Consider the following 288,358-nt stretch of genomic DNA (forward strand, 5'->3'; position numbering starts at 1 on the left):
AATTCTACTTATTTACGTTAGTGATTTGGGTGTATAGGTAGCGGATTACTCCTATTTCCTTTTCTGAATATTTTTGTGACCCGTGAAACTTTCCAATGTTTAGATAAGGAGCTCTCGTCGAGCGAGCGGCTGTATATGATTGCTGAGTACCGAGCTATTTTATCAGGATACCCTGAAAGGAACCTAGCTGGTATATAGTCTGGAGCGGTGACATTGCCTTTTATTAAGTAATTTAAGCTGTTTAGCTACACCAAGCATATCTGCTTTTAAGTTACTCATGATGGCAGCTGTTCTTGATTCGAATTCGGGAATATTTGCTTTGTCTTCTTTGGTGAACGAATTTCCGAAAATCGTGTTTGCTACCTCCGTAACATTCCCGTTGCTACTGGGCATTGAAGATTTATTGCGTCTTGACGCTAATGTGTTTTACACATTATCAGAATTTCTACGGATTTTCTTCCAGACGTCGAGAAAGAGTTTTATTGTGGAAGTTATAAAAATTAAAATAAAAGGCAAATATATACATGGAGCAGAACTAATGAGGAGACATTCTATCGACGATTCTGTTTTCCGATTCAAGGATCGGTCTTCTGACTGGGTCGATGCAGTTCGTCACGAATTTCTCTCCTGTGTCTACCTGTTCACATCAGCATAGCTCCTGCACCGAAGTACTCAATTATTTCTCGGACGTGATGCAATCTCTGTCTTTCCCTACAGTTTTTACCCTCTACACCTTCCTCTAGTAGCATGGAAATTATTCTCTTATGTGTTAACACTCGTCGTATCATCCTGTCCTTTTTTTCAGTGTTTTGTCTATGTTCATTTATTTGCCAATACCGCGGAGAACCTCCTCATTCCGTATCTTAACGAGTACACACATTTTCCAACATTCTCTACAGCACTGCATCTGAAACACAATGATTCGCTTCTTTTCCGGTTTTTCCACAGTGCATGGAAAAAAATGGAAATGAGCGTTTGGCGCCAGTGGTCGAGAGGCCCCTAGCGGGGCAGGCCCAGCCGCCTTGGTGCAGGTCTTATTACATTCGACGCCACATTGGGCGACCCGTGCGTCGGATGGAGATGAAATGATGACGAAGACAACGCAACACCCAGTCCCTGAGAGGAGAAAATCTTTGGCTCAGCCGAGAATCGAACCCGGTCCAATAGGACGGCACTCCGTCACGCTGACCATTCAGTTGTCGGGACTGACTTCCACAGTCCACAATTCGCTTCCACTTTGTAATGTGCTCCAAACATCCATTATCAGACGTTTCTTCCCTCAGACAGAACCTGAAGTTTGATACTTGCAGACTATTTTTGGTCAGGAATGCCCTCTTCGCCTGTCATAACCCGCTTTCTATTTTGTGCTTGCTTCATCCGTCGTGTATTATTTTGCTTATACGGTGGCACAATTTCTTCCTTTCATCGCAGAACTCAACTCTGCTGCTCATAATTACTTTCATGTTTCTTCGGTTCACTCTTAAATCGTATTTTATACTCAGTAGACTGTTCATTCCATTCAAGAGATCTGTAATTTTTCTTCACTTTCCTGTGGGTAATAATTCTCACCAGCGAATTTTATCATTGATATACTTTGAACCTAAATTTTAATCCCCTCTAGAAGCCTTTGTTTATTTTCACCTTTGCCTGTTCAAGATATACGAGGGCAAGCTGAAACGCAACAGCTCCGAATTATTTATTTAGAAACTCTTAAACTTTTTAAAATAAAACAAACTTTATTACTATTCTTCATCTTTATTGTTCACGTCTACATACTCTACTGGCCATTAAAATTGCTACACCAAGAAGAAATTCAGACGATAAACGGGTATTCATCGGACAAATATATTATACTACAACTGACATGTGATTACATTTTCACGCAGTTTGGGTGCATAGATCCTGAGAAATCAGCATCCAGAACAACCACCTCTTGCCGTAACACCGGCCTTGATACGCCTGGGCATTGGATGGCGTGTACAGATAAAGCTGCCCATGCAGCTTCAACACGATACCACAGTTCATCAGGAATAATGACTGGCGTATTGTGACGAGCCAGTTGCTCGTCCACCATTGACCAGACATTTTCAATTGGTGAGAGATTTGGAGAATGTGCTGGCCAGGGCAGCAGACGAACATTTTCTGTATCCAGAAAGGCCCGCACAGGACCTGTAGCATGCAGTCGTGCATTATCCTGCTGAAATGTAGGGTTTAGCAGGGATCGACTGAAGGGTAGAGCGACGGGAGTAACATATCTTAAATGTAACGTCCACTGTTCAAAGTCCCGTCAATGCGAACAAGAGGTGACCGAGACGTGTCACCAATGGCACCCCATACCATCACGCCGGGTGATACGCCAGTATGGCGATGACGAATACACGGTTCCAATGTGCGTTCACCGCGATGTCGCCAAACACGGATGCGACCATCATGGTGCTGTAAACAGAACCTGGATTCATCCGAAAAAATGACGTTTTGCCATTCGTGCACCGAGGTTCGTCGTTGAGTACACCATCGCAGGCACTCCTGTCTGTGATGCAGCGTCAAGGGTAGCCGCATCTATGGTATCTGAGCTGATAGTCCATGCTGCTGGAAACGTCATCGAACTGTTCGTGCAGATGGTTGTTGTCTTGCAAACGTCCCCATCTGTTGACTCAGGGATCGAGACGTGGCTGCACGATCCGTTACAGCCATGCTGATAAGATGCCTGTCATCTCGACTGCTAGTGATACGAGGCCGTTGGGATCCAGCACGGCGTTCCGTATTACTCTCCTGAACCCACCGATTCCATATTCTGCTAGCAGTCATTGGATCTCGAACAACGATAAACCGAAATCGCGATGGGCTACAATCCGACCTTTATCAAAGTCGGAAACGTGATGGTACGCCTTTTTCCTCCTTACACGAGGCATCATAACAACGTTTCACCAGACAACGCCGGTCAACTGCTGTTTGTGTATGAGAAATCGGTTGGAAACTTTCTTCATGTCAGCACGTTGTAGGTGTCGCCACCGGCGCCAACCTTGTGTGAATGCTCTGAAAAGCTAATCATTTGCATATCACGGCGTCTTCTACCTGTGGGTTAAATTTTGCGTCTGTAGCACGTCACGTTCGTGGTGTAGCAATTTTAGTGGCCAGTAGTGTATTTATTCTTCAAGAGTCACCATCGAGACGAACACGCGTCTCCCAACAAGAGACTAGTTTCCTGATACCGTCACTATAGACTGTTTGACTTTGTTGATGGTGACACTACCCCACCTCTGGTTGTACCACTGCAGCGCAATCAAAGTGAAGTCCTCGAAATTTGTCTTTAAGTTTTAGAAACTGATAAAAGTCGGATGGGGCCTGAAGCCAAGGTGTCGGATTGTTCCAGATGCCGCAGCCCTCTTGTGTGTTCTGGCATTGTCATGTTGAAAGAGACGGTGCTCCTTGTGTGGAGAAAGTCTTCTGCGGTTAGACACTGCATCACAGCAATGACGTTTTGAAGTACACACCGCCATATTACACGTTATAATTCGGAGCCGTCTAGCGCCAAGATATGCATCAGAAAAGCAGGAGAGTCGACCGTGTATTATTGATGAAATGTAATACTTCAGCCAATACTGAGAACAGAATAAAACATTTGGAGACAATACTTCTCAGCATGCCCTTGTAGACTGAACAGTAAGAACGAAGAAGTGCATCCCTGCCATACAGCATTTTTAATCGTATCACTTCGTTCTTGGTCTTCCATTCTTATTATTCCTATTTGATGTGGATGTAGAGCTTCGAATGCTGAAGTTTATTCCTGGAATTCAAACTAACTATAGTGGGTGTAAATACACTACCTACAGCGGCCGGAACGGGACTCGAACCCAAATTTCCCACTTACGCGAGCGGACACCGTACTACTTACGCTACCAGTGTACTGGTAAAGGCGTTAATAATCTATGAGAAGAAATAGATAGGTGAGTGGCACATGGAACTCCGGGTCGGTCCGAGGAGCGTTCTCGAGTATTCTAAGCGGTAAGACGATCACTCGCGATATGTAACAAATCCGGCTTGGAATCCTGGTCTGGCACAAATTTTCATATGTCGCTTTACTGATTACCCCTATACCTCTTCCAGTTAAACTGAATTTCAGGATTGAATTTCTTATTATTCCCTCTTGGTTCTTGTTCCTTTCATATAATTATTCATATTTCCCTGAAGCTTATCCCTACTTTTTTCAGAAATTTAAACATCTTGTACCATTTAGCATTGTCCAACACTGGTCGACAAATCCTAAACACGTTCCTCGATTTTTCTTACAACTTTTTTCCATTATGAAGTGCACTGGCAGAACTGCATCTTTGCTAGAGTAAGATTTTCACTCTGCAGCGCAGTGTGCGCTGATATGAAACTTCTTGGCAGATTAAAACTGTGTGCCTGACCGAGACTCGAACTCGGCACTTTTACTTTTCGCGGGCCAGTGCTCTACCGTCTGAGCTACACAAGCGCGACTCACGACACGTCCTCACAGCCTCATTTCAGCCAGTACCTCTTCTCCTATCTTCCAAACTTCACAGAAGATCTTCTGCGAACCGTGCAGAACTAGCACTCCTGGAAGAATGGATATTGCGGAGACATGGCTTAGCCACAGCGTGGAGGATGCTTCAAGAATGAGATTTTCACTCTACAGCGGATTGTGCGCTGATATGAAATTTCCTGGCAGATTAAAACTGTTCTTCCAGGAGTGCTAGTTCTGCAAGGTTCCCAGAAGAGTAACTGTGAAGTTTGGAAGGTAGGAGGCGAGGTATAGGCAGAATTGTAGCTGTTAGGAGGCGTCGTGTGTTGAGCTGCGGTAGCTCAGTACGGTAGATCACTTGCTTGCGAAAGGCAAAGGTCCCGAGTTCGAGTCTCGGTCCAGCACAAAGTTTTAATCTGGCAGGAAGTTTCTGCACGTCTGCTGCCTTTATCTTTCCTAAATCGAAACTGATCGTCATGTAAAAGGTCCTAAGTTTTCTTTTCCATTCTTCTGTTATTGCTTTTGTCAACATATTAGATAGACGCTATGGGCCGCAAAAGGGGAAAATCACTGACATAAGCGACTTTTGTAAGGGGCGGATTGCTTTGGTCAGGCGACTGGGAATGGGGATCTCTTAAACGGCGAAAAGGGTCGGCTGTTTTGGCTGCTGTCAATGGTATGTTGTTCAAGGACGGGAAAAGCACAAGTAGTCGACAAGTTGTTGGCGTTCCAACTGCAAAACAGAACGTGGAGGTCACTGATTTACCCACTCTGTAAAGTGGGACAGGTGGGATCTGTGGTAGATCTGACAACGGAGTACAATGCTGCTGCAGTGTCAGGCATTTCTGAATACACTGTGCAGTGCAAGTAGTTGAACATGTGGTTGTAGTGCTGACGACCCCAGCGTGTTTTCGTGTTAAATAGTTGTCTCTGAGAACTAGCCTGCGTTCGTTCGGCCGCCAAATGAAACTCCTTCTATTTGATGCCAGTTCGGCGACTTGTAAGTTTTTGATAAGAGAGTGAGAATAAAAGATCAGGACAGTACAAAGACCCAGTTCCCAAGCAAAGAAAATCTCCATCTTAACTGAGGGTCGGATCTGGGACTCCGCGATCTAGCGGGAACAATGCCAACTTATAGACCACGGGCTGTAAACGTTCCTATGTTGATCCAATGACATCGTCAGTTGCAAATGCAGTGGGCATAGCATCACCGAGATTAGACGGATGACTAGTACAAACTTAGCGCCTGGACGGACGCATTACGTTTCTGGTTGCAACAGATACACGATCTACCAGGTGAATGGATGCTCGGAATATGCATCGGGCTAAAGACGCTGTTCGGTGGGACCTATTGTGCGATGGAGAACATTCACCAGGCCTTCCATGGGACCTGAGGTAGTAGATGGAGGCACCATGGCAGCCGTGAATTACGTATATGTTATTGCGGACCCCCTGCATTCCTTCAAGATTGGTATTTCGGTGCACGAGTATCACATCGTCCAACAGAATAACTTTCCCTTTCACAGGGTCAGAATTCACATGATCAGAATCCAATAGAACGTGGAATATATCCGAGACGCTTCGGTCCCTTGCTCCGATCACATACAACCCGGCTTGTAATTTAAAGGAATGTGCGTAGACACTGATGTTATATACCACCAGATACCTATCAAGGCCTTATTGCATACACGCCACGCAGAATCGATTATATACTGCATTCCGAATGTGGAACAAGCAGGTGATCATAAACAGCAGGCTCATCAGTGGATGTCGCCTCCATAGCTGAGCGGTCAGCTCGGCAGAATGCCGTGCTAAGGGCCCGGGTTCGATTCCCTGCTGGGTTGGAGATTTTCTCAGCTTGGGGACTGGGTTTTCTTCATTATAACATCATCCTCAGTGATATGCAAGTAGCCGAGATGGCGGCACCTCAGGAGACTTGCACCAGCCTACCGGTCTGCCTGACGGGAGGCCCTTGCCACACGACATTTCTTCAGGGGATGTGTTTTTGTGTGACAGAAAGAGAGAGAGAGAGAGAGAGAGAGAGAGAGAGAGAGAGATAGAGAGAGAAGAGGCCCCACAAGTACCTATAAACAAGAGTATAAAGTAATTACCCGCATTACTTGATCAGAATTCAAGTAGTAATTTGTTTTTCAAAACAGCAAATTTTGTTCAGGGAAAGTTCCGTTTGCGTTAAATGAGACCGTGAATTAAGGCTATTGCCTCACTGACTTCTTTCAAAACAGAGCTATGGTATATTGCACGAAACATTGGCTAATTACTAGCATAAAATACAGTTAGCTGGTTATTCAGGGTGTGCACCACAGCACTACTAAGCAGTCCAGCGTTCGCATCTGTGCTCCTCTTGTTGTTGCCCTCGTAAGCATATAATTTTCTGTGGGCTCATGTTATGTACGCCATTTGTACACTGAGGTGACAAGGATAGCGATATGCACGTATACATTTGGCTGACGCATCGCTGATACAAGATGTAAAAGGGCGGTGAATTGTCGGAGCAGTCAGCTGTACACAGGTAGTTCACGTGAAAAGGTTTTCGAAGTGATTACAGCCACACAACTGGAATTAACAGACTCCGAACGTGGAATGGTAGTTGAAGCTAGACGCATGGGACATTCCATTTCGGAAGTAGTTAGAGAATTCAAAATACTGACATCCGCAATCTTAAGAGTGCACCAAAATTATGAAATTTCAGGCATTGCCACTCAAAACGGACAAAGTGGCTTTTATGTAACGACCGAGAGCAACAACATTGAGTAGAGTTGTCAGGACGAAAAGACAAGCAACACTGCGTGAAATAACCAGGAAATCAATGTTGGACGTACATCGAACATATCCGTGAGGACAATGAGGCGAAATTTGGCGTTAATGGGCCATTGCAGCAGAAGACGGACGCGAGTGCCTTTACTAACAGCACAACATCGCCTGCAGCGCCTTTCCTGGGCTCTTCATCATATCGGTTGCACCCTAGATTACTGGAAAGCAATGGCCTGGTCAGATGAGCCGTGACTTCAGTTTGTAAGAGCTGACGGTAAGGTTCGCGTGTGGAGCAGACACCACGAAGCCATGGACCCAAGTTGTCAAGAAGGCATTGTGCAAGTTGGTGGGGGCTCCATTCAAGGAATGAACTGCGTCCTCTTGTCCAGCTAAATCGATCATTAACTGGATTTGTTATTTTCCACAACTTGGAGACCATTTGCCGCCTATCATGTTCCCAAAAGACGATGGAATTTTTATGGACAACAATGCGCCATGTCACCGGGACACAGTTGTTAGCGATTGGTGTGAAGAACAGAAAATTGGAGCTAATAGTTTGCCCATCCAGGTCACCCGATGTGAGTCCCGTTGAACATTTATGGGGGATAATCGAGAGCCGCGCGGGATTAGCCGAGCGGTCTAGGGGCGCTGGAGTCATGGACTGTGCCGCTGGTCCCGGCGGAGGTTCGAGTCCTCCCTCGGGCATGGGTGTGTGTGTTTGTCCCTGGGATAATTTAGCGCCCGTCGTTGTTGAAGAATTCCGCCTTCGAGGGTTTAAAAAATTTATGTTAGACTACAGGCAAATTTGAACGTGTTCGGACCTTCATGTGGTTGCGAGCTTAGCGTTATATTGTGCTGGAGTGTGAAACTTGATATCTTCGTGTGAAGTGTAGTTAACCGCTCTCAGAGCGTTTCAAGTGAAGATTGTGCTTTACAATCCAATTGATATGGGTTTTACTCTTATTGCTTACGTAAGACATCCAATCTCCAGCTCCATTTTTCTATACAGTTTGTATGCATGAACTGACAAAAAAAAATTCCATATTTTAGGAAATGAAGATAATTGATATCGCCATCTGCCGCTTGTACGAAACAGAGGATACTTTTTCTCTCTTCAGATGATCGGAAAACATCTGAGCACTAAGATAAACCGCGGTGAAACAGTTGCTTTGTGGAAATTTACCAGAAATCTGGTGTCGTGAGAATAGTGGATCGGTAGTTTGTACGTCAGTTCGGCGTTAGGTGCTAAGTTATGGGATCATTTTGTCATCCAGGGCGTTTCCGTGAGCATGACACTAAGTTTGGGACATGATAGATAGCGATAAATGTAACGAATTGTGATGGGAAATCGTGATCTGGAATCCAATAAGACATAAGTCAGTAATGAAACAGAGAGCCCATATTTACCATTGGCTTTCTGGCGATGATAAAAAACCATAAGAAACAATTTTTTTTATTATTTCTTTCTTATCTCTAGAACTTGAATTTCAGACAGTATTTCAAAGCACGCATGACAAATATCTGTCGCGCCCGATGTTATTCTACGTATGTCGAAACAACGATATTTCTAATCAGGACATCTTCTTCGTGCTCAACAAGTCATACACAAGACATTTTATACGACCCAATTATAAGCAACCAGAAGTGTTTCAGAAGAAGTCAGATGGCCATAAAATTTAACCTTTCCCTCCGTACATATTTCAGTGGGCGTTTTCCTAGGGGTTCACGAAGAAGATGAGCAAAGTGAGATGAGGCCACAATACGTTGGACAGACTTACGAACACAAAGATCGAGTCGTTTGCAGCGCATTAAAGTAAGTTAGTACCTCCACCACTTATGATGATATACTTCGTCTTTCTTACAATGTTTACAACAACGGACGCAATGTCACTACAATTTCGTACAAACGACGATACTTTGTTTCCTACCAGTTCGGCTTCGTGTAAGGGCTCCATATATCATGGCCCTTTCCCATCGTCCATGAAAACTGTGTGTCATAGCGATCCACATACAACCAGTCCTATTGGAAATACTGCCTGTTTAAGAGGAGAAAATTCTGAATCCACAGTTATTTTTCCCTTACGTATGTGGCATTTCCAAAGAGAATTGCTCGTATTCTGACAAAACATTATGAGAAGCATTGTGTGAAGTGCCTTTACCGCACACTATGCAAAATGAGGCTCGTTTTACTGTACGTAAAGAAAGGATGGTCTTGGTTTGCGTAAGGCAGGTGCCTACGATATCTTGCGCAGTTGTTGCATGTATCACATCGGTGCCGCGATCAGGATAATAGAGGACCGGTATACAGACCAGAAGCGTCACACACATTTACATTAGCCGAGCAAACCTGTGATTGCAGAAAATGGCTTCCGTATCTTTCGTACAGTAGAATAAAACAATACAACTCTGGCGCACACTTACAAATGGTTCAAATGGCTCTGAGCACTCTGGGACTTAACATCTGAGGTCATCAGTCCCCTAGAACTTAGAACTACTTAAACCTAACTAACCTAAGGACATCACACACATCCGTGCCCGAGGCAGGTTTGAACCTGCGACCGTAGCAGACGCGCGGTTCCCGGCTGAAGCGCCTAGAATCGCTCGGCCACCGTGGCCGGCACAGACTTACAGCTACTGGTATAGTGTTATTGAGGACACCGTTGAGGTGACACGAGCTCGTGACCTTATAAACAGAGATGGAGATCAATATTTCAATTCGGCTTTTTCCCTGGTAAAAACTTAGCAGTCCACGTTCTTGACTATTATGTAGCCATCCAAGAACGCAAGATGTCGAGTACGGGTGGCCTCAGGAGATGATGACGGATCCGTGGCGACTGTGAAGTCAGAGAACTCCCTCAGAAGTTAAACAGCTTTTATTGGCAACGCATATTTTACAGTGTAGCTGGCCAGTGCCGGAGGCTGAGGCGGTGATACGCATCCACTCAGTGGCGGTCCAAGGAAAATTTTAGCAGTGTGCTACAATTTGGTGGCCTATAGCCTTTGGACATACAAGGGTGGCAATCGTAACTAAATTGAATATATTAATTTTACTGAACTGTTTAAAGATATTTAAATTTTATAATCAATCGCTTAACATCGTAGAGACTAAACAAAAATGAAAGAAAGGTGGTTGAAGTGGAAACCAATTCAAGCCGACGAATTACTAATCGGTGTGTTTGACTACTGGGCTGCCACGACAATAAGTGAACTGCTGCTCAAAAACCGCTCATAATCTACGAGTGAGCGTTTTACATTTTCGTACAGTCACTCACGTGAAATACTCTAGGAACCTGGACGGGGCGTCTTCGTACTTCTACTCACATAGTCCGCGCCAAATCACAGAGACTCAGCCCATTTCCTCTTCTAGTTAGATTTGCATTTGGAGTAGATCTAAATCCTACCGTCTCCTCAAAAAATCTGCCTCTTTAGCAAATCATCTACAGAAAACGCTTTCATACAAAATTACCTTTCATACTAATTACCTAGAAAATACTGACAACAGTCTGTAGGGGATGCTGTGCGTCACATACCTATTGTTGTTGTTGTAGTCTTCAGTCCTGAGACTGGATTGATGCAGCTCTCCATGCTAATCTATCCTGTGCAAGCTTCTTCATCTCCCAGTACCTACTGCAACCTACATCCTTCTGAATCTGCTTAGTGTATTCATCTCTTGGTCTCCCTCTACGATTTTTACCCTCAACGCTGCCCTCCAATGCTAGATTCGTTATCCCTTGATGCCTCAGAACATGTCCTACCAACCGGTCCCTTCTTCTTCTCAAGTTGTGCAACAAACTTCTCTTCTCCCCAGTTCTATTCAGTACCATCACATTAGTTATGTGATCTACCCATCGAATCTTCAGCATTCTTCTGTAGCACCACAACTCGAAAGCTTCTCTTCTCTTCTTGTCCAAACTATTTATCGTCCATGTTTCACTTCCATACATGGCTACACTCCATACAAATACTTTCAGAAACGACTTCCTGCACTTACATCTATACTCGATGTTAACAAATTTCTCTTCTTCAGAAACGCTTTCCTTGCCATTGCCAGTCTACATTTTATATCCTCTCTACTTCGACCATCATCAGTTATTTTGCTCCCCAAATAGCAAAATTCCTTTACTACTTTAAGTGTCTTATTTTCTAATCTAATTCCCTCAGCATCACCCGGCTTAATTCGACTACATTCCATAATCCTAGTTTTGCTTTTATTGATGTTCATCTTATATCCTCCTTTCAAGACACTGTCCATTCCGTTCAACTGCTCTTCCAAGTCCTTTGCTGTCTCTGACAGAATTACAATGTCATCGGCGAACCTCAAAGTTTTTATTTTTTCTCCATGGACTTTAATACCTACTCCGAATTTTACTTTTGTTTCCTTTACTGCTTGCTCAATATACAGATTGAATAACATCGGGGAGAGGCTACAACCCTGTCTCACTCCCTTCCCAACCACTGCTTCCCTTTCATGTCCCTCGACTCTTATAATTGCCATCTGATTTCTGTACAAATTGTAAATAGCCTTTCCCTCCCTGTATTTTACCTCTGCCACTTTTAGAATTTGAAAGAGAGTATTCCAGTCAACATTGTCAAAGGCTTTCTCTAAGTCTACAAATGCTAGAAACGTAGGTTTGCCTTTCCTTAATCTTTCTTCTAAGATAAGTCGTAAGGTCAATATTGCCTCACGTGTTCCACCATTTCTACGGAATCCAAACTGGTCTTCCCCGAGGTCTGCTTCTACCAGTTTTACCATTCGACTGTAAAGAATTCGTGTTAGTATTTTGCAGCTGTGACTTATCAAACTGATAGTTCGGTAATTTTCACATCTGCCAACACCTGCTTTCCTTGGGATGGAATTACTATATTCGGAGGGTATTTCGCCTGTTTCATACATCTTGCTCACCAGATGGTAGAGTTTAGTCACGACTGACTCTCCCAAGGCCGTCAGTAGTTCTAATGAAACGTTGTCTACTCCCGGGGCCTTGTTTCGACTCAGGTCTTTCAGTGCTCTGTCAAACTCTTCACGCAGTATCGTATCTCCCATTTTATCTTCATCTACATCCTCTTCCATTTCCATAATATTGTCTTCATGAACATTGCCCTTGTATAGACCCTCTGTATACTCCTTCCACCTTTCTGCTTTCCCTTCTTTGCTTAGATCTAGGTTTCCATCTGAACTCTTCATATTCGTAGAACTGGTTCTCTTATCTCCAAAGGTCTCTTTAATTTTCCTGTAGACAGTATCTATCTTACCCCTAGTGAGATAAACCTCTACATCCTTACATTTGTCCTCTAGCCATCCCTGCTTAGCCATTTTGCACTTCCTGTCGATCTCATTTTTGAGACGTTTGTATTCCTTTTTGCCTGCTTCACTTACTGCATTTTTATATTTTCTCCTTTCATCAATTAAACTGAATATTTCTTCTGTTACCGAAGGATTTGTACTAGCCCTCGTCTTTTTACCTACTTGATCCTCTGCTGCCTTCACTACTTCATCCCTCAGAGCTACCCATTCTTCTTCTATTGTATGTTTACATACCTGTAAACTCTGCTTTTACTGCTGTTTAATTTCCGGAATGCAGTGAGCGGTGCTACTTTGGTAGCCTTACGTTAAAAGTTATTTTCGTTTTGTAGCACGAGAAACTAAATTACGGTAATCGAATTTAGTGTCTATAATCTATGTATTTAGGAGAAGTATTTAAAACTGAAGAAAATAAACATATTAGATGTACCAATTGCAAAAACGTGGTGAAAGTAGTTCCTACGAACAACATAAATGTTTTACTACCATAAGATTCATTTGATTTAAACCATGCCCATATTATAGTTGGCCTGAACAAAATTACTCACTAACTGACCTCGAAGAAAATAACACCACAAATTCAACTCAGAGTCGCCTTCCCGAATGTTTCTTAGTTCTATTCCAGCAAGAAATGTGCTACGTTGCCGTGAGAGTTCTTGTGCGGTTGGGTTCGTGCGTTTCATTATCAGATGGTGCATTCCCAGTGTTGGTGTTGCTGTGAATTTCTTGAATGGCAGACATTGCTTTTACTAAGGTGGCTCAAAAGGGTTGCACTAATGTTTCAAAATCGATCATTTGAACGCATTGTTCTCTCATGAACGAGTGAACTTCTACCATAAGTACAGATGTTGACAACTTTCGTTACTCTCGAGTAACATAGCATTTTCCTACGTTCAGAGATTGTAGTTGCCAAACCATTTCCCTTCTAATGACTTTTTTGTCACCCTTAGGTTTCCAGCACCTCCAACAGATTTTGCACACACCATCATTCATGAAAACACAAACAAATCTTGTAAGATCCTTGGACTGATGGCTCCATTGGGTTTATCATCTTGACGTGCATGTAACACAAGCAACTATTGACGACCACTTCTTCACTGAAATCCTAACTTATGGGAATAGAGCCGGGAACCATCCTCGACCATCGCCAATATTTCGTCATCTGGACACACATTCATTTTCAAGCAACAAATGGTTCGAGAGACAGTTGTGCACAACAGTTTAAAGATTCGTTTTCTGGTGGTTGAGCGGGAAAGGGGAGCGAGGGGAGGGGGGCGGGATATCGTAAAGCAAAAGACGGTCTATCCAGAAGTATAACACACACTGTAAGTACCTAGCGCTACCAAGGAACCGAATGTAACCAAAGCCGAATGATACCGACACTCAAACATTAAGCAACAACAGGCAAGCAAGCAGCGTTAACTCTCTCTCTCTAATGTATCGCAGCATCAGCTCGAGAGGATCACGTCTGTCGGTCAAGTGGACCGCCAGTTTGATGTTACAGGGGCAGGCACTGCTGCCTCAGCATCCTCAACTCCGCAAACTGCTGTATAACGAGCCACGTTGCTACACATCATCTGGGACAGCGTTTTTCAGGTGAATCTGGCAACAAGAGGGAATTCTTGTCACAACACTGCCAACCAGACGAGTATATCTGGGCCTTCAGCCCAGCAGAAGAGCACTTGCAAAATTAAAAAAATGGTTCAAATGGCTCTAAGCATTATGGGACTTAACATCTGAGGTCATCAGTCCCCTAGACTTAGAACTAATTAAACCTAAGAACATCACACACATCCATGCCCCAGGCAGGATTCGAACCTGCGACCGTAGCAGCAGCGCGGTTACAGACTGAAGCGCCTAGAACCGCTCGGCCACATCTTCGTGGTGTAGTAATTTTAATCGCCAGTGGGGTATATGATAGAACAATTAAGATGCCAGACGGCTAGCTCTATTTTCATTGATATTAGTATTGATTTAAAAAGTTTTTCAGTTAAATTTATTTGAATGTATATTAATGCCACAGCAAGTATATTTGAATCCACTATTACATCCTCAAACCTGCCTGTCATCTTATTAGCATAAAATTCGTTAAATTTTTATGAAAATTAGAATACGATCATTCGTCTTCCAGTGGGTGTTGATTAAACGTTGCTTTTATAAAGGAAAACTTTTACTTCGTCTGTGCAACTAATTGAAGGCAGTTTGTTTACTGCCATATGCGTTTCGCTTCATTTACTTTGGAAGCATCATCCGTGGCGATGGCACATATGTTGACCACGAAATGGAAAGTGTAAGTGATATATGCAACGTGACAAATGTGGGTAGAAGAACGCCAGAAATCGTCCAGCTGCGGTATGGAAACCAACGAATACATCCCCAGGACCACACACGTGAGTTAACAGCTCTGAAAATCACCACTGAAGATGCTTCCCAGATAAATGAAGCGAAACGCGTATGGCAATAAAAACTGTCTTTACTTATGTACGTAGACGGTAAATACCTCCACGAATTTACGCAACTAAGGGAAAGGCGGAAAACAGAAAAAAATTACGAAAAGTCTTTTAATTTAATATGAATATTTTGTAACTGTTTCTTTGTTCATACCTCATAAAATATTCGAATTAGCCATATGAGTTGGTCGCCAAAGAAAATTATTTTATTCCGCTATGCTCTGCAGTTGCTGTAGATCCTCAGTTAGTGGCCGCAAAGTGTCGGTTCATGAATTAAACTGATTTAAGAGGCCGTAATATGGATTTCTTATAAGGATCTTGAACCACCATTTCGGATGTATTTTATAAATATGTCTCGTGTATACTGAAAATGGTATTTACACGATAAAAAATTTGATTAAGTTGAAAGAATTCAGCGTTACGTGTTGCTATCGACTTTGTTTCGATAATCCACTACGAAATTATATTAGAAGTGAGAGAATTGTACCGTAATGAAAAAGAAATTTTGCTAGACTGCATATGTGGTCAGTTGAATGAATGGTAGACTGACGTATGAAGTTCCTCGTTATGTCCCGAGAGGTAGGGAAAGAACAAGATGACGGCCTCTAGGAAGCTACTAGCTGTGTATGAAAAATATTTTGTCCATATCTGGAAAAAATTATTGTTAATATGTCTAACAAATGAAAATTCTCCAAAAATGCGTAGCTCCAGCTGTTACAAAAAATCTAAATTTTGACCATAGCAGTTTTACTCCGAGGATTACGGGAAGTAATGCCTTAACTGCGTATAGCCGGTAACAGAATTTCGAATAAATCTCTATAGAGTCAAAAATAGCAATAAAAATGGGTTCTAATCACAAGATAAGGGTGCACATGGCCAAATACTAAAAGCACACAAGCGCGACCATGTATTATCGAAATTGCAGGTCTCTCTAACTTAGATAAAAATTATGATTAAAAATGCTTTGAGGAACACAATGAGAAAGGGCGTAAGAGATTATAAACAAAAAGTATGGGAAGCAGGAACGTCCATGTGGACCAGAATACATGTCGAATTGCCGATCACTCGTTATAAAGTTACGATTCGTGAAAAACAACTACCCGAAACTCTGCGACCATAAAATGCCCCGAAAATGGTTTTACTTTTAATTGAAACGTCCCCTTAGAACAATTTATACAAGACTGTGCTTAAACTGACAGACTGTGCTTAAACTGACACACAATAACTTTTAGCGCAACGCAATCTTTCAAAAATCCCTACAAAAGAATGGCCCTGACTAACATTAACCTATACCTTTCAGAAATCACTTACCTCACAAAAATCTTCATTACTCGAACTACTGCAATACAGCGAGCGCCACTACTGCCAGCTAAATAAAAGATTCAAACTACGGAAGGCACTAACTACTGATAGGGATAGTTAGCAAATGAAAGATATTAATAGAGAACAAATAATGTATTTACCTTAATAGTCATAATATATATATAGCAGTTCATGACAAATTACAAAACTCCGCCATCTCTCTCCTCACATCCACCACTGCTGGCGGCTCACCTCCAACTGCGCAACGCTATGCGCTGTTCACATCCAGCTGCCGCTGCCCAACACTACAATGGCTGACAACAATGCAAACTAGCCACAGGCTGCTCACAGCACAGCCAGTGATTTTCATATAGAGCGCTATGTAACGTTGCCAATAAGAAAACATAAACAGCCTACTTACATAGCCCCCATGCTCCCCACAAAAAATTTTACAAATTTTTTTGGGCAGTGGCCAATAATGATTTGAAAAAATTTTTCATAATTACAATAACAAAGATATCAAATGCACACACTTATTTATACAATGTTAGTCAAAAGCTAAAATTTTCTCACAGTCCATAAAGACAGTCCAGATTGTTCATCACAGTAAAATTTCAGTGTTTTTTTTTTTTTTTTCAAAGTCTGAGCAGTAAAAGACAATGCACACGGAAGTGGTGGATTTCCATGCAGTCTTGAAGAAGTACTGTTGTCCTTCCAACTGAAAGACAGTGCTGACTCTTGACATGCTGACAGGTAATGGGCCACAACAGAGCAAACCCACAGCAGAGTCATTCGACGTTTTGAAGAGGATTGGTAGGTAGGTCATCACAGAGCAGACCCACTGTAGTCCTGGTAGAGAGTATGGTATTGGTGGGCCACCAGAGGTGCAGAACCACTGCAGTCCTTGTAGAAATAATGTTACTGGTGAGTCAGCAAAGGTGTAGACCCACTGTAGTCCTTGTGGAGATGGCCAGCAGCCATCTGTTGCACATTCACCATCGAAGAGTCTTGCGGAGAATATAGCAAGTCCATAAACCACCACTCGTGCACTCACAAAGTTTTTGGAATTGTCCTTAGAACCAGCAATGCTGTTATCCAGTCCCTTGCTGAATTATTAACACACGTGCAAACACTAACAGTCACTACTTCTCACATATTGTCCATATACTATGACCAACAGAAAAGTGTGCAGTGAAATGGAACTTACAAGTTAATAATATGATGAACTAGTGTCAATTACAATTTTATAACATAAGAATACAATTACAAAGGTACAAAATACATCATTAAAAACATAACAATACAGATAACATTTGTAGTAATACAGGCTTTACAAAAGAATAGAAATAGACATATACATCAGTGTTACAGGAATTATGACATGAGTACATACATAAAAGATCATAATAACTTGCGAAACATCAACTTCACATGTGAGCAACAAAACAAAACAGAATAAATAATGTCTAAACACCTTTACAAAGTAAATAACATATTATTAATGCAAAGTATATTTGAGGATAACAGTATTCCTCATCATAGTTCATGTAGCTGAGTATTAGAAAAATTCTACAACATAAGTCTTATCAGATAAACATATAAATACAGGAAAAACATAAATACACAAGGGTACACAAACATATAGTGGGATAACACAAAAGGGAAAGGTCAGGGTTTGTTTTACTGCAGTATTTTGCATGGAGATCTCCCTTTGTTCATCATTATTCCCAAAAAGTCCTATCTAAGCCTGCTTTCTGTATTCTGTCCACATCCTCTGTCAAAAACAGTTTTTCTCCACTGTACAGTATCCCTTTTTTTTTTTGCCAATCCATTTTCTGATAGCTTCTCAATGCATTTCTAATAAATTCATCCTAGTTAGTTTCTTATATAGTCTACCCCCTCTTAAGCCAACTTAGAGCTCAGATGCTAAACTAAGGGACGAGGCAATGCAGCAGCACAAAACATTTAACACAAACAGCAATGATAAAAAAATAGAAATGGCAAAGCAAGCAGCATAAATTAGCAAAGCAAATGCAATATTATAACTAATATAAGGCAATGTGCAGCAAACAAGAAAAATAAAACAGTAGTAAAACTAACTTAGAAGAGTAACACAAAGTCAAATTCAGTAACACTATGCCTGGCAAACAGCAGTAACTTATACCTTAACATGACATAGCTCAAGCAAAAAAAATATTACAGTAAAGACAATAATGCAGACAAGGGAAATGTATATTCACATCTTAGTGTCTATGTAATTAAAGTGGTGCACCATAACTTATTCTACGAAAAATATTACCAAATAGTTGAAAAGAAAATTATGTATGCAGTTACTGTTATTAATCCCTTCTTATTGTTCTCTCCATTCCAAGAGCTCCTTTTTCGAAGAATGTGGATCAGAAAATAATTATTTAATAAATCTGTTGACAGAAAGTGTTCACATTAGCAGGTGCATCTAAGTTTATTTTATAAAACTAATGCTGCAACACAGCTGGAAACCAGATATTAAACAAAATGAGCAATCTCTTAACTACAAAGACAATAGATGTAAAATGTTTCTAATCATTTCATTAGGCATTTTAGTAAATATCATAAATTACGAGCTTCACAGTATGCTTTCAACAAGGAAATGTCAATAGCGAGGACAATGGCCTCCCCTTTCTTTTTTTCTACCTGTGCTTCTGACGAGGCACTCACTAATGACTTGTTCTCCCGGCGTCTGACACAGCTGCGTGCCCACGACACATTACGTGCAGGTGGTCACTTAACTTTCTTACGGAAATATTTACGACAGCAGTTTCCGCTACAGTGACAGTCTCATATAAAAATATTTCACAGGTCAAGAATTTGCGTTGCAAATGTGTAGAAGCAAAATCTTACAGCATAATACACATCGTCATCATAAAAATATCATAACATCTCAGTCAATTCTCAAAATCGTCGTAGCTTCCTCCAATAATTTCAAAACCTAAAAAAATTCTCAGCTCATGTCAAAAGTGTCATCTGCCTCAGACGTATTTTAAAAATCGTGATCCCATACCAAATATATCATTCAAAGCTCTCATAATATCACAATGAGTCTGAAAAAATATGAACAGTTTACAAAGTACAGACAAAATACAATTTCGTAAGTGTGAAGTTATCCAACGGTGTAATCACATAAACATCTGTCACTGACGTAATAAAAAAGTTTGTCTCTCTCAGTTAAATGATCAGATAGCTGTGTAATTTATGTATTAGAGAAATATGGTACCGATGTGTAAAGTTGTATAAGCAAATACCATATTAGCTAGGGCTCCTTGTGCTTGCCAAACACATGATACACAAAGTAAGTGTGTACCCCCCTGAGGATTATTGTAATTATACCCTCAGGTGTTACAGATTACAGCAATGGAATGAAATGTATCACGGAAAACTTTCTTTGTAATTCAAAAATAATGAAACGTCCCCTTAGAACAATTTATACAAGACTGTGCTTAAACTGACAGACTGTGCTTAAACTGACACACAATAACTTTTAGCGCAACGCAATCTGACTTTCAAAAATCCCTACAAAAGGATGGCCCTGACTAACATTAACCTATACCTTTCAGAAATCACTTACCTCACAAAAATCTTCATTACTCGAACTACTGCAATACAGCGAGCGCCACTACCGCCAGCTAAATAAAAGATTCAAACTACGGAAGGCACTAACTACTGATAGGGATAGTTAGCAAATGAAAGATATTAATAGACAACAAACAATGTATTTACCTTAATAGTCATAATATATAATTACAAAACTCCGCCATCTTTCTCCTCACATCCACCACTGCTGGCGGCTCACCTCCAACTGCGCAACGCTACGCGCTGTTCACATCCAGCTGCCGCTGCCCAACACTACAATGGCAGACAACAATGCAAACTAGCCACAGGCTGCACACAGCACAACCAGTGATTTTCATATAGAGCGCTACGTAACGTTGCCAATAAGAAAACATAAACAGCCTACTTACATAATGACGGACGTTTCGTTAACCACACCTCGCAGCGGACCGCTTACGGATTTAATGTGTTGTTTTAGAGCCTCTGCGTGCGACCGAAAGTTTCCGTCACATTATTTCACAAGCGTAATCAAACAAAGAGTGCACGCGAGTCGTGTACCCACACGTCCCGGCAGTGTAGTTTTGTTTCAGCTAATGTTTCGTCTACTGAAGACTGACGAAATACTGATGATGACAATTAATGCCCTGAATGTTTTTGACACACATATAAATTAATCAGCAATTTTCTGTCAAATGACTGGTGATAATGATAAACTATTAAACGTTAAGGAAATGTACATGTATGCACAAAAATAATCATTTGTGGTGCCATATTTCATCAGCCTACTAGTACCTCGTCAGCTTTCAGCAAACGAAATATTTGCTGAAGAATAAATATGCTGACAGATGAAGCAGGAAACTCCTTCGGCACAAGTCATACGCCAATATTTTCTTGAGTTGGTCGGGGTGTGTCACTAAAACTTATGACTACACAGAAATAGCTATAACGCGTTGTGTGAGCCAGCACATTCCTCGTGAGCGTGAGACAGAGACGACTTACTCCGCATGAACTTCATACAAACCAACGGGAACGAAACCTCACCTATTTCGAAGAAAACACTCGAGCTTCCGATACCTTTCTCCGCCAACGTCATAAGGAGCTGAAATCACTAACTACCGGGGCTAGCACAGCGTTCTGCTTGTGCAGATGTAATGGCAACATCTAGAACCTTCCAGAGAAGTCCGAGGGCAATTGGGGCATCTCCCAGCTGTTCCGTTCCGCCGCGGGACCGAGTGACGTCACACGGCGCGAGCGGTCGGCGCCATGTTTAAAACTGCCGCTCCCGCGTCCCTACAAGCGTCAAGAACACGTCTTTGCTTTCGCTCAATGTCCAAAGCGCGTTCCCATGCCCTACTAAGTGTGTAGTTCTGGTATGTGTTAAAACCGTTGCTGTTTACTCTAATTTCGACCGCTTCTTTCACAACGAAATCCCAGTAAGGTGATGTTTTTAAAATTGTATTTCATGCCTGTTTTCCAGGCAATGTTCAGCCACTGCTGACACCTTTGTTTGGAGAGAAGTCATATTATATGTTTCCAGATCAGCCGTAGTGGTATTCCACCGGTGTCCTGCATTTGCCCAGTGGAATCTCCGTGCAAGTCGTGAGTCGAATGTGTGGGCAACCTGCGGCAGCGCCATCGAGCAACGTCGTGTGCTAGGCAAAGCCGCCAATCTGCGAGTCATCAACTAGTACCGATAACTCTGAGATTCGAAATGGGTCCAAGAAGACGAGGCTCCTCCCCAGCTGGTACCATCGCCTGAGACTTCGATGGTCCTAGACATTCCAGTCTGCCACAATGGGATGCATGCAGTGCACGTCACCCGAGCAGCAATAATCCATACACTGCAGACTAGCGTCAGCAAGATCACCGTCGTCGGCAGCCAATGTTTTGGTGCTACAGCATTCCACTCCCTCAGCAGACGTCACCGGCTGTTGCTAGCTACAACGTCGATCTCCTGTGTGCAAGTACCGAATTATAAAGAATGATATTGCTGAGTGTTCGTTCTGTACTGTGCGCTCGACGCGGTACTGCGGATCCCATCCCAAAGTTTCCCCTCATACGTCTTTACCCATGAGGCGTGTATAGAAGTCCTGCTATGCCTTCCGTAGGTGTTATGGACACTTATCCTGAGCAGCTCGGGTTTTCCTACAGTGCTGTGGACGTCTGAATGCGTCCTGAGCGGCCGACATCTCACTGCTGCGGACGGGTTATTTCCATGTCTCGTTGAACACAGCATTTCGAGTATTTACCATATAACAAATGAACCTCATTGCATGCTACCATTTCGTATCGATAACTTGAATCGTTTATGAGATATGACGATTGTTGAGACCACATGATTCGCGATTGGCTAGGACGTGAATGGGCAAGTCGCGCACGACCCTCCTTCAGCTATAAACCCAATAACTGGAGAATGAAATGAGATATTCTTCTTCTCTCAGTTTCACATAAAGTTTCGCTATCTCATCTACATTTCATTCCTGCGATGTATGAGCTAAAATGAACCATACGATTAGTTTACGCAATGCGTCTTTAGCTCTGCAGAGTCTTTAAAACTTCGGGCAATGTCTTACTTAATTCTATGCAGCACAGTTAGTTCGACGGGTAACGAAACAAAAACTCTGTTTTTTATGGCGTGTAAATATCATATTGTAAGATGAGCAAAAATCAAAAATTTTACGTAATAGTTATCGAAAAATCGGATGATAAGTATTTCATATCGGCCTGTGCGACGTCTCTCAGCACAGGCACCAGCATTTGGCGAGCCGTTCAGTCGTAAAAAAAAAAAAAACAACCGCCTCAGCGCAGAATGCAAAGAGCACCTCTGTAGCAGCGAAAAGCGTTAGACAGAGGTGGCCACCCCGCTGCACTGCCTTTCCGCTCGGCTGCAACACACTGAACTGTCCAGTTTTCTTCTTGATAGGAGGGTGGGGTTGCAGGAAGCGGCCGTCACGCGCCCGCTTAGCAGATGGGCCTCAGATTGGCGGCCTTTCAGGCGGCAGGACAATCGCAGCGGCCGTATCTCAAATTGGTCAATTTTGAGCCAGTCGCGCCGCGCCGCTCCGCGCTATCCGTCATGTTCGCGTGGCTGGGCGAGGCGGCGCGAATCGCCGGAAGCCACAGTCACTGCGCCCATTGTCCGGGCGCGTGGCTTCGTCGGCGCCCTTTCCTCGAGCTGCCTGCGCCTCCTGCTAGCCGCAGGCGCCTGTTGTGACGAGGCTGTTTAGCTGAGCGGGTGATGATAGTTCCAACTAGCGCTAGTACAGGGTGTTTCAAAAATGACCGGTATATTTGAAACGGCAATAAAAACTAAACGAGCAGCGATAGAAATACACCGTTTGTTGCAATATGCTTGGGACAACGGTACATGTTCCGGCAGACAAACTTTCGAAATTACAGTAGTTACAATTTTCAACAACAGATGGCGCTGCGGTCTGGGAAACTCTATAGTACGATATTTTCCACATATCCACCATGCGTAGCAATAATATGGCGTAGTCTCTGAATGAAATTACCCGAAACCTTTGACAACGTGTCTGGCGGAATGGCTTCACATGCAGATGAGATGTACTGCTTCAGCTGTTCAATTGTTTCTGTATTCTGGCGGTACACCTGGTCTTTCAAGTGTCCCCACAGAAAGAAGTCACAGGGGTTCATGTCTGGCGAATAGGGAGGCCAATCCACGCCGCCTCCTATATGTTTCGGATAGCCCAAAGCAATCACACGATCATCGAAATATTCATTCAGGAAATTAAAGACGTCGGCCGTGCGATGTGGGTGGGCACCATCTTGCATAAACCACGAGGTGTTCGCAGTGTCGTCTAAGGCAGTTTGTACCGCCACAAATTCACGAAGAATGTCCAGATAGCGTGATGCAGTAATCGTTTCAGATGTGAAAAATGGGCCAATGATTCCTTTGGAAGAAATGGCGGCCCAGACCAGTACTTTTTGAGGATGCAGGGACGATGGGACTGCAACATGGGGCTTTTCGGTTCCCCATATGCGCCAGTTCTGTTTATTGACGAAACCGTCCAGGTAAAAATAAGCTTCGTCAGTAAACCAAATGCTGCCCACACGCATATCGCCGTCATCAATCCTGTGCACTATATCGTTAGCGAATGTCTCTCGTGCAGCAATGGTAGCGGCGCTGAGGGGTTGCCACGTTTGAATTTTGTATGGATAGAGGTGTCAACTCTGGCGCATGAGACGATACGTGGACGTTGGCGTCATTTGGACCGCAGCTGCAACACGGCGAACGGAAACCCGAGGCCGCTGTCGGATTACCTGCTGCACTAGCTGCGCGTTGCCCTCTGTGGTTCCCGTACGCGGTCGCCCTACCTTTCCAGCACGTTCATCCGTCACGTTCCCAGTCCGTTGAAATTTTTCAAACAGATCCTTTATTGTATCGCTATTCGGTCCTTTGGTTACATTAAACCTCAATTGAAAACTTCGTCTTGTTGCAACAACACTGTGTTCTAGGCGGTGGAATTCCAACACCAGAAAAATCCTCTGTTCTAAGGAATAAATCATGTTGTCTACAGCACACTTGCACGTTGTGAACAGCTCACGCTTACAGCAGAAAGACGACGTACAGAATGGCGCACCCACAGACTGCGTTGTCTTCTATATCTTTCACATCACTTGCTGCGCCATCTGTTGTTGAAAATTGTAACTACTGTTATTTCGAAAGTACTGTTGTCCCAAGCATATTGCCACAAACGGTGTATTTCTATCGCTGCTCGTTTAGTTTTTATTGCCGTTTCAAATATACCGGTTATTTTTGAAACACCCTGTACATCACCTATTGCTATCGAGACATGTAAGGTGAGGGTGACTTTCGCTTTACTTTCTATGTAGCTCATTATCTGGTGCAAGCGTTCTGAGTTGCCGACATTTCACCTCTATAGCACCCAGTGTGTGATTTACGTAAATGAGCACTTGTAGCACATCGGAGCCTTTTCACGCCTCTCGGTTATTGCAGATCGGTGCTGTGAGTGCCAACAATAGTTTTCCGGTTCCCGGAGACGGAACCCGTATAAGGCCACACTGTGGCGGAGATGAGGTTTTAAAAATGATGCGTGAATGAAGACGGCAGGGCCGGTTCGACAAAATTTATCGTTTGGTGCCCCCCGCCACACCTTCCCCCGTTTTTCAAAAAAAATGGTCCAAATGGCTCTGAGCACTATGCGACTTCTGAGGTCATCAGTCGCATAGAACTTAGAACTAATTAAACCTAACTAACCTAAGGACATCACACACATCTATGTGCGAGGCAGGATTCGAACCTGCGACCGTTGCGGTCGCTCAGCTCCAGACTGTAGCGCCTATAACCGCACGGCCACTACGGCCGGCCCCCGTTTTTCCTCGCACACTTTCACCAGCATCAGTTTTCACTACTAATTGTGGTACGCGCTTTATCACATCTCCCACTAGGGTGCTCCAGGCGCCCTCTCAGCTTGGCTCCCCAAGCACCCTCTACTCATTATGACACATCCTGTCCAGAAATCTCACACCTGCGTCGTCTCTAGCGGCCCTGCCTGCGTGGCGGCCCTAGTGGCGGCTTGTGTTGCTTTGGTCGTAAGGCGTCCCTGGAAGTCACGAGTGTATCATCCACACTTATCAATATAGTTCTTTTTCGATTTTTAAAGAAAGTGAGCGACTTGTTACCCAAGCATTTTCTACGAAGCCAGATACAATATATTAGAACATGGAGACGTGAGCGGGCTGGAGGTAGTAGTGCTGTAGATTTGGTTATGTCTCATACGAGAACATAAATTCTATTTGTTCCAGAGAAAACTTTTGCTATTTGTGTACTTCTCCAGTTTAACTCTAGAGTACATTTTTTTTGGTAAAAAGCAGATGTCATAAACTGCGTCGTGACTCTTTTTGGTGTACATTTTCAAATACAATGGCCGAATCTCAGAGTTTTTCCAAACCAGCTGGATTGCTACAGGGCATTGATTAGTAGTACAGAAGAAATGAAGTCTCGCCGCTCAGAACGACGGTGGCGTATCTTATTCAGCATGATACAATAATGAGACAGAACATTATGACCAGCTATCTACTATCGATAAAAAACCCGATCCGTCCAGGATATAGGAGTGTCACGTGGTGAGAAATGACTACCTGTCTGGCACACGCACGGTGCATGTAAAATCAGTGAACGTGCCGTGTCAAGGCCAACATTTATCGCTTTGCAGTTACAGACAGCAGTTATTTTGGAGGTGGAAGAATTCTGCAGTGTTCACACTAGAGCACTTTCAAAGGTAAAATTTCTGAAACTCAATTTTTAACGGGGCACAAAGACATTTGAGACTGTTATAACCTTTCGACTGGATTCCAAACTACTAATATTTTCTACAACATATTTCTTCAACACTAGTGTAAATGAAAAGAGAATAAATTGAATAAAGCGGCTGGATGGTAGAACAAATCATCCTAGATCACAATCAGTTCTTCTAATTCTGAAACATTATTCACTGTCCAAGTTGTAGGCAACTATTACACTATTAACCATTAAAATTGCTACACCACGAAGATGACGTGCTACAGACGCGAAATTCAACCGATAGGAAGAAGATGCTGTGATATGCAAATGATTAGCTTTTCAGAGCATTTACACAAGGTTGGCGCCGGTGACGATACCTATATCGTGCTGACATGACGGAAGTTTCCAACCAATTTCTCAAACACAAACTGCAGTTGACCGGCGTTGCCTGGTGAAAAGTTGTTGTGATGCCTCGTGTAAGGAGGAGAAATGCGTACCACCACGTTTCCGACTTTGATTAAGGACGGATTGTACCCTATCGCGATTGCGGTTTATTTCGACATTGCTGCTCGCGTTGGTCGAGATCCAATGACTGTTAGCTGAATATGGAATCGGTGGGTTCAGGAGGGTAATACGTAACGCCGTGCTGGATCCCAACGGCCTCGTATCACTAGCAGTCGAGATAGGCATCTTATCCGCATGGCTGTAACGGATCGTGCAGCCACGTCTCGATGCCTGGGTCAACAGATGGGGACCTTTGCAAGACAACAACCACCTGCACGAAGAGTTCGACGACGTTTGCAGCAGCATGGACTATGAGCTCGGAGACCACGGCTGCGGTTACCCTTGATGGTGCATCACAGACAGGAGTACCTGCGATGGTGTACTCAACGACGAACCTCGGTGCACGAATGGCAAAACGTCATTTTTTCGGATGAATCCAGGTTCTGTTTACAGGATCATGATGGTCGCATCCGTGTTTGGCGACATCGCGGTGAACGCACATTGGAAGCGTGTATTCGTATCACCCGGCGTGATGGTATGGGGTGCCATTGGTTACACGTCTCGGTTTCCTCTTGCTCGCATTGACGCCACTTTGAACAGTGGACGTTACATTTCAGATGTGTTACACCCGTGGCTCTACCCTGCAGCCATGGCCAGCACATTCTCTCACCAATTGAAAACGTCTGTTCAATGGTGGCCGAGCAACTAGCTCATCACAATACGCCAGTCACTACTCTTGATGAACTGTGGTGTTGAAGCTGCCTGGGCAGCTGTACCTGTACACGCCATCGAAGCTCTGTTTGACTCAATGCCCAGGCGTATCAAGGCCGTTATTACGGCCAGAGGGGGTTGGTCTGGGTACTGATTTCTCAAGATCTATGTACCCAAATTGCGTGAAAATGTAATTACATGTCAGTTCTAGTATAATATATTTGTCCAATGAATACCCGTTTATCATCTGCATTTCTTACTGGTGTAGCAATTTTAATGGCCAGTAGTGTACATTTCATACATGATTCTGTGACATATCATACCTTAAACGTGGTGTCTTTAAATGCCTTTCTGGTGGATTCCAGGCGTCACATCAGAGTAAGTTAATCTTAAGGTATGCTCCGCAGACGTGCAATATCTTTAATTTTTCTGAATACCCCAAAGTTCGGGACGTGAAATCTATGGTGGAGGGTGACTGGCCGCTAGTGTACCAGAATTGAGTACCATTTCCCCAACTCGACGTGAGCGCAGTGGTAGGGCTGGTAAAAACTGACCGCTTAGAACAGAAACCGGTAGTTTAGTTCTGAATAATAGCTATTTTTCGGTATTGTTTGGAAAATTTGGAAATTTTTGGTACATTCTTTTGGGACCAAACTGCTGAGGTCCTGGGTCCCTAAGCTTACGCACTACTTAATCGAGCTTGAACTAACTTACACTAAGGACTACACACGCACCCAAGCCCGACGGGGGACTCGAACCTCCGACGGGGGCAGCCGCGCGGCCCGTGACAAGGCACCTCACACCACGCGGCTGCCTTATTGTTTGGTGTCGTCTTGTCGTCTGTAACAGGTGCTTTTTCTTATATTTTTACCCATAAACTAGTAAAATAACCGAAATTTCACTAACCATAGGAGCAGTGGTAAAATTTTTCGTTTTCAAATAATTTTTTTTTAAGTATAGTTTTCATTCGTAAAATTTGTATTGGTTTGAAACATAGCGTCACTATAGAAAATGGGAAAAGTGACTAGTGCTATTTTAATAACAATGCCAACAGAAAAGAGCAACAAACAATTATCATACGTATTGGTACAGCATTGCTGAGACGGTATCATGCAGAGCGCAAGACTTGCCCTCACCTGGTCTATAGAGTAGATGTACGCCTCTGTAGCGTAGCGGTCGCGTTGCCACCTACCACGCAGGAGACCCGAGTTCGATTCCCGGCAGGGGTCTCGTTGTGGTATGTCTTTCATCATCATTGACTCACAAGTCCCCGATGTGGCGTCACCTAAAAAGGACTTGCAATACGGCGGCCGAACTCCGACGAATGGGGCCTCTCGGCCAACAATGTCATACGGTGATTTCCGTTTGTAGAGTAGATTCTCGCTGTCGTCGCCAGTCATCCGTTGTATAGCAACCCTAGTCAGGAAATTCTTTTATGAAATATCATAGGAATGACGTATAATGCTTCATTTGCTTTAAAATATTAACGATTTGTCTGCCATTTCTATGACATAATGAAAGAGGAAAGTAATTATGATAACACTAATAAATTAAAAACTTAAATTCGTTCACAATACACCGTAAAAATAGAAAGCGACTGATCTGCTGCCTGTGTCTACACAATATGACTTTATCCGCTTTCCTCTTGTAGCCCTTGGAACGGACACGAAAAACAGAGTTCTTTAGCCTCAGTTTTCTCTCTTTAGCACTGATGATTAGAATAGTTGGATGATCCCCGATTACGACATGATATTCAAGAAAATTTTTAAAAAATTAGCCTCAGTAGATTACTGCTGATATTTTGTAGTATTCAGCTAGTTATTTCCCGAGAAAAGCAGCGAACGGTGGACGGACTAAGTTTTCCTTTCTCTGCCTATTTAATTCATTATTTTGATTCTATGTATCTGGATATTGAGTCAAAATTTCTCAATCTATGGTCTGTTTCTACGATTATTACAGGAAATAACAGGAGTAAAAACCTAAAATCAGTTACTTCTGATACCGGTTGTTCTGAGCGGCTTTAACAATCATTTTAAACCGGCGTAAAAGAAGCCGATATAACCAAACAGCTATAACTGTCATCCCTTACGCAGCCGAGATGGTGAGCTGGAGGTATATGGCGAACCATCAGTAGAATATCGCTGCTTAAGATCGACTTTTATTCATGACAATTAGAGAGATGTCATCATAGCTGGAGAGGAGGTCGGTGGAGGGTGAAGGCGTCAGCGGTAATTCGCCAGTGTGTCAGGCGGAACAGTATTCTTGTGTCACTGCAGCAACAAATATCCTCCTGGAAATTGAAATAAGAACACCGTGAATTCATTGTCCCAGGAAGGGGAAACTTTATTGACACATTCCTGGGTCAGATACATCACATGATCACAATGACAGAACCACAGGCACATAGACACAGGCAACAGAGCATGCACAATGTCGGCACTAGTACAGTGTATATCCACCTTTCGCAGCAATGCAGGCTGCTATTTTCCCATGGAGACGATCGTAGAGATGCTGGATGTAGTCCTGTGGAACGGCTTGCCATGCCATTTCCACCTGGCGCCTCAGTTGGACCAGCGTTCGTGCTAGACGTGCAGACCGCGTGAGACAACGCTTCATCCAGTCCCAAACATGCTCAATGGGGGACAGATCCGGAGATCTTGCTGGCCAGGGTAGTTGACTTACACCTTCTAGAGCACGTTGGGTGGCACGGGATACATGCGGACGTGCATTGTCCTGTTGGAACAGCAAGTTCCCTTGCCTGGTCTAGGAATGGTAGAACGATGGGTTCGATGACGGTTTGGATGTACCGTGCACTATTCAGTGTCCCCTCGACGATCACCAGTGGTGTACGGCCAGTGTAGGAGATCGCTCCCCACACCATGATGCCGGGTGTTGGCCCTGTGTGCCTCGGTCGTATGCAGTCCTGATTGTGGCGCTCACCTGCACGGCGCCAAACACGCATACGACCATCATTGGCACCAAGGCAGAAGCGACTCTCATCGCTGAAGACGACACGTCTCCATTCGTCCCTCCATTCACGCCTGTCGCGACACCACTGGAGGCGGGCTGCACGATGTTGGGGCGTGAGCGGAAGACGGCCTAACGGTGTGCGGGACCGTAGCCCAGCTTCATGGAGACGGTTGCAAATGGTCCTCGCCGATACCCCAGGAGCAACAGTGTCCCTAATTTGCTGGGAAGTGGCGGTGCGGTCCCCTACGGCACTGCGTAGGATCCTACGGTCTTGGCGTGCATCCGTGCGTCGCTGCGGTCCGGTCCCAGGTCGACGGGCACGTGCACTTTCCGCCGACCACTGGCGACAACATCGATGTATTGTGGAGACCTCACGCCCCACGTGTTGAGCAATTCGGCGGTACGTCCACCCAACCTCCCGCATGCCCACTATACGCCCTCGCTCAAAGTCCGTCAACTGCACATACGGTTCACGTCCACGCTCTCGCGGCATGCTACCAGTGTTAAAGACTGCGATGGAGCTCCGTATGCCACGGCAAACTGGCTGACACTGACGGCGGTGGTGCACAAATGCTGCGCAGCTAGCGCCATTCAACGGCCAACACCGCGGTTCCTGGTGTGTCCGCTGTGCCGTGCGTGTGGTCATTGCTTGTTCAGCCCTCTCGCAGTGTCCGGAGCAAGTATGGTGGGTCTGACACACCGGTGTCAATGTGTTCTTTTTTCCATTTCCAGGAGTGTAGATGACATAAGGTAGCGCGTTAGCGATGGACGACAGAGGTCAGCCCAACTTGTTTGGCCGTACAAGACGCTAGACAAGTGGTTTACTCGATAGCTCAAAGTTCACTGCATTGAGGTTTCGCCTCAGGCAGAGGATTTCAGTTATGGACAGCGAAGTCTGTCAACGCCAGATAGCTTCTTCATCTTGAAAAGTAAGCGGTCTTCTTCTCGTAGTAGACGTCGTCGCTTGGTAAACTGTACAACCCTGGATACGACTGAGCACAGCCTGAGAAAGAGGGTCTGAACCGGACGGTATATGTGTGAGTCGGCTTGTGTTTCTGTTATGGCAACACTCCCACCTCATATCTCATGGCTTGGTGTCAGTTGGGCTACGATGATTCCAATTGCACAGGTCTTCTTGTCTACTTAGTTTCTTCAGAAATCCTACTTGAGCTCTACGATGCCATAACTTTGGCTTTCAGAGGGTGTGGCTGGCATCTTCCGATTCACCAGCGTCCTGAATGAGTATTCGCGCCTACTAAGTAAGCGCTGTTGTTCCACGGCACCTGGTCATCAATGAGTGCTTCTCTATCTACGACGTCGGTCTCCTGACAGACGGAGAAAAAGCTCATCTCCCCCAGTGAAGCTGTGGTACAAAATTCATCCTCCTTCGAAGAATTCCGGTCTCTGGATTGAGAGTTCATTGACTTTCTGGACAAAAGAATTTTAACAGGTGTTTCAACAACTTACATTAAAAAAGTACAATATCCTCTGCTTTTCCTTGCCACTATTCAGCGTAAACCACATCGTCTTTGGCTGCTTAATAATTGAAATCGCTATTTGCCATGAGTAATCGGTTTTGTTGGTAGCTTGAGGTAGATACACGTTACCCAAAGTCCGAAACACAATGGTACCTTAAGCAGGGTCACTCGTTCTTATGATTGTACTGTACTGCTTATGATATCATTGCCACACTTAGTGGAACATCTGTTCAATGGTAATGCATCAATTCAACGTATCTATAAGTTCATTCAGCAAATGGAGAAGGTCAGGTTTCAAGTTTGTTGTTTAGGTAAATTAGGCTCTGTGTTTTTTATTCTGGCCGGTAGAATGAGGGCTGTCTGATATTTATTACAAAGACCCCAATAATAGTAGCAGAAAGGTGAAAAGTAAATATTGATGTATAGCAGGTAGTGTCATTAATAAATGACACAATATGTTGCGTTGCAGTCTCGTCATACCTTGGGTCGTCCATTTGTAACCATTTATAATCACTATTTCAGGTGTAAAATGAAGATATTTCTTATAAATAAGGCTGAGGCACCAGGATTTCCCTTTTACATGTTACTGCATTTGCTTTACTTGTAAGAAACCGTATCAAACATGCTTTTATGTTGGTCTAGATCATCCTAGTTGTGCATGTATGATCTCCTTCCTTCGACTTGCTCGTTCCACAGTGCCTCCACCAATCGCCCATTGAAGATATGCAGAGCAGCCTCCGAATTACAGCACACATCAAAGTTTTCCTCGGTGGAATCCACATCACTCTCCCTTGCTGTTAGAAAAACCAGAGTCATATACTCCACTGTCACACACATCAGCAACACACTTACTCAGTTACCTACGGCCCACATACGTACCATGCTACCTACCAAAGCTGTTATTACATAACAGATCGAAATAAAAACACAAAACTAAAAAAATGCAGCAACCCCAAACAATATAATGCAAGAATATGAACATAAAATAATACCCCTCAAAGCTGCGTCACATACTCTGTAAGTCTCAACACTTGATGGCGTGACCAAAGAGCATAAGGTATCTCGCGTGTGGCCTGCGCGCAAGTGTCTGTTTCCTTTCTTCCCTTCTTGCTTGCTACCCTCTTCATTGGCGGTGGTACTGGCACTTGTGGTAAAGCATCTAGAACACCTTTAAAAGGTCTAACAGGCACCAGTTGGACAATGGAAGTCCTCGTAGGACTTAACACTGACTAGCCATGACAATTCTATGCTTTAATACTACCCTTGATATTGTGCAATAAGTTTCTTCGTTTCACCAATCTACCATTCGTTGTGTATGGGATAGCTGATGTTTATCCACTGACCAACAATTCGGTGCTTGCACACAGGTCCAAATGTCGCCCGTAGTAGCTAGCAGCAGCCGGTGACTTGTGCTGATACAGCGGAATACTGTGGCAGCAAAACATTGGCTGCCGACGACGGTGATGGTTCAAATGGCTGTGAGCACTATGGGACTTAACATCTGAGGTCATCAGTCCCCTATAACTTAGAACTACTTAAACCTAACTAACCTAAGGACATCACAAAAAACCACGCCCGAGGCAGAATTCGACCCTGCAACCGTAGCGGTCGTGCGGTTCCAGATGGAAGCGCCTAGAACCGCTCGGCCACACCGGCCGGCACCAACTCTGTATTCCAGCTACTTAACAGTAGACTGTCCCATCGTTTCTTGCCATTCAAGTGCCTTAGTATTCGTCTTTTTAACTCACTTCCATACTTCTCCTAAAGCTTGAGCAAATATTGAATCAGTTCGCTGTTTTCCCATTTCAGATGGAATAATTTCAAAAAGTGATGACATCTTCCTTCGCAAACCACCCTATATAGCAAGCGCCTAATGCTAGAATGTATCTTTCCATTGTCTGCAACCACGACATATGATAGGTAAACGACCCAGAGATTTGGATGACTATTTACGTACCAGCTTAACATTTTACCGATGCTGCAGTCCTCCCATTAGCTTGTGGGGACTAGTTCCTATTTCCCAGATTCGTAAAAGATGATTCAAATGGCTCTGAGTACTATGGGGTTGAACTTCTGAGGTCATCAGTCCCCTAGATCTTAGAACTACTTAAACCTAACTAACCTAAGACATCACACACATCCATGTCCGAGTCAGGATTCGAACCTGCGACCGTAGCGGTCGCGCGGTTCCAGACTGCAGTGCCTAGAACCGCTCGGCCACTCCAGCCGTCTCGTAAAAGATGACATAGTTGTTTCGATAGTTCTGACACTGAGTTAATGACCTGAATAGAAATTGTGTTGAAGACGACAAACTCCAGTAACCAGTTACACATCATTGCTTGTCCTATGGTACACGCTTATTCATTTGGAATGGTAACCATATGATGTAATGCCAAAAATGTTCTATAATAGTTAACATATAATAGTCACCTGCTGGTGCTTGGCTAAATAGACCCAAGATATCCATTCCTAACATTGCAGTTAATTTGGGTGCCTCAGGTAATCTTTGAAGTGTAATTTGTTGATCAATTAAATCGGCAATTGTACATACAGACCCAAGTCAACGTCTTGTCTTCGTGTTATCTACCAGAAACATTCAGCTATCGTATGATCTGTTGTTCTTCGTCTTTTTTGTACCAATAGCTTGTGGTCATGAGATTCTTTAATTGCCGATAATCAATCACTGGTCGGTATTTTCCATTTTAGTTGGGGGGTAAGATACTGGGAGCCGTGTATGGAGACATGAATGGCTGAATTAGTCTCTGTACCAGTATTTGTTCAATTCATGATTTTAAGGCCTTATTCTAGGAAAGGCCAAGAAATATGGTGATCTTCCAAACAGATAATTCAATATTATATTGCACCAATGAAGCAACCCCTAATGTCTGTGTCAGCACGCCCGAGAATTCCGAATAGAAGCTTTTCATTTCCTTCTGCATCTCGGGACCCATGTTCCCCTGCTGTACACCTAAACTCTCTTGTTATTTCCCTTTCCCTCCTACAACGCCTCCACTATTTTCTATTACAGTGACACACCGGTCCTTATGATTGCAAAAGGGAAAACTTCCTTGTGGTCAGAACTTGAAAGAAATCTTTCTGGCCTCTCAATTGGTTGCCAAACCAATCCTACCACTAACGTCTGTCCCTAAAATGCAAGTGGTTCCCAACTTGTCAACATCCCGCATCCTCACCATCCAAGGAAAATCTTTAACCCTAACCTTCACCAACACTAGTTATCTTGAATGTTAGACTAATTAACACCAGTTATTGTCCGTTACTTTCTATCCATTGACCTCATTTTCAGAGTCTCTTATTTGAACATAACCATGTATCGCCGAAATAGCACTTCCTGAATATATCAAAGCGCATGAAGGTTCATAGTTAATAATGCAACACACAAATTGTGTGTTTCGTAACTGAAGTGTCTTCTCCGCTGATGACTTTGTGCTCATCCCCTCTTTCTTACAGCAACTGTCACACCTTTCCTTGTCTCATAATCCCTATATATGTGTCCCACTTCGTTACAATAAGAACACCTTATCGTCTAGCTTTCTGTTGGAATTCTACAACGTAATACAAAAACCTAATAACTTCCTCAATCGACTCCAACGATAAATCCCCGCACACGGTCAAACATCCTTGCAGTGCGTTCGGTAGCTTGGTAAGTGGTTTATGTGACATTGCACGCTCCTTTAGCTGACACTTCTCGACTAGACCCACTACACCGCCCGGCCTACGTTAGAAATCCGATCATCAACCTTTCTTACGTTGCTTTTCAACTACGCTCTCTGCTATCAATTTTGTGGCGGTACTGAGACGAGACCTTATTGTCAGTGGCTGATTAGGGAAAAGAACAGACAGAGAACCAGGTTACAACAATTCGTTTTTAAAAAAGAAAACAGTAAAACATTCATTCTTTGAAATGCAGTAACCTTTGTGGAATAGCAATACATTACTACAAATTCGTCATAATTAGTTAAAAAGACAAGGAATTCTACTGGATTTTTTTTGCATCAGATAGTCATAATGATCATCTTACAGGAATTTTACTTTCGTAGAAAAGATCAATATAAGTCAACCATGTGAAAGTAATACGATTAAGATGTTTTGGATGCTGACCAGTGTCTTTAATGTCACCTCGTAATTAACACTTGAAGCCACCAGAAAAAATCAAGAGGAGAATAGCTACATTAGAATACATAAACAACTGATAAAATTCCGTAGAAGCAATACCTCTTACAGAAATTCCTATAAATTTGGTTAGTAAGGTATGCACGTCGACATCAATTACTTTCGGTTATCCACACCAACCCTTGTGCCCCTTGTACACGTGAACAAGATTGTTTTCTTAATAAATTGCAGCAAATTTCTCTGGAACATAAGTACCCCAGGAATTACTCAATTGATTGGCTTACACAAATGCGCAACACAAATTGACAGCCACTACTCTCAAACTAGACATCAAAAACCAATAGTCGTTCGTTACGACCAGAGCAAATCCAGGTAGACATTCCCGAAAAAAATCACTTATAGTTGGTAGTTTTTCTAGTCTGACAAGGCGGCATCCATATCGGAAGCTTCCATAACTTGCACTGCCCTGCATATACAAACTGCCATCAATGCTTAATGTACAGAATGTACTATGAAAATACTGAGTAACATTAAGTCCACTTCATTATGAAAAGACTGAGTTAAGTTGAGTCCACATCACTATATGGTACACGATGGAGGACACATGAACCATGCTCGACGGAGGCTCCTAACGCTCCGCTCAAGGACAAATACGCTTATGACTCACGACGTTCCATGTGCGTGTCATACTGCTTCCACCCGGAAGACGTCCCACTCCGTACCATACAATACAGTAATTTCCGAAACATAGGCGACCCATGTAAACGATTATCCAGCCACCGAAGTCGAGAGCGTCAATCGTACCATGCGACTGTACAGAAGTAACTAACTTTTCTCTTCACTCCACATACACGGACTGCCTCCAGTCAGATGAACCAATCTACATCTCTGGTCCAGCGATGTTAATGAGCGATTGTGACAAACCACTGACACAGTAACTATGGCTTTGCTTAAAACCACATCATTAAACTATGTATGTAAAAACTAGTTTTGCTGAAAGCCGTAAAATGTATATAAACTCTTCAAACACTGTGATGTAATTACTTAGCCTTACATACAGTACAAAAGAAAATACACGTAAACAGCCATTGAGACATTTTCCTTTCCTTGTCTCTTCCATCTGTTGTACGAAAAAATGCAGCCCAACGCGACGCTTGTATTGACCATTATGTCTAAATTCTAAAGGAAACGTAGTTATATCAGTTCATACCTATTTCTTACGACTGTCTTGTCAGAACGATACAGTTGTTTACACGTTCCTTGGAATCATAATACGGCGGCGAATGCAAAGTGACATCATTGGCACTGGACACAGTATTGTCAGTCTAGTAACGTACGTCCGTGGCTACTAATCGCTCATACTTTAAACGTTATCTTTGGTTGACCTAGTAACGAGCGAAATCAGTAATTAAATTTTACGTGACCTTGGCATTCTTGATTAATATATTTTCTTTTCGAATATAAAACTCTTTCCAGGCGTACAACTCGCTTTGAGAGTTAGAGGCTCTGTATTTGTGCTACAGTGATATTACCCTATCAATCGTTTATATCATCTCCTTCTTTGATACCTTTATTTCGTCTGCTTCATTTGTTCCTCGCGTTGTAGATTTTGCTGAATGGATCCTATCGTTACATTTAAAATTCATTTGTTGTGGCGGGAGGTGGTGTTCCAGAAGTAGACTATCATATTTTTGAAGAAGTTGCTTTACTGGGAAAATACTGAAAATGTTATGTTACAAACGGTTTGCTACAATTTATTATCGTCCTGAAAATCGACCATTGCATCGTGTTTCTCTAGCTGTTTCGTTTTGTGTATTTTATTATTTTCGTAATGTTGTGCTTGTTATATTTTCTTCCCACTCAGAATCCTAATTTTCCGTTGTCTAGTGCAATTAGCTTCTGTATTTTTTATTACGAATTTTTATGATTCCATATTTGAAGCTTATACAATACCGGAAAAAATTTGTACACTCTTTAAGAGTTTTCTAGTTCATTCATGATTTATTGTTGCGACAGTGCATATGGAGTACATGAAACGATTATATTTACAGATCAGTAGTACAAGCGGTTTTGAAGTACCAGTTATTGACCCACGCTGAAATACCCATATTAGTTCGTGGTGTAGCCTCCAAGGGTTGCAATGCATGCGCTGATTCTGGCATCCAGTCGATCATGCAGATGGCAAATACTATGCTGTGATAAGGTACGCCATGCCTGCTCGACCTGTTCACTTAGTTTAGTAATAGTTGTTGGTTGACGAGTCTCACGAATCACTTCTCACATCCAACACGTGCTCGTCTGGATATCAGCCTGGAGATCTTGCTGGCCAGGGAAGTTGCTGCACGCCTTGCAGAGTCTACTGAGTTTCACGGATAGTGTGTGGGCAAGCATCGCGCAATTGGCACAACACATCGCCAACCTGTTGCAAGAATGGCAAAAGAACGGGTCTAACAACATTCTGCAGGAACCGAGAGTTGGTTAGGATCCTCTCCAGAAACACCAAAGGCGAAAGAGAGTTTTAGCTTAGCGCACCCCAGACCGTAAGGCCACAATTCGACTCCTTTTGGACTCGCTCACTTGACTACCGGAAGGAGAAGCGGGTCTCCGTGGTATGATTGCCTCCTTGCTTTGCACGTTTGCACCAAACTGATCCTTCTAGATGTGAGCACTCCCTACTAAAGGGTAGACACAGATGGCGCACTGATAGCTACGCCACTACGCTATCTCTTGGTGGACGATGTCGAAACCGTTATTACTACACGTACTGTCCCCATGTGGCATACACCGTTATCGGATCAAAGTCAAACTCATACTTCCAGGTGTACTACTATTTTATCAGGCAGTGTATTTCCGCGTCATCTGAACGAGCAGTCTCACTGCCCGTCGATTTGAAATTTGGTTTGTGCTGCGTTTGCGGGCTTGTAATGACGACATTGGTCGGATCGACTGACGGTATCGAACACTCTGGTTAATGCATCAAGGATGTTTACAGTTGGGCAGCATGTAATACACTGACAGTGAACGTAAAGAGATCAAAAAGCATTAAACTCAATTAAGTCAACATCGTAGCCTTGTAGCGAGACTGGTAGGGCTTTTGTGGCCAACTTTCCTCTATTTTGCGGTATTTTAATATACTTCTTGTCTTGATGTTCATTCCCGGATTGTTGTTCTAGTATTCACAGCCGTATTAATCTGATCCAGCAGTCTTTTTCTGGATCGTCCTATCGGTATTTTTCCTGCACATTTCTGTCCAAATATTGGTCTTGCAGGCGGTTATCCTTCACCCTCTTCATATGTCCAAATCACTTGAGCCGTGTAGTTATCAGTCACTGACTTCTCTCATGTCTTCATTCATAATTTTATTTCGTCTAGTCTTCCACACGTCTGATCACAGAAACGCCATCTGTCATGCTCGTACACAACACTCCAAGCTGTATGTCATATTCGACTGGAGATACGTTTTAAACAAGGCCTGTTTGGCTCTCAAACGAACTCCTGGCTGTGCCTTATTACTGTGTACTGTACTTCCAGTTGGCAGTTCCATTCCTTGATATTGTACTTCCCACAAATTAGGAAGGTTCCGCACATTCCGTTTCTCTCCGTCTAGCATATCTCTGCCCAGGGCAGGTATCCTCTTAATAATCATTTCTACAGTTTAGCTTTTGCTTATTGACAGCTGGTATATTTTAAACTTGGAGCGCCATTCATCTAATCTTCCCTGTAATTCTATTTCTGCTTCTTCACAAATGGCTTTATCATCATCATATCTAATTGGTTTCCTTTATATTCACATCCAAAAATGCAACAAAACTTGATGGAGAGTGTGCTCTGTCCTGTTGCACTCCTCTCCCTCTCCTGAAATTCAGTTTAGAATGACAATACAGCTCTGACACACTAAATGGAAATGGAAAACCTAGACACTTTCTAACAGACACAAAATATTTAACAATTTACAATTACCATGGAATAAATAAAAAAGAATATAGCAAAGTGAACTGGATCCTTTCGTGACTGTGTAGCAGCCAGTGGCTTGTGGTTGCATACCAATCCTATTTACACTCAGTTCTTTTGAGGATTAAGCGCAGAAGATGTGGACACAGTCTTCAAACAGTAGACACGGGCCATTACGATATTAACTGAAACTACTAATGCGCATCACTGAAAGGAAGTATTTACAAAGTCATTAGTATCCTTGCGGAGACAAGTGAGTTCTTCTGCCAATCTTTCGTGCACTTCAGAAAAAAAGTTGAAAGAGGTAGCACGATTACATTAATTCAGAAAACAACAATTCCTACGTCTTAAATAAAGCATGCTATAAAATTAAAGATTAATTAAGAAAATTAGAGTAAAATAGCCGTATTACTTTATAACATTCGTCAGTAAAGTAACAGTTTTTTTGCAAAAATGTCATACACCCAAAGAGCGTAATACTAACGTCTCACCGTCTTCCTCAGCTCGATATCTCACTCGTCCTGGCAGAAGGCTGAACAGGAGTTCACAGAGAAGAACGGGAGACTTGAAGATGTAGCAGTGGTCCACCAACATCACCGGGGTCATGGTGATGAACTCTGAAAGTATGAAAAGACCAAATGGTATGTTACTATTTTTTGCATCATTAAGCTAACTTGTTCCAAGTTTGTACAAATATAAGACCATTGCATTTTTGGTATAGCCGAATAAGGCAGTGCATTGTCAAGATACTGGCGACGGTATGGACGGTCATGCTGTTGAAGATTTCCGTGGTTTCCACTTCAGGCGAATGCCAGTCACAGCCCTTAGACAAGTTTACAATCACCTGTCCTTTCCACGTTAAACACAGGAGTTTCTATACATGACTTATGTTTTCCTTGTATTAAATGGATAAATCGTATATCATTGACAGGTGACCTCAGAAAATGAGGGATCGTATAACATTTGCTCATTGTCAACGTGATGTGAGCTTTGTTTCTGTCCAGCGTTCGTTGTCGGATGCATCTAACTGTCATCTTCCTCTGTAGTCATTACTCTAAGGTGTACCAGTATTCAGTAACAGCTTTTATTTCTGGAACAGCTTTCGTGAAACAAAATAAAACGTAGCTCTGAATAAGCTCACTTCCATCGTCGCTCCCCTCTGATTCAGTAAACTACTTGTACATCTACATCTACACACACTGGGAGAAAAGAATCACAGCATCAAGAAGGAACTGTGCAACAGAAACGAAAGTTTGTAGGCATGTTTCAATATCTGAAAGATTATGTTTGCTCCAGTCTCGAGCCACTCGCATACGAGTGTCGCTAGTAGTGCCACTATGACGATGAAAATCAGGTTTGCTCTAAATATATGCTACAAAGGTCGTGAGCTTTACTTACCTTTGAGACTGGACGTGGTGAGTTGATGTTGTCAAAAATGCCCTTAAGCAGACAAAGACGACTTTATCAACAGCCCACAGAATTTCAAAGGTTTCGTGTAGCAGAACTATGAGAAGCTGGATGTTCCTTTGCGGTGTTGCAGGAAGACTTGGCAGGAATGCAGCCATTGTATATAATTGCGGATGCATAGTCACAAGAATGTACGGTCGCAACGAGAACGGTGTACCGGATGGCCAAGTAGCACTACCGAGAACGAATACCATCATGTTTGGCGTATGGCTCCGACGCACCATACTGCAACTGCAACAGTAATTTGGGAAGCAGCTGGCACCACAGTGGCACAATGAACTGTTACAAATCGGTTATTTCAAGGACAGTTCCGACCGAGACGCCCTGTAGCGTGCATTCCACTGACCGCAGACCACCCCAATTTGAGACTTCACTGCTGTCAAGTAAAAGCTCATTGGAGAGCAGGGAAGAGTTCTGTTGTGTATTCTAATGAAAGTTGGCTCTTGATCGGTGCCAATGACGGCTGTGTGTTGGTTAGAAGAAAGCCAGTTGACGGCCTGCAACCAATCTGCAGCGTGGTAGACATCCTGAATCTGCGCCTAGAGTTATTGCCTGTTGTGTGGCTTCCCATGGCAGCAGGAGTATTCGTGATGTAGTACCACGCACCCTGAGTATAAATTTTTACGTCAATCTGATGATTCGCACTGTTGAGGTGCCATTTATGAACAGAATTCCTGGCAGTGTTTTCCAACAGGATAACGCTCGCCCATATGCCGCTATTGTAACCCGACATGCTCTACGGTGTGTCGACATGTTGCCCTGGCCTGCTCCATCACCAAACTTGTCTTCAGTCAATCATTTGCTGTCCCTACTACAATCCTTACATGCACGGTCCATTTCATGCTGCTTTACAACGTTACGCCTGGATGATGAATGAATGTAATTCAGCACACTACTAATGCTGTATTCGATCAGTGCGGAATAATTTTTCTTGTTCACACACTTTAACCTACATTTTCTACGTTTTCCATCACTCCGTCTTCAGGCCACGAGTGGCCTACGGGGACCATCCGACCGCCGTGTCATCCTCAGAGGAGGATGCGGATTGGAGGGGCGTGGGGTCAGCACACCGCTCTCCCGGTCGTTATGATGGTATTCTTGACCGAGGCCGCTACTATTCGCTCAGGTAGCTCCTCTATTGGCCTCACAAGGCTGAGTGCACCCCTAAAAACGGCAACAGCGCATGGCGGCTGGATGGTCACCAATCCAAGTGCCGGCCACGTCCAACAGCGCTTAACTTCGGTGATCTCACGGGAACTGGTGCGTCCACTGAGGCAAGGCTGTTGCCCACATTCTTCCATCACACAAACAAAACATTTTGACAATGTTAGCCTGTATCCTACAACTGTCTCTCAGCGACGGCATCATTCAGTATGCCACAGCATCATCAGAAAACAGCCGCAGATTGCTGGTCACCCTTTCCGTGAGAGCATTATGTGTGCATAAGTAAAGGCGGTTCTATCTCACTTTCCTGGGGCACTCCCGACGATGTCCTTGGCTCTGCTGAACATTTGTCTAGAGGAGAACGTATAGTTTCTGCGTCCTACGAAGTCTTCGAGCTTCTCACGTACCCGGGTACCTAACCCGTATGCTCGTATCTTCTTTAACAGACCGCAGTGGGGCACTGTGCAAAACACTTATCGGAAGTCTAGGAATATGGAATCTGCCAGTTGCCGTTGATCCACGGTTCGCAGGATACCATGTCAGAAAAGGGTAAGCTAAGTTCCGCACGGACGATGCTTTCTAAAGTCATACTGATTCTTGGACAGGAGCTTTTTCATTTCATGGAAATATGTTTTATTCGAATAAAAAATATGTTCTCAAATTCTACAGATAATCGATATTAAGGGGGGGTTGATTTCCTGGCAGAGACCAGACAGCGAGGTTATCGGTCTCATCGGGTTAGGGAAGGATAGAGAAGGATATCGGCCGTGCCCTTTCAGTGGAAACATCCCGGCACCCGCCTGAAGCAATTTAGGGAAATCACAGAAAACCTAAATCTGGATGGCCGGACACGGGCTTGAACCGTCGTCCTCACGAATGCAAGTCCCGTGTGCGCCACCTCGCTCGCTCGATATTAAGGATATTGGTCTCTAATACGGCGGGTTCGGTCTTTTACCCTTCGTATATTTAGACGCCAACTGTGATTTTTCCATCGCTTTGGACTGTCACCGTGTGAAAAATTCGTGATAAATGTGATTCGTGATAGTATGGCGTCTGTGCTGTTAAGTACTCTTTGTTCAACTGAATTGGCATTCGTCCGGATCTTGAGTCTTATTTGCTTACATCTCTTGCAACTGTTTCTCTACGACAGAAGTGCTTATTACTATGACCTCCATACGAGAGTCTATGCGCTGGGCTATCTACAGGATGGTTGCACTACTCTCCATTTTACTATCTTCTACTGCCACACCAGACAGATCAACGACTGACAGGATACAAGCCTTGAACGGCTTAGCGATTGTACGTATGACCAGAATTTGCTCGAGTTCTCGGCAATATCTTTTGCTAACGCATGAGGCTGGTAGTCGACGCTTCGCGCATCGACATTTTACAGACGCAAGAACTTCTACTAACTTTTACCTCTACCTTCAGTGTGAACATAAATGTTGTTGTCATTTAGATATTTCCAGTAGCACGTTAGTTAGGTAATTTGTTTACTCACTTGTGACTAATTTTAATGCAAAAACTCGCTCCCTTTAATGATGCCAGATCTGTCAACAGGACGTAACGTAAGAACCAACGTCACAATATGCATGCATAATTATGTCTGCGTACTTATATGTTTTATCTTTATAAACCATAACAAATACAAAATGCCTGCATAATGCTAAAGCTAAAAGACTGCGGAGTGTTCCGTGTAGTTCGCGGCGGTTTTGCTTAGTAACTATCCCTGGGAACGTTCCTAACAATGGATGGTCGTTGGGAGGGACCTGTGTCGTTGCCTAGCATCACTGCGATTTCTGCCGAAGCTATAATAGTGTCGTTACGAAATCGTGCGCTTATTGAAACCCAGAAGAAACTATCTATTTTCGTTTTTGAAGTGATAGAGTTTTCTTTACAGCACAACAGCCGCTGCTAAAAGCTCTTTTCGGGCCTGTGAGCTTCGCAAGAAGCCTTAGCTCCAGCTTTGGGGGCACCGGAAGCATCAGCGCTAAGAGGTATGATCCATCAACTTGGTGTCACTCTTTATTCATCTAGTAGCACGAGATATTTAATGACAATCCGAACAACGTAGACACTTCTGTTTCATTATGTGTATAGGAAACTGGTACCGGTATATTAAGGTTTGTTTCCGGATGCTGATACAAGTTGCAGATACCTGGTTGGTGACTGGTTTCTCAATGACAGTATACTTCTGAGTCAGATTTTCGCATTCTAGCGCTTCTTGGTAACTTCTCACGCAGCTGAAGCCTCCGTTGCTTTAATTTTTGAGACTTGCTTATTGAATATGTGACGGTGTGTATGAAATGAATTTGAGTATTCTCAAAGTCAGTCAGACGTTTAATAGGGATTGTGGGGATTGTCATTTTATCGATCAGCGGTATAAGGATCAAGGCGGCTATGCGTCAGACTAGGTATTCAACACAACATCACATTTATGGCAATGTACTTAACTATTAATCAACGAGGAAGTTTTCATTACGTGAATTGTACATTGAGGTGACAAAATTCGAGAGATACCTCCTAATATCGTGTCGGACATTCTTTTGCACGGCATAGTGCAGTAGTTCGGCGTGGTGTGGACTCAAGAAGCCGTTGGAAGTCCCGTACAGTAATATTGAGTCATGTTACCCCTGCAGCCGTCCATAATTGCGGAAGTGTTGCGGCGCAGAAATTTTTGCATGAACTAACCTCGTGATTATGCCCTATAAATCTTCAACAGGATTCATGTCGGATGGTGTGGGTGGCCAAATCATCCACTCAAATTATCCAGAATGTTCTTCAAACTAATCGTAATCCGTTATGAGCCGGTGACATGGCGCCCAGCCATCCATAGAAATAAAGTCTATGAATGGCTGTAAATGGTCTCCAGAAAGCCGAGCGGTGGCCATTTCCAGTCAGTGATCGGTTCAATTGGACCAGAGAGTCCTGTACATTCCATGTAAACACAGCCCACACCTTAATGGATCTACAATAAGCTTACACAGTGCCTTGTTGATAACTTGGGTCCATGCCCTCGTGGGCTCCCCGTCATACTCAAACCCTACGATCAGCTCTTGCCAACTGAAATCGGGACTCATGTGAGCTCGCCATAGTTTTCCAGTCGTCTGGGATCCAACAGTTATGACCACGAGCCCAGAACAGGCACTTCAGCCATCGTAGCGCTGTTAGTGAAGGCAGTCGCGTCTGTCGTCTGCTACCGCAGACCATTAACGCCAAATTTCGCGGCTCTGTCCTAATGGATACGTTCGTCGTACGTCCCACATTGATTTCTGGTGTTACTTCGCGCACTGTCGCTTTACTATTAGTACCGACAACCATTCACAAACGCCGCTGCTCTCGGTCGTTAAGTGATGGGATGTCGGCCACTCCGTTGTCCTTGCTGAGACGTAACGTTTGAAATTTGGTATACACGGCACACTCTTCACACTGTGGATCTCGGAAAACCGAATTCCCTGATTTCCGAAGAGGAATGTCGCATGCATCTAGTACCAGCTAACATTCCTCGTTCAAGGTCTGTTAATTCTGATCGTGGATCCATAATCACGTCGGAAACTTTTTCACATGAATCACCTTACTACAAATGACAGCTCTGCCAACTCACTGCCCTTTTGCATCTTTCGTACGCGATACTATTGATTCCACAGCGATCTGTATATGTCCATATCACTATCGCGTGTCTTTTGGCGGCTCAGTGAATTAAGTAGTGAAAGATAAAACCAGTTACAAATACAATACTCAGCTGTAAATTAATAACACGAGGGAGAGAGAGAGAGAGAGGACGAATCGAGTATCTCTACGAAAGCTTTACAACGATACAGATTTCTACCACACAGCAGTATTGTTCCAGAGACGCCTCGCAGAGTGAAAAATAATTTATCTCGAAACCAGCAAAAATATGAAATCGGAAATTAGTGTAGAACAATTAAATTCGAAATGTACTCCAAGGCATGATGTCAAGGAAAGCATTACTATTAAGTCACAGGTCAAAGATGCCTCTATATTAGTATCGCAAATTCCTCTTTATCCATTTCACGTTGCCAAACTCTCACTAGACATTCTCCCTGGTCGATGATAAATAGTTAATCTCTGTGACCTTCGTTGCATCGTGATATTACCATTTTCTGCTATCTGTGAAGTGGTAGTTTTTCCGCTGTTTAGAGCCATGCTGAGTTGAACCGAAGTGATTTTTCTCCCGTCCAACTTTTGCGTTACAATTATCGTGGCTTCCTTGCCGTCTTTGGCAACGCGCTCATTAAATTTTCTTGATTACCACATTAGTGGGCATGTTCTCGTTGCGAAAACTGATTATAATGTTCCATGTGTAAATCTGCTTACGGGGTGGTGAGGATTTCACGTGAACCTAGGGTCGGAGTTATGTTATTTTTTAATATTGTGACAAAAGTTGTTGGAGTGAGGGTCACGGATCGCCATCAACGGTTTCACGCGTGCTCGACTCCTTAGACGCTACGAAGACGTTTGTCCCCACCCGTAGCTGCGTAGTTTCCTAACCGGCGAGTTCATGTCGCCACGACATGACTTACCAGCGCTATAATGTGTGGAAGTTATGATGATGGATACAATATTTTCACAAGCAACCAACATTATAGACCTTCTTGGGTTCCAAATAAAATAATTCGGCGGTCTCCAAATAGAGCTAAGTCTATAGTAGTATTATGTTTTTTTTTTAATGTGTTGTCAAGAAATATGTGGAATTTGTTAATCATAAGTAAAAAAGGCGAGTAGGTAGCAGAGGGCATCATTGCCTAAATTCCTGTATTATTTCAACTTCCGTCAATCCACTATAATTTTGATGCATTTTCTGCCAACCATTGTATCGCTTGCGACTCGGAGTAATTCCTTTTGGGTTGTCTTTTTAAATGCTTTTTCGTTGGCAATAAAAACACTAGAGCAATGTTAATACAATCAATCATTTTGATACTTACACTTAAAAATACACCCATGCTCATAAATTAAGGATAATGGCAGAATGTGGTGCCACACAACGTGGCGCTACACAAAACTGGCGCTAATAGCATAGGCACATAGGGAACACACACGCCACAGATCTGTAATTTCACGGTATTGGTGATAAGTTGAGAAAACCGTCCCGAAACACATGTGCCACAAAACGCCACTGTTTCCTGCCCTTGTGCCTCGACATCAATATGGGATATGATCACCATGCACACGTACACAGGCCGCTCAACGGGTTGGCATACTCTAGATAAGGTGGTCGAGTAGCTGCTGGGGGAAAGCCTCCCATTCTTGCACAAGTGCTTGTCGGAGCTTCTGAAGAGTCGTAGGGGTATGAAGGCGTGCAGCGATACGTCGACCGAGAGCTTCCCAGACGTGATCGAGGGGGTTTATGTTTGGAGAACAGGCAGGCCACTCCATTCGCCTGATATCTTCCGTTTCAAGGTACTCCTCAGCGATGGCAGCTCATTGGGGCTGTGCGTTATCATCCATCAGGAGGAAGGTGGGACACACTGCACCCCTGAAAAGGAGGACATACGTCCCGATACACCTGACCTGTTAGAGTTCCTCTGTCAAAGACATGCAGGGGTTTACGTACACAATCATAATCCCACCCCACACCATCAAAACACTACCTCCGTACAGGTCCCTTTCAAGTACATTAAGGGGTTGGTACCTGGTACGTGGTTCACGCCAGATGAAAACCCGACGAGAATTACTGTTCAGACTATACGTGGACTCGTCTGTGAACATAACCTGGGACCACTGTTCCAATGACCACGTACTGTGTTCTTGACACCAGGCTTTACGGGCTCTCCTGTGACCAGGGGTCAGTGGAATGCACCTTGCAGGTCATCGAGCGAATAAACCATGTCTGTTCAGTCGTCTGTAGACTGTGTGCCTGGAGACAACTGTTCCAGTGGCTGTGGTAAGGTCCCGAGCAGGGCTACCTGCAGTACTCCGTGGCCGTCTGCAGGCACTGCTGGTGAGATATTGGTCTTCTTGTGGTGTTGCATACTGTGGACGTCCTGTACTGTAGTGCCTGAACACGTTTCCTGTCTGCTGGAATCGTTGCCATAATCTTGAGATCACACTTTGTGGCACACGCAGGGCCCGTGCTACGACAGGCTGTGTTTGACCAGCCTCCAGTCGCCCTAGTATTCTACTCCTCATAACGTCGTAAGTGTGTGCTCTTTGAGACATTTTCAACACAGTCACCATTAGCACGTCTGAAAAGGTCTGCACACTTACTTGCTGCACCGTACTCAGAAATGCACCAACACACTGAAACGTCCCCTTTGAACAATTATACATGACTGTGCTAAAACTGACACACAATATTTTTTTTAGCGCAACGCAATCTGACTTTCAATAATCCCTACAAAAGAATGGCCCTGACTAACATTAACCTATACCTTTTACAAATCACTTACCTCACAAAAATCTTCCTTACTCGAACTACTGCAATACAGCGAGCGCCACTACTGCCAGCTAAATAAAAGATTCAAACTACGGAAGGCACTAACCAGTGATAGGCATAGTTAGCAAATGAAAGATTTTAGTAGAGAACAAACAATGTATTTACCTTAATAGTGTTGAAAAATCATAAAATACATAGCAGTTCATGACATCTAGTCTTACAAATTTCTAAACTCCGCCATTTCTCTCCCCACATCCAGCACTGCTGGCGGCTCACCTCCAACTGCGCAACGCTACGAGCTGTTAACAGCCAACTGCCCAACACTACAATGGTAGACAACAATGCAAACTAGCCACAGACTGTGCACACAGCACACACAGAGCGCTACGTGGCGTTACCAATATAAAAACTTAAACAGCCTACTTGCAACACCTCTGCGTATGTGGACTGCTACCAGCGCCACGGTGCGACGATCGCAGGTCGAATGCACAACATGGTCATACCCCGAGGTGATTTAAACCCCCAAACCACCCACCAGAGCGTTGTTTCACCATGTGTCAGCATTATCCTTAATTTATGAACATGCGTGTATTTAGAGTTCATGTAACCACACCCTGGTGCGTTGTTTTTCCTTAGTCTTGATAAGATTTGTTGAGTTCATATGTTGTTATCGGCTCTAAGAACGTTTTAAATCTGCTGTGTTATCCGTTCCTAAGGAATCTCGCTATTATTTAACCCATAAATTAGAACAGTATATTATAATACTTATTTAAAAATGCAGAATATGATTCTTAGGAATAGTGCTACGCAATGATGAGATACGTAATGAATATGATCCAACAATCATTCGGGCAAAATGAGATCTCACTAGCATGAAATAAATCACAGATGTCCACCTAGTACGAATACATTGTGGCTAGGTATGATTATGACCATGTCAAGCGATCCGTAGATAACAATTAATAAAAGTGAGGCTACTACTAATTTATTCACTGCAATTTTTTCCTGCAAAATAGTATTAGGTATAAATATCAACTTATCTCGGAGACAAATGATTAAGGCCGGTTGTGAGGGCAGGGAAGTATGTGAAATTTTCTACATAGCGTATTCGAAAATATTATTGAGAAGCTAATCAGACAACCGACTCCCGAAAAGAACGTACAGGATTTCCTGGCCACCAAGAGCAGAGAACTTTCTGTCTTAGTTGATCAGGAAAACAGTGATGATAAGGCCGCTGCAGCACCACTGTATAGGATTCTAAAATCGGTCAACGTGAAAATTACATATCCAGTACCGATAATGTTGAGCATCAATGTATAGAGTTCAAGACAATTGTTCAATACGCTTTAAAAACATATTTGTCGATCAAACTTGAGAGGAATGGAAAAGACGCGACTTCGTTCGACAGCTATGAAAGAAATTCCTATTAAAGGGAAGAGAACCCTACTGCAAATTGAAACGTAGGCAAAGCCTCGCGGACAAACAAAACCTAAACGAAGCCATAAGTAACTTAAGGAGAGGTACGCTTGAAGCGTTCAACGAACTCGAAAATAAAATTTTATCTACCGACTTGACAAAAACATACGAATCGAAGTCACCAGTCCAGATGCTCCCTGATAATAATGATATCGAAATGGGGGACGCCACAAGGAAAGCCAAATTACCAGAAGTCCTTTCGTCAAAACTGTTTCTCTGAGGAAGACTGGACTATAGTCCCTCCTCTGAATCGTCACACGAACGTCAAATCAACCTGAAATCACTCATCAGGGGGAAAGCCACTGGACCTGACAGGATTCCAAAACGTTTCTACATAGAGTACGCGAGAGAAGTTGCTCCTTTCCTAGCGGCTGTGTACCGTAGCTCGCTGGAGGAGCGGAGCATTCCTATTGACTGGCAGAAAACGAAAGTCATTCCCGTTCCGTAGCTCCCTGGAGGAGCGGAGAATTCCTATTGACTGGGAGAAAACGAAAGTCATTCCCGTTTTCAAGAAGGGTCATCGAACTGACGCATCAAATTATTGGCCCACACCTCTGACGTCGGTCTGCTGTAGTGTTTTGGAACATGTTTCATGATCGTTTGTTGTGATATTTCTGGAGACTGAAAATCTGCTCTATAGGCATCAGTTTGGATACCTAAAACAACACACCTTGCTCTGTTCGTCCACGAGCCCAAAATGAAGTATACATCGCCTCCCAAATTCATACGGTGTACCACGCAGTTCCGCACGGCAACCTGATGAAAAAAGTACAAGTCTACGGAATATCAGACCAACTGTGTAATAAGACTGAAGAATTTTTAGCGCACAGAAATTACGGCGTAAACCATGGAAGTGCTATTGGGCCTTTACTTTTCAGAATATGTACAGTGCTGTGTAAAACTGAAGGACGAAAGTAACGTTCGCACGATGAGTCATTACAGGAAACATCCCTTGGTGAAAATTTGACCGTACATAGAAAAAAATAGCTACAGGACAGGACAGTCCAGAAGGAAACAACAAGAAATATGCAGTGAGACCAACATGAATTGCACTTTCAGTCAAAGACTAAAATTACACTGCTATCACCACGATTTGTGATGGTCACCTGAACTTTACAAAAGGCAGGACATCGTTCTTAACAGCTTGTGTGATCACCGTGGACAGTAATGCATGCTGAGAGGCGCGTTCCCATCCAGGCCCCTAGACTGGTAAGGAATTATTGTCTTAGCACGATCCGCTTCTGCTGAACCGCCGTTGGTGTATACGAACGTGCTGCGGTATATCTCCGCAACACTCCTCGCACGTTCTCGATGAGATCTAAGTCGGGAGGACCGGGAAGTTAAGTACATTCGCCGAATATTCTCTCCCCCACCTGCCCTTTTCGATGAGGTCGCACATTGTTATATATGTGCAAGTCGTTCTATTGGGCGAGTTGCGTGTCCTCAACCGACCCCAGTTATGAAACAGTGGAATGGAGACGTGTAGTCTAACGTGTAGGCCGAACCAAGTGTTGTTTCTGGCTACACCACATATTGTTGAGAGCTGAAGATTAGGTTTAAACGAAAACTGAAAAATCCGTGATCCCTATGAGTTTAGTTCCCAATAGCTCTTTGTTTCCAAGCATGCCTTTTACCGCTAACCGTCCAGGGTCAACAGAATGTAGATAGTCCACCGTAGGTTTTGATGAAAGAGCTTACGAGAATCAAAATATGTGTCATATACGGCCGTATGTTTTGATCACATTGACTCAGAAGCTTAAATTAGTTACACTTCCAAGGAACCGCAGACTTTGGTATCTGACAAATTTTAACTGCATACCACTACCCGCTCCTGGGAGAAAGTGGTTTTAATTGATGGACAAGCAGACACACAGGCAACGCACTATAAAGTGATCCTATAAGGAATACATTGCTATCTATTGTGATACGGAACCCTAAATATGAAGTGAGAGCGCAGTGCACCCCAAAAATGCGCACATAGGAAATAAGTACAGTGCTACAATTACGTTGAGCAGGGACTGTACCATTTTCAAAGGTATATACTATGATGGTATCTGTTCTTTCGGGCATGTCCGGAAGAACAGATAACATCGGTGACCATGATGCTCGTTAGAATGAAATTACAATGAAATGAACACCCTTAGCAGCTTACAGGCGTTGACATACGTCAACAGGGACATATGAAAATGTGTGCCCCGACCGGGACTCGAACCCGGGATCTCCTACTTACATGGCAGACGCTCTATCCATCTGAGCCACCGAGAACACAGAGGCTCAGTTGGATAGAGCGTCTGCCATGCAAGCAGGAGATCCCGGGTTCGAGTCCCGGTCGGGGAACACATTTTTATCTGTCCCCGTCAACGCATGTAAGCAGCTAAGGGTGTTTATTTTATTGTAATTTTCAAAGGTTACGGCGTTTCTCTTTTTGGTCCCTGCGTCATTATGACTCCTCACACCACACTGTCTGGACCTCCAAAACGTTCATGTTCGACAGCGTTCCTGTATGAATTACGTGATGCCACCTCTCGCCATATGAGGGAATGTCGAGAATCAGTAACTCTGCTAGCATCCGAGAAGAGCAAGCGACCCTATTAATAGTTGGTGCAGTCCCTGGTGTCCTGTCACCATCGCAAATCTTTCAACATGGTACACTCAACGGTCAACGTTACTGTGAGAATATACTCTTTCCCCATGTCTGTCTTTTTAGGGAAACACTCGGTCCTTTCCCTTTTTAGTGGATGACAATGCCAACCGTATCGAACAATGCAGGTGGAGGAATTCTCGGAGCGAGAGTTTATTCGGCGAATGGACTGGTTTAGTTACCATTCCCTCTATTGAAAACCTATCGATCATGTGTGGGCTGCCTGGGGAGACGTACTGCGGCACTGCGACATAAAACAACGACCACCCAGCACTTGTCATCCGCGCTGGCTTACGAATGAAGCACCACACCACAGAGACTTCTTACCAACGCTGTGGCCAGGTGGCAGCACATTGCACATCGTGCATTACCTCCATCCTGATCACACGACCTATTAATAACCAAGTACCTCCTTTTGTAATGTCTAAGGGACTATCATACATCGCTATGACTTCAGTGTAATTATTGACTTTGAATAAAGGTGTAATTTCTTTTCGCCTTATTGCGAACTATTTTTAGTTACCTTTTATGTTGTACTGTACGGTTACTTCTACGGACGGTCCAATTTTCATTGAGGAATATTGGTTGGCAGTTAATCATATTTCGAAAGTTATTTTCGTTCTTAAATTTGGGAATCGTCCTTATAAACGACCTAGCGGATGACGTCGGAAGTTCCATACGGCTTTTCGCTTATGATGTTGTTATAAGAGAAGCCATAAAGGTAGAAAACAGTAGCGAAATGCAGAAAGACCTGCAGAGAATCGACACTTGGAGCAGGAAGTGCATAAACAGGTATAAAGACCCATTATTGTGTGCTATTTGAGGACAATCGCTGGAAGGAGTAACATCGATAAATGTCTATGAGTACGAGTAAGGGAGCCATTTAATATGGAAAGACGTCATAAAACCAAAGGCGGGTAAGGCAGATTGCATACAATTATTCATTGTAAGAACCGCCAGGGAGCCATTTAATATGGAAAGACGTCATAAAACCAAAGGCGGGTAAGGCAGATTTCATACAATTATTCATTGTAAGAACCGCCAGGAGCTTTAGTCCGTCATCAAAGGAAGTAGCTTACATAACAGTCGTTCGAGCAATGGAAAGAAGAGCAGCGTATTTCCTGAAGGGTTCACATAGTAAGCGCGAAAGACTACCAGAAATGCTCAGCCAACGCCAGTGGCAACCGCACGCAGTTGACGTCAACAAGTGTATGGGCCTCAAGATGACGTTGTTACAACAAGGAAACTAGTTGCCAAAATAAAATCGATACCTTAAATACAGCTGGAGGAATTACTTCATTTTTAATATAAATTTATACCAGCAGACGTCCCACTGTCCTCCATCTCAACTATGGATGTACGAAGATTGCAAGGAAAGCGTCCTGGAAAACCGTCTCCTTTAATTTTAAAGTTGCAGGAACGTATGCCCCTGAGAGATTCGACCTACAAGATATTGCTACCTGCTACGTGTATCTCGCCAAAAGACCACGAGGGTAAAATTAGATGGATTCAAGCCTATACATAGGGTGTTACCAGCTATCGTTCTTCCCACGAACCGTTCGCGACTGGAACAGAAGAAGGGGGAAATCACAGTGGTAGCCAGTGTACCCTCGCCCACACACCGTAAGTTGGCCTGTGGAAATATAGATGCAGCTGTGGGTGCAGTAGGCAGCTACAAGTGGAACACTGATGATAATTTACGTCACCCTGCAAACCACGTAACCTTGTGTGGCGGAGGGTACTTCTGGCAATATTAACTGACGCTCCCCTTCCCTTTTCCACTCACGATTGGTCCATGGGAAGAACGAATGTCGTTTAGTCTCGGAATTAGTTGTAATGTATCAAATTTTCAAGTCCTGGTCCTTTCGTGAGCTATATGTAGGGGATATGTTGCCTGACTTTTTCCAAAAATGCTCTCACGAAATTTCAATAGAAAGCCTCTCCTTGATGCACAACTCTTGACTTGTAGCGACTGCCAATGGGGTTTGTTGAGTATCTCTGTAACTCTTTCGCGTCGAGAAAACGAATCCATGACAAAGCGCGCAGCTCTTCGTTGGATCTTGTCTATCTCTCCTATCAGTCCGGCCTGGTAGGTATCCCACATTGATGAATGACACTTGTGGCTTCGTCCAAGAAGTGCCTTGTAAGCCATTTCCTTCCCCCGTGAGTTACATTTGGTGAAGAGTGCAGTAGTGGATTTCTTTTCCTCCGTATGCGCCATATGCTACATTTATTTACGTTCAGGATCAACTGCTAGAGCCTGCAAAATTCATCAATCCTCTGCAGGTAATTTTTTAAATGGGGACTATCTTCGGGCATTGTTACTTTCTTATAGACAACCGCATCATCTGCGAACAGTCTTAAGAGCTTCCAATGTTTTCTGCTACATAATTTATACACGCTGTAAACAGTAAAGTTCCCATCACGCTTGCTTGGAATACCCCAGAAATTGCCTTTAAAACGGTCAATATTTTCCTGTCAAGAGCGACTTATTGAGTTCTGTCAGCAGGGAAGTCCTGAATCCAAAAGCTCTACCAATGATTGATGATAGATTATTTCGATATATTGGGCCACCCTTTGCCTTGATGAAAGCTTCCTCTCTCGCAGGCATACGTTCAATCAGGTGCTGCAAGGTCTCTTGTGGAATGGTACCCCATTCTTCACGGAGTGCTACACTGAGAAGAGATATCGATGTCGGTCGGTGGGGCCTGGCACGAAGTTGGCATTCCAAAACATCCCAGAAGTGTTCTGTAGGATTCAGGTCAGGGCTCTGTGCAGGCTAGTCCATTACAGGGATGTTATTGTTGTGTAACCACTCTACCACAGGCCGTAAATTATGAAAATGTCCTTGATCGTGTTGAAAGATGCAGTCGCCATCCCCGAATTGCTCTTCAACAGTGAGAAGCAAGAAGGTGCTTAAAGCATCAATGTAGCCCTGTGCTGTGATAGCTCCACGCAAAACAACAACGGGTGCAAGCCTCCTCCACAAAAAACACGACCACACCATAACACTACCGCCTCCTAATTTTACTGCTGGCACTACACACCTTGGCAGATGACGTTCACCGGGCATTCGCCATATCCATACCCTGCCATCGGATCGCCACATTGTGTACCGTGATTCGTCATTCCACACAACGTTTTTGCACTGTTCAATCATCCAATGTTCACACTCTTTGCACCAAGCGAGGCGTCGTTTGGCATTTACCGGCGTGATGTGTGGCATATGAGCAGCCAAGTTTTCCCACCTCCCGCGGAACTGTCATAATACTTGCAGTGGATCCTGAAGCGGTTTGGAATTCCTGTGTGATGGTCTGGATAGATGTCTGCCTATTACACATTACGTCCCTCTTCAACTGTTAGTGGTCTCTGTCAGCCAACAGACGAGGTCGGCCTCTACGCTTTTGTGCTGTACGTGTCCCTTCATGTTTCCACTTCACTACCATCATCGGACGGAGTGTGGAAATCTCGCATACAGACGTATAATACAAGTGACACCCAATCACCTGACCCAGTTCGAAGTCCGTGAGTTCCGCGAAGCGCCCATTTTGCTCTCTAACGATGTCTAATGACTACTGAGGTCGCTGATATGGAGTACCTGGCAGTAGGTGGCAGCACTGCACCTAGTGTGAAAAACGTATGTTTCTGTGGGTGTCCAGATACATTTGGTCACATAGTGTACCTTTCATCGCATATGTTACATTGTAGATGGTATAAACGTACTTTATGGTAAATAAAGGTTTATGGTAAATTTCAAAGCTATGCTGTTTTTTCTTTTCTTTTTTATGGTTATAAACAAAAAAATTTTGTTTGGGTGTAATGTACTTTCTCTACTGTGAATTTTGTCTGTGTGTTGTGTTTATAGCTTCATCCAGCAGACTGATTTTTGGTGGTGGATATCGTCCATGTATCTCATCCAATAAAATATGTTGCAATTCCTAATGATAAAATCATGCCAATGGATACAACATTTTGAAAGTGACTCGAGAAATAACAGGCAATGAAAAAAGAATAGCTAGAAATAGTTTAAAAGGGAATATTAATTTTCCAAACAGAAATTACGGAGCATCTTTTCGTGGAGTGCTTTCCATTATATACCCATTATTTCATTTTGCACTTGAAGACAGAGTAGGTATGATTACTCAGCTTGAAACTGGCAAAATCTTACTGTCTGCAGTGGAAATGACTACAAATCTTTTATTACTCCTATATAAGTGTCATATTCATACCTCACATGTTCTTTCGTATGCATGCCTGTAACGGGCAATATATCAAAACGTACAGCGCCAAATATGTAGCTCCGAAATTCACTACGAAATGTCTAGTCGGTGGCGACGCATTCCTAACTTGACGGTGGATCTGTGTGTATTTATACAACAGTGGTTAAAATTCACTAAATCACGAGATGCACAGCAATACACTTCAAAAAAACACAGTCACAATTTGATCCCTAATTTCCTCGATATCATCAGTTTCTTTCTTTTTGCTACCCTTATGTTCATACGCAATTTGAAACACCTACTTCCGGTAGAATACAAAATTTTACAGTTCCGAATGTCAGTGTTGAGTCTAAATACTTACTTTTGAAATAACTGACATAACAAATGTTTCACATGTTTGCCTGACTGCGATAAGCTGCTACTAAATGGTTCAAATGGCTCTGAGCACTATGGGACTCAACTGCTGTGGTCATAAGTCCCCTAGAACTTAGAACTACTCAAACCTAACTAACCTAAGGACATCACACACATCCATGCCCGAGGCAGGATTCGAACCTGCGACCGTACTGGTCATGCGGTTCCAGACTGTAAGCTGCTACTACTACACAGCTTTTCGTTTCAGATACACATGAAACACGCGTTAACAATTAGAAACGTAAAATATGTAAAATTATATCGCGATTAGTGTGTGCTAAATAAAGTCCCACTCCACTGGCAAACATTAGTCTTCGTATGCCAAAACTGGAATATTCATGGTGAACATTTTACAGTTTGAATTGATTTGGAAATAATAAATCCATTTGCCAACATGAATGTTGCATTTATTGCAATTACTACTCGTTTTTCCCTCTAAGAAACTGTTTTAACTACGTTGTTACTTGATTTTCCAATTTTTTCTTGTTTCTTTTTTCTCTTCCAAAAGTTTCTTCATTCTGTGACTGTGTTCTTCTTTTCTTTGTTTCCTCCATATTTCCCCCTGTTTTTTTCCTTTATTTTATTTAAAATTAAGAGTTCATAATTTTGTTTCTGATTTTGACTCTTTCATTTATACTTTCCCCATTGATTTCTTTTTGATTTCGGTCTTCTTCTACTTGTTGAAAGCAACTGCGTTTGCGGTTGAGATGTTTACTGCATCAAAAACCCTCTTCATGAGTATCTTGTTGCTGATTAATGTGTGTGTCCGTGTAATGTCAGTAGGCGTTTTACGATTGTGACTATGAGTCTGTCTGTATGTTCTTACAATTCCTTGATAGCTTTCTTTATCAAAATAACGTGTATTGCTTCAAAAATATTTCTGAGACTTTTATGTTATATCTCTCAGTCTCTCTGATCAGACAGTAAACGTTTCTTGAACGTTTCTACTGTTTAGAGTGCTTCTGGCAACTGTGTTGTAGTTCCTGAATTTGGCATGCCTTTGGAATGTTTCTTTTAATTTAGTGCGTCCATTGAGTTTGTACGCTTTCTGAAATGTTTGTGTTCCTTCTATGTTGGATGGCTTGTGTGATCCTCTTATTTGTGCATATTCCCCTAGATACTTGAATTTTTCCAGTCTGCTAACCTCAACGTGTTTTGTGTGCATTACTTGTGTGTTGCATTTTCTTCCATGTGTTGCGTTTACTCATACATTATGTGTAGACCCGTTTTGGCGTAGAGTTTCGGCAAGTATTCCAGAGCTCCTTCTGCTTCGTGTCTATTATAGCTGAGTCTGCTGTGTAATCTGTGAATTCCAAACTTTTTATGAGTGTTTTGCTTGTACGTGTTCTTCCTAAATGAACCCCTTTGACTTTTGCTTCGCATTGTTCTATAATCTTGTCCTAAGCCAAGTAGAACAAAATATGGGCCATCTTTCCATGGACAGCATTTCAGAATCAAAATACCTACTCATTATTTTATGTTCCGTGTGAAGCAGTAGATACCGGCAGAATGGAAGCTTAGCTGGAAACTGGAGAAATCTTACTTTTTGCAATGGAAAACACTACGAGTCTATCATTACACACGTATTTCATCATCAACGGTACACTGTCCGTAGTTGTTCGGCAAAATATTTAGTGACGCTTATGTTGTAAACAGCGCGTGTGCGTAGGCGTGCCTGATGTAAAAACTGGTCCTTAAGGGCAAGAAGAAGACAAGGTTTATGTCACGTTTTAATGCAAACACACAAAAACGCTCACTGGTCCTCTCTTAAGGCAATTCGTTTACTTAGGAGTCAGCGACCTACAAGCAAAACGACATTATCGGCTACAAATAAACGTAATCGTTTGTCGAGAAGTGTACAAGTACTGAAATATATTTTATTTCAAAATATAATTACAATACTAGTTTTGAAGTGTCCTCTTAAGTGAATGTAAGAATGAAACAACCATGGTGCAATTAATGGGTAGCTGTGTGGTGATAATGTTTCACTTCCTCCAGTTCCAGTCAGCGGCAGCTTTGCACAAAACTGACATTTAGGTGCAGAGCTGTTTCAGTTACAGTATGCAATACAGATAAATGAATCCGTCTCCTTGTCTGAACCCTGTTCAAAATGGTTCAAATGGCTCTGAGCACTATGGGACTTAACATCTATGGTCATCAGTCCCCTAGAACTTTGAACTACTTAAACCTAATTAGCCTAAGGACATCACACAACACCCAGTCATCACGTCTGAACCCTGTGCGTACCTCGAATGGTACTGAGAAATGTCACAAACTATATTCTGGATGTTTCGTCCTTGATTGTCTCTTGTATGGGGGTCCTACTTTCTCTGTGCATTCTCCTAATGTGTCAAAGAGAATCTTCCTCTCTATGGAGTAGTAGGCTTTCTTAAAATCCAAAAATGTCATCACAGTGCTGTTCGTCTCTTCGAACTTCAGAAGTGTTCAGAGGCTCAAAGTCTGTTCAATACGTATTCATCCTATCAGTTGTGGTTCCTGTATTTTGAGTAAGGCCTTGTGAAGAGATTCGTAACTGACTGGTAATAAATGAGATACCTCTGTAATTATTAGAGTCTATCTTGACGGAGTCTTTGTGAATCGACGGGCATTTACATTCCAGTAGGATTTTATCTGTAATCTAATCTTTATATGTAAATTCATGCTAGAACATTATGAATGTTCTTATTGATGTTCTACTATTTGAGTTTCCACATATCGGTAATAGTACCATCTTCTTCATGGGCTCTGTTGCTTTTTAGTTGTTTGTAATCTTCTTCATTTCTGTTGTTATGAGATGTTTTTAATCTAAATCTGGTATTGTTTTCGTGAAGTTTAACTTTTCTTTAGGCTTCTCGCCATTGAAGAGTTTATCAAAGAATTGTTTTTTGAGGATTTAGTAATTTTCTTCAACATTTGTTTCTAGAGCTCTGTCTGATCCTTTGAACTAGTTATTTGAAGGGTGATAACCCTTTAATTATTCCTGAATGTTCTGCAGAATTTCAGATATTATTTTTTGTGAAGCCTTCCTCGATTTCAGTTAATCTAATCGACGTATGCGCTTTTCAATCTTCCAGTATCTTTTGAAGATTCTCTGGACTCTTTTGGAAATCCTCACTTGTTTCCGTTGTTCTGCTACTGTAACGTTATTCCACGCCAGGCTTCTTTGTTCAGTGGTCTGGTCACAATTTGCTTTCCACTATTTACGTTTGCGTTTCCAGAGAGGGTGACCCCTACACACCTCTTGTGAACTTTCTTCGAGAGGTCTGTCGATTTTTCAGTTGTGTTTTGATTAAATTCTTCAATAATTTTTCCAGTGTTTAAATACACGTATTCTGGGTGCAGTCTCATAAATTTATCCTGTATTGTCTTTCTGTTTCTTGTGACTAGCCTAATTTTCACCTGTTTGCAGTGATGGTCTGACTCGAGGAATCTTTTACTTGAAACATTCTGGCAGATGAAGACTGTACGCCAGACCGAGACGCTAATTCGGGACCTTTGCCTTTCGTGCAGTACTTAGCTACTCAAGCATAACGCTTGAATCGTCCTCACAGCTTTGCTTCCGCCCGTGCCTCGTTTCCAACCTTTCCAACTTCACAGATGTTTTCCTGCGAAACATGCAAGACCAACACTCATGGAGGAAAGGATGTTGCACAAAAATGGCTTAGCTGCAGACAGGAGGATGTTCACAGAATGAAATTTTCAATGTACAGCGGAGGGTGTCCCGATAGTGTTGAGACATAATTTTTATGTTAAAATTTTGACAATAATGCATAAAATGATCATTTTTTTCGTACGTTTGGGTACTATGTGAGAATCAGTACTCTGACAACTTTTTTCTTTGCCTAGTTGTGAAACCAGATGGCAGTTGTAAGAGTCGAGGGACAGGAAAGGGAAGCAGTGGTTGGAAAGGGAGAGAGACAGAGTTGTAGCTTATTCCAGATGTTATTCAGCCTGTATATTGAGCTAGTATTAGAGGAAACAAAAGAAAAAGTGGGAGCAGGAATTAACGTCTACGGAGAAGAAATAAAAAAATTGAGGATTGCCGATGACATTATAATTCTGTCGGAGAGAGTAAAGGACTTGGAAGAGCAGTTGAACGGAATGGGCGGCGTCTTGAAAAAAGATATAAGATGAACTACAACAAAAGCAAAATGAGGATAGTGGATTGTAATCGAATTAAATCAGGTGATGCTGAGGGAATTAGATTGGGAAATGAAACACTTAAAGTAGTAGACGAATTATGCTATTTGGGAAGCAAAATAATGGATGATGGTCGAAGTAGGGAGACTGGAAATGGCAAGAAAAGCATTTCTGAAGAAGAGAAGTTTGTTAGCAGCAAGTATAAATTTAAGTGTCAGGGAGTCCTTTCTGAAAGTATATGTGTGGAGTTTAGCCACGTATGGAGGTGAAACAGGGCCGATAAACAGGTCAGACAAGAGGAGAACTTCCGAAAAGCTTTCGACTTTATGTGGCTTCTTTCTATTGTGATCGTTTGTCGATGAATGTGGGTTGATGATTGTGTATATTTTGTTTCCTGATTTCAAGGTGGTTGTGAAGAAACTTTCTGATTTTGAAATGAAATGCTGGGTATTGTCTGTGAGTGATTTGTGTACTGCAAATCCTGTGCCAAAAACTGTCATTGCTCCCCTTCCGATATCAGATTTGCCTTTGTATTGTGCATGGTGGACAACAGACAGACAGAGTGGAAAGAGAATTTTATTCATCGTTTAACACTCACAATGCCAAACGTGGGCGGGGAGGGTGGGGGGCGGAAGTACCTGCTACACATCTTTAGAAAAGAGATCTAGTCAGTTACTTTATATTTGATTCGTGAAAAAATGTGTTGCTTTTAATGACTTATTCTAACAGATCCCATGTACATTTTAATCTTCTCTATTAAACTTCAGTGTAGTAACTACAGAAAAATCACAATTTCCCTAATGAATGAGGTATTTAATATTACAAGATTTGCAGCGAAATTGTTCCTGAAAATATAACGTCACCAGCTGTAATGTTTGTCCCTGTGTATTGCCTGGACTACACCTCACGTGATGCCTCCTCTGCACAGATGTTTTCTCGTGTGAGGGAGTGGTTCTGCTGCCTGTCAGCAGCGCCAGGGGAGGCGGAGGAGACGCGCGTGTGGGACGACGTCTCTCCAGAGGAAGACACCTTGCAGGTGAGTATCTTCGTGTTACATTGCTTCCGAGACCAAAACTTAAATTGTAGGGGATGACAATTGTTCATTCGTTTTTGTTTCGAGTCAGTTAGACTCTGCCGGGACGCAAACAGTTTAACGTAACTGAAAGAACTGAAGTGTCCAAAAGCACTCAACAACAAGCTACTTATGGCGTTGGCTACGAGTAACAAGACCGAATTGACAATGCGAAGGAACCTGATTACAGGGAACGTCAGAGTGGAGCAGCAGATAGTGATGTCGCAGCGTTTTGTGACAGAGGAATCTCATGTAAAAGACCTGCTGCATGACCTGGCGATGGAAGACACCATTGCAGCTCGTGTGGTTGATTAACGGTGTATCGCTTGCTCTGGTGATGTAGATAGAGAGAGCCTTATAGGCGTTAGGATGCACTGAATTTTGTATGAGACGGAAACTAAATGTAGTCAGTCCTCCGACTAGTTTGAGGCGGCCAGCAAGAACAAAAAAAGACTGTGCCCACCTCTTCGTCTCATAATACCTTTTAACATCATCGTCCTGAATTATTTGTTGAACGCATTGCAAGATGTGCTTTCAGCTAAATATTTGACACTCTGCGGCTCGCTGTGGTAAAATGGAATGTATTCCCTGATATAGTGACAGATTTAATTTAATGAAGATCATTATTCAAGTCCGTGTTTTTTCATATATTCCTTCTTTCTCACCGGAGGAACTCATTATTTCTTATCTCTCCAGTCCTCTGAATTTTAATGGAAGTCTCCAACAACACTTTCAAAACTCTACAGTTCTCTTCGTTTCAGATTTTCCCATGGCTCATAATGTGTTACAGACGTATAGACTTAAGACATTTAATCCCCGAATTAAGACCTGTGTTTGATATTAGCAGGCTCCATTTACCGGGAGATCACCGTCTTCATCTCTTCTGGTCTACTTCTTGAAGCTTTCTCGCTTTAACCGTCTTGTGTGATTTTACTTCCAACGTTGGAGAATTCTCCCGCCACCCACTCTCTTCTTTTGTTTATTCATTGTTTTCCTCAGTGGGCACATTGTCTGCTCATTACACTGCTCAGTTCACTCTACATGTTTAGTAAACCGTTCTCCCATTCACAGAGGGTTGAAACCTCATTTGCGAATTTTACCACTGCTATTCTTTCACGCCGAATTTTAATTGCTTCCTTGAACCTTTCTCTTATTTTCGTAATTGCTTCTTTGATGTACAGCAATGACAGTAGGGAAGGAAGACTGCATCCCGGTTTTACTACGCTTTTAATCAGAACACCTGTCTCTTACTTTTCCATTCTAACTCTTGCCCCTTGGTTCTTGTAAATACTGTGTATTACCAGTCTTTTACGAAAGTTTCCATGTAATTCCACATGCAAACAAGACTCGACAGCATCAGCTTTAAGATTCGGACTGACCAACGATAGCACGATGGCTCGAATATTCCTATTTTTTTTATTGTTATCAGACAACACAAATGTAAATATTTATCGAGTGCCTAGAAAGTGTGATTACTGATATAGCAGCGAACAGTCCAGATATGTTGAATATTACACCATCCCAACACTTCAACTAAATCTTCGTTGTCTACAGTCGTATTCTCTTCCCCAATAGGTGCGAGCTGTGACGCGGGACGAGTTCTTTCTTCTGTTGCTTGGAAACCGCCTGCATGGAGAGGAAGAGCGTGGTGCTGGAGGGGTGAGTACCGCAGATTCCGTACTCTTCCGTTATAGGAGTGGTCTGGAGGCAACTGCTGGATATATCCGCCAGTCATTACATGTTAGCAGTGCAGACGGCGTCTTGCACCTATACAACGTTTTTTTCCTGGCCTATTTGTTTTGCAGAGTAAACAGAATGCGCCCTCGTCACTTTTATTAAGTGTCTGAGAAACACACGCTTAGTTTGCAAATATCTTTGTGCAGTTAGTGTTGGAATTTACTTTACGACTCAGTGAGGTCATAATCCTGATTGCCTAGCGCCATCTACAGAAGAATGCTGAAGAATGGATGGGTAAGCTGGTCAGCTAATTAGGAGGTATTGCAACGAATCAGGAAGACACTTACAATACAGTTTAATGGTGGAACTAATTGCAAATTATTAAGCTATGATACCTGTGGTCATGTAGAAAAGAACGTGTGTGGAATGGGAAAGGAGCTAACCATTGTACAAGGAGAGCAAGATGTGACTACTAAAAACAGGTTAAAGCAAATGGGGCTCACCATGAGAGGCTTGCACATTTCTGTCTAGCTTTGAAAGTTGCATCGAACATGTATTCAAACTGAAGACAAATGAAACAATAATAACAGAGACACATACCCCACTGCATTACATAGCCGATCACTCACAAGTAAAGTGAAGCTAATAAAAATCACAGTGTTATAACTTCCAACAAAATTACACCCTAATAGTTTTTGTCTTGAAGTTAGTCCACGTCAGAAAAAAAGAAACTGACGCCAAGTTTCTCGTTTAGATTCGTATAGTCCGTAACACGAACCTTTCAATACTAAGGCAGCAACTATAGATTACCACTAATTCTTATGTCCTTGACATACACATCTGTCGAGCACACCATTGCAAGACGGCGCTATTTCAAACTTCACAATTTTCTTCTCCAGGACACTGGTGGCGCCTGGTCTGCCTGCTGGACTAGTCTGGACACCGAGCCGTCCCGCTCTTCAGAGACACCGCACCACGCTTCGCGTCCTCATCCTATTGGAGAGGGAAGACGATCTGGACACCACACGGTACGTCCCCAAACAGCCGCCATTACTATTCGAATGCAGAATTCCAGTTGCAGTATACACGTAGACTGAGACGATAGCTTGTTCTCACTTCTCAGTTGGTACGACGAAGGGGAAGATAAACTGTAGTAATGGCATTGTAGGGCGGAAGATGTCTAGTGTTTGTTGAGCCTACCGATTCGATGACGCAGAATATATAGAACTTTCATAACACAAGGTAATTGCTGCTTGCTAGTAACGCAGATGCAGTATCTGAAACTTCAACGTTTGTTTGTTCTGAAGGCTGCCAAACTATGGTTCCACACACTTTGCAAACAGTCAGGTGTTTTTCAGCAAAGAGGACGAAGCTCGTGATTCTTGCATTACCTGTACTGTAGAGCATCAGCAGCATGTATTAAATTGCGTTGCATTTCGCTTGCTCTGGCCACTGTCTCACACCTTGTTTTGTGTATGCAGATCTTCCAACGCATCAGGAATCTATGCTGCCTGGGCGCCGGATACCAGGAGATGGAGGAGGACGTGGAAGAGGAGGAGCAGAGCCGAGCTGCGGTCCCAGACACTCTGCAGGTGAGGCCTCTCGTGTTATGTAGCTAATGACAGGGCAAACGGAACAATGGCAACCTCATTGCATTTAACTCAGCCACTAGTTACAAAACTCTGTCGCGTTTCCCTGGAACTCCAATAAGGCTTTGCTAAAATAATTTATCCACTTGGATTTCACAAATTGTACGACTGGAGTGGCAACTGTCCTCGAAAGTGTTCTTATCGCACCATTTTTTATTCACAAATGTAATGTTGGGTGTAAGTATCGATCAGCTAAGTCAACTCTCTAATTTGCGTTTGTGTCCTAGAGACTTCAGTCTTGCTTTGTGTGTGGCAGGGAGTTCTTCTGGTACCATTATCGCTTCATTATATTCTGTGCTGCTTTGCGAATGAAGTGTGGATGGATTGAATATCTGGTAACCATTGAATCAGTTATATTTTTCCTAACTTTATCGCCCTTCTCATTTAGACCGGCGAGTGAGGCAGGAAAGCAAGAGAAAGTACTCACTACGTCAAAGATCTTACTAATTTGCAGAAAAAATAGTGGCATCGTCTATTTTATAAGCAATTCTTTAAGTTGAAGCTTCTGCTTAGCAGTTAGAGACTTAATGTGCGTATTCTTCGTAAGCTTTCAGTTTACATTCACTGCTGACAATAAGAAGTGGTAAATCTGCATTTATCAATATACTTCACAACCCAGAGTGTGGTACATGGTGGAGTGTTCTTCCTAACAATGTTAACGAATATCTGTGAAAATTCATTCTCGTGTTGAGTGAGGAAACGTGACTGTGTAGCCACCCCTGTGCCCTCCTAGTGTCTTGTTCTGATGTTCTCTTTGTGATGTTGACGACGGCAGTATAATGTCGTACACTCCTATTCAGATAAAGGATCTCTAAATTAGCCAACAAAGTTTCAGGTGAAGTGCACTTTCTTTCGTCCAAAGAGTGACATTAAAGTTAGGCGTGCATCTCTGTTACTCTTTTCGTATGGGCAAACCGACCTCTTCCCACCCTAGGAGTACGCTTCTGAATTCGTTGTATGCGAGCAGACGTTCCTACTTCATGAGAACTCCTTTAACGCAAGAACAATACCGCGGAACTGTTATATCTAGTGCCTTTCGTGCAATGTTCCTTATGTATGCAGTGTATTTTCGCAGAACCGTTCCAAGAAGGCTTTGACCTCCATTTTCGTTTACCTACATTTTCGTTTGTTGAAACTGATTGAAGTATTTATCCCACTCTGTATTGGTTCTTGTAATTACCTCTAAATTCTTTTCTGCCGAGACATGTCTAGTCGGGCAGAATTACGGCTACTTATCTATTATATAGACATTATCTTGTGTTTACGTTTAGTTAGAGAGTGCTGCCATTAGTACACCTAGTGGAAATTTTTTGTAATTATCTTTGCATTTCCTTAGGTTCACCACACGATGATAGTGGCTTGTAGACACCTGATGCTGTTGATACCAGGCAATAATTCGGTTAGGTATATTGACAACATTACAGGTGCTGTTACGTCTGCTTGATTGACAACCTATGTCAATTTCTGCGCAACATGATCCACACAGTATAAAGTACCAGGTTCCAGTAGTGAACTATTTAGCGAGTGAAAGACGTGTCTGCAAAACACTCCGTATGACCGTCTTGATAGTCAGCCATGTAGAACAGTGTCTTAACAGCCGCGAGCGCCAGTGAGCTGAACACACGAATGTCTGTGAACTGCCAAGTCGACTAACATGTGCTTTCGATAATTTGAAAATTAGAACAGCATTGTTACGACATTCAAGCTAACTGATAGCCTTTGGAATTAACGCAATTTTTTGTCATTTACTTTGAAACAATCCACTGAAGTACGTAGACTGTTGTTTGGTGGCGAAATTCTCAAGCTTCTTTATTCCGCCTACAGGACGCTGGAGAGCCCCTACCACCCACCGCTGCGGCTCTCCCCATCGAAGCGTCCGGCACTTCTGAGCAGCCGACACGCCCGATACATCTGCGAGGGCGTCGACGTTCTCGTCGTCAACGGCGCCTCGTGCGGAAGCGATCTGGACCCGTGGCACCTCGGCTGAGAAGTCGCCGCCATTACTGCCTGTTTTTGCGATTTCTGTTCTAGTAACCTTACAGTCAGTCTATTGTTGATGGGAGAAGATGTATGAAGGGAGGGGGGTTGTACTGCCTTACTATTTAATAAAGGGTGCTGCACATTTAATACCGTCTTTTACATATTATTTATTCATTCAATTATTTATGCTTGCATCAAGTGTTTAACGCATCTGCTGGATTTTGGTATTGATGCGTGTGACCACTATTGGATCTTGCTGGATGTTGTGCTTCAAGGACAAAGTACCAGAACGGCCTCGTGTTCATTGTCGTAGAAAATCTCCAAAAAAATTCGATCTAGGAAATGCAGGCCCGTGAGCTTTCTTAGGACAGCTAATGGTGATTGCTACATTATAATGGTTTAACACGAATCATTGATGAAATCTGGAAAAACAACCGTCTATCTCTCATTAATCATCGTAAGATAATGTCAGCTGCCACATAGCACATTGAGAAACCATTATCTGACACCCAAAAACATAGGACCTAAACTCTGTTGACCACAACCATGTTCACGCACGATATTGTTATTTTACACAAACAAAAGGGGATGCGTAACTGAAATAGATTTGTGACACCAGAAACTGACATTCTAACTCCCAAAAGGTGATAGTGTATGTGTCATTACTTGGCAGTGTTTGTTATTTGGTCTTAAGACAATTTTGTGTCAGCAATAGCTGTCAGTGTGTGGGTGTAATGGGTGACTACTGTTACCCTGAAAACACGCTTAATTTATGCCGCGTGGTAAAGAAGATCATTAATCAACCAAAATTGTAGTAAAAATTGTAACAGTGCATGTTACCGCAAAAATTGCTAGAACCTATGTCACAGCAAAAATTGTAACAGCCTATATTTGTAGTAAAAATTGTAACGATGCATGTTACCGCAAAAATTGCGAGAACCTATGTCACAGCAAAAATTGTAAAAGCCTATGTTAGAGCCAAGAAATGCCTCTTGATAATGCCAAACTTTAACCGTAGATATACATGTCAAACATACACATTTTAACAGAAAGATTTATAAAGCGTAACAGTTTCCCAGTGTAACTGCTTTATAGTGGAACCATTGTCCTGTGTAAAAGCTCGCAGGGTAATTATTTCGCAGTATAAACATTTTCATGTGTAAGTGTTTTCCAGTGTAAACATCTGCTAATGATACCACTACATGAAGCTAAAGTCAGTGAAACATCCGTGATATTAAGGCATCGCACTTAAGGGCTTCATGGTTAGTGCTCACCAGATAAGCGTGCTGACCTGAGGATATGACATCAGGAATCTGTATGTTTTGATTATTGGAACAAGTCTTGAGGAAACGGTTACACTGCAAAAGTTTAACCAGACTAAGTAAATCTTGAAAATACTTACAATGGCAAACGAATACATTCCAAAACAGTACCACTGGAAACGGCACACCATTTAATGGTTACACTGGAAAATGGTACACTGGAAAATGGTTGTACTAGATGAATCTTGCACTGGAAAATTGTTGCATTAGAAAGCAGTGACACTATAAAATAGTAACAATGCAAAAGTTTACACTGGAAAATGTTTTACCAGAAATGGTTACAATGAGAACCAGGTACACTGTCAATGGTTACGCTGGAAAATGATTACAGGAGAACAGTTACACTGGAAAATGGCTATGCTGGAAAATGTTTACACTGATAAAGGCTTTACCCTGGAAGATGTTTATGTGGAAAAGTGGGTATAATGGAAAATTTTTACACTGAATACAGTTACACTGGGAAACAGTTACACTACAAAATGGTTGCACCGGAAAATGATTGCACTGGAAAATGATTGCATTGGAAAATGGTTGCACTGGAGATTGATTGCACTGGAAATGGTTACACTGAAAATGTCTGCACGAAAATAGTTACAATGGAAAGTACTCATACTGGAAAATACCTAGACTAAATTACTGTTACACTGGAATACAGCCGCGCGAGAGTAGCCGAGCAGTCGGGGGCGCTGCAGTCGTGGACTGTGCGGCTGGTCCCGGCAGAGGTTCGAGTCCTCCCCCGGGCATGGGTGTGTGTGTTTGTCCTTAGGATAATTTAGATTAAGTACTGTGTAAGCTTAGGGACTGATGACCTTAGCAGTTAAGTCCCATAAGATTTCAAACACATTTGAACATTTTGAACTGGAATACAGCTTCCCTGGAGAACAGTTACACTGGAAAATAGTTAAAGTGGAAGTGGTTTACCAGACTAAAGGCAACATTGGAAATAAGGAACATGATTACACTGGAAATGGTAAAGCGGAAGAAATTTAGACTGGAAAATGGTTACACGGGAAAGGGGTACATCTGGAAATGTGACGTTTTAGAAACAGTCAGACTGGAAAACCATTACACTTTTAGCAAACAAAAAAATTAAAATAATTATAATAGTAGTAATATAATAGTAATACTTGTTTGTTTGCTTGTTTGGTTGAGTCAGTAATTGAGAGATTAAAATTTACGCCGTGAATTTATCGAACTTCGCACGTCCGAAGATGTACGGAACGTAGCCAGGGCTCATTATTTTTTGTAGACAAAGTGTAATATCTGACCTGAGCTTCAATCATGAAAATGGAGTGACTAAAATTAGTAAAATTATAGGTAAATAATTGCAGATCATTTACAAATGAGAGCGACTTATTAATTCTGCGCCTCTTTTCTGCAAATAAGTATGAAATGGCTAACTGTGGAGCCACACTAAATATTACGTCCTTCTAGGACAACGAATGACATAAGAGTGTGCTGATGCCTGCTGGCTGTGACAAGAGAGCGGTGTTAATTGCTTTATTTTGCATTCTCTTGTCTTTAAAAAATCGATACATATAATCTAAGTTAACTAAATTAAATATTGTCTGTGCTCGAGTGCAAATGGTTCCTTAAACTGCCCCCCAAATTGCGAAGGCAAAGGTGTACCACCTGCAGCTGAACAATTTGTTGACGTATTTTCTTTATTTATCATGTTATGAGTCATAAGTTGTTACGTATCATGTTTCACAGATTCAACATACGTAGAATATCAGAAATGTCATACATCTATATAAATACATAAATAATATTTACATACAAGATAAATGAAAGTGAAAAGAAAAAATAAAAATATTTGTTTCCGAGCGGTATTGAACATGGGAACTCCAGTACCAGAGTGCCGTGCACTGGCTCAGAGCTATCACTGCTCTCTTGAATTATGTACAGTTTTTCATAGATTATAACAAATTTCACAGTTCGTAATCACTTGTGCTGTTACCTTGTAATAAATTGTTGGGCATATAGTCCGTTGTTCTCTTTCACTTCAAAATGTTATTACACATGTTCATTCAATAAATAAAATTAATTAATGGTTTTGTGCATTTTCAGAGATATGTGAACATATTCTCTTCAGAATGTCACTTGTTAGTAAAGGCTTATACTGTGCTAAAGTCTTTGCACTTCAAAATAAATGTCACGTGTCACACGTTTTGTTTACATTGAGACGAAAGTTCTTTAAGAAACAAGTTGGAGATCAAGAATCTCGCAATGAAGCGTGCTTTGGAAGACGCAGTTAAAATGTGGTTTCGTCTTGGTAGGAATACATGGTGTCAGTGGTTCCGTACTGACCAGTCCGTGTTACGTCTACTCAATAACCTCCAATTTCGTCTTCCAAAAGGCGTATGTCGTCTCCTGGACATTGTGTCGTCGTTTCGTCGAAAAGTGTGCCGTGGTTTTGCGACTCACGTCACCTGTAGTGTCCCATTATGAGCGCAGTGAACCGTTTTTTTTTTTTTTTTTATATATTTGCACACAACTTGCTCATACATTGTTCGTTGCAAAACAAAATGTTCGTTCACAACAGAGAGCACAAACCATAACAAATATCACTTCACTTTGAGTACAGTTTTCTGTTACATGTTTACATAGATATAAAAAAAATTTTCTGTGAAACGTGTACGTATACATTTACATTACATTGTTTGGTAATACATATACATATTTTACATTTTTCAGTTGCATTAAACTAGATATTTACAAGTACATATGGGTCAGACATAGAAAAAATTATCTTATAGGTTCAGTGTATTGTGATACATTCAGAAAATCCATTTTCTTTTATAGGTCTCTTCCCCTTTTTAATAAAGTTTTCCTTTTAAGTATATTTTCCTTTACATCAGTACTACACAATAAGTGTTCTTCCTCATTAAATGTTTCCTGCAACAAACTTTCATAGTAGGTTAGAAAACATCTTGGAGGTGATCTGTCCTGAAAAGTCATGATTACAATAAGACACGACACGTCACATCCACAATCAATTCCAAATTAGCACATGCACAAAGTATCATTTACAATTAAAATAATATATATATATATATATATATATATATATATATATACATATATAGCCTTGCTCAATTAATCTCATGTCATTTCCTGTAGAGTGTTTTTTGTGCATGTTGTGTTCATGTGGATTGTGGTGTGAGTGTGAATAGCAAATCAAGTGTCTATCATGCCAATTAATATATCAGGTTCAGGGCAGGAATTGTCTCCGGCCATTTAGTCTGTCAGCTTGTCTGGAGGGTATTAATAAATATAATCTGTAACTGTGCTTTGCATGAAAATTGTTAGTTCTTCCTGTGTCTTATCTTCTTGCTGCTGCTGTTGTTGCTGGTGCTGTAATATGTAGATACTTAAGATTATAGCTTATATCTTCTTCTTCTTCCAGCTTGAAGTACCAGATGTGACTTACCTTGTTGATGTATCAGTATACTCTGCTAATGGCTAAAAGTTTTCAAATCTTTGTGAGGGTACAAACCTAAAATTCTCTTATTCTTGGGGTTTTGTAGCAGATATGCTCCAGGGTGTGGTATATCAATGATTGTGTAAGGACCTTCATATAATGGACGCCACTTGACATTACGTTTTAGAGGTGATGACGATTTGTAGTGGGTCTTAAGTAAAACTTGCATGCCTATTGTAAAGTTTTGCCTTCTTTTCAGATTAGCACCATAGTTCTTATTTCTAATGTCAGCTTGTTCAGTAATTGCAATGAGTACTTCCCTTACCTTTTCCTCGTGTGAAGGTTTGGTGTCAGAAAATTTTGGTAGCGGGTTGCTCCATTCATTAGTTTCCTTTGTGTCAAACATGATTTCTCTGGGAGTATAGGGTGTGTTGTATATATTTAAATTGTTGTGTATTTCCTCAAAAAGTGCTAGGTAATGTATCCAGTTTGTGTGCTGTGTTGAGGTATAAGTTCTCATGAATCTATTTAATTCTCTAAAAATTCTCTCACAAGGGTTGGCTGATGCATGAAACTTTGAAATAAAGATACTCTTAATGTTATTGTCCTTTAGAAATTTTCTCCAGATGAATCCTGCATAATACGTGGCATTATCTGATAGAATGGCTTTAGGTTTTCCACAGTATGGCATGTAATCATTTGTGAATCTTCTGATGATGGTGTTTGCTGTGGGTGACTTAATGGCAAAAAGTTTGATGTGCTTAGAAAATATGTCATAAAATGCTAGAATGTATTTACAACCACCGATGCTAGTTGGATGAGGTCCGCTAACATCTGTACAAAGTATCTCTCTAGGTCCAGTGGGTAAGATAGAGTGCAAATCTGTTTTGGTGGATTGATTTTGTGGCTTGGATTTTTGACATATGAGACATTTGCTGATGACATCATGTATTTTTCTTCTCATGTTTGGAAAATAGCAATACATTTGTAACTTGTTTAGACATTTCTTTGTTCCGTAGTGTCCCCAAACTGTGTGAGTGTGTACAATGAGTTTGTGCACCGAATCTTGTGGTATGCAAACGCACCAGTTAGTAGCATTTGTGTGTCTTTTGTAGAAAAGTATGTTGTTGTGTAACATGTATCTGTCTTGTAAAGTGTCATTGTGTTGTTGTACTATGATTTGTTTTACTTTGTACCAGTGTGGATCTGAATCTTGTAGTGTTGCCATGTTCTTGCATTGGTCTACGTAGTATTGTGTAAACTGTTTGTCTTGCATGAGTAGTATTCTGTAATCGTGTGTGTTCTCAAAGTCTGTATTGTTAAGGTGTAATCCTTGCGGTAGTCTTGAAAGTGTGTCAGCTATTATGTTGTCTTTTCCCTTGAAGTGCTTGATTTCAAAAGAGTAATTCTGTAATGCAAGTGCCCATCGTGTAAGTCTAGGATGAATGAGTTTACATGACAAAAGGAAGGTAAGTGCTTGGTGGTCAGTGTATAAAATGGTGTGTCTTCCATATAGATAATAATTAAACTTTTTAAATGCCCATACAATAGATAATGTTTCCAATTCTGTGGTGGAGTAAGATCTTTCACATTCCGTTAAAGTCCGACTGGCAAAACCAATGATCTTAATATGTTCCGAAGTTTCTGTTTTAACAAGTTGGAATAAACAACATCCCAAACCAATGTTTGATGCATCACAGGCAATACAAAAGTTCAAATTGAAGTCTGGATGTTCCAGCATGTTAAAATTTACTAGGCTTCTTTGATTTTAGTAAAGTCATTTTCACAGTCTTGGTTCCAAATCCATACCTGGTTCTTCTTTAATAAGTTTAGTAAGTATCTGCTATTGAGTAACTGTTTAGGTATGAATCGTCTGAAAAATGAGCATAGACCGAGAAATGATTTTAACTGTTTCTTATTAGTGGGACTGGGGAAATGTCTGATAGCATCTAATTTTGAAGGGTCAGGTTTAATGCCTTGTGTGTTGATGATGTGTCCTAGGTATTTGATCTCAGAACAAGCAAATCTAGATTTACAAATATTGGCAGTGAGACCAGCTTGTGTGAATCTGCATAGTAAAGTGTTCAGGGTATCAGTGTGTTCCTTCCAGGTTTTTGAGGCAATCAGTATGTCATCTACGTAGTGCGTAACAGTTTCTAGTAAATCATCACCGAGTACAGAGTTTAGTGCAGTAATGAATACTCCTGAGCTTACATTTAGGCCAAATGGTAATACACAAAATTCATAAGTTCTGCCACCAAACATAAAGGCTGTATATTTTCTGGATTCTTTGCTTATTGGCACCTGCCAAAACGAATTTTTAAGGTCTATTGTAGAGAAATATTTTGCATCCAAGAATTTCTGAAGTTGTTCGTCAAGATTTTCTGGTTGTGTCCTCACAGGTAAAATAATTTGGTTGATAGCTCTTGCATCTAATACTAACCTGATACTTCCATTGTGTCTTTTCACTACATGCAAAGGGCTACAATATGGAGATGTTGATGGTTCTATAATATTCCATGTAATCATTTTCTTTAGTTCTTCCCAAACTGCAGGTCGCAGAGCTAGAGGTACATTGTATGACTTGTGGTAATAGATTTGGTGAGGCTTGACTTCAATCGTATACATATATATGTTGATCCTACCTGGCTTACTAGTGAAAACATCCTTATTCTTAAGTAAAATATGTTTAAGCTGGGATCTCTCCTCTTCATTAATAGCATCACATTCTGATAACTTAGAATTAATTTGTGTAAGTACATCATTCACTATCTCACTGTGTGATACAGGTTGTTGTGTGGAATCTATGTCAGTCTCACGTATAATCTGTATCTTGTAGCCAGAACAGTGCTTGTTATGGTCTACTAGTCGAGTGTCCAAGTTCAAAACTATGTCTCTGCCTTCATACTTAAAATAACAAATGCCTTTGGAGAAGTCTATTGTACAGTCCTTCTCGCAAAGAAAATCAATACCCAATATACAATTGGCAGCAAGGCTTTGGACAACTAGGAAAGGCCATTGTACGATTCCATTTCCCATATTAACAGTCACAAATACCTGCTTATTAACTCTACTTGACTTATTACCTAATGCAGTTAATATTAAACAGTTTTGAACTGGGAACTCTGGTATCTTAGAAGTTTTCTTCATCATAGTATAAAAATTGTAAGAAATCACACTGACAGCAGCTCCTGTATCAATAATTATGTTAGTAGGTATATCTCCTACAATGCCTGAGGTGGAAGACAGTACAAATCTGTTCTTTACGTTGTGACATTGTGTGTTGTCATTTATCAGATCATCAGCTAAGTTTCCACTTTCATTATATCTTAAGAATAGTGTAGGCAACTCTTGTGGTGTAAATGTTAATTTTTCTTGTTTCACAGTTTCACTAGCAAGTGTGTATTCAAACATAGTTTCTAAATTGAAGTTGCCCCCCAAATGTTCCTCAGTCACGACCTGGGGCTCAGTAATGACTGGTTCTAGTTTACCTGGTTCGTCTGGTCATTGGCAAGTGTAGTTGTAGTTTCATTAGCTACCTCAATAATATTTACATTAGGATATTGTCTTTGCCAATCGCCTGTCTGTTTTCGGTTGGCTGAAGTCACTTGTTGGTTTGTGTTGCTTGTTTGCGCAAAATTCCCTTGTGGCATCTGAATATGATTTTGTGGTGGCGGTTGCTGTGTTTGCCACTGTCTCACATAATACTGGTTGTCGTTCTGGTTAAAGTGCTGTGAAGGTGTTCCATTTCTTGTGTAATCTGTGTTGTTGTTTCTTTGCCAGTGTTTCTGTTTGGCTTTGTGTCCGTTGTTGTTTCCATTATTCCTTCTTGAATTAAAATTGTCGTTTCTTCGTTTTTTGTACGGGTTATCTCCTTGTGTATAGTTACAGTTGTTGTTTGTATGCAGCTCTGAGTTTTGGTGATTGTTTTGCATGTTTACTGTGTGTTGTGAATTTTGCTGCGTGTTTGGTAATGTAGCAATGTAGACATGTTGATTCCTACTGCGTGAGTTGTGTGTTGGTTCTTGTTCTTCATATAGTAAATCAACAGCATCTAACTTTTCCAAAAAATATTCAGGATCGTCATCAGGTAAGTACAGTAATTTCTCTTTAATATTAAAAGGAAGTCTTGCTTTCAGTGATCGGATCACATCTTTTGGTTTCACTGGTTCATTAAGGAAGTGTGTCATGTTTAGGTACTTCTCGAAATATCTGCGCAGGTTGCCGTTTTTAGGATTGAAGTGTTCGGGTTCAGTGACTTGTTTGCGGATACGTTCCTGCACAGTGCGTGACCAAAACTTATTCAAGAAGGCGCGTTCAAACTGCTCGTATGTTACACATCTGTCGCTTTCATGGTAAGCCCAGACAGCAGCGTCCCCTTGAATGTAATCCACAACGTACGCAATGCGTTTGTGGTCGCTCCACGAACGTGGGAATGCGTTCCTAAAAGCTTTTAAGAAGATGACAGGGTGTACAGTGTTTTTGCCTGGTATAAAAGGTTGGAATTTACGGTGCTTGAATAGACTTTCTTCTTCTTCGTTGCGTGTTCGTCTGTTTCTTTCTGTGTAGTCATTGAATTCTTCCCTGTGTGTACATGGTTCTTCATCAGAATAATTGTATTGTATTTCAGGTGATGGGTATCTGTTGCTATGCGTGTCAGTGTATTGTGTATTTGAGTATTGAAATTCGTGTGTGTACATGTGTTCATTTCCGAATCGAGGTTTTCTTTTGTGTGTGTAAAAATGTGTAGTGGGTGTACTATTCTGTTGTGCTTGGCATTGAGTTGTCTTTGTTTGCATATCGTCATCGATTACTTGTCTATTGTTGTTCATGTATTCCACTACAGAATCGTGCACAATATGTGGCAATTTGTTTTGTATACATTCTTCAAAAATTTCGTCTTTGTGTGCCGTCCATTCTTTAAATTGTGAATTAATTCGAGACAAATGGGGTTCAGCCTCTATCTGTATTGTTGTGTGAATCTGTTTGTGAATGTCAGCTACGTTTGTTTCTATTGTATTCACCTTTAAATTAATTTCGTCACATGCGTGCGTGTTTGATTCTAATTTGCAATTAATAGTTTCACAGGTTTTTGTCAAGTCATGGATGTGATTGGCATTGTCGCTTTGTCGTAACTCTAAATTTTCGAATTTTTCCGTAATATCGTCGACCTGTTTGGAAAGACGTGTATTAATTTCATCTACCTTTTGAGTCAGTGTGGCGAAGTCTGATTTTATGTCATTTCTGAAGGCTGCATTGTCTGTCATTAATTGTGAGAATTTTTCGTCATTATCTTGCTTAATATTGGATATGCCTTCCAAAATTGAATTCAGTATAGCGGCAAAATTTTGATTGCAAAATAAACTTGCCCCCGCCGCGTCATTAGACGTGACGTGGTCTCTCAGGTTTGGTTCTGAATTGCTCCTTTCAGCATTTGTGTGTGTGTGTAGCAGGTTATTTTGATGTGTTTGCGTGTATGTATTGATTTCTGTGTCTGAATGTGTCTGTGTATCCATGTTTGCATTACTTGATTGTTGTTCCATTGTGTATTGGTGTCGAGTTTTTACCATATCGTGAATAAATTGTGTGCAAGAAAAAAAATTGTTTAAACGCGTAGTGTGAAAATGTGCTACCTATGTGTGTGTTTAAATGACTGAGAATGATTGAGAGATGACTTTAAAGATCGAAAGTAGCATACGTGTTAATGGTGACCAGCCATGTTGCTTGAATCTTGTACAATGTCGGCCATATTGTGCAATGTAACTTGCGTATTGTTGGATCGGAATGTAATCGTCTGAGTAATGAGATTTCGCGGAATTTGGAAAAATTTACTGAATGGAAACTGAATATTGAATTTAATGCTGAGAAAAATAATTTTGAATGAAAAATGTGCTTGGAATCAATTGTGGATGCGCGAGTGCTGCGTCTTACCGTACATGTCGTCTTGATGCGAAGATTGCATTTCCAGTCCAAATTGTCTCCAGATTTTATTCGCTTTCTACCATATTCTCGTCACATGGGTTGTTGCCGGTCAGGATGTACATGAAAAAGAACAATTAGTTGTAGTACAGATACAACAATGAGTCCTGGCACATAGTCGCCAGTTTAGCAAATAAAAAAATAATTAAAATAATAATAATAATAATAATAATAATACTTGTTTGTTTGGTTGAGTCAGTAATTGAGAGATTAAAATTTACGCCGTGAATTTATCGAACTTCGCACGTCCGAAGATGTACGGAACGTAGCCAGGGCTCATTATTTTTTGTAGACAAAGTGTAATATCTGACCTGAGCTTCAATCATGAAAATGGAGTGACTAAAATTAGTAAAATTATAGGTAAATAATTGCAGATCATTTACAAATGAGAGCGACTTATTAATTCTGCGCCTCTTTTCTGCAAATAAGTATGAAATGGCTAACTGTGGAGCCACACTAAATATTACGTCCTTCTAGGACAACGAATGACATAAGAGTGTGCTGATGCCTGCTGGCTGTGACAAGAGAGCGGTGTTAATTGCTTTATTTTGCATTCTCTTGTCTTTAAAAAATCGATACATATAATCTAAGTTAACTAAATTAAATATTGTCTGTGCTCGAGTGCAAATGGTTCCTTAAACACTGTAACACATATACAGAAAATGGCGGAAAAATCTACCTCAGTACTTATTTACACTGTAAAACAGTTACACTGGAAAATGCTTACACTGTGAATTAATTACTCTGGCAAATGTTTTGACTAGGAAAAAGTTACACTAAAAAATTGTTCACTGCAGAACGCTACATTGGAAAACAGTGATGTTGATATACAATTACAATGGAAAATGGCTGCATTGGAAATGGTTACACTGGGAGAGGACACAGTGGGAAAATGTTAGTGTAGAAACTGCTTCAGGGAAGACTGGTTACTCTGGAACTGATTAGACCGTAGAAAGGTTTACACTGACAATAATTATACTGGAAAATGTTTATACTTGAAATTGGTTACAGTAAAAAATGGTTAATCCAGAAGAGGTTACAATGGAAGAAGGTTACACTGTATAACATTAAAGGTATTTTTTTTAAAATTAGTGTAATATTATATTTATCGGTTTTGTTGGTGTCAAAGCTTCTGAAATGGTAAAATGGTGCATAGAAAATTTTTACTTGTGGATAATGAAATTAAATATTCCGCCAACCAGCATCAGATTTCCATCAGACCGACGAGAACGTTGACCGACGGCATTGTTTAGAGGCCAGTGATCGGTCTCAGATTTACACAGTTTGCGTAATTACACTGTGAGGAAACTGATAATGACGACCGCTGAAAGAAATCTCAGGGACGCTGAAATAATAGTCTGGTAAAAGCAGCATAATAATTTGATATGTGAAATTAATGAAAAAGGAAAGTAGGTTGTTAATTTAAATATGGTTATTGTAATTAAATTAGCGTAACTATTCAATCAAATATTATAGACGCGAGAGCGATTCATACGTTTTGTGAAACAGCCAGCGAAAACAAACGCGAGAGACTGAGAGCTCACTGCTCCTGCTTTTATACAATCCAAAAACAAATTACGTCGACTGCCTTCCACTTGCGTTACAGTATCGATACAAAAATATTTCTCTGGAACATTCTTTACTGTAACAGTAAATAAGTACCTTCCTTACATTAATCGTGACCATTTCGCCTTACTTTACAGATTTAATTACACAGAGAAAATTTATTGGTAATATAGTTTAGCCTTCATTAAAAGATTGGGCGTTATTTTATTAATTATTCAAGAAAGTGAATGTCATTGACTCCTCGAACATTTGTTTCTTATTTTGTCCTTAAAAATACAAAACGAGGGTTCAACTGGAGTAAGATTAGTATGCATTGTGAGGTGTAAATAAATATCATATTCCAACAGAATCACTAATAAAATACATTGTCCATTTGGCAGTTCTTTTAGAGAAAATGTTTGGTTCATACACTTTACACTTTATTGTCTTTGTGTACATGTTTTTTAAAGTTTATTCAAATACATTTGTCATTTAGAAAATATTCACATAGGTTTAGTCAATATACAGAAATTCAGTACTGCAGACATAAGTTCTGCCTGAGTTTGTTATCTCTTTTTCTTACTTACTGATTTTCTTTAAATAAAAATCTTTACAAAATTGTCTGTAGCTACGAAACACGCGCGGCGCTTCCGATTGTCACAACAGACTTTCTCGATCTGGCGCGCTCTGTTGAGGAGGCGGGACCGTCAGTTCGTGTGGTGACCTCTGGTGACGGTTCCAGAAAACCCGCTGCCCAGCAAATGCCCATCATAGCTGGAACGCGGGGTGCTCTGGTGGCTGGCCACGCCGCCATTCGTGCTTGCTCCACACAAGTGACGCCCGGCTGCGGCCGTTGATACATGCAGATCAAAGCAAAGCAGTATCAGCTCCACAAAAATTAGTACTGTATCGCAGATGTGCCCTACAGAAAAATTTGATTAGTACAATGGGTTTCACTTTCATTATTGTCTAGCATTTTTATTGTTCTTGCGATCCAGGTTTTAGGTTTATCTTTAGGGAACTTTATTTATCACTAGTTTGTAGTTGGCACCACTGTCTACAGATCATGGAGTATTTTCGAACTAAATGTGTTGAGTTCTTGACTGATGGCTTAACAAACAGTACTCGTCTAGGCTTTGTAGTGTTCACCACAGGTATTTCAAGAACGTCTCTGCAGAGCCACTGATTACAATTGTTAAAAAAAAAATCATTCAGTGTATAACTGTGAAGTTTGTGTGCAGCGACAATTAGGCATGCTTTCACACGTGTTTGTTTGTTGACGAGGAAGCTTTTTATTTGTTCATTATCTCCCCAGTGCAATAATATCTTTTATAAGTTCAGCACGTCGCTTTTGTGTGCGGATATGTGCGTCAACGTGTGTGTACACATCGAAGAAAAGTCACGTGCATCGGACTTCTCACTGCGTTGGCTGGGGTGCAGTTCACAACGGTGAGTTTGAAATATGGGGACTAGTGCAGCAGGGGATACAACCCGTCGGCTTTGAACAATGACGTCACAAGTCGCCAGAGAGCATGTATTACAGAGATGAAAGAGCTGAGGAGAATGTTGAGAAACAAAGGAATGCGAGAGAGATAAACATTGATCTTGTCAAAAGCATAAGTGTTTTTTGACTTAAAAAAAAATCTCACGAGATAGAATAAACTGATCCTACTTTATTAAGCAATATCTTGTCAAAAGTCGAGAAGCGATTGTTCTTAATGTTCTAGCTCCCTTCAGTACGTAATAAGTGTTTTTTGACTTAAAAAAAAAATCTCACGAGATAGAATAAACTGATCCTACTTTATTAAGCAGCTCCCTTCAGTACCTAATAAGTGTTTTTTGGCTTTAAAAAAAAATCTCACGAGATAGAATGAACTGATCCTACTTTATTAAGCAATATCCTGTCAAAAGCCGAGAAGCGATTCTTCTTAGTGTTCTAGCTCCCTTCAGTACGTAATAAGAGTTTTTTTGGCTTTAAAAAAAAAAAAAAACTCACGAGATAGAATAAACTGATCCTACTTCATTAAGCAATCAGTAAAGAAACGATTTTTTGACTTAAAAAAAAATCTCACGAGATAGAATAAACTGATCGTACTTTATTAAGCAGCTCCCTTCAGTACCTAATAAGTGTTTTTTGGCTTTAAAAAAAAAAATCTCACGAGATAGAATAAACTGATCCTACTTTATTAAGCAATATCTTGTCAAAAGCCGAGAAGCGATTCTTCTTAGTGCTCTAGCTCCCTTCAGTACGTAATAAGAGTTTTTTGGCTTTTTAAAAAAAAAAAAATCTCACGAGATAGAATAAACTGATCCTACTTCATTAAGCAATCAGTAAAATGATGCACCCAATATCAAGCGATCGCTTTTAGATTTACATTCAATTATTTTAATGATAGTGCTTATTAGAACACAGAACTGCTTTATTATCTATGCCTCGAAGTGAAGACATTACGATCTATGACTAAGGAATGACGTCATTGTTCAAAGCCGACGGGTTGTATCCCCTGCTGCACTAGACCCGAAATATGAACTGTTCACTTTGCATAACACTTATTTACTTTACACATTTTGGATCCACAACGTCACTCGCTTGAGTGTCCTATTGCGACCACTGTCCACCAATTTACGTCTGTACCTTCTTTCATAAAAACACTCAAAAATAAATGAGTCCCATTTTCTTATCGACACCAGTCTGTTCTTTCCCTGGATCGCATGTACTTCTTGTACAAACTGCTGATATAGTTTTTACATTTGTCTTTCTTATAAGTGGCGTACTGTATATGAGTAATGTGTCGCTTGTGTAGCTTTTTAATGTTAGCCATTTTCGTTACTATGCATTGCTCGTGGTTTGATATTCACAAAATTCTTTATTTCCCTCATTTTGTATTTCATAGATTGAGTACCATTACTTGGTTTGTCGTCATGTTACCATGTACTCATGAAATAACCCCGTTCTAGATACGAATCGTCAACGAGCAAAGCACAAACAAAATCCAAACAACACAAACCGCGATCACAAAATTAACACATGCCGCCGAAATCGCATGTGACCAAATTCTGAGCTCCTGCTCCGCATAAACTCACATAACTCACAGTCTCACATCATTTAACATATAATGGATCATGTTGATGAAATTGTGACAGTACACTTTTGCATAAGAAATTCTCTAATTCAAAATAAATTCATATCATCTCACATGAAATAGATAAACAAGAGATTAGCATACATATAAATATTCACATACAAAATAAAATATCAGTCCAATAGCACCTTGTACTAGCTTCTGCTTGACTTATATACTAGAAATGCTGTCTTTCATGCTGCTTGCATACTAATATTTACAGTATGAGTATAGTTATTACATGGCCTGTACATCTTTCTTTCAGTATATGATCAGCTCAGTTTAGTGTCACCCTACATAGCACAAGTGTGACCAGAGAATGCACTCTGTTTACATACAGTTCACTATCAGTTTTAACTAATTGTCATTTAGTTGGTAGTATTAAAAAATGGATGAAATGATTCTAAGCACTATGGGACTTAACTTCTGAGGTCATCAGTCCCCTAGATGTACAACTACTTAAACCTAACTAGCTTAAGGACATCACACACATCCATGCGCAAGCAGGATTCGTACCTGCAACCGTAGCAGCAGCGCTGTTCCGGACTGAAGCGCCTAGAACCGCTCGGCCACAACGGCCGGCTGGTGGTATTCAATGTATAAGTGCATCACATATTTATTCTATGGAAATTAAACTTGAAAAAAAAAAGATGTTTACCACAAGATTACTAGTTACACTGAATATTACTGTCTCTTACTCTATATACACTTAGTTGCAGGTAACAGTTCATCTGTTTATGCTTATACTGATGATGATGATGATGATGATGATGATGATGATGATGATGATGATGATGAAGTCCCATACCCCGTAATAGAGCGTAGGGGACAATGCGGGACACCTGCGCAGCTTACTAGGCAAGGTCCTAGTGGAGGTGGTTTGCCTGCCGTTGCCTTCCTCTGACTGTAATGGGAGTGAATGATGATGAATACGACACAACACCTATTCATCTCGAGGCAGGTGAAAATCCCTGACCCCACCAGGAATCGAACCCAGGTCCCCGTGCTCGGGAAGCGAGAACGCTATGACGAGCTGCGGACATGTTTATACTAGGCAACAAATAATGAAAACAGCTTTAGTTCTAATTTAGCCCTTTTTAATCACTTTCCCTTATCCTGTACATTAAATGATCTATACAGATGTATCTTCCATAATAAACTTGTCAAACTTCTAGACCTTATAACGATATGTTTACGTAATGTGTATACATAAACATACAGTTATAAACGTCCCCGTTCGTAGTCGCTAATTATAACAATATGTTTACTTTTGTGCTGTAACATATAGCTATAATCAGCGGTGGAAACATATTTGCGAACGCCGACTGTGTGCGGCTGTTTCTTGTTGGATCGTCTGATCAGTCGGAAGTTGCATTGCAGAGGAGAGTAAATGCCTATTCAAAATATAATTATTTTGGCTAGCTCAACATGAATTTCCTAAGGGACCGTAGTTTATCATGCATTTACCAGTAGAATATGGCGCGGAGAAAATATTTCGCCGCATGCAACTTCCGTCCGAACTCGACGAAAGAATTCGTGACTGTGAACTCTCTATTTGGCAGAAACATAAAGAAAATTAAATAATTTCATGAAGAAGTGAGACATAGATTCTATAGTAAATGAATAGTCCATACACCATTTCCATTTAACTCTGAATTTATGGCAAGTAATAGACAAACTTACACTGCAATGAAGGATTTAACTTGGATGCCGTTTTGACTGGCACTTCTCTTAATGATAACAATTCCTTTGACGTTTTCACATACACGTCGCACAATAAATCTACTGCTAGGCACTTTTAGTATTACACATTTACTTTTCACAAAAACAATATTATTTTTAACGATAATAATACGGCGGCAAGACATGCGCGTCCAACACAAGAGACAAGAGAAGAATGAGTAACTGTTCATCGAGAATATCTCGTACCTCAAAAAAAAATGTGTAAAAGTGTTCTCCTTCTGTCCGTTTTTCGCGCCGCGGTTTTCAAAGTCAATAACTCACTGCATCTCTGACGGCGCTTCGACAATAAACAAGTTACGTCACAGGTCGTTCACCTTTTACATTCTCGCAACATTATTTGCTAACTGTAGCTGTTGCCGAGTGACTGCTCGATTAGTGAATGATTTAAAATGATAAGAAAATCACATAATGTTACAACCTCATATAACTAATGCTGAAAATTGATTTTTTTTTACTGACAAAATACTCTGTCCTCAGTTTCACATTTCACAGTTTTGGTTGTGGTGGTTCTTTTCATGTAGGCCTATGTGTATTGGTGATATTTGTTATGTTATGAATATTTGCAGTTAGATATTACTCTGCCTGCTTCACAAGTTGAAAATTATTTACGTCAGTGACTCAGTTATGGTACTTCTCGCTGGTAGTTTGGCCGACACGTTGTTTTTGTATTAAAAGACACCACCAACACACAATATACCATATATACAGCTGCGCAATTAATTACTTGTTTTATTTTTATGCAATTTCAGTGCTGAGGAGATTCTCGCAACTTCCGTTAAGTGGGGATCAAAGAATTACTGAAATCATGTTACACAATTGTGATTCAATATTGTAAAAACTGACTACTATTATTGCATCAAAGGAAGAACCGCCAATCAACAGAAATATCCTACATTTACATTTATTTTTATTTGTCAAAGTTAGCAAATAGTAAAATATTTATGACAGCTTTGGGTCGTTATCATTTAGAATAATGGCGTTGACATCTGCGCGAATATTGCATGAATGATTCTCATATATAGCTTCATGAATGTACAGTAAAATATTGGCGACACTTTTAAGTAATATTTGATTATATTTAGTCTAAATATTGCAAGAAACTTAAATGTTTTCGTGCCTCGTCACATACTGGCTTCTTACACTACCAAGAAACAAAAGGGAAGAGAGTCGACCCTTTTTCAGAAGGAACAGAGATTAAAATAACTTTTGCAGATCATATTAACTGATAGACGTCAGTTTTGTTAAATTTGCGAAATACTTCAGTATTATTTTTTCACGTTATATGGCGTACTGCCACGTAGTGATGTAGTGACACTTTCTCATTACACAGTCACTTCTGGCAACATAAACATACTTCAATGAAAACACACAGGAAAACTTCCTAATTACTACTTTAATTCAGCAAATACTTAAAACTAAAAGATCATTATTCCTTCTAATGTCACACAAACGCCACCAGTTTTATAGCCTTCTAATGATATCTTTATATCACTGGTAATATTTATGTCAATTAGTTATGGTACATTAGTACACATTCTTTATGGTGCAATGGACTTTCACAGTATGACAGGTTCAGCATAAAATTTCAAATAGTGTATATATTCACAGTGCAGAGTGGTGGATAACATGTAAAAGAGAAAATACTTTGGCATCTGTGCAAGTACCCTTATTGAACATATTGCTTCAGATCCGTTTGGAGATAATAAAACTTCTCGTCTGGATCTTACGGGAACAATTATTTTGTTGATAGACTGTGCATCAAGAACATGGAGCACTCCTTCGCCAGCTTTGCCCACAGCTAATAATGAGCTGCTGTATGGCTAAACAGAAGGCTCTGTACCACGCCACTGTATCATAATCTGAAGCTCCGGTTTGACAGCCTCCCTTTTGGACCACGGGACAGAATAGGTTGCTTGGCAGCAAGTTTTATGCGATAGTACTTCCATCCGGTAAACATAATCCTTAATCACGCCAGGCTTTAATGAAAATACCTCGATCTATTTCTTGAGTAATACACATAATCCCTTTTTCTGTTCATCCGATAAGATTTTTGGTTCATCGTATTTGCATCATATGAACGAAGAATTATTTCGTTTTGCCCGCTGTTCTTTAGTTCAGGCCCAAGTTTCGTATACTGTGAATAGTCTTGCTGCTACGGTCACAGGTTCGAATCCTGCCTCGGGCACGGATGTGTGTGATGTCCTTAGGTTCGTTAGGTTTAAGTAGTTCTAAGTTCTAGGGGACTAATGACCACATCAGTCGAGTCCCATAATGCTCAGAGCCATTTGAACCATTTTTTTGAATAGTCTTGCACCCACAGTATTGTGTTCATGATAATTTTAACTTGCATTCCTTGACAAAGTCTGCTGTATTTTGCTTTTGTCTTTCTCAGATTCAGAACAAACTCCTCACCTTATATGGCATTTAAAACGTGGGAGGCCGATCATTACGTCCCGTTCCAGCATGAATTCCATGCCTACGGGACAGGACACGGTTAAATTTTCACGACGAGAAACGTGCATTGATCCGCTCCGTTCCCGAATTCTATACCCATCCGTGCCTGCAGCGTAACAGTCTGGCCTCTGGCACCAATGGCACCAGATACCACGCAGTTTTGAACTGGCAAAGTCGGAATCTTCACAGACTGCGCTATTTTCTTAAAGAAATTGGCTTCTATCACGTTTACACTTGCACCGGTATCTAAAATCAATGTCGTGGGAATACCTCCCACAACTGCTTGAACGGCGGCTTGTATGTACTCCAAGGGACCTTCAATATTATTGTCTACCTCATTAAATAACTCTTGACAGATGTCAGTCTCATCGTTGTATCGGAGCATGTCTATCTGTTCATTCAAACTATTGCCCCCATTCCGTCCCGCGGGAGCTTGATACAGTCGCGTTTAGTTTGACACCCCGGACGTTGTCGGTGGCGCATCAGCCACCTCAACATCTGGACGTCCCGATTGTAGTTATTCCTACTTTGTTTTACCGGCGTACACTGCTCTTGATTATTTTGCGACCAGTGATTATTGTGGACTTGATTCTTATTATTATTTTGTCGGTTCCCGCTTCGATTATTTTGATAACCGGGATGGTACCGATTACTATTTCGACTCTGCCTTTGAAAGAATGCCTGACCGCTCTGTGGACCACCATTGTTGCCGTTCTGATGTGCGTGTCCGGTTTGCGACGTACTTCGTTACTTCGCGACGCACCGTTACGGCTATTGTTTTGGCCGTGGCCGTTCCTATTAGCGGACTGCGAGCCATTGTTGGCAGTGCTGGTTTTCGCATCTTCTTGTATTAGGTCCACGGTATCAAACACTGACAAAAAGTATTCACGGTCAAAATCAGGGACTGTTAATAAATTTTCCGTTATGTGCAGAGGAAACTATGCCTTTAAGATTCGCAATACTTCTTTGTGCTCTACCAGTTCGTCCCTTAATAACCTCTTTAAATGAACGAATTTTTCGAAGTACTTCCGAAGTCCACCCTGCTTTTGGGTTGTAAATTTGTGGGCTGAATACCTGCTTTCTAAGGCGTTATTGTATGCCCACTGACCAGTACTTAGCCAGAAAAACCTTTTTCAAATTGTTCATAATGTATACAGTTCTCTGCGGCTTCGGTAGCCCATGAATAGGGTGACCAGATGCAATTGTTTAAAAAGGAGGACAAACAGCTTCAAAAAGGAGGACAAAAAAGAAGAAAAAAGAGGACACATTAAACGGGTCAAATGCAGATGAGGATACCACCTGTCAGCTTTGGACAAGTCACGTGACTGCCGGGAATACCGGCAAAACTAGTAGTTAATTGTTACTGATGGTCAGGTGGTGGTTAACGGAGCAATATAAAAAATTAAAAACATTGATTGTGGTGCCAATTTTTTTGTTATGTCAACAACACGGAATTGTTTACAAAAGCGAAAACGTATGACCATTCACCTCCCTTCATTCGACGCACCGCTACCAACATCTACAATTCGAACAGCAGCTGACGACATGTAAACTGTACTTTAACCTTCCGAATACTAATAAATTGAATGACTATGAAACAATGAAATAAAATCATGACAGTTAATCTGTCGAGTTATTTCTTACCTTCCTTGGCCACTCACTAAGACGTGCGTTCCAGCTCCACATATCTTACATTCCGCTTCAAATTCATTTCTCCCTTTCTTGAAAGCCGGATATTTGCAGGAAAGGAATCAGAAAACGTACACTTTCGTTTAGACGTAGCCAAATACTTTATGTAACTCACTCGGTTAAAAATTACACTCACAAATCACACGTGGACTACAGGAAGCTAAGCCAATACAAAGCGAAGATACGAAACGAAAATTTTAAATAATCGATATATGCATTCGCTTATAGGTCGATCAACGATATCATCGACGACCCTGGTGCCACCTACTAACACCGCCTTGGTACGTGTTTATCACGAAGACTGTGCCAATAGTTAAAGTATGTAAGAAAAGAGCAATAGAACGGGACGAATTGTAAATTTAACTGTATTACGCTCAGCTTTGCGAAAAAGCGGGACACTGTAAAAATCCGACCGGACCCTGGCCAAAGAGCTAAAAAGAAGAACATGTCCGGATTAATACGGACGTCTGGTCATCCTACCCATAAAGCACTGTCTCCTTGTATATTGGAGGCAACGAATTGTATTCTCTGCCTCTCATTCCATGACGTGGGCAACACTTTGCGGGATGAACGTATAAAAACTACAGGATGGACTTGTCTTATTTGTGGAATTAGGACCTGAAATTGTCTGTGTTTCAACAGGCTTTCTTCCTGAAAGTTCTCTGTTAAGGTTGCACCTGCCCCAATCTCATCACACGATTGTTGTACATTGGGGTTTACAGGCTGATATGCTTCAAAGTATGTCCGTGAACTGCAATGTACGCGTCCTGCATATGCGTATCGACAGTCGGTGCTTCTCTTGATATTGTTCCCACCGCACGCCGCACTTCTCTCACCTGTGACAAAACTTCATCTCGCCACTGTGGAAGGTCTTGATGTATCATGTGCTTTATGTGCTCTTTTTCCGAGCGGAGCGTTTGTTTTGAGGTGCCGAGTTCGGCCATCGCTTCGCTCCCAGCCCTTTGTATTGCGCTTTTCCACTCTGAATCTATTATATGCTGTGTATCTTGTCTTTCTCCTCAACCCACTTGGAGAATTCGGTATTTAATTTTTCACTCTGCTCATGTAACCTGATTTTTAACACTTATTCTTTTGTTTCTACAGACAGGCTGTCGACACGTTGTGTTAATTCGCGCATCCCATCTTCCATCATCTCTGCTGATTGCATTGTTTCCACAACTGTTGATAGTTTGGCAACCGTTGCTGGTAAATTCTTATATGCCTCCTTTAGGCTGGTAATTTCGGATGCTATTGCTGCTAAACCAGTGTTTAACTCGTTTACTAATTCCTCATTTACCTGAGAAATTTAGCGCTACATCTCTCTCAACAAGAGTAGTATTTATGCGTGAAGCAAGCGCTTAATCGCGTGCATTAACTGTCTTCAACAGTTCCTTATCGCGAGCATTAACCATCTCAGAAATTTTATTGAATAACAGAGAAAAAGGATCTACAGCGGCAGGAGGTATTTGTTCGGAACTTTCAATTGCTTGTGCCTGCGTATTACCTTCTGCCTCCACATTTTCAGCATCGGATTCTGCCACCGTTGCATCCGTACTGTTGTTACCGCCATCGACGCTATTTTCAGATACACTATCATTTGCAGAATCCTTGTTTTCAGGTTTACCTATCTTCGTCGTAACACAAATTGAAAATACACTTTGAAATAAAATCTCTTGACAAAACATTGAATAATTAGCGTAAATTGACCAGCAACTAATTGTTGTATTACCAAAATGGGAATAAGGATGCTTCAAACTAAAACAATCCACTATCACTCGTTTTCATTTCATTTGAGCGCAGCGGAACACGAGCCATCTTAGTATAGCGCTTAGCAACAACGTTCAGTCTGGAACCGCACGACCGCTACGGTCGCAGGTTCGAATCCTGCCTCGGGCATGGATGTGTTTGATGTCCTTAGGTTAGTTAGTTTTAAGTAGTTCTAAGTTCTAGGGGACTGATGACTTCAGTCCCATAGTGCTCAGAGCCATTTGAACCATTTAGCAACATTGCCTACTGCAATTACAAACTACGCCCAAGGCAGAAAATCCAAAACTAACCATGAATTAAACGAGCTACACGTTGCAGACTACGAAAGCAGAGGCAACTGGTAAGATGTTGATAAACATGCTTTTTTTCGTGTTTCTACTTGCAGTCCGCACTAATTCCCGTTACACGAGTTAATTTCAATTATTTTTCGTGTACCTGTCATTTTCTTCTTGACTCCAGCAATATAGTTGATTCACGAAAAACAGAACAAACAAGCATCAACTAACATCATACAGTTTTTTTTTCTAACCCCACGCTGGTTGCGCAAATTAATATTACTGGTATTTTTTTTTAAAAAAAAGTAGTGTAATATTATATTTATCGCTTTCGCTGGTGGCAAAGCTTCTGAAATGGTTAAATGGTGCATAGAAAATTTTTACTTGTGGATAATGAAATTATATATTCCGCCAACCGTCATCAGATTCAGATTACACCGCTGAGACGTTGACCGAAGGTATTGTCTAAAGGCCAGTGACCGATCTCCTAATTACGGAGTTTGCGTCATTACGTTGCCTGGATACTTATAGAGACGAACGGTATAAGAGACTTCAGGAACGCTAAAATAAAAGTCTGGAAAAGTAAAATCACACTGAACACTAGCAGAGTTCGGCTGTGGCCACCATACATTTCGTCGGCAGCTCTCCTTCACTGCAGCCTGAAAAAGTTCTAAAATGCAGCACAATAATTTGATACGTGGAATTAGTGAAAAAGAAAAGTAGATTGTTAATTTAATCACAGTTATTTTAATAAAATTAGTGTAATTATTGAACCAAAAGTTATAGATACGATAGCGACTCTTACATCTTGTGAAACAGCTATCGAAAACAAACGAGAGAGAGAAAGCTCACAGCTCCTGCTTTTATAAAATACAAAAACAAATTACGGCGACTGCCTTCAACTTGCGTTACTGTTTCGATTGAAAAACATTTCTCTGGAACATTCGTCACCGGAACAGCAAAAAAATACATTCCTTAGATTTAATCGTGACCTATTCTCCTTACTTCAGAGATTTATGTACACAAAGAAGTCCGTCTGCTTAGCTGACTGCTAACGTGCTTAACTCCCACAGCCCGGGTACGAATCGCGGTCGGGCTGGAGATTTTCTCCGCTCGTGGACTGGGTATTGTGTTGTCCTCATAATTATTTCATCCTCATCAACGGCAGGCGAGTCACCCAAAGTGGCGTCGACTGCAATAAGAGTCGCACGCGGCGGCCGAACTTCCTCAGATAAGGCCTCCCGGCCAAAAATGCCATTTTCAATGCATAATTGTTATACTGCAAACAGTTAACACGGAAACCAGTTACACTGGAAATAGTTACACTATAAAACAGAATGGAAAATGGTTACGCTGGGAATGGTCACACTGGAAATTGTTATAATGGAAAAGAGTTGCACTGGGAATGCTTACAAAGGAGACTGGTTACAGTGGAAATGGTTCGACTGGAAGATGATTCCAACGGAAACCGTTATCCTGGGAAATGGTTACACCAGAAAATGGTTGATCAGTAGGTGTTTGCACTAGAAACAGTTTAGACTGGATGTAGTTACAAGCTGAAAGGTAGCATTAGAATCAGTTGCATTGGAAAATGGTTGCATTGAAACAGATACACTTCAAAATTGGTATTCTGGAGGATGATTCAACTGGATAATCCTAACACTGGAAATGGTTACGCCGCAACCAGTTATACAGGGAAATGGTCTACCTGGAAAACTCTTACACTGTAAAATAGTTACACAGATAAATTGTTACTTTAGAAAACTCTTCTCAATAGAAAACAGTCTTACCACTAAGGTATAAAGAATGAATCACTACTGATGACACGCATGTGCTGAAATATGCTCGGGAAATATTAAGAACAGTTGTCTGCATAATCAGGTGAAACCGATTCTGATGATATAGAAATATGGTAGGAAATTTGGAGCAATTACAGTAACACTAACATGATGTTGTTTGTGATGACATTAGAGTGTCAGTAAGGTTGCAGAAGGGATGAGTGTTGTAACATTAGTAGCATGGTCCCTGCTGACCTACCCATTTGGAGTTATCTCCTCCACAGTCATCCAATCGACCGTCTGAAACGTGTATCTTGCCTACGGTTAATCCATGAATCTTGCTTAGCAATGCTGTGTGGCGCGGTTTTACACCAAGCTAAAAAATACAGTCTATAATAAATATTTTCAAGTATTTATGTTTTCACTATTAAGTGAAACAATGCACATAGAGAAAATTGAAACCAATGTTTTTCATTTTTTCACGAGACACTGCTGAGTGAAATGCTAAATTAACTAATGATGACTGAATTCAGACATTACGAGAAACATTTGTAAAGAACGATTAAGTTAAACCGTGTTCAATTGAAATCGAGTCGCTGGCCGGATGTGAAATTACATTCCTATGGTCTCGATTATTGAGTCCTTATCTACGCTTCTCCATGTTGAGTGTATTTATGGAAATTGATTGTTTAGTGAATTGCGGAAAGATATGGCTTCCCAACAGTATGTGGACAGCAGCTCTCCCAAGGATATGCGCCAATTGACAAACTATAGAAAAAGCTTACGAAACTGAAACATCACTCAATAAGTCTAAGGTCTGTGTTGTGATGCGCGTCTCAGATGCTTCCTAAATCTTTACTGGAGGCTGACGGTAAGCGCGATCTGCGATGACCATGCTGTGCTCCACCGACGTTGACAATACTTTATGAGGCACTGAATAAGTAGTGGCAGTCCTCTGATATGCATGGGGCACGGCTGAAAGTAAATCTTATTTAATATTAAAACTATCAATAATGTTTTCAGCTTTATTATTACTCTTGCTGCATGTCCTTTTATTTGCTCGCCATCTTGTGTCATGCTTACATCATGACAACTGATACAGAATAAAATATTGCATTTCAGACGTTATCACAGAACAGCCCTTTAGTGTCTTAGCTTATGCAATTTCTGTGAACACTCATTTGTTAACCAAGAAGAGTCAAACTTCCAAGATAACAGAAGGAGAGCGTCGGTCATTACAGAGTCTACAAATGTACTAGTACCCACTTCTGACGAGGTAAATACTCTGGCCAGAGAAGCGCTCTGCACTGGTATAGTGGAACACAATAAGGTCGTTCCTGAGTATATCCAACATGTCACAAGGAGAAGAAACAATGGTCGCCAAAGCAATGACCTGCTCCAATCTTATGAAATGAAAGTGAGATACTATTGTGCCATTGCGGTACCTAATCTCCCATCACGTCCTTGCTACCGAAATTCCGGTTAGAGTAGAGACTTTATGGTGAGAACGACACGTTTTGGGAGTCTCGAATACACCTCTTTCGCCTCAACATCATCCTTCATTTGAATACCACAGTGAAGAAGGAGTTAACCTAATTATCGCCATCGACCACGACAGATGTTAAGAAACCACGAAACCATGGCAGCGAATAATGTCTTCTGGCATTACCAACGAACATTAAAGTTCTTTTACAGACAGAAGACCTGAAAATATGGATCTGCTATAAGATTCCATAGTAGAAGCGGAAATACGAATGAAGGAAAAGCGATTTTTTGCACTATAATATAGTAAATATGTAGTAAATATGATTATTCATACGGACTCTCATTTCTTTATTAATGAAAGCGTTTTGATGGGCTAAATATGTAATAAGTATCTGTGATTAATTATATGAACCCTAATATTTTATTAATGAATGCATTTTCTTACACCAGTGGCTTAATTTGGGGTTATAGCATGTTTCGTACAAATGGTTTGAGGCTGTGATACATTTCAATATTAAAAAAGTCATTCTGACGCTAGCTGTATGGGCGATGTCGCAAATGTAAAGGAAGCCTCTGGGTTTGGATGACAGTGCTACTGCAATATCATTACATCTGTCCAAGGTTTTTGAGATGTCTGTATGAACCATTAGTTTCTTGACAGCTTTGATGAGGCACTCCAAGACCTCCTCCACTGAGTAAACATTTCATCTCAGACTAGCAGCTGCATCCAACGCCATCAGTTATTCGTTTTCAGTATTGTCAATCTTCTTATTTGTAATAAAAACTGTTAATGTGATTTTGCTTGAAATGTTGTATAGCATTCCGAGAATGCAGCATTCCTTAGGTACCCTATGTGAGACGAGTCGACGAGATCCCACAGTTTTCATAAGCCCAGATAGGCTTGCTTGTTATAGCGCCGCTTCCAGGACTGAAAAGTGCGACAGCCACGGATATGATCCGGCCGGCGGATTAACGACGTGTGTGAATGTTCTCTTGGATGTGTTGTTTAGCCGGATTCCCATATCCCAGCAGGTGAATACTCAGCTGGTACCCACCCCTCTCCCCTTCCCCTTCAGTCACAACAATCGCAAAGTAGTTACAAACCTACCGTTCACTTTCACACGAATAAAAGTGCAATCAGACAGCTGGAGTACTCATATTCCATCCTGGGGATTAGGGACTTGTTGTACGATTCAGTACGTTCTGGGATACTCCCTTACGTTCACTGAAGATGTCAATGTCACCAGTCAATGATGTCACTGAGGCTCTTCAGCTCTGAATTTTAATCCCAAGCCCGACTGTTTCTTTTATCTCCGACATCGCTTTTCTGACGTACGTGTTGGTCACTCTTGACAGTAAAATATTCCAAAAAAACTGTTAGCATTTGGAATAAGTAGAATAGCTAACTGATAGTCTAGCCATGCCAAAAAAATAGGATGACCGCGACTAGATTGTGTTTAATTGGTAGTGAAACAAATATCAAACTGAAAACATGAACATGGGAAATATTCACGAACGTAAATTATCTTCTGTTCTGTTCGTAATATGTATCAATGATTTCCAGAACCTTTGAAGACATGGACCGAAAATTTTGCTTGAAGAAGACAGCAACATTCTAATCACTGGTAAACACCAAACTTCCTGGCTGAAAAAGCACACGAATCGTCAAGGGAGCTGGATTTGAAACTTTGATACCGCCTAGCGTTTTTGGGTCGTGATGTGGTGTCATTGTGTTTGGTGCTATCGTTCGTTACCAAGCATACGCTACTAACACAGACGTACTCGATCATTACTAAATTGGTGAAGCGCATCTGGTTACCGAAGCTTGATACTGCCATCCGACCTCATCTAACGTCAAGAACTTAATGAATAGTACAAATATGTTTTGAAGCGAAATAACGTTTTAAACTTTACGAGGTAGTTTGATTACGTTCTGAATATGAGATAACACACAAAGGAATAAAAACAACTTTTTATCAAAGAGAAACAGCGCGATATCTATCTAAGAGCACTTTTATTACTAGGATAACATTTTTCGAAATGTCGAAGTTGATCAAAACTAATAAAAGAGTAACAAATACATAAACACTACTATTGCAGCACGAGTTATTACAGTACGAATCAGAACGTGATGAATAATAAAGAATAAAAGAAGGTTTTGGCGGTTATTTTTTATTTACACTTTCATAACCATCTTCGTTAAAGACCTCGTCTTTGAGAAGTACATCAACAATATCCCTGTCAGTCTGTATTCTCTTCTCATTTCACCTACTATGCTGCATAGGATTTCCTTTTTCTTTGCTTTGCACTGATTAACTGTATCTTTCTTCTCAGCTCTTCGATTGTTTTTCTGTTTCTTAATGACAGATTTTCAATACAACGCTCATCTTAATATGGTGATAAACGCACATTTCGAATTTTGTCACCAACATTTCCACGAACGTGAGGCCTCCTTGAGGGGTCCATTTTCTAAAAATGCGATGGCTGCGAAAGGAAAACAGAGGGAACAGGTGCTTCTTGAAGTCTCCTAGTCTGACCGATAAATTCCATGTCTTCTTCACGAAACTGCTGGGATCGTGCTTTAGTAGAAGGCACGTTCTCCTTGCCAGCTACTTTTACCGACTCCTTTTTGAAAATCTGAAGTATCTTAATAATCACCAGAAATGAGCTACTAATAACATTACTAACAACAGTGTATTGAGGTGATCCAAAAATTAGAAAAATATTTTTCAAATTCTTAACAACAGCTTGTGTCGTCGCTGCTATCACGGGGTAAAGCTAGATAGACTTATCATTTATTCCCAATCGTGACTATTTCTTCTATTTACGACATCGTTTTTGTGATGTACGTGTTGGCCACTCTTGACAATTAACTATTGCTAAACAAACTGTGAGCATTTGAAATAAGTAGAACAGCTAACAAATAGTACAGCCATGCCTAGAGAGATACAATGATCCACATTCCAGATGATGTTTAATTGTTAGTGAAACAAATATCGGCGTGAAAATATTAACATGGGAAATATTCACGAACGTATATTATGATCTGTTCTGTTCGTAATATGTATCAATGACTTCCCAGACAGTTGAACACATGGAGTGAAAATTCTGTTTAATGATGAGAGAAATTCTCTACTCACTGGTAAACACCATAACTCCTAGCTGAGGAAGCACACGATATCGAGAAAGGAGCTGAATTCGAAAGTTCGATACCCTGTAGCTGTTTTAAGCTATGATGTTGTACCATTGAGTTCGATGCTGTCATTCGTTAACTAGCGTACGATGATTACACTGACATACTCGTACATTACTACTCTGGTTGAGGCGTATCTGTTACTGAAGCTTGAAGCCGCCATCTGACCTCACCTAACGTCAAAAACTTTATGATTTTGTACTACTGCGATTTTCCAAAAAAACAAAAGTGCCGTTGTGAGTTTTGCGAGGTGTCTGAAAAAATTCTGCACCTGAGACAATATTAGAATACTAATTGTGTTCAGCACATACATTACAGTACCTTATCATGAGAACACCAAGTTATGTGTAGGTTTAAAGTAGACCATGGTTTTAGATAGAACACGCAAAGCAATAAAGGCACATTTTAACAGACAAATAACACGTTCTAGTTCAAGGGCACTTTTATAACGAGCATAATACTTGAAGCAAGTTCGAAGTTGATCAAAATTACTAAAAGATTAACAAATTCAGTAGCACCAGTAAAGCAGCGTGATTAGTTAATGCATGTATGAGAAATTGAAGAATAATAAAAAAAATTAAAAAAGGTTTTTCTACTTATATTTAGTTTATGCCTCTTCGTTAGTCACCTTTCCTTTGAGAGGTAAATAAGTGCATCCCGATCAGTTTGTATTCCGTCCTCATTTCGCCTAAACTGCTGCTATAGGACATTAGGTTTTTTCTTTGCGCTCATTAACTATTTTTTTCTCTCAACTCCTCCATTGGCTTTCATTTTCGTTGTGACACGTTCGCTAAGCAACACTCATCTCAACTCGGTGACGAACTCTTATAAGACACTTTCCACATTTCATCACATTTTCAAGAACAGGAATCTTGCTTCTGGTGATCACTTGCTAAGAATGTGACAGATACGAAAGGAATACGGAGAAAGAGCGTCTTCTTGGAGCCTTCCCGTCTGACCAGTTAAGTTCATCTGTTCTTCACGAAACTTCTGGGAATACACGCATAAGACATTTGTAGGAGACCCGTACTCCTTGCAAACTGCTTTTACCCAGGTATGCCCTCTCCCTTTGTGGAAAAGTGAAAAATTGTAATAATTAAGAGATACTAGGAACCAAAAACATAATTAACAGCAATGAAATGGGGTGGCCCAAAATGAAAAAAACAATTATTTTTCGGATTCTTAACCACAGCTTGTGTTGTTGCTGCTTTGATGGGGCAAAACTAAGTAAACATGGGTAAATGCATCAACGCACAGCATTACGTATTGGTAGCCTCCTTTTAGATCTCCATTAGCGTCCCACAAAATCAATGAGATCTTCAAAACGATCAGTTTATCAGAACTTGTATTTTTATTAAAAGCAACAAATCAGGTCATCCTTATCTAAGTAAAGGATTAATATATTATTAAGGCTGACCAATGCCCTCATAACGCTTCTTAATTAAAACTCAAACCCTGCAACAACACCAAAGACCAAAGAGCTAATATAAAATAAGGAGAAGGATTAACCATATTAACATATAATAACGATTCTGTTGTATCAATCTTTCTTACAGAAATCGTGTACTAATTCACTTTGGGAGTGTCGCAGGTCGGGATCTATTGCTTTCGTTTATCCACATCAAAAAGAAGCTGAGTCTTTGGCCGTCTCCCTTATACACACGAACAAGACTGTTTTCTTACTTAAGTGCAGAAATTTCTCTGAAACATATGTTCTATTGCAATTACTCAAATGACTAATGACTGGCTTACACAAACACACAACACTGATTCATACACCATTTATGCTCGACAGTCTCCCAAGATTCCACTCAGGGGACTCATGCCGCTCCTTGTGTGTATCACACTGCTTCCACCCAGAAGACGTTTAACTTCGTACCATATAGTCTCCTCAGAAACATGGGTGACTCATATAGGCAAGTGTCCAGCTGCCGCAGTCGAGAGCGTCAACCGTACCATGCGACTGCTCGGAAGTAACTAACTTCCCTCTTCACTCCACCCACACGAACGCCGCCAGTCACTCCACATCCCTCCTTCACCGATGCTATTGAACGGTGATGCCAGCCTTTGGCGCGATAACAGTGCCATTGATCACGAATACATCATTAGGCTACGTCTGTTAATACTCTTTCTGTTCAGACCCCTAAAATACGGATGAACTACTTAGGAGTGGCGGTACGTCAGTTAAGACAATTTGTAATGTAATTTTTAGGCTTACATACAGTACAAAAGCAAAAATACGTAAGATGTTTCTATTTGTTCATGCATTGAGATGTTTTTCTTTCATTCCATCTTCCGTCTTCTGCACGAAAAAATAGAAGCAAACACGACACGATCATTGATCACTATGTTAAAACTGTAAAGGAAATATAGTTATATCGGTTTATCCAATTTCTTACGACTGTGTTATCTCAACACACAGTCGTTTACGAGCATTTTAAAATCGTAATATAGTGGCGAGCGCAAAGTGACACCAACGATAATGTATACAGTATTACTAGCTATTATTGCCAGTGCAATAACGTATTCCCGTGGCTGCCAATCATTCACATTTTAAACATTATCTTTGGTTATCGAAGTAACGAGCGAAACAGTGATTACAATTTACATGATCCTGACATTATTGAGTGATATATTTTCTTTGCAATATATGAGTCTTATTCGCCGTCCTACTTGCTTTGGGAGATAGAGGCTCCGTTTCTGTGTTATTGTCAGTTTAACATATGAACCTATAGTTTCATGTCTTTGATCTCTAACATTGGTTTAGTCGTTTCATTTATTTGTTCCCCGCGCTGTATTTTTTTGCTGCGCGGATACACCCGCTACATTTTAATATCCGTTTGTTTTGGCAGGAGGCAGTGATTCAGAAGTCTGCTATTCAATTTTTTGAGAGCTTTCATATACTCCGAAAATATTGCAAATTGCAGTCGACTTGCTAAATTTCCTACTTTTTTGCGTCATGGAAAGCAACAGTCACAACTTTTCGTTTTTCTCTGGCTTTTTCGATTAGCGGATTTCATTACTTTCGTTCTTTTGCAGAGGATATTTTTTACACCTAAAAAACGTAATTTCCCACTTTCGTCTCATCAGCTCTATATTTTGTATTTCTAATTTATATGACTCATTATTGGTTTACATTATTGCGACATGAGAACGGACTATCTACTTGTTCGTCATTTTTATATTTTATTTGTGTTGAATTTTAGGAGTTGTTATGACCGCTTTGGTCAGATCGACGGACTGCATCGAGCACTTTGGTTTATCTCTCAGCGATGTTTACAATTGGCAATACATAACACGCCGACAGTGAACACGAAGATATCAGAAGTGTTCAGTTCAATTTAAAGAGAGAAAATAACTCTCACACATTCAACGTAAATGATAAGATTGTGTATGAAACAGAAAATTTTTACGGATGAATAATGAACTAACAGTTGACATGGATTAAACAAAGGAAAATTCTAGCAAAGAGAATAAGTCACTTGCCATGAATGTGTAACAGCCAGTGGCCTGTTATTACATACTAGTGGTACTAATAAACAGTTTAGAACTATGAGATTGTCTTCAAATGATTAAATACAGGAAACACCGGAATAGTTTTAGAACTGCAGGCAAGGGCCGTTACAATATTAACGAAAGTACCACGAGTCCATTGTGACGAAACAGTTAAAAGATATTAGTGTCCTTACCGAACCAAATGAATTCATCTACAAGTGTTTTCTGCACATCAGAAAAAAGTAGGCAGAGAAATGTCGAATACATTCTTCACAAGGGCACCAAAGTCTAGATCTTAATTAATGCATGCCGTAGAATTACTGATTAAGTAAGTTACTCACTCTATCGTTTAATAAAATAAGCTATAACTAATACAAATGTTTGACTTAATAACATACGTCGGCAAAGTAACGCTATTGGGAGGAAAGTCTTACACCCAAGGAGTGTAATACTAATGTCTCACCGTCTGCCTCAGCTCGATGTCTCACTCATCCTGGCAGAACGCTGGCCCTGCACTTCAGAGAGGCAGCAGCGAGGACTTGGAGATGTAGCAGCGGAGCTTCAGCGTGGTCGTGGTCTTTAAGTCTTCTGCAGGTGCGTGTGGCTTTGGGCAGCGAGAAGAATGGAGGCAATGAATGGTATGTTATTATTTTTATGTTATTATTTTTTGTGTTATTAAACTTACATGTTCCAAGTATCTACAATTGTAAGAGCACTGTATATTGGGTGTAGCCGGTTGAGACGGTGCATTTGTATAATCACTGGCGCTAGATTGGGAAGGATCGATTTTCATGCTCATTAAAGTATTCCAAGTTTTTCAATTCAGGAAATTACCGAAACCATTCTTTGAACAAATATACTGCCGACCTCCTGCCCTGTCATCGTTAAACACACGTGTATATAATTGTATTATTTTATTTGACCTATGTATTCCTTTATTGTATTGAGAAAATTTATATCACTTCGAGGGTATCCTCAGGCAGATAAATTATTTATCGTAATGTTAATAACATATGTTCGTCGTATTTAAATTCCTTTTATAGCGTTATCCGTCAATGCTCAAGTGTTGTTAAGGCATCCAAGAATCCCCGAAAATGACAGATCACGTTCTTCTTTCATTAGTGAGTAATTAGACACATTTAACAGCTGTAAGTGATTAATTGGTTAAGAAGTATTCTCAACAATTCTACCCATCGCTTTACTTATGTATGAATGGAATTACATGTTTATAATAGCGTCACTTTGGAGCAGTGATGATGGTATCTAATAAACCTTTTACATGACCTTAGTACTATATATCAGAGAGAGTATTACGCTTCCTCATTGTCTCCACGATGTTAGGTTACTTTCTGATGAAGGTTCTTCGTCGTGTGTAACTAGATATGATCTTCCTTTGTGGTTATTTCTTTATAAATTCTGGTTTTAATGATAAGTAACAGTTTGGCGATATTTGGAATAACATTAATATACCTTTTTCACATATAACGTGCTTGGATAAAAAACAACTAATTGAACATAGGGTAACGGCTATATTATTGTTAAAAAAATATGTGGATCATGTATACAGGTATATAAACAGTCTGCACATCATGTAACAACAAGCTATAAAAACAAGTAACTCTCAGCACTGTTCCTTAATTTCTTTTCTTAACTCTTCGAACACCTTATGACTCAGTGGTTGAGACAGTAAGTCAATATGTTGGCCTGGCCTTCCTAGAAGTTTAATTTTTATAGTCATTCTATTATCCTGCTAGATAAACTTCCGTGGAATTTCTATATGTTACTTCTCCCTGTCATTTTTTTTTTCATAGGTGTTCTTTAACGTATGTATGACAGCTTGATTGTCAGCGCATTGTTGTCACAATTCTTTCAGAGCTGAAATTCGAAGTTCTTGTCCAATGTTTGGTATCCAGCATATAGACAGATCGAGGAGACGGTGAATTGGTATTCTGTTTCAGCTATTGAAGTTGTCATTAGACGTTCCTTTCGAGCATGCCATACAATAGGTCCCTTTTCCAAGATAAGAACTCCATTGGTGGAGCATCTAGTTAGGATATCATCTCTATAATTAGAATAACAATAGGAAGGTGGTGTGTAATGTTCATCAAAGAATATAGCACAACTGATAATTAATTTTACGTACTGAAAAATTCCTTCTACCATTTTACAGTGACTATCCATTGATTTATATCCAAATCGTTCTGAGTAATTAATAATAAAATCAAATGTATTGGCGAGATGTTGTTGCAATGTACAGCAGACTCCCCATAGTTTCTAATTAGTGCTAAGTCTTTACCAATGGCTCATCGCTGACGAGATTTTGTTCATCTGTCACCATTATATGCTCCGTAGCCGTACCTGCTGCTTTTAAACAGTAAAACTAAAACTGTCTTGAGAATTTCTTTCTATACATAGGTTGATATCCTAAAATTCCCGATGAACTTATTTTAATTTACGTTTCAAGATATGACAAATGTTATTTCAAACTTCTGGTTCAGCTTGTTCAGAACACCAGGAAAACCATCTGTACTCCTTCCAGTAAACAGCCCATCATCAAGAAAAAATGTTATGATGATACTTCAGACTTCTTTAAATCTGACGTAAAGATCACTGTCAGTGGTAACAAAACTTAATGTCATTACATAACTTGAGAATTTCTCATTCTAGCTGCCACTTCACCTAATGGTATTCCGCTGAGTAGATACTCTCTGAACAGCATCCCATATCAACAAACCTGTTGTGAGTTTAATTGATGTTGCTCTCACCTTAGGTAATTTGGCTATCCGCGTCTCTGTTTAAAAACATTTGGTGGAAGCAGTCATAAGGTCTATCAGCGCACGTTTGCTTTCACCCCCAGCAACTAACTCGCTGCAAAAAAAAATCTTTAGCTGTGAACCTTCACTTATACCTTCCATGCGTTGGCTAGAATGCCAGTTAATAAAATGCACAGTATTATTAAATAAAAGATAAACGAAAAACTTACAAAATCTTCCTCAAGTTCTGAAGGAAAAGTCCTCAGAATCGGTCACTTGAGCGCACCACTCAAAAAGTATGTGTCTCCACTTGATCTGACTCAACCTGACCACTTCACAAACTTAACTAGTATATTACAATAATATTTAAATAAGGAATTACTCGCCTACATACGGGATACGTTACATACCTGCATTTAATGTGGCACATTAGTTCGATAACTTGGTACATTCAGTCACTTCGTATCTAAGATACATAACATAATAAATAAATACATACTATAATAAACAAAATTTATTACTTACATGTCAGAACCATAATGTAAGCATCTTCTTAGTTGTGTATTGAACACCATGTATCTGCTAGTGTGTCATAATCTATCATCAGTTTAAATTTACTAACTGTAACAAGAATTATATAAAAAACTGAATATTTATTAAATTAGCAGATAAACATAAATCATATAAATTTAGCAAACATTCGAGACAACTCGACTTACACTCACTTGAAATCACATTTTGCATGGAGCATTTCTTCGTAGCACCTCACTATCACAAAAACAGCGCACGATCGATGTTCTGTCATCAAATTTTAGATCCTTCGCGGAAATTCATGATCCACTTTGCCGGCCGGTGTGTCCGAGCGGTTCTAGGCGCTTCAGTCTGAGACCGCGCGACCGCTACGGTCGCAGGTTCGAATCCTGCCTCGGGCATGGATGTTTGTGATACCCTTAGGTTAGTTAGGTTTAAGTAGTTGTATGTTCTAGGGGACTGATGACTTCAGATGTTATGTCCCATAGTGCTCAGAGCCATTTAAACCATTTTGAACCATAATCCACTTGGCCGCGTACTGTGTCGAACGATGCGTCAATCTGCGGCTCCCGTCAGTGCTGGAGGTTGATAGCTATCGAAATACATCTGTGGTGTGGCTGCCAACAATGGTATAGCTTCCCTAATGCCTATAGATTAGGCGCTGAACTCCCTTCCCAGTAGAATCGATTCATTCACAGATAGTTTAGCAAGAAAAAAATTGATTTATAGTACTAGCCAAACACACTTAATTCATACTTGTCTTGTAAATCAAACTGCCTTTCCCTGCTGCTATAGCCAAATACCAATTGCTATAGCAGCAGGAAAAGACAGTTTGATTTACAAAACGAGTATTTATATGCTTGCTGCGGAGGATGGCCACACAAACAAACGTGTCACACTTAATTCAGTTCGGCAATTCAAACACCTTGTCTATGCTCCCACTAGAAAACATGTCTTTCGTACCATTAAATGTGTTCAGCACCGTAAGTCAGCTAAAATTTTATCTTAAAATTTTATTATTTCTTTGGTTTCTTAAGTCTCTAAACCAACCAACCAATCCTTTACTGTATGTAAAAAGAATTTCTAAAGAAAACTGAAATTACTCTGGACATAATTCTCCCTTTTGATTTTAAGTCAGCGGTTAGCTGTATCATGAAATCAGCAAATGCTTACTGACATTTGCGCTGAAATACCATTTATCCCTAGAGCTTGACTCTCGTGAACACATTCTAACATTCTGCGTGGAGTCTCTCTATATAGTGTCTCCCTACCACTTTCGCGCAACGACGCTATGAGCGTGTTTTTTAGGGAATTGGCTAGTTTGAACCTGGGACCTGTTGCTGGTAAGGAGACGCCAGACCACCCGTGACATGTAGAGTTCAGAAGAGTTCAGTGAGACTAGCTATGATATAACCAAATACTTAATGATTTCAGCGTCAGCTCCACTGCACTCCCTGTAAAAGAATCTTGATACTAACTAAATTTAGTGGAAGGGGTTCAAGGCTTTCCTGTTTTTAGTTAGCTGGTAAAATAAGTTTACCACTGGAAATTTTATTCTACTCACAAAACATTGTTTATAAATTGCACTATTTATAAAAGGAAATGTTTTAATGCAGGATGGAAAAAAACCAACTGCGTTCAACAAAAATGTGAACAAATATTCTCTGAGTAGGTTTCCAAGTTCTACAATCGATCGAAGGATGACCTATGCCATATCACATCTATAATCTAGGTTTAAATTAAGTTTCACAAGAGAGGTTCCAGTCCGGAACCACGCTGCTGCTACTGTCGCAGGTTCGAATCCTACCTCAGGCATGGATGTGTCTGTGATGTGCTTAGTTTGGTTGGGCTTAAGTAGTTCTATGGGACTGATGACCTCAGATGTTAAGTCCCATAGTGCTCAGAGCCAATAATATAATTATGGTTCAAATGGCTCTGAGCACTGTGGGACTTAACATCTGAGGTCATGAGTCCCCTAGATTTAGAACTACTTAAGCCTAACTAACCTAAGGACATCATACACATCCATGCTCGAGTCAGGATTCTAACCTGCGACCATAGCTGCTGAAGCGCCTAGAACCGACGGCCAGCACAGCCGGCTGAGTAACATAATTATGTGATATTGTTTGATGGACTGAAACCTACATATGAATCGAATAGCATGTACTGGCTCGTAATCAAACAAGAGAGATGAATCGATGTGCCCATGTGTTAGCGACTGTGGATGCGAATGGGACTACGAATTCCTGAAATGAATCAGCGTGCAGTATAATTGTGGAGTACCCATGGTCTAGGGTAGCGTCTTTGATTCATAATCAAAACGTCTTCGGTCCCGGGTTCGATCCCCGCCACTGCCTAAATTTTGATAAATAATCAGCATTGGCGGCCGAAAACTTCCGGCATAAGAAGTCAGCCTCATTCTTCCAACGGCCTTGTCAAAGAGGGCGGAGGAGCGGATAGAGGTTCAGTGCACTCTCTTGTCGCAGGGGTGGGAAATTGCCCCTAAAGGCCGAAGATTCAGCAATGATCAACGACATGAGGATGCAGAAGGCAATGGAAACCACTGCATTAAAGACAAGTAACGTGTATCCACAGGACATGTGGCCTGTAATTGAAGAAGTGTCATGATGATCTCTCCATTGGCAAAAGATTCCGGAATAGTCCCCCATTCGGATCTCCGGGAGGGGACTGTCAAGGGGGAGGTTACCATTAGAAAAAGATTGAATAATATACGAAAGGATAACGTTCTACGAGTCGGGGCGTGGAATGTCAGAAGCTTGAACGTGGTAGGGAAACTAGAAAATCTGAAAAGGGAAATGCAAAGGCTCAATCTAGATATAGTAGGGGTCAGTGAAGTGAAGTGGAAGGAAGACCAGGATTTCTGGTCAGGTGAGTATCGGGTAATATCAACAGCAGCAGAAAATGGTATAACAGGTGTAGGATTCGTTTTGAATAGGAAGGTAGGGCAGAGGGTGTGTTATTGTGAACAGTTCAGTGACTGGGTTGTTCTAATCAGAATCGACAGCAGACCAACACCGACAACGATAGTTCAGGTATACATGCCGACGTCGCAAGCTGAAGATGAACAGATAGAGATAGTGTATGAGGATATTGAAAGGGTAATGCAGTATGTAAAGTGGGACGAAAATCTAATAGTCATGGGCGACTGGAATGCAGTTGTAGGGCAGGGGGAAGAAGAAAAGGTTACAGGAGAATATGGGCTTGGGACAAGGAATGAAAGAGGAGAAAGACTAATTGAGTTCTGTAACAAGTTTCAGCTAGTAATAGCGAATACCCTGTTCAAGAATCACAAGAGGAGGAGGTATACTTGGAAAAGGCCGGGAGATACGGGAAGATTTCAATCAGATTACATCATGGTCAGACAGAGATTCCGAAATCAGATACTAGATTGTAAGGCGTACCCAGGAGCAGATACAGACTCAGATCACAATATAGTAGTGATGAATAGTAGGCTGAAGTTCAAGACATTAGTCAGGAAGAATCAATACGCAAAGAAGTGGGATACGGAAGTACTAAGGAATGACGAGATACGTTTGAAGTTCTCTAACGCTATAGATACAGCAATAAGGAATAGCGCAGTAGGCAGTACAGTTGAAGAGGAATGGACATCTCTAAAAAGGGCCATCACAGAAGTTGGGAAGGAAAACATTGGTACAAAGAAGGTAGCTACGAAGAAACCATGGGTAACAGAAGAAATACTTCAGTTGATTGATGAAAGGAGGAAGTACAAACATGTTCCACGAAAATCAGGAATACAGAAATACAAATCGCTGAGGAATGAAATAAATAGGAAGTGCAGGGAAGCTAAGACGAAATGGCTGCAGGAAAAATGTGAAGACATCGAAAATGATTGTCGGAAGGACAGACTCAGCATACAGGAAAGTCAAAACAACCTTCGGTAACATTAAAAGCAACGGGAATTCCACTGTTAAATTCAAAGGAGATAAGAGATAAGAATACATTGAAAGCATCTATGAGGGTGAAGATTTGTCTGATGTAATAGAAGAAGAAACAGGAGTCGATTTTGAAGAGATAGGGGATCCAGTATTAGAATCGGAATTTAAAAGCGCTTTGGAGGACTTACGGTCAAATAAGGCAGAAGAGATAGATAACATTCCATCAGAATTTCTAAAATCATTGGGGGAAGTGGCAACAAAACGACTATTCACGTTGGTGTGTAGAATATATGAGTCTGGCGATATACCATCTGACTTTCGGAAAAGCATCATCCACACAATTCCGAAGACGGCAAGAGCTGACAAGTGCGAGAATTATCGCACAATCAGCTTAACAGCTCATGCATCTAAGCTGCTTACAAGAATAATATACAGAAGAATGGAAAACAAAATTGAGAATGCGCTAGGTGACGATCAGTTTGGCTTTAGGAAAAGTAAAGGGACGAGAGAGGCAATTCTGACGTTACGGCTAATAATGGAAGCAAGGCTAAAGAAAAATCAAGACACTTTCATAGGATTTGTCGACCTGGAAAAAGCGTTCGACAATATAAAATGGTGCAAGCTGTTCGAGATTCTGAAAAAGTAGGGGTAAGCTATAGGGAGAGACGGGTCATATACAATATGTACAACAACCAAGAGGGAATAATAAGAGTGGACGACCAAGAACGAAGTGCTCGTATTAAGAAGGGTGTAAGACAAGGCTGTAGTCTTTCGCCCCTACTCTTCAATCTGTACATCGAGGGAGCAATGATGGAAATAAAAGAAAGGTTCAGGAGTGGAATTAAAATACAAGGTGAAAGGATATCAATGATACGATTCACTGATGACATTGCTATTCTGAGCAAAAGTAAAGAAGAATTAAATGATCTGCTGAGCGGAATGAACAGTCTAATGAGTACACAGTATGGTTTGGGAGTAAATCAGAGAAAGACGAAGATAATGAGAAGTAGTAGAAATGAGAACAGCGAGAAACTTAACATCAGGATTGTAGGTCATGAAGTCAATGAAGTTAAGGAATTCTGCTACCTAGGCAGTAAAATAACCAATGACGGACGGAGCAAGGAGGACATCAAAAGCAGACTCGCTATGGCAAAAAAGGCATTTCTGGCCAAGAGAAGTCTACTAATATCAAATACCGGCCTTAATTTGAGGAACAAATTTCTGAGGATGTACGTCTGGAGTACAGCATTGTACGGTAGTGAAACATGGACTGTGGGAAAACCGGAACAGAGGAGAATCGATGCATTTGAGATGTGGTGCTATAGACGAGTGTTGAAAATTTGGTGGACTGATAAGGTAAGGAATGAGGAGGTTCTACGCAGAATCGGAGGGGAAAGGAATATGTGGAAAACACTGATAAGGAGAAGGGACAGGATGATAGGACATCTAAGACATGAGGGAATGACTTTCATGGTACTAGAGGGAGCTGTAGAGGGCAAAACCTATAGAGGAAGACAGAGATTGGAATACGTCAAGCAAATAATTGAGGACGGTAGGTTGCAAGTGCTACTCTGAGATGAAGAGGTTAGCACAGGAAAGGAATTCGTTTCGGGCCGCATCAAACCAGTCAGTAGACTGATGACCAAAAAAAAAAAAATTGTGGACCATACGTAGAATTTCGAAACCCATTTTATACGACAGGTACGTAAGTACGAAGACCCAGGGCGTCCTAACAGTAGGTAATGTAAGCAAGAACATGTCCTGCAGCCACATAATCAAGTTACTTACCGACAATACTCGAAGTCCAAAAGACTACAGAACTTAGGTATTAATTGTTTGCGGCTGTGATATTCTTTGACCTACGTCGGGCTGCATGGTTATTATCTCATTATATCACTATCATCAGATGATACAACATTAGTTCAGATTTCACGTGTAATGTGTTATCGAACCCGCCGATTCCACATGTGACCCAACCGCCTTTTAATTTTGCACTACAGAAATCTCGTGCAATCAAACTTTTTAATCTTTTCGAAGCAGGGAAAATATTTCTTTCTGACTAAAAAGCTACCATTTTTCAACTATTGTAAATGCTATGCTTACTTTCTGTGATGTCAAATATGGTACAGAATAATGTTTTAAGCTGCTGGAAAGAAAATGCTTCGACACTTACGGAGCCACGAAGAAACGGGCTGCTGTCCCGCCCGGTATAACGGAAGCACGGCCCTTTACCCAGTCCGCCCCCAGGGGCTCAGCATTCATTTGCTGGGTACGGGCTTGGCGACCCCGGGGTTCCTGAGCTGGGGACTGGTAAGCGCCACCAGTCCCCTGTCACCGTAAGCTCTGAGCATACTTCAGCGACCACCGTGCGGCGCGGCGGTGGAACGTTGTGTGTCTCAGGGAATGGGGATCTTGGCTTGACCGCCCGGATCGCGAGGATGGAATAAACCTCTATAAAAACCCCTCAATCTCAAGGTGTGCTGTGCGCTGATGAGATGCATGGCTGTTGAGGTGGAACAGTCGATAGCGGGCAACCTCTGGGGAACCTGCCGCACCTCAGTTGTATAAGGCTTACCTAGGCACGCGGGGCTCTGTCTAGGTGGACTTCTAGTTCCCTAGCTGCTCGTGGGACCGAGATGGATCCTTCGAAATCCTCTTTTCTTCCTCCCAGCGGAAAGGGTGGGCCGCTGGAAGGTTCTAACACCCAGTCTCTTAAGAGGGCCCGTGCAGTCAGTCCCCCTGACTCCGGCGCTTCTTTGAACAGTCCAGTCTTAGGTAACAGAATGCATTCTGGTAATCCGAATGTGTTTCTCATTGTGAAACGGAAGGAGGGTAGTTTCGAGAAGGTTTCGCCCTTCTATATACAAAAGGGATTGGAGGGAATCTGTGGCTCCTTAAAATCGGTGAAGCGCTTACGTAATGGGACCTTGCTAGTGGAAACTTCCACTTCCCAGCAAGCAACTAACCTCCAATCTGCTAAAAGCCTTGGAGAGTATGCCATAGACACTGAACTGCACAGCACCTTGAACTACAGCAAAGGTGTTGTGACATGCCGGGATCTAGTTGACATTCCCAAGGAAGAACTGCAACGTGAGTGGGCTCCAGAAGGTATCGTTGATGTCCAACACATAATGAAGAGGGTTGATGGCACTCTTGTCAAATCCGACTCCTTTATTCTGACCTTCAGTAGCACAAAGCTTCCTGAACATGTTAAAGCTGGCTTCCTTCGCCTTAGTGTGAGGCCTTATTTCCCGACCCCAATGCGCTGTTTCAAATGCCAGCGTTTTGGTCATACCACCTTAGGCTGTAAAGGCGAAGCGACTTGTGGAAACTGTGGTCAGGCTGCTCATGAAGAAGTTGGTTGCTCGTCTCCGGCTAAATGTATTAATTGCTCTGGGAACCACCCTGTTTGGAGTAGGGACTGCCGAATATTTTTAGAGGAACGCAAGGTACAGGAAATAAAAACAACCAAGCGTATCCCCTATGGTGAGGCCAAGAAGATCTATAAGTCGATGCAACCTCCCACATTTGCTACATCTTTTGCATCCCTGGTTCAGAAGCCTACTCCAAAAGTCGATGCCTCAACGCAGACTGAGGTGGTGAGTGTTGGCACTAACACCTGCAGCTGTCAGTGCACTTGCAACGCAGCCAGTGTTTCAGAGCCAGTAGCCCCTACTCGAACGGCAGACAAAGGTACAGTGGCGAACTTGGGCCAGGCCCTGGCACCTCCAACAGGTGAGGCTGTTCCCAAGCCCAGTGCGCCAATTACCACACCCACATAGGCTCCCCCAAAATCCACCAAACCACAGAAAGCCATTGTACAGCAGCAACAGCGCGTCAAATCCCGTGGTAAACCATCTGACCATGCGGATGTTGTTTTAGGTGAGGCTTCATCTGACTCTTCCCCAGAGTTGATGGAGTACGATGTATGTGTGGGGCAATCATCTCGTCCCACGCCTGCCCCTCCACCTGCTGCGGTCTCCCCGCCCCGTCGGAGAGACAGGATGAAGGTGCTACCCCCAACATAGATGGCTTCCATACTCCAGTGGAACTTGCAAGGGTTCAGGACGCATGTGGAGGAACTTCGTCTACCCTCTCAGGGTAGACCACTGTGTCTCTGTCTCCAGGAGACGTATTTCCATCCATCATACTCCCCTGAGATACGAGGCTACACACTCCACAAAAAGGACGACCTGCGTGGAGAGAGAGCTAGAGGAGGCGTAGGTATTTTCGTCAGGGCGGACTACCACTCCTCGCCTCTCTCACTTACGACGACTTTACAGGCCGTCGCTGTGTCCGTGCACGTGCGTCATCCATTGACTGTATGTTCACTTTACTTGCCCCCAAATGATGCTCTTGATGAAGCGGCCCTCACTGACCTTCTTACCCAGCTCCCCCAGCCATTCATTATTTGTGGTAATTTTAATGCCCACAATGTGCTTTGGGGCTCTGCAATTACCTGCCCCAGGGGTAGAGCAATTGAGAGGCTTCTCCTGTCATCCTGTGCCTCCTTGCTTAATGGAGGACAGAGTACTCATTTCTCCACAGCGACTGGGTCGTTCTCTGCCATTGATCTCTCGCTTTGCTCTCCAGCTCTTGCCGCCAGTGCTCACTGGGAAGTGGTCGCTGAGTTGCACGGCAGTGATCATTTCCCAATCTGGATTCACCTGCCAGATGGCGTGGGCCCCGAAAGGAGACCACCACGATGGGTGCTCAGTGGAGCTGACTGGACGCTTTATAGCCAATTGGCCCAATTCGAACACTGTGTCAATGTTGAGGTGTGGGTGGATCACATCACCAAAATGGTCCACCACGCCGCTGCAGCATCCATTCCACAGTCCACAGGCCACCGGAAGAGGCCACCTGTGCCTTGGTGGAGTGCCGAATGCCGCTCTGCAATCAGGATGAGGCGTGCAGCTCTGCGTCAGTTCAAGTGTCGGCCGACTGCTGAGAATCTTGCAGCCTTTCGGGTGGCGAGGGCAAGATGTCGCCGCGTTATTCGTGAGAGCAAGAAGAGGTCATGGCAACAGTTCCTGAACACCATTAATCGTTCCACCAAAAGTTCCATTGTGTGGGACACCATCAGGAGAATTTCTGGCAGAGGAGGGAGGTGTCCCATAGCTGCTGTAATGAATAATGGCACTCTCCATACGGATCCGCGAGACATTGCCCAGACTATGGCAGCGTATTTCGCCACAGTTACTGCAACAACCAGTCAGGATCCAGGTTTCCAGCGCCATAGAGCCGTTGCTGAGAGATGTAGTCTGGACTTCCATTCCACCTCTCATGAAGTTTACAACTGCCCATTTTCTATGTGGGAGCTGGATTCTGCGTTGTCTGGAGCTCGTGACACATCCCCTGGCCACGACAGGATCCATTACAGTATGCTATGGCACCTCACATTGCGCAACAAAGAAATCCTCCTCGCACTTTTTAATGCCATTTGGGCGTCGGGTCACTTTCCTGACGCGTGGCGTGAGGCAGTTTTAATCCCTTTTTTAAAACCTGGGAAAGACCGCACAAGCCCAAGTAGCTACCGCAGTATTGCCCTCACTAGTTGCATAGGGAAGACCTTGGAGCGGATGGTCAATCGCCGCCTTGTCTGGATGTTAGAATCCCGGCAACTCCTTAGTCGCTTTCAGTGTGGGTTCAGGAGGTTTCGTTCCACCTTCGATAACCTTGCCCTCCTGGAGGCGGCTATACAACAGGCTTTCCTACGCCGTCACCACCTTCTAGGTGTATTTTTCGACATCGAGAAGGCCTACGATACTACTTGGAGGCGTCTCATCCTGGAGCAGCTTCACGAATGGGGTTTTCGTGGTTGTCTTCCTCTTTTTATTCAGTCTTTCCTCTCGCCACGATATTTTAGATACCGGATTGGTGACGTCCTGTCTGATCGCTTTGAGCAGGAGAACGGTGTCCCTCAGGGTAGCGTTTTAAGTGTGACTCTCTTTGCCATCGCTATTAATAGCATTACGTCCATAGTGAAAAGTCCTGTCCAGTGTTCTTTGTTTGTGGACGATTTCTCTTTGTTTTGCTCTTCTTCAAGCCTTGCAACGACAACTCGTCAGTTGCAACTTACGATTAGGCGTTTGGATGACTGGTCGCAGAAGAGTGGTTTTAAGTTTTCCACCGAGAAGTCTGTATGTGTTCTTTTTAACCGTTCTCGTTCGATTTTAACCTTTCCTGAGTTGAGGATGAGGGACACTATACTTACTTTTAAGGACACGGTGAGATTTCTGAGGCTCATTTTTGACTCGAAGCTCACGTGGTTACCTCATCTTAAAGACCTGAAACGGCGGTCACTTAAGGCTGTAAGTATTTTAAAATGTCTTAGCCACAGTACATGGGGAGCTGACAGGACCTGTCTGCTCCAGTTTTACAGGGCGTTTGTGCGATCTCGGCTCGATTATGGGTGCACGGTGTATGGGTCTGCGAGGCCTTCTTACTTAAAGTTGTTGGATGTTGTGCACCATGAAGGGCTTCGGTTGGCCACTGGGGCATTCCGAACTAGCCCCATACCAAGCCTCTGTGCAGAGGCTGGTGAACCGCCACTTCATATGCGGCGACGGCTACTTACAGTGCGCCAGGCGTATAAAACTTTGTCCACACCATACACCCCTGCATACCATACCGTTGCTCAGCCTCCTCTGGCACGATTGTTTCATAACCGGCAACGTGCGACGCAGCCCTATGGGATTCGCGCACAGGATTGCCTCGGTGCGATGCCTATGGCTGGTCTTCGTGTTTTATGTCGCGGTTGGAGCAGATCTCCACCTTGGCTCCTCCGGAGACCCAAACTTATTTTAGATTTGACTAATTTTAAGAAAGCTGGCACGCCAAATTTTACGTTCCAATCTCTGTTTTTTAACATTTTAGATGTGCATCATGGTTTCACTGTCGTTTATACTGATGGCTCCAAACAGGAGACTTTCCTTGGCTGTTCTGTGGTGTTCCCTGATCGTGTTACCCGGATTCGCCTCCCTGCTGAATATACCGTTTTCGCAGCGGAGCTCCACGCGATCCTGACGGCACTGGAGCAGATGCATCGTGTTCGGGGCGATCGATTTCTTCTCTGCAGAGATTCTCTTAGTGCCTTACAGTCACTGCAGAACCTGTACCCGACTGAAGAGATGGTCCAGCTGATACATGACCAACTGTACTTGCTCCAACGGCGGGGTAAAGAGGTATCCTGCTGGGTGCCTGGTCATGTCGGCATATGGGGCAATGAACAGGCTGATCGGGCTGCCAAGGAGGCCTGCAGAGAGCAGGATGTGGTCCAGTGTCCCATCCCCTTGCAGTCAGTCATCGCTGCACTCCCCAGGAAGTGCATGGAGTTGTGGGAGGACGAATGGCTGGCGGTGACGGCCAATAAACTGCGGTCGGTAAAGTCAACCACTCGGCCGTGGCGTTCCTCCTGCCGGCTGCTCAGGCGGGAAGAGGTGGCCCTCACACGTCTTCGGATCGGGCACTGTCCTCTGACACATAGCTATTTATTACGGCGGGAGGATCCTCCGTTTTGTGATGCTTGTGGTGTGCACATCTCTGTCCGGCACATTTTAACAGACTGCATTTTATACCGTGATGCAAGGGCAGAAGCACAAGTTGATGGGGATCTGCCCTATGTTTTAGCTAACGATGAGACGTGTGTGTCTAGGGTTTTTAAGTTTTGTGATGCGTCTCGACTCTGGCCTAAACTTTTAGGCTGGAGGTGTTAGTGTATTGCAGAGTGGCTGACTCCTCCCTTTTTTCCTTGCGGTCAGCCAGCCACCTCCATCTGCTACATTGTTTTAGCACCCTCTACATTTTTCTTCCCGTGTTGTCCATGTTTTACTGTTGACGCCCTGCTTCATCCCACGCTTCGGTGTGGGTGAGCACAAGTTTTTCAATGATTGTTCCCCGTGTTTTCTGTTCCGTTATATGTAAATGTTCTGAGTTTTTTTCTTGACACCCGTCTCACTATGATACTGAACGGGCGCTGAAGACCTTGCTGTCGTGCGCCCACACAACCCTTCTACTACTACTACTACTACTACTTTACCCAGTCCCTGCTTCGCGTATCGTCACAAAAAATGGCCTCACTGAGTACCCTGTTTCTCTTCCCTGAAAACTAATGCCTCCTGTTCACTCAAGTGAGCACTGACATTTAAAACTCTTAGTACTTTTACTCACTCTAACAATATACGATTACTGATTTGACCTTGTGAAACCTACCGGGTTTTTGCAATTTCCTGGCAACTTATTCTCTGTTGGACCTGTGTCAGAAGCGCGATGAGGATCACGGGGCTCGATTTGCAATAATTTCGCCACACATGAAATTATATTACACTGGATACGCTCCACTTCCTTCCTTGTAGTTTTATATTCACCGCAGTAGCAATCGAAATTTAGAACGGTATTATCTTACAGTGCGATAGTCCCTCTAAAAAAAAGATACTAAGTCTACTAGGAACTGTGGTTACCAGCCCTGAAGGGCCAATATAACTTAATTACTTCAGGAGTTATTACTGATATGAATTAACTGTTACACATTCAATTTTGAATGTTCAACTTGAGATAGTGGTGGATACAAGTTAGGAGATACTTATGTAGCCTAATGGCTACCTTCTTAAAAATTTGCAATTACGTACTACTGAAAATTAAATAACTGAAAATTAAGTGAAAGTAATCTCAAGGTCTGCAGCATTAAGTGAATCAGCAATGCCACCAGATGGTATTATATCTACACAAATAAATTTAAAGCTGTATTTTCCAGGTAAATACACTTATGACAATCTCGCGTTGTCGCAACTCTGAAATAATTTTTATACAATCTTTTGACGGTTTATATTTACTCAAAATTGTTTAACCAGAATAACAAGGATATTGGCATTCACTTTGTGACTTTAAAATAGTGACTTAAACAGACACTTTTTAAAAAATTCACGCTATGCAATAATTAAATATGAAGTATTTCATTATACTTATTTTAATGTAGGTATTGTCTATGGTAGTTGTGGTGCTGTAGTTGAAGACTGTTTAATGATAAGTATCTAGGTTCTTCACGTCTCCACTAACATGGAATTAATTTATTATTATTTATTATTATTGCAGTAGCCATTTTCTTGCAAGTTACGTCGGCTCCATACTCCATGATAGATCAGTGTTGTATTTTCTTATTCTTTCCAGAAACTACAATTTATGCAGACACAAAAACCGCTGCAATACAAACTTTCACTTGATTATGCACGGTTTTAGCACCAACAGAATATTGACATCGCTAGACATGGCACAACTACGTACACACACCAGGCTAACTTGACTGCTGCCGCTGTCTATTCATGTCGTTACGTTCTTTCCGCGACACTTGGCGCCAGCGTTATCCACAGAACCACGGGTTCAAAACCCAAAATGGAATCCCGATTTCCTTATAATCATAGAAACTATTCTTTATTATGCTTTGAGTTTCTTTAAACAACACCTATTACTCCATTTACCTTTAACGGATTGTCAAAGACATTTGACTTCTTTAGAAAACTTGATAAATTTAAGATTATTTGAAAAATCGATCCTTTCATGTTTGGACCTTTATAGGCACAGTTTAATCGAAAAATTTTATTAAACTTTCGGTCAAATTTGAGTTGCTACATTACAACTGCAAGGCCGTTGAGTCACATGAGATTAAAATGCTGATTTGTGATGCTATGTTACCACACTCCTATAACAGTGGGGTATGGCAGAAAGGGCAAAATCCAGATCTGCGTTTCGTCAGTCTTGAGCGAGACCACTGTTGAAACAAGTTATAGCCAACCTCAGCCAATAAATACAGCATCGACCTATCAGTCTCCAGATTTTTGCTGCACTAAACACAGCAAGAGCCCCTACGGAAGAAAGGTGAGCTTCCAAAAAGCCAATTGGAAAGACTATGCTATATTTATTTTTCTTCGGCCTATTTCGGTTGAACAATTCGGAATTTTTTTGTGGAATATTCCCCCTTCAGTCCCTATAATTTCAAGAAGTTTCGATACGTGGTGGCACTATACGTATTCATTCCAATTGGCGTCAGTAACAGAGGTGCGTTCCTAGCAGAGAGCTGTCATTGAGCTTATTTTGTCGAAAAATAAGAGCATCGCAAATACTCGTAGATGCCTGAAGAATATCTAGGGATACGTGGCAGAAAACAAAAGCACGGTGACCCGTCGGGCGAGGCGTCTGTCATCAACGCAACAAAGTCGGGTAAACCTGTCCGGTCGCTCAAAGCTGTGACCCCCACATTGTTGGCAAGTGCGGATGTTCTCATTCGATGTGAACGACGGATCACAAACACCTCGCTGCACGTTTTTGTTGTTAGCGCTGGCCAACACCCCAACCAGTTGGGGTACCTAAAAGTGTGTAGTCGCTGGTTTCCTCGCCACAGAAGGCCAGAACGAGCAACGAAGGACCATCTGTGCGGAATTGATTGTGCTCTGTGAGGTCGATCGTGACAATTTCTTGTAGAACGTAGTCACTGGCGATGAAACGTGGGTCCCTCACTTCGAACTGGAAACAGAACGGGAGTCCATAGAGCGGCGCCACATCTACTGATTAATTAATAATTTTAATAATTACGATGGATATTTATTGGCGCCGCAAAAGAGGAACAACAATACTAAGTTCACTCGGGAGAATGTCTCTCTACAGCGACGCACACTCCAGACAGACAGGTTTATGATTTTTCGTACACGCGAAAAACCTGAAACCTATTATATTTGACTATTAGATGATGGTTCTTCGAGCCTTGAAGACAGCGTTCAGCTTTCAGCTTGCTCTGCTTAAATTTATTGATTCTCCGAAGTATTACAGATACCGATAACGCAGATAGATCAGGTGAAATAAGGAACTAGTAAATGAAGTTAACTTTGTACTGTAAGAATTAACGTATGTCACATTATAAATGAACTAAACAAAAATCCACATCCTCTCTCCATCACGGACGGAAAAAGAGAGACAGTAAAATATCGATGAAACATCCCATAGGAGTTTTTACAAACATAGTAAAATTAATGTTCTTCACTTTTCCTCACTTCATCCACACAGGCGCGAATACCGCGTTTTAATCTGTACCGTAAACTACTTAGGCGAGTGAATGGATAAAAACGTAAAAAAATAAAACATATACCTATATGGGTTGGTTTAAATGGCTCTGAGCACTATGGGACTTAACCTCTGAGGTCATCAGTCCCCTAGAACTTAGGACTACTTAAACCTTACTAACTTAAGGACATCATACACATCCATGCTCGAGGCAGGATTCGAACCTGCTACCGTAGCGGTCTCGCGGTGCCAGACTGGGAGAGCCTATATGGGTAAACCAGCATATGTTCTAATTTAACTCTCTACTCTATACTGGCTGAATACTGGCGTGTATACTCGTACGATAACATACAGCAGTGGCGCTATTTCTACGTACAATAATAACATATTAAAATTTGTTTTCAGTTATAACATATAAGTCACGGATGCCAAATATTAACGCGAAATCTTTACAGACGAATGGAAAATCTGGTAGAAGCCGACCTCGGGGAAGATAAGTTTGGATTCCGTAGAAATATTCGATCACGGGAGGCAATACTGACCCTAAGACTTATCTTAGAAGCTGGATTAAGGAAAGTCAAACCTACGGTTCTAGGATTTGCAGACTTAGAGAAAGATTATGACAATGTTGACTGAAATACTCTCTTTAAAATTCTGAAGCTGGCAGGTTTAAAATACAGGGAGCGAAAGGCTATTTACAATTTGTACAGAAACCAGATGGCAGTTATAAGAGTCGAGGGGCATGAAAGGGAAGCAGTGGTTGGGAAGGGAGTGAGACAGGGTTGTAGCCTATCACCGATTTTATCTGTCTATTGAGCAAGCAGTGAGGGAAACAAAAGAAAAATTCGGAGTTGGTATTAAAATCCATGGAGAAGAAATAAAAACTTTGAGGTTCGCCGATGACATTGTAATTCCTTCAGAGACAGCAAAGGACTTGGAAGAGCAGTTGAACGGAATGGACAGTGTCATGAAAGGAGGGTATAAGATGAACATCAACAAAAGCATAACGAGGATAATGGAATGTAGTCAAATTAAGTCGGGTGATGCTGAGGGAATTAGATTAGGAAATGGGACACTTAAAGTAGTAAAGGAGTTTTGCTATTTTGGGAGCAAAATAACTGATGATGGTCGAAGTAGAGAGGAAATAAAATGTAGAATGACAATGGCAAGGAAAGCGTTTCTGAAGAAGAGAAATTTGTTAACATCGAGTATAGATTTAAGTGTCAGGAAGTCGTTTCTGAAAGTATTTGTATGGAGCGTAGCCATGTATGGAAGTGAAACATGGACGATAACTAGTTTGGACAAGAAGAGAATAGAAGCTTTCGAAACGTGGTGCTACAGAAGAATGCTGAAGATTAGATGGGTAATTCATATAAATAATGAGGAGGTATTGAATAGGATTGGGGGAGAAAAGAAGTTTGTGGCACAACGTGGCTAGAAGAAGGGATCGGTTGGTAGGACATGTTCTGAGGCATCAAAGGATCACGAATTTAGTATTGGAGGGCAGCGTGGAGGGTAAAAATCGTAGAGGGTGACCAAGAGATGGATACACTAAACAGATTCAGAAGGATGTAGGTTGCAGTAGGTATTGGGAGATGAAGAAGCTTGCACAGGATAGAGTAGCATGGAGAGCTGCATCTAACCAGTCTCAGGACAGAAGACCAAAACAACATCAACAACATAACTTATATTGTATCTTTGGCCTGAACTGGATTTAAAACATCTTTATTTACTGCGAATCTTATTTTAATGTATACCCTAGACGTGCCAGCTCTCTCATTTTACATTTTTATCTATATATTCTAAAAATTTAATCTTCCATGACCAAGCAGCATCAAATATACTCCATTATTGCCGGGTAGCCACTATACGCCTCTTGCAGGGCTATGCTCACACACGTTAAGCAATGTTTGTTGCGATCACACCTCATAACTCCGTTGGTAGAACACAGCGTAGCTATACAAGTATAAAGTAGCCTATTACGGCGGACAAGCGGCCAAGCTTCCCACAGTGCCCCTCGCGCTATGACGTCATCAGGTAGACAGCCGGCAGTGTGCGAATGCCGCGTGTGCACTGTAGACGCAACGTGAGGCTCAATAAGCGAGCTCTACGCTATAAAAGTAGAGATCTGCGAAAGAGGGCAGTTGGAGTCTAGACTAATAGTACGCGATGCAGCCCTGAAAAGGATCAAAGTTGTCAACCGCGTCTTGTTCAAAAAGAGAAACGCAAGAAGGTAGAAAACGTATTATCTAAATGTACAATTTGGAATAAATTCGCTGTTTGTTACGAGGCAAAAGGCGGATGAAACGGAGTCCCCAGGATACTGCCACCGAGCTTACTTTAAAGGTCCTATCTCGAAAAGCTTATACGTATTTGAGAAAGCACAATATTCCTTTGCCCCATCGTTCAAAGCTTCAAAATTAGACTAATATTTTAGGCGCAATCCAGGTATTTCGGAAGAAATTTGGACAATTTTGAGAGAAATGTCTCATATTTACTGTGATAGAAAAGAAAACTATGTTTTGAGAAATAAACATTGACTGCCGCACCTGTTACGATGCGACGGAGGACAAGATTTTAGGACAATGTAAAAGTTGTGATGATTCGTGGCTTATGTAAGTCTGGGATGAAACGAGTTTATTATGATTTTTATGTGACAGTGAACAGCAACCAACTCCAAGATATAATAATGAAAGGTGAACGTCCAGAGCTAGGCAAAGCATTCGGCTTCTTATTTAACAGAAAATGCAGACGATGTGCATTGGTTACTCATGGGAGAATGAGTACAGCTGCTGCAGACACTTAAACGCACGATAACGATTTCATGAAATATGTAACCAGTGAACTTTGTGTTGACGTGAGAGAGGAAAACCAAGTGAAAGCCCAGTGTGCAAGTAGTTGTGACGTTGCACACATTATGGAAGAGGAAGAAGCATTCCTGAGAACAGTCAACAAAATAGAGGAAAAAAATTCTGATGCAGAGGACGTTACGCCTGACTGTTCGTTATATGGCAGACTATCTACGTTTATGTGTTGAGCCACTGACCAAATCCTTGGGATCACAAACGGAAATGTGCTCAATTCCTGGTGCGGATTCTGATTTCTACTTTTCTTCGAGGTGGTCTTTTGAATCAGATTGGGTGAACGCAGTCAAACAGTTTGAAATTATATATCCTGGATTTCATGGATATATCGTATCTTAGTTTGAAGATGTAGTTAAATTTTTGACGTTAATCATTGAAGCAAAGTTCCTTCTGGTGCACGAAGATTCAATTAGTTTGTAAGCTAGAAAGAGAACATTTATCTGGTTTAGCTTTTGAATAAAAAGAAGTAGTTGCAAGCATGGAAGATGAACGAAGTAAAGAAGAATTTTAAGTGGGCAGCACCTCGACCATGTAAAAATTGAGGATTCGCTCCTATCAGTCGAGTCATACACTTAAAAATTACAGAATGCAGGTATATTCGTTTATCGAATTGAATTATCGCATCTACTGTGGAGTCATTTTTAGTTACGTATTTATTGGGGCCTATTTATTTATCTCTGTTTCCCTGACACATTTTAAAAGCGTTTAAATCACTCACGGAAGGCACATGCTGTTTAAACATTCCCGCGACCTTGATTTCATGCAACGAACTGTCTGGTGCGGCCTGCGGTTGCCTACCTGCTGACGTCAAGCGAGAGTGACCAGTCGCGGTTCCTTTGTTGGATTGCCCCCCACCCCCTCCCCCACACCCCATCCCCATCTCAGGGCGCCACATGGCTAGGCGATACAGTTCGTTTTCACAATTTTTAGGTAACGACGAACTTCACGTCGTCAAAATGTCCTAGAGCTGCTCCGTAGGATAGTGTCTGTAGGCGAGTGTGCGATCAGAGTTTCCGACGCTGCAACGGAAAGGCCCGTCATTTCCGACCTGTGTTACTGGAACCACATATTTCTGTGTCCAAGTCCAGTCAGTTCATTCAGCGTCATGTCGAGATCTCACCAACTTTCAGGTAAGTCCATAAGCGTTTCCACCTTCTATGGCCGATTGTAGCGAAGTCTAGCATCCCTTACCGCTACAAACGTACCGAAAACGTATTAGATTAGATTAGATTAGATTAGATTAGATTAATACAAGTTCCATGGATCATGAATACGATATTTCATAATGGTGTGGAACGAGTCAAATTTTCCAATACATGACATAATTAAGTTAATTTAATAACATACTTAAGTTAATATAACAACTCTTTCATTTTTTGTGTTTTTTATTTTTATTTTTTTATTTTTTATTTTTTTATTTTTTTTAATTTTTTTGAAATTTATATCTAAAAATTCCTCTATGGAGTAGAAGGAGTTGTCATTCAGAAATTCTTTTAATTTCTTCTTAAATACTTGTTGGTTATCTGTCAGACTTTTGATACTATTTGGTAAGTGACCAAAGACTTTAGTGCCAGTATAATTCTACATCTACATCTTACGGTGCGTGGCGGAGGGTACTGATTGTACCACTATCTGATCCCCCCTTCCCTGTTCCATTCACGAATTGTGCGTGGGAAGAACGACTGCTTGTAAGTCTCCGTATTTGCTCTAATTTCTCGGATCTTTTCGTTGTGATCATTACGCGAGATATATGTGGGCGGTAGTAATATGTTGCCTATCTCTTCCCAGAATGTGCTCTCTCGTAATTTCGATAATAATTCACCCCTTTCTGTGCCAAAGTTAGATTTAATCTTGAATAGTGAAGATCATCCTTTCTCCTAGTATTGTAGTTATGCACACTGCTATTACTTTTGAATTGGGTTTGGTTGTTAATAACAAATTTCATAAGAGAGTATATATACTGAGAAGCTACTGTGAATATCCCTAGATCCTTAAATAAATGTCTGCAGGATGCTCTTGGGTGGACTCCAGCTATTATTCTGATTACACGCTTTTGTGCAATAAACACTTTATTCCTCAGTGATGAATTACCCCAAATTATGATGCCATATGAAAGCAACGAGTGAAAATAGGCGTAGTAAGCTAATTTACTAAGATGTTTATCACCAAAATTAGCAATGACCCTTATTGCATAAGTAGCTGAACTCAAACGTTTCAGCAGATCATCAATGTGTTTCTTCCAATTTAATCTCTCATCAGTGGACACACCTAAAAATTTGGAATATTCTACCTTAGCTATATGCTTCTGATTAAGGTCTATATTTATTAATGGCATCATACCATTCACTGTACGGAACTGTATGTACTGTGTCTTATCAAAATTCAGTGAGAGTCCGTTTACAAGGAACCACTTAGTAATTTTCTGAAAGACGGTATTGACAATTTCATCAGTTAATTCTTGTTTGTCAGGTGTGATTACTATACTTGTATCATCAGCAAAGAGAACTAACTTTGCCTCTTCATGAATATAGAATGGCAAGTCATTAATATATATTAAGAACAACAAAGGACCCAAGACTGACCCTTGTGGAACCCCATTCTTGATAGTTCCCCAGTTTGAGGAATGTGCTGATCTTTGCATATTATGAGAACTACTTATTTCAACTTTCTGCACTCTTCCAGTTAGGTACGAATTAAACCATTTGTGTACTGTCCCACTCATGCCACAATACTTGAGCTTGTCTAGCAGAATTTCATGATTTACACAATCAAAAGCCTTTGAGAGATCACAAAAATCCCAATGGGTGGTGTTCGGTTATTCAGATCATTCAAAATTTGATTGGTGAAAGCATATATGGCATTTTCTGTTGAAAAACCTTTCTGGAAACCAAACTGACATTTTGTTAGTACTTCATTGTTACAGATATGTGAAGCTACTCTTGAATACATTACTTTCTCAAAAATTTTGGATAAAGCTGTTAGAAGGGAGATTGGACGGTAATTGTTGACATCAGATCTATCCCCCTTTTTATGCAAAAGTATAACAATAGCATGTTTCAGTCTATCAGGGAAAATGCCCTGTTCCAGAGAGCTATTACACAGGTGGCTGAGAATCTTACTTATCTGTTGAGAACAAGCTTTTAGTATTTTGCTGGAAATGCCATCAATTCCATGTGAGTTTTTGCTTTTAAGCAAGTTTATTATTTTCCTAATTTCAGAGGGAGAAGTGGGTGAGATTTCAATTGTACCAAATTGCATAGGCATGGCCTCATCCATTAACAGCCTAGCATCTTCTAATGAACACCTGGATCCTACTATATCCACAACATTTAGAAAATGATTATTAAAAATATTTTCAACTTCTGACTTTTTGTTCGTAAAGTTTTCATTCAATTTGATGGTAATACTGTATTCCTGTGCTCTTGGTTGACCTGTTTCTCTTTTAATAATATTCCAAATTGTTTTAATTTTATTATCAGAGTTGCTGATTTCAGACATGATACACATACTTCTGGATTTTTTAATAACTTTTCTTAATATAACACAGTAGTTTTTATAATGTTTGATAGTTTCTGGGTCACTACTCTTTCTTGCTGTCAGATACATTTCCCTTTTTTGCACATTGCAAGCACCCTCATCTTCAATCACTGTAACACACGTAAATGTAACCTTTTTACAGCACTCGCCAAACGTTTGATAATTGAATAGTTCCTCTTCACATCTGTTTCCTCAATACACATATGGTCTCACATACCATGTACAAAATAAGCAGTACAGTTAAATGTTATGTGATATAACCCTAGCGTACATAAGCCTATATCTACGTGATTCTGACACGTTGTGTGCATATATCGTACAATTTATGCATATTAAATCTAGATTCATTATAATGTGTATATCTTGCGCAGAAAGAAAAATTTCAAGACCACTGTATGTTCTTCAAAAGATTTCATTTTCTCCCTTAGGACGTCTATAACAACATCCCATGACATTTTAAATACACAGTAGGATGTATATAACATCATCTTATGACATTTTAAACACACGATAACTGACATTTTCTCTCATCATTCAAAGGCTACTTGTCTCTTACAGATTTGTCTTGAGTAGGTAACTCTCTTAATCTATGAGTTCATGCATAGTATTACCTCACATAGAATAAAAATCAAAATAATTTTCTTTAATTGCAGGGTTGAAAGGACAATAAACACACATACAGCGTGATCAGATGCATAAACCACTGTCCCGACAATTTGTCTGACTCAGGCGCCAGTAAATCCAGATTGCTAACGAAAGAGAAGAAAATCATTATTATGCATTCATCAACACAAGCAATCATAGCTACTCTTAGCCCTGCATCACTCAAGTCTACTGGATATGGGGCTACTAATCTACAGGAAAGGGTGACGGAATGGACAGTAGCGTTTTTTTTCTATCTGCTGTTGAAATCAATCGTCTACACCCCATGGAATAATTGTGCGAACTCTTGTTCATACTTATTTTTATCTTTGTGAAACTACTTTATTAGTGTCTGCTGAACTAAGTGCAGAACTTTGACAGTGCAATGTCATATAAGTTGTCAACATTAATAATTTGAAAGTACCAGTAGTGAGTGTAATTCAGTGTACCTAACTGATGTATATCCGTATCTTAAGGATACCACGCCTGTGTATACAATATACTTAAATATGTCACTAGAGGAACATTTCTTCAAATTCTCGTCGTTATTTTCAGACAGTTACGACCTCATCTTTTTTCGTCACATGTCACTCTATTGCAATTTCTCCACACTCTTACGCATCTATACGTTATATTTTCGTTGCGTCTTGTCCTGTATAAGCAGAACCCTAATTTCAGAATCCTGTACTGTAAGTTCTAAGAATTCCTCAAGCCCCTGAGATAACATTGACAAGGTGTCTGAGATTATTTTTTGTTTACCCCTGATGTGCACGATATCAAAACTGAATTCCAGCAAGCATATACACCATCTGGCTAACCTCCGATGTCATAATTTGCATGTCAACAGGAAAGAAAGTGCTTGATGGTCACAGTCGATATTGGTGTGCATAAACAGTACTCAAATTTCATAAATGCCCATATAAGCCTGATAACCACGGACTCTGTCACAAAATATGACAGCTTGGATTCAGAAAGTGTCCGACTTGCAAAACTGATTACCATGGGTTTTAATTCCGCATCATCACCATCAATGCTCTGACTGAAGCATTGAAGCATGCATCTGTGAAGATGCATCTGTTCTCAGGAAAAATTCTGTGGTGGGTCAGGATGGTGCAGTACGTGTGCTTATAGTAAGGCTTCCTTTATTTTGTCGAAGTTTGCTTGAAACTAATCAGTACACATCCATGGACTGTTTTTCTTCAAAAGATCCAGCAATGTGTCACTACTCAGTAACTGAACTGAAACGAATTTCCTAAGAAATGAAACCAAACCCAAATATGCCTTGAACTGTTTTTTATTCTGTGGTGGTGGGAAATGTTTGAGCGCTTCAAGTTTTCCTGGATTAGGTCGCATACCACGTGGCGTGATAATTTGACCCAGAAATTTGACGTTTTCTTTTCCAAACTTCGATATCGTTAAATTAACTTTGACTTCACATGTAGAAGTAGCTTTTAACAGGTCATCAACATAGAAAGTGGCTCTGCAGAGGATTTCTGGTGCCAAAACTTTGCCCAGTGCGGAAATGAAAACACCCGCGCTCACGATCAAGCCAAACAGGAAAACACAAAATTCACTTCCTACTCTATTCAAGTAATGCTATTTGCCAATATAGTGAGGTATTTAACATTGTGAAGTTTCAGTATCTGTTCTTCAAGAGTGTCAGGCTGTTTCTTGATACGAATAATCATTTAGTTTATACTTCGGGCGTCAAGTACAAGTCTGACGCCACCATCGAGCTTGACGACAGCTAAAATGGGGCTACAATATGGGGTATAGAATGATCTTCCAATTTCTCATTCTTTAAATTTCATTCCTCACAGCTTCTCCTTTGGCAAAGGAATTGGATTTAAGGAAAAGCTAAATGTGTCGTGCGGGAAAATATCTACTTTATACACGTATACTATACTCTGAAATCAGCACTTGGTTTGAGTGTATTTTCAGCTATGTTGGTTTTAATTAAATTTACTGTTAACTCTGTTCATTGATTGTAAAAGAACATTTCCTTGCCCTGTGTCTCTCTGTACTTTGTATTATCTAAAGGTATCCATTCCAATAAGACAGTTTACCACAAGTTTTTCCACTACCAAAAAATACAAGTTAGAGAAAAATTGCTGATGTTAGTGGGTATTAATGCCTGAGATTTCACTCCTTTTGACTTTCTCCCCATTGTAGTCTGAATATGACAACTCTGTTGTTGAAAAGAGGATATATGACATCGCCTACGCAGATTGTTAAGATTGTTACATAGACCTTGTGATATTATATATGTCGATGCACATGTGTCAAGTATCACTGGTACATCTAGATGACATATCTGTGCATTAATTACAGTTTGCACTGTCTCCCCATTATCTCTGTCTGAAACATCTCCCCGACACAGTTCTTCTTCCATATCTACCCCTTTGTCACAGTTGAGAGGGTAATTTAGAATACATTGCATGCTCCCCCCCCCCCCCCTCATTTTATTGGTCTGCGCATAGGGGCTTATCGCAGCTTGTTCGAGTTTTCCTGGTTGGTTGGGGGGTTAGAGTCTTCATTATGAGTAACTTCAACTATCTACACGCCGTGAGTTTGACCTCGGCATTTCGCTTCCTGTATTGTCCTGCAATTAAACTCTCCTTGAGCTTAACCCTCCTCCCCCCCCCCTCTGGATACATAATCGTTATTCTGTTGATTGTGATTACAGGGTGGAGGTTTGTCGGATGGTCTACTTGCGACCGGTTCCTGCCAATTACTGTATTGGTTACTGGCTCCTGCTGGGGACGGCTTGGGGATGCGTTGCGCACTTGTTAGCCATAGCCTCCCTGTTCGGTATAAGCCGGTCTATTGTAATTCTGATCGTGATTTCCTTTGAAATCTCGTTTGTACTTTTGATTTCCCCCTTTACCATAGTAATTTCTTGCATTATTGTTGTTGCATTGGGCATACTGGTGCCAACCATGTTCGTTTTTACCGCCGTTGCGACTCTGCTGTTGCGGAGGTGTACGCTGTGTAGTAATATTGCGTGGTTGCTACGGTATTAATGATCCATCGAGTCGAGTGCAGATAAAAAAATAATCTACATCGTTTTCGCCCGATGTAGCGATCAGATTTTCCCAAATATGGGCGGGCAGGCGACTTTTCGGTATTTTCAATACATCCACGTGGGAACTCGATTTGTCCAAAACCTGGTTTTGTTAAGTGTTCTTCGAAGTACTTCCACAGTCCCCATGTTCACTACTGCATGGTGATGCTGGTTTACCTACATGGGTATATGTCTTATTTCTTTCTTTTTGTCTCTGGTTTTGAAAACCTGTCGACATAACCTTTATTAAACTGCTGTTGAACAGCAAGAAAGTCGGTTCAAATTGCTCATAGATTTGGGATCGTTCAGCCATATGAAACATCGCCCTGTGTGTACCCAACAACGAACCAAATGTTAGATGCTTCTGTCCAGTTCTAGGGTAACATTCCGATAAACTGCGTTGAACACAACGGGCTTGTTCTCTCATCCTCTCTTTAAAAAAGTCGGGACCTTCGTATGACGGAACAGACCCTCGTCTGCTAATCAAGTAGACAAACAGATCCTGTAGTTCTTCCGGCAAATCCTTGCCTGAAGATTGCAACTCACTAACAGTACCTGTCATAATCTGTAAGTTTTTGCAAGTTTCTGACCTCTTGCATCTGAGTCCGGTCGTCACTCAAGATCCTCTTGTGCCTCGTTTATAGATATCACTTTTTGTCTAGGTGGTTTATGCGATGAAAAAAATCGGTAAATAACTCCACCTTTAAGTTCTTCCCCATATCTGCAGGTTTGCAAATCATAAGAAAAGCCAGTGCGTAGATTTTGATTTAAAATATTGAACTTCTATAATGCGTAATTCTTAAAGCCATCAAATGTTTGCTTTTGTTCATTTTTAGAATCATGAAACTTTTAATCAAGTTTTTCGATCTGTGGTGTAGAAAAATTATTACATAAATTCCTCATTAGGTCAGTGAGGTCGTTATAGATGTACTGCATTGAATATAGTGATGACGCAATATCGTATTGTATCCTCGCCGTGTCTTGTTCCATCTCATTCGAACAAGTTCTCGTGACATGGAAAATTGTAATTTACTGATTCCGCACTATCGCGCCTTCACCGTCTTCATGAGAGTGAATGCTACCCGGTGAGTTTTGGTATTAGTCTCGTCTACAGGGTTCGTGGTAGTCTCATCAGTTAAGACATTATTGTAATAATCATAAACTGAATTTTTGTAAAATTCCTGGATGTCGTTGATATGATCGACATTTCCTGTGTCACTATCACTTTTCTTCGCACCCACTACGGTGATATTTTGCATCTGTACACTATTTTCATTATTCGACACAAGCTTTCAACTGATTCCATTTACTAAATCTTTTTGAATGCTATAAATACGAAATAAAAGTGAATTTTATTCTTAAACCATTGCGAGAATTTTCCTGATCAGTGCATTACGTACTCTACGCCAGTATTGCACCTAATTGTTGCTGTTCACAATTTTTGCATCTACATTCCAAAAAATAAAAATATAGTGAAACCAACTCTAAGGCTTTAAGAGAAATCCTTTAAATTTATGACTGCATAGGGTAAGGTACTGATACTACTTGTTATCTAGGAAATTCCAAGTGCAGTCATGTGAGCTATAAGTTGCAGTTCTTTCCTACCTTCTTTCCTACCTTCTTAAATGTTGTTGGTACATTCCTCTGGTTAAGAAATAGTAATTTACGCATACAATTTGATGTTTGTACTAGGTTTTCTCTAAACAGTGTTAATCCAATCATGAAACAAAGTTGAAAAAAATGAAAACGATTAGTACTATAGTATGTTACGCAACATGATTTATATCATTTAATTATTACACCTGATTAATCTATCTGGCACCGTCCGGGGAACGTTTGCCAGTTCTACTGATTAATTAATAATTTCAAGAATAATAACAGAACGTGGAGGTCACTGATTTACCCACTCTGTGAAGTGGGACAGGTGGGATCTGTGGTAGATCTGACGACGGAGTACAATGCTGCTGCAGTGTCAGGCATTTCTGAACACACTGTGCAGTGCAAGTAGTTGAACATGTGGTTGTAGTGCTGACGACCCCAGCGTGTTTTCGTGTTAAATAGTTGTCTCTGAGAACTAGCCTGCGTTCGTTCGGCCGCCAAATGAAAGTCCTTCTATTTGATGCCAGTTCGGCGACTTGTAAGTCTTTGATAAGAGAGTGAGAATAAAAGATCAGGACAGTACAAAGACCCAGTTCCCAAGCAATGAAAATCTCCATCTTGACTGAGGGTCGGATCTGGGACTCCGCGATCTAGCGGCAACAATGCCAACTTATAGACCACGGGCTGTGAACGTTCCTATGTTGATCCAATGACATCGTCAGTTGCAAATGCAGTGGGCATAGCATCACCGAGATTAGACGGATGACTAGTAGAAACTTACCGCCTGGACGGACGCATTACGTTTCTGGTTGCAACAGATACACGATCTGCCAGGTGAATGGCTGCTCGGAATATGCATCGGGCTAAAGACGCTGTTCGGTGGGACCTATTGTGCGATGAAGAACATTCACCAGGCCTTCCATGGGACCTGAGGTAGTAGATGGAGGCACCATGGCAGCTGTGAATTACGTATATGTTATTGCGGACCCCCTGCATTCCTTCAAGATTGGTATTTTGGTGCACGAGTATCACATCGTCCAACAGAATAACTTTCCCTTTCACAGGGTCAGAATTCACATGATCAGAATCCAATAGAATGTGGAATATATCCGAGACGCTTCGGTCCCTTGCTCCGATCACATACAACCCGGCTTGTAATTTAAAGGAATGTGCGTAGACACTGATGTTATATACCACCAGATACCTATCAAGGCCTTATTGCATACACGCCACGCAGAATCGATTATATACTGCATTCCGAATGTGGAACAAGCAGGTGATCATAAACAACACGCTCATCAGTGGATGTCGCCTCCATAGCTGAGCGGTCAGCTCGGCAGAATGCCGTGCTAAGGGCCCGGGTTCGATTCCCTGCTGGGTTGGAGATTTTCTCAGCTTGGGGACTGGGTTTTCTTCATTATAACATCATCCTCAGTGATATGCAAGTAGCCGAAATGGCGGCACCTAAGGAGACTTGCACCAGCCTACCGGTCTGCCTGACGGGAGGCCCTTGCCACACGACATTCCTTCAGGTGATGTGTTTTTGTGTGACAGAAAGAGAGAGAGAGAGAGAGAGAGAGAGAGAGAGAGAGAGAGAGAGAGAGAGAGAAGAGGCCTCACAAGTACCTATAAACAAGAGTATAAAGTAATTACCCGCATTACTTGATCAGAATTCCAGTAGTAATTTGTTTTTCAAAACAGCAAATTTTGTCCAGGAAAAGTTCCGTCTGCGTTAAATGAGACCGTGAATTAAGGCTATTGCCTCACTAACTTCTTTCAAAACAGAGCTATGGTATATTGCACGAAACATTGGCTAATTACTAGCATAAAATACAGTTAGCTGGTTATTCAGGGTGTGCACCACAGCACTACTAAGCAGTCCAGCGTTCGTATCTGTGCTCCTCTTGTTGTTGCCCTCGTAAGCATATAATTTTCTGTGGTCTCATGTTATGTACGCCATTTGTACACTGAGGTGACAAGGATAGCGATATGCACATATAGATTTGGCTGACGCATCGCTAATACAAGATGTAAAAGGGCGGTGAATTGTCGGAGCAGTCAGCTGTACACAGGTAGTTCACGTGGAAAGGTTTTCGAAGTGATTACAGCCACACAACTGGAATTAACAGACTCCGAACGTGGAATGGTAGTTGGAGCTAGACGCATGGGACAATCCATTTCGGAAGTAGTTAGAGAATTCAAAATACTGACATCCGCAATCTTAAGAGTGCACCAAAATTATGAAATTTCAGGCATTGCCACTCAAAACGGACAAAGTGGCTTTTACGTAACGACCAAGAGCAACAACACTGAGTAGAGTTGTCAGGGCGAAAAGACAAGCAACACTGCGTGAAATAACCAAGAAGTCAATGTTGGACGTGCAACGAACATATCCGTGAGGACAATGAGGCGAAATTTGGCGTTAATGGGCCATTGCAGCAGAAGACGGACGCGAGTGCCTTTACCAACAGCACAACATCGCCTGCAGCGCCTTTCCTGGGCTCTTCATCATGTCGGTTGCACCCTAGATGACTGGAAAGCCGTGGCCTGGTCAGATGAGCCGTGACTTCAGTTTGTAAGAGCTGACGGTAAGGTTCGCGTGTGGAGCAGACCCCACGAAGCCATGGACCCAAGTTGTCAAGAAGGCGTTGTGCAAGTTGGTGGGGGCTCCATTCATGGAATGAACTGCGTCCTCTTGTCCAGCTAAATCGATCATTAACTGGATTTGTTATTTTCCACAACTTGGGGACCATTTGCAGCCTTTCATGTTCCCAAAAGACGATGGAATTTTTATGGACAACAATGCGCCATGTCACCGGGACACAGTTGTTAGCGATTGGTGTGAAGAACAGAAAATTGGAGCTAATAGTTTGCCCATCCAGGTCACACGATGTGAGTCCCGTTGAACATTTATGGGGGATAATCGGGAGCCGCGCGGGATTAGCTGAGCGGTCTAGGGGCGCTGCAGTCATGGACTGTGCGGCTGGTCCCGGCGGAGGTTCGAGTCCTCCCTCGGGCATGGGTGTGTGTGTTTGTCCTTAGAATAATTTAGCGCCCGCCGTTGTTTTGTAGAATTCCGCCTTCGAGGGTTTTAAAAATATATGTTAGACTACAGGCAAATTTGAACGTGTTCGGACCTTCATGTGGTTGCGAGCTTAGCGTTATATTGTGCTGGAGTGTGACACTTGATATCTTCGTGTGAAGTGTAGTTAACCGCTCTCAGAGCGTTTGAAGTGAAGATTGTGCTTCACAATCCAATTGATATGGGTTTTACTCTTATTGCTTACGTAAGACATCCAATCTCCAGCTCCATTTTTCTATACAGTTTGTATGCATGAACTGACAAAAAAAAATCCCATATTTTAGGAAATGTAGATAATTGATATCGCCATCTGCCGCTTGTACGAAACAGAGGATACTTTTTCTCTCTGCAGATGATCGGAAAACATCTGAGCACTACGATAAACCGTGGTGAAACAGTTGCTTTGTGGAAATTTACCAGAAATCTGGTGTCGTGAGAATAGTGGATCGGTAGTTTGTACGTCAGTTCGGCGTTAGGTGCTAAGTTATGGGATCATTTTGTCATCCAGGGCGTTTCCGTGAGCATGACACTAAGTTTGGGACATGATAGATAGCGATAAATGTAACGAATTGTGATGGGAAATCATGATCTGGAATCCAATAAGACATAAGTCAGTAATGAAATAGAGAGCCCATATTTACCATTGGCTTTCTGGCGATGATAAAAAACCATAAGAAACAATTTTTTTTATTAGTTCTTTCTTATCTCTAGAACTTGAATTCAGGACAGTATTTCAAAGCACGCATGACAAATATCTGTCGCACCCGATGTTATTCTACGTATGTCGAAACAACGATATTTCTAATCAGGACATCTTCTTCGTGCTCAACAAGTCATACACAAGACATTTTATACGACACAATTAGAAGCTAGCAGAAGTGTTTCAGAAGAAGTCAGATGGCCATAAAATTTAACCTTTCACTCCGTACATATTTCAGTGGGCGTTTTCCTAGGGGTTCACGAAGAAGATGAGCAAAGTAAGATGAGGCCACAATACGTTGGACAGACTTACGAACACAAAGATCGAGTCGTTTGCAGCGCATTAAAGTAATTTAGTACCTCCACCACTTATGATGATATACTTCGTCTTTCTTGCAATGTTTACAATAACGTACGCAATGTCACTACAGTTTCGTACAAACGACGATACCTAGTTTCCTACCAGTTCGGCTTCGTGTAAGGGCTCCATATATCATGGCCCTTTCCCATCGTCCATGAAAACTGTGTGTCATAGCGATCCACATACAACCGGTCCTATTGGAAATACTGCCTGTTCAAGAGGAGAAAATTCTGAATCCACAGTTATTTTTCCCTTACGTATGTGGCCTTTCCAAAGAGAATTGACCGTATTCTGACGAAACATTATGAGAAGCATTGTGTGAAGTGCCTTTACCGCACACTACGCAAAATGAGGCTCGTTTTACTGTACGTAAAGAAAGGATGGTCTTGGTTTGCGTAAGGCAGGTGCCTACGATATCTTGCGCAGTTGTTGCAGGTATCACATCGGTGCCGCGATCAGGATTATAGAGGACCGGTATACAGACCAGAAGCGTCACACACATTTACATTAGCCGAGCAAACCTGTGATTGCAGAAAATGGCTTCCGTATCTGTCGCACAGTAGAATAAAACAATACACCTCTGGCGCACACTTACAAATGGTTCAAATGGCTCTGAGCACTCTGGGACTTAACATCTGAGGTCATCAGTCCCCTAGAACTTAGAACTACTTAAACCTAACTAACCTAAGGACATCACACACATCCGTGCCCGAGGCAGGTTTGAACCTGCGACCGTAGCAGACGCGCGGTTCCCGGCTGAAGCGCCTAGAATCGCTCGGCCACCGTGGCCGGCACACACTTACAGCTACTGGTATAGTGTTATTGAGGACACCGTTGAGATGACACGAGCTCGTGCCCTAATAAACAGAGATGGAGATCAATATTTCAATTCTGCTTTTTCCCTGGTAAAAACTTAGCAGTCCAGGTTCTTGACTATTATGTAGTCATCCAAGAACGCAAGATGTCGAGTATGGGTGGCCTCAGGAGATGATGACGGATCCGTGGCGACTGCGAAGTCAGAGAACTCCCTCAGAAGTTAAACAGCTTTTATTGGCAACGCATATTTTACAGTGTAGTTGGTCAGTGCCGGAGGCTGAGGCGGTGATACGTATCCACTCAGTGGTGGTCCAAGGAAAATTTTAGCAGTGTGCTACAATTTGGTGGTATACAGCCTTTGGACATACAAGGGTGGCAATCATAACTAAATTGAATATATTAATTTTACTGAACTGTTTAAAGATATTTAAATTTTATAATCAATCGCTTAACATCGCAGAGACTAAACAAAAATGAAAGAAAGGTGATAGAAGTGGAAACCAATTCAAGCCGACGAATTACTAATCGGTGTGTTTGACTACTGGTCTGCCACGACAATAAGTGAACTGCTGCTCAAAAACCGCTCATAATCTACGAGTGAGCGTTTTACATTTTCGTACAGTCACTCACGTGAAATACTCTAGGAACCTGGACGGGGCGTCTTCGTACTTCTACTCACATAGTCCGCGCCAAATCACAGGGCCTCAGCCCATTTCCTCTTCTAGTTAGATTTGCATTTGGAGTAGATCTAAATCCTACAGTCTCCTCCAAAAATCTGCCTCTTTAGCAAATCATCTACAGAAAACGCTTTCATACAAAATTACCTTTCATACTAATTACCTAGAAAATACTGACAACAGTCTGTAGGGGATGCTGTGCGTCACATACCTATTGTTGTTGTTGTAGTCTTCAGTCCTGAGACTGGATTGATGTAGCTCTCCATGCTAATCTATCCTGAGCAAGCTTCTTCATCTCCCTGTACCTACTGCAACCCACATCCTTCTGAATCTGCTTAGTGTATTCATCTCTTGGTCTCCCTCTACGATTTTTACCCTCCACGCTGCCCTCCAATGCTAGATTTGTTATCCCTTGATGCCTCAGAACAACCGGTCCCTCCTTCTTGTCAAGTTGTGCAACAAACTTCTCTTCTCCCCAGTTCTATTCAGTACCATCACATTAGTTATGTGATCTACCCATCGAATCTTCAGCATTCTTCTGTAGCACCACAATTCGAAAGCTTCTCTTCTCTTCTTGTCCAAACTGTTTATCGTCCATGTTTCACTTCCATACATGGCTACACTCCATACAAATACTTTCAGAAACGACTTCCTGACACTTAAATCTATACTCGATGTTAACAAATTTCTCTTCTTCAGAAACGCTTTCCTTGCCATTGCCAGTCTACATTTTATATCCTCTCTACTTCGACCATCATCAGTTATTTTGCTCCCCAAATAGCAAAATTCCTTTACTACTTTAAGTGTCTTATTTCCTAATCTAATTCCCTCAGCATCACCCGACTTAATTCGACTACATTCCATAATCCTAGTTTTGCTTTTATTGATGTTCATCTTATATCCTCCTTTCAAGACACTGTCCATTCCGTTCAACTGCTCTTCCAAGTCCTTTGCTGTCTCTGACAGAATTACAATGTCATCGGCGAACCTCTAAGTTTTTTATTTTTTCTCCATGGACTTTAATACCTACTCCGAATTTTACTTTTGTTTCCTTTACTGCTTGCTCAATATACAGATTGAATAACATCGGGGAGAGGCTACAACCCTGTCTCACTCCCTTCCCAACCACTGCTTCCCTTTCATGTCCCTCGACTCTTATAATTGCCATCTGATTTCTGTACAAATTGTAAATAGCCTTTCCCTCCCTGTAATTTACCCCTGCCACTTTTAGAATTTGAAAGAGAGTATTCCAGTCAATATTGTCAAAGGCTTTCTCTAAGTCTACAAATGCTAGAAACGTAGGTTTGCCTTTCCTTAATCTTTCTTCTAAGATAAGTCGTAAGGTCAGTATTGCCTCAAGTGTTCAAACATTTCTACGGAATCCAAACTGGTCTACCCCGAGGTCGGCTTCTACCAGGTTTTCCATTCGTCTGTAAAGAATTGGTGTTAGTATTTTGCAGCTGTGACTTATCAAACTGATAGTTCGGTAATTTTCACATCTGTCAACACCTGCTTTCTTTGGTAGTGGAATTATTTTATTCTTCTTGAAGTCTGAGGGTATTTCGCCTGTCTCATACATATTGCTCACCATATGGTAGAGTTTAGTCACGACTGGCTCTCCCAAGTCCGTCAGTAGTTCTAATGAAACGTTGTCTACTCCCGGGGCCTTGTTTCGACTCCGGTCTTTCAGTGCTCTGTCAAACTCTTCACGCAGTATCGTATCTCCCATTTTATCTTCATCTACACCCTCTTCCATTTCCATAATATTGTCCTCATGAACATTGCCCTTGTATAGACCCTCTATATACTCCTTCCACCTTTCTGCTTTCCCTTCTTTGCTTAGAACTAGGTTTCCATCTGAACTCTTCATATTCATAGAACTGGTTCTCTTATCTCCAAAGGTCTCTTTAATTTTCCTGTAGACAGTATCTATCTTACCCCTAGTGAGATAAACCTCTACATCCTTACATTTGTCCTCTAGCCATCCCTGCTTAGCCATTTTGCACTTCCTGTCGATCTCATTTTTGAGAAGTTTGTATTCCTTTTTGCCTGCTTCACTTACTGCATTTTTATATTTTCTCCTTTCATCAATTAAACTGAATATTTCTTCTGTTACCCAAGGAATTGTACTAGCCCTCGTCTTTTTACCTACTTGCTCCTCTGCTGCCTTCACTACTTCAACCCTCAGAGCTACCCATTCTTCTTCTATTGTACACTCCTGGAAATGGAAAAAAGAACACATTGACACCGGTGTGTCAGACCCACCATACTTGCTCCGGACACTGCGAGAGGGCTGTACAAGCAATGATCACACGCACGGCACAGCGGACACACCAGGAACCGCGGTGTTGGCCGTCGAATGGCGCTAGCTGCGCAGCATTTGTGCACCGCCGCCGTCAGTGTCAGCCAGTTTGCCGTGGCATACGGAGCTCCATCGCAGTCTTTAACACTGGTAGCATGCCGCGACAGCGTGGACGTGAACCGTATGTGCAGTTGACGGACTTTGAGCGAGGGCGTATAGTGGGCATGCGGGAGGCCGGGTGGACGAACCGCCGAATTGCTCAACACGTGGGGCGTGAGGTCTCCACAGTACATCGATGTTGTCGCCAGTGGTCGGCGGAAGGTGCACATGCCCGTCGACCTGGGAACGGACCGCAGCACGCACGGATGCACGCCAAGACCGTAGGATCCTACGCAGTGCCGTAGGGGACCGCACCGCCACTTCCTAGCAAATTAGGGGCACTGTTGCTCCTGGGGTATCGGCGAGGACGATTCGAAACCGTCTCCATGAATCTGGGCTACGGTCCCGCACACCGTTAGGCCGTCTTCCGCTCACGCCCCAACATCGTGCAGCCCGCCTCCAGTGGTGTCGCGACAGGCGTGAATGAAGGGACGAATGGAGACGTGTCGTCTTCAGCGATGAGAGTCGCTTCTGCCTTGGTCCCAATGATGGTCGTATGCGTGTTTGGCGCCGTGCAGGTGAGCGCCACAATCAGGACTGCATACGACCGAGGCACACAGGGCCAAAACCCGGCATCATGGTGTGGGGAGCGATCTCCTACACTGACCGTACACCACTGGTGATCGTCGAGGGGACACTGAATAGTGCACGGTACATCCAAACCGTCATCGAACCCATCGTTCTATCATTCCTAGACCGGCAAGGGAACTTGCTGTTCCAACAGGACAATGCACGTCCGCATGTATCCCGTGCCACCCAACGTGCTCTAGAAGGTGTAAGTCAACTACCCTGGCCAGCAAGATCTCCGGATCTGTCCCCCATTGAGCATGTTTGTGACTGGATGAAGCGTCGTCTCACGCGGTCTGCACGTCCAGCACGAACGCTGGTCCAACTGAGGCGCCAGGTGGAAATGGCATGGCAAGCCGTTCCACAGGACTACATCCAGCATCTCTACGATCGTCTCCATGGGAGAATAGCAGCCTGCATTGCTGCGAAAGGTGGATATACACTGTACTAGTGCCGACATTGTGCATGCTCAGTTGCCTGTGTCTATGTGCCTGTGGTTCTGTCAGTGTGATCATGTGATGTATCTGACCCCAGGAATGTGTCAATAAAGTTTCCCCTTCCTGGGACAATGAATTCACGGTGTTCTTATTTCCATTTCCAGGAGTGTAGAATACGATCATTCGTCTTCCAGTGGGTGTTTTGGATTAAACGTTGCTTTTATAAAGAAAAACTTTTACTTCTTCTGTGCAACTAATTGAAGGCAGTTTGTTTACTGCCATATGCGTTTCGCTTCATTTACTTAGGAAGCATCATCCGTGGCGATGGCACATATGTTGATCACGAAATAGAAAGTGCAAGTGATATATGCAACGTGACAAATGTGGGTAGAAGAACGCCAGAAATCGTCCAGCTGCGGTATGGAAACCAACGAATACATCCCCAGGAACACACACGTGAGTTAACAGCTCTGAAACTCACCACTGAAGATGCATCCCAAATAAATGAAGCGAAACGCGTATGGCAATAAAAACTGTCTTTAATTATGTGCGTAGACGGTAAATACCTCCACGAATTTACGCAACTAAGGGAAAGGCGGAAAACAGAAAAAAATGACGAAAAGTCTTGTAATTTAATATGAATATTTTGTAACTGTTTCTTTGTTCATACCTCATAAAATATTCGAATTAGCCATATGAGTTGGTCGCCAAAGAAAATTATTTTATTCCGCTATGCTCTGCAGTTGCTGCAGATCCTCAATTAGTGGCCGCAAAGTATCGGTTCATGAATTAAACTGATTTAAGAGGCAGTAATATGGATTTCTTATAAGGATCTTAAACCACCATTTCGGATGTATTTTTTAAATATGTCTCGTGTATACTGAAAATGCTATTTACACGATAAAAAATTTGATTAAGTTGAAAGAATTCAGCGTTAGGTGTTGCTATCGACTTTGTTTCGATAATCCATTACGAAATTATATTAGAAGTGAGAGAATTATACCGTAATGAAAAAGAAATTTTGCGAGACTGCGTATGTGGTCAGTTGAATGAATGGTAGACTGACGTATGAAGTTCCTCGTTATGTCCCGAGAGGTAGGGAAAGAACAAGATGACGGCCTCTAGGAAGCTACTAGCTTTGTATGAAAAATATTTTGTCCATATCTGGAAAAAATTATTGTTAATATGTCTAACAAATGAAAATTCTCCAAAAATGCGTAGCTCCAGCTGTTACAAAAAATCTAAATTTTGACCATAGCAGTTTTAGTCCGAGGATTACGGGAAGTAATGCCTTAACTGCGTATAGCCGGTAACAGAATTTCGAATAAATCTCTATAGAGTCAAAAATAGCAATAAAAAGGCAGCTGTACCTGTACACGCCATCCAAGCTCTGTGTGACTCAATGCCCAGGCGTATCAAGGCCGTTATTATGGCCAGAGGTGGTTGTTGTGGGTACTGATTTCTCAGGATCTATGTACCCAAATTGCGTGAAAATGTAATTACATGTCAGTTCTAGTATAATATATTTGTCCAATGAATACCCGTATATCATCTGCATTTCTTCCTGGTGTAGCAATTTTAATGGCCAGTAGTGTACATTTCATACATGATTCTATGACATATCATACCTTAAACGTGGTGTCTTTAAATGCCTTTCTGGTTGATGCCAGGCGTCACATCAGAGTAAGTTAATCTTAAGGTATGCTCCGTAGACGTGCAATATCTTTAATTTTTCTGAATACCCCAAAGTTCGGGACGTGAAATCTATGGTGGAGGGTGACTGGCCGCTAGTGTACCAGAATTGAGTACCATTTCCCCAACTCGACGTGAGCGCAGTGGTAGGGCTGGTAAAGACTGACCGCTTAGAACAGAAACCGGTAGTTTAGTTCTGAATAATAGCTATTTTTCGGTATTGTTTGGAAAATTTGGAAATTTTTGGTACATTCTTGTGGGACCAAACTGCTGAGGTCCTCGGCCCCTAAGCTTACGCACTACTTAATCGAACTCAAACTAACTTATACGAGTACTAAGGACAACACACGCACCCGAGCCCGACGGGGGACTCGAACCTCCGACGGCGGCAGCCGCGCGGCCCGGGACAAGGCACCTCAGACCACGCGGCTACCTTATTGTTTGGTGTCGTCTTGTCGTCTGTAATAGGTGCTTTTTTTATTTTTTTACCCATAAACTAGTAAAATAACCGAAATTTCACTAACCATAGGAGCAGTGGTAAAATTTTTCGTTTTCAAATAATTTTTTTTTAAGTATAGTTTTCATTCGTAAAATTTGTATTGGTTTGAAACATAGCGTCACTATAGAAAATGGGAAAAGTGACTAGTGCTATTTTAATAACAATGCCAACAGAAAAGAGCAACAAACAATTATCATACGTGTTGGTACAGCATTGCTGAGACGGTATCATGCAGAGCGCAAGACTTGCCCTCACCTGGTCTATAGAGTAGATGTACGCCTCTGTAGCGTAGCGGTCGCGTTGCCATCTACCACGCAGGAGACCCGAGTTCGATTCCCGGCAGGGGTCTCGTTGTGGTATGTCTTTCATCATCATTGACTCACAAGTCCCCGATGTGGCGTCACCTAAAAAGGACTTGCAATACGGCGGCCGAACTCCGACGAATGGGGCCTCTCGGCCAACAATGTCATACGGTGATTTCCGTTTGTAGAGTAGATTCTCGCTGTCGTCGCCTGTCATCCGTTGTATTGCAACCCTAGTCAGGAAATTCTTTTATGAAATATCATAGGAATGACGTATAATGCTTCATTTGCTTTAAAATATTAACGATTTGTCTGCCATTTCTATGACATAATGAAAGAGGAAAGTAATTATGCTAACACTAATAAATCAAAAACTTAAATTCGTTCACAATACACCGTAAAAATAGAAAGCGACTGATCTGCTGCATGTGTCTACACAATATGACTTTATCCGCTTTCCTCTTGTAGCCCTTGGAACGGACACGAAAAACAGAGTTCTTTAGCCTCAGTTTTCTCTCTTTAGCACTGATGATTAGAATACTTGGATGATCCCAGATTACGACATGATATTCAAGAAAATTTTTAAAAAATTAGCCTCAGTAGATACTGCTGATTTTTTGTAGTATTCAGCTAGTTATTTCCCGAGAAAAGCAGCGAACGGTGGACGGACTAAGTTTTCCTTTCTCTGCCTATTTAATTCATTATTTTGATTCTATGTATCTGGATATTGAGTCAAAATTTCTCAATCTATGTTCTGTTTCTACGTTTATTACAGGAAATAACAGGAGTAAAAACCTAAAATCAGTTACTTCTGATACCGGTTGTTCTGAGCGGCTTTAACAATCATTTTAAACCGGCGTAAAAGAAGCCGATATCACCAAACAGCGATAACTGTCATCCCTTACGCAGTAGAGATGGTGAGCTGGAGGTATATGGCGAACCATCAGTAGAATATCGCTGCTTAAGATCGACTTTTATTCATGACAATTAGAGAGATGTCATCATAGCTGGAGAGGAGGCCGGTGGAGGGTGAAGGCGTCAGCGGTAATTCGCCGGCGTGTCAGGCGGAACAGTATTCTTGTGTCACTGCAGCAACAAATAGATGACATAAGGTAGCGCGTAGTTAGCGATGGACGACAGAGGTCAGCCCAATTTGTTTGGCCGTACAAGACGCTAGACAGGTGGTTTACTCGATAGCTCAAAGTTCACTGCATTGAGGTTTCGCCTCAGGCAGAGGATTTCAGTTATGGACAGCGAAGTCTGTCAACGCCAGATAGCTGCTTCATCTTGAAAAGTAAGCGGTCTTCTTCTCGTAGTAGACGTCGTCGCTTGGTAAACTGTACAACCCTGGATACGACTGAGCACAGCCTGAGAAAGAGGGTCTGATCTGGACGGTATATGTGTGAATCTGCTTGTGTTTCTGTTATGGCAACACTCCCACCTCAGATCTCATGGCTTGGTGTCAGCTGGGCTACGATGATTCCAATTGCACAGGTTTTCTTGTCTACTTAGTTTCTTCAGAAATCCTACTTGAGCTCTACGATGCCATAACTTTGGCTTTCAGAGGGTGTGGCTGGCATCTTCAGATTCACCAGCGTCCTGATTGAGTATTCGCGCCTACTAAATAAGCGCTGTTGTTCCACGGCACCTGGTCATCAATGAGTGCTTCTCTATCTACGACGTCGGTCTCATGACAGACGGAGAAAAAGCTCATCTCCCCCAGTGAAGCTGTGGTACAACATTCATCCTCCTTCGAAAAATTCCGGTCTCTGGATTGAGAGTTCATTGACTTTCTGGACAAAAGAATTTTAACACGTGTTTCAACAACTGACATTAAAAAGTACAGTATCCTCTGCTGTTCCTTGCCACTATTCAGCGTAAACCACATCGTTAGTTGGCTGCTTAATAATTGAAAACGCTGTTTGCCATGAGTAATCGGTTTTGTTGGTCGCTGGCGCTTGAGGTAGATACACGTTACCCAAAGTCCGAACCACAATGGTACCTTAAGCAGGGTCACTCGTTCTTATGATTGTACTGTACTGCTTATGATGTCATTGCCACACTTAGTGGAACATCTGTTCAATGGTAATGCATCAATTCCACGTATCTATAAGTTCATTCAGCAAATGGAGAAGGTCAGGTTTCAAGTTTGTTGTTTAGGTAAATTAGGCTCTGTGTTTTTTATTCTGGCCGGTAGAATGAGGGCTGTCTGATATTTATTACAAAGACCCCAATAATAGTAGCAGAAAGGTGAAAAGTAAATATTGATGTATAGCAGGTAGTGTCATTAATTAATGACACAATATGCTGCGTTGCAGTCTCGTCATACCTTGGGTCGTCCATTTGTAACCATTTATAATCACTATTTCAGGTGTAAAATGAAGATATTTCTTAGAAATAAGGCTGAGGCACCAGGATTTCCCTTTTACATGTTACTGCATTTGCTTTACTTGTAAGAAACCGTATCAAACATGCTTTTTTGTTGGTCTAGATCATCCTAGTTGTGCCTGTATGATCTCCTTCCTTCGACTTGCTCGTTCCACAGTGCCTCCACCAATCGCCCATTGAAGATATGCAGAGCAGCCTCCGAATTACAGCACACGTCAAAGTTTTCCTCGGTGGAATCCACATCACTCTCCCTTGCTGTTAGAAAAACCAGAGTCTTATACTCCACTGTCACACACATCAGCGACACACTTAGTCAGTTACCTACGGCCCATCTACATCTACATCTACTTCCATACTCCGCAAGCCACCTGACGGTGTGTGGCGGAGGGTACCTTCAGTACCTCTATCGGTTCTCCCTTCTATTCCAGTCTCGTATTGTTCGTGGAAAGAAGGATTGTCGGTATGCCTCTGTGTGGGCTCTAATCTCTCTGATTTTATCCTCATGGTCTCTTCGCGAGATATACGTAGGAGGGAACAATATACTGCTTGACTCTTCGGTGAAGGTATGTTCTCGAAACTTTGACAAAAGCCCGTACCGAGCTACTGAGCGTCTCTCCTGCAGAGTCTTCCACTGGAGTTTATCTATCATCTCCGTAACGCTTTCGCGATTACTAAATGATCCTGTAACGAAGCGCGCTGCTCTCCGTTGGATCTTCTCTATCTCTTCTATCAACCCTATCTGGTACGGATCCCACACTGCTGAGCAGTATTCAAGCAGTGGGCGAACAAGCGTACTGTAACCTACTTCCTTTGTTTTCGGATTGCATTTCCTTAGGATTCTTCCAATGAATCTCAGTCTGACATCTGCTTTACCGACGATCAACATTATATGATCATTCCATTTTAAATCACTCCTAATGCGTACTCCCAGATAATTTATGGTATTAACTGCTTCCAGTTGCTGACCTGCTATTTTGTAGCTAAATGATAAAGGATCTATCTTTCTGTGTATTCGCAGCACATTACACTTGTCTACATTGAGATTCAGTTGCCATTCCCTGCACCATGCGGCAATTCGCTGCAGATCCTCCTGTATTTCAGTACAATTTTCCATTGTTACAACCTCTCGATACACCACAGCATCATCTGCAAAAAGCCTCAGTGAACTTCCGATGTCATCCACCAGGTCATTTATGTATATTGTGAATAGCAACGGTCCTATGGCACTCCCCTGCAGCACACCTGAAATTACTCTTACTTCGGAAGACTTCTCTCCATTGAGAATAACATGCTGCGTCCTGTTATCTAGGAACTCCTCAATCCAATCACACAATTGGTCTGATAGTCCATATGCTCTTACTTTGTTCAATAAACGACTGTGGGGAACTGTATCGAACGCCTTGCGGAAGTCAAGAAACACGGCATCTACCTGTGAACCCGTGTCTATGGCCCTCTGAGTCTCGTGGACGAATAGCGCGAGCTGGGTTTCACATGACCGTCTTTTTCGAAACCCATGCTGATTCCTACAGAGTAGATTTCTAGTCTCCAGAAAAGTCATTATACTCGAACACAATACGTGTTCCAAAATTCTACAACTGATCGACGTTAGAGACGTACCATGCTACCTACCAAACCTGTTATTACATAACAGATCGAAATAAAAACACAAAAATAAAAAAAATGCAGCAACCCCAAACAATATAATGCAAGAATATGAACATAAAATAATACCCCTCAAAGCTGCGTCACATACTCTGTAAGTCTCAACACTTGATGGCGTGACCTAAGAGCATAAGGTATCTCGCGTGTGGCCTGCGCGCAAGTGTCTGTTTCCTTTCTTCCCTTCTTGCTTGCTACCCTCTTCGTTGGCGGTGGTACTGGCACTTGTGGTAAAGCATCTGGAACACCTTTAAAAGGTCTAACAGGCACCAGTTGGACAATGGAAGTCCTCGTAGGACTTAACACTGACTAACCATGACAATTCTATGCTTTAATACTACCCTTGATATTGTGCAATAAGTTTCTTCGTTTCACCAATTTACCATTCGTTGTGTATGGGATAGCTGATGTTTATCCACTGACCAACAATTCGGTGCTTGCACACAGGTCCAAATGTCACCCGTAGTAGCTAGCAGCAGCCAGTGACTTGTGCTGATACAGCGGAATACTGTGGCAGCAAAACATTGGCTGCCGACGACGGTGATGGTTCAAATGGCTGTGAGCACTATGGGACTTAACATCCTAGATCATCAGTCCCCTATAACTCAGAACTACTTAAACCTAACTAACCTAAGGACATCACAAAAAACCATGCCCGAGGCAGAATTCGAACCTGCGACCGTGGCGGTCGCGCGGTTCCAGATGGAAGCGCCTAGAACCGCTCGGCCACACCGGCCGGCACCAACTCTGTATTCCAGCTACTTAACAGTAGACTGTCCCATCGTTTCTTGCCATTCAAGTGCCTTAGTATTCGTCTTTTTCACTCACTTCCATACTTCTCCTAAAGCTTGAGCAAATATTGAATCAGTTCGCTGTTTTCCCATTTCAGATGGAATAATTTCAAAAAGTGATGACATCTTCCTTCGCAAACCACCCCATATAGCAAACGCCTAATGCTAGAATGTATCTTTCCATTGTCTGCAACCACGACATATGATAGGTAAACGACCCAGACATTTGGATGACTATTTACGTAACAGCTTAACATTTTACCGATGCTGCAGTCCTCCCATTAGCTTGTGGAGACTAGTTCCTATTTCCCAGATTCGTAAAAGATGATTCAAATGGCTCTGAGTACTATGGGATTGAACTTCTGAGGTCATCAGTCCCCTAGAACTTAGAACTACTTAAACCTAACTAACCTAAGACATCACACACATCCATGTCCGAGTCAGGATTCGAACCTGAGACCGTAGCGGTCGCGCGGTTCCAGACTGCAGTGCCTAGAACCGCTCGGCCACTCCAGCCGTCTCGTAAAAGATGACATAGTTGTTTCGATAGTTCTGACACTGAGTTAATGACCTGAATAGAAATTGTGTTGAAGACGACAAACTCCAGTAACCAGTTACACATCATTGCTTGTCCTATGGTACACGCTTATTCATTTGGAATGGTAACCATATGATGTAATACCAAAAATGTTCTATAATAGTTAACATATAATAGTCACCTGCTGGTGCTTGGCTAAATAGACCCAAGATATCCATTCCTAACATTGCAGTTACTTTGGGTGCCTCAGGTAATCTTTGAAGTGTTATTTGTTGATCAATTAAATCGGCAATTGTACATACAGACCAAAGTCAACGTCTTGTCTTCGTGTTATCTACCAGAAACATTCAGCTATCGTATGATCTGTTGTTCTTCGTCTTTTTTGTACCAATAGCATGTGGTCATGAGATTCTTTAATTCCCGATAATCAATCACTGGTCGGTATTTTCCATTTTAGTTGGGTGGTAAGAAAATGGGAGCCGTGTATGGAGACATGAATGGCTGAATTAGTCTCTGTACCAGTATTTGTTCAATTCATGATTTTAAGGCCTTATCCTAGGAAAGGCCAAGAAATATGGTGATCTTCCAAACAGATAATTCAATATTATATTGTACCAATGAAGCAACCCCTAATGTCAGTGTCAGCACGCCCGAGAATTCCGAATAGAAGCTTTTCATTTCCTTCTGCATCTCGGGACCCATGTTCCCCTGCTGTACACCTAAACTCTCTTGTTATTTCCCTTTCCCTCCTACAACGCCTCCACTATTTTCTATTACAGTGACTCACCGGTCCTTATGATTGCAAAAGGGAAAACTTCCTTGTGGTCAGAACTTGAAAGAAATCTTTCTGGCCTCTCAATTGGTTGCCAAACCAAACCTACCACTAACGTCTGTCCCTAAAATGCAAGTGGTTCCCAATTTGTCAACATCCCGCATTCTCACCATCCAAGGAAAATCTTTTACCCTAACCTTCACCAACACTAGTTATCTTGAATGTAAGACTAATTAACACCAGTTATTGTCCGTTACTTTCTATCCATTGCCCTCATTTTCAGAGCCTCTTATTTGAACATAACCATGTATCGCCGAAATAGCACTCCCTGAATATATCAAAGCGCATGAAGGTTCATAGTTAATAATGCAACACACAAATTGTATGTTTCGTAACTGAAGTGTCTTCTCCGCTGATGACTTTGTGCTCATCCCCTCTTTCTTACAGCAACTGTCACACCTTTCCTTGTCTCATAATCCCTATTTATGTGTCCCACTTCGCTACAATAAGAACACCTTATCGTCTAGCTTTCTGTTGGAATTCTACAACGTAATACAAAAACCTAATAACTTCCTCAATCGACTCCAACGATAAATCCCCGCACACGGTCAAACATCCTTGCAGTGCGTTCGGTAGCTTGGTAAGTGGTTTATGTGACATTGCACGCTCCTTTAGCTGACACTGCTCGACTAGACCCACTACACCGCCCGGCCTACGTTAGAAATCCGGCCATCAACCTTTCTTACGTTGCTTTTCAACTACGCTCTCTCCTATCAATTTTGTGGCGGTACTGAGACGAGACCTTATTGTCAGTGGCTGATTAGGGAAAAGAACAGACAGAGAACCAGGTTACAACAATTCGTTTTTAAAAAAGAAAACAGTAAAACATTCATTCTTTGAAATGCAGTAACTTTTGTGGAATAGCAATACATTACTACAAATTCGTCATAATTAGTTAAAAAGACAAGGAAGTCTACTGGAATTTTTTGCATCAGATAGTCATAACGACCATCTTACAGGAATTTTACTTTCGTAGAAAAGATCAATATAAGTCAACCATGTGAAAGTAATACGATTAAGATATTTTGGATGCTGACCAGTGTCTTTAATGTCACCTCGTAATTAATACTTGAAGCCACCAGAAAAAATCAAGAGGAGAATAGCTACATTAGAATACATAAACAACTGATAAAATTCCGTAGAAGCAATACCTCTTACAGAAATTCCTATAAATTTGATTAGTAAGCTATGCACGTCGGCATCAATTACTTTCGGTTATCCACACCAACCCTTGCACCCCTTGTACACATGAACAAGATTGTTTTCTTAATAAATTGCAGTAAATTTCTCTGGAACATAAGTACCACAGGAATTACTCAATTGATTGGCTTACACAAATACGCAACACAAATTGTCAGCCACTACTCTCAACCTAGACATAAAAAACCAATAGTCGTTCGTTACGACCAGAGCAAATCCAGGTAGATATTCCCGAAAAAAATCACTTATAGTTGGTAGTTTTTCTAGTCTGACAAGGCGGCATCCATATCGGAAGCTTCCATAACTTGCACTGCCCTGCATATACAAACTGCCATCAATGCTTAATGTACAGAATGTACTATGAAAATACTGAGTCACGTTGAGTCCACTTCATTATGAAAAGACTGAGTTAAGTTGAGTCCACATCACTATAAGATGCGTCGGTATGGTACACGATGGAGGACACATGAACCATGCTCGACGGAGGCTCCTAACGCTCCGCTGAAGGACAAATACGCGTATGACTCACGACCTTCCATGTGCGTGTTATACTGCTTCCACCCGGAAGACGTCCCACTCCGTACCATACAATACAGTAATTTCCGAAACATAGGCGACTCATGTAAACGATTATCCAGCCACCGAAGTCGAGAGCGTCAATCGTACCATGCGACTGTACAGAAGTAACTAACTTTTCTCTTCACTCCACATACACGGCCTGCCTCCAGTCACATGAACCAATCTACATCTCTGGTCCAGCGATGTTAATGAGCGATTGTGATAACCACTGACACAGTAACTATGGCTTTGCTTAAAACCACATCATTAAACTATGTACGTTAAAACTAGTTATGCTGAAAGCCGTAAAATGTATATAAACTCTTCAAACACTGTGATGTAATTACTTAGCTTTACATACAGTACAAAAGAAAATACACGTAACCAGTCATTGAGACATTTTCCTTTCCTTGTCTCTTCCATCTGTTGTACGAAAAAATGCAGCCCAACGCGACGCTTGTATTGACCATTATGTCTAAATTCTAAAGGAAACGTAGTTATATCAGTTCATACCTATTTCTTAGGACTGTCTTGTCAGAACGATACAGTTGTTTACACGTTCCTTGGAATCATAATACGGCGGCGAGTGCAAAGTGACATCATTGACACTGGACACAGTATTGTCAGTCTAGTAACGTACGTCCGTGGCTACTAATCGGTCATACATTAAACGTTATCTTTGGTTGACCTAGTAACGAGCGTAATCAGTAATTAAATTTTACGTGACCTTGGCATTCTTGATTAATATATTTTCTTTTCGAATATAAAACTCTTTCCAGGCGTACAACTCGCTTTGAGAGTTAGAGGCTCTGTATTTGTGCTACAGTGATATTACCCTATCAATCGTTTATATCATCTCCTTCTTTTATACCTTTATTTTCGTCTGCTTTATTTGTTCCTCGCGTTGTAGATTTTGCTGAATGGATCCTATCGTTACATTTAAAATTCATTTGTTGTGGCGGGAGGTGGTGTTTCTGAAGTAGACTATCATATTTTTGAAGAAGTTGCTTTACTGGGAAAATACTGAAAATGTTATGTTACAACCGGTTTGCTACAATTTATTATCGTCCTGAAAATCAACCATTGCATCGTGTTTCTCTAGCTGTTTCGTTTTGTGTATTTTATTATTTTCGTAATTTTGTGCTTGTTATATTTTCTTCCCACTCAGAATCCTAATTTTCCGTTGTCTAGTGCAATTAGCTTCTGTATTTTTTATTAAGAATTTTTATGATTCCATATTTGAAGTTTATACAATACCGGAAAAAATTTGTACACTCTTTAAGAGTTTTCTAGTTCATTCATGATTTATTGTTGCGACAGTGCATATGGAGTACATGAAACGATTATATTTACAGATCAGTAGTACAAGCGGTTTTGAAGTACCAGTTATTGACCCACGCTGAAATACCCATATTAGTTCGTTTTATTATTATATTAGTTAGTTTTAGCTTATCGCAGCCCAGACCGTAAGGCCACAATTCGACTCCTTTTAGACTCGCTCACTTGACTACCGGAAGGAGAAGCGGGTCTCCGTGGTATGATTGCCTCCTTGCTTTGCCCGTTTGCGCCACAGTGATGCTTCTAGATGTGAGCACTCCCTACTAAAGGGTAGACACAGATGGCGCACTGATGGCTACGCCACTACGCTGTCTCTTGGTGGACGATGTCGAAACCGTTATTACTACACGTACTGTCCCCATGTGGCGTACACCGTTATCGGATCAAAGTCGAACTCATACTTGCAGGTGTACTACTCTTTCATCAGGCAGTGTATTTCCGCGTCATCTGAACGAGCAGTCTCACTGCTCGTCGTTTTGAAATTTGGTTTGTGCTGCGTTTGCGGGCTTTTTATGACGACATTGGTCGGATCGACTGATGGTATCGAACACTCTGGTTAATGCATCAAGGATGTTTGCAGTTGGGCAGCATGTAATACACTGACAGTGAACGTAAAGAGATCAAAAAGCATTAAACTCAATTAAGTCAACATCGTAGCCTTGTAGCGAGACTGGTAGGGCTTTTGTGGCCAACTTTCCTCTATTTTGCGGTATTTTAATATACTTCTTGTCTTGATGTTCATTCCCGTATTGTTGTTCTAGTATTCACAGCCGTATTAATCTGATCCAGCAGTCTTTTTCTGGATCGTCCTACCGGTATTTTTCCTGCACATTTCTGTCCAAATATTGGTCTTGCAGGCGGTTATCCTTCACCCTCTTCATATGTCCAAATCACTTGAGCCGTGTAGTTATCAGTCACTGACTTCTCTCATGTCTTCATTCATAATTTTATTTCGTCTAGTCTTCCACACGTCTGATCACAGAAACGCCATCTGTCATGCTCGTACACAGCACTCCAAACTATATGTCATATTCGACTGGAGATACGTTTTAAACAAGGCCTGTTTGGCTCTCAAACGAACTCCTGGCTGTGCCTTATTACTGTGTACTGTACTTCCAGTTGGCAGTTCCATTCCTTGATATTGTACTTGCCACAAATTAGGAAGGTTCCGCACATTCCATTTCTCTCCGTCTAGCATATCTCTGCCCAGGGCAGGTATCCTCTTAATAATCATTTCTACAGTTTAGCTTTTGCTTATTGACAGCTGGTACATTTTAAACTTGGAGCGCCATTCATCTAATCTTCCCTGCAATTCTATTTCTGCTTCTTCACAAATGGCTTTATCATCATCATATCTAATTGATTTCCTTTATATTCACATCCAAAAATGCAACAAAACTTGATGGAGAGTGTGCACTCTCCTGTTGCACTCCTCCCTCTCTCCTGAAATTCAGTTTAGAATGACAATACAGCTCTGACACACTAAATGGAAATGGAAAACCTAGAGACTTTCTAACAGACACAAAATATTTAACAATTTACAATTAACATGGAATAAATAAAAAAGAATATAGCAAAGTGAACTGGATCCTTTCGTGACTGTGTAGCAGCCAGTGGCTTGTGGTTGCATACCAATCCTATTTACACTCAGTTCTTCTGAGGATTAAGCGCAGAAGATGTGGACACAGTCTTCAAACAGTAGACACGGGCCATTGCGATATTAACTGAAACTACTAATGCGCATCACTGAAAGGAAGTATTTACAAAGTCATTAGTATCCTTGCGGAGACAAGTGAGTTCATCTGCCAATCTTTCGTGCACTTCAGAAAAAAAGTTGAAAGAGGTAGCACGATTACATTAATTCAGAAAACAACAATTCCTACGTCTTAAATACAGCATGCTATAAAATTAAAGATTAATTAAGAAAATTAGAGTAAAATAGCCGTATTACTTTATAACATTCGTCAGTAAAGTAACAGTTTTTTTGCAAAAATGTCATACACCCAAAGAGCGTAATATTAACGTCTCACCGTCTTCCTCAGCTCGATATCTCACTCGTCCTGGCAGAAGGCTGACACAGGAGTTCATAGAGAAGAACGGGAGACTTGAAGATGTAGCAGTGGTCCACCAACATCAGCGGGGTCATGGTGATGAACTCTTCTGAACTGCGCGTGATTGCGGGCAGCTGAAAGTATGAAAAGACCAAATGGTATGTTACTATTTTTTGCATCATTAAGCTAACTTGTTCCAAGTTTGTACAAATATAAGACCATTGCATTTTAGGTATAGCCGAATAAGGCAGTGCATTGTCAAGATACTGGCGACAGTATGGACGGTCATGCTGTTGAAGATTTCCGTGGTTTCCACTTCAGGCGAATGCCAGTCACAGCCCTTGGACAAGTTTACAATCACCTGTCCTTTCCACATTAAACACAGGAGTTTCTATACATGACTTATGTTTTCCTTGTATTAAATGGATAAATCGTATATCATTGACAGGTGACCTCAGAAAATGAGAGGTCACGTAACAGTTGCTCATTGTCAACGCGATGTGAGCTTTGTTTCTGTCCAGCGTTCGTTGTCGAATGCATCTAACTGTCATCTTCCTCTGTAGTCATTACTCTAAGGTGTACCAGTATTCAGTAACAGCTTTTATTTCTGGAACAGCTTTCGTGAAACAAAATAAAACGTAGCTGTGAATAAGCTCACTTCCATCGTCGCTCCCCTCTGATTCAGTAAACTACTTGTACATCTACATCTACACACACTGGGAGAAAAGAATCACAGCATCAAGAAGGAGCTGTGCAACAGAAACGAAAGTTTGTAGGCATGTTTCAATATCTGAAAGATTGTGTTTGCTCCAGTCTCGAGCCACTCGCATACGAGTGTCGCTAGTAGTGCCACTATGACGATGAAAATCAGGTTTGCTCTAAATATATGCTACAAAGGTCGTGAGCTTTACTTACCTTTGAGACTGGACGTGGTGAGTTGATGTTAGTCAAAAATGCCCTTAAGCAGACAAAGACGACTTTACCAACAGCCCACAGAGTTTCAAAGATTTCGTGTAGCAGAACTATGAGAATCTGGATGTTCCTTTGCGGTGTTGCAGGAAGACTTGGCAGGAATGCAGCCATTGTATATAATTGCGGATGCATAGTCACAAGAATGTACGGTCGCAACGAGAACGGTGTACCGGATGGCCAAGTAGCACTACCGAGAACGAATACCATCATGTTTGGCGTATGGCTCCGACGCACCATACTGCAGCTGCAGCAGTAATTTGGGAAGCAGCTGGCACCACAGTGACACAATGAACTGTTACAAATCGGTTATTTCAAGGACAGTTCCGACCGAGACGCCCTGTAGCGTGCATTCCACTGACCGCAGACCACCCCAATTTGAGACTTCACTGCTGTCAAGTAAAAGCTCATTGGAGAGCAGGGAAGAGTTCTGTTGTGTATTCTAATGAAAGTTGGCTCTTGATCGGTGCCAATGGCGGCTGTGTGTTGGTTAGAAGAAAGCCAGTTGACGGCCTGCAACCAATCTGCAGCGTGGTAGACATCCTGAATCTGCGCCTAGAGTTACTGCCTGTTGTGTGGCTTCCCATGGCAGCAGGAGCATTCGTGAGGTAGTACCACGCACCCTGAGTATAAATTTGTACGTCAATCTGATGACTCGCACTGTTGAGATGCCATTTATGAACAGAATTCCTGGCAGTGTTTTCCAACAGGATAACGCTCGCCCATATGCCGCTATTGTATGATGATGATGATGATGTTTGGTTTGTGGGGCGCTCAACTGCGTGGTTATCAGCGCCCGTACAATTATCCAATCTTTGCTCAGTCCAATTTCGCCACTTTCCTGGATGATGATGAAATGATGAGGACAACACAAACACCCAGTCATCTCGAGGCAGGTGAAAATCCCTGACCCCGCCGGGAATCGAACCCGGGACTCCTTGCTCGGGAAGCGAGAACGCTATCGCGAGACCACGAGCGGCGGACCCGCTATTGTAACCCGACATGCTCTACGGTGTGTCGACGTGCTGCCCTGGCCTGCTCCATCACCAAACTTGTCTTCAGTCAATCATTTGCTGTCCCTACTACAATTCTTACATGCACGGTCCATTTCATGCTGCTTTACAACGTTACGCCTGGATGATGAATGAACGTCATTCAGCACACTACTAATGCTGTATTCGATCAGTGCGGAATAATTTTTCTTGTTCACACACTTTAACCTACATTTTCTACATTTTCCATCACTCCGTCTTCAGGCCACGAGTGGCCTACTGGGACCATCCGACCGCCGTGTCATCCTCAGAGGAGGATGCGGATTGGAGGGGCGTGGGGTCAGCACATCGCTCTCCCGGTCGTTATGATGGTATTCTTGACCGAGGCCGCTACTATTCGGTCAAGTAGCTCCTCAATTGGCATCACAAGGCTGAGTGCACCCCTAGGAACGGCAACAGCGCATGGCGGCTGGATGGTCACCCATCCAAGTGCCGGCCACGTCCAACAGCGCTTAACTTCGGTGATCTCACGGGAACTGGTGCGTCCAATGCGGCAAGGCCGTTGCCCACATTTTTCCCTCACACAAACAAAACGTTTGACAATGTTAGCCTGTATCCTCCAACTGTCTCTCAGCGACGGCATCACTCAGTATGCCACAGCATCATCAGAAAACAGCCGCAGATTGCTGTTCACCCTTTCCGTGAGAGCATTATGTGTGCATAAGTAAAGGCGGTTCTATCTCACTTTCCTGGGGCACTCCCGACGATGTCCTTGGCTCTGCTGAACATTTGTCTAGAGGAGAACGTATAGTTTCTGCGTCTTACGAAGTCTTCGAGCTTCTCACGTACCTGGGTACATAACCCGTATGCTCGTATCTTCTTTAACAGACCGCAGTGGGGCACTGTGCAAAACACTTATCGGAAGTCTAGGAATATGGAATCTGCCAGTTGCTGTTGATCCACGGTTCGCTGGATACCATGTCAGAAAACGGTAAGCTAAGTTCCGCACGGACGATGCTTTCTAAAGTCATACTGATTCTTGGACAGGAGCTTTTTCATTTCATGGAAATATGTTTTATTCGAATAAAAAATATGTTCTCAAATTCTGCAGATAATCGATATTAAGGGGGGTTGATTTCCTGGCAGAGACCAGACAGCGAGGTTATCGGTCTCATCGGATTAGGGAAGGATAGAGAAGGGTATCGGCCGTGCCCTTTCAATGGAAACATCCCGGCACCTGCCTGAAGCAATTTAGGGAAATCACAGAAAATCTAAATCTGGATGGCCGGACACGGGCTTGAACCGTCGTCCTCACGAATGCAAGTCCCGTGTGCGCCACCTCGCTCGGTCGATATTAAGGATATTAGTCTCTAATGCGGCGGGTTCGGTCTTTTACCCTTCGTATATTTAGATGCCAACTGTGATTTTTCCATCGCTTTGGACTGTCACCGTGTGAAAAATTCTTGATAAATGTGATTCGTGATAGTATGGCGTCTGTGCTGTTAAGTACTCTTTGTTCAACTGAATTGGCATTCGTCCGGATCTTGAGTCTTATTTGCTTACATCTCTTGCAACTGTTTCTCTACGACAGAAGTGCTTATTACTATGACCTCCATACGAGGGTCTATGCGCTGGGCTATCTACAGGATGTTTGCACTACTCTCCATTTTACTATCTTCTACTGCCACACCAGACAGATCAACGACTGACAGGATGCAAGCCTTGAACGGCTTAGCGATTGTACGTATGACCTGAATTTGCTCGAGTTCTCGGCAATATCTTTTGCTAACGCATGAGGCTGGTAGTCGACGCTTCGCGCATCGACATTTTACAGACGCAAGAACTTCTACTAACTTTTACCTCTACCTTCTGTGTCAACATAAATGTTGTTGTCATTTAGATATTTCCAGTAGCACGTTAGTTAGGTAATTTGTTTACTCACTTGTAACTAATTTTAATGCAAAAACTCGCTCCCTTTAATGATGCCAGATCTGTCAACAGGACGTAACGTAAGAACCAACGTCACAATATGCATGCATAATTATATCTGCGTTCTTATATGTTTTATCTTTGTAAACCATAACAAATACAAAATGCCTGCATAATGCTAAAGCTAAAAGACTGCGGAGTGCTCCGTGTAATTCGCGGCGGTTTTGCTTAGTAACTATCCCTGGGAACGTTCCTAACAATGGATGGTCGTGGGGAGGGACCTGTGTCGTTGCCTAGCATCACTGCGATTTCTGCCGAAGCTATAATAGTGTCGTTACGAAATCGCGCGCTTATTGAAACCCAGAAGAAACTATCGATTTTCGTTTTTGAAGTGATAGAGTTTTCTTTTCAGCACAACAGCCGCTGCTAAAAGCTCATTTCGGGCCTGTGAGCTTCGCAAGAAGCCTTAGCTCCAGCTTTGGGGGCACCGGAAGCATCAGTGCTAAGAGGTATGATCCATCAACTTGGTGTCACTCTTTATTCATCTAGTAGCACGAGATATTTCATGACAATCCGAAGAACGTAGACACTTCTGTTTCATTATGTGTATAGGAAACTGGTACCGGTATATTAAGGTTTGTTTCCGGATGCTGATACAAGTTGCAGATACCTGGTTGGTGACTGGTTTCTCAATGACAGTATACTTCTGAGTCAGATTTTCGCATTCTAGCGCTTCTTAGTAACTTCTCACGCAGCTGAAGTCTCCGTTGCTTTAATTTTTGAGACTTGCTTATTGAATATGTGACGGTGTGTATGAAATGAATTTGAGTATTCTCAAAGTCAGTCAGACGTTTAATAGGGATTGTGGGGATTGTCATTTTATCGACCAGAGGTATAAGGAGCAAGGCGGCTATGCGTCAGACTAGGTATTCAACACAACATCACATTTATGGCAATGTACTTAACTATTAATGAACGAGGAAGTTTTCATTACGTGAATTGTACACTGAGGTGACAAAATTCGAGAGATACCTCCTAATATCGTGTCGGACATTCTTTTGCACGGCATAGTGCAGTAGTTCGGCGTGGTGTGGACTCAAGAAGCCGTTGGAAGTCCCGTACAGTAATATTGAGTCATGTTACCCCTGCAGCCGTCCATAATCGCGGAAGTGTTGCGACGCAGAAATTTTTGCATGAACTAACCTCGTGATTATGCCCTATAAATCTTCTACAGGATTCATGTCGGATGGTGTGGGTGGCCAAATCATCCACTCAAACTATCCAGAATGTTCTTCAAACTAATCGTAATCCGTTATGAGCCGGTGACACGGCGCCCAGCCATCCATAGAAATAAAGTCTATGATTGGCTGTAAATGGTCTCCAGAATGCCGAGCGGTGGCCATTTCCAGTCAGTGATCGGTTCAACTGGACCAGGGAGTCCTGTACATTCCATGTAAACACAGCCCACGCCTTAATGGATCTACAATAAGCTTACACAGTGCCTTGTTGATAACTTGGGTCCATGCCCTCGTGGGCTCCCCGTCATACTCAAACCCTACGATCAGCTCTTGCCAACTGAAATCGGGACTCATGTGAGCTCGCCATAGTTTTCCAGTCGTCTGGGATCCAACAGTTACGACCTCGAGCCCAGAACAGGCACTTCAGCCATCGTAGCGCTGTTAGTGAAGGCAGTCGTGTCTGTCGTCTGCTACCGCAGGCCATTAACGCCAAATTTCGCGGCTCTGTCCTAATGGATACGTTCGTCGTACGTCCCACATTGATTTCTGGTGTTACTTCGCGCACTGTCGCTTTACTATTAGTACTGACAACCATTCACAAACGCTGCTGCTCTCGGTCGTTAAGTGAAGGGATGTCGGCCACTCCGTTGTCCTTGCTGAGACGTAATGTTTGAAATTTGGTATACACGGCACACTCTTCACACTGTGGATCTCGGAAAACCAAATTCCCTGATTTCCGAAGAGGAATGTCGCATGCATCTAGTACCAGCTAACATTCCTCGTTCAAGGTCTGTTAATTCTGATCGTGCGTCCATAATCACGTCGGAAACTTTTTCACATGAATCACCTTACTACAAATGACAGCTCTGCCAACTCACTGCCCTTTTGTATCTTTCGTACGCGATACTATTGATTCCACAGCGATCTGTATATGTCCGTATCACTATCGCGTGTCTTTTGGCAGCTCAGTGAATTAAGTAGTGAAAGATAAAACCAATTACAAATACAATACTCAGCTGTAAATTAATAACACGAGGGAGAGAGAGAGAGAGAGGACGAATCGAGTAGCTCTACGAAAGCTTTACAACGATAGAGATTTCTACCACACAGCAGTATTGTTCCAGAGACGCCTCGCAGAGTGATAAATAATTTATCTCGAAACCAGCAAAAATATGAACTCGAAAATTAGTGTAGAACAATTAAATTCGAAATGTACTCCAAGGCATGATGTCAAGGAAAGCATTACTATTAGGTCACAGGACAAAGATGCCTCTATATTAGTATCGCAAATTCCTCTTTATCCATTTCACGTTGCCAAACTCTCACTAGACATTCTCCCTGGTCGATGATAAATACGAGTAGTTAATCTCTGTGACTTTCGTTGCATCGTGATATTGCCAGTTTCCGCTATCTGTGAAGTGGTAGTTTTCCCGATGCTTAGAGCCATGCTGAGTTGAACCGAAGTGTTTTTTCTCCCGTCCAACTTTTGCGTTACAATTATCGTGGCTTCCTTGCCGTCTTTGGCAAAGCGCCCATTAAATTTTCTTGATTACCACATTAATGGGCATGTTCTCGTTGCGAAAACTGATTATAATGTTCCATGTGTAAATCTGCTTACGGGGTGGTGAGGATTTCACGTGAACCTAGGGTCGGAGTTATGTTATTTTTTAATATTGTGAGAAAAGTTGTTGGAGTGAAGGTCACGGATCGCCATCAACGGTTTCACGCGTGCTCGACTCCTTAGACGCTACGAAGACGTTTGTCCCTACCCGTAGCTGCATAGTTTCCTAACCGGCGAGTTCATGTCGCCGCGACATGACTTACCAGCGCTATAATGTGTGGAAGTTATGATGAGGGATACAATATTTTCACAAGTAACCAACATTATAGACCATCTTGGGTTCCAAATAAAATAATTCGGCGGTCTCCAAATAGAGCTAAGTCTATAGTAGTATTATGTTTTTTTTTTAATGTGTTGACAAGAAATATGTGGAATTTGTTAATCATAAGTAAAAAAGGCGAGTAGGTAGCAGAGGGCATCATTGCCAAAATTCCTGTATTATTTCAAATTCCGTCAATCCACTATAATTTTGATGCATTTTCTGCCAACCATTGTATAGATTGCGACTCGGAGTAATTCCTTTTGGGTTGTCTTTTTAAATGCTTTTTCGTTGGCAATAAAAACACTAGAGCAATGTTAATACAATCAATCATTTTGATACTTACACTTAAAAATACACCCATGCTCATAAATTAAGGATAATGGCAGAATGTGGTGCCACACAATGTGGCGCTACACAAAACTGGCGCTAATAGCATAGGCACATAGGGAACACACACGACACAGATCTGTAATTTCACGGTATTGGTGATAAGTTGAGCAAACCGTCCCGAAACACATGTGCCACAAAACGCCACCGTTTCCTGCCCTTGTGCCTCGACGTCAATATGGGATATGATCACCATGCACACGTACACAGGCCGCTCAACGGGTTGGCATACTCTAGATAAGGTGGTCGAGCAGCTGCTGGGGTAAAGCCTCCCATTCTTGCACAAGTGCTTGTCGGAGCATCTGAAGAGTCGAAGGGGTTTGAAGGCGTGCAGCGATACGTCGACCGAGAGCTTCCCAGACGTGATCGAGGGGGTTTATGTTTGGAGAACAGGCAGGCCACTCCATTCGCCTGATATCTTCCGTTTCAAGGTACTCCTCAGCGATGGCAGATCATTGGGGCTGTGCGTTATCTTCCATCAGGAGGAAGATGGGACACACTGCACCCCTGAAAAGGAGGACATACGTCCCGATACACCTGACCTGTTAGAGTTCCTCTGTCAAAGACATGCAGGGATTTACGTACACCAATCATAATCCCACCCCACACCATCAAAACACTACCTCCGTACAGGTCCCTTTCAAGTACATTAAGGGGTTGGTACCTGGTACGTGGTTCACGCCAGATGAAACCCCGACGAGAATTACTGTTCAGTCTATACGTGGATTCGTCCGTGAACATAACCTGGGACCACTGTTCCAATGACCATGTACTGTGTTCTTGACACCAGGCTTTACGGGCTCTCCTGTGACCAGGGGTCAGTGGAATGCACCTTGCAGGTCTCCGAGCGAATAAACCATGTCTGTTCAGTCGTCTGTAGACACTGTGCCTGGAGACAACTGTTCCAGTGGCTGTGGTAAGGTCCCGAGCAGGGCTACCTGCAGTACTCCGTGGCCGTGTGCAGGCACTGCTGGTGAGATATTGGTCTTCTTGTGGTGTTGCATACTGTGGACGTCCTGTACTGTAGCGCCTGAACACGTTTACTGTCTGCTGGAATCGTTGCCATAATCTTGAGATCACACTTTGTGGCACACGCAGGGCCCGTGCTACGACAGGCTGTGTTTGACCAGCCTCCAGTCGCCCTAGTATTCTACTCCTCATAACGTCATCAGTGTGTGCTCTTTGAGACATTTTCAACACAGTCACCATTAGCACGTCTGAAAAGGTCTGCACACTTACTCGCTGCACCGTACTCAGAAATGCACCAACACACTGAAACGTCCGCTTTGAACAATTATACATGACTGTGCTTAAACTGACACACAATATTTTTTTAGCGCAACGCAATCTGATTTCAATAATCCCTACAAAAGAATGGTCCTGACTAACATTAACCTATAACTTTTACAAATCACTTACCTTACAAAAATCTTCCTTACTCGAACTACTGCAATACAGCGAGCGCCACTACTGCCAGCTAAATAAAAGATTCAAACTACGGAAGGCACTAGCTACTGATAGGCATAGTTAGCAAATGAAAGATTTTAATAGAGAACAAACAATGTATTTACCTTAATAGTGTTGAAAAATCACAATATACATAGCAGTTCATGACATCTAGTCTTACAAATTTCAAAACTCCGCCATTTTTTCTCTCCCCACATCCAGCACTGCTGGCGGCTCACCTCCAACTGCGCAACGCTACGAGCTGTTAACAGCCAACTGCCCAACACTACAATGGCAGACAACAATGCAAACTAGCCACAGACTGTACACAGCACACACAGAGCGCTACGTGGCGTTACCAATATAAAAACTTAAACAGCCTACTTGCAACACCTCTGCATATGTGGACTGCTACCGGCGCCACCGTGCGACGATCGCAGGTCGAATGCACAGCATGGTCATACCCCGAGGTGATTTAAACCCGCAAACCACCCACCAGAGCGTTGTTTCACCATGTGTCAGCATTATCCTTAATTTATGAACATGAGTGTATTCAGAGTTCATGTAACCACACACTGGTGCGTTGTTTTTCATTACTCTTGATAAGATTTGTTGAGTTCATATGTTGTTATTGGCTCTAAGAATGTTTTAAATCTGCTGTGTTATCCGTTCCTAAGGAATCTCGCTATTATTTAACCCATAAAATAGAACAGTATATTATAATACTTATTTAAAAATGCAGAATATGATTCTTAGGAATAGTGCTACGCAATGATGAGATACGTAATGAATATGATCCAACAATCATTCAGGCAAAATGATATCTCTCTAGCATGAAATAAATCACAGATGTCCACCTAGTACGAATACATTGTGGCTAGGTATGATTATGACCATGTCAAGCGATCTGTAGATAACAATTAATAAAAGTGAGGCTACTACTAATTTATTCACTGCAATTTCTTCCTGCAAAATAGTATTAGGTATAAATATCAACTTATCTCGGAGACAAATGATTAAGGCCGGTTGTGAGGGCAGGGAAGTATGTGAAATTTTCTACATAGCGTATTCGAAAATATTATTGAGAAGCTAATCAGACAACCGACTCCCGAAAAGAACGTACTGGATTTCCTGGTCACCAAGAGCAGAGAACTTCCTGTCTTAGTTGATCAGGAAAACAGTGATGATAAGGCCGCTGCAGCACCACTGTATAGGATTCTAAAATCGGTCAACGTGAAAATTACATATCCAGCACCGATAATGTTGAGCATCAATGTATAGAGTTCAAGAGAATTGTTCAATACGCTTTAAAAACATATTTGTCGATCAAACTTGTGAGGAATGGAAAAGACGCGACTTCGTTCGACAGCTGTGACAGAAATTCCTATTAAAGGGAAGAGAACCCTACTGCAAATTGAAATGTTGGCAAACCCTCGCGGACAAACAAAACCTAAACGAAGCCATAAGTAACTTAAGGAGAGGTACGCTTGAAGCGTTCAACGAACTCGAAAATAAAATTTTATCTACCAACTTGACAAAAACATACGTATCGAAGTCACCAGTCCAGATGCTCCCTGATAATAATGATATCGAAATGGGGGACGCCACAAGGAAAGCCAAATTACCAGAAGTCCTTTCGTCAAAACTGTTTCTCTGAGGAAGACTGGACTATAGTCCCTCCTCTGAATCGTCACGCGAACGTCAAATCAACCTGAAATCACTCATCAGGGGGAAAGCCACTGGACCTGACGGGATTCCAAAACGTTTCTACATAGAGTACGCGAGAGAAGTTGCTCCTCTCCTAGCGGAGCATTCCTATTGACTGGGAGAAAACGAAAGTCATTCCCGTTTTCAAGAAGGGTCATCGAACTGACGCATCAAATTATAGGCGCACACCTCTGACGTTGGTCTGCTATAGTGTTTTGGAACATGTTTCATGATCGTTTGTTGTGATATTTCTGGAGACTGCAAATCTGCTCTATGGGCATCAGCATGGATACCTAAAACAACACACCTTGCTCTGTTCGGCCACGAGCCCAAAACGAAGTATACATCGCCTCCCAAATTCATACGGTGTACCATGCAGTTCCGCACGGCAACCTGATGAAAAAATTACAAGTCTAAGGAATATCAGACCAACTGTGTAATAAGACTGAAGAATTTTTAGCGCACAGAAATTACGGCGTAAACCATGGAAGTGCTATTGGGCCTTTACTTTTCAGAATATGTACAGTGCTGTGTAAAACTGAAGGACGAAAGTAACGTTCGCACGATGAGTCATTACAGGAAACATCCCTTGGTGAAAATTTGACCGTACATAGAAATAATAGCTACAGGACAGGACAGTCCAGAAGGTAACAACAAGAAATATGCAGTGAGACCAACATGAATTGCACTTTTAGTCAAAGACTAAAATTACACTGATATCACCACGATTTGTGATGGTCACCTGAACTTTACAAAAGGCGGGAGATCGTTCTTAACAGCTTGTGTGATCACCATGGACAGTAATGCATGCTGAGAAGCGTGTTCCCATCCAGGCCCCTAGACTGGTAAGGAATTCTTGTCTTAGCACGATCCATTTCTGCTGAACCGCCGTTGGTGTATACGGACGTGCTGCGGTATATCTAAGTCGGGGGGACCGGGAAGTTAAGTACATTCGCCGAATATTCTCTCCCCCACCTGCCCTTTTCGACGAGGTCGCACATTCTTATATATAAAATAAAAAAACCTTGATAAGTGCAGTTAAGTGTCGGGCACTTAGAGATTCGTACAGACTTAATTACGTATACAGATAATAATAATAATAATAATAATAATAATTTGGCGTTACTCATTGACTTGGTGCAAGTCGTTCTATTGGGCGAGTTGCGTGTCCTCAACCGACCCCAGTTATGAAACCGTGGAATGGAGACGTGTAGTCTAACGTGTAGGCCGAACTACGTATTGTTTCTGGCGACACCACATATTGTTGAGAGCTGAAGATTAGGTAAAAACGAAAACTGAAAAATCCGTGATCCCTACGAGTTTAGTTCCCAACAGCTCTTTGTTTCCAAGCATGCCTTTTACCGCTAACCGTCCAGGGTCAACAGAATGTAGATAGTTCACCGCAGGTTTTGATGAAAGAGCTTACGAGAATCAAAATATGTGTCATATACGGCCGTATGTTTTGATCACATTGACTCAGAAGCTTAAATTACTTACACTTCCAAGGAACCGCAGACTTTGGTATCTGACAAATTTTAACTTCATACCACTACCCGCTCCTGGGAGAAAGTGGTTTTAATTGATGGACAAGCAGACACACAGGCAACGCACTATAAAGTGATCCTATAAGGAATACATTGCTATCTATTGTGATACGGAACCCTAAATATGAAGTGATAGCGCAATGCACCCCAAAAATGCGCACATAGGAAAGAAGTACAGTGCTACAATTACGTTGAGCAGGGACTGTACCATTTTCAAAGGTATATACTATGATGGTATCTGTTCTTTCGGGCATGTCCGGAAAAACAGATACCATCGGTGACCATGATGCTCGTTAGAATGAAATTACAATGAAATGAACACCCTTAGCTGCTTACAGACGTTGACATACGTCAACGGGGACAGATGAAAATGTATGCCCCGACCGGGACTCGAATCCGGGATCTCCTACTTACATGGCAGACGCTCTATCCATCTGAGCCACCGAGAAGACAGAGGCTCAGTTGGACAGAGCGTCTGCCATGGAAGCAGGAGATCCCGGGTTCGAGTCCCGGTCGGGGAACACATTTTATCTGTTCCCGTCAACGCATGTAAGCAGCTAAGGGTGTTTATTTTATTGTAATTTTCAAAGGTTACGGCGTTTCTCTTTTTGGTCCCTGCGTCATTATGACTCCTCACACCACACTGTCTGGATCTCCAAAACGTTCATGTTCGACAGTGTTCCTGTATGAATTACGTGATGCCACCTCTCGCCATATGAGGGAATGTCGAGAATCAGTAATTCTGCTAGCATCCGAGAAGAGCAAGCGACCCTATTAATAGTTGGTGCAGTCCCTGGTGTCCTGTCACCATCGCAAATCTCTCAACATGGTACACTCAACGGTCAACGTTACTGTGAGAATATACTCTTTCCCCATGACTGTCTTTTTAGGGAAACACTCGATCGTTTCCCTTTTTAGTGGATGACAATGCCAACCGTATCGAACAATGCAGGTGGAGGAACTCTCGGAGCGAGAGTTTATTCGGCGAATGGACTGATTTAGTTACCATTCCCTCTATTGAAAACCTATCGATCATGTGTGGGCTGCGTGGGGAGACGTACTGCGGCACAACGACATAAAAGAACGACCACCCAGCACTTGTCATCCGCGCTGGCTTACGAATGAAGCACCACACCACAGAGACTTCTCACCAACGCTGTGGCCAGGTGGTAGCACATTGCACATCGTGCATTACCTCCATCCCGATCACACGACCTATTAATAACCAAGTACCTCCTTTTGTAATGTCTAAGGGACTATCATACATCGCGATGACTTCAGTGTAATTATTGACTTTGAATAAAGGTGTAATTTCTTTTCGCCTTATTGCGAACTATTTTTAGTTACCTTTTATGTTGTACTGTACGGTTACTTCTACGGACGGTCCAATTTTCATTGAGGAATATTGGTTGGCAGTGAATCATATTGCGAAAGTTACTTTCGTTCTTAAATTTGGGAATCGTCCTTATAAACGACCTAGCGGATGACGTCGGAAGTTCCATACGGCTTTTCGCTTATGATGTTGTTATAAGAGAAGCCATAAAAGTAGAAAACAGTAGCGAAATGCAGAAAGACCTGCAGAGAATCGACACTAGGAGCAGGAAGTGCATAAACAGGCATAAAGACCCATTATTGTGTGGTTTTGGAGGACAATCGCTGGAAGGAGTAACATCGATAAATGTCTATGAGTACGAGTAAGGGAGCCATTTAATATGGAAAGACGTCATAAAACCAAAGGCGGGTAAGGCAGATTTCATACAATTATTCATTGTAAGAACCGCCAGGAGCTTTAGTCCGTCATCAAAGGAAGTAGCTTACATAACAGTCGTTCGAGCAATGGAAAGAAGAGCAGCGTATTTCCTGAAGGGTTCACATAGTAAGCGCGAAAGACTACCAGAAATGCTCAGCCAACGCCAGTGGCAACCGCACGCAGTTGACGTCAACAAGTGTATGGGCCTCAAGATGACGTTGTTACAACAAGGAAACTAGTTGCCAAAATAAAATCGATACCTTAAATACAGCTGGAGGAATTACTTCATTTTTAATATAAATTTATACCAGCTGACGTCCCACTGTCCTCCATCTCAACTATGGATGTACGAAGATTGCAAGGAAAGCGTCCTGGAAAACCGTCTCCTTTAATTTTAAAGTTGCAGGAACGTATGCCCCTGAAAGAGTCGACCTACAACATATTGCTACCTGCTACGTGTATCTCGCCAAAAGACCACGAGGGTAAAATTAGATGGATTCAAGCCTATACAGAGGGTGTTACCAGCTATCGTTCTTCCCACGAACCGTTCGCGACTGGAACAGAAGAAGGGGGAAATCACAGTGGTAGCCAGTGTACCCTCGGCCACACACCGTAAGGTGGCCTGTGGAAATATAGATGCAGCTGTGGGTGCAGTAGGCAGCTACAAGTGGAACACTGATGATAATTTACGTCACCCTGCAAACCACGTAACCTTGTGTGGCGGAGGGTACTTCTGGCAATGTTAACTGACGCTCCCCTTCCCTTTTCCACTCACGATTGGTCCATGGGAAGAACGAATGTCGTTAAGTCTCGGAATTAGTTGTAATGTATCAAATTTTCAAGTCCTGGTCCTTTCGTGAGCTATATGTAGGGGATATAGTGCGTTGCCCGACTTTTTCCAAAAATGCTCTCACGAAATTTCAATAGAAAGCCTCTCCTTGATGCACAACTCTTGACTTGTAGCAACTGCCAATGGTGTTTGTTGAGTATCTCTGTAACTCTTTCGCGTCGAGAAAACGAATCCATGACAAAGCGCGCAGCTCTTCGTTGGATCTTGTCTATCTCTCCTATCAGTCCGGCCTGGTAGGTATCCCACATTGATGAATGATACTTGTGGCTTCGTCCAAGAAGTGCCTTGTAAGCCATTTCCTTCCCCCGTGAGTTACATTTGGTGAAGAGTGCAGTAGTGGATTTCTTTTCCTCCGTATGCGCCATATGCTACATTTATTTACGTTCAGTCTCAACTGCTAGAGCCTGCAAAATTCATCAATCCTCTGCAGGTAATTTTTTAAATGGGCACTATCTTCGGGCATTGTTACTTTCTTATAGACAACCGCATCATCTGCGAACAGTCTTAAGAGCTTCCAATGTTTTCTGCTACATAATTTATACACGTTGTAAACAGTAAAGTTCCCATCACGCTTACTTGGGATACCCCAGAAATTGCCTTTAAAACGGTCGATATTTTCCTGTCAAGAGCGACTTATTGAGTTCTGTCAGCAAGGAAGTCCTGAATCCAAAAGCTCTACCAATGATTGATGATAGATTATTTCGATTAGGACCGTATTTATCGCTGCTAAACCAACACTAAATTAGTCTCGGAAGCCGATGAAGTGGCACGTTTGCACGAGATAACTAGACTGATCAGTGTGAATGCATTTCTAGAATCACTGGAACGTTTGTTGTTCCTACCAGGCTTAAGTTTCAAGTTCTTCCGCCGGAAGTTCAAGAGTATGTACAAATTAAACGGTATAGTGACGGATCCATACAGGTGTGAGATTTATGCTGTTATCATGTAAATTTTTGAACTGACTCTTCCATCTATGTACACCACGCAATGTCGTTAAATTCTGATGACTAAAATGACATCCTTTATGAACTTAATGCAGGAGGAACCTCAAAAAGATTTACACGAATGGTTCAAAGCAAGAAGAAACAAAAGGTTGCGTTTATGCAGATATTGAAACGTGGTCGGGAGGGCTGTACAAACTACTGTAAGAGTTCCTATTGACAATGACTTCGGAATTGGCTGCACAATTAAAGCTCTTAGAAACGTGGAACGGTACCGGGGAAACACAATCGTTTTTGTCGGAGAACTCGCGCCCTGCCTGACGCTACCAGAGACCCACTCTAAGCAATGACAAAATCAGTTTTCTTGTGGAGGCCATTTATGCACATTTTGCTACGATTACAGCCGTCTGGAAGAAAAACACCTATAGCTTGCAGCACGTTAAGTTTTTTTTATGTATCTTATGCACCCAAACAGGTTTCGCCTTATTTACAATCCATCCGCAGCGGGTGTCATGAAATATTACAGGAACGATTTTTTCGTTTGCACATTTAGGTTTTTGTTTGTACAAATGGGTTAAGTACAAATTTGAAACAGTTCATTGAAATTTTTACAGTAAAATGGAAAGGCACTTATATTTCAACGCCCAAATCATTGTTTGTTGACGAAACACCTTTCTCTCAGGCGAAAAACTAGTGTATATTTTTGCGGTTTTCCTAGCGGTCACTCTGTTTTCGACTTACTGCCTTGTAACTGCCAATATCCATGTCTAGAGTGTAGCTGTTTCCCGTAAGCATTGCCAAATATCCCAATTTTTTGTTTCCATTTTTTTTTGTTTGACTGTATGTATGTAGATGTGAGTTTTGTGTGTTTGTGTGTATATGTCTTTCTACGCATTTTATTCTTATTTTCTTATTTACCAATTTCCTGCATTAGTAAATATTTTTGTTTTTAATATTTATATTTTTCTTTAATTTAATTTTTTATTTTTATTTTCCATTTTAATTTTACCATACATAGGAGGGAAGTGGAACTTGTGATCATTCATTGGAAATTTCTGTCTGTTATATGATCAGTCAGTCTAAACAGTGAGTGGTTAGTCATATCCACACGGTAATTTAGTGGTAGCTTCATTTCAGTCTTTGTTTTGTCTATGTGATAATTATCTTCTAACGTTTAGCGCGTCTTTCATTATTTATTCTGACTTTTTTCATGTCTTTCTCTCTTGTAGTAAATTGGTGACTATTTTCTCTTAAATGATCTGCAAAAGCTTAATGGTTTGTCCGATATTTCCATGCACTGATATGTTCTTTGTGCCAAGTGTAAAATGTTCTGCTGGTTTGCCCTCATACACTATGTGATCAAACGTATCTGGCCTCCTGGCTGAAAATGACTTGCAAGTTCGTGGTCATCCTGGAATTCAGTATGGTGTTGGGCCACCCTTAGCCTTGATGAAAGCTTCCTCTCTCGCAGGCATACGTTCAATCAGGTGCTGCAAGGTCTCTTGGGGAATGGTACCCCATTCTTCACGGAGTGCTACACTGAAAAGAGATATCGATGTCGGTCGGTGGGGCCTGGCACGAAGTTGGCATTCCAAAACATCCCAGAAGTGTTCTGTAGGATTCAGGTCAGGACTCTGTGCAGGCTAGTCCATTACAGGGATGTTATTGTTGTGTAACCACTCTACCACAGGCCGTAAATTGTGAAAATGTCCTTGATCGTGTTGAAAGATGCAGTCGCCATCCCCGAATTGCTCTTCAAGGTGCAGGGTGCTTAAAGCAAGAAGGTGCTTAAAGCATCAATGTAGCCCTGTGCTGTGATAGCTCCACGCAAAACAACAACGGGTGCAAGCCTCCTCCACAAAAAACACGACCACACCATAACACCACCGCCTCCTAATTTTACTGCTGGCACTACACACCTTGGCAGATGACGTTCACCGGGCATTCGCCATATCCACACCCTGCCATCGAATCGCCACATTGTGTACCGTGATTCGTCATTCCACACAACGTTTTTGCACTGTTCAATCATCCAATGTTTACACTCTTTGCACCAAGCGAGGCGTCGTTTGGCATTTACCGGCGTGATGTGTGGCATATGAGCAGCCAAGTTTTCCCACCTCCCGCGGAACTGTCATAATACTTGCAGTGGATGCTGAAGCGGTTTGGAATTCCTGTGTGATGGTCTGGATAGATGTCTGCCTATTACACATTACCTTTGAAGACATGGACCGAAAATTTTGCTTGAAGAAGACAGCAACATTCTAATCACTGGTAAACACCAAACTTCCTGGCTGAAAAAGCACACGAATCGTCAAGGGAGCTGGATTTGGAACTTTGATACCGCCTAGCGTTTTTGAGTCGTGATGTGGTGTCATTGTGTTTGGTGCTATCGTTCGTTACCAAGCATACGCTACTAACACAGACGTACTCGAACATTACTAAATTGGTGAAGCGCATCTGGTTATCTGGTTATCGAAGATTGATACTGCCATCCGACCTCATCAAACGTCAAGAACTTTATGAATTGTACAAATATGATGTTTCGAAGCGAAATAACGTTTTAAACTTTACGAGGTAGTTTGATTACGTTCTGAATATGAGATAACACACAAAGGAATAAAAAACAACTTTTTATCAAAGAGAAACAGCGCGATATCTATCTAAGAGCACTTTTATTACTAGGATAACATTTTTCGAAATGTCGAACTTGATCAAAACTAATAAGAGTAACAAATACATAAACACTACTATTGCAGCACGAGTTATTACAGTACGAATCAGAACGTATGAATAATAAAGAATAAAACAAGGTTTTGGCGGTTATTTTTTATTTACACTTTCATAACCATCTTCGTTAAAGACCTCGTCTTTGAGAAGTACATCAACAATATCCCTGTCAGTCTGTATTCTCTTCTCATTTCACCTACTCTGCTGCATAGGACTTCCTTTTTCTTTGCTTTGCACTGATTAACCGTATCTTTTTTCTCAGCTCTTCGATTATTTTTCTGTTTCTTAATGTTAGATTTTCAATACAACGCTCATCTCAATATGGTGATAAACGCACATTTCGAATTTTGTCACCAACATTTCCACGAACGTGAGGCTTCCTTGAGGCGTCCATTTTCTAAAAATGCGATGGATGCGAAAGGAAAACAGAGGGAACAGGTGCTTCTTGAAGCCTCCTAGTCTGACCGATGAATTCCACGTCTTCTTCACGAAACTGCTGGGATCGTGCTTTAGTAGAAGGCACGTTCTCCTTGCCAGCTACTTCTACCGACTCCTTTTTGAAAATCTGAAGTATCTTAATAATCACGAGAAATGAGCTACTAATAACATTACTAACAACAGTGTATTGAGGTGATCCAAAAATTAGAAAAATATTTTTCAAATTCTTAACAACAGCTTGTGTCGTCGATGCTATCACGTGGTAAAGCTAGATAAACTTATCATTTATTCCCAATCGTGACTATTTCTTCTATTTACGACATCGTTTTTGTGATGTACGTGTTGGCCACTCTTGACAATTAACTATTGCTAAACAAACTGTGAGCATTTGAAATAAGTAGAACAGCTAACAAATAGTACAGCCATGCCTAGAGAGGTACTATGATCAACATTCCAGATGATGTTTAATTGTTAGTGAAACAAATATCGGCGTGAAAATATTAACATGGGAAATATTCACGAACGTATATTATGATCTGTTCTGTTCGTAATATGTATTAATGACTTCCCAGACAGTTGAACACATGGAGTGAAAATTCTGTTTAATGATGACAGCAATTCTCTACTCACTGGTAAACACCATAATTCCTAGCTGAGGAAGCACACGATATCGAGAAAGGAGCTGAATTCGAAAGTTCGATACCCTGTAGCTGTTTTAAGCTATGATGTTGTAACATTGAGTTCGATGCTGTCATTCGTTAACTAGCGTACGATGATTACACTGACATACTCGTACATTACTACTCTGGTTGAGGCGTATCTGTTACTGAAGCTTGAAGCCGCCATCTGACCTCACCTAACGTCAAAAACTTTATGAATTGTACTACTGCGATTTTCCAAAAAACAAAAAAAAAAAAGTGCCGTTGTGAGCTTTGCGAGGTGGTCTGAACAAATTCTGCACCTGAGCAAATATTAGAATACTAATTGTGTTCAGCACATACATTACAGTACCTTATCATGAGAACACCAAGTTATGTGTAGGTTTAAAGTAGACCATGGTTTTCGAAAGAACACGCAAAGCAATAAAGACACATTTTATCAGACAAATAACACGTTCTAGTTCAAGGGCAGTTTTATAACGAGCATAATACTTGAAGCAAGTTCGAAGTTGATCAAAATTACTAAAAGATTAATAAATTCAGTAGCACCAGTAAAGCAGCGTGATTAGTTAATGCATGTATGAGAAATTGAAGAATAATAAAAAAATTAAATAAGGTTTTTGTAGTTACATTTAATTTATGCCTCTTCGTTAGTCACCTTTCCTTTGAGAGGTAAATAACTGCATCCCGATCAGTCTGTATTCCGTCCTCATTTCGCCTAAACTGCTGCTATAGGACATTAGGTTTTCTCTTTGCGCTCATTAACTATTTTTTTCTCTCAACTCCTCCATTGGCTTTCATTTTCGTTGTGACACGTTCGCTAAGCAACACTCATCTCAACTCTGTGATGAACTCTTATAAGACACTTTCCAAATTTCATCACATTTTCAAGAACAGGAATCTTGCTTCTGGTGATCACTTGCTAAGAATGTGACAGATACGAAAGGAATACGGAGAAAGAGCGTCTTCTTGGAGCCTTCCCGTCTGACCAGTTAAGTTCATCTGTTCTTCACGAAACTTCTGGGAATACACGCATAAGACATTTGTAGGAGACCCGTACTCCTTGCGAACTGCTTTTACCCAGGTATGCCCTCTCCCTTTGTGGAAAAGTGAAAAATCGTAATAATTAAGAGATACTAGGCACCAAAAACATAATTAACAGCAATGAAATGGGGTGGCCCAAAATGAAAAAAAAATATTTTTCGGATTCTTAACCACAGCTTGTGTTGTTGTTGCTGCTTTGATGGGGCAAAACTAGGTAAACATGGTAAATGCATCAACGCACAGCATTACGTATTGGTAGCCTCCTTTTAGATTTCCATTAGCGTCCCACAAAATCAATGAGATCTTCAAAACGATCAGTTTATCAGAACTTGTATTTTTATTAAATGCAACAAATCAAGTCATCCTTATCTAAGTAAAGGATTAATATATTATTAAGGCTGACCAATGCCCTCATAACGCTTCTTAATTAAAACTCAAACCCTGCAACAACACCCAAGACCAAAGAGTTAATATAAAATACGCAGAAAGATTAACCATATTAACATATTAATAACGATTCTGTTGTATCAGTCTTTCTCACAGAAATCGTCTACTAATTCACTTTGCGAGTGTCGCAGGTCGGGATCTATTGCTTTCGTTTATCCACACCTAAAAGAAGCTGAGTCCTTGGCCGTCTCCCTTATACACACGAGTAAGACTGTTTTCTTACTTAAGTGCAGAAATTTCACTGAAACATATGTTCTATTGCAATTACTCAAATGACTAATGACTGGCTTACACAAACACACAACACTGATTCATACACCATTTATGCTCGACAGAGTCTCCCAAGATTCCACTCAGGGGACTCACGCCGCTCCTTGTGTGTATCACACTGCTTCCACCCAGAAGACGTTTAACTTCGTACCATATAGTCTCCTCAGAAACATGGGTGACTCATATAGGCAAGTTTCCAGCTGCCGCAGTCGAGAGCGTCAACCGTACCATGCGACTGCTCGGAAGTAACTAACTTCCCTCTTCACTCCACCCACACGAACGCCGCCAGTCACTCCACATCCCTCCTTCACCGATGCTATTGAACCGTGATGCCAGCCTTTGGCACGATAACAGTGCCATTGATCACGAATACATCATTAGGCTACGTCTGTTAATACTCTTTCTGTTCAGACCCCTAAAATACGTATGAACTACTTAGGAGTGGCGGTACGTCAGTTAAGACAAATTGTAATGTAATTTTTAGGCTTACATACAGTACAAAAGCAAAAATACGTAAGATGTTTCTATTTGTTCATGCATTGAGATGTTTTTCTTTCATTCCATCTTCCGTCTTCTGCACGAAAAAATAGAAGCAAACACGACACGATCATTGATCACTATGTCAAAACTGTAAAGGAAATATAGTTATATCGGTTTATCCAATTTCTTACGACTGTGTTATCTCAACACAAACAGTCGTTTACGAGCATTTTAAAATCGTAATATAGTGGCGAGCGCAAAGTGACACCAACGATAATGTATACAGTATTACTAGCTATTATTGCCAGTGCAATAACGTATTCCCGTGGCTGCCAATCATTCACGTTTTAGACATTATCTTCGGTTATCGTAGTAACGAGCGAAACAGTGATTACAGTTTACATGATCCTGACGTTATTGAGTGATATATTTTCTTTGCAATATATGATTCTTATTCGCCGTACTACTTGCTTTGGGCGATAGAGGCTTCGTTTCTGTGTTATTGTCAGTTTAACATATGAACCTATAGTTTCATGTCTTTGATCTCTAACATTGATTTAGTCGTTTCATTTATTTGTTCCCCGCGCTGTATTTTTTTGCTGCACGGATACACCCGCTACATTTTAATATCCGTTTCTTTTGGGAGGAGGCAGTGATTCAGGAGTCAGCTATTCAATTTTTTGAGAGCTTTCATGTACTCCGAAAATATTGCAAATTGCAGTCGACTTGCTAAATTTTCTACTTTTTTGCGTCATGGAAAGCAACAGTCACAACTTTTCGTTTTTCTCTGGCTTTTTCGATTAGCGGATTTCATTACTTTCGTTCTTTTGCAGAGGATATTTTTTACACCTCAAAAATCTAATTTCCCACTTTCGTCTCATCAGCTTCTATATTTTGTACTTCTAATTTATATGACTCATTATTGGTTTACATTATTGCGACATGAGAACGGACTATCTACTTGTTCGTCATTTTTATATTTTATTTGTGTTGAATTTTAGGAGTTGTTATGACCGCTTTGGTCAGATCGACGGACTGCATCGAGCACTTTGGTTTATCTCTCAGCGATGTTTACAATTGGCAATACATAACACGCCGACAGTGAACACGAAGATATCAGAAGTGTTCAGTTCAATTTAAAGAGAGAAAATAACTCTCACACATTCAACGTAAATGATAAGATTGTGTATGAAGCAGAAAATTTTTACGGATGAATAATGAACTAACAGTTGACATGGATTAAACAAAGGAAAATTCTAGTAAAGAGAATAAGTCACTTGCCATGAATGTGTAACAGCCAGTGGCCTGTTATTACATACTAGTGGTATTAATAAACAGTTTAGAACTATGAGATTGTTTTCAGATGATTAAATACAGGAAACACCGGAATAGTTTTAGAACTGCAGGCAAGGGTCGTTACAATATTAACGAAAGTACCACGAGTCCATTGTGAGGAAACAGTTAAAAGATATTAGTGTCCTTACCGAACCAAATGAATTCATCTACAAGTGTTTTCTGCACATCAGAAAAAAGTAGGCAGAGAAATGTCGAATACATTCTTCACAAGGGCACCAAAGTCTAGATCTTAATTAATGCATGCCATAGAATTACTGATTAAGTAAGTTACTCACGCTATCGTTTAATAAAATAAGCTATAACTAATACAAATGTTTGACTTAATAACATACGTCGGCAAAGTAACGATATTGGGAGGAAAGTCTTACACCCAAGGAGTGTAATACTAATGTCTCACCGTCTGCCTCAGCTCGATGTCTCACTCATCCTGGCAGAACGCTGGCCCTGCACTTCAGAGAGGCAGCAGCGAGGACTTGGAGATGTAGCAGCGGAGCATCAGCGTGGTCGTGGTCTTTAAGTCTTCTGAAAGTGCGTGTGGCTTTGGGCAGCGAGAAGGATGGAGACAATGAATGGTATGTTATTATTTTTATGTTATTATTTTTTGTGTTATTAAACTTACATGTTCCAAGTATCTACAATTGTAAGAGCACTGTATATTGGGTGTAGCCGGTTGAGACGGTGCATTTGTATAGTCACTGGCGCTAGATTGGGAAGGATCGATTTTCATGCTCATTAAAGTATTCCAAGTTTTTCAATTCAGGAAATTACCGAAACCATTCTTTGAACAAATATACTGCCGACCGCCTGCCCTGTCATCGTTAAACACACGTGTATATAATTATATTATTTTATTTGACCTATGTATTCCTTTATTGTATTGAGAAAGTTTATATCACTTCGAGGGTATCTTTCAGGCAGATAAAATATTTATCGTAATGTTAATAACGTATGTTCATCGTATTTAAATTCCTTTTATAGCGTTATCCGTCAATGCTCAAGTGTTGTTAAGGCATCCAAGAATCCCCGAAAATGACAGATCACGTTCTTCTTTCATTAGTGAGTAATTAGACACATTTAACAGCTGTAAGTGATTAATTGGTTAGGAAGTACTCTCAACAATTCTACCCATCGCTGTACTTATGTATGAATGGAATTACATGTTTATAATAGCGTCACTTTGGAGCAGTGATGATGGTATCTAATAAACCTTTTACATGACCTTAGTACTATATATCAGAGAGAGTATTAAGCTTCCTCATTGTCTCCACGATGTTAGGTTACTTTCTGATGAAGGTTCTTCGTCGTGTGTAACTAGATATGATCTTCCTTTGTGGTTATTTCTTTATAAATTCTGGTTTTAATGATAAGTAACAGTTTGGCGATATTTGGAATAACATTAATATACCTTTTTCACATATAACGTGCTTGGATAAAAAACAACTAATTGAAGATAGGGTAACGGCTATATAATTATTAAAAAATTATGTGGAACATGTATACAGGTATATAAACAGTCTGCACACCATGTAACAACAAGCTATAAAAACATGTAACTCTCAGCACTGTTCCTTAATTTCTTTTCTTAACTCTTCGAACACCTTGTGACTCAGTGGTTGAGGCAGTAAGTCAATATGTTGGCCTGGCCTTCCTAGAAGTTTAATTTTTATAGTTATTCTATTATCCTGCTAGATGAACTTCCGTGGAATTTCTATATGTTACTTCTCCCTGTCATTTTTTCTTCATAGGTGTTCTTTAACGTATGTATGACAGCTTGATTGTCAGCGCATTGTTGTCACAATTCTTTCAGAGCTGAAATTCGAAGTTCTTGTCCAAAGTTTCGTATCCAGCATATAGACAGATCGAGGAGACGGTGAACTGGTATTCTGTTTCAGCTATTGAAGTTGTCATTAGACGTTCCTTTCGAGCATGCCATACAATAGGTCCCTTTTCCAAGATGGAACTCCATTGGTGGAGCATCTAGTTAGGATATCATCTCTATAATTAGAATAACAGTAGGAAGGTGGTGTGTAACGTTCATCAAAGAATATAGCACAACTGATAATTAATTTTACGTACTGAAAAATTCCTTCTACCGTTTTACAGTGACTATCCATTGATTTATATCCAAATCTTTCTGAGTAATTAATAATAAAATCAAATGTATGGGCGAGATGTTGTTGCAATGTACAGCAGACTCCCCATAGTTTCTAATTAGTGCTAAGTCCTTACCAATGGCTCATCGCTGACGAGATTTTGTTCATCTGTCACCATTATATGCTCCGTAGCCGTACCTGCTGCTTTTAAACAGTAAAACTAAAACTGTCTTGAGAATTTCTTTCTATACATAGGTTGATATCCTAAAATTCCCGATGAACTTATTTTAATTTACGTTTAAAGATATGACAAATGTTATTTCAAACTTCTGGTTCAGCTTGTTCAGAACATCAGGAAAACCATCTGTACTCCTTCCAGTAAACAGCCCATCATCAAGAAAAAATGTTATGGCGATACTTCCGACTTCTTTAAATCTGACGTAAAGATCACTGTCAGTGGTAGCAAAACTTAATGTCATTACATAACTTGAGAATTTCTCATTCTAGCTGCCACTTCACCTAATGGTTTTCCGCTGAGTAGATACTCTCTGAACAGCATCCCATATCAACAAACCTGTTGTGAGTTTAATTGATGTTGCTCTCACCTTAGGTAATTTGGCTATCCGCGTCTCTGTTTAAAAACATTTGGTGGAATCAGTCATAAGGTCTATCAGCGCACGTTTGCTTTCATCCCCAGCAACTAACTCGCTGCAAAAAAAATCTTTAGCTGTGAACCTTCACTTATACATTCCATGCATTGGCTAGAATGCCAGTTAATAAAATGCACAGTATTATTAAATAAAAGATAAACGAAAAACTTACAAAATCTTCCTCAAGTTCTGAACGGAAAGTCCTCAGAATCGGTCACTTGAGCGCACCACTCAAAAAGTATGTGTCTCCACTTGATCTGACTCAACCTGACCACTTCACAAACTTAACTAGTATATTACAATAATATTTAAATAAGGAATAACTCGCCTACATACGGGATACGTTACATACCTGCATTTAATGTGGCACATTAGTTCGATAACTTGGTACATTCAGTCACTTCGTATCTAAGATACATAACATAATAAATAAATACATACTATAATAAACAAAATTTATTACTTACATGTCAAAACCATAATGTAAGCATCTTTTTAGTTGTGTATTGAACACCATGTATCTGCTAGTGTGTCATAATCTATCATCAGTTTAAATTTACTAACTATAACAAGAAGTATATAAAAAACTGAATATTTATTAAATTAGCAGATAAACATAAATCATATAAATTTAGCAAACATTCGAGACAACTCGACTTACACTCACTTGAAATCACATTTTGCATGGAGCATTTCTTCGTAGCACCTCACTATCACAAAAACAGCGCACGATCGATGTTCTGTCATCAAATTTTAGATCGTTCGCGGAAATTCATGATCCACTTTGCCGGCCGGTGTGTCCGAGCGGTTCTAGGCGCTTCAGTCTGAGACCGCGCGACCGCTACGGTCGCAGGTTCGAATCCTGCCTCGGGCATGGATGTTTGTGATACCCTTAGGTTAGTTAGGTTTAAGTAGTTGTATGTTCTAGGGGACTGATGACTTCAGATGTTATGTCCCATAGTGCTCAGAGCCATTTAAACCATTTTGAACCATAATCCACTTGGCCGCGTACTGTGTCGAACGATGCGTCAATCTGCGGCTCCCGTCAGTGCTGGAGGTTGATAGCTATCGAAACACATCTGTGGTGTGGCTGCCAACAATGGTATAGCTTCCCTAATGCCTATAGATTCGGCGCTGAACTCCCTTCCCAGTAGAATCGATTCATTCACAGATAGTTTAGCAAGAAAAAAATTGATTTATAGTACTAGCCAAACACACTTAATTCATAATTGTCTTGTAAATCAAACTGCCTTTCCCTGCTGCTATAGCCAAATACCAATTGCTATAGCAGCAGGAAAAGGCAGTTTGATTTACAAAACGAGTATTTATATGCTTGCTGCGGAGGATGGCCACACAAACAAACGTGTCACACTTAATTCAGTTCGGCAATTCAAACACCTTGTCTATGCTCCAACTAGAAAACATGTCTTTCGTACCATTAAATGTGTTCAGCACCGTAAGTCAGCTAAAATTTTATCTTAAAATTTTATTATTTCTTTGGTTTCTTAAGTCTCTAAACCAACCAACCAATCCTTTACTGTATGTAAAAAGAATTTCTAAAGAAAACTGAAATTACTCTGGACATAATTCTCCCTTTTGATTTTAAGTCAGCGGTTAGCTGTATCATGAAATCAGCAAATGCTTACTGACATTTGCGCTGAAATACCATTTATCCCTAGAGCTTGACTCTCGTGAACACATTCTAACATTCTGCGTGGAGTCTGTTTGTTCTATATAGTGTCTCCCTACCACTTTCGCGCAACGACGCTATGAGCGTGTTTTTTAGGGAATTGGCTAGTTTGAACCTGGGAGCTGTTGCTGGTAAGGAGACGCCAGACCACCCGTGACATGTAGAGTTCAGAAGAGTTCAGTGAGACTAGCTATGATATAACCAAATACTTAATGATTTCAGCGTCAGCTCCACTGCACTCCCTGTAAAAGAATCTTGATACTAACTAAATTTAGTGGAAGGGGTTCAAGGCTTTCCTGTTTTTAGTTAGCTGGTAAAATAACTTCGAAAAAGAAGTTAAGTTTACCACTGGAAATTTTATTCTACTCACAAAACATTGTTTATAAATTGCACTATTTATAAAAGGAAATGTTTTAATGCAGGATGGAAAAAAACCAACTGCGTTCAACAAAAATGTGAACAAATATTCTCTGAGTGGGTTTCCAAGTTCTACAATCGATCGAAGGATGACCTATGCCATATCACATCTATAATCTAGGTTTAAATTAAGTTTCACAAGAGAGGTTCCAGTCCGGAACCACGCTGCTGCTACTGTCGCAGGTTCGAATCCTACCTCAGGCATGGATGTGTCTGTGATGTGCTTAGTTTGGTTGGGCTTAAGTAGTTCTATGGGACTGATGACCTCAGATGTTAAGTCCCATAGTGCTCAGAGCCAATAATATAATTATGGTTCAAATGGCTCTGAGCACTGTGGGACTTAACATCTGAGGTCATGAGTCCCCTAGATTTAGAACTACTTAAGCCTAACTAACCTAAGGACATCATATACATCCATGCTCGAGTCAGGATTCTAACCTGCGACCATAGCTGCTGAAGCGCCTAGAACCGACGGCCAGCACAGCCGGCTGAGTAACATAATTATGTGATATTGTTTGATGGACTGAAACCTACATATGAATCGAATAGCATGTACTGGCTCGTAATCAAACAAGAGAGATGAATCGATGTGCCCACGTGTTAGCGACTGTGGATGCGAATGGGACTACGAATTCCTGAATTGAATCAGCGTGCAGTATAATTGTGGAGGACCCATGGTCTAGGGTAGCGTCTTTGATTCATAATCAAAACGTCTTCGGTCCCGGGTTCGATCCCCGCCACTGCCTAAATTTTGATAAATAATCAGCATTGGCGGCCGAAAACTTCCGGCATAAGAAGTCAGCCTCATTCTTCCAACGGCCTTGTCAAAGAGGGCGGAGGAGCGGATAGAGGTTCAGGGCACTCTCTTGTCGCAGGGGTGGGAAATTGCCCCTAAAGGCGGAAGATTCAGCAATGATCAACGACATGAGGATGCAGAAGGCAATGGAAATCACTGCATTAAAGACAAGTAACGTGTATCCACAGGACATGTGGCCTGTAATTGAAGAAGTGTCATGATGATCTCTCCATTGGCAAAAGATTCCGGAATAGTCCCCCATTCGGATCTCCGGGAGGGGACTGTCAAGGGGGAGGTTACCATTAGAAAAAGATTGAATAATATACGAAAGGATAACGTTCTACGAGTCGGGGCGTGGAATGTCAGAAGCTTGAACGTGGTAGGGAAACTAGAAAATCTGAAAAGGGAAATGCAAAGGCTCAATCTAGATATAGTAGGGGTCAGTGAAGTGAAGTGGAAGGAAGACCAGGATTTCTGGTCAGGTGAGTATCGGGTAATATCAACAGCAGCAGAAAATGGTATAACAGGTGTAGGATTCGTTTTGAATAGGAAGGTAGGGCAGAGGGTGTGTTATTGTGAACAGTTCAGTGACTGGGTTGTTCTAATCAGAATCAACAGCAGACCAACACCGACAACGATAGTTCAGGTATACATGCCGACGTCGCAAGCTGAAGATGAACAGATAGAGATAGTGTATGAGGATATTGAAAGGGTAATGCAGTATGTAAAGTGGGACGAAAATCTAATAGTCATGGCCGACTTGAATGCAGTTGTAGGGCAGGGGGAAGAAGAAAAGGTTACAGGAGAATATGGGCTTAGGACAAGGAATGAAAGAGGAGAAAGACTAATTGAGTTCTGTAATAAGTTTCAGCTAGTAATAGCGAATACCCTGTTCAAGAATCACAAGAGGAGGAGGTATACTTGGAAAAGGCCGGGAGATACGGGAAGATTTCAATCAGATTACATCATGGTCAGACAGAGATTCCGAAATCAGATACTAGATTGTAAGGCGTACCCAGGAGCAGATACAGACTCAGATCACAATATAGTAGTGATGAATAGTAGGCTGAAGTTCAAGACATTAGTCAGGAAGAATCAATACGCAAAGAAGTGGGATACGGAAGTACTAAGGAATGACGAGATACGTTTGAAGTTCTCTAACGCTATAGATACAGCAATAAGGAATAGCGCAGTAGGCAGTACAGTTGAAGAGGAATGGACATCTCTAAAAAGGGCCATCACAGAAGTTGGGAAGGAAAACATTGGTACAAAGAAGGTAGCTACGAAGAAACCATGGGTAACAGAAGAAATACTTCAGTTGATTGATGAAAGGAGGAAGTACAAACATGTTCCACGAAAATCAGGAATACAGAAATACAAATCGCTGAGGAATGAAATAAATAGGAAGTGCAGGGAAGCTAAGACGAAATGGCTGCAGGAAAAATGTAAAGACATCGAAAAAGATATGATTGTCGGAAGGACAGACTCAGCATACAGGAAAGTCAAAACAACCTTCGGTAACATTAAAAGCAACGGGAATTCCACTGTTAAATTCAAAGGAGAGAGCAGATAGGTGGAAAGAATACATTGAAAGCATCTATGAGGGTGAAGATTTGTCTGATGTAATAGAAGAAGAAACAGGAGTCGATTTTGAAGAGATAGGGGATCCAGTATTAGAATCGGAATTTAAAAGTGCTTTGGAGGACTTACGGTCAAATAAGGCAGAAGAATAGATAACATTCCATCAGAATTTCTAAAATCATTGGGGGAAGTGGCAACAAAACGACTATTCACGTTGGTGTGTAGAATATATGAGTCTGGCGATATACCATCTGACTTTCGGAAAAGCATCATCCACACAATTCCGAAGACGGCAAGAGCTGACAAGTGCGAGAATTATCGCACAATCAGCTTAACAGCTCATGCATCTAAGCTGCTTACAAGAATAATATACAGAAGAATGGAAAACAAAATTGAGAATGCGCAAGGTGACGATCAGTTTGGCTTTAGGAAAAGTAAAGGGACGAGAGAGGCAATTCTGACGTTACGGCTAATAATGGAAGCAAGGCTAAAGAAAAATCAAGACACTTTCATAGGATTTGTCGACCTGGAAAAAGCGTTCGACAATATAAAATGGTGCAAGCTGTTCGAGATTCTGAAAAAGTAGGGGTAAGCTATAGGGAGAGACGGGTCATATACAATATGTACGCCGGCCGAAGTGGCCGCGCGGTTCTGGCGCTACAGTCTGGAACCGCGAGACCGCTACGGTCGCAGGTTCGAATCCTGCCTCGGGCATGGATGTGTGTGATGTCCTTAGGTTAGTTAGGTTTAACTAGTTCTAAGTTCTAGGGGACTAATGACCTCAGCAGTTGAGTCCCATAGTGCTCAGAGCCATTACAATATGTACAACAACCAAGAGGGAATAATAAGAGTGGACGACCAAGAACGAAGTGCTCGTATTAAGAAGGGTGTAAGACAAGGCTGTAGTCTTTCGCCCCTACTCTTCAATCTGTACATCGAGGGAGCAATGATGGAAATAAAAGAAAGGTTCAGGAGTGGAATTAAAACACAAGGTGAAAGGATATCAATGATACGATTCACTGATGACATTGCTATTCTGAGCAAAAGTAAAGAAGAATTAAATGATCTGCTGAGCGGAATGAACAGTCTAATGAGTACACAGTATGGTTTGGGAGTAAATCAGAGAAAGACGAAGATAATGAGAAGTAGTAGAAATGAGAACAGCGAGAAACTTAACATCAGGATTGAAGGTCATGAAGTCAATGAAGTTAAGGAATTCTGCTACCTAGGCAGTAAAATAACCAATGACGGACGGAGCAAGGAGGACATCAAAAGCAGACTCGCTATGGCAAAAAAGGCATTTCTGGCCAAGAGAAGTCTACTAATATCAAATACCGGCCTTAATTTGAGGAACAAATTTCTGAGGATGTACGTCTGGAGTACAGCATTGTACGGTAGTGAAACATGGACTGTGGGAAAACCGGAACAGAAGAGAATCGATGCATTTGAGATGTGGTGCTATAGACGAGTGTTGAAAATTTGGTGGACTGATAAGGTAAGGAATGAGGAGGTTCTACGCAGAATCGGAGGGGAAAGGAATATGTGGAAAACACTGATAAGGAGAAGGGACAGGATGATAGGACATCTAAGACATGAGGGAATGACTTTCATGGTACTAGAGGGAGCTGTAGAGGGCAAAACCTATAGAGGAAGACAGAGATTGGAATACGTCAAGCAAATAATTGAGGACGTAGGTTGCAAGTGCTACTCTGAGATGAGGTTAGCACAGGAAAGGAATTCGTTTCGGGCCGCATCAAACCAGTCAGTAGACTGATGACCAAAAAAAAATAATTGTGGACCATACGTAGAATTTCGAAACCCATTTTATACGACAGGTACGTAAGTACGAAGACCCAGGGTGTCTTAACAGTAGGTAATGTAAGCAAGAACATGTCCTGCAGCCACATAATCAAGTTACTTACCGACAATACTCGAAGTCCAAAAGACTACAGAACTTATGTATTAATTGTTTGCGGCTGTGATATTCTTTGACCTACGTCGGGCTGCATGGTTTTAATCTCATTATATCACTATCATCAGATGATACAACATTAGTCTCAGATCTCACGTGTAATGTGTTATCGAACCCGCCGATTCCACATGTGACCCAACCGCCTTTTAATTTTGCACTACAGAAATCTCGTGCAATCATACTTTTTAATCTTTTCGAAGCAGGGAAAATATTTCTTTCTGACTAAAAAGCTACTATTTTTCAACTATTGTAAATGCTATGCTTACTTTCTGTGATGTCAAATATGGTACAGAATAATGTTTTAAGCTGCTGGAAAGAAAATGCTTCGACACTTACGGAGCCACGAAGAAACGGGCTGCTGTCCCGCCCGGTATAACGGAAGCACGGCCCTTTACCCAGTCCGCCCCCAGGGGCTCAGCATTCATTTGCTGGGTACGGGCTTGGCGACCCCGGGGTTCCTGAGCTGGGGACTGGTAAGCGCCACCAGTCCCCTGTCACCGTAAGCTCTGAGCATACTTCAGCGACCACCGTGCGGCGCGGCGGTGGAACGTTGTGTGTCTCAGGGAATGGGGATCTTGGCTTGACCGCCAGGATCGCGAGGATGGAATAAACCTCTATAAAAACCCCTCAATCTCAAGGTGTGCTGCGCGCTGATGAGATGCATGGCTGTTGAGGTGGAACAGTCGATAGCGGGCAACCTCTGGGGAACCTGCCGCACCTCAGTTGTATAAGGCTTACCTAGGCACGCGGGGCTCTGTCTAGGTGGACTTCTAGTTCCCTAGCTGCTCGTGGGACCGAGATGGATCCTTCGAAATCCTCTTTTCTTCCTCCCAGCGGAAAGGGTGGGCCGCTGGAAGGTTCTAACACCCAGTCTCTTAAGAGGGCCCATGCAGTCAGTCCCCCTGACTACGGCGCTTCTTTGAACAGTCCAGTCTTAGGTAACAGAATGCATTCTGGTAATCCGAATGTGTTTCTCATTGTGAAACGGAAGGAGGGTAGTTTCGAGAAGGTTTCGCCCTTCTATATACAAAAGGGATTGGAGGGAATCTGTGGCTCCTTAAAATCGGTGAAGCGCTTACGTAATGGGACCTTGCTAGTGGAAACTTCCACTTCCCAGCAAGCAACTAACCTCCAATCTGCTAAAAGCCTTGGAGAGTATGCCATAGACACTGAACTGCACAGCACCTTGAACTACAGCAAAGGTGTTGTGACATGCCGGGATCTGGTTGACATTCCCAAGGAAGAACTGCAACGTGAGTGGGCTCCAGAAGGTATCGTTGATGTCCAACACATAATGAAGAGGGTTGATGGCACTCTTGTCAAATCCGACTCCTTTATTCTGACCTTCAGTAGCACAAAGCTTCCTGAACATGTTAAAGCTGGCTTCCTTCGCCTTAGTGTGAGGCCTTATTTCCCGACCCCAATGCGCTGTTTCAAATGCCAGCGTTTTGGTCATACCACCTTAGGCTGTAAAGGCGAAGCGACTTGTGGAAACTGTGGTCAGGCTGCTCATGAAGAAGTTGGTTGCTCGTCTCCGGCTAAATGTATTAATTGCTCTGGGAACCACCCTGTTTGGAGTAGGGACTGCCGAATATTTTTAGAGGAACGCAAGGTCCAGGAAATAAAAACAACCAAGCGTATCCCCTATGGTGAGGCCAAGAAGATCTATAAGTCGATGCAACCTCCCACATTTGCTACATCTTTTGCATCCCTGGTTCAGAAGCCTACTCCAAAAGTCGATGCCTCAACGCAGACTGAGGTGGTGAGTGTTGGCACTAACACCTGCAGCTGTCAGTGCACTTGCAACGCAGCCAGTGTTTCAGAGCCAGTAGCCCCTACTCGAACGGCAGACAAAGGTACAGTGGCGAACTTGGGCCAGGCCCTGGCACCTCCAACAGGTGAGGCTGTTCCCAAGCCCAGTGCGCCAATTACCACACCCACATCGGCTCCCCCAAAATCCACCAAACCACAGAAAGCCATTGTACAGCAGCAACAGCGCGTCAAATCCCGTGGTAAACCATCTGACCATGCGGATGTTGTTTTAGGTGAGGCTTCATCTGACTCTTCCCCAGAGTTGATGGAGTACGATGTATGTGTGGGGCAATCATCTCGTCCCACGCCTGCCCCTCCACCTGCTGCGGTCTCCCCGCCCCGTCGGAGAGACAGGATGAAGGTGCTACCCCCAACATAGATGGCTTCCATACTCCAGTGGAACTTGCAAGGGTTCAGGACGCATGTGGAGGAACTTCGTCTACCCTCTCAGGGTAGACCACTGTGTCTCTGTCTCCAGGAGACGTATTTCCATCCATCATACTCCCCTGAGATACGAGGCTACACACTCCACAAAAAGGACGACCTGCGTGGAGAGAGAGCTAGAGGAGGCGTAGGTATTTTCGTCAGGGCGGACTACCACTCCTCGCCTCTCTCACTTACGACGACTTTACAGGCCGTCGCTGTGTCCGTGCACGTGCGTCATCCATTGACTGTATGTTCACTTTACTTGCCCCCAAATGATGCTTTTGATGAAGCGGCCCTCACTGACCTTCTTACCCAGCTCCCCCAGCCATTCATTATTTGTGGTGATTTTAATGCCCACAATGTGCTTTGGGGCTCTGCAATTACCTGCCCCAGGGGTAGAGCAATTGAGAGGCTTCTCCTGTCATCCTGTGCCTACTTGCTTAATGGAGGTCAGAGTACTCATTTCTCCACAGCGACTGGGTCGTTCTCTGCCATTGATCTCTCGCTTTGCTCTCCAGCTCTTGCCGCCAGTGCTCACTGGGAAGTGGTCGCTGACTTGCACGGCAGTGATCATTTCCCAATCTGGATTCACCTGCCAGATGGCGTGGGCCCCGAAAGGAGACCACCACGATGGGTGCTCAGTGGAGCTGACTGGACGCTTTATAGCCAATTGGCCCAATTCGAACACTGTGTGAATGTTGAGGTGTGGGTGGATCACATCACCAAAATGGTCCACCACGCCGCTGCAGCATCTATTCCACAGTCCACAGGCCACCGGAAGAGGCCACCTGTGCCTTGGTGGAGTGCCGAATGCCGCTCTGCAATCAGGACGAGGCGTGCAGCTCTGCGTCAGTTCAAGTGTCGGCCGACTGCTGAGAATCTTGCAGCCTTTCGGGTGGCGAGGGCAAGATGTCGCCGCGTTATTCGTGAGAGCAAGAAGAGGTCATGGCAACAGTTCCTGAACACCATTAATCGTTCCACCAAAAGTTCCATTGTGTGGGACACCATCAGGAGAATTTCTGGCAGAGGAGGGAGGTGTCCCATAGCTGCTGTAATGAATAATGGCACTCTCCATACGGATCCGCGAGACATTGCCCAGACTATGGCAGCGTATTTCGCCACAGTTACTGCAAAAACCAGTCAGGATCCAGGTTTCCAGCGCCATAGAGCCGTTGCTGAGAGATGTAGTCTGGACTTCCATTCCACCTCTCATGAAGTTTACAACTGCCCATTTTCTATGTGGGAGCTGGATTCTGCGTTGTCTGGAGCTCGTGACACATCCCCTGGCCACGACAGGATCCATTACAGTATGCTATGGCACCTCACATTGCGCAACAAAGAAATCCTCCTCGCACTTTTTAATGCCATTTGGGCGTCGGGTCACTTTCCTGACGCGTGGCGTGAGGCAGTTTTAATCCCTTTTTTAAAACCTGGGAAAGACCGCACAAGCCCAAGTAGCTACCGTAGTATTGCCCTCACTAGTTGCATAGGGAAGACCTTGGAGCGGATGGTCAATCGCCGCCTTGTCTGGATGTTAGAATCCCGGCAACTCCTTAGTCGCTTTCAGTGTGGGTTCAGGAGGTTTCGTTCCACCTTCGATAACCTTGCCCTCCTGGAGGCGGCTATACAACAGGCTTTCCTACGCCGTCACCACCTTCTAGGTGTATTTTTCGACATCGAGAAGGCCTACGATACTACTTGGAGGCGTCTCATCCTGGAGCAGCTTCACGAATGGGGTTTTCGTGGTTGTCTTCCTCTTTTTATTCAGTCTTTCCTCTCGCCACGATATTTTAGATACCGGATTGGTGACGTCCTGTCTGATCGCTTTGAGCAGAAGGACGGTGTCCCTCAGGGTAGCGTTTTAAGTGTGACTCTCTTTGCCATCGCTATTAATAGCATTACGTCCATAGTGAAAAGTCCTGTCCAGTGTTCTTTGTTTGTGGACGATTTCTCTTTGTTTTGCTCTTCTTCAAGCCTTGCAACGACAACTCGTCAGTTGCAACTTACGATTAGGCGTTTGGATGACTGGTCGCAGAAGAGTGGTTTTAAGTTTTCCACCGAGAAGTCTGTATGTGTTCTTTTTAACCGTTCTCGTTCGATTTTAACCTTTCCTGAGTTGAGGATGAGGGACACTATACTTACTTTTAAGGACACGGTGAGATTTCTGGGGCTCATTTTTGACTCGAAGCTCACGTGGTTACCTCATCTTAAAGACCTGAAACGGCGGTCACTTAAGGCTGTAAGTATTTTAAAATGTCTTAGCCACAGTACATGGGGAGCTGACAGGACCTGTCTGCTCCAGTTTTACAGGGCGTTTGTGCGATCTCGGCTCGATTATGGGTGCACGGTGTATGGGTCTGCGAGGCCTTCTTACTTAAAGTTGTTGGATGTTGTGCACCATGAAGGGCTTCGGTTGGCCACTGGGGCATTCCGAACTAGCCCCATACCAAGCCTCTGTGCAGAGGCTGGTGAACCGCCACTTCATATGCGGCGACGGCTACTTACAGTGCGCCAGGCGTATAAAACTTTGTCCACACCATACACCCCTGCATACCATACCGTTGCTCAGCCTCCTCTGGCACGATTGTTTCATAACCGGCAACGTGCGACGCAGCCCTATGGGATTCGCGCACAGGATTGCCTCGGTGCGATGTCTATGGCTGGTCTTCGTGTTTTACGTCGCGGTTGGAGCAGATCTCCACCTTGGCTCCTCCGGAGACCCAAACTTATTTTAGATTTGACTAATTTTAAGAAAGCTGGCACGCCAAATTTTACGTTCCAATCTCTGTTTTTTAACATTTTAGATGTGCATCATGGTTTCACTGTCGTTTATACTGATGGCTCCAAACAGGAGACTTTCCTTGGCTGTTCTGTGGTGTTCCCTGATCGTGTTACCCGGATTCGCCTCCCTGCTGAATATACCGTTTTCGCAGCGGAGCTCCACGCGATCCTGACGGCACTGGAGCAGATGCATCGTGTTCGGGGCGATCGATTTCTTCTCTGCAGCGATTCTCTTAGTGCCTTACAGTCACTGCAGAACCTGTACCCGACTGAAGAGATGGTCCAGCTGATACATGACCAACTGTACTTGCTCCAACGGCGGGGTAAAGAGGTATCCTGCTGGGTGCCTGGTCATGTCGGCATATGGGGCAATGAACAGGCTGATCGGGCTGCCAAGGAGGCCTGCAGAGAGCAGGATGTGGTCCAGTGTCCCATCCCCTTGCAGTCAGTCATCGCTGCACTCCACAGGAAGTGCATGGAGTTGTGGGAGGACGAATGGCTGGCGGTGACGGCCAATAAACTGCGGTCGGTAAAGTCAACCACTCGGCCGTGGCGTTCCTCCTGCCGGCTGCTCAGGCGGGAAGAGGTGGCCCTCACACGTCTTCGGATCGGGCACTGTCCTCTGACACATAGCTATTTATTACGGCGGGAGGATCCTCCGTTTTGTGATGCTTGTGGTGTGCACATCTCTGTCCGGCACATTTTAACAGACTGCATTTTATACCGTGATGCAAGGGCAGAAGCACAAGTTGATGGGGATCTGCCCTATGTTTTAGCTAACGATGAGACGTGTGTGTCTAGGGTTTTTAAGTTTTGTGATGCGTCTGGACTCTGGCCTAAACTTTTAGGCTGGAGGTGTTAGTGTATTGCAGAGTGGCTGACTCCTCCCTTTTTTCCTTGCGGTCAGCCAGCCACCTCCATCTGTTACATTGTTTTAGCACCCTCTACATTTTTCTTCCCGTGTTGTCCATGTTTTACTGTTGACGCCCTGCTTCATCCCACGCTTCGGTGTGGGTGAGCACAAGTTTTTCAATGATTGTTCCCCGTGTTTTCTGTTCCGTTATATGTAAATGTTCTGAGTTTTTTTCTTGACACCCGTCTCACTATGATACTGAACGGGCGCTGAAGACCTTGCTGTCGTGCGCCCACACAACCCTTCTACTACTACTACTACTACTTTACCCAGTCCCTGCTTCGCGTATCGTCACAAAAAATGGCCTCACTGAGTACCCTGTTTCTCTTCCCTGAAAACTAATGCCTCCTGTTCACTCAAGTGAGCACTGACATTTAAAACTCTTAGTACTTTTACTCATTCTAACAATATACGATTACTGATTTGACCTTGTGAAACCTACCGGAATTTTGCAATTTCCTGGCAACTTATTCTCCGTTGGACCTGTGTCAGAAGCGCGATGAGGATCACGGGGCTCGATTTGCAATAATTTCGCCACACATGAAATTATATTACACTGGATACGCTCCACTTCCTTCCTTGTAGTTTTATATTCACCGCAGTAGCAATCGAAATTTAGAACGGTATTATCTTACAGTGCGATAGTCCCTCTAAAAAAAAGATACTAAGTCTACTAGGAACTGTGGTTACCAGCCCTGAAGGGCCAATATAACTTAATTACTTCAGGAGTTATTACTGATATGAATTAACTGTTACACATTCAATTTTGAATGTTCAACTTGAGATAGTGGTGGATACAAGTTAGGAGATACTTATGTAGCCTAATGGCTACCTTCTTAAAAATTTGCAATTACGTACTACTGAAAATTAAATAACTGAAAATTAAGTGAAAGTAATCTCAAGGTCTGCAGCATTAAGTGAATCAGCAATGCCACCAGATGGTATTATATCTACACAAATAAATTTAAAGCTGTATTTTCCAGGTAAATACACTTATGACAATCTCGCGTTGTCGCAACTCTGAAATAATTTTTATACAATCTTTTGACGGTTTATATTTACTCAAAATTGTTTAACCAGAATAACAAGGATATTGGCATTCACTTTGTGACTTTAAAATAGTGACTTAAACAGACACTTTTTAAAAAATTCACGCTATGCAATAATTAAATATGAAGTATTTCATTATACTTATTTTAATGTAGGTATTGTCTATGGTAGTTGTGGTGCTGTAGTTGAAGACTGTTTAATGATAAGTATCTAGGTTCTTCACGTCTCCACTAACATGGAATTAATTTATTATTATTTATTATTATTGCAGTAGCCATTTTCTTGCAAGTTACGTCGGCTCCATACTCCATGATAGATCAGTGTTGTATTTTCTTATTCTTTCCAGAAACTACAATTTATGCAGACACAAAAACCGCTGCAATACAAACTTTCACTTGATTATGCACGGTTTTAGCACCAACAGAATATTGACATCGCTAGACATGGCACAACTACGTACACACACCAGGCTAACTTGACTGCTGCCGCTGTCTATTCATGTCGTTACGTTCTTTCCGCGACACTTGGCGCCAGCGTTATCCACAGAACCACGGGTTCAAAACCCAAAATGGAATCCCGATTTCCTTATAATCATAGAAACTATTCTTTATTATGCTTTGAGTTTCTTTAAACAACACCTATTACTCCATTTACCTTTAACGGATTGTCAAAGACATTTGACTTCTTTAGAAAACTTGATAAATTTAAGATTATTTGAAAAATCGATCCTTTCATGTTTGGATCTTTATAGGCACAGTTTAATCGAAAAATTTTATTAAACTTTCGGTCAAATTTGAGTTGCTACATTACAACTGCAAGGCCGTTGAGTCACATGAGATTAAAATGCAGATTTGTGATGCTATGTTACCACACTCCTATAACAGTGGGGTATGGCAGAAAGGGCAAAATCCAGATCTGCGTTTCGTCAGTCTTGAGCGAGATCACTGTTGAACCAAGTTATAGCCAACCCCAGCCAAGATATACAGCATCGACCTATCAGTCTCCAGATTTTTGCTGCACTAAACACAGCAAGAGCCCCTACGGAAGAAAGGTGAGCTTCCAAAAAGCCAATTGAAAAGACTATGCTATATTTATTTTTCTTCGGCCTATTTCGGTTGAACAATTCGGAATTTTTTTGTGGAATATTCCCCCTTCAGTCCCTATAATTTCAAGAAGTTTCGATACGTGGTGGCACTATACGTATTCATTCCAATTGGCGTCAGTAACAGAGGTGCATTCCTAGCAGAGAGCTGTCATTGAGCTTATTTTGTCGAAAAATAAGAGCATTGCAAATACTCGTAGACGCCTGCAGAATATCTAGGGATACGTGGCAGAAAACAAAAGCACGGTGACCCGTCGGGCGAGGCGTCTGTCATCAACGCAACAAAGTCGGGTAAACCAGTCCGGTCGCTCAAAGCTGTGACCCCCACATTGTTGGCAAGTGCGGATGTTCTCATTCGATGTGAACGACGGATCACAAACACCTCGCTGCACGTTTTTGTTGTTAGCGCTGGCCAACACCCCAACCAGTTGGGGTACCTAAAAGTGTGTAGTCGCTGGTTTCCTCGCCACAGAAGGCCAGAACGAGCAACGAAGGACCATCTGTGCGGAATTGATTGTGCTCTGTGAGGTCGATCGTGACAATTTCTTGTAGAACGTAGTCACTGGCGATGAAACGTGGGTCCCTCACTTCGAACTGGAAACAGAACGGGAGTCCATAGAGCGGCGCCACATCTACTGATTAATTAATAATTTTAATAATTACGATGGATATTTATTGGCGCCGCAAAAGAGGAACAACAATACTAAGTTCACTCGGGAGAATGTCTCTCTACAGCGACGCACACTCCAGACAGACAGGTTTATGATTTTTCGTACACGCGAAAAACCTGAAACCTATTATATTTGACTATTAGATGATGTTTCTTCGAGCCTTGAAGACAGCGTTCAGCTTTCAGCTTGCTCTGCATAAATTTATTGATTCTCCGAAGTATTACAGATACCGATAACGCAGATAGATCAGGTGAAATAAGGAACTAGTAAATGAAGTTAACTTTGTACTGTACGCAGATAGATCAGGTGAAATAAGGAACTAGTAAATGAAGTTAACTTTGTACTGTAAGATTTGTAAGATTATGTCACATTATAAATGAACTAAACAGAAATCCACATCCTCTCTCCATCACGGACGGAAAAAGAGAGACAGTAAAATATCGATGAAACATCCCATAGGAGTTTTTACAAACATAGTAAAATTAATGTTCTTCACTTTTCCTCACTTCATCCACACAGGCGCGAATACCGCGTTTTAATCTGTACCGTAAACTACTTAGGCGAATGAATGGATAAAAACGTAAAAAAATAAAACATATACCTATATGGGTTGGTTTAAATGGCTCTGAGCACTATGGGACTTAACCTCTGAGGTCATCAGTCCCCTAGAACTTAGGACTACTTAAACCTTACTAACTTAAGGACATCATACACATCCATGCTCGAGGTAGGATTCGAACCTGCTACCGTAGCGGTCTCGCGGTGCCAGACTGGGAGAGCCTATATGGGTAAACCAGCATATGTTCTAATTTAACTCTCTACTCTATACTGGCTGAGTACTGGCGTGTATACTCGTTCGATAACATACAGCAGTGGCGCTATTTCTACGTACAATAATAACATATTAAAATTTGTTTTCAGTTATAACATATAAGTCACGGATGCCAAATATTAACGCGAAATCTTTACAGACGAATGGAAAATCTGGTAGAAGCCGACCTCGGGGAAGATAAGTTTGGATTCCGTAGAAATATTCGATCACCGGAGGCAATACTGACCCTAAGACTTATCTTAGAAGCTGGATTAAGGAAAGTCAAACCTACGGTTCTAGGATTTGCAGACTTAGAGAAAGATTATGACAATGTTGACTGAAATACTCTCTTTAAAATTCTGAAGCTGGCAGGTTTAAAATACAGGGAGCGAAAGGCTATTTACAATTTGTACAGAAACCAGATGGCAGTTATAAGAGTCGAGGGGCATGAAAGGGAAGCAGTGGTTGGGAAGGGAGTGAGACAGGGTTGTAGCCTATCACCGATTTTATCTGTCTATTGAGCAAGCAGTGAGGGAAACAAAAGAAAAATTCGGAGTAGGTATTAAAATCCATGGAGAAGAAATAAAACTTTGAGGTTCGCCGATGACATTGTAATTCTGTCAGAGACAGCAAAGGACTTGGAAGAGCAGTTGAACGGAATGGACAGTGTCATGAAAGGAGGGTATAAGATGAACATCAACAAAAGCATAACGAGGATAATGGAATGTAGTCAAATTAAGTCGGGTGATGCTGAGGGAATTAGATTAGGAAATGGGACACTTAAAGTAGTAAAGGAGTTTTGCTATTTTGGGAGCAAAATAACTGATGATGGTCGAAGTAGAGAGGAAATAAAATGTAGAATGACAATGGCAAGGAAAGCGTTTCTGAAGAAGAGAAATTTGTTAACATCGAGTATAGATTTAAGTGTCAGGAAGTCGTTTCTGAAAGTATTTGTATGGAGCGTAGCCATGTATGGAAGTGAAACATGGACGATAACTAGTTTGGACAAGAAGAGAATAGAAGCTTTCGAAACGTGGTGCTACAGAAGAATGCTGAAGATTAGATGGGTAATTCATATAAATAATGAGGAGGTATTGAATAGGATTGGGGAGTAAAGAAGTTTGTGGCACAACGTGGCTAGAAGAAGGGATCGGTTGGTAGGACATGTTCTGAGGCATCAAAGGATCACGAATTTAGTATTGGAGGGCAGCGTGGAGGGTAAAAATCGTAGAGGGTGACCAAGAGATGGATACACTAAACAGATTCAGAAGGATGTAGGTTGCAGTAGGTATTGGGAGATGAAGAAGCTTGCACAGGATAGAGTAGCATGGAGAGCTGCATCTAACCAGTCTCAGGACAGAAGACCAAAACAACATCAACAACATAACTTATATTGTATCTTTGGCCTGAACTGGATTTAAAACATCTTTATTGACTGCGAATCTTATTTCAATGTATACCCTAGACGTGCCAGCTCTCTCATTTTACATTTTTATCTATATATTCTAAAAATTTAATCTTCCTTGACCAAGCAGCATCAAATATACTCCATTATTGCCGGGTAGCCACTATACGCCTCTTGCAGGGCTATGCTCACACACGTTAAGCAATGTTTGTTGCGATCACACCTCATAACTCCGTTGGTAGAACACAGCGTAGCTATACAAGTATAAAGTAGCCTATTACGGCGGACAAGCGGCCAAGCTTCCCACAGTGCCCCTCGCGCTATGACGTCATCAGGTAGACAGCTGGCAGTGTGCGAATGCCGCGTGTGCACTGTAGACGCAACGTGAGGCTCAATAAGCGAGCTCTACGCTATAAAAGTAGAGATCTGCGAAAGAGGGCAGTTGGAGTCTAGACTAATAGTACGCGATGCAGCCCGGAAAAGGATCAAAGTTGTCAACCGCGTCTTGTTAAAAAAGAGAAACGCAAGAAGGTAGAAAACGTATTATCTAAATGTACAATTTGGAATAAATTCGCTGTTTGTTACGAGGCAAAAGGCGGATGAAACGGAGTCCCCAGGATACTGCCACCGAGCTTACTTTAAAGGTCCTATCTCGAAAAGCTTATACGTATTTGAGAAAGCACAATATTCCTTTGCCCCATCGTTCAAAGCTTCTAAATTAGACTAATATTTTAGGCGCAATCCAGGTATTTCGGAAGAAATTTGGACAATTTTGAGAGAAATGTCTCATATTTACTGTGATAGAAAAGAAAACTGTGCTATGTTTTGAGAAATAAACATTGACTGCCGCACCTGTTACGATGCGACGGAGGACAAGATTTTAGGACAATGTAAAAGTTGTGATGATTCGTGGCTTATGTAAGTCTGGGATGAAACGAGTTTATTATGATTTTTATGTGACAGTGAACAGAAACCAACTCCTAGATATAATAATGAAAGGTGAACGTCCAGAGCTAGGCAAAGCATTCGGCTTCTTATTTAACAGAAAATGCAGACGATATGCATTGGTTACTCATTGGAGAATGAGTACAGCTGCTGCAGACACTGAAACGCACGATAACGATTTCATGAAATATGTAACCAGTGAACTTTGTGTTGACGTGAGAGAGGAAAACCAAGTGAAAGCCCAGTGTGCAAGTAGTTGTGACGTTGCACACATTATGGAAGAGGAAGAAGAATTCCTGAGAACAGTCAACAAAATAGAGGAAAAAAATTCTGATGCAGAGAACGTTACGCCTGACTATCTACGTTTATGTGTCGAGCCACTGACCAAATCCTTGGGATCACAAACGGAAATGTGCTCAATTCCTGGTGCGGATTCTGATTTCTACTTTTCTTCGAGGTGGTCTTTTGAATCAGATTGGGTGAACGCAGTCAAACAGTTTGAAATTATATATCCTGGATTTCATGGATATATCGTATCTTAGTTTGAAGATGTAGTTAAATTTTTGACGTTAATCATTGAAGCAAAGTTCCTTCTGGTGCACGAAGATTCAATTAGTTTGTAAGCTAGAAAGAGAACATTTATCTGGTTTAGCTTTTGAATAAAAAGAAGTAGTAGCAAGCATGGAAGATGAACGAAGTAAAGAAGAATTTTAAGTGGGCAGCACCTCGACCATGTAAAAATTGAGGATTCGCTCCTATCAGTCGAGTCATACACTTAAAAATTACAGAATGCAGGTATATTCGTTTATCGAATTGAATTATCGCATCTACTGTGGAGTCATTTTTAGTTACGTATTTATTGGGGCCTATTTATTTATCTCTGTTTCCCTGACACATTTTAAAAGCGTTTAAATCACTCACGGAAGGCACATGCTGTCTAAACATTCCCGCGACCTTGCTTTCATACAACAAACTGTCTGATGCGGCCTGTGCCGGCCGAAGTGGCCGTGCGGTTAAAGGCGCTGCAGTCTGGAACCGCAAGACCGCTACGGTCGCAGGTTCGAATCCTGCCTCGGGCATGGATGTTTGTGATGTCCTTAGGTTAGTTAGGTTTAACTAGTTCTAAGTTCTAGGGGACTAATGACCTCAGAAGTTGAGTCCCATAGTGCTCAGAGCCATGCGGCCTGCGGTTGCCTAGCTGCTGACGTCAAGCGAGAGTGACCAGTCGCGGTTCCTTTGTTGGATTGCCCCCCACCCCCTCCCCCACACCCCATCACCATCTCAGGGCGCCACATGGCTAGGCGATACAGTTTGTTTTCACAATTTTTAGGTAACGACGAACTTCACGTCGTCAAAATGTCCTAGAGCTGCTCCGTAGGATAGTGTCTGTAGGCGAGTGTGCGATCAGAGTTTCCGACGCTGCAACGGAAAGGCCCGTCATTTCCGACCTGTGTTAATGGAACCACATATTTCTGTGTCCAAGTCCAGTCAGTCCGTTCAGCGTCATGTCGAGATCTCACCAAATTTCAGGTAAGTCCATAAGCGTTTCCACCTTCTATGGCCGATTGTAGCGAAGTCTAGCATCCCTTACCGCTACAAACGTACCGAAAACGTATTGCACATTGCAAGCACCCTCATCTTCACTCACTGTAACACACGTAAATGTAACCTTTTTACAGCACTCGCCAAACGTTTGATAATTGAATAGTTCCTCTTCACATCTGTTTCCTCAATACACATATGGTCTCACATACCATGTACAAAATAAGCAGTACAGTTAAATGTTATTTGATATAACCCTAGCGTACATAAGCCTATATCTACGTGATTCTGACACGTTGTGTGCATATATCGTACAATTTATGCATATTAAATCTAGATTCATTATAATGTGTATATCTTGCGCAGAAAGAAAAATTTCAAGACCACTGTATGTTCTTCAAAAGATTTCATTTTCTCCCTTAGGACGTCTATAACAACATCCCATGACATTTTAAATACACAGTAGGATGTATATAACATCATCTTATGACATTTTAAACACACGATAACTGACATTTTCTCTCATCATTCAAAGGCTACTTGTCTCTTACAGATTTGTCTTGAGTAAGTAACTCTCTTAATCTATGAGTTCATGCATAGTATTACCTCACATAGAATAAAAATCAAAATAATTTTCTTTAATTGCAGGGTTGAAAGGACAATAAACGCACATACAGCGTGATCAGATGCATAAACCACTGTCCCGACAATTTGTCTGACTCAGGCGCCAGTAAATCCAGATTGCTAACGAAAGAGAAGAAAATCATTATTATGCATTCATCAACACAAGCAATCATAGCTACTCTTAGCCCTGCATCACTCAAGTCTACTGGATATGGGGCTACTAATCTACAGGAAAGGGTGACGGAATGGACAGTATCGTTTTTTTTTTCTATCTGCTGTTGAAATCAATCGTCTACACCCCATGGAATAATTGTGCGAACTCTTGTTCATACTTATTTTTATCTTTGTGAAACTACTTTATTAGTGTCTGCTGAACTAAGTGCAGAACTTTGACAGTGCAATGTCATATAAGTTGTCAACATTAATAATTTGAAAGTACCAGTAGTGAGTGTAATTCAGTGTACCTAACTGATGTATATCCGTATCTTAAGGATACCACTCCTGTGTATACAATATACTTAAATATGTCACTAGAGGAACATTTCTTCAAATTCTCGTCGTTATTTTCAGACAGTTACGACCTCATCTTTTTTCGTCACATGTCACTCTATTGCAATTTCTCCACACTCTTACGCATCTATACGTTATATTTTCGTTGCGTCTTGTCCTGTATAAGCAGAACCCTAATTTCAGAATCCTGTACTGTAAGTTCTAAGAATTCCTCAAGCCCCTGAGATAACATTGACAAGGTGTCTGAGATTATTTTTTGTTTACCCCTGATGTGCACGATATCAAAACTGAATTCCAGCAAGCATATACACCATCTGGCTAACCTCCGATGTCATAATTTGCATGTCAACAGGAAAGAAAGTGCTTGATGGTCACAGTCGATATTGGTGTGCATAAACAGTACTCAAATTTCATAAATGCCCATATAAGCCTGATAACCACGGACTCTGTCACTAAATATGACAGCTTGGATTCAGAAAGTGTCCGACTTGCAAAACTGATTACCATGGGTTTTAATTCCGCATTATCACCATCAATGCTCTGACTGAAGCATTGAAGCATGCATCTGTGAAGATGCATCTGTTCTCAAGAAAAATTCTGTGGTGGGTCAGGATGGTGCAGTACGTGTGCTTATAGTAAGGCTTCCTTTATTTTGTTGAAGTTTGCTTGAAACTAATCAGAACACATCCATGGACTGTTTTTCTTCAAAAGATCCAGCAATGTGTCACTACTCAGTAACTGAACTGAAACGAATTTCCTAAGAAATGAAACCAAACCCAAATATGCCTTGAACTGTTTTTTATTCTGTGGTGGTGGGAAATGTTTGAGCGCTTCAAGTTTTCCTGGATTAGGTCGTATACCAGGTGGCGTGATAATTTGACCCAGAAATTTGACGTTTTCTTTTCCAAACTTCGATATCGTTAAATTAACTTTGACTTCACATGTAGAAGTAGCTTTTAACAGGTCATCAACATAGAAAGTGGCTCTGCAGAGGATTTCTGGTGCCAAAACTTTGCCCAGTGTGGAAATGAAAACACCCGCGCTCACGATCAAGCCAAACAGGAAAACACAAAATTCACTTCCTACTCTATTCAAGTAATGCTATTTGCCAATGAAACACTTTTAAATCAATTATAGTGAGGTATTTAACATTGTGAAGTTTCAGTATCTGTTCTTCAAGAGTGTCAGGCTGTTTCTTGATACGAATAATCATTTAGTTTATACTTCGGGCGTCAAGTACAAGTCTGACGCCACCATCGAGCTTGACGACAGCTAAAATGGGGCTACAATATGGGGTATAGAATGATCTTCCAATTTCTCATTCTTTAAATTTCATTCCTCACAGCTTCTCCTTTGGCAAAGGAATTGGATTTGAGGAAAAGCTAAATGTGTCGTGCGGGAAAATATCTACTTTATACACGTATACTATACTCTGAAATCAGCACTTGGTTTGAGAGTATTTTCAGCTATGTTGGTTTTAATTAAATTTACTGATAACTCTGTTCATTGATTGTAAAAGAACATTTCCTTGCCCTGTGTCTCTCTGTACTTTGTATTATCTAAAGGTATCCATTCCAATAAGACAGTTTACCACAAGTTTTTCCACTACCAAAAAATACAAGTTAAAGAAAAATTGCTGATGTTAGTGGGTATTAATGCCTGAGATTTCACTCCTTTTGACTTTCTCCCCATTGTAGTCTGAATATGACAACTCTGTTGTTGAAAAGAGGATATATGACATCGCCTACGCAGATTGTTAAGATTGTTACATAGACCTTGTGATATTATATATGTCGATGCACATGTGTCAAGTATCACTGGTACATCTAGATGACATATCTGTGCATTAATTACAGTTTGCACTGTCTCCCCATTATCTCTGTCTGAAACATCTCCCCGACACAGTTCTTCTTCCATATCTACCCCTTTGTCACAGTTGAGAGGGTAATTTAGAATACATTGCATGCTCCCCCCCCCCCTCATTTTATTGGTCTGCGCATAGGGGCTTATCGCAGCTTGTTCGAGTTTTCCTGGTTGGTTGGGAGGTTACAGTCTTCATTATGAGTAACTTCAACCATCTACACGCCGTGAGTTTGACCTCGGCATTTCGCTTCCTGTATTGTCCTGCAATTAAACTCTCCTTGAGCTTAACCCTCCTCCCCCCCCCCCCTCTGGATACATAATCGTTATTCTGTTGATTGTGATTACAGGGTGGAGGTTTGTCGGATGGTCTACTTGCGACCGGTTCCTGCCAATTACTGTATTGGTTACTGGCTCCTGCTGGGGACGGCTTGGGGATGCGTTGCGCACTTGTTAGCCATAGCCTCCCTGTTCGGTATAAGCCGGTCTATTGTAATTCTGATCGTGATTTCCTTTGAAATCTCGTTTGTACTTTTGATTTCCCCCTTTACCATAGTAATTTCTTGCATTATTGTTGTTGCATTGGGCATACTGGTGCCAACCATGTTCGTTTTTACCGCCGTTGCGACTCTGCTGTTGCGGAGGTGTACACTGTGTAGTAATATTGCGTGGTTGCTACGGTATTAATGATCCATCGAGTCGAGTGCAGATAAAAAAATAATCTACATCGTTTTCGCCCGATGTAGCGATCAGATTTTCCCAAATATGGGCGGGCAGGCGACTTTTCGGTATTTTCAATACATCCACGTGGGAACTCGATTTGTCCAAAACCTGGTTTTGTTAAGTGTTCTTCGAAGTACTTCCACAGTCCCCATGTTTACTACTGCATGGTGATGCTGGTTTACCTACATGGGTATATGTCTTATTTCTTTCTTTTTGTCTCAGGTTTTGAAAACCTGTCGACATAACCTTTATTAAACTGCTGTTGAACAGCAAGAAAGTCGGTTCAAATTGCTCATAGATTTGGGATCGTTCAGCCACATGAAACATCGCCCTGTGTGTACCCAACAACGAACCAAATGTTAGATGCTTCTGTCCAGTTCTAGGGTAACATTCCGATAAACTGCGTTGAACACAACGGGCTTGTTCTCTCATCCTCTCTTTAAAAAAGTCGGGACCTTCGTATGACGGAACAGACCCTCGTCTGCTAATCAAGTAGACAAACAGATCCTGTAGTTCTTCCGGCAAATCCTTGCCTGAAGATTGCAACTTACTAACAGTACCTGTCATAATCTGTAAGTTTTTGCAAGTTTCTGACCTCTTGCATCTGAGTCCGGTCGTCACTCAAGATCCTCTTGTGCCTCGTTTATAGATATCACTTTTTGTCTAGGTGGTTTATGCGATGAAACAAATCAGTAAATAACTCCACCTTTAAGTTCTTCCCCATATCTGCAGGTTTGCAAATCATAAGAAAAGCCAGTGCGTAGATTTTGATTTAAAATATTGAACTTCTATAATGCGTAATTCTTAAAGCCATCAAATGTTTGCTTTTGTTCATTTTTAGAATCATGAAACTTTTAATCAAGTTTTTCGATCTGTGGTGTAGAAAAATTATTACATAAATTCCTCATTAGGTCAGTGAGGTCGTTATACATGTCCTGCATTGAATATAGTGATGACGCAATATCGTATTGTATCCTCGCCGTGTCTTGTTCCATCTCATTCGAACAAGTTCTCGTGACATGGAAAATTGTAATTTACTGATTCCGCACTATGGCGCCTTCACCGTCTTCATGAGAGTGAATGCTACCCGGTGAGTTTTGGTATTAGTCTCGTCTACAGGGTTCGTGGTAGTCTCATCAGTTAAGACATTATTGTAATAATCATAAACTGAATTTTTGTAAAGTTCCTGGATGTCGTTGATATGATCGACATTTCCTGTGTCACTATCACTTTTCTTCGCACCCACTACGGTGATATTTTGCATCTGTAAACTATTTTCATTATTCGACACAAGCTTTTAACTGATTCCATTTACTAAATCTTTTTGAATGCTATAAATACGAAATAAAAGTGAATTTTATTCTTAAACCATTGCGAGAATTTTCCTGATCAGTGCATTACGTACTCTACGCCAGTATTGCACCTAATTGTTGCTGTTCACAATTTTTGCATCTACATTCCAAAAAATAAAAATATAGTCAAACCAACTCTAAGGCTTTAAGAGAAATCCTTTAAATTTATGACTGCATAGGGTAAGGTACTGATACTACTTGTTATCTAGGAAATTCCAAGTGCAGTCATGTGAGCTATAAGTTGCAGTTCTTTCCTACCTTCTTTCCTACCTTCTTAAATGTTGTTGGTACATTCCTCTGGTTAAGAAATAGTAATTTACGCATACAATTTGATGTTTGTACTAGGTTTTCTCTAAACAGTGTTAATCCAATCATGAAACAAAGTTGAAAAAAATGAAAACGATTAGTACTATAGTATGTTACGCAACATGATTTATATCATTTAATTATTACACCTGATTAATCTATCTGGCACCGTCCGGGGAACGTTTGCCAGTTCTACTGATTAATTAATAATTTCAAGAATAATAACAGAACGTGGAGGTCACTGATTTACCCACTCTGTGAAGTGGGACAGGTGGTAGATCTGACGACGGAGTACAGTGCTGCTGCAGTGTCAGGCATTTCTGAACACACTGTGCAGTGCAAGTAGTTGAACTTGTGGTTGTAGTGCTGACGACCCCAGCGTGTTTTCGTGTTAAATAGTTGTCTCTGAGAACTAGCCTGCGTTCGTTCGGCCGCCAAATGAAAGTCCTTCTATTTGATGCCAGTTCGGCGACTTGTAAGTCTTAGGTAAGAGAGTGAGAATAAAAGATCAGGACAGTACAAAGACCCAGTTCCCAAGCAATGAAAATCTCCATCTTGACTGAGGGTCGGATCTGGGACTCCGCGATCTAGCGGCAACAATGCCAACTTATAGACCACGGGCTGTGAACGTTCCTATGTTGATCCAATGGCATCGTCAGTTGCAAATGCAGTGGGCATAGCATCACCGAGATTAGACGGATGACTAGTAGAAACTTACCGCCTGGACGGACGCATTACGTTTCTGGTTGCAACAGATACACGATCTGCCAGGTGAATGGCTGCTCGGAATATGCATCGGGCTAAAGACGCTGTTCGGTGGGACCTATTGTGCGATGGAGAACATTCACCAGGCCTTCCATGGGACCTGAGGTAGTAGATGGAGGCACCATGGCAGCTGTGAATTACGTATATGTTATTGCGGACCCCCTGCATTCCTTAAAGATTGGTATTTTGGTGCACGAGTATCACATCGTCCAACAGAATAACTTTCCCTTTCACAGGGTCAGAATTCACATGATCAGAATCCAATAGAATGTGGAATATATCCGAGACGCTTCGGTCCCTTGCTCCGATCACATACAACACGGCTTGTAATTTAAAGGAATGTGCGTAGACACTGATGTTATATACCACCAGACACCTATCAAGGCCTTATTGCACACACGCCACGCAGAATCGATTATATACTGCATTCCGAATGCGGAACAAGCAGGTGATCATAAACAGCAGGCTCATCAGTGGATTTCGCCTCCATAGTTGAGCGGTCAGCTCGGCAGAATGCCGTGCTAAGGGCCCGGGTTCGATTCCCTGCTGGGTTGGAGAATTTCTCAGTTTGGGGACTGGGTTTTCTTCATTATAACATCATCCTCAGTGATATGCAAGTAGCCGAAATGGCGGCACCTAAGGAGACTTGCACCAGCCTACCGGTCTGCCTGACGGGAGGCCCTTGCCACACGACATTTCTTCAGGGGATGTGTTTTTGTGTGACAGAAAGAGAGAGAGAGAGAGAGAGAGAGAGAGAGAGAGAGAGAGAGAGAGAGAGAGAGAGAAGAGGCCTCACAAGTACCTATAAACAAGAGTATAAAGTAATTACCCGCATTACTTGATCAGAATTCAAGTAGTAATTTGTTTTTCAAAACAGCAAATTTTGTTCAGGAAAAGTTCCGTTTGCGTTAAATGAGACCGTGAATTATGGCTATTGCCTCACTAACTTCTTTCAAAACAGAGCTATGGTATATTTCACGAAACATTGGCTAATTACTAGCATAAAATACAGTTATCTGGTTATTCAGGGTGTGCACCACAGCACTACTAAGCAGTCCAGCGTTCGCTTCAGTGCTCCTCTTGTTGTTGCCCTCGTAAGCATATAATTTTCTGTGGTCTCATGTTATGTACGCCATTTGTACACTGAGGTGACAAGGGTAGCGATATGCACATATACATTTGGCTGACGCATCGCTAATACAAGATGTAAAAGGGCGGTGAATTGTCGGAGCAGTCAGCTGTACACAGGTAGTTCACGTGAAAAGGTTTTCGGAGTGATTACAGCCACACAACTGGAATTAACAGACTCCGAACGTGGAATGGTAGTTGAAGGTAGACGCATGGGACATTCCATTTCGGAAGTAGTTAGAGAATTCAAAATACTGACATCCGCAATCTTAAGAGTGCACCAAAATTATGAAATTTCAGGCATTGCCACTCAAAACGGACAAAGTGGCTTTTACGTAACGACCGAGAGCAACAACATTGAGTAGAGTTGTCAGGGCGAAAAGACAAGCAACACTGCGTGAAATAACCAAGAAATCAATGTTGGACGTACAACGAACATATCCGTGAGGACAATGAGGCGAAATTTGGCGTTAATGGGCCATTTCAACAGATGACGGACGCGAGTGCCTTTACTAACAGCACAACGTCGCCGGCAGCGCCTTTCCTGGGCTCTTCATCATATCGGTTGCACCCTAGATGACTGGAAAGCCGTGTCCTGGTCAGATGAGCCGTGACTTCAGATTGTAAGAGCTGACGGCAAGGTTTGCGTGTGGAGCAGACCCCACGAAGCCATGGACCCAAGTTGTCAAGAAGGCATTGTGCAAGTTGGTGGGGGCTCCATTCACGGAATGAACTGCGTCCTCTTGTCCAGCTAAATCGATCATTAACTGGATTTGTTATTTTCCACAATTTGGAGACCATTTGCAGCCTTTCATGTTCCCAAAAGACGATGGAATTTTTGTGGACAACAATGCGCCATGTCACCGGGACACAGTTGTTAGCGATTGGTGTGAAGAACAGAAAATTGGAGCTAATAGTTTGCCCATCCAGGTCACCCGATGTGAGTCCCGTTGAACATTTATGGGGGATAATCGAGAGCCGCGCGGGATTAGCTGAGCGGTCTAGGGGCGCTGCAGTCATGGACTGTGCGGCTGGTCCCGGCGGAGGTTCGAGTCCTCCCTCGGGCATGGGTGTGTGTGTGTTTGTCCTTAGGATAATTTAGCGCCCGTCGTTGTTGAAGAATTCCGCCTTCTAGGGTTTTAAAAATATATGTTAGACTACAGGCAAATTTGAACGTGTTCGGACCTTCATGTGGTTGCGAGCTTAGCGTTATATTGTGCTGGAGTGTGACACTTGATATCTTCGTGTGAAGTGTAGTTAACCGCTCTCAGAGCGTTTGAAGTGAAGATTGTGCTTTACAATCCAATTGATATGGGTTTTACTCTTATCGCTTAGGTAAGACATCCAATCTCCAGCTCCATTTTTCTATACAGTTTGTATGCATGAACTGACAAAAAAAAAATCCCATATTTTAGGAAATGTAGATAATTGATATCGCCATCTGCCGCTTGTACGAAACAGAGGATACTTTTTCTCTCTGCAGATGATCGAAAAACATCTGAGCACTAAGATAAACCGTGGTGAAACAGTTGCTTTGTGGAAATTTACCAGAAATCTGGTGTCGTGAGAATAGTGGATCGGTAGTTTGTACGTCAGTTCGGCGTTAGATGCTAAGTTATGGGATCATTTTGTCATCCAGGGCGTTTCCGTGAGCATGATACTAAGTTTGGGACATGATAGATAGCGATAAATGTAACGAATTGTGATGGGAAATCATGATCTGGAATCAAATAAGACATAAGTCAGTAATGAAATAGAGAGCCCATATTTACCATTGGCTTTCTGGCGATGATAAAAAACCATAAGAAACAATTTTTTTTATTATTTCTTTCTTATCTCTAGAACCTGAATTTCAGACAGTATTTCAAAGCACGCATGACAAATATCTGTCGCACCCGATGTTATTCTACGTATGTCGAAACATCGATATTTCTAATCAGGACATCTTCTTTGTGCTCAACAACTCATACACAAGACAGTTTATACGACCCAATTAGAAGCAACCAGAAGTGTTTCAGAAGAAGTCAGATGGCCATAAAATTTAACCTTTCACTCCGTACATATTTCAGTGGACGTTTTCCTAGGGGTTCACGAAGAAGATGAGCAAAGTTAGATGAGGCCACAATACGTTGGACAGACTAACGAACACAAAGATCGAGTCGTTTGCAGCGCATTAAAGTAATTTAGTACCTCCACCACTTATGATGATATACTTCGTCTTTCTTACAATGTTTACACAGCGGACGCAATGTCACTACAATTTCGTACAAACGACGATACCTAGTTTCCTACCAGTTCGGCTTCGTGTAAGGGCTCCATATATCATGGCCCTTTCCCATCGTCCATGGAAACTGTGTGTCATAGCGATCCACATACAGCCAGTCCTATTGGAAATACTGCCTGTTTGAGAGGAGAAAATTCTGAAACCACAGTTATTTTTCCCTTACGTTTGTGGCATTTCCAAAGAGAATTGATCGTATTCTGACGAAACATTATGAGAAGCATTGTGTGAAGTGCCTTTACCGCACACTATGCAAAATGAGGCTCGTTTTACTGTACGTAAAGAAAGGATGGTCTTGGTTTGCGTAAGGCAGGTGCCTACGATATCTTGCGCAGTTGTTGCATGTATCACATCGGTGCCGCGATCAGGATAATAGAGGACCGGTATACAGACCAGAAGCGTCACACACATTTACATTAGCCGAGCAAACCTGTGATTGCAGAAAATGGCTTCCGTATCTGTCGCACAGTAGAATAAAACAATACACCTCTGGCGCACACTTACAAATCGTTCAAATGGCTCTGAGCACTCTGGGACTTAACATCTGAGGTCATCAGTCCCCTAGAACTTAGAACTACTTAAACCTAACTAACCTAAGGACATCACACACATCCGTGCCCGAGGCAGGTTTGAACCTGCGACCGTAGCAGACGCGCGGTTCCCGGCTGAAGCGCCTAGAATCGCTCGGCCACCGTGGCCGGCACACACTTACAACTACTGGTATAGTGTTATTGAGGACACCGTTGAGATGACATGAGCTCGTGACCTTATAAACAGAGATGGAGATCAATATATCAATTCTGCTTTTTCCCTGGTAAAAACTTAGCAGTCCAGGTTCTTGACTATTATGTAGTCAGACTTTTATCCATTGTGGATGTGGAACACTGCGACTGTGGTGTGAAAAGGTTTTCAGAAATTACTGCAACCAGTCGCCTTTTATGTAGATGTATTTTATTTAACCATGACCGGTTTCGAGCTGCCTAGCAACTCATCATCAGATGGTATATACATTTAGTGCTTTTTTGTACCCATTGTGTGGGTGGTTGAGTATCTGTGGAGATAAATCTTTCTGCAGGTATATATATCTCTTTTAGGACGTATTTTTGAAACCATTGTGTCTTGTTTTTCACAATTACACAAGTTAAAACTTTCACTAGATGTGCCTCATAAAAGTAATATACATCTAGTGAAAGTTTTAACTTGTGTAATTGTGAAAAACAAGACACAATGGTTTCAAAAATACGTCCTAAAAGAGATATATATACCTGCAGAAAGATTTATCTCCACAGATACTCAACCACCCACACAATGGGTACAAAAAAGCACTAAATGTATATACCATCTGATGATGAGTTGCTAGGCAGCTCGAAACCGGTCATGGTTAAATAAAATACATCTACATAAAAGGCGACTGGTTGCAGTAATTTCTGAAAACCTTATTATGTAGTCATCCAAGAACGCAAGATGTCGAGTATGGGTGGCCTCAGGAGATGATGACGGATCCGTGGCGACTGCGAAGTCAGAGAACTCCCTCAGAAGTTAAACAGCTTTTATTGGCAACGCATATTTCACAGTGTAGTTGGCCAGTGCCGGAGGCTGAGGCGGTGATACGCATCCACTCAGTGGCGGTCCAAGGAAAACTTTAGCAGTGTGCTACAATTTGGTGGCCTATAGCCTTTGGACATACAAGGGTGGCAATCATAACTAAATTGAATATATTAATTTTACTGAACTGTTTAAAGGTATTTAAATTTTATAATCAATCGCTTAACATCGCAGAGAGTAAACAAAAATGTAAGAAAGGTGGTAGAAGTGGAAACCAATTCAAGCCGACGAATTACTAATCGGTGTGTTTGACTACTGGGCTGCCACGACAATAAGTGAACTGCTGCTCAAAAACCGCTCATAATCTACGAGTGAGCGTTTTACATTTTCGTACAGTCACTCACGTGAAATACTCTAGGAACCTGGACGGGCCGTCTTCGTACTTCTACTCACATAGTCCGCGCCAAATCACAGGGCCTCAGCCCATTTCCTCTTCTAGTTAGATTTGCATTTGGAGTAGATCTAAATCCTACTGTCTCCTCCAAAAATCTGCCTCTTTAGCAAATCATCTACAGAAAACGCTTTCATACAAAATTACCTTTCATTCTAATTACCTAGAAAATACTGACAACAGTCTGTAGGGGATGCTGTGCGTCACATACCTATTGTTGTTGTTGTAGTCTTCAGTCCTGAGACTGGATTGATGCAGCTCTCCATGCTAATCTATCCTGTGCAAGCTTCTTCATCTCCATGTACCTACTGCAACCTACATCCTTCTGAATCTGCTTAGTGTATTCATCTCTTGGTCTCCCTCTACGATTTTTACCCTCCACGCTGCCCTCCAATGCTAGATTTGTTATCCCTTGATGCCTCAGAACATGTCCTACCAACCGGTCCCTTCTTCTTGTCAAGTTGTGCAACAAACTTCTCTTCTCCCCAGTTCTATTCAGTACCATCACATTAGTTATGTGATCTACCCATCGAATCTTCAGCATTCTTCTGTAGCACCACAATTCGAAAGCTTCTATTCTCTTCTTGTCCAAACTATTTATCGTCCATGTTTCACTTCCATACATGGCTACACTCCATACAAATACTTTCAGAAACGACTTCCTGACACTTAAATCTATACTCGATGTTAACAAATTTCTCTTCTTCAGAAACGCTTTCCTTGCCATTGCCAGTCTACATTTTATATCCTCTCTACTTCGACCAGCATCAGTTATTTTGCTCCCCAAATAGCAAAATTCCTTTACTACTTTAAGTGTCTTATTTCCTAGTCTAATTCCCTCAGCATCACCCGACTTATTTCGACTACATTCCATAATCCTAGTTTTGCTTTTATTGATGTTCGTCTTATATCCTCCTTTCAAGACACTGTCCATTCCGTTCAACTGCTCTTCCAAGTCCTTTGCTGTCTCTGACAGAATTACAATGTCATCGGCGAACCTCAAAGTTTTTATTTTTTCTCCATGGATTTTAATACCTACTCCGAATTTTACTTTTGTTTCCTTTACTGCTTGCTCAATATAAAGATTGAATAACATCGGGGAGAGGCTACAACCCTGTCTCACTCCCTTCCCAACCACTGCTTCCCTTTCATGTCCCTCGACTCTTATAATTGCCATCTGATTTCTGTACAAATTGTAAATAGCCTTTCCCTCTCTGTATTTTACCCTGCCACTTTTAGAATTTGAAAGAGAGTATTCCAGTCAACATTGTCAAAGGCTTTCTCTAAATCTACAAATGTTAGAAACGTAGGTTTGCCTTTCCTTAATCTTTCTTCTAAGATAAGTCGTAAGGTCAGTATTGCCTCACGTGTTCCAACATTTCTACGGAATCCAAACTGGTCTTCCCCGAGGTCGGCTTCTACCAGTTTTTCCATTCGTCTGTAAAGAATTCGTGTTAGTATTTTGCAGCTGTGACTGATCATACTGATAGTTCGGTAATTTTCACATCTGTCAACACCTGCTTTCTTTGGGGTTGGAATTATTTTATTCTTCTTGAAGTCTGAGGGTATTTCGCCTGTCTCATACATATTGCCCACCATATGGTAGAGTTTTGTCATGACTGGCTCTCCCAAGGCCATCAGTAGTTCAAATGGAATGTTGTCTACTCCCGGGGCCTTGTTTCGACTCAGGTCTTTCAGTGCTCTGTCAAACTCTTCACGCAGTATCTTATCTCCCATTTCGTCTTCATCTACATCCTCTTCCATTTCCATAATATTGTCCTCAAGTACATCGCCCTTGTATAAACCCTCTATATACTCCTTCCACCTTTCTGCTTTCCCTTCTTTGCTTAGAACTAGGTTTCCATCTGAACTCTTCATATTCATAGAACTGGTTCTCTTATCTCCAAAGGTCTCTTTAATTTTTCTGTAGACAGTATCCATCTTACCCCTAGTGAGATAAACCTCTACATCCTTACATTTGTCCTCTAGCCATCCCTGCTTAGCCATTTTGCACTTCCTGTCGATCTCATTTTTGAGACGTTTGTATTCCTTTTTGCCTGCTTCACTTACTGCATTTTTATATTTCCTCCTTTCATCAATTAAACTGAATATTTCCTCTGTTACCCAAGGATTTGTACTAGCCCTCGTCTTTTTACCTACTTGATCCTCTGCTGCCTTCACTACTTCATCCTTCAGAGCTACCCATTCTTCTTCTATTGTATGTTTACATACCTGCAAACTCTGCTTTTACTGCTGTTTAATTTCCGGAATGCTGTGAGCGGTGCTACTTTGGTAGCCTTACGTTAAGTTATTTTCGTTTTGTAGCACGAGAAACTGAACTACGGTAATCGAATTTACTGTCTATAATCTATGTATTTAGGAGAAGTATTTAAAACTGAAGAAAATAAACATATTAGATGTACCAATTGCAAAAATGTGGTGAAAGTAGTTCCTACGAACATCATAAATGTTTTACTACCATAAGATTCATTTGTTTTAAACCATGCCCATAGTATAGTTGGCCTGAACAAAATTACTCACTAACTGACCTCGAAGAAAATAACACCAGAAATTCAACTCAGAGTCGCCTTCCTGAATGTTTCTTAGTTCTATTCCAGCAAGAAATGTGCTACGTTGCCGTGAGAGTTCTTGTGCGTTTGGGTTCGTGCGTTTCATTATCAGATGGTGCATTCCCAGTGTTGGTGTTGCTGTGAATTTCTTGAATGGCAGACATTGCTTTTACTAAGGTGGCTCAAAAGGGTTGCACTAATGTTTCAACATCGATCATTTGAACGCTTTGTTCTCTCATGAGCGAGTGAACTTCTACCATAGGTACAGATGTTGACAACTTTCGTTACTCTCGAGTAACATAGCATTTTCCGACGTTCAGAGATTGTAGTTGCCAAACCATTTCCCTTCTAATGACTTTTTTGTCACCCTTAGGTTTCCAGCACCTCCAACAGATTTTGCACACACCATCATTCATGAAATCACAAACAAATCTTGTAAGATCCTTGGACTGATGGCTCCATTGGGTTTATCATCTTGACGTGCATGTAACACAAGTAACTACTGACGACCACTTCTTCAGTGTAATCCTAACTTATGGGAATAGAGCCGGGAACCATCCTCGACCATCGCCAATATTTCGTCATCTGGGCACACATTCATTTTCAAGCAACAAATGGTACGAGAGACAGTTGTGCACAACTGTTTAAAGATTCGTTTTCTGGTGGTTGAGCGGGAAAGGGGAGCGAGGGGAGGGGGGCGGGATATCGTAAACCAAAAGACGGTCTATCCAGAAGTATAACACACACTGTAAGTACCTAGCGCTACCAAGGAACCGAATGTAACCAAAGCCGAATGATACCGACACTCAAACATTAAGCAACAACAGGCAAGCAAGCAGCGTTAACTCTCTCTCTCTAATGTATCGCAGCATCAGCTCGAGAGGACCACGTCTGTCGTTCAAGTGGACGGCCAGTTTGATGTTACAGGGGCAGGCACTGCTGCCTCAGCATCCTCAACTCCGCAAACTGCATTATAACGAGCCACGTTGCTACACATCATCTGGGACAGCGTTTTTCAGGTGAATCTGGCAACAAGAGGGACTTCTTGTTACAACACTGCCAACCAGACGAGTATATCTGGGCCTTCAGCCCAGCAGAAGAACACTTGCAAAATTAAAAAATGGTTCAAATGGCTCTAAGCATTATGGGACTTAACATCTGAGGTCATCAGTCCCCTACACTTAGAACTAATTAAACCTAAGAACATCACACACATCCATGCCCCAGGCAGGATTCGAACCTGCGACCGTAGCAGCAGCGCGGTTACAGACTGAAGCGCCTAGAACCGCTCGGCCACATCTTCGTGGTGTAGTAATTTTAATCGCCAGTGGGGTATATGATAGAACAATTAAGATGCCAGACGGCTAGCTCTATTTTCATTGATATTAGTATTGATTTAAAAAGTTTGTCACGTTCGCTTGGCTGGGCGAGGCGGCGCGAATCGCCGGAAGCCACAGTCACTGCGCCCATTGTCCGGACGCGTGGCTTCTTCGGCGCCCTCTCCTCGAGCTGCCTGCGCCTCCTGCTAGCCGCAGGCGCCTGTTGTGACAAGGCTGTTTAGCTGAGCGGGTGATAGTTCCAACTAGCGCTAGTACATCACCTATTGCTATAGAGACATGTAAGGTGAGGGTGACTTTCGCTTTACTTTCCATGTTGCTCATTATCTGGTGCAAGCGTTCTGAGTTGCCGACATTTCACCTCTATAGCATCCAGTGTGTGATTTACGTAAATGTGCACTTGTAGCACATCGGAGCCTTTTCACGCCTCTCGGTTATTGCTGATCGGTGCTGTGAGTGCCAACAATAGTTTTCCGGTTCCCGGAGACGGAACCCGTATAAGGCCACACTGTGGCGGAGATGAGGTTTTAAAAATGATGCGTAAATGAAGACGGCAGGGCCGGTTCGACAAAATTTATCGTTTGGTGTCCCCCGCCACACCTTCCCCCGTTTTTCAAAAAATAGTCCAAATGGCTCTGAGCACTATGCGACTTCTGAGGTCATCAGTCGCATAGAACTTAGAACTAATTAAACCTAACTAACCTAAGGACATCACACACATCTATGTGCGAGGCAGGATTCGAACCTGCGACCGTTGCGGTCGCTCAGCTCCAGACTGTAGCGCCTAGAACCACACGGCCACTACGGCCGGCCCCCGTTTTTCCTCGCACACTCTCACCAGCATCAGTTTTCACTACTGATTGTGGTACGCGCTTTATCACATCTCCCACTAGGGTGCTCCTGGCGCCCTCTCAGCTTGGCTCCCCAAGCACCCTCTGCTCATTATGACACATCCTGTCCAGAAATCTTACACCTGCGTCGTCTCTAGCGGCCCTGCCTGCTTGGCGCCCCTAGTGGCGGCTTGTGTTGCTTTGGTCGTAAGGCGTCCCTGGAAGTCACGAGTGTATCATCCATACTTATCAATATAGTTCTTTTTCGATTTTTAAAGAAAGTGAGCGACTTGCTACCCAAGCATTTTCTACGAAGCCAGATACAACATATTAGAACATGGAGACGTGAGCGGGCTGGAGGTAGTAGTGCTGTAGATTTGGTTATGTCTCATACGAGAACATAAATTCCATTTGTTCCAGAGAAAACTTTTGCTATTTGTGTACTTCTCCAGTTTAACTCTAGAGTACATTTTTTTTTTTTTTTTGTAAAAAGCAGATGCCATAAACTGCTTCGTGACTCTTTTTGGTGTAAATTTTCAAATACAATGACCGAATCTCAGAGTTTTTCCAAACCAGCTGGATGCTACAGGGCATTGATTAGTAGTACAGAAGAAATGAAGTCTCGCCGCTCAGAACGACGGTGGCGTATCTTATTTAGCATGATACAATAATGAGACAGAACTTTATGACCAGCTATCTACTATCGATAAAAAACCCGATCCGTCCAGGATATAGGAGTGTCACGTGGTGAGAAATGACTACCTGTCTGGCACACGCACGGTGCATGTAAAATCACTGAACGTGCCGTGTCAAGGCCAACATTTATCGCTTTGCAGCTACAGACAGAAGTTATTTTGGAGGTGGAAGAATTCTGCAGTGTTCACACTAGAGCACTTTCAAAGGTAAAATTTCTGAAACTCAATTTTTTACGGAGCACAAAGACATTTGAGACTATTATAACCTTTCGATTGGATTCCAAACTACTAATATTTTCTACAACATATTTCTTCAACACTAGTGTAAATGAAAATAGAATAAACTGAATAAAGCGGCTGGATGGTCGAACAAATCATCCTAGATCACAATCAGTTCTTCTAATTCTGAAACATTATTCACTGTCCAAGTTGTAGGCAACTATTACCCTATTAGCCATTACAATTGCTACACCACGAAGATGACGTGCTACAGACGCGAAATTTAACCGATAGGTAGAAGATGCTGTGATATGCAAATGATTAGCTTTTCAGAGCATTTACACAAGGTTGGCGCCGGTGGCGATACCTATATCGTGCTGACATGACGGAAGTTTCCATCCAATTTCTCAAACACAAACTGCAGTTGACCGGCGTTGCCTGGTGAAAAGTAGTTGTGATGCCTCGTGTAAGGAGGAGAAATGCGTACCACCACGTTTCCGACTTTGATAAAGGACGGATTGTACCATATCGCGATTGCGGTTTATTTCGACATTGCTGCTCGCGTTGGTCGAGATCCAATGACTGTTAGCTGAATATGGAATCGGTGGGTTCAGGAGGGTAATACGTAACGCCGTGCTGGATCCCAACGGCCTCGTATCACTAGCAGTCGAGACAGGCATCTTATCCGCATGGCTGTAACGGATCGTGCAGCCACGTCTCGATGCCTGGGTCAACAGATGGGGACGTTTGCAAGACAACAACCATCTGCACGAAGAGTTCGACGACGTTTGCAGCAGCATGGACTATGAGCTCGGAGACCACGGCTGCGGTTACCCTTGATGGTGAATCACAGGCAGGAGTGCCTGCGATGGTGTACTCAACGACGAACCTCGGTGCACGAATGGCAAAACGTCATTTTTTCGGATGAATCCAGGTTCTGTTTACAGGATCATGATGGTCGCATCCGTGTTTGGCGACATCGCGGTGAACGCACATTGGAAGCGTGTATTCGTCATCGCCATACTGGCGTATCACCCGGCGTGATGGTACGGGGTGCCATTGGTTACGCGTCTCGGTTTCCTCTTGCTCGCATTGATGGCACTTTGAACAGTGGACGTTACATTTCAGATATGTTACACCCGTGGCCCTACCCTTCATTCGATCCCTGCGAAACCCTACATTTCAGCAGGATAATGCTCGACCTCATGTTGCAGGTTCTGTACGGGCCTTTCTGGATACAGAAAATGTTAGACTGCAGCCATGGCCAGCACATTCTCTCACCAATTGAAAACGTCTGTTCAATGGTGGCCGAGCAACTAGCTCATCACAATACGCCAGTCACTACTCTTGAAGAACTGTGGTGTTGAAGCTGCCTGGGCAGCTGTACCTGTACACGCCATCGAAGCTCTGTTTGACTCAATGCCCTGGCGTATAAAGGCCGTTATTACGGCCAGAGGTGGTTGTTCTGAGTACTGATTTCTCAGGATCTATGTACCCAAATTGCGTGAAAATGTAATTACATGTCAGTTCTAGTATAATATATTTGTCCAATGAATACCCGTTTATCATCTGCATTTCTTCCCGGTGTAGCAATTTTAATGGGCAGAAGTGTACATTTCATACATGATTCTATGACATATCATACCTTAAACGTGGTGTCTTTAAATGCCTTTCTGGTTGATGCCAGGCGTCACATCAGAGTAAGTTAATCTTAAGGTATGCTCCGTAGACGTGCAATATCTTTAATTGTTCTGAATACCCCAAAGTTCGGGACGTGAAATCTATGGTGGAGGGTGACTGCCCGCTAGTGTACCAGAATTGAGTACCATTTCCCCAACTCGACGTGCGCGCAATGGTAGGGCTGGTAAAAACTGACCGCTTAGAACAGAAACCGATAGTTGAGTTCTGAATAATAGCTATATTTCGGTATTGTTTGGAAAATTTGGAAATTTTTGCTACATTCTTGTGGGACCAAACTGCTGAGGTCCTCGGTCCCTAAGCTTACGCACTACTTAATCAAACTTAAACTAACTTACACTAAGGACAACACACGCACCCAAGCCCGACGGGGGACTCGAACCTCGGACGGGGGCAGCCGCGCGGCCCGTGACAAGGCACCTTCAGACCATGCGGCTACCTTATTGTTTGGTGTCGTCTTGTCGTCTGTAAAAGGTGCTTTTTTTATTTTTTACCCATAAACTAGTAAAATAACCGAAATTTCACTAACCATAGGAGCAGTGGTAAAATTTTTCGTTTTCAAATAATTTTTTTTTTAAGTATAGTTTTCATTCGTAAAATTTGTATTGGTTTGAAACATAGCGTCACTATAAAAAATGGGAAAAGTGACTAGTGCTATTTTAATAACAATGCCAACAGAAAAGAGCAACAAACAATTATCATACGTATTGGTACAGCATTGCTGAGACGGTATCATGCAGAGCGCAAGACTTGCCCTCACCTGGTCTATAGAGTAGATGTACGCCTCTGTAGCATAGCGGTCGCGTTGCCACCTACCACGCAGGAGACCCGAGTTCGATTCCCGGCAGGGGTCTCGTTCTGGTATGTCTTTCATCATCATTGACTCACAAGTCCCCTATGTGGCGTCACCTAAAAAGGACTTGCAATACGGCTGCCGAACTCCGACGAATGGGGCCTCTCGGCCAACAATGCCATACGGTGATTTCCGTTTGTAGAGTAGATTCTCGCTGTCGTCGCCAGTCATCCGTTGTATTGCAGCCCTAGTCAGGAAATTCTTTTATGAAATATCATAGGAATGACGTATAATGCTTCGTTTGCTTTAAAATATTAACGATTTGTCTGCCATTTCTATGACATAATGAAAGAGGAAAGTAATTATGGTAACACTAATAAATTAAGAACTTAAATTCATTCACAATACACCGTAAAAATAGAAAGCGACTGATCTGCTGCCTGTGTCTACACAATATGACTTTATCCGCTTTCCTCTTGTAGCCCTTGGAACGGACACGAAAACCAGAGTTCTTTAGCCTCAGTTTTCTCTCTTTAGCACTGATGATTAGAATACTTGGATGATCCCCGATTACGACATGATATTCAAGAAAATTTTTAAAAAATTAGCCTCAGTAGATTACTGTTGATTTTTTGTAGTATTCAGCTAGTTATTTCCCGAGAAAAGCAGCGAACGGTGGACGGACTGAGTTTTCCTTTCTCTGCCTATTTCATTCATTATTTTGATTCTATGTATCTGGATATTGAGTCAAAATTTCTCAATCTATGTTCTGTTTCTACGTTTATTACAGGAAATAACAGGAGTAAAAACCTAAAATCAGTTACTTCTGATACCGGTTCTTCTGAGCGGCTTTAACAATCATTTTAAACCGGCGTAAAAGAAGCCGATGTAACCAAACAGCGATAACTGTCATCCCTTACGCAGTAGAGACGCTGAGCTGGAGGTATATGGCGAACCATCAGTAGAATATCGCCGCTTAAGATCGACTTTTATTCATGACAATGAGAGAGATGTCATCATAGCTGGAGAGGAGGTCGGTGGAGGGTGAAGGCGCCAGCGGTAATTCGCCGGCGTGTCAGGCGGAACAGTATTCTTGTGTCACTGCAGCAACAAATAGATGACATAAGGTAGCGCGTTGTTAGCGATGGACGACAGAGGTCAGCCCTACTTGTTTGGCCGTACAAGACGCTAGACAGGTGGTTTACTCGATGGCTCAAAGTTCACTGCATTGAGGTTTCGCCTCAGGCAGAGGATTTCAGTTATGGACAGCGAAGTCTGTCAACGCCAGATAGCTGCTTCATCTTGAAAAGTAAGCGGTCTTCTTCTCGTAGTAGACGTCGTCGCTTGGTAAACTGTACAACCCTGGATACGACTGAGCACAGCCTGAGAAAGAGGGTCTGATCTGGACGGTATACGTGTGAGTCGGCTTGTGTTTCTGTTATGGCAACACTCCCACCTCAGATCTCATGGCTTGGTGTCAGTTGGGCTACGATGATTCCAATTGCACAGGTTTTCTTGTCTACTTAGTTTCTTCAGAAATCCTACTTGAGCTCTACGATGCCATAACTTTGGCTTTCAGAGGGTGTGGCTGGCATCTTCAGATTCACCAGCGTCCTGATTGAGTATTCGCGCCTACTAAATAAGCGCTGTTGTTCCACGGCACCTGGTCATCAATGAGTGCTTCTCTGTCTACGACGTCGGTCTCCTGACAGACGGAGAAAAAGCTCATCTCCCCCAGTGAAGCTGTGGTACAACATTCATCCTCCTTCGAAAAATTCCGGTCTCTGGATTGAGAGTTCATTGACTTTCTGGACAAAAGAATTTTAACACGTGTTTCAACAACTGACATTAAAAAGTACAATATCCTCTGCTTTTCCTTGCCACTATTCAGCGTAAACCACATCGTTAGTTGGCTGCTTAATAATTGAAAACGCTATTTGCCATGAGTAATCGGTTTTGTTGGTAGCTGGCGCTTGAGGTAGATACACGTTACCCAAAGTCCGAACCACAATGGTACCTTAAGCAGGGTCACTCGTTCTTATGATTGTACTGTACTGCTTATGATGTCATTGCCACACTTAGTGGAACATCTGTTCAATGGTAATGCATCAATTCAACGTATCTATAAGTTCATTCAGCATATGGAGAAGGTCAGGTTTCAAGTTTGTTGTTTAGGTAAATTAGGCTCTGTGTTTTTTATTCTGGCCGGTAGAATGAGGGCTGTCTGATATTTATTACAAAGACCCCAATAATAGTAGCAGAAAGGTGAAAAGTAAATATTGATGTATAGCAGGTAGTGTCATTAATAAATGACACAATATGTTGCGTTGCAGTCTCGTCATACCTTGGGTCGTCCATTTGTAACCATTTATAAGCACTATTTCAGGTGTAAAATGAAGATATTTCTTAGAAATAAGGCTGAGGCACCAGGATTTCCCTTTTACATGTTACTGCATTTGCTTTACTTGTAAGAAACCGTATCAAACATGCTTTTTTGTTGGTCTAGATCATCCTAGTTGTGCATGTATGATCTCCTTCCTTCGACTTGCTCGTTCCACAGTGCCTCCACCAATCGCCCATTGAAGATATGCAGAGCAGCCTCCGAATTACAGCACACATCAAAGATTTCCTCGGTGGAATCCACATCACTCTCCCTTGCTGTTAGAAAAACCAGAGTCTTATACTCCACTGTCACACACATCAGCGACACACTTACTCAGTTACCTACGGCCCACATACGTACCATGCTACCTACCAAACCTGTTATTACATAACAGATCGAAATAAAAACACAAAACTAAAAAAATGCAGCAACCCCAAACAATATAATGCAAGAATATGAACATAAAATAATACCCCTCAAAGCTGCGTCACATACTCTGTAAGTCTCAACACTTGATGGCGTGACCTAAGAGCATAAGGTATCTCGCGTGTGGCCTGCGCGCAAGTGTCTGTTTCCTTTCTTCCCCTCTTACTTGCTACCCTCTTCGTTGGCGGTGGTACTGGCACTCGTGGTAAAGCATCTAGAACACCTTTAAAAGGTCTAACAGGCACCAGTTGGACAATGGAAGTCCTCGTAGGACTTAACACTGACTAGCCATGACAATTCTATGCTTTAATACTACCCTTGATATTGTGCAATAAGTTTCTTCGTTTCACCAATCTACCATTCGTTGTGTATGGGATAGCTGATGTTTATCCACTGACCAACAATTCGGTGCTTGCACACAGGTCCAAATGTCGCCCGTAGTAGCTAGCAGCAGCCGGTGACTTGTGCTGATACAGCGGAATACTGTGGCAGCAAAACATTGGCTGCCGACGACGGTGATGGTTCAAATGGCTGTGAGCACTATGGGACTTAACATCCTAGATCATCAGTCCCCTATAACTCAGAACTACTTAAACCTAACTAACCTAAGGACATCACAAAAAACCATGCCCGAGGCAGAATTCGAACCTGCGACCGTGGCGGACGCGCGGTTCCAGATGGAAGCGCCTAGAACCGCTCGGCCACACCGGCCGGCACCAACTCTGTATTCCAACTACTTAACAGTAGACTGTCCCATCGTTTCTTGCCATTCAAGTGCCTTAGTATTCGTCTTTTCCACTCACTTCCATACTTCTCCTAAAGCTTGAGCAAATATTGAATCAGTTCGCTGTTTTCCCATTTCAGATGGAATAATTTCAAAAAGTGATGACATCTTCCTTCGCAAACCACCCCATATAGCAAACGCCTAATGCTAGAATGTATCTTTCCATTGTCTGCAACCACGACATATGATAGGTAAACGACCCAGACATTTGGATGACTATTTACGTAACAGCTTAACATTTTACCGATGCTGAAGTCCTCCCACTAGCTTGTGGGGACTAGTTCCTATTTCCCAGATTCGTAAAAGATGATTCAAATGGCTCTGAGTACTATGGGATTGAACTTCTGAGGTCATCAGTCCTCTAGAACAGAACTACTTAAACCTAACTAACCTAAGACATCACACACATCCATGTCCGTGTCAGGATTCGAACCTGCGACCGTAGCGGTCGCGCGGTTCCAGACTGCAGCGCCTAGAACCGCTCGGCCACTCCAGCCGTCTCGTAAAAGATGACATAGTTGTTTCGATAGTTCTGACACTGAGTTAATGACCTGAATAGAAATTGTGTTGAAGACGACAAACTCCAGTAACCAGTTACACATCATTGCTTGTCCTATGGTACACGCTTATTCATTTGGAATGGTAACCATATGATGTAATGCCAAAAATGTTCTATAATAGTTAACATATAATAGTCACCTGCTGGTGCTTGGCTAAATAGACGCAAGATATCCATTCCTAACATTGCAGTTAATTTGGGTGCCTCAGGTAATCTTTGAAGTGTTATTTGTTGATCAATTAAATCGGCAATTGTACATACAGACCCAAGTCAACGTCTTGTCTTCGTGTTATCTACCAGAAACATTCAGCTATCGTATGATCTGTTGTTCTTCGTCTTTTTTGTACCAATAGCATGTAGTCATGAGATTCTTTAATTGCCGATAATCAATCACTGGTCGGTTTTACTTGGGTGGTAAGAAAATGGGAGCCGAGTATGGAGACATGAATGGCTGAATTAGTCTCTGTACCAGTATTTGTTCAATTCATGATTTTAAGGCCTTATCCTAGGAAAGGCCAAGAAATATGGTGATCTTCCAAACAGAAAATTCAATATTATATTGCACCAATGAAGCAACCCCTAATGTCTGTGTCAGCACGCCCGAGAATTCCGAATAGAAGCTTTTCATTTCCTTCTGCATCTCGGGACCCATGTTCCCCTGCTGTACACCTAAACTCTCTTGTTATTTCCTTTTCCCTCCTACAACGCCTCCACTATTTTCTATTACAGTGACACACCGGTCCTTATGATTGCAAAAGGGAAAACTTCCTTGTGGTCAGAACTTGAAAGATATCTTTCTGGCCTCTCAATTGGTTGCCAAACCAATCCTACCACTAACGTCTGTCCCTAAAATGTAAGTGGTTCCCAACTTGTCAACATCCCGCATTCTCACCATCCAAGGAAAATCTTTTACCCTAACCTTCACCAACACTAGTTATCTTGAATGTTAGACTAATTAACACCAGTTATTGTCCGTTACTTTCTATCCATTGCCCTCATTTTCAGAGTCTCTTATTTGAACATAACCATGTATAGCCGAAATAGCACTCCCTGAATATATCAAAGCGCATGAAGGTTCATAGTTAATAATGCAACACAGAAATTGTATGTTTCGTAACTGAAGTGTCTTCTCCGCTGATGACTTTGTGCTCATCCCCTCTTTCTTACAGCAACTGTCACACCTTTCCTTGTCTCATAATCCCTATTTATGTGTCCCACTTCGTTACAATAAGAACACCTTATCGTCTAGCTTTCTGTTGGAATTCTACAACGTAATACAAAAACCTAATAACTTCCTCAATCGACTCCAACGATAAATCCTCGCACACGGTCAAACATCCTTGCAGTGCGTTCGGTAGCTTGGTAAGTGGTTTATGTGACATTGCACGCTCCTTTAGCTGACACTGCTCGACTAGACCCACTACACCGCCCGGCCTACGTTAGAAATCCGGTCATCAACCTTCCTTACGTTGCTTTTCAACTACGCTCTCTGCTATCAATTTTGTGGCGGTACTGAGACGAGACCTTATTGTCAGTGGCTGATTAGGGAAAAGAACAGACAGAGAACCAGGTTACAACAATTCGTTTTTAAAAAAGAAAACAGTAAAACATTCATTCTTTGAAATGCAGTAACCTTTGTGGAATAGCAATACATTACTACAAATTCGTCATAATTAGTTAAAAAGACAAGGAAGTCTACTGGAATTTTTTGCATCAGATAGTCATAATGATCATCTTACAGGAATTTTACTTTCGTAGAAAAGATCAATATAAGTCAACCATGTGAAAGTAATACGATTAAGATATTTTGGATGCTGACCAGTGTCTTTAATGTCACCTCGTAATTAATACTTGAAGCCACCAGAAAAAATCAAGAGGAGAATAGCTACATTAGAATACATAAACAACTGATAAAATTCCGTAGAAGCAATACCTCTTACAGAAATTCCTATAAATTTGGTTAGTAAGCTATGCACGTCGGCATCAATTACTTTCGGTTATCCACACCAACCCTTGTGTCCCTTGTACACATGAACAAGATTGTTTTCTTAATAAATTGCAGCAAATTTCTCTGGAACATAAGTACCCCAGGAATTACTCAATTGATTGGCTTACACAAATACGCAACACAAATTGACGGCCACTACTCTCAAACTAGACATCAAAAACCAACAGTCGTTCGTTACGACCAGAGCAAATCCAGGTAGACATTCCCGAAAAAAATCACTTATAGTTGGTAGTTTTTCTAGCCTGACAAGGCGGCATCCATATCGGAAGCTTCCATAACTTGCACTGCCCTGCATATACAAACTGCCATCAATGCTTAATGTACAGAATGTACTATGAAAATACTGAGTCACGTTGAGTCCACTTCATTATGAAAAGTTGAGTCCACATCACTATAAGATGCGTCGGTATGGTACACGATGGAGGACACATGAACCATGCTCCATGCTCGACGGAGGCTCCTAACGCTCCGCTCAAGGACAAATACGCTTATGACCCACGACGTTCCATGTGCGTGTCATACTGCTTCCACCCGGAAGACGTCCCACTCCGTACCATACAATACAGTAATTTCCGAAACATAGGCGACTCATGTAAACGATTATCCAGCCACCGAAGTCGAGAGCGTCAATCGTACCATGCGACTGTACAGAAGTAACTAACTTTTCTCTTCACTCCACATACACGGACTGCCTCGTCACATGAACCAATCTACATCTCTGGTCCAGCGATGTTAATGAGCGATTGTGCCAACCACTGACACAGTAACTATCGCTTTGCTTAAAACCACATCATTAAAGTATGTATGTTAAAACTAGTTTTGCTGAAAGCCGTAAAATGTATATAAACTCTTCAAACACTGATGGCACTTCGGGTAAGAGAAACTGTGATGTAATTACTTAGTCTTACATACAGTACAGAAGAAAATACACGTAACCAGCCATTGAGACATTTTCCTTTCCTTGTCTCTTCCATCTGTTGTACGAAAAAATGCAGCCCAACGCGACGCTTGTATTGACCATTATGTCTAAATTCTAAAGGAAACGTAGTTATATCAGTTCATACCTATTTCTTGCGACTGTCTTGTCAGAACGATACAGTTGTTTACACGTTCCTTGGAATCATAATACGGCGGCGAGTGCAAAGTGACATCATTGACACTGGACACAGTATTGTCAGTCTAGTAACGTACGTCCGTGGCTACTAATCGGTCATACATTAAACGTTATCTTTGGTTGACCTAGTAACGAGCGAAATCAGTAATTAAATTTTACGTGACCTTGGCATTCTAGATTAATATATTTTCTTTTCGAATATAAAACTCTTTCCAGGCGTACAACTCGCTTTGAGAGTTAGAGGCTCTGTATTTGTGCTACAGTGATATTACCCTATCAATCGTTTATATCATCTCCTTCTTTTATACCTTTATTTTTGTCTGCTTTATTTGTTCCTCGCGTTGTAGATTTTGCTGAATGGATCCTATCGTTACATTTAAAATTCATTTGTTGTGGCGGGAGGTGGTGTTTCAGAAGTAGACTATCATATTTTTGAAGAAGTTGCTTTACTGGGAAAATACTGAAAATGTTATGTTACAATCGGTTTGCTACAATTTATTATCGTCCTGAAAATCGACCATTGCATCGTGTTTCTCTAGCTGTTTCGTTTTGTGTATTTTATTATTTTCGTAATTTTGTGCTTGTTATATTTTCTTCCCACTCAGAATCCTAATTTTCCGTTGTCTAGTGCAATTAGCTTCTGTATTTTTTATTATGAATTTTTATGATTCCATATTTGAAGTTTATACAATACCGGAAAAAATCTGTACACTCTTTAAGAGATTTCTAGTTCATTCATGATTTATTGTTGCGACAGTGCATATGGAGTACATGAAACGAATATATTTACAGATCAGTAGTACAAGCGGTTTTGAAGTACCAGTTACTGACCCACGCTGAAATACCCATATTAGTTCGTGGTGTAGCCTCCAAGGGTTGCAATGCATGCGCTGATTCTGGCATCCAGTCGATCATGCAGATGGCAAATACTATGCTGGGATAAGGTACGCCATGCCTGCTCGACCTGTTCACTTAGTTCAGTAATAGTAGTTGGTTGACGAGTCTCACGAATCACTTCTCACATCCCACACGTGCTCGTCTGGAGATCAGCCTGGAGATCTTGCTGGCCAGGGAAGTTGCTGCACGCCTCGCAGAGTCTACCGAGTTTCACGGATAGTGTGTGGGCAAGCATCGCGCAATTGGTACAACACATCGCCAACCTGTTGCAAGAATGGCAAAAGAACGGGTCTAACAACATTCTGCAGGAACCGAGAGTTGGTTAGGATCCTCTCCAGAAACACCAAAGGCGAATGAGAGTTTTAGCTTATCGCAGCCCAGACCGTAAGGCCACAATTCGACTCCTTTTGGACTCGCTCACTTGACTACCGGAAGGAGAAGCGGGTCTCCGTGGTATGATTGCCTCCTTGCTTTGCACGTTTGCGCCACACTGATCCTTCTAGATGTGAGCACTCCCTACTAAAGGGTAGACACAGATGGCGCACTGATAGATACGCCACTACGCTATCTCTTGGTGGACGATGTCGAAACCGTTATTACTACACGTACTGTCCCCGTGTGGCATACACCGTTATCGGATCAAAGTCGAACTCATACTTGCAGGTGTACTACTCTTTTATCAGGCAGTGTATTTCCGCGTCATCTGAACGAGCAGTCTCACTGCTCGTCGTTTTGAAATTTGGTTTGTGCTGCGTTTGCGGGCTTGTTATGACGACATTGGTCGGATCGACTGATGGTATCGAACACTCTGGTTAATGCATCAAGGATGTTTACAGTTGGGCAGCATGTAATACACTGACAGTGAACGTAAAGAGATCAAAAAGCATTAAACTCAATTAAGTCATCATCGTAGCCTTGTAGCGAGACTGGTAGGGCTTTTGTGGCCAACTTTCCTCTATTTTGCGGTATTTTAATATACTTCTTGTCTCGATGTTCATTCCCGGATTGTTGTTCTAGTATTCACAGCCGTATTAATCTGATCCAGCAGTGTTTTTCTGGATCGTCCTACCGGTATTTTTCCTGCACATTTCTGTCCAAATATTGGTCTTGCTGGCGGTTATCCTTCACCCTCTTCATATGTCCAAATCACTTGAGCCGTGTAGTTATCAGTCACTGACTTCTCTCATGTCTTCATTCATAATTTTATTTCGTCTAGTCTTCCACACGTCTGATCACAGAAACGCCATCTGTCATGCTCGTACACAGTACTCCAAGCTGTATGTCATGTTCGACTGGAGATACGTTTAAAACAAGGCCTGTTTGGCTCTCAAACGAACTCCTGGCTGTGCCTTATTACTCTGTACTGTACTTCCAGTTGGCAGTTCCATTCCTTGATATTGTACTTCCCACAAATTAGGAAGGTTCCGCACATTCCATTTCTCTTCGTCTAGCGTATCTCTGCCCAGGGCAGGTATCCTCTTAAAAATCATTTCTACAGTTTAGCTTTTGCTTATTGACAGCTGGTACATTTTAAACTTGGAGCGCCATTCATCTAATCTTCCCTGTAATTCTATTTCTGCTTCTTCACAAATGGCTTTATCATCATCATATCTAATTGGTTTCCTTTATATTCACATCCAAAAATCCAACAAAACTTGATGGAGAGTGTGCACTGTCCTGTTGTACTCCTCTCTCTCTCCTGAAATTCAGTTTAGAATGACAATACAGCTCTGACACACTAAATGGAAATGGAAAACCTAGAGACTTTCTAACAGACACAAAATATTTAACAATTTACAATTAACATGCAATAAATAAAAAAGAATATAGCAAAGTGAACTGGATCCTTTCGTGACTGTGTAGCAGCCAGTGGCTTGTGGTTGCATACCAATCCTATTTACACTCAGTTCTTCTGAGGATTAAGCGCAGAAGATGTGGACACAGTCTTCAAACAGTAGACACGGTCCATTACGATATTAACTGAAACTACTAATGCGCATTACTGAAAGGAAGTATTTACAAAGTCATTAGTATCCTTGCGGAGACAAGTTAGTTCATCTGCCATTCTTTCGTGCACTTCAGAAAAAAAGTTGAAAGAGGTAGCACGATTACATTAATTCAGAAAACAACAATTCCTACGTCTTAAATAAAACATGCTATAAAATTAAAGATTAATTAAGAAAATTAGAGTAAAATAGCCGTATTACTTTATAACATTCGTCAGTACAGTAACAGTTTTTTGCAAAAATGTCATACACCCAAAGAGCGTAATACTAACGTCTCACCGTCTTCCTCAGCTCGATATCTCACTCGTCCTGGCAGAAGGCTGACACAGGAGTTCACAGAGAAGAACGGGAGACTTGAAGACAGTGGTCCATCAACATCAGCGGGGTCATGGTGATGAACTCTTCTGAACTGCGCGTGATTGCGGGCAGCTGAAAGTATGAAAAGACCAAATGGTATGTTACTATTTTTTGCATCATTAAGCTAACTTGTTCCAAGTTTGTACAAATATAAGACCATTGTATTTTAGGTATAGCCGAATAAGGCAGTGCATTGTCAAGATACTGGAGACAGTATGGACGGTCATGCTGTTGAAGATTTCCGTGGTTTCCACTTCAGGCGAATGCCAGTCACAGCCCTTAGACAAGTTTACAATCACCTGTCCTTTCCACGTTAAACACAGGAGTTTCTATACATGACTTATGTTTTCCTTGTATTAAATGGATAAATCGTATATCATTGACAGGTGACCTCAGAAAATGAGGGGTCATATAACAGTTGCTCATTGTCAACGCGATGTGAGCTTTGTTTCTGACCAGCGTTCGTTGTCGAATGCATCTAACTGTCATCTTCCTCTGTAGTCATTACTCTAAGGTGTACCAGTATTCAGTAACAGCTTTTATTTCTGGAACAGCTTTCGTGAAACAAAATAAAACGTAGCTGTGAATAAGCTCACTTCCATCGTCGCTCCCCTCTGATTCAGTAAACTACTTGTACATCTACATCTACACACACTGGGAGAAAAGATTCACAGCATCAAGAAGGAGCTGTGCAACAGAAACGAAAGTTTGTAGGCATGTTTCAATATCTGAAAGATTATGTTTGCTCCAGTCTCGAGCCACTCGCATACGAGTGTCGCTAGTAGTGCCACTATGACGATGAAAATCAGGTTTGCTCTAAATATACGCTACAAAGGTCGTGAGCTTTACTTACCTTTGAGACTGGACGTGGTGAGTTGATGTTAGTCAAAAATGCCCTTAAGCAGACAAAGACGACTTTATCAACAGCCCACAGTGTTTCAAAGATTTCGTGCCGCAGAACTATGAGAAGCTGGATGTTCCTTTGCGGTGTTGCAGGAAGACTTGGCAGGAATGCTGCCATTGTACACTCCTGGAAATTAAAATAAGAACACCGTGAATTCATTGTCCCAGGAAGGGGAAATTTTATTGACACATTCCTGGGGTCAGATAAATCACATGATCACACTGACAGAACCACAGGCACATAGACACAGGCAACAGAGCATGCACAATGTCGGCACTAGTACAGTGTATATCCACCTTTCGCAGCAATGCAGGCTGCCATTCTCCCATGGAGACGATCGTAGAGATGCTGGATGTAGTCCTGTGGAACGGCTTGCCATGCCATTTCCACCTGGCGCCTCAGTTGGACCAGCGTTCGTGCTGGACGTGCAGACCGCGTGAGACGACGCTTCATCCAGTCCCAAACATGCTCAATGGGGGACAGATCCGGAGATCTTGCTGGCCAGGGTAGTTGACTTACACCTTCTAGAGCACGTTGGGTGGCACGGGATACATGCGGACGTGCATTGTCCTGTTGGAACAGCAAGTTCCCTTGCCGGTCTAGGAATGGTAGACCGATGGGTTCGATGAAGGTTTGGATGTACCGTGCACTATTCAGTGTCCCCTCGACAATCACCAGTGGTGTACGGCCAGTGTAGGAGATCGCTCCCCACACCATGATGCCGGGTGTTGGCCCTGTGTGCCTCGGTCGTATGCAGTCCTGATTGTGGCGCTCACCTGCACGGCGCCAAACACGCATACGACCATCATTGGCACCAAGGCAGAAGCGACTCTCATCGCTGAAGACGACACGTCTCCATTCGTCCCTCCATTCACGCCTGTCGCGACACCACTGGAGGCGGGCTGCACGATGTTGGGGCGTGAGCGGAAGACGGCCTAACGGTGTGCGGGACCGTAGCCCAGCTTCATGGAGACGGTTGCGAATGGTTCTCGCCGATACCCCAGGAGCAACAGTGTCCCTAATTTGCTGGGAAGTGGCGGTGCGGTCCCCTACGGCACTGCGTAGGATCCTACGGTCTTGGCGTGCATCCGTGCGTCGCTGCGGTCCGGTCCCAGGTCGACGGGCACGTGCACCTTCCGCCGACCACTGGTAACAACATCGATGTACTGTGGAGACCTCACGCCCCACGTATTGAGCAATTCCGCGGTACGTCCACCCGGCCTCCCGCATGCCTACTATACGCCCTCGCTCGAAGTCCGTCAACTGCACATACGGTTCACGTCCACGCTGTCGCGGCATGCTACCAGTGTTAAAGACTGCGATGGAGCTCCGTATGCCACGGCAAACTGGCTGACACTGACGGCGGCGGTGCACAAATGATGCGCAGCTAGCGCCATTCGACGGCCAACACCGCGGTTCCTGGTGTGTCCGCTGTGCCGTGCGTGTGATCATTGCTTGTACAGCCCTCTCGCAGTGTCCGGAGCAAGTATGGTGGGTCTGACACACCGGTGTCAATGTGTTCTTTTTTCCATTTCCAGGAGTGTATATAATTGCGGATGCATAGTCACAAAAATGTACGGTCGCAACGAGAACGGTGTACCGGATGGCCAAGTAGCACTACCGAGAACGAATACCATCATGTTTGGCGTATGGCTCCGACGCACCATACTGCAACTGCAGCAGTAATTTGGGAAGCAGCTGGCACCACAGTGACACAATGAACTGTTACAAATCGGTTATTTCAAGGACAGTTCCGACCGAGACGCCCTGTAGCGTGCATTCCACTGACCGCAGACCACCCCAATTTGAGACTTCACTGCTGTCAAGTAAAAGCTCATTGGAGGGCAGGGAAGAGTTCTGTTGTGTATTCTAATGAAAGTTGGCTCTTGATCGGTGCCAATGACGGCTGTGTGTTGGTTAGAAGAAAGCCAGTTGACGGCCTGCAACCAATCTGCAGCGTGGTAGACATCGTGAATCTGCGCCTAGAGTTATTGCCTGTTGTGTGGCTTCCCATGGCAGCAGGAGCATTCGTGAGGTAGTACCACGCACCCTGAGTATAAATTTGTACGTCAATCTGATGATTCGCACTCTTGAGATGCCATTTATGAACAGAATTCCTGGCAGTGTTTTCCAACAGGATAACCCTCGCCCATATGCCGCTATTGTAACCCGACATGCTCTACGGTGTGTCGACATGTTGCCCTGGCCTGCTCCATCACCAAACTTGTCTTCAGTCAATCATTTGCTGTCCCTACTACAATCCTTACATGCACGGTCCATTTCATGCTGCTTTACAACGTTACGCCTGGATGATGAATGAACGTATTTCAGCACACTACTAATGCTGTATTCGATCAGTGCGAAATAATTTTTCTTGTTCACACACTTTAACCTACATTTTCTACATTTTCCATCACTCCGTCTTCAGGCCACGAGTGGCCTACCGGGACCATCCGACCGCCGTGTCATCCTCAGAGGAGGATGCGGATTGGAGGGGCGTGGGGTCAGCACACCGCTCTCCCGGTCGTTATGATGGTATTCTTGACCGAGGCCGCTACTATTCGGTCAAGTAGCTCCTCAATTGGCATCAAAAGGCTGAGTGCACCCCCAAAAACGGCAACAGCGCATGGCGGCTGGATGGTCACCCATACAAGTGCCGGCCACGTCCAACAGCGCTTAACTTCGGTGATCTCACGGGAACTGGTGCGTCCACTGCGGCAAGGCCGTTGCCCGCATTGTTCCATCACACAAACAAAACGTTTGACAATGTTAGCCTGTATCCTCCAACTGTCTCTCAGCGACGGCATCACTCAGTATGCCACAGCATTATCAGAAAACAGCCGCAGATTGCTGGTCACCCTTTCCGTGAGAGCATTATGTGTGCATAAGTAAAGGCGGTTCTATCTCACTTTCCTGGGGCACTCCCGACGATGTCCTTGGCTCTGCTGAACATTTGTCTAGAGGAGAACGTATAGTTTCTGCGTCTTACGAAGTCTTCGAGCTTCTCACGGACCTGGGTACCTAACCCGTATGCTCGTATCTTCTTTAACAGACCGCAGTGGGGCACTGTGCAAAACACTTGTCGGAAGTCTAGGAATATGGAATCTGCCAGTTGCTGTTGATCCACGGTTCGCAGGATACCATGTCAGAAAAGGGTAAGCTAAGTTCCGCACGGACGATGCTTTCTAAAGTCATTCTGATTCTTGGACAGGAGCTTTTTCATTTCATGGAAATATGTTTTATTCGAATAAAAAATATGTTCTCAAATTCTGCAGATAATCGATATTAAGGGGGGTTGATTTCCTGGCAGAGACCAGACAGCGAGGTTATCGGTCTCATCGGATTAGGGAAGGATAGAGAAGGATATCGGCCGTGCCCTTTCAGTGGAAACATCCCGGCACATGCCTGAAGCAATTTAGGGAAATCACAGAAAACCTAAATCTGGATGGCCGGACACGGGCTTGAACCGTCGTCCTCACGAATGCAAGTCCCGTGTGCGCCACCTCGCTCGGTCGATATTAAGGATATTGGTCTCTAATACGGCGCGTTCGGTCTTTTACCCTTCGTATATTTAGATGCCAACTGTGATTTTTCCATCGCTTTGGACTGTCACCGTGTGAAAAATTCGTGATAAATGTGATTCGTGATAGTATGGCGTCTGGGCTGTTAAGTACTCTTTGTTCAACTGAATTGGCATTCGTCCGGATCTTGAGTCTTATTTGCTTACATCTCTTGCAACTGTTTCTCTACGACAGAAGTGCTTATTACTATGACCTCCATACGAGAGTCTATGCGCTGGGCTATCTACAGGATGTTTGCACTACTCTCCATTTTACTATCTTCTACTGCCACACCAGACAGATCAACGACTGACAGGATACAAGCCTTGAACGGCTTAGCGATTTTACGTATGACCAGAATTTGCTCGAGTTCTCGGCAGTATCTTTTGCTAACGCATGAGGCTGGTAGTCGACGCTTCGCGCATCGACATTTTACAGACGCAAGAACTTCTACTAACTTTTACCTCTACCTTCTGTGTGAACATAAATGTTGTTGTCATTTAGATATTTCCAGTAGCACGTTAGTTAGGTAATTTGTTTACTCACTTGTAACTAATTTTAATGCAAAAACTCGCTCCCTTTAATGATGTCAGATCTGTCAACAGGACGTAACGTAAGAACCAACGTCACAATATGCATGCATAATTATATCTGCGTACTTATATGTTTTATCTTTATAAACCATAACAAATACAAAATGCCTGCATAATGCTAAAGCTAAGAGACTGCGGAGTGCTCCGTGTAATTCGCGGCGGTTTTGCTTAGTAACTATCCCTGGGAACGTTCCTAACAATGGATGGTCGTTGGGAGGGACCTGTGTCGTTGCCTAGCATCATTGCGATTTCTGCCGAAGCTATAATAGTGTCGTTACGAAATCGCGCGCTTATTGAAACCCAGAAGAAACTATCGATTTTCGTTTCTGAAGTGATAGAGTTTTCTTTACAGCACAACAGCCGCTGCTAAAAGCTCATTTCGGGCCTGTGAGCTTCGCAAGAAGCCTTAGCTCCAGCTTTGGGGGCACCGGAAGCATCAGTGCTAAGAGGTATGATCCATCAACTTGGTGTCACTCTTTATTCATCTAGTAGCACGAGATATTTAATGACAATCCGAACAACGTAGACACTTCTGTTTCATTATGTGTATAGGAAACTGGTACCGGTATATTAAGGTTTGTTTCCGGATGCTGATACAAGTTGCAGATACCTGGTTGGTGACTGGTTTCTCAATGACAGTATACTTCTGAGTCAGATTTTCGCATTCTAGCGCTTCTTGGTAACTTCTCACGCAGCTGAAGTCTCCGTTGCTTTAATTTTTGAGACTTGCTTATTGAATATGTGACGGTGTGTATGAAATGAATTTGAGTATTCTCAAAGTCAGTCAGACGTTTAATAGGGATTGTGGGGATTGTCATTTTATCGACCAGCGGTATAAGGAGCAAGGCGGCTATGCGTCAGACTACGTATTCAACACAACATCACATTTATGGCAATGTACTTAACTATTGATGAACGAGGAAGTTTTCATTACGTGAATTGTACATTGAGGTGACAAAATTCGAGAGATACCTCCTAATATCGTGTCGGACATTCTTTTGCACGGCATAGTGCAGTAGTTCGGCGTAGTGTGGACTCAAGAAGCCGTTGGAAGTCCCGTACAGTAATATTGAGTCATGTTACCTCTGCAGCCGTCCATAATTGCGGAAGTGTTGCAACGCAGAAATTTTTGCATGAACTAACCTCGTGATTATGCCCTATAAATCTTGTACAGGATTCATGTCGGATGGTGTGGATGGCCAAATCATCCACTCATATTATCCAGAATGTTCTTCAATCTAATCGTAATCCGTTATGAGCCGGTGACACGGCGCCCAGCAATCCATAGAAATAAAGTCTATGAATGACTGTAAAAGGTCTCCAGAAAGCCGAGCGGTGGCCATTTCCAGTCAGTGATCGGTTCAACTGGACCAGAGAGTCCTGCACATTCCATGTAAACACAGCCCACACCTTAATGGATCTACAATAAGCTTACACAGTGCCTTGTTGATAACTTGGGTCCATGCCCTCGTGGGCTCCCCGTCATACTCAAACCCTACGATCAGCTCTTGCCAACTGAAATCGGGACTCATGCGAGCTCGCCATAGTTTTCCAGTCGCCTGGGATCCAACAGTTATGACCACGAGCCCAGAACAGGCACTTCAGCCATCGTAGCGCTGTTAGTGAAGGTAGTCGCGTCTATCGTCTGCTACCACAGACCATTAACGCCAAATTTCGCGGCTCTGTCCTAATGGATACGTTCGTCGTACGTCCCACATTGATTTCTGGTGTAACTTCGCGCACTGTCGCTTTACTATTAGTACTGACCACCATTCACAAACGCTGCTGCTCTCGGTCGTTAAGTGAAGGGATGTCGGCCACTCCGTTGTCCTTGCTGAGACGTAATGTTTGAAATTTGGTATACACGGCACACTCTTCACACTGTGGATCTCGGAAAACCGAATTCCCTGATTTCCGAAGAGGAATATCGCATGCATCTAGTACCAGCTAACATTCCTCGTTCAAGGTCTGTTAATACTGATCGTGCGTCCATAATCACGTCGGAAACTTTTTCACATGAATCACCTTACTACAAATGACAGCTCTGCCAACTCATTGCCCTTTTGTATCTTTCGTACGCGATTCTATTGATTCCACAGCGATCTGTATATGTCCATATCACTATCGCGTGCCTTTTGGCGGCTCAGTGAAATTATTAGTGAAAGATAAAACCAGTTACAAATACAATACTCAGCTGTAAATTAATAACACGAGGGAGAGAGAGAGAGAGAGAGAGAGGACGAATCGAGTATCTCTACGAAAGCTTTACAACGATACAGATTTCTACCACACAGCAGTATTGTTCCAGAGACGCCTCGCAGAGTGAAAAATAATTTATCTCGAAACCAGCAAAAATATGAAATCGAAAATTAGTGTAGAACAATTAAATTCGAAATGTACTCCAAGGCATGATGTCAAGGAAAGCATTACTATTAAGTCACAGGTCAAAGATGTCTCTATATTAATATCGCAAATTCCTCTTTATCCATTTCACGTTGCCAAACTCTCACTAGACATTCTCCCTGGTCGATGATAAATAGTTAATCTCTGTGACCTTCGTTGCATCGTGATATCGCCATTTTCTGCTATCTGTGAAGTGGTAGTTTTCCCGCTGCTTAGAGCCATGCTGAGTTGAACCGAAGTGTTTTTTCTCTCGTCCAACTTTTGCGATACAATTATCGTGGCTTCCTTGCCGTCTTTGGCAACGCGCCCACTAAATTTTCTTGATTACCACATTAGTGGGCATGTTCTCGTTGCGAAAACTGATTATAATGTTCCATGTGTAAATCTGCTTACGTGGTGGTGAGGATTTCACGTGAACCTAGGGTCGGAGTTATGTTATTTTTTAATATTGTGAGAAAAGTTGTTGGAGTGAAGGTCACGGATCGCCATCAACGGTTTCACGTGTGCTCGACTCCTTAGACGCTACGAAGACGTTTGTCCCTACCCGTAGCTGCGTAGTTTCCTAACCGGCGAGTTCATGTCCCCACGACATGACTTACCAGCGCTATAATGTGTGGAAGTTATGATGAGGGATACAATATTTTCACAAGCAACCAACATTATAGACCTTCTTGGGTTCCAAATAAAATAATTCGGTGGTCTCCAAATAGTCTATAGTAGTATTATGTTTTTTTTTAAATGTGTTGACAAGAAATATGTGGAATTTGTTAATCATAAGTAAAAAAGGCGAGTAGGTAGCAGAGGGCATCATTGCCTAAATTCCTGTATTATTTCAAATTCCGAAATCCACTATAATTTTGATGCATTTTCTGCCAACCACTGTATCGCTTGCGACTCGGAGTAATTCCTTTTGGGTTGTCTTTTTAAATGCTTTTTCGTTGGCAATAAAAACACTAGAGCAATGTTAATACAATCAATCATTTTGATACTTACACTTAAAAATACACCCATGCTCATAAATTAAGGATAATGGCAGAATGTGGTGCCACACAACGTGGCGCTACACAAAACTGGCGCTAATAGCATAGGCCCATAGGGAACACACACGACACAGATCTGTAATTTCACGGTATTGGTGATAAGTTGAGAAAACCGTCCCGAAACACATGTGCCACAAAACGCCACTGTTTCCTGCCCTTGTGCCTCGACATCAATATGGGATATGATCACCATGCACACGTACACAGGCCGCTCAACGGGTTGGCATACTCTAGATAAGGTGGGCGAGCAGCTGCTGGGGTAAAGCCTCCCATTCTTGCACAAGTGCTTGTCGGAGCTTCTGAAGAGTCGTAGGGGTTTGAAGGCGTGCAGCGATACGTCGACCGAGAGCTTCCCAGACGTGATCGAGGGGGTTTATGTTTGGAGAACAGGCAGGCCACTCCATTCGCCTGATATCTTCTGTGTCAAGGTACTCCTCAGCGATGGCAGCTCATTGGGGCTGTGCGTTATCATCCATCAGGAGGAAGGTGGGACACACTGCATCCCTGAAAAGGAGGACATACGTCCCGATACACCTGACCTGTTAGAGTTCCTCTGTCAAAGACATGCAGGGATTTACGTACACCAATCATAATCCCACCCCACACCATCAAAACACTACCTCCGTATAGGTCCCTTTCAAGTACATTAAGGGGTTGGTACCTGGTACGTGGTTCACGCCAGATGAAACCCCGACGAGAATTACTGTTCAGACTATACGTGGATTCGTCCGTGAACATAACCTGGGACCACTGTTCCAATGACCATGTACTGTGTTCTTGACACCAGGCTTTACGGGCTCTCCTGTGACCAGAGGTCAGTGGAATGCACCTTGCAGGTCTCCGAGCGAATAAACCATGTCTGTTCAGTCGTCTGTAGACACTGTGCCTGGAGACAACTGTTCCAGTGGCTGTGGTAAGGTCCCGAGCAGGGCTACCTGCAGTACTCCGTGGCCGTCTGCAGGCACTGCTGGTGAGATATTGGTCTTCTTGTGGTGTTGCATACTGTGGACGTCCTGTACTGTAGCGCCTGAACACGTTTACTGTCTGCTGGAATCGTTGCCATAATCTTGAGATCACACTTTGTGGCACACGCAGGGCCCGTGCTACGACAGGCTGTGTTTGACCAGCCTCCAGTCGCCCTAGTATTCTACTTCTCATAACGTCATAAGTGTGTGCTCTTTGAGACATTTTCAACACAGTCACCATTAGCACGTCTGAAAAGGTCTGCACACTTACTTGCTGCACCGTACTCAGAAATGCACCAACACACTGAAACGTCCGCTTTGAACAATTATACATGACTGTGCTAAAACTGACACATAATATTTTTTTTTAGCGCAACGCAATCTGACTTTCAATAATCCCTGCAAAAGAATGGCCCTGACTAACATTAACCTATACCTTTTACAAATCACTTACCTCACAAAAATCTTCCTTACTCGAACTACTGCAATACAGCGAGCGCCACTACTGCCAGCTAAATAAAAGATTCAAACTACGGAAGGCACTAACTACTGATAGGCATAGTTAGCAAATGAAAGATTTTAATAGAGAACAAACAATGTATTTACCTTAATAGTGTTGAAAAATCATAATATACATAGCAGTTCATGACATCTAGTCTTACAAATTTCAAAACTCCGCCATTTCTCTCCCCACATCCAGCACTGCTGGCGGCTCACCTCCAACTGCGCAACGCTACGAGCTGTTAACAGCCAACTGCCCAACACTACAATGGCAGACAACAATGCAAACTAGCCACAGACTGCACACAGCACACACAGAGCGCTACGTGGCGTTACCAATATAAAAACTTAAACAGCCTACTTGCAACACCTCTGCATATGTGGACTGCTACCAGCGCCACCGTGCGACGATCGCAGGTCGAATGCACACCATGGTCATACCCCGAGGTGATTTAAACCCGCAAACCACCCACCAGAGCGTTGTCTCACCATGTGTCAGCATTATCCTTAATTTATGAACGTGAGTGTATTTAGAGTTCATGTAACCACACCCTGGTGCGTTGTTTTTCCTTAGTCTTGATAAGATTTGTTGAGTTCATATGTTGTTATTGGCTCTAAGAACGTTTTAAATCTGCTGTGTTATCCGTTCCTAAGGAATCTCGCTATTATTTAACCCATAAATTAGAACAGTATATTATAATACTTATTTAAAAATGCAGAATATGATTCTTAGGAATAGTGCTACGCAATGATGAGATACGTAATGAATATGATCCAACAATCATTCAGGCAAAATGAGATCTCACTAGCATGAAATAAATCACAGATGTCCACCTAGTACGAATACATTGTGGCTAGGTATGATTATGACCATGTCAAGCGATCTGTAGATAACAATTAATAAAAATGAGGCTACTACTAATTTATTCACTGCAATTTCTTCCTGCAAAATAGTATTAGGTATAAATATCAACTTATCTCGGAGACAAATGATTAAGGCCGGTTGTGAGGGCAGGGAGGTATGTGAAATTTTCTACATAGCGTATTCGAAAATATTATTGAGAAGCTAATCAGACAACCGACTCCCGAAAAGAACGTACTGGATTTCCTGGTCACCAAGAGCAAAGAAATTTCTGTCTTAGTTGATCAGGAAAACAGTGATGATAAGGCCGCTGCAGCAACACTGTATAGGATTCTAAAATCGGTCAACGTGAAAATTACATATCCACTACCGATAAAGCATCAATGTATAGAGTTCTAGAGAATTGTTCAATACGCTTTAAAAACATATTTGTCGATCAAACTTGTGAGGAATGTTTAAGACGCGACTTCGTTCGACAGCTATGACAGAAATTCCTATTAAAGGGAAGAGAACCCTACTGCAAATTGAAACGTAGGCAAAGCCTCGCGGACAAACAAAACCTAAACGAAGCCATAAGTAACTTAAGGAGAGGTACGCTTGAAGCGTTCAACGAACTCGAAAATAAAATTTTATCTACCGACTTGACAAAAACATACGAAACGAAGTCACCAGTCCAGATGCTCCCTGATAATAATGATATCGAAATGAGGGACGCCACAAGGAAAGCCAAATTACCAGAAGTCCTTCCGTCAAAACTGTTTCTCTGAGGAAGACTGGACTATAGTCCCTTCTCTGAATCGTCACACGAACGTCAAATCAACCTGAAATCACTCATCAGGGGGAAAGCCACTGGACCTGACGGGATTCCAAAACGTTTCTACATAGAGTAGGCGAGAGAAGTTGCTCCTCTCCTAGCGGCTGTGTACCGTAGCTCGCTGGAGGAGCGGAGCATTCCTATTGACTGGGAGAAAACGAAAGTCATTCCCGTTTTCAAGAAGGGTCATCGAACTGACGCATCAAATTATAGGCCCACACCTCTGACGTCGGTCTGCTGTAGTGTTTTGGAACATGTTTCATGATCGTTTGTTGTGATATTTCTGGAGACTGAAAATCTGCTCTTTAGGCATCGGCATGGATACCTAAAACAACACACCTTGCTCTGTTCGTCCACGAGCCCAAAATGAAGTACACATCGCCTCCCAAATTCATACGGTGTACCATGCAGTTCCGCACGGCAACCTGATGAAAAAATTACAAGTCTACGGAATATCAGACCAACTGTGTAATAAGACTGAAGAATTTTTAGCGCACAGAAATCACGGCGTAAACCATGGAAGTGCTATTGGGCCTTTAATTTTCAGAATATGTACAGTGCTGTGTAAAACTGAAGGACGAAAGTAACGTTCGCACGATGAGTCATTACAGGAAACATCCCTTGGTGAAAATTTGACCGTACATAGAAATAATAGCTACAGGACAGGACAGTCCAGAAGGTAACAACAAGAAATATGCAGTGAGACCAACATGAATTGCACTTTTAGTCAAAGACTAAAATTACACTGATATCACCACGATTTGTGATGGTCACCTGAACTTTTCAAAAGGCGGGACATCGTTCTTAACAGCTTGTGTGATCACCATGGACAGTGATGCATGCTGAGAGGCGTGTTCCCATCCTGGCCCCTAGACTGGTAGGGAATTCTTGTCTTAGCACGATCCATTTCTGCTGAACCGCCGTTGGTGTATACGGACGTGCTGCGGTATATCTCCGCAACACTCCTCGCACGTTCTCGATGAGATCTAAGTCGGGGGGACCGGGAAGTTATGTACATTCGCCGAATATTCTCTCCCCCACCTGCCCTTTTCGACGAGATCGCACATTGTTATATATAAAATAAAAAACCTTGATAAGTGCAGTTAAGTGTCGGGCACTTAGAGATTCGTACAGACTTAATTACGTATACAGATAATAATAATAATAATAATAATAATAATAATAATAATAATAATAATTTGGCGTTACTCATTGACTTGGTGCAAATCGTTCTATTGGGCGAGTTGCGTGTCCTCAACCGACCCCAGTTATGAAACCGTGGAATCGAGACGTGTAGTCTAACGTGTAGGCCGAACCACGTGTTGTTTCTGGCGACACCACATGTTGTTGAGAGCTGAAGATTAGGTTAAAACGAAAACTGAAAAATCCGTGATCCCTACGAGTTTAGTTCCCAATAGCTCTTTGTTTCCAAGCATGCCTTTTACCGCTAACCGTCCAGGGTCAACAGAATGTAGGTAGTTCGCCGTAGGTTTTGATGAAAGAGCTTACAAGAATCAAAATATGTGTCATATACGGCCGTACGTTTTGATCACATTGACTCAGAAGCTTAAATTACTTACACTTCCAAGGAACCGCAGACTTGGGTATCTGACAAATTTTAACTTCATACCACTACCCGCTCCTGGGAGAAAGTGATTTTAATTGATGGACAAGCAGACACACAGGCAACGCACTATAGAGTGATCCTATAAGGAATACATTGCTATCTATTGTGATACGGAACCCTAAATATGAAGTAAGAGCGCAATGCACCCCAAAAATGCGCACATAGGAAAGAAGTACAGTGCTACAATTACGTTGAGCAAGGACTGTACCATTTTCAAAGGTATATACTATGATGGTATCTGCTCTTTCGGGCATGTCCGGAAGAACAGATACCATCGGTGACCATGATGCTCGTTAGAATGAAATTAAAATGAAATGAACACCCTTAGCTGCTTACAGGCGTTGACATACGTCAACGGGGACGGATGAAAATGTGTGCCCCGACCGGGACTCGAACCCGGGATCTCCTACTTACATGGCAGACGCTCTATCCATCTGAGCCACCGAGAAGACAGAGGCTCAGTTGGATAGAGCGTCTGCCATGCAAGCAGGAGATCCCGGGTTCGAGTCCCGGTCAGGGAACACATTTTTATCTGTCCCCGTCAACGCATGTAAGCAGCTAAGGGTGTTTATTTTATTGTAATTTTCAAAGGTTCCGGCGTTTCTCTTTTTGGTCCCTGCGTCATTATGACTCCTCACACCACACTGTCTGGACCTCCAAAACGTTCATGTTCGACAGTGTTCCTGTATGAATTACGTGATGCCACCTCTCGCCATATGAGGGAATGTCGAGAATCAGTAACTGTGCTAGCATCCGAGAAGAGCAAGCGACCCTATTAATAGTTGGTGCGGTCCCTGGTGTCCTGTCACCATCGTAAATCTTTCAACATGGTACACTCAACGGTCAACGTTACTGTGAGAATAACCTCTTTCCCCATGTATGTCTTTTTAGGGAAACACTCGGTCCTTTCCCTTTTTAGTGGATGACAATGCCAACCGTATCGAACAATGCAGGTGGAGGAACTCTCGGAGCGAGAGTTTATTCGGCGAATGGACTGGTTTAGTTACCATTCCCTCTATTGAAAACCTATCGATCATGTGTGGGCTGCGTGGGGAGACGTACTGCGGCACAACGACATAAAACAACGACCACCCAGCACTTGTCATCCGCGCTGACTTACGAATGAAGCACCACACCACAGAGACTTCTTACCAACGCTGTGGCCAGGTGGTAACACATTGCACATCGTGCATTACCTCCATCCTGATCACACGACCTATTAATAACCAAGTACCTCCTTTTGCAATGTCTCGCTTCCCACGCCCGGGTTCCTGGGTTCGATTCCCGGCGTGGTCAGGGATTTTCTCTGCCTCGTGATGGTGGGTGTTGTGTGCTGTCCTTAGGTTAGTTAGGTTTAAGTAGTTCTAAGTTCTAGGGGACTTATGACCACAGCAGTTGAGTCCCATAGTGCTCAGAGCCATTTGAACCATTTGAATCCTTTTGTAATGTCTAAGAGACTATCATACATCGCGATGACTTCAGTGTAATTATTGACTTTGAATAAAGGTGTAATTTCTTTTCGCCTTATTGCGAACTATTTTTAGTTACCTTTTATGTTGTACTGTACGGTTACTTCTACGGACGGTCCAATTTTCATTGAGGAATATTGGTTGGCAGTGAATCATATTGCGACAGTTATTTTCGTTCTTAAATTTGGGAATCGTCCTTATAAACGACCTAGCGGATGACGTCGGAAGTTCCATACGGCTTTTCGCTTATGATGTTGTTATAAGAGAAGCCATAAAAGTAGAAAACAGTAGCGAAATGCAGAAAGACTTGCAGAGAATCGACACTTGGAGCAGGAAGTGCATAAACAGGCATAAAGACCCATTATTGTGTGCTATTGGAGGACAATCGCTGGAAGGAGTAACATCGATAATTGTCTATGAGTACGAGTAAGGGAGCCATTTAATAAGGAAAGACGTCATAAAACCAAAGGCGGGTAAGGCAGATTTCATACAATTATTCATTGTAAGAACCGCCAGGAGCTTTAGTCCGTCATCAAAGGAAGTAGCTTAGAAAACAGTCGTTCGAGCAATGGAAAGAAGAGCAGCGTATTTCGTGAAGGGTTCACATAGTAAGCGCGAAAGACTACCAGAAATGCTCACCCAACGCCAGTGGCAACCGCACGCAGTTGACGTCAACAAGTGTATGGGCCTCAAGATGACGTTGTTACAACAAGGAAACTAGTTGCCAAAATAAAATCGATACCTTAAATACAGCTGGAGGAATTACTTCATTTTTAATATAAATTTATACCAGCTGACGTCCCACTGTCCTCCATCTCAACTATGGATGTACGAAGATTGCAAGGAAAGCGTCCTGGAAAACCGTCTCATTTAATTTTTAGTTGCAGGAACGTATGCCGCTGAAAGAGTCGACTTACAAGATATTGCTACCTGCTACGTGTATCTCGCGAAAAGACCACGAGGGTAAAATTAGATGGATTCAAGCCTATACAGAGGGTGTTACCAGCTATCGTTCTTCCCACGAACCGTTCGCGACTGGAACAGAAGAAGGGGGAAATCACAGTGGTAGCCAGTGTACCCTCGGCCACACACCGTAAGGTGGCCTGTGGAAATATAGATGCAGCTGTGGGTGCAGTAGGCAGCTACAAGTGGAACACTGATGATAATTTACGTCACCCTGCAAGCCACGTAACCTTGTGTGGCGGAGGGTATTTCTGGCAATATTAACCGACGCTCCCCTTCCCTTTTCCACTCACGACTAGTCCATGGGAAGAACGAATGTCGTTAAGTCTCGGAATTAGTTGTAATGTATCAAATTTTCAAGTCCTGGTCCTTTCGTGAGCTAAGGGGATATAGTGTGTTGCCCGACTTTTTCCAAAAATGCTCTCACGAAATTTCAATAGAAAGTCTCTCCTTGATGCACAACTCTTGACTTGTAGCGACTGCCAATGGGGTTTGTTGAGTATCTCTGTAACTCTTTCGCGTCGAGAAAACGAATCCATGACAAAGCGCGCAGCTCTTCGTTGGATCTTGTCTACCTCTCCTATCAGTCCGGCCTGGTAGGTATCCCACATTAATGAATGATACTTGTGGCTTCGTCCAAGAAGTGCCTTGTAAGCCATTTCCTTCCCCCGTGAGTTACATTTGGTGAAGAGTGCAGTAGTGGATTTCTTTTCTTCCGTATGCGCCATATGCTACATTTATTTACGTTCAGTCTCAACTGCTAGAGCCTGCAAAATTCATCAATCCTCTGCAGGTAATTTTTTAAATGGGCACTATCTTGGGGCATTGTTACTTTCTTATAGACAACCGCATCATCTGCGAACAGTCTTAAGAGCTTCCAATGTTTTCTGCTACATAATTTATACACGCTGTAAACAGTAAAGTTCCCATCACGCTTGCTTGGGATACCCCAGAAATTGCCTTTAAAACGGTCAATATTTTCCTGTCAAGAGCGACTTATTGAGTTCTGTCAGCAAGGAAGTCCTGAATCCAAAAGCTCTACCAATGACTGATGATAGATTATTTCGATTAGGACCGTATTTATCGCTGCTAAACCAACAATAAATTAGTCTCGGAAGCCGATGAAGTGGCACGTTTGCACGAGAGAACTAGACTGATCAGTGTGAATGCATTTCTAGAATCACTGGAACGTTTGTTGTACCTACCAGGCTTAAGTTTCAAGTTCTTCCGCCAGAAGTTCAAGAGTGTGTACAAATTAAACGGTATACTGACGGATCCATACAGGTGTGAGATTTATGCTGTTATCATGTAAATTTTTGAACTGACTCTTCCATCTATGTACACCACGCAATGTCGTTAAATTCTGATGACTAAAATTACATCCTTTATGAACTTAATGCAGGAGGAACCTCAAAAAGATTTACGCGAATGGTTCAAAGCACGAAGGAACAAAAGGTTGCGTTTATGCAGATACTGAAACGTGGTCAGGAGGGCTGTACAAACTACTGTAGGAGTACCTATCGACAATGACTTCGGAATTGGCTGCACAATTAAAGCTCTTAGAAACGTGGAACGGTACCAGGGAAACACAATCGTTTTTGTCGGCGAACTCGCGCCCTGCCTGACGCTACCAGAGACCCACTCTAAGCAATGACAAAATCAGTTACCTTGTGGATGCCATTTATGCACATTTTGATACGAATTACAGCCGTCTGGAAGAAAAACACCTATACCTTGCAGCACGTTAAGTTTTTTTTATGTATCTTATGCACCCAAACAGGTTTCGCCTTATTTACAGTCCATCCGCAGCGGGTGTCATGAAATATTACAGGAACGATTTTTTCGTTTGCACATTTAGGTTTTTGTTTGTACAAATGGGTTAAGTACAAATTTGAAACAGTTCATTGAAATTTTTACAGTAAAATGGAAAGGCACTTATATTTCAACGCCCAAATCATTGTTTGTTGACGAAACAGCTTTCTCTCAGGCGAAAAACTAGTGTATATTTTTGCGGTTTACCTAGCTGTCACTCTGTTTTCGACTCACAGCCTTGTAACTGCCAATATCCATGTCTAGAGTGTAGCTCTTTCCCGTAAGCATTGCCAAATATCCCAATTTTTTTGTTTCCATTTTTTTTGTTTGACTGTATGTATGTTGATGTGAGTTTTGTGTGTTTGTGTGTATATGTCTTTCTACGCATTTTATTCTTATTTTCTTATTTACCAATTTCCTGCATTAGTAAATATTTTTGTTTTTAATATTTATATTTTTCTTTAATTTAATTTTTTATTTTTATTTTCCATTTTAATTTTACCATACATAGGAGGGAAGTCGAACTTGTGATCATTCATTGGAAATTTCTGTCCGTTATATGATCAGTCAGTCTAAACAGTGAGTTGTTAGTCATATCCACATGGTAATTTAGTGGTAGCTTCATTTCAGTCTTTGTTTTGTCTATGTGATAATTATCTTCTAACGTTTAGCGCGTCTTTCATTATTTATTCTGACTTTTTTCATGTCTTTCTCTCTTGTAGTAAATTGGTGACTATTTTCTCTTAAATGTTCTGCAAAAGCTTAATGGTTTGTCCGATATTTCCATGCACTGATATGTTCTTTGTGCCAAGTGTAAAATGTTCTGCTGGTTTGCCCTCATACACTATGTGATCAAACGTATCCGGCCTCCTGGCTGAAAATGACTTGCAAGTTCGTGGTCATCCTGGAATTCAGTATGGTGTTGGGCCACCCTTAGCCTTGATGAAAGCTTCCTCTCTCGCAGGCATACGTTCAATCAGGTGCTGCAAGGTCTCTTGGGGAATGGTACCCCATTCTTCACGGAGTGCTACTCTGAGAAGAGATATCGATGTCGGTCGGTGGGGCCTGGCACGAAGTTGGCATTCCAAAACATCCCAGAAGTGTTCTATAGGATTCAGGTCAGGACTCTGTGCAGGCTAGTCCATTACAGGGATGTTATTGTTGTGTAACCACTCTACCACAGGCCGTAAATTATGAAAATGTCCTTGATCGTGTTGAAAGATGCAGTCGCCATCCCCGAATTGCTCTTCAACAGTGAGAAGCAAGAAGGTGCTTAAAGCATCAATGTAGCCCTGTGCTGTGATAGCTTCACGCAAAACAACAACGGGTGCAAGCCTCCTCCACAAAAAACACGACCACACCATAACACCACCGCCTCCTAATTTTACTGCTGGCACTACACACCTTGGCAGATGACGTTCACCGGGCATTCGCCATATCCACACCCTGCCATCGGATCGCCACATTGTGTACCGTGATTCGTCATTCCACACAACGTTTTTGCACTGTTCAATCATCCAATGTTTACACTCTTTGCACCAAGCGAGGCGTCGTTTGGCATTTACCGGCGTGATGTGTGGCATATGAGCAGCCAAGTTTTCCCACCTCCCGCGGAACTGTCATAATACTTGCAGTGGATGCTGAAGCGGTTTGGAATTCCTGTATGATGGTCTGGATAGATGTCTGCCTATTACACATTACGTCCCTCTTCAACTGTTAGTGGCCTCTGTCAGCCAACAGACGAGTTCGGCCTCTACGCTTTTGTGCTGTACGTGTCCCTTCATGTTTCCACTTCACTACCATCATCGGAAGGAGTGTGGAAATCCCGCATACAGACGTATAATACAAGTGACACCCAATCACCTGACCAAGTTCGAAGTCCGTGAGTTCCGCGGAGCGCCCATTTTGCTCTCTAACGATGTCTAATGACTACTGAGGTCGCTGATATGGAGTACCTGGCAGTAGGTGGCAGCACTGCACCTAGTGTGAAAAACGTATGTTTCTGTGGGTGTCCAGATACATTTGGTCGCATAGTGTACCTTTCATCGCATATGTTACATTGTAGATGATATAGACGTACTTTATGGTAGATATAGGTTTACGGTAAATTTCAAAGCTATGCTGTTTTTTCTTTTCTTTTTTTATGGTTATAAACAAAAAAATTTGTTTGGGTGTAATGTTCTTTCTCTACTGTGAATTTTGTCTGTGTGTTGTGTTTATAGCTTCATCCAGCAGACTGATTTTTGGTGGTGGATATCGTCCATGTATCTCATCCAATAAAATATGTTGCAATTCCTAATGATAAAATCATGCCAACGGATACAACATTTTGAAAGTGACTCGAGAAATAACAGGCAATGAGAAAAGAATAGCCAGAAATAGTTTAAAAGGGAATATTAATTTTCCAAACAGAAATTACGGACCATCTTTTCGTGGAGTGCATTCCATTATATACCCATTATTTCATTTTGCACTTGAAGACAGAGTAGGTATGATTACTCAGCTTGAAACTGGCAAAATCTTACTGTCTGCAGTGGAAATGACTACAAATCTTTTATTACTCCTATATAAGTGTCATATTCATACCTCACATGTTCTTTCGTATGCATGCCTGTAACGGGCAATATATCAAAACATACAGCGCCAAATATGTAGCTCCGAAATTCACTACGAAATGTCTAGTCGGTGGCGACGCATTCCTAACTTTACGGTGGATCTGTGTGTATTTATACAACAGTGGTTAAAATTCACTAAATCACGAGATGCACAGCAATACACTTAAAAAAAAACAGAGTCACAATTTGATCCCTAATTTCCTCGAAATCATCAGTTTCTTTCTTTTTGCCACCCTTATGTTCATACGCAATCTGAAACACCTACTTCCGGTAGAATACAAAATTTTACAGTTCCGACTGTCAGTGTTGAGTCTAAATACTTACTTTTGCAATAACTGACTTAACAAATGTTTCACATGTTTGCCTGACTGCGATAAGCTACTACTACTACACAGCTTTTCGTTTCAGATACACATGAAACACGCGTTAACAATTAGAAACGTAAAATGTGTAAAATTATATCGCCATTAGTGTGTGCTAAATAAAGTCCCACTCCACTGGCAAACATTAGTCTTCGTATGCCAAAACTGGAATATTCATGGTGAACATTTTACAGTTTGAATTGATTTGGAAATAATAAATCCATTTGCCAACATGAATGTTGCATTTATTACAATTACTACACGTTTTTCCCTCTAAGAAACTGTTTTAACTACGTTGTTACTAGATTTTCCTAGTTTTTTTGTTTCTTTTTTCTCTCCCAAAAGTTTCTTCATTCTTTGACTGTGTTCTTCTTTTCTTTGTTTCCTCCATATTTCCCCCTGTTTTTTTCCTTTATTTGATTTAAAATTAAGAGTTCATAATTTTGTTTCTGATTTTGACTCTTTCATTTATACTTTCCCCATTGATTTCTTTTTGATTTCGGTCTTCTTCTACTTGTTGAAAGCAACTGCGTTTGCGGTTGAGATGTTTACTGCATCAAAAACCCTCTTCATGGGTATCTTGTTGCTGATTAATGTGTGTGTCCGTGTAATGTCAGTAGGCGTTTTACGATTGTGACTATGGGTCTGTCTGTATGTTCTTACAATTCCGTGATCGCTTTCTTTATCAAAATAACGTGTATTGCTTCAAAAATATTTCTGAGACTTTTATGTTCCATCTCTGTCTTTCTGATCAGACAGTGAACGTTTCTTGAACGTCTCTACTGTTTAGAGTGCTTCTGGCAACTGTGTTGTAGTTCCTGAATTTGGCATGTCTTTGGAATGTTTCTTTTAATGTAGTGCGTCCATTGAGTTTGTACGCTTTCTGAAATGTTTGTGTTCCTTCTATGTTGGATGGCTTGTGTGATCCTCTTATTTGTGCGTATTCCCCTAGATACTTGAATTTTTCCAGTCTGCTAACCTCAACGTGTTTTGTGTGCATTACTTGTGTGTTGCATTATCTTCCATGTGTTGCGTTTACTCATACATTATGTGTAGACCCGTTTTGGCGTAGAGTTTCGGCAAGTATTCCAGAGCTCCTTCTGCTTCGTGTCTATTATAGCTGAGTCTGCTGTGTAATCTGTGAATTCGAGACATTTTATGAGTGTTTTGCTTGTACGTGTTATTCCTAAATGAACCCCTTTGACTTTTGCTTCCCATTGTTCGATAATCTTGTCCTAAGCCAAGTAGAAAAAAATATGGGCTATCTTTCCATGGACAGCATTTCAGAATCAAAATACCTACTCATTATTTTATGTTCCGTGTGAAGCAGTAGATACTGGCAGAATGGAAGCTTAGCTGGAAACTGGAGAAATCTTACTTTTTGCAATGGAAAACACTACGAGTCTATCATTACACACGTATTTCATCATCAACGGTACACTGTCCGTAGTTGTTCTGCAAAATATTTAGTGACGCTTATGTTGTAATCAGCGCGTATGCGTAGGCGTGCCTGATGTAAAAACTGGTCCTTAAGGGCAAGAAGAAGACAAGGTTTATGCCACGTTTTAATGCAAACACACAAAAACGCTCACTGGTCCTCTCTTAAGGCAATTCGTTTACTTAGGAGTCAGCGACCTACAAGCAAAACGACATTATCGGCTACAAATAAACGTAATCGTTTGTCGAGAAGTGTACAAGTACTGAAATATATTTTATTTCAAAATATAATTACAATACTAGTTTTGAAGTGTCCTCTTAGGTGACTGTAAGAATGAAACAACAATGGTGCAATTAATGGGTAGCTGTGTGGTGATAATGTTTCACTTCCTCCAGTTCAAGTCAACGGCAGCTTTGCACAAACTGACATTTAGGTGCAGAGCTGTTTCAGTTACAGTCTGCAATACAGATAAATGAATCCGTCTCCTTGTCTGCACCCTGTTCAAAATGGTTCAAATGGCTCTGAGCACTATGGGACTTAACATCTATGGTCATCAGTCCCCTAGAACTTAGAACTACTTAAACCTAATTAGCCCAAGGACATCACACAACACCCAGTCATCACGTCTGAACCCTGTGCGTACCTCGAATGGTACTGAGAAATTTCACAAACTATATTCTGGATGTTTCGTCCTTGATTGTCTCTTGTATGGGTGTCCTACTTTCTCTGTGTATTCTCCTAACGTGTCAAAGAGAATCTTCCTCTCTATGGAGTAGTAGGCTTCCTTAAAATCCACAAATGTCATCACAGTGCTGTTCGTCTCTTCGAACTTCAGAAGTGTTCAGAGGCTCAAAGTCTGTTCAGTACGTATTCATCCTATCAGTTGTGGTTCCTGTATTTTGAGTAAGGTCTTGTGAAGAGATTCGTAACTGACTGCTAATAAATGAGATACCTCTGTAACTATTAGAGTCTATCTTGACGGAGTCTTTGTGAATCGACGGGCATTTACATTCCAGTAGGATTTTATCTGTAATCTAATCTTTATCTGTAAATTCATGCTAGAACATCATGAATGTTCTTATTGATGCTCTACTATTTGAGTTTCCACATATCGGTAATAGTACCATCTTCTTCATGGGCTCTGTTGCCTTTTAGTTGTTTGTAATATTCTTCATTTCTGTTGTTATGAGATGTTTTTAATCTAAATCTGGTATTGTTTTCGTGAAGTTTAATTTTTCTTTAGGCTTCTCGCCATTGAAGAGTTTATCAAAGAATTGTTTTTTCAGGATTTAGTAATTTTCTTCAACATTTGTTTCTAGAGCTCTTTCTGATCCTTTGAACTAGTTATTTGAAGGGTGATAACCCTTTAAATATTCCTGAATGTTCTGCAGAATTTCAGATATTATTTTTTTCTGAAGCCTTCCTCGATTTCAGTTAATCTAATCGACGTATGCGCTTTTCAATCTTCCAGTATCTTTTGAAGATTCTCTGGACTCTTTTGGAAAGCCTCACTTGTTTCCGTTGTCCTGCTACTGTAACGTTATTCCACGCCAGGATTCTTTGTTCAGTGGTCTGGTCACAATTTGCTTTCCACTATTTACGTTTGCGTTTCCAGAGAGGGTGACCCCTACACACCTCTTGTGAACTTTCTTCGAGAGGTCTGTCGATTTTTCAGTTGTGTTTTGATTAAATTCTTCAATAGTTTTGCCAGTGTTTAAATACACGTAATCTGGGTGCAGTCTTATAACTTTATCCTGTATTGTCTTTCTGTTTCTTGTGACTAGCCTAATTTTCACCTGTTTGCAGTGATGGTCTGACTCGAGGAATATTTTACTTGAAACTTTCTGGCAGATGAAGACTGTACGCCAGACCGAGACGCTAATTCGGGACCATTGCCTTTCGTGCAGTACTTAGCTGCTCAAGCATAACGCTTGAATCGTCCTCACAGCTTTGCTTCGGCCCGTGACTCGTTTCCAACCTTTCCAACTTCACATACGTTTTCCTGCGAAACATGCAAGACCAACACTCGTGGAGGAAAGGATGTTGCACAGAAATGGCTTAGCTACAGACAGGAGGATGTTCACAGAATGAAATTTTGAATGTACAGCGGAGGGTGTCCCAATAGTGTTGAGACATAATTTTTATGTTAAAATTTTGACAATAATGCATAAAATGATCATTTTTTTCGTACGTTTTGGTCTATGTGAGAATAAGTACTCTGACTACTTTTTTCTTTGCCTAGTTGTGAAACCAGATGGCAGTTGTAAGAGTCGAGGGGCATGAAAGGGAAGCAATGGTTGGAAAGGGAGAGAGACAGAGTTGTAGCTTATTCCAGATGTTATTCAGCCTGTATATTGAGCTAGTATTAGAGGAAACAAAAGAAAGAGTGGGAGCAGGAATTAACGTCTACGGAGAAGAAATAAAAAAAATTGAGGTTTGCCGATGACATTATAATTCTGTCGGAGAGAGTAAAGGACTTGGAAGAGCAGTTGAACGGAATGGGCGGCGTCTTGAAAAAAGATATAAGATGAACTACGACAAAAGCAAAATGAGGATAGTGGATTGTAATCGAATTAAATCAGGTGATGCTGAGGGAATTAGATTGGGAAATGAAACACTTAAAGTAGTAGACGAATTATGCTATTTGGGAAGCAAAATAATGGATGATGGTCGAAGTAGGGAGACTGGAAATGGCAAGAAAAGCATTTCTGAAGAAGAGAAGTTTGTTAGCAAAAGTATAAATTTAAGTGTCAGGGAGTCCTTTCTGAAAGTATATGTGTGGAGTTTAGCCACGTATGGAGGTGAAACATGGCCGATAAACAGGTCAGACAAGAGGAGAACTTCCGAAAAGCTTTCGACTTTATGTGGCTTCTTTCTGTTGTGATCGTTTGTCGATGAATGTGGGTTGATGATTGTGTATATTTTGTTTCCTGATTTCAAGGTGGTTGTGAAGAAACTTTCTGATTTTGAAATGAAATGCTGGGTATTGTCTGTGAGTGATTGGTGTACTGCAAATCCTGTGCCAAAAGCTGTCATTGCTCCCCTTCCGATATCAGATTTGCCTTTGTATTGTGCATGGTGGACAACAGACAGACAGAGTGGAAAGAGAATTTTATTCATCGTTTAACACTCACAATGCCAAACGTGGGCGGGGATGGTGGGGGGCAGAAGTACCTGCTACACATTTTTAGAAAAGAAATCTAGTCAGTTACTTTATATTTGATTCGTGAAAAAATGTGTCGCTTTTAATGACGTATTCTAACAGATCCCATGTACATTTTAATCTTCTCTATTAAACTTCAGTGTAGTAACTACAGAAAAATCACAATTTCCCTAATGAATGAGGTATCTGATATTACAAGATTTGCAGCGAAATTGTTCCTGAAAATATAACGTCACCAGCTGTAATGTTTGTCCCTGTGTATTGCCTGGACTACACCTCACGTGGTGCCTCCTCTGCACAGATGTTTTCTCGTGTGAGGGAGTGGTTCTGCTGCCTGTCAGCAGCGCCAGGGGAGGTGGAGGAGACGCGCGTGTGGGACGACGTCTCTCCAGAAGAAGACACCTTGCAGGTGAGTATCGTCGTGCTACATTGCTTCCGAGAGCAAAACTTAAATTGTAGGGGATGACAATTGTTCATTCGTTTTTGTTTCGAGTCAGTTAGACTCTGCCGGGACGCAAACAGTTTAACGTAACTGAAAGAACTGAAGTGTCCAAAAGCACTCAACAACAAGCTACTTATGGCGTTGGCTACGAGTAACAAGACCGAATTGACAATGCGAAGGAACCTGATTACAGGGAACGTCAGAGTGGAGCAGCAGATAGTGATGTGACAGAGGAATCTCATGTAAAAGACCTGCTGCATGACCTGGCGATGGAAGACACCATTGCAGCTCGTGTGGTTGATTAACGGTGTATCGCTTGCTCTGGTGATGTATATAGAGAAAGCCTTATAGGCGTTAGGATGCACTGAATTTTTTATGAGACGGAAACTAAATGTAGTCAGTCCTACGACTAGTTTGAAGCAGCCAGCAAGAACAAAAAAAGACTGTGCCCACCTCTTCGTCTCATAATACCTTTTAACATCATCGTCCTGAATTATTTGTTGAACGCAATGCAAGATGTGCTTTCAGCTAAATATTTGACACTCTGCGGCTCTGAGCGCTAATGACCATAGCAGTTTTGCGCCCTAAAACCACAAAAAAAAAAAAAAAAAAAAAACACTCTGCGGCTCGCTGTGGTAAAATGGAATGTATTCCCTGATATAGCGACAGATTTCATTTAATGAAGATCATTATTCAAGTCCGTGTTTTTTCATATATTCCTTCTTTCTCACCGGAGAAACTCATTATTTCTTATCTCTGCAGTCCTCTGAATTTTAATGGAAGTCTCCAACGACACTTTCAAAACGCTACAGTTCTCTTCGTTTCAGATTTGTCCCATGGCTCATAATGTGTTACAGACGTATAGACTTAAGACATTTAATCCCCGAATTAAGACCTGTGTTTGATATTAGCAGGCTCCATTTACCGGGGGATCACCGTCTTCATCTGTTCTGGTCTACTTCTTGAAGCTTTCTCGCTTTAACCGTCATGTGTGATTTTGCTTCCAACGTTGGAGAATTATCCCGCCACCCACTCTCTTCTTTTGTTTATTCATTGTTTTCCTCAGAGGGCACATTGTGTGCTCATTACACTGCTCAGTTCACTCTACATGTTTAGTAAAGCGTTCCCCCATTCACTGAGAGTTGAAACCTCATTTGCGAATTTTACCACTGCTATTCTTTCACGCCGAATTTTAATTGCTTCCTTGAACCTTTCTCTTATTTTCGTCATTGCTTCTTTGATGTACAGCAATGACAGTAGGGAAGGAAGACTGCATCCCGGTTTGACTACGCTTTTAATCAGAACACCTGTCTCTTACTTTTCCATTCTAACTCTTGACCCTTGGTTCTTGTAAATAATGTGTATTATCAGTCTTTTACGAAAGTTTCCATGTAATTCCACATGCAAACAAGACTCGACAGCATCAGCTTTAAGATTCGGACTGACCAACGATAGCACGATGGCTCGAATATTCATTTTTTTTTATTGTTATCAGACAACACCAATGCAAATATTTATCGAGTGCCTAGAAAGTGTGATAACTGATACAGCAGCGAACAGTCCAGATATGTTGAATATTACACCATCCCAACACTTCAACTAAATCTTCGTTGTCTACAGTCGTATTCTCTTCCCCAATAGGTGCGAGCTGTGACGCGGGACGAGTTCTCTCTTCTGTTGCTTGGAAACCGCCTGCGTGGAGAGGAAGAGCGTGGTGCTGGAGGGGTGAGTACCGCAGATTCCGTACTCTTCCGTTATAGGAGTGGTCTGGAGGCAACTACTGGATATATCCGCCAGTCATTACATGTTAGCAGTGCAGACGCCGTCTTGCACCTATACAACGTTTTTTTCCTGGCCTATTTGTTTTGCAGAGTAAACAGAATGCGCCCTCGTCACTTTTATTAAGTGTCTGAGAAACACACGCTTAGTTTGCAAATATCTTTGTGCAGTTAGTGTTGGAATTTACTTTACGACTCAGTGAGGTCATAATCCTGATTGCCTAGCGCCATCTACAGAAGAATGCTGAAGAATGGATGGGTAAGCTGGTCAGCTAATTAGGAGGTATTGCAACGAATCAGGAAGACACTTACAATAGAGTTTAATGGTGGAACTAGTTGCAAATTATTAAGTTATAATAACTGTGGTCATGTAGGAAAGAACGTGTGAGGAGGGGGAAAGGAGGTAACCATTGTACAAGGAGAGCAAGATGTGACTACTAAAAACAGGTTAAAGCAAATGGGGCTCACCATGAGAGGCTTGCACATTTCTGTCTAGCTTTGAAAGTTGCATCGAACATGTATTCAAACTGAAGACAAATGAAACAATAATAACAGCGACACATACCCCACTGCATTACATAGCCGATCACTCACAAGTAAAGTGAAGCTAATAAAAATCACAGTGTTATAACTTCCAACAAAATTACACCCTAATAGCTTTTGTCTAGAAGTTAGTCCACGACAGAAAAAAAGAAACTGACGCCAAGTTTCTCGTTTAGATTCATATAGTCCGTAACACGAACCTTTCAATACTGAGGCAGCAGCTTTAGATTACCACCAATTCCTATATCCTTGACATACACATCTGTCGAACACACCATTGCAAGACGGCGCTATTTCAAACTTCGTAATTTTCTTCTCCAGGACACTGGTGGCGCCTGGTCTGCCTGCTGGACCAGTGTGGACACCGAGCCGTCCCGCTCTGCAGAGACACCACACCACGCTTCACGCCCTCATCCTATTGGAGAGGGAAGACGATCTGGACGCCACACGGTACGTCCCCAAACAGCCGCCATTACTATTCGAATGCAGAATTCCAGTTGCAGTATACACGTAGACTGAGACGATAGCTTGTTCTCACTTCTCAGTTGGTACGACGAAGGGGAAGATAAACTGTAGTAATGGCATTGCAGGGCGGGAGATATCTAGTGTTTGTTGAGTCTACCGATTCGATGACGCAGAATATATAGAACTTTCTTAACACAAGGTAATTGCTGCTTGCTAGTAACGCAGATGCAGTATCTGAAACTTCAACGTTTGTTTGTTCTGAAGGCTGCCAAACTATGGTTCCACACACTTTGCAAACAGTCAGATGTTTTTCAGCAAAGAGGACGAAGCTCGTGATTCTTGCATTACCTGTACTGTAGAGCATCAGCAGCATGTATTAAATTGCGTTGCATTTCGCTTGCTCTGGCCACTGTCTCACACCTTGTTTTGTGTATGCAGATCTTCCAACGCATCAGGAACCTATGCTGCCTGGGCGCCGGATACCAGGAGATGGAGGAGGACGTGGAAGAGGAGGAGCAGAGCCGAGCTGCGGTCCCAGACACTCTGCAGGTGAGGCCTCTCGTGTTATGTAGCTAATGACAGGGCAAACGGAACAGTGGCAACCTCATTGCATTTAACTCATCCACTAGTTACTAAACTCTGTCGCGTTTCCCTGGAACTCCAATAAGGCTTTGCTAAAATAATTTATCCACTTGGATTTCACAAATTGTACGACTGGAGTGGCCACTGTCCTCGAAAGTGTTCTTATCGCACCATTTTTTATTCACAAATGTAATGTTGGGTGTAAGTATCGATCAGCTAAGTCAACTCTCTAATTTGCGTTTGTGTCCTAGTCACTTCAGTCTTGCTTTTTGTGTGGCAGGGAGCTCTTCTGGTACCATTATCGCTTCATCATATTCTGTGCTGCTTTGCGAATGAAGTGTGGATGGATTGAATGTCTGCTAACCATTGAATCAGTTATATTTTTCCTAACTTTATCGCCCTTCTCATTTAGACCGGCGAGTGAGGCAGGAAAGCAAGAGAAAGTACTCACTACGTCAAAGATCTTACTAATTTGCAGAAAAAATAGTGGCATCGTCTATTTTATAAGCAATTCCTTAAGTTGAAGCTTCTGTTTTGCAGTTAGAGACTTAATGTGCGTATTCTTCGTAAGCTTTCAGTTTACATTCACTGCTGACAATCAGAAGTGGTAAATCTGCATTTATCAATATACTCCACACCCAGAGTGTGGTACATGGTGGAGTGTTCTTCCTAACAATGTTAACGAATATCTGTGAAAATTCATTCTCGTGTTGAGTGAGGAAACGTGACTGTGTAGCCACCCCTGTGCCCTCCTAGTGTCTTGTTCTGATGTTCTCTTTGTGATGTTGACGACGGCAGTATAATGTCGTACACTCCTATTCAGATAAAGGATCTCTAAATTAGCCAACAAAGTTTCAGGTGAAGTGCACTTTCTTTCGTCCAAAGAGTGACATTAAAGTTAGGCGTGCATCTCTGTTACTCTTTTCGTATGGGCTAAACCGACCTCTTCCCACCCTAGGGGTACGCTTCTGAATCCGTTGTATGCGAGCAGACGTTCATACTTCATGAGAACTCCTTTAACGCAAGAACAATACCGCGGAACTGTTATATCTACTGCCTTTCGTGCAATGTTCCTTATGTATGCAGTGTATTTTCGCAGAACCGTTCCAAGAAGGCTTTGACCTCCATTTTCGTTGACCTACATTTTCGTTTGTTGATACTGATTGAAGTATTTATCCCACTCTGTATTGGTTCTTGTAATTACCTCTAAATTCCTATATGCCGAGACATGTCTAGTCGGGCAGAATTACGGCTACTTATCTTTTATATAGACATTATCTTGTATTTACGTTTAGTTAGAGAGCGCTGCCATTAGTACACCTAGTGGAAATTTTTTGTAATTATCTTTGCATTTCCTTAGGTTCACCACACGGTGATAGTGGCTTGTAGACACCTGATGCTGTTGATACCAGGCAATAATTCGGTTAGGTATATTGACAACATTACAGGTGCTGTTACGTCTGCTTGAATGACAACCTATGTCAATTTCGTTTCTGCGCAACATGATCCACACAGTATAAAGTACCAGGTTCCAGTAGTGAACTATTTAGCGAGTGAAAGACGTGTCTGCTAAACACTCCGTATGACCGTCTTGATAGTCAGCCATGTAGAACAGTGTCTTAACAGCCGCGAGCGCCAGTGAGCTGATCACACGAATGTCTGTGAACTGCCAAGTCGACTAACATGTGCTTTCGATAATTTGAAAATTAGAACAGCATTGTTACGACATTCAAGCTAACTGATAGTCTTTGGAATTAACGCAATTTTTTGTCATTTACTTTGAAACAATCCACTGAAGTACGTAGACTGTTGTTTGGTGGCGAAATTCTCAAGCTTCTTTATTCCGCCTACAGGACGCTGGAGAGCCCCTACCACCCACCGCTGCGGCTCTCCCCATCGAAGCGTCCGGCACTTCTGAGCCGCCGACACGCCCGATACATCTGCGAGGGCGTCGACGTTCTCGTCGTCAACGGTGCCTCGTGCGGAAGCGATCTGGACCCGTGACACCTCGGCTGAGAAGTCGCCGCCATTACTGCCTGTTTTTGCGATTTCTGTTCTAATAACCTTACAGTCAGTCTATTGTTGATGGGAGAAGATGTATGAAGGGAGGGGGGTTGTACTGCCTTACTATTTAATAAAGGGTGCTGCACATTTAATACCGTCTTTTACATATTATTTATTCATTCAATTATTTATGCTTGCATCAAGTGTTTAACGCATCTGCTGGATTTTGGTATTGATGCGTGTGACCACTATTGGATCTTGCTGGATGTTGTGCTTGAAGGACAAAGTACCAGAACGGCCTCGTGTTCATTGTCGTAGAAAATCTCCAAAAAAATTCGATCTAGGAAATGCAGGCCCGTGAGCATTCTCAGGACAGCTAATGGTGATTGCTACATTATAATGGTTTAACACGAATCATTGATGAAATCTGGAAAAACAACTGTCTATCTCTCATTAATCATCGTAAGATAATGTCAGCTGCCACATAGCACATTGAGAAACCATTATCTGACACACAAAAACATAGGACCTAAACTCTGTTGACCACAACCATGTTCACGCACGATATTGTTATTTTACACAAACAAAAGGGGATGCGTAACTGAAATAGATTTGTGACACCAGAAACTGACATTCTAACTCCCAAAATGTGATAGTGTATGTGTCATTACTTGGCAGTGTTTGTTATTTGGTCTTAAGACAATTTTGTGTCAGCAATAGCTGTCAGTGTGTGGGTGTAATGGGTGACTACTGTTACCCTGAAAACACGCTTAATTTATGCCGCGTGGTAAAGAAGATCATTAATCAACCAAAATTGTAGTAAAAATTGTAACAATGCATGTTACCGCAAAAATTGCTAGAACCTATGTCACAGCAAAAATTGTAACAGCCTATATTTGTAGTAAAAACTGTAACAATGCATGTTACCGCAAAAATTGCGAGAACCTATGTCACAGCAAAAATTGTAAAAGCCTATGTTAGAGCCAACAAATGCCTCTTGATAATGCCAAACTTTAACCGTAGATATACATGTCAAACATACACATTTTAACAGAAAGATTTATAAAGCGTAACAGTTTCCCAGTGTAACTGCTGTATAGTGGAACCATTGTCCTGTGTAAAAGCTCGCAGGGTAATTACTTCGCAGTATAAACATTTTCATGTGTAAGTGTTTTCCAGTGTAAACATCTGCTAATGATACCACTACATGAAGCTAAAGTCAGTGAAACATCCGTGATATTAAGGCATCACACTTAAGGGCTTCATGGTTAGTGCTCACCAGATAAGCGTGCTGACCTGAGGATATGACATCAGGAATCTGTATGTTTTGATTATTGGAACAAGTCTTGAGGAAACGGTTACACTGCAAAAGTTTAACCAGACTAAGTAAATCTTGAAAACACTTACAATGGCAAACGAATACATTCCAAAACAGTACCACTGGAAACGGCACACCATTTAATGGTTACACTGGAAAATGGTACACTGGAAAATGGTTGTACTAGATGAATCTTGCACTGGAAAATTGTTGCACTAGAAAGCAGTGACACTATAAAATAGTAATAATGCAAAAGTTTACACTGGAAAATGTTTTACCAGAAATGGTTACAATGAGAACCAGGTACACTGTCAATGGTTACGCTGGAAAATGATTACAGGAGAACAGTTACACTGGAAAATGGCTATGCTGGAAAATGTTTACACTGATAAAGGCTTTACCCTTGAAGATGTTTATGTGGAAAAGTGGGTATAATGGAAAATTTTTACACTGAATACAGTTACACTGGGAAACAGTTACACTACAAAATGGTTGCACTGGAAAATGATTGCACTGGAAAATGATTGCATTGGAAAATGATTGCACTGGAGATTGATTGCACTGGAAATGGTTACACTGAAAATGTGTGCACGAAAATAGTTACAATGGAAAGTACTCATACTGGAAAATACCTAGACTAAATTACTGTTACACTGGAATACAGCCGCGCGAGAGTAGCCGAGCAGTCGGGGGCGCTGCAGTCGTGGACTGTGCGGCTGGTCCCGGCAGAGGTTCGAGTCCTTCCCCGGGCATGGGTGTGTGTGTTTGTCCTTAGGATAATTTAGATTAAGTACTGTGTAAGCTTAGGGACTGATGACCTTAGCAGTTAAGTCCCATAAGATTTCAAACACATTTGAACATTTTGAACTGGAATACAGCTTCCCTGGAGAACAGTTACACTGGAAAATAGTTAAAGTGGAAGTGGTTTACCAGACTAAAGGCAACATTGGAAATAAGGAACATGATTACACTGGAAATGGTAAAGCGGAAGAAATTTAGACTGGAAAATGGTTACACGGGAAAGGGGTACATCTGGAAATGTGACGTTTTAGAAACAGTCAGACTGGAAAACCATTACACTGTAACACATATACAGAAAATGGCGGAAAAATCTACCTCAGTACTTATTTACACTGTAAAACAGTTACACTGGAAAATGCTTACACTGTGAATTAATTACTCTGGCAAATGTTTTGACTAGGAAAAAGTTACACTAAAAAATTGTTCACTGCAGAACGCTACATTGGAAAACAGTTATGTTGATATACAATTACAATGGAAAATGGCTGCATTGGAAATGGTTACACTGGGAGAGGACACAGTGGGAAAATGTTAGTGTAGAAACTGCTTCAGGGAAGACTGGTTACTCTGGAACTGATTAGACCGTAGAAAGGTTTACACTGACAATAATTATACTGGAAAATGTTTATACTTGAAATTGGTTACAGTAAAAGATGGTTAATCCAGAAGAGGTTACAATGGAAGAAGGTTACACTGTATAACATTAAAGGTATTTTTTTTAAATTAGTGTAATATTATATTTATCGGTTTTGTTGGTGTCAAATCTTCTGAAATGGTAAAATGGTGCATAGAAAATTTTTACTTGTGGATAATGAAATTAAATATTCCGCCAACCAGCATCAGATTCCCATCAGACCGACGAGAACGTTGACCGACGGCATTGTTTAGAGGCCTGTGATCGGTCTCAGATTTACACAGTTTGCGTAATTACATTGTGAGGAAACTGATAATGACGACCGCTGAAAGAGATCTCAGGGACGCTGAAATAATAGTCTGGTAACAGCAGCATAATAATTTGATATGTGGAATTAATGAAAAAGGAAAGTAGGTTGTTAATTTAAATATGGTTACTGTAATTAAATTAGCGTAACTATTCAATCAAATATTATAGACGCGAGAGCGATTCTTACGTTTTGTGAAACAGCCAGCGAAAACAAACGCGAGAGACTGAGAGCTCACTGCTCCTGCTTCTATACAATCCAAAAACAAATTACGTCGACTGCCTTCCACTTGCGTTACAGTATCGATACAAAAATATTTCTCTGGAACATTCTTTACCGTAACAGCAAATAAGTACCTTCCTTACATTAATCGTGACCATTTCGCCTTACTTTACAGATTTAATTACACAGAGAAAATTTATTGGTAATATATTTTAGCCTTCATTAAAAGATTGGGCGTTATTCTATTAATTATTCAAGAAAGTGACATGTCATTGACTCCTCGAACATTTGTTGCTTATTTTGTCCTTAAAAATACAAAACGAGGGTTCAACTGGAGTAAGATTAGTATGCATTTTGAGGTGTAAATATCGTATTCCAACAGAATCACTAATAAAATACACTGTCCATTTGGCAGTTCTTTTAGAGAAAATGTTTAGTTCGTACACTTTACACTTTATTGTCTTTGTGTGCATGTTTTTTAAAGTTTATTCAAATACATTTGTCATTTAGAAAATCTTCATAAAGGTTTAGTCAATATACAGAAATTCAGTACTGCAGACATAAGTTCTGCCTGAGTTTATTATCTCTTTTTCTTACTAACTGATTTTTTTAAATAAAAATCTTTACAAAATTGTCTGTAGCTACGAAACACGCGCGGCGCGTCCGATTGACACAACAGACTTTCTCGATCTGGCGCGCTCTGTTGAGGAGGCGGGACCGTCAGTTCGTGTGGTGACCTCTGGTGACGATTCCAGAAAACCCGCTGCCCAGCAAATGGCCATCATAGCTGGAACGCGGGGAAAGGGCTCTGGTGGCTGGCCACGCCGCCATTCGTGCTTGCTCCACAAATGTGACGACCGGCTGCGGCCGTTGATACATGCAGATCAAAGCAAAACAGTGTCAGCTCTACAAAAATTAGTACTGTATCGCAGATGTGCCCTACAGAAAAATTTGATTAGTACAATGGGTTTCACTTTCATTATTGTCTAGCATTTGTATTGTTCTTGCGATCCAGGTTTTAGGTTTATCTTTAGGGAACTTTATTTATCACTAGTTTGTAGTTGGCTCCACTGTCTACAGATCATGGAGTATTTTCGATCTAAATGTGTTGAGTTCTTGACTTCTGGCTTAACAAACAGTACTCGTCTAGGCTTTGTAGTGTTCACCACAGGTATTTCAAGAACGTCTCTGCAGAGCCACTGATTACAATCGTAAAAAAAAATCATTCAGTGTATAACTGTGAAGTTTGTGTGCAGCGACAATTAGGCACGCTTTCACACGTGTTTGTTTGTTGACGAGGAAGCTTTTTATTTGTTCATTATCTCCCCAGTGCAATAATATCTTTTATAAGTTCAGCACGTCGCTTTTGTGTGCGGATATGTGTGTCAACCTGTGTGTACACATCGAAGAAAAGTCACGTGCATCGGACTTCTCACTGCGGTGGCTGGGTTGCAGTTCACAACGGTGAGTTTGAAATATGAACTGTTCACTTTGCATAACACTTATTTACTTTACACATTTTGGATCCACAACGTCACTCGCTTGAGTGTCCTATTGCGACCACTGTCCACCAATTTACGTCTGAACCTTCTTTCATAAAATCACTCACAAATAAATGAGTCCCATTTTCTTATCGACACCAGTATGTTCTTTCCCTGGATCGCATGTACTTCTTGTACAAACTACTGATATAGTTTTTACATTTGTCTTTCTTATAAGTGGCGTACTGTATATGAATAATGTGTCGCTTGTGTAGCTTTTTAATGTTAGCCATTTTCGTTACTATGCATTGCTCGTGGTTTGATATTCACAAAATTCTTTATTTTCCTCATTTTATATTTCATAGATTGAGTACCATTACTTGGTTTGTCGTCATGTTACCATGTACTCATGAAATAACCCCGTTCTAGATACGAATCGTCAACGAGCAAAGCACAAACAAAATCCAAACAACACAGACCGCGATCACAAAATTAACACATGCCGCCGAAATCGCATGTGGCCAAATTCTGAGCTGCTGCTCCGCATAAACTCACATAACTCACGGTCTCACATCATTTAACATATAATGGATCATGTTGTTGAAATTGTGACAGTACACTTTTGCATAAGAAATTCTCTAATTCAAAATAAATTCATATCATCTCACATGAAATAGATAAACAAGAGATTAGCATACATATAAATATTCACATACAAAATAAAATATCAGTCCAATAGCACCTTGTACTAGCTTCTGCTTGACTTATATACTAGAAATGCTATCTTTCATGCTGCTTGCATACTAATATTTACAGTATGAGTATAGTTATTACATGGCCTGTACATCTTTCTTTCAGTATATGATCAGCTCAGTTTAGTGTCACCCTACATAGCACAAGTGTGACCAGAGAACGCACTCTGTTTACATACAGTTCACTATCAGTTTTAACAAATTGTCATTTAGTTGGTAGTATTAAAAAATGGATGAAATAATTCTAAGCACTATGGGACTTAACTTCTGAGGTCATCAGTCCCCTAGATGTACAACTACTTAAACCTAACTAGCCTAAGGACATCACACACATCCATGCGCAAGCAGGATTCGTACCTGCGACCGTAGCAGCAGCGCTGTTCCGGACTGAAGCGCCTACAACCGCTCGGCCACAACGGCCGGCTGGTGGTATTCAATGTATAAGTGCATCACATATTTATTCTATGGAAATTAAATTTGAAAAAAAAAATGTTTACCACAAGATTACTAGTTACACTGAATATTACTGTCTCTTACTCTATATACACTTAGTTGCAGGTCACAGTTCATCTGTTTATGCTTATACTGATGATGATGATGATGATGATGATGATGATGATGATGATAATGGTGATGATGATAATGAAGTCCCATACCCCGTAATAGAGCGTAGGGGACAATGCGGGACACCCGCACCACTTACTAGGCAAGGTCCTAGTGGAGGTGGTTTGCCGTTGCCTTCCTCTGACCGTAATGGGAATGAATGATGATGAAGACTACACAACACCTAGTCATCTCGAGGCAGGTGAAAATCCCTGACCCCGCCAGGAATCGAACCTGGGTCCCCGTGCTCGGGAAGCGAGAACGCTATGACGAGCTGCGTATATGTTTACTAGGCAACAAATAATGAAAACAGCTTTAGTTCTCATTTAGCCCTTTTTAATCACGTTCCCTTATCCTATACATTAAATGATCTATACAGAAGTATCTTCCATAATAAACTTGTCAAACTTCTAGACCTCATATAACTAATGCTGAAAATTGATTTTTTTTTACTGACAAAATACTCGGTCCTCAGTTTCACATTTCACAGTTTTGGTTGTGGTGGTTCTTTTCATGTAGGCCTATGTGTATTGGTGATATTTGTTATGTTATGAATAGTTGCAGTTAGATATTATTCTGCCTGCTTCACAAGTTCAAAATTATTTACGTCAGTGACTCAGTTATGGTACTTCTCGCAGGTAGTTTGGCCGACACGTTGTTTTTGTATTAAAAGACACCACCAACACACAATATCCCATATATACAGCTGCGCAATTAATTACTTGTTTTATTTTTATGTAATTTCAGTGCTGAGGAGATTCTCGCAACTTCCATTAAGTGGGGATCAAAGAATTACTGAAGTCATGTTACACAATTGTGATTCAATATTGCAAAAACTGACTACTATTATTGCATCAAAGGAAGAACCGCCAATCAACAGAAATATCCTACATTTACATTTATTTTTATTTGTCAAAGTTAGCAAATAGTAAAATATTTATGACAGCTTTGGGTCGTTATCATTTAGAATAATGGCGTTGACCTCTGCGCGAATATTGCATGAATGATTCTCATATATAGCTTCATGAATGTACAGTAAAATATTGGTGACACTTTTAAGTAATATTTGATTACATTTAGTCTAAATATTGCAAGAAACTTAAACGTTTTCGTGCCTCGTCACATACTGGCTTCTTACACTACCAAGAAACAAAAGGGAAGAGAGTCGACCCTTTTTCAGAAGGAACAGAGATTAAAATAACTTTTGCAGATCATATTAACTGATAGACGTCAGTTTTGTTAAATTTGCGAAATACTTCAGTATTATTTTTTCACGTTATATGGCGTACTGCCACGTAGTGACATAGTGACACTTTCTCATTACACAGTCACTTCTGACGACATAAACATACTTTAATGAAAACACACAGGAAAACTTCCTAATTACTACTTAAATTCAGCAAATACTTAATACTAAAAGATCATTCTTCCTTCTAATGTCACACAAACGCCACCAGTTTTATAGTCTTCTAATGATATCTTTATATCACTGGTAATATTTATGTCAATTAGTTATGGTACATTAGTACACATTCTTGATGGTGCAGTGGACTTTCATAGTATGACAGGTTCAGCATAAAATTTCAAATAGTGTATATATTCACAGTGAAGAGTGGTGGATAACATGTAAAAGAGAAAATACTTTGGCATCTGTGCAAGTACCCTTATTGAACATATTGCTTCAGATCCGTTTGGAGATAATAAAACTTCTCGTCTGGTTCTTACGGGAACAATTATTTTGTTGATAGATTGTGCATCAAGAACATGGAGCACTCCTTCGCCAGCTTTGCCCACAGCTAATAATGAGCTGCTGTATGGCTAAACAGAAGGCTCTGTACCACGCCACTGTATCATCATCTGAAGCTCCTGTTTGACAGCCTCCCTTTTGGACCACAGCACATTATAGGTTGCTTGGCAGCAAGTTTTATGCGATAGTACTTCCATCCGGTAAACATAATCCTTAATCACGCCAGGCGTTAATGAAAATACCTCGATCTATTTCTCGAGTAATACACACAATCCCTTTTTCTGTTCATCCGATAAGGTTTTTGGTTCATCCTATTTGCATCGTATGAAGGAAGAATTATTTAGTTTAGCCCACTGTTCTTTAGTTCAGGCCCAAGTTTCGTATACTGTGAATAGTCTTGCTGCTACGGTCGCAGGTTCGAATCCTGCCTCGGGCATGGATGTGTATGATGTCTTTAGGTTCGTTAGGTTTAAGTAGTTCTAAGTTCTAGGGGACTAATGACCACAGCAGTTGAGTCCCATAATGCTCAGAGCCATTTGAACCATTTTTTTGAATAGTCTTGCACCCACAGTATTGTGTTCTTGATAATTTTAACTTGCATTCCTTGACAAAGTCTGCTGTATTTTGCTTTTCTTTCTCAGATTCAGAACAAACTCCTCACTTTATATGGCATTTCAAGCGTGGGAGGTCGATCATTACGTCCCGTTCCAGCATGATTTCCATGCCTACGGGACAGGACACGGTTAAATTTTCACGACGACAAACGTGCATTGATCCGCTCCGTTCCCGAATTCTATACCCATCCGTGCCTGCAGCGTAATAGTGTGGCCCCTGGAACCAATGGCACCAGATACCACGCAGTTTTGAACTGGCAAAGTCGGAATCTTCACAGACTGCGCTATTTTCTTAAAGAAATTGGCTTCTATCACGTTTACACTTGCACCGGTATCTGAAATCAATGTCGTGGGAATACCTCCCACAACTGCTTGAACGGCGGCTTGTATGTACTCCAAGGGACCTTCAATATTATTGTCTACCCCATTAAATAACTCTTGACAGATGTCAATCTCATCGTTGTATCGGAGCATGTCTATCTGTTCATTCAAACTATTGCCCCCATTCCGTCCCGCGGGAGCTTGATACAGTCGCGTTTAGTTTGACACCCCGGACGTTGTCGGTGGCGCTTCAGCCACCTCAATATCTGGACGTCCCGATTGTAGTTATTCCTACTCTGTTTTACCGGCGTACACTGCTCTTGATTATTTTGCGACCAATGATTATTGTGGACTTGATTCTTATTATTATTATTATTATTATTATTATTTTGTCGGTTCCCGCTTCGATTATTTTGATAACCGGGATGGTACCGATTACTATTTCGACTCTGCCGTTGAAAGAATGCCTGTCCGCTCTGTGGACCACCATTGTTGCCGTTCTGATGTGCGTGTCCGGTTTGCGACGTACCTCCGTTACTTCGCGACCCACCGTTACGGCTATTATTTTGGCCGTGGCCGTTCCTACTAGCGGACTGCGAGCCATTGTTGGCAGTGCTGGTTTTCACGGTCAAAATCAGGGACTGTTAATAAATTTTCCGTTATGTGCAGAGGAAACTATGCCTTTAACATTCGCAATACATCTTTGTCCTCTACCAGTTCGTCCCTTAACCTCTTTAAATGAACGAATTTTTCGAAGTACTTCCGAAGTCCACCCTGCTTTGGGTTGTAAATTTGTGGGCTGAAGACCTGCTTTCTAAGGCGTTATTGTATGCCCACTGACCAGTACTTAGCCAGAAAAACCTTTTTCAAATTGTTCATAATGTATACAGTTCTCTGCGGCTTCGGTAGCCCATGAATAGGGTGACCAGATGCCATTGCTTAAAAAGGAGGACAAACAGCTTCAAAAAGGAGGACAAAGGAAGAAAAAAGAGGACACATTAAACGGGTCAAATGCAGATCAGGATACCACCTGTCAGCTTTGGACAAGTCACGTGACTGCCGGGAATACCGGCAAAACTAGTAGTTAATTGTTACTGATGGTCAGGTGGTGGTTAACGGAGCAATATAAAAAATTAAAAACATTGATTGTGGCGCCAATTTTTTTGTTATGTCAACAACACGGAATTGTTTACAAAAGCGAAAAACGTATGACCATTCACCTCCCTTCATTCGACGCACCGCTACCAACATCTACAATTCAAACAGCAGCTGGCGACATGTAAACTGTACTTTAACCTTCCGAATACTAATAAATTGAATGACTATGAAACAATGAAATAAAATCATGACAGTTAATCTGTCGAGTTATTTCTTACCTTCCTTGGCCACTCACTAAGACGTGCGTTCCAGCTCCACATATCTTACATTCCGCTTCAAATTCATTTCTCCCTTTCTTGAAAGCCGTATATTTGCAGGAAAGGAATGAGAAAACGTACACTTTTGTTTAGACGTAGCCAAATACTTTATGTAACTCACTCGGTTAAAAATTACACTCCCAAATCACACGTGGACTACAGGAAGCCAAGCCAATACAAAGCGAAAATACGAAACGAAAATTTTAAATAATCGATATATGCATTCGCTTATAGGTCGATCAACGATATCATCGACGACCCTGGTGCCACCTACTAACACCGCCTTGGTACGTGTTTATCACGAAGACTGTGCCAATAGTTAAAGTATGTAAGAAAAGAGCAATAGAACGGAACGAATTGTAAATTTAACTGTATTACGCTCAGCTTTGCGAAAAAGCGGGACACTGTAAAAATCCGCCCAGACCCTGGCCAAAGAGCTAAAAAGGAGAACATGTCCGGATTAATACGGACGTCTGGTCATCCTATCCATAAAGCACTGTCTCCTTGTATATTGGAGGCAACGAATTGTATTCTCTGCCTCTCATTCCATGACGTGGGCAACAGTTTGCGGGATGAACGTATAAAAACTACAGGATGGACTTGTCTTATTTGTGGAATTAGGACCTGAAATTGTCTGTGTTTCAACAGGCTTTCTTCTTGAAAGTTCTCTGTTAAGGTTGCACCTGCCCCATTCTCATCACACGATTGTTGTACATTGGGGTTTACAGGCTGATATGCTTCAAAGTATGTCCGTGAACTGCAATGTACGCGTCCTGCAGATGCGTATCGACAGTCGGTGCTTCTCTTGATATTGTTCCCACCGCACGCCGCACTTCTCTCACCTGTGACAAAACTTCGTCTCGCCACTGTGGAAGGTCTTGATGTATCATGTGCTTTGTGCTCTTTTTCCGAGCGGAGCGTTTGTTTTGAGGTGCCGAGTTCGGCCATCGCTTCGCTCCCAGCCCTTTGTATTGCGCTTTTCCACTCTGAATCTTAAATATGCAGTGTATCTTGTCTTTCTCCTCAACCCACTTGGAGATTTCGGTATTTAATTTTTCACTCTGCTCATGTAACCTGATTTTTAACACTTCTTTTGTTTCTACAGACAGGCTGTCGACACGTTGTGTTAATTCGCGCATCCCATCTTCCATCATCTTCCCTGCTGATTGCATTGTTTCCACAACTGTTGATAGTTTGGCAACCGTTGCTGGTAAATTCTTATATGCCTCCTTTAGGCTGGTAATTTCGGATGCTATTGCTGCTAAACCAGTGTTTAACTCGTTTACTAATTCCTCATTTACCTGAGAAATTTAGCGCTACATCTCTCTCAACAAGAGTAGTATTTATGCGTGAAGCAAGTGCTTAATCGCGTGCATTAACTGTCTTCAACAGTTCCTTATCGCGAGCATTAACCATCTCAGAAATTTTATTGAATAACAGAGAAAAAGGATCTACAGCGGCAGGAGGTATTTGCTCGGAACTTTCAATTGCTTGTGCCTGCGTATTACCTTCTGCCTCCACATTTTCAGCATCGGATTCTGCCACCGTTGCATCCGTACTGTTGTTACCGCCATCGACGCTATTTTCAGAAACACTATCATTTGCAGAATCCTTGTTTTCAGGTTTACCTATCTTCGTCGTAACACAAATTGAAAATACACTTTGAAATAAAATCTCTTGACAAAACCTTGAATAATTAGCGTAAATTGACCAGCAACTAATTGTTGTATTACCAGAATGGGAATAAGGATGCTTCAAACTACAACAATCCACTATCACTCGTTTTCATTTCATTTGAGCGCAGCGGAACACGAGCCATATTAGTATAGCGCTTAGCAACAACGTTCAGTCTGGAACCGCACGACCGCTACGGTCGCAGGTTCGAATCCTGCCTCGGGCATGGATGTGTTTGATGTCCTTAGGTTAGTTAGTTTTAAGTAGTTCTAAGTTCTAGGGGACTGATGACCTCAGTCCCATAGTGCTCAGAGCCATTTGAACCATTTAGCAACATTGCCTACTGCAATTACAAACTACGCCCAAGGCAGAAAATCCAAAACTAACCATGAATTAAACGAGCTACACGTTGCAGACTACGAAAGCAGAGGCAACTGGTAAGATGTTGATAACCATGCTTTTTTTTTCGTGTTTCTACTTGCAGTCCGCCCTAATTCCCGTTACACGAGTTAATTTCAATTATTTTTCGTGTACCTGTCATTTTCTTCTTGACTCCAGCAATATAGTTGATTCACGAAAAACAGAAAAAACAAGCATCAACTAACATCATACAGTTTTTTTTTCGAACCCCACGCTGGTTGCGCAAATTAATATTGCTGTTTTTTTTTTTAAATAGTGTAATATTATATTTCGCTGGTGGCAAAACTTCTGAAATGGTTAAATGGTGCATAGAAAATTTTTACTTGTGGATAATGAAATTATATATTCCGCCAACCGTCATCAGATTCCGATTACACCGCTGAGACGTTGACCGAAGGTATTGTCTAAAGGCCAGTGACCGATCTCCAAATTACGGAGTTTGCGTCATTACGTTGCCTGGATACTTATAGAGACGAACGGTATAAGAGATTTCAGGAACGCTAAAATAAAAGTCTGGAAAAGTAAAAGCAGACTGAACACTAGCAGAGTTCGGCTGTGGCCACCATACATTTCGTCGGCAGCTCTCCTTCACTGCAGCCTGAAAAAGTTCTAAAATGCAGCACAATAATTTGATACGTGGAATTAGTGAAAAAGAAAAGTAGATTGTTAATTTAATCACAGCTATTTTAATAAAATTAGTGTAATTATTGAACCAAAAGTTATAGATACGATAGCGACTCTTACATCTTGTGAAACAGCTATCGAAAACAAACGAGAGAGAGAAAGCTCACAGCTCCTGCTTTTATAAAATACAAAAACAAATTACGGCGACTTCCTTCAACTTGCGTTACTGTTTCGATTGAAAAACATTTCTCTGGAACATTCGTCACCGGAACAGCAAAAAAATACAAGCCTTACATTTAATCGTGACCTATTCTCCTTACTTCAGAGATTTATGTACACAAAGAAGTCCGTCTGCTTAGCTGACTGCTAACGTGCTTAACTCCCATAGCCCGGGTACGATTTGCGGTCGGGCTGGAGATTTTCTCCGCTCGTGGACTGGGTGTTGTGTTGTCCTCATAATTATTTCATCCTCATCAACGGCAGGCGAGTCACCCAAAGTGGCGTCGACTGCAATAAGAGTCACACGCGGCGGCCGAACTTCCTCAGATAAGGCCTCCCGGCCAAAAATGCCATTTTCAATGCATAATTGTTATACTGCAAACAGTTAACACGGAAACCAGTTACACTGGAAATAGTTACACTATAAAACAGAATGGAAAATGGTTACGCTGGGAATGGTCACACTGGAAATTGTTATAATGGAAAAGAGTTGCACTGGGAATGCTTACAAAGGAGACTGGTTACAGTGGAAATGGGTCGACTGGAAGATGATTCCAACGGAAACCGTTATCCTGGGAAATGGTTACACCAGAAAATGGTTGATCAGTAGGTGTTTGCACTAGAAACAGTTTAGACTGGATGTAGTTACAAGCTGAAAGGTAGCATTAGAATCAGTTGCATTGGAAAATGGTTGCAATGAAACAGATACACTTCAAAATTGGTATTCTGGAGGATGATTCAACTGGATAATCCTAACACTGGAAATGGTTACGCCGCAACCAGTTATACAGGGAAATGGTCTACCTGGAAAACTCTTACACTGTAAAATAGTTACACAGATAAATTGTTACTTTAGAAAACTCTTTTCAATAGAAAACAGTCTTACCACTAAGGTATAAAGAATGAATCACTGCTGATGACACACATGTGCTGAAATATGTTCGGAAAATATTAAGAACAGTTGTCTGCATAATCAGGTGAAACCGATTCTGATGAAATAGAAATATGGTAGGAAATTTGGAGCAATTACAGTAACACTAACATGATGTTGTTTGTGATGACATTAGAGTGTCAGTAAGGTTGCAGAAGGGATGAGTGTTGTAACATTAGTAGCATGGTCCCTGCTGACATACCCATTTGGAGTTATCTCCTCCACAGTCATCCAATCGACCGTCTGAACGCGTATCTTGCCTACGGTTAATCCATGAATCTTGCTTAGCAATGCTGTGTGGCGCGGTTTTACACCAAGCTAAAAAATACAGTCTATAATAAATATTTTCAAGTATTTATGTTTTCACTATTAAGTGAAACAATGCACATAGAGAAAATTGAAACCAATGTTTTTCATTTTTTCACGAGACATTGCTGAGTGAAATACTAAATTAACTAATGATGACTGAATTCAGACATTACGAGAAACATTTGTAAAGAACGATTAAGTTAAACCGTGTTTAATTGAAATCAAGTCGCTGGCCGGATGTGAAATTACTTTCCTATGGTCTCGATTATTGAGTCCTTATCTACGCTTCTCCATGTTGAGTGTATTTATGGAAATTGATTTTTTAGTGGATTGCGGAAAGATATGGCTTCCCAACAGTATGTGGACAGCAGCTCTCCCAAGGATTTGCGCCAATTGACAAACTATAGAAAAAGCTTACGAAACTGAAACATCACTCAACAAGTCTAAGGTCTGTGTTGTGGTGCGCGTCTCAGATGCTTCCTAAATCTTTACTGGAGGCTGACGGTAAGCGCGATCTGCGATGACCATGCTGTGCTCCACCAACGTTGACAATACTTTATGAGGCACTGAATAAATAGTGGCAGTCCTCTGATATGCATGGGGCACGGCTGAAAGTAAATCTTATTTAATATTAAAACTATCAATAATGTTTTCAGCTTTATTATTACTCTTGCTGCATGTCCTTTTATTTGCTCGCCATCTTGTGTCACGCTTACATCATGACAACTGATACAGAATAAAATATTGCATTTCAGACGTTATCACAGAACAGCCCTTTAGTGCCTTAGCTTATGCAATTTCTGTGAACACTCATTTGTTAACCAAGAAGAGTCAAACTTCCAAGATAACAGAAGGAGAGCATCGGTCATTACAGAGTCTACAAATGTACTAGTACCCACTTCTGACGAGATAAATACTCTGGCCAGAGAAGCGCTCTGCACTGGTATAGCGGAACACAATAAGGTCGTTCCTGAGTATATCCAACATGTCATAAGGAGAAGAACCAATGGTCGCCAAAGCAATGACCTGCGCCACTCTTATGAAATGAAAGTGAGATACTATTGTGCCACTGCGGTACCTAATCTCCCATCACGTCCTTGCTACCGAAATTCCGGTTAGAGTAGAGACTTTATGGTGAGAACGACACGTTTTGGGAGTCTCGAATACACCTCTGTCGCCTCAACATCATCCTTCATTTGAATACCACAGTGAAGAAGGAGTTAACCTAATTATCGCCATCGACCACGACAGATGTTAAGAAACCACGAAACCATGGCAGCGAACAATGTCTTCTGGCATTACCAACGAACATTAAAGTTCTTTTACCGACAGAAGACCTGAAAGTATGGATCTGCTATAAGATTCCATAGTAGAAGTGGAAATACGAATGAAGGAAAAGCGATTTTTTGCACTATAATGTAGTAAATATGTAGTAAATATGATTAGTCATACGGACTCTCATTTCTTTATTAATGAAAGCGTTTTGATGGGCTAAATATGTAATAAGTATCTATGATTAATTATATGAACCCTAATATTTTATTAATGAATGCATTTTATTTTTCTTACACCATTGGCTTAATTTGGGGTTATAGCATGTTTCGTACAAATGGTTTGAGGCTGTGATACATTTCAATATTAAAAAAGTCATTCTGACGCTAGCTGTATGGGCGATGTCGCAAATGTAAAGGAAGCCTCTGGGTTTGGATGACAGTGTTACTGCAATATCATTAGATCTGTCCAAGGTTTTTGAGATGTCTGTATGAACCATTAGTTTCTTGACAGCTTTGATGGGGCACTCCAAGACCTCCTCCACTGAGTAAACATTTCATCTCAGACTAGCAGCTGCATCCAACGCGCTCAGTTATTCGTTTTCAGTATTGTCAATCTTCTTATTTGTAATAAAAACTGTTAATGTCATTTTGCTTGAAATGTTGTATAGCATTCCGAGAATGCAGCATTCCTTAGGTACCCTATGTGAGACGAGTCGACGAGATCTCACAGTTTTCATCTGCCCAGATGCTTGTTATAGCGCCGCTTCCAGGACTGAAAAGTGCGACAGCCACGGATTTGATCCGGCCGGCGGATTAACGACGTGGGTGAATGTTCTCTTGGATGTGTTGTTTAGCCGGATTCCCATATCCCAGCAGGTGAATACTCAGCTGGTACCCACCCCCCTCCCCTTCCCCTTCAGCCACAACAATCGCAAAGTAGTTACAAACCTACCGTTCACTTTCACACGAATAAAAGTGCAATCAGACAGCTGGAGTTCTCATATTCCATCCTGGGGGTTAGGGACTTGTTGTACGATTCAGTACGTTCTGGGATACTCCCTTACGTTCACGTTCACGTTCAATGTCACCAGTCAATGATATCACTGATGCTCTTCAGCTCTGAATTTTAATCCCAAGCCCGACTGTTTCTTTTATTTCCGACATCGCTTTTCTGACGTACGTGTCGGCCACTCTTGACAGTAAAATATTCCAAAAAAACTGTTAGCATTTGGAATAAGTAGAATAGCTAACTGATTGTCTAGCCATGCCTAAAAAATAGGATGACCGCGACTAGATTATGTTTAATTGGTAGTTAAACAAATATCAAACTGAAAACATGAACATGGGAAATATTCACGAACGTATTTTATCTTCTGTTCTGTTCGTAATATGTATCAATGATTTCCAGAACCTTTGAAGACATGGACCGAAAATTTTGCTTGAAAAAGACAGCAACATTCTAATCACTGGTAAACACCAAACTTCCTGGCTGAAAAAGCACACGAATCGTCAAGGGAGCTGGATTTGAAACTTTGATACCACCTAGCGTTTTTGAGTCGTGATGTGGTGTCATTGTGTTTGGTGCTATCGTTCGTTACCAAGCATACGCTACTAACACAGACGTACTCGATCATTACTAAATTGGTGAAGCGCATCGGGTTACCGAAGCTTGATACTGCCATCCGACCTCATCTAACGTCAAGAACTTTATGAATAGTACAAATATGATGTTTTGAAGCGAAATAACGTTTTAAACTTTACGAGGTAGTGTGATTACGTTCTGAATAAGAGATAACACACAAAGGAATAAAAAACAACTTTTTATCAAAGAGAAACAGCGCGATATCTATCTAAGAGCACTTTTATTACAAGGATAACATTTTTCGAAATGTCAAAGTTGATCAAAACTAATAAGAGTAACAAATACATAAACACTACTATTGCAGCACGAGTTATTACAGTACGAATCAGAACGTGTCGAATAATAAAGAATAAAACAAGGTTTTGGTGGTTATTTTTTATTTACACTTTCATAACCATCTTCGTTAAAGACCTCGTCTTTGAGAAGTACATCAACAATATCCCTGTCACTCTGTATTCTCTTCTCATTTCACCTACTCTGCTGCATAGGACTTCCTTTTTCTTTCCTTTGCACTGATTAACTGTATCTTTTTTGGGCAGTCTGTGGCTAGTTTGCATTGTTGTCTGCCATTGTAGTGTTGGGCAGCGGCAGCTGAATGTGAACAGCGCGTAGCACAGTTGGAGGTGAGCCGCGTGGCTTTCAGCCCAGTATAAATATGTTAAATTAATGCTCTTGTCTAGCCCTTAAGGCATGAGATTGTTATGCACTACTTGCAACTAAAGTTGTTGCACCACGAAGATGACGTGCTACATACCAAGAAGATGCTGTGATATGCAAATGATTGGCTTTTCAGAGCATTCACACAAGGTTGGCGCCGGTGGCGACACCTACAACGTGCTGACATGAGGAAAGTTTCCAACCGATTTCTCATACACAAACAACAGTTGACCGGCGTCGCCTGGTCAAACGTTGTTGTGATGCCTCGTGTAAGGAGGAGAAGTGCGTACCATCACGTTTCCGACTTTGATAAATGTCGGATTCTAGCCTACCGCGATTGCGGTTCATCGTATCGCGACATTGCTGCTCGCGTTGGTCGAGACCGAATGACTGTTAGCAGAATATGGAATCGGTGGGTTCAGGAGGGTAATACGGAACGCCGTGCTGGATTCCAATGGCCTCGTATCACTAGCAGTCGAGATGACAGTCATTTTATCCGCATGGCTGTAACGGATCGTGCTGCCACGTCTCGATCCCTGAGTCAGCAGATGGGGACATATGCAAGACAACAAGGATCTGCACGAACAGTTCGACGACGTTTGCAGCAACATGGACTATCAGCTCGGAGACCATGACCGCGGTTACCCTTGACGCTGCATCACAGGCAGGAGCGCTTGCGATGGTTTACTCAACGACGAACCTGGGTGCACCAATGGCAAAACGTCATTTTTTCGGATGAATCCAGGTTCTGTTTACAGCATCGTATCCGTGTTTGGCGACATCGCGGTGAACTCACATTGGAAGCGTGTATTCGTCATCGCCATACTGGCGTATCACCTGGCGTGATGGTGTGGGCTGCCATTGGTTACAAGTCTCGGGCACCTCTTGTTCGCATTGACGGCACTTTGAACAGTGGGCGTTACATTTCAGATGTGTTACGACCAGTTGCTCTACCCTTCATTTGATCCCTGCGAAACCCTACATTTCAGGAGGATAATGGACGACCTGATGTTGCAGGTCCTGTATGGGCCTTTATGGATATAGAAAATGTTCAACTGCTGCCCTGGTACGCACATTCTCCAGATGTCTCACCAATTGAAAACGTCTGTTCAGTGGTGGGCGAGCAACTGGCTCGTCACAATACGCCAGTCACTACTCTTGATGAACTGTGGTATCGTGTTGAAGCGGCATGGGCAGCTGTACCTGTACACGCCGTCCAAGCTGTGCTTGACCCAATGCCCCATTTTAAAGGCCAGTTGTGTACAACGTGTCGTCCCAATCTGCGAAGCACAACTACGGTGAGGTTGTAACTTTCTCGAAGCTCCGATATACATCCTGCCTTGCTATACTGGCAAGCAAAATTTCGTTTTCCCATGTTCCCGCATGGAGGTTGACGTGACATGCTTTGAAACCTAAAGCGCACGTCATCATTGTCGGTTGCCGTCGTCTGCTGTTGTTATTAATGATAGCGATGTACTGTTACACGCCTTATTCAATGAGAGAGACGGGAAACCATTGAGTTTCATACTATCCTCCTTCCGATTAAGATCGGTATGTTTAGTAATCTCTATGGCCTTTATGTGTAGTCTTTAGTAGTATCCGCTTGTGGCTGCCAGTGCCTTAGTCTTATCAGATCGACTCTGGTGGTCTCCTGGGAGCAAAGCACGTTCTCCAAGAGCTGACCTGTAGGATTCCTCCCTCATGCAGCTGTTCTTATGTTCATCTAGTAATTTTTCGTTCGTTGTTTAAACATTATCTCATGATCACTTACTTCAGATGCAACGATGATTTTTACGGAGAGACGCGTTGCATGGCTATGGGAAGTCCTTTAAATAAGTTCAGTGATAGAAAATTTCTTTGAGCAAAAATTCGAAGAACAGCCAACAGGAACCCCAGAAAAAACAGAACGTATAGCTGTGTTACATAAATCATATATTTGTGTCGTGGGAGAAAAGCAGAGAGAAACTAGAGCCCTTTTACGAACATTTCAATCAGATTAATCTGAAGACTGAATTCACTATAGCGGAGGAGGTGGACTACATATGGCATTTCTTTTAAACGCTAGTTTTCAAGAGAGAAAGTGGCAGCTTGGCCCACACAATACGCCAATTACCCACGCTCTTGGACGATTACAATGGATTTCAAATACCACAAATCACACAAACGAGTTGGAAAGAGAAAGAAAATTCTTTGAAGTGAGCTGCACTAGGCGCAATTGTAATATTTCATCAATACACTGCTGAAAAATCAATATCCGCCTACTGAGATAAAAAGATCTTTTCGATGTACAGTCGTTTGCGAGATCAATATTTGTCCTGCCCTTAATTACTGACGTTAAGAACTGCAAGTGGATGATATTGACAAAACAGTGGTAATGGAGCAATGGGTATACAAGCGCAATTTATGACTTTTTAATTGGCTTTATTAGCTGTGACAAATTCCCACCACTCCTCATTCCATCCCCTTTGTTGGGCCTTTGGGTGGAGGTAACACATCACTAAATATGGTGAACTATGACGTCACTATCAATCATCTCTGCCCGCAACTCTAAAAAACAGTTCGTGACTCAAAAATGGCGGTAAAGCGACAGTCCGTATTTTACACATCCACATGCAGTAAACTTGTCCCAACATTAAAATAACCCACGTTTCAGTCTTGCCAGAAAAGAATTATAATACACCAGTAGCCACAGCAGTAGAACTGCCTTATACATTTATTTGCAGTGAAATTATCATTTTCAATGGGTTTTGGGATTCACATTTACGATCTTGAGAATATTATCCTAAACCTAAAGAACTTAGGTTGGGCATGTGTACACCGGTAAGAAGATGAAAGACACTGTTACATCTTTTACAACTGAAAATCGGAAAAAATGCATGAAACAATTACTGTTATAATATCGTCACATACACCGAGGTGAAACAGTCATGGGATGCCTTCTAATTTCCTGTAGATCTTCTTTTGCCTGACCTAGTGCAGCGTCTCGATGTTACATGCTGACAAAAAGTCGTTAGGAGTCCCTTTCCGAAATACTAAGCCATGCTGCCTAAGCAACCGTCCATAGTTACGAAAGCTTGCCGGTGCAGGGTTTTGTGCACGAACAGACCTCTCCATTACGTCCCATAAATGTTGGATGGGATTCATGTCGGGCGATATGGGTGGCCAGATCATTCGCTCTAGCTGTTTAGAATGTTCCTGAAACCAATCGTGAACAACTGTGGCCTGGTGACATGGCGCATTGTCATACAGAAAAATTGCATCGTAGTTTGGGAACAGAAGTTCATGAATGGCTGCAGAGGATCTCCAAGTAGATGAACATAAAAATTTCCAGTCACTGACCGATTCAGTTGGACCAGAGGGCCAGTCCCTCCCGTGTACACACAGCCCACACTATTGTAGAGCCACCACCAGTTTGAATAGTATCTTGGATCCATGGCTTCGGGGGCGGGGGGTGCCCACACTCTAACCTTACCATCAGTTCTTGCCAATCGATATCGGCGGGACTTACCTGAATAGGCCACAGTTTTCCAGTCGTTTGGGCTGCAACCGATATTGTCACGAGACAGGAGAGCCGCTGTAGGCGATGTTGCACTGTTAGCACAGGCACTTACGTCGGTCGTTTGCTGCCATAGCCCATTAACGCCAAATTTCGCTGCACTGTGCTAACGGATACTTTCATAATATATCATTTTTTCGCAAATAATAAAGACTAGGAATGAGTCCCTCGAAAATAGATGGGTCCAATTGATCTAACACATCTCACAAATTAAGCTGTGAAAGCCATTTACACCTGACATGTGATGCCATACAGTGTATCTAGTACACTCTTCTCTTCTCAACGTTTTTTTTTCTCCAAATTTAAAATGCAATATAGCCCCTGTGTCTAAAACCAAATGCCCTTGCCTTCTACCTACACACTCATATGTACATGTACACACACAAAACTCTAGGTGCTGAACATATATACCACATCACTGATTTCCCATGTTTATCCTGCTGGAAGATATTGCAGGAACTGATTAGAGAACAATGACTATGCTTTTATTACTAATAGAAAATACAACAACCAGTAATCCCACATGCGGACGGTCTGTGGGGCGGCACACACGAGGTGGCATCTCCCTCTTGTTAGCATCTTGAGTACGAATCTCGTGTGCCTGGAGTGCTTTCTACACATGCAGACAGCTAGAGGTCAGGTGAGGCTGCAACCACTGGACAGACCAAGCAGCACTGACAGTTCATTCAGTCTTACTTTAATCAACATCAACCGCTGGCAGCACAACAAATGCAAATGTCGACTTGCAGGTGGTGGCCTTCAATCAGTTAATGCAGATAGATGTCAGATGCAGTCATACCGTATTACACTGTCTGCTATTCAGGGAGGCTAGTGCAACATATCACGATTCATTAACACTTTCTCACACAAGCAGTATCTCAATTGCAATGCCCCATGTCGGCAGGAAGCGAAACATCTGTACCAAATACACTTCACGATATCTGGTACTTCACTTTTACAAAAGTACGTAAGTACCGTGAGAAATACATGCTTGAATACCAGTACAGAAGCCAGTCAAGCCTGCATCATATTATTGTATTATTTCCAGTTACTCCTCTAATTATTTAGTTCTTTCACACATCTCACTCAGCATAACCTTGTGCTATGTGTTGTGTTATATCATTAGAATCTGCATAAACCATGCTATGCTAAGTAGCTCTGGAAACCATAAGGAATCCATTGTAGCACTAGTTTCCTACTACACACAATCTTCTGACTATCCCTAGATACTATAGATAGTTTAGTGTAAGCCACGACAGCAGACCTCTCTATCAAGGTTATCGCCAAACTTGGTCAGCAAAATGAGTTTTCACATAAGCGCTTTGTTGAAGGAATGGAATCTATATTCATTGGAAATGACTTAGAAAATGTTGTGAGGGGCGGATTTGTTTATGCAATAACTGTAGATGTGTATCGACTAACGTAAAGCAGCTAGTACTATTGCTCATTAGAAATATTTGTGGCCGTTACGTTGTCCTAGCTGTGCCAGTTTTGAGTCGGTGGCAGAGGTGAGGATACCCTTCACGTGATAAATTATGGAAATCCACAACTACAGAACTTGGAACAGACATGAATTTTGTAAATAACAAATTTTACATACTTCCGGAATCTTGCCACAATCTTGTGTCATGCAGAATCACCGTTGCATTAGACGATTTCGGCACATTATTGGCCAATTTCAGCACAAAACTTGTCATTTTTTTTCCTGTTATGCACGCAGTCTCCTGTAATACTCATCAAGATGGAGGTGCTATGTATCGTGGATAGGTTTTGCTGTTGAATATTCGAAGACAATAGATCACGCTATCAGGAATTCTGGGAATCGGTGGTACTTGACGGGTAGTGTCGCACAGACGTGGAAATAATGTTATGACAGGTTATTTACCTTGCACACAGAAGCTTTGGTTTGATGTTAGGCAATAATTATACATCTCCATTTTGTCCACCACTTGTCTAATTTTCCATGTCAGTGCCTCTAAAATCTGGAAATTTGTGGTAAGGTCTTAAGGGACCAAAAATTCTTAGGACATCTGTCCCTAAGCCTACACACTACTTACTCTAACTTAAACGAACTTACGCCACGAACAACACCCACATCCATGTCCGATGGAGGACTCGAACTTCCTACTTGGTTACTGAACGCTGAATTATGCCAGAGAATGCATAACAGGTATTCATATAAAATAACCGAAGCTGTAGGCATACCTTTCCTTATATTCACGTGCGTGGAACTAGAAGAGACTTTTGAAGATCCATCTTTTCTTTCTTTCCTCCTTTCCCGCAGGACAATGAATAAGAAAACATACATCCAGATACAAAATAATTACAGTATTTTTTTCATTTACGCTCAGAAAACAACACTTTCTATTCCCTTTGTTTGGTGTAGTTTTAATAACATAGAGATTAATAGTTTAACTTGTAATTAAATGTAGAAATGAGTGAAATAATGTCTCCAACCAATTACGGTACATTCTTGAATTCTACCAGCTTGTTGTTTGAGTTTTTAAAAATTCTACATTGATTAGTATTTATGTTGTTTTCAGTATCAAGGTGCAAGGCGCATGTCTGCGTTCAAGATTCTGGCAGTTACACTGATTACGAATGTAACTACAATTCACTTGTGAAATGGCTTATCTCGCTCTTACATCAACCTGTGATCTGAAATTTTAGTTCTCTAAGTTAGTAGGTTTTTAGTATTGCGATTTTTTTACATCAGTGTTTAATTAAAAGTGAAGAGAATCGAAAAGAATGTAGCTGAAGGGCTTATCACATTTCTTAATATTTTCACGTGTGTGCTGATATAGGATGTGATATCCAAACGTGGTTACAATTCCACTGCACGTAAATGTGAAATACACTTCTATTTTGGGGGCTATTTTTGTGTTTGTTTATGCTCTTCCACACTGTGTTATGTGCCTAGAGGAAAGCAGCCACAAATCATGGGTTACTTGAAACTTGTGACGAGTGGTAAGAGGCAGTTGTACAGGATATATATGTACAAAACACCTCAGCTGACTCTCTCTCTCTCTCTCTCTCTCGTTCCCTCAGTGTGTGTGTGTGTGTGTGTGTGTGTGTGTGTGTGTGTGTGTGTGTGTGTGTGTGTGTGTGTGTCAGATTTGATGAGAGTTATTGGAAGCCAAAATTGGATATTGGCAATGGCTAGAGTCCATAGGGACGTATTTGTAATCTGAAGAAGGATGTGAAACAGAATGGCGTTTGAATTCCAGTGGTGGAAAAGGTTTCTACCAGTCTTCCACCGTATGACGGTAGCACAACGAATGACAACAACTGATAAACGTGGATATGTGCTCGAGTTTTCAATAAATCTGATGTCACGCCTCAGCACGAGAGCACGCGAAGACGGAATTTCACATAAGTCAGTTGCAAAGCAGTGTGTGCGTTGAACTTGGGGAAAAAACTACATCTCCCTTAAAGAACGTTGCGTTTCAAAAATAAATTCATCCCTCAGTGGCATAATAACCCGGAATATTATATTAAGTGAGATAGTCCATTGTTTTATAATTTTCGTAGAGTGATTGTGTGGAATACATTTTGAAATATTTTAAAATATTTTATACACCTTAACATGGCGGTTTGTGGTGTGTGTGTGTGTGTGTGTGTGTGTGTGTGTGTCTGTGTGTGTGTGTGTGTGTGGGCGTGGTGGGGGGGTGGAGGGGTTCTTTTGAAATATGGTTGCAGAAGGTACGGGTTAGAGGAGTGGCCTTAAGTATCTCGCTTACGACACTGCCAACCCCAGCATGCAGTTGCACACCAGCCGCTTCCAAATCCACTTTGCTTTCTGTTGTGAGTTCTTCGTTATTTGCTTTCTTATGTTGATCTGAATAAAAAGCTATAGCAAATCGATCATGAGGTTGGAATACTACTTGCACAGTTCAACGAAGAATCATCCCTCGGTATTCCTATATAAAGATTCTGCTTTTGTAGAATCATAAAACAAAGGTGCATGTAGGCCGGCAGCCGTGAAAGAGACAGGCGGGGCACGCTCCTCAGACCACTTCCCTCCCCTCAGCAGTCTGACTTCACTATTGTTTGTGCCTGCGGCTGTTTGCCAGGTTAAAACATCAGAGCTATGCGCGACTGGTTGACGACGTTCATTAGAATGACTTATGTCGATAACTGTTGTGGAACGCAAGCTAAACTTAAATATTCGTTGGACAACGGTCTAGCCTCAGTATCGAAACTAATTGTCAGTTGTATAACGGGACTCTCTACAACCTTTACCTGCTGCATATAATAAATACTTACTGTAGTAATGAAAGGTGTCAAAAGACATATTTACTGTCTAACATTAGTAAAAATATAATCTGGTTGCTCATACAGAATATCAAACAAAGTTACGTACGTTCTGAAACTTTAATAAATGTACGGTATCTGATAATAAAATGAAACCATTTATAGGTAAATTTGGCACTTATATTTTACTTTCGTCCAAAAGTATGCGTATATCATTATAGAGAGTAATTTAGCAATTGATATAATTCAATTATCAGTAAATTCAGTCCCACTGCGTTGATAATAATATGGTAACATGCAACAGATATGAATATGTAATTACAGTCAGTTCTTACTATTATAGAGAGATAGATATAAAAAGAGGAGGATACCTACCACAGTAAAATTAACAGGCCTATAATGTCCATTGACTATATGTATCAGTTGAATACGGAGGGAATATTTTCGGGAGAAATACATGGTACGATCAATAAAGACGTGCTCTGTCATATCTGACATTAGTGGAAATGACTAACCACAAAGTCACACAACATTAAATGAGCTGTCTCTTACTTCTTAACGTGCAACTCTTCAGCTATAAGATCCTACTCTATTGTAGCCTATCTTTTCAATAATATTTGTTCATGCAACATTTTAAGGAACTTTAAAAGTAGCAATGCGATACGGGGTGTTTTATCGCAGTTCTTAATACAGACTTCCTCATATTTTATGGGGATAATACAGCAATTTCGTTTTATGTACCTATTACTGGTGTGTATTTTTACATAATAGCAAAGTTCATAATAGTAAAGTTCATAATTAGTTACAAATAATGGGACGTGAAACTTTATATATTGTGTTACGATTATATGTCCTTACCATATAAGGCGATGTGGTGGCACAGGAGAGTTCTCCATTGCGTGAGAGAGCGTGACAGGAAAAACAGTTACTGCTGGGCTCTCGCCGAAATTGTGCTGACAGTAGATCCAGTAACGTCACAAACACTGGATATTCAGTGTGGGATATAGCACTCATGTCATTATGTTGTTGTACGTACGAGACCGTCACAGTAACTGAGAATTATTGGAAAGGATGTATTGTCTTATTTTTCACGTTATTCCACGTACTTGAAACACATTTCGTTTTGTGTGGGAAGTATGTGGTTTGCAGGAAAATTCACTATAGTCAACAGCGAGGAAGTTTCTGGCAAAATGTTAGGATATAAATTTTAATAGCATATCCTGTCAATGTTTCTCCAACACAGCAGTCATTCGGTCCAGATTTGTTGTAAATATGTTTCTGTGTTGACTTTTTCCTTTCAATTTATTTCTTTTCTGCCACAATAAAATAACAGCAGTTGAATATAACGTGAA

This window comes from Schistocerca cancellata, chromosome 5 (genome assembly GCF_023864275.1).
Source record: "Schistocerca cancellata isolate TAMUIC-IGC-003103 chromosome 5, iqSchCanc2.1, whole genome shotgun sequence".
Taxonomy (NCBI): domain Eukaryota; kingdom Metazoa; phylum Arthropoda; class Insecta; order Orthoptera; family Acrididae; genus Schistocerca; species Schistocerca cancellata.